At 41.8% G+C, this 271,232-nt stretch overlaps 2 protein-coding genes across 6 annotated transcripts; one reads left to right on the forward strand and one right to left on the reverse strand.

Annotated features, from left to right (window-relative positions):
* Nucleotides 1–92,783: 92,783 nt before the first annotated feature.
* On the forward strand, nucleotides 92,784–217,950 carry SLC2A9 (solute carrier family 2 member 9). 5 transcript variants are annotated; one of them, XM_039360244.1, is made up of 12 exons: nucleotides 92,784–93,136; nucleotides 103,390–103,488; nucleotides 115,664–115,824; nucleotides 123,806–123,930; nucleotides 149,922–150,067; nucleotides 150,575–150,707; nucleotides 153,471–153,658; nucleotides 163,564–163,674; nucleotides 171,595–171,696; nucleotides 173,776–173,851; nucleotides 180,672–180,799; nucleotides 210,593–211,148. In XM_039360244.1, the coding sequence occupies exons 1-12, from the start codon at nucleotides 93,086–93,088 to the stop codon at nucleotides 210,725–210,727; spliced, it is 1,455 nt and encodes a 484-aa protein (XP_039216178.1). In that variant the 5' UTR covers nucleotides 92,784–93,085; the 3' UTR covers nucleotides 210,728–211,148. The 5 variants fall into 5 exon arrangements, with proteins under 5 accessions (XP_039216178.1, XP_039216179.1, XP_039216177.1 ...); XM_039360245.1 differs by lacking the exon at nucleotides 210,593–211,148 and adding an exon at nucleotides 217,112–217,950 and having other exon boundaries at nucleotides 92,785–93,136; XM_039360241.1 differs by lacking the exon at nucleotides 210,593–211,148 and adding an exon at nucleotides 202,557–203,671 and having other exon boundaries at nucleotides 92,787–93,136.
* A 36,416-nt stretch (nucleotides 217,951–254,366) lies between these two features.
* Nucleotides 254,367–261,607, reverse strand: LOC120315604 (proton channel OTOP1-like). The gene is made up of 3 exons (XM_039360246.1): nucleotides 261,592–261,607; nucleotides 256,418–257,349; nucleotides 254,367–255,478 (listed from the first exon to the last, which is right to left on the reverse strand). Exons 1-3 carry the CDS (start codon nucleotides 261,605–261,607, stop codon nucleotides 255,308–255,310), a joined length of 1,119 nt encoding a protein of 372 aa, XP_039216180.1. The 3' UTR covers nucleotides 254,367–255,307.
* Between the last annotated feature and the right edge of the window lie 9,625 nt (nucleotides 261,608–271,232).

Raw genomic sequence — 271,232 nt, forward strand, 5'->3', positions numbered from 1 at the left:
CCGGATGGAGGAGCGGTTTCTCGGTTCCTAAGACCATCGGAAATATGTGTTTTCCCATGGTCTTAGGCGACTCCTGTGAAAGTGTCGTTCGACCCCCAAAAGGGTCACAACCCACAGGTTGAGAACCACTGCTCTAGAGGTTTGAGCTGAAGTAGCAAGAGTAGATAGAATCAGGTTGGGGCTGCAAGAGTGCCACTAGATGGCAGCAAACATTAGTGGTTTTGTTGCTGTTTGTCACTCTTGTTCTGTTAATCTATCCCATGAAATAGTTGCATTATTCAGATTTGCACTATTGAAACTAATATTTCTATGGAAAATATGCTAATTGGTTCCAGCCTGGCAGAAGTAGATAATGAAAATTTTAAATGTGATTTTTTACAAAGACAAGGAGGTCAAATTATTTTCCAAAGCACTAGAAGGCAAGACAAGAAACAATGGATGGAAACTGATCAAGAAGATAAGCAACCTAGAACTAAGGAGAAATTTCCTAACAGTGAGAGCTATCAACCAATGGAATTGTTTGCCTTCAGAAGTTGTAGATGTTCCATCACTGGAGGCTTTCAAAAAGAGACTGGACAGCCATTACTACTATAGGGTCTCCTGCTCTAGCAAGGGTTGGACTAGAATACCTCCAAGGTCCCTTCAACTCTGTTATTCTATGAAATGTTACAGTAGAGGATAAAAAGAATATATTAATAATTTAAATTTGTGCAGTAAAGTTTAATAAAGTTATAGAATAATTCTAGAAAGCAACATAAAAACAATAATTCTACCATAGATTAGGCATTCCAACATCTCACCCTATTTTAACATTGCTATATCCATATTCATGTCTTTCAGTTGTATCATATGTAAATAAGCCTGTTTTTAAAACTTGCACTGTTTCTCTGACAGAATCTTCTCTTCTCCATTATGCACACATGAAGATTAGCAGAGTATAAAACTGCAAGAACTTCAGCAAAATGCATGTGCTAGTGTCAACTGAGCATGCACTAAATCATGCAGTAAATAACCTAATAGCCTCTCATCATATAATTTAAGAGGTTTGTAAGAGTACTCTTCAACTTTTGACTATCGGGATTGGAATTTCCATCACTAATGATGAATTCATGAATTCCACCCTACATTGCCAGGGTGGAAAATTATTTCAGAGTCAACCAAGTTCGGGAGGACAGTCTGAAGGCCACAACGCTGCTGTGTGTTTGCGGTCAAGAGACTTTTGACATTGCTGAAAACCTGGTTTCTCCAGCAACCTTGGAGTCCATTGCTTATGCGGAGTTTAAGAAAATGCTCAAAGAACATTTTGAGCCGAAGCTGTCGGTCATCGCTTGACGACATGCTTTTGAACTCTCCGGGACCAGCATCCAGGAGAGTCTGCCACAGATTTCATTGCTGCTCTGTGTCAAGCTGCAAGGCCTTGCGAATTCAAGGATTTGGAAGAACGGCTACAAGATCGGCTAGTTTGCAATCAGAGGAGCTGAGAACTTCAGCAAAATATTTTTGCTAAGGAAACTGTCTCCTTCAAGACGCGCTGAGGGAGATAATGGCTGAAGAAGCAGCAGGTGGAGCTGTTAAGGCCTTGCGGCTCTCTAAGAATCCTCTTTGCTCAGACACAGTCCATCAAGAGGTCGCTGAGAGGGTTGAAGAACCAGAATCGGACAACAAGGTTGATCGTTTGCAACAACCAACGGAAAGAAGGCCCCCAAAGGCAAGCTGAGAAAAACCTTGACAAGACAGTTCCCTTCTGGACTTCCGGTTCCGGATCACAGTGCTGGCAGTTGTGCAGAGAGAGTCGTCTCTTCCCTGCCCGTTTTTCTTTCACCGGTAGACCCTTAACAGGGTCGAAAGTCGCCCTGGAGGGGTGACTACTGTTGAGGAGGACTCTTGGTGGCAGCTCCTTCCATGGTCTGAGGCAGCTCCTTAGGGCCGATGGAGAAAAGATCGGCCATTAACATGGCTGATCACTTAGCCGCACCAGCTGAAAGTCAGAACCGTAAGCGTAAAGAACCACCATGGAAGATCTGGATGAGACCCTTCCCTCCCTCTCTTTACCCTATCTCCCTGTGAAAAGCTTTTGGAATTATTTCCCTGCTTTGAGAGAGCGGTGTTTGTTCACTTGGGAAAACAAGCTCTGGAAACAAAAGAAAAAATAATTAATTTTTACTGGCTATTTCTAGTCTTGGATACTCTGGTGTCCTGAAAAAATCCCTATTATAGAATTTTATCACTCTATCTACTTATTAAGCTGGAGAATATTGTTTTGTTTTTTTTACTTTCCTAACTGGTTAAAACTTTATTAGAATCTGGAAAAAAGATTTTACAGCCTACTGGGGGACATCTTGTGGTGACAGCTAACACTGCAATTGTATTTCCTCTTTGATTTTGAGGTTGGGTTTGACCTTCAAATTATTATAAAAGGGAAAAGATAAAGGATTTGAAACAGCTGGGTGGTGAAATTGCTTACTAGAAATTGTGGAGGTGGATATTGGCTGACTGTTAGTAAATATAGCCTCCACTAAAAGACTAAAAAATTATTTCACCACTGAAATGGAGAAACTTTACCTACAGCTTAACTATAAGCTTATATTGGAAAAAATCTTGGAAGTTATGGAGCAAATGAACTCTAGGATGAATACCAAAGATGATATTCCAGAACTACAAATTGAACCTGTAAGGACCCACCCCACTTTGCATCTTAAGAAGACAGAACTCTTGGAATAATTCTTCCAACAGGAATCCTTTATTAAGAAGAAGTGGTTGCAGGCGTGCTAGACAGGACTTGGGGTCCAAGCTCTCCCATTCAAGGTTTTAAGGGGTTCCCCAGTAGTCCCACCCAATCACCCCCCCTTCCAGTGATAGTTTCAGGCATCACAAATCCACCCCTTTACTCCTTTCTTCCGTCTGGATGGAGACTTCAGATAAACTACATGAAAGGTAAATAGCCCCCTTTGTTATGGTAAGGTTCAAACTCTTTGAGGTTGCAATAAACACATTCAGCTCCTTAGAAGTCTACTGAAGGAAGTGAGGGCCATAAAGCCCCTTTGTTCTCCCCCTTCTCTCCCTCTTATGGCAGAATCCAGAGAAGGCAGAATTGGGATTTTCTATGTTTGATAATTAAAGATGAAATATAATTGGATTCTGACAGAACCTCAAATTTTAACTGATCAACTTATAAGCCAAGGAATAACAGAGGAGGAACAGATCAACTTTAAAGAGGCCTGTCTACAACAACACATACAATTTAATGAGATGGAGGAATCTTACCCACAACTTAACTATAAACTTATACTGGAAAAAATTTTTGAAGCTTCTGAGCAAGTGAACTCCAGAATAAAAGCCTTTGCCCAAAAACTTCAAACTGATTTCCAGGCTCCAATTGACTACTCCATAAGTCAAAAAACAACAGAAGAGGAATAAATCAACACAGAAGAGGACATTACACAATCCTACGTACAATTCATTGAGAACTTTGACGACCAAAGAATGACTTTAATTAAAACATTTGTAATGCCAAAAGCAACAGGAACTGATTTGCAAATACTAGGTATTGAAAACTGTGATAACCACAGTAACCACAACATTGAACAAAATTGATTATACTACTCAGACGATAGTGGAAGAAGAAGAGAAGTATGACCAGACTGAATTGTTGATGGTGAGATATATCGCAGCCCATACTTACAGTTTGAGAAATCTCGCAGGACGAGAAGACGAGAAGGTGCACCAAGGGGTCTGTTCCAGATGACTGTAAATATGTTGGTTGCTGCTTTCCCTCGGAAGGAGATGTTCCAGTTCAAGGCGCCATTTGTAACGATGCTAAGAAAAAGACTCAGGCATGTCTTGAGCAGAGGTTTGAAGCTGCATGACACATCTTCACACAGCTTGACAAACTCTGAGTTTATTGTTTCTTATATACTTTTTACATACATAGGCTTTACCATTAACTGCTGACATTTTACATTTAGAAGTTTAATCTTTAGCTGTTGACATAAAGTAATTGAAAAATTCCTTCATATAAGCAATTATTTTCTAGTAACACATTACCTGTTGAGAGCAGGTAAAAACAAACACAGGTAAATTAGAAAAGGAGAAAGAACTGATAAAGAAGAGATAAAGACAGGAAGAGATAAGGGTGAACTTAAAGCATATTATTTATTTAGGTGGGTAAGATATTAAGTCAAAAGGGGGTGATCTTTTGGCTGCTTCCTTGGGACAAAGGGTATCAAAAGGTTATGAGGTTTGTGGGGGGCAATGCATGGCAGTTTGCTGCACGTGCAAATTCCTCCACAACTCACTTTCCTTTATTTTATTAATGAAGACATCTTAAGCAGAAGTAGTTAGAGGGTCTTAGCTTAGTATGGAAGATTGCAAGACATCTTATTAAGTAAAGAAAAAACACATTGAAATAAACAACAACAGCTGATAAGGATAGCAACTATTATAATGAGATATTGAACAATCTTTCCAAGAAGGCCAATGGGAAGCCATGACCATAGAGCACTCCACCAATTTCTTAAGGTATCAATTTTTAAATCAGAAGCCAAGTTATGTAAAACATTAATTTGCTTTTGAATAATGCCAGATTAGTCAGAAAGATTGAAACAACACATTCCTTCGAGTATTTCACATCCCAGATGTTGCCAGAGCAACAGATAATCAATTGCAGCACTATTTTGTAAAATAGCTTTACGAAGTTCTATTAGCTCTTGATTAATAGCAGATAAAGCTAGGGAGGTCGCATTAATGGTCTTTGCTAAATTACATGCAAGAGAATTTAAATTTACATGAGCTCGGACAGCAAGTGCTGATACCCCTACTAATGAAATAGCTAAGGCATTGTATTCTGCTTTATTGAGGAGGGTTCTAGAAGAATCACAAGTATCGTCCAGGGTTACTGATCTATGACGTTTTGAATTGGATATGTTAAGTTCTGTTTTTGTTGGCAAAAACGTGGTGAGTCTACTAAGGCAACAGTGTGTTGTACTTACATTGGCAGGAATGTAATTAAATGTCTTTTTCTCACAGGTAAAGAACCATCCCTTTTGCAACCATATATGTGCAAAATTAAAGGATACCTCTTTAAAGGAGGTACAATTTAAAATCCCTTCACTGACCTGTATACAATGAGGTTTTTTAGGTGAAGTAGTACAATTGATAATTTTTGCACAAGTAAGATTTGTAGGCACAGCTACAATTGGTGTATGCAAAACAATAGCATCAAGGGGTAACATATAAGAGGCATGACCCCAGCTTGACATAGTTGCATAATAAAACTCTTTGTCTGATAGAAAATTGCTTAAACCAGTATAATTTTTTAAAACTGAAGCTGGGACACACACAGGTATAAGACAGGTAGAGAGTAGTAACACATTACCTGTTGAGAGCAGGTAAAAACAAATACAGGTAAATTAGAAAAGGAGAAAGAACTGATAAAGACAAGAAGAGATAAAGACAGGAAGAGATAAGAGGGAACCTAAAGCATATTATTTATTTAGGTGGGTAAGATATTAAGTTAAAAGGGGGTGATCTTTTGACTACTTCCTTGGGACAAAGGGTATCAAAAGGTTATGAGGTTTGTGGGGGGCAATGCATGGCAGTTTGCTGCACGTGCAAATTCCTCCACAGCAGGCGAGCTTGCAGATCAGGCACTTGCAGCAGCTCCGAGGCAATCGGAGTGGGCCAAAGGCCCACTGAAGTTCTTAAAGGACTATGTGAGCTTTCTGTCTTTTCAACCATAAAATGCTTTTGTATTTTATTGCAATTGAAAAGCTTGTGTATGTCTTTTGGGAACTGACTTATTTTGTGCTATGATGTGTGTATGGGGAATGTTGTATATATTCCTTGTAAAAGGGTTTCAATTAATATTATTATTTTTGATTTGTGAAAAGTCCTATAATGTTGTGTATTATTGATTGTTTAAATGAACATTGTGGGAGAACGTATGTTGTATTGTAAAATAGTAAGTATCTCCTTCTGAACCAGGAGGTGAGGGGTGTTATGTCCTGGACTTTGAGTGATGGAGCAGGTGCAGGAAGCTGCACTGAGACCCGGGCAGACCACGTGGCCTTCTGAGCCAGACAGGCTGTCTCCGAGTTATTAAGCATGCGTTTGAGCAGGAAAATACATTGCATTCATTAGTTGACAATGTATAAATGTATAAAAAGGGGCAGAGCCATTTTGTTCAGTGTTCTGTTAGCTGCAAATAAAGAAGTACCTGTTTGTTTCTCTACCTCATTCAATGCCTACCAACACACGAAACAGAACAGTATGAATCATGTAAACTGAAAATGAGCTGACAAGATTAAAACATTTTCCCCATTTGCAGACACCTAGCAAAGAAACATCACCAAATATCCCTAAAAAAAGTCCCCTCAACAAATATACCTGAGATAAACATAAAAACACCCCAGACTGCATACCCCAAAAAAGGAAAGCTAATGTTGGTAATAGGAGATTCTATTCTCAAAGGAACAGAACCAGCTGTCTGCAGACCGGACATACACTCTAGGAAAGTATATTGTCTCCCTGGAGCAAACATCAAAGAACCTAACCAAAATAATTAGGCCCACAGATTACTGCCCTTTCCTCCTCCTTCATATTGGGATGAATGACACAACAAAGAACCTGAGTACAATATTGAGAGATTATAAGCAACTAGACAATAAAGTTGCTGCAACCCAATCATATGGTCCTGGTGCACGGGTGGGGCCTCTCCTCCTTGAGGGAGTTGAAAGCTGCCTTCATCATGTCAATCACCTGCTCCAACATCCAGCTCGGATGTCCGGGATGATCTCCTTCCTCTTCGCTGAGGTGAAGGGAGTTCTCCAGCTTCCACCCTGGTTGTTGGCTACCCTGATGGAGAGTCACCTTCCTCGACTTTTTCTCCCAGTCGTCCTTCTTCCCCATACCCATCGACCACCGAGGCTTGTGGCTGTGAACTTCCACTACCTCTTCTTCCGATGTGTAGGAAGTTTCGGAGCTGGACAGCTGGTAGATCTCCGATCGGCAGGGGGATTCCCCCTTCATGGCGGGTTCTTCCTTCCCTGTTCCCGTATCCGACCTGGATAATCTTGCAAAGTCCCCCAGTAAGGGTCTTCCTTTTGGGCTGACTGTTACTGCAGATCCTGTCTAATGTCAGGACCCACTTCAAAACCTCGTCCCAAGAAAGCAGAACTCATGGAACAGTTTCTTCCAAAAGGAACTTTTATTAGGAGAATCTGATAGTAGGCATAGTAGACAGGATCTGAGGATTTCCTGCTCAGATCAATAGGTAAAAGTATCCCAAGCAAAACCCACCCCATAGTTCATCTGGTCAGTTCAAATGGCCCAATCCCCAGGTGTTAGGTTCCTTGTGGGAACAGGAAGATAACATCAGGTTGTCTCTGGTTGTAGCTGCGATGTTTAGGCAGCTCTTCACACTTTCTCTGGGAGCGCGGAGATAAAGCAGTTGCCGGAGGTTGCATTTCATTCTTCCCCTCCCTTTGCTAGCTGACAGTAAGGGATGGGAAAGTTCACAAGAAATAATGCAGGAAAGCAAAGTATTATATTATAGCAATAGAGGAATTCAAGGCAATAGCCCTCAAACACTCCCCCCTAGCCCCTAGGAGTATAGCAGAACCCAGGATGAGAAGAGAGTGAGATTCGGGTCAGGATGAAAGAAGAGAAAATAACAAAAGTGAGAAGGGGGGAGGAAAGGACTGGGGAACCTATTGATATTGAAGGTATGTTTTTGGAGTATGCCATGCCACAGGAGCTCTATGGAAACAATGGGGTTTCCTAACATTGGCAGGACACCAAATTGCCCATGCTACCCTAGTTTCCAATCTAGTAGAAGCTATAAAACTACCTAAAGCCATAGCTGTCATCCACTGAAGGCCCTTAGAAACGATGACTCCACAGTCAGTAAACGGAATCAGTATGCAGATGCCACAGCAAAGTGGGTGGCCATACAACCCCTTTCCCACCACATCACTGCACCTAGTCTACAAACATTCCCTGACATCCTCTACAAAGACTTTGTTAGAGAATTTTAATTTCTCTATTGGTGAAAAATAAATCAGAAGCTCTCACAGTTGACTGCATTTAGCTGATTCAAATAACTTTATATAAAAATATTTACAATACCATTCTTCTTTACAGCAACATAGCTTAATGAAGATTTCTTACAGAGACAGACTAGAGACAAACCTTGAGACTGGAAATCCAGCTCCTAACTCAATACTCTTTTTGCACAGACTCAGTAGCACTTTCCTCACATTGGCTGACTGAGTTACCATATGACTCTTCCTGTTCATGAATATTCCAACAGACTTCTTAGATACGGGGGAGAAAGATACATGGGAAAAGAAGGTCAGGGCAGTTTTTAAATATGGTTTTTGGATAGTCCCTGATGGCAGACCCATTGCACCACATCACCTACTATGCCTCATCTGCCAGAGATTGCACTCAAAAGGCCACTGTGGGACTCAAGCCATGGTAGATTCCATTAGAGGAGTATGGTATGCACCTGGTGCATACAGTGAGGCCACGAGAATAGTCAGCACCTACAAAACCTATCAGGCGAACAACACCACCTCTAGGAAAGCCATCCATGAAAGTGGCAGACCCTGGGCCCAATGACCCTTTGAGAAAATACAAATGGATTACATCCAACTACCTAAAGCTAATGGGTACCAATATGTCCTAGTATGTAGGGACCAATCGACTCACTGGGTTGAAGCTTTTCTATACTGCCATGCCACAGCTTTAGAAACAACCAGACATCTCCTTAAAGACATAGTGCCTAGATTTGGGGTACCCAGTACCTTAGACATGGATAGGGAAAAACATTTTATATCACAAATCCTTTCCTATATATTCCAAGCCCTTGGCATTACCCAAAACCTTCATTGTCGTTACTCCCCCTCATCTTCAGGTGGAACAGAATGTGCCAATAAAGAGGTCAAGACAAACTCTGTCAGGAAACCCACCTCACGTAGCCATAGGTCCTACCCATTGCCCTGTTTTACATCAGGACCAGACCCAGAAGGGAATTTCCCCATCTGATATTTTTGGGGAAGACCACTAGACACATTAAAAAGATTAGACCCCCAATCCCTTAGCCTAGATAGGGGGGATATGGTTCTCTCTGCTTATCTTACAGCCCTACACAAGAGACTACACACCTTGTGGAGAGAAAGTGCCCTGACACAGACCCTGCCCCTGGAAGAAGCCCTGCATTCCTTCAAACCAGGAGATTGGGTGTGGATCAAGTTCTTCACAAGGACCTTACCCCTTCAACCCAGGTGGCTAGGACCCTTCCAGATCCTGCTGACCACGCACACAGCTATCAAAGTAGCGGAGAAGGATTCCTGGATCCACTGGACCCACGTCAAGTCAGCTGTAGTGGACCTAAGCCCAGCCACAACCACAACACCTGCAGTCCTTCCTGTAAGACTCAGAAAAGACCCTGAAACAGACCAGTGGACACTAGCAGCCTTCTTTAACATTCCTGAAGATGGAGAGAGTGAAGATATTGGGACATACACTGTATAACTTTGTATATACTTGTTTGCTTGTTCCCATTGCATCAGCATTCCTAGAACCCAGCTTATTCCCAGAGAAAGATTTGGGAAAACTTAGCTACAGCAATACTGAACACCACCAACTTCTGTCTAACTTCTGTCTAATGAGAGCAGCATGTAGACCATATGCCATCTTTAACCATACTAAGCTTAGGGACTTTCACTTCTCTGACTCCTACTCCAGCATCTTTTACTGGGGACACTCCTCTGACACAAAGGACCAAACAATGTACACATTGCACATTGCTGCAACCACTACCTCTGAGAAATGTTTTAACCTCACTGGATGCTCCCTACCAAAGGTACACAATTGCATTAACCTAGACAACACAGCCCTCACATGCAATGATACAGAAACCATCCCATTCTCTTTTAGTTACATGAACCATCCCCCAGGATGGTTCCTCCTAAGTTGTTTAAAAGCCTTCTCTTATCTCCCCACAAATGCCACAGGGGCCCCCTGCACTCTAGGGAGACTAACAATTCTTATGCCTTCGTTACAGAGGCAATACAGGAGAGCTTTTCACACCTTAGACTGTAGCTTCAAAGTTTCCTTACTCACAAAAGCTGAATATATTTCATTGGCTGTGTCTCTAGTGGGAGTGCCAGGGCTCACAGCATCAAACTCTAGAAACTTGAATAGCCTAGCATGTACCCTAGCCAAAAGTTTGAACTCGACTTCCCATGCCCTGGATTCCCTAAACAGAGAATTAAGATAGGTCAGAGAAGCGACCTTGGATAATTGCGTGGCGATAGATTACCTATTATTAAGGCATAACCATGGCTGCGAGGAATTTAGAGGTTTATGCTGCTTTGACCTAGATGAGTCCTCTGGACTCATTGAAAAGGACATCCACCACCTAAAAGAGCTAGGTAGCTCTTAACATTGGCCATAACTAACCATCCTTAGACTTTTCCTGGTTTTTCTCCTGGCTACCAGACTTCCCTTGGCTTAAGATCCTAATTGCAAACATAATCACAGTCTGTGTTCTAGGAGTCTTCCTGTATTGCCTCTGTCACTGCATTCCCCCATGCCTCACCTACATTCAAAAGCTGCCACCCCAAACAGAAGAAGCCAGGTAACCGGACTGCGCTCATGATGGTCCAGCTAGACAAAGATTTCCACGTTTACCCAGACACCACCTTAGATTGGTGAGATAATCCCCTCATATTATCTGCCCCAGCCCAAAGCGGGGAAATTGTCAGAAGATTTACCTTGACAAAACTTTCATTTTTTCATCCCTATTGGAAAACATGCAGATACACTTTTTTCTCTGTCTTTTGCTGAACTTCTGGGAATACCGCTAAGAACCACATAAAATGTTGCAACTTAAATAAACAATAAGCTCCCGCTTGCCTCGAGGCAAGCACTGGGAAAACCAAGCCTAAGCAATTGGGAAACTCAGATAACAAAGCCCACCAAGAACTCCTTTCCCTGCCCCTGATGGAATTAACTCCGAAAATAGAAACTGGACAAAAGAAATATTTCTTAAGACAGAAAGGCGAACTCCAGACAACCATTAAAACACAAAAGAAGGAACCATCAACCCCCATGGCCGTAGGGTAGAAAAGGCCTATAAAAATCACAACTCAAGACCTGAAAACCACCTTGCAAGGCAGGAATGCTGAAGTCATTTCTCTGTCACTTTACTGCCTTCCTGTAATAAAGATCTGCTTTTCGGTAGCTGCTGTCCTCAATTTTCTTCATCCTCGGCTTTTCCCCAGCTGGAAATGAACCGGGAAATTCTTCTGACATTTGTTTTATATTTTTTAGTAAGTTACTTTCTGTGAATAAAATGTAGCTCCTGTAAACTTTATGGAAAATATATTGCCATGATACCAGCTACAGTGGATCACAGTTAATTATTTGCTCCATTGCAGAGTAAGATAATCAAAACTCTATTGTTACTGTAGGAAGTCAGCCCCTCTCCCGTCCCTCCCAGAAAATGAAATATTTTAGGGAATATTGAAAAAAGGCAGGATAGAATATTTCCCCTAAAGGAGAAATCTTAACAAAGGAGAAAAAAGCCCCAGTCTCCCTGCCCTAGGAAAAAATAGCTTCAAACTAAGAAGCCTGAGGTGATCAATCTTTAGAAATGGAGATGTGGTAATCATTTAGAAAGACTATTATGAAGCACACTATTCATAAGCCTTCAGTCCCCACAGCTCATGAGATTAAGAATTTACATTCCCCCATCCAGCTCCAAGGATAGGTCATGACCTCCCAGCTACAATGGGAGTCAGGAAACAACAATTCGAATACCAAAAGGGGACACTCAAGCACAGGTCAAAGTACATGCATAGGAACAGGCATCTCAAATACAAAGGCCAAAGAAGATATAAAAACCCACCCACTCTCAATTCCATTTCTAGCTGTCCCAGAACTGCATGCTGTAATTGGTTCTGCTCATCATTAAACCTTCTTTCCTAATCAATTAGCCTCCATTTTATTTCCAGCATCCTAGCCTCCATTTTATTTACTCCAGGATTGGAACTGGACCTGATTTTTCTTTCAACATTACTATCACTGTTTTTCAGAATTTTAGTGTTGTCTCATGTGAAGATGTGAATTAATCTTATTTAGAATAGGAACATTTTTATTTAAAGAACTGCCACATTCTAGAAATATAATGCTATGAACTATTCTACCTAGATCAGAAGTGTGCATTTGGGGTAGAAAGGCAGGGTAATCATTCTTACTCAGCCCAAATACTTCATAATGTTTCTGTGGGGAAAAATGAAGAAAAGAATACTATGTCTCATGCCTTGAGTTCCAAAGGAAAGGTGAAACAATAGTCTCATTATAAATGAAGTAGTAAATAAACCCCATTTCTCACGACTAAAAAGTCCCAGTTTCTTCAACTTTTATCAGTTTCTAATACCCCTGATTACCCTTTTGTTCTTCTATGAACCTGTTTTAATATTAATTTTAAAAGGGTACAAAAGGGTGGTTTTCTGAACTGAACACAATTTTTATTCTAGAGTCTAACCAAAGCAAAAGCAGAACAATTATTTCCTGTAATCTGAAAAGATGCAGTCTAAATTTGCATTTGCTTTTTTTGCAACCACATCCTATTGCTGATTCATATTCCATTTGCAAAAACCATTATTCTAAGATTTTTCATAAGAACTGTTGCCAAGCTGCCCCCTACCTTGCCAGCAGTTTTTTTAGTGAGACAAAGGTTAAAAAAGATGTGGTGGCAGATGGAGTGTCACAATGGAAGTCCATCTCTTTTACTATGCATGCTACAGCAACACAAATACAAAAGAGGCAGGGCTTTTATTGTGACACACACTTCTCTGATCACCTTTCTCATTTTGATCCCTTCATTGATTTCTGACCTACACTTCTGTTGTTGCTTCGTAAATAAATAATTTTGTACTTGTCTGTGTTATATTTCATTCCATTACTTTCTTTTGTCTACCAAAATTGTTTTGAATTTTATTTCTGTCTTCAAGGATATATTAGTTATCTTATTCTCAGGAAATTTTAATAAGCATTCTTTCCATGTCTGCATCCAAAACATTAATAGAAATACTGAAGAGTAGAGGAATCAAGACCCAAGTAAAGGTTCAGATAGTCCTCATTTAATGACTGCCTCATTTAATGGCCATTCACATTTATAATATAATATACAAAGGGTGCAGAAAAGAAAATTATCACAAAAAAACTTTTCAAGAAATTTTTAGATTTAAAAATTAAGAGCAGAAAGATTTTCACTAATTTTCATGGCAAGTGTCAGAATCCAATTATATTTCATCTCTAGCTATCGACTATGGAAAACCCCATTTCTGCCCTCTCTGGATTTTGTCATATGATGAAGGGGAAGGGGGGTGAACAAAGGGGTTTTAAGACCCTCACTTCCTTCGGTACAACTTCAAAAGAGACTGAATGTGGATACCACCAAAAGGACTAACCATAACAATGGGGCCATCAGCTTTCATCTGCTCCTCTCTGAAGTCTCCCTTCCACTGGCAGTGAGGAAAAAGGGGGTGGAAATGTAATGCCTGGGATTGTCATTGGAAGGATGGTGGGGTGAGGTTGCTGGGAACCCCTTAAAACCTTGAACCATAGGGCTTGGCTCCTAACTCCTGTCTAGAATGCCTGCAACAATTTTCTCTTAATAAAAATGCCTGTTGAAAGAAATATTCCAAGAATTCTGTCTTCTTAAGATGAAAAGTGGGGTGGGTCCTTACATTAGACAGGACTTGCAGAATTAGTCACCTGGAAGGGAAAACCTTGCTGGGGGACTTTGCAAAAATTACCATGTCAGATGACGGAGCAGGGAAGGGAGAAAATTCCCCGGGAAGTGAGCTGCTGCCCCAACTGAAACCTTGTGTAAGGACCCACCACACTTTGCATCTTGAGAAGACAGAACTCTTGGAATAATTCTTCCAACAGGCATCCTTTATTCAGAGAAAATGGTTGCAAGCGTTCTAGACAGGACTTGGGGTCCAAGCTCTCCCATTCAAGGTTTTAAGGGGTTCCCCAGTAGCCCCACCCAATCACCCCCTTCTTCCAGCGACAGTCTCAGGCATTACACTCCCACCCCCTTTTCCTTACTGCCGGCTGGATGGAGACTTAAGAGAGAACTACATGAAAGGTAATAGCCCCATTCTTATGGTTAGTCCTTTTGGTGATATACACATCCAGTTCCTTTGAAGTGTACCGAAGGAAGTGAGTGCCATAAAGCCCCTTTGTTCACCCCCTTCCCTTCATCGTATGACAGAATCCAGAGAAGTCAGAAATGGTATTTTCTATAGTTGATAGCTAGAGATGAAATATAATTGGATTCTGACATCCTGCTCCCTTAAAAAAAGACAGATCCACCTGAAAGAAACCAAAACAGGTATAAAAGTTAGTCAGGCTTGTTAGGATACTCTGTGTGAAACTTCTTTAATAGCTTCGGGGCTCTGACATGACGTTTATGGACCCACTCGTTTTGTGAGGCAGGGAGGTATTTCCAGGCAACTAGGTACTAAGTCACTCCATGATATCTCCTAGAGTCAAGGATTCCTTTATTTTGAAATGTTGTTCACCCTCCACCATGATTGGAGGTGGTGGTGGGGGGATTTTTGGCCGTAACAATGACTGATGCTCTCTTTTCAGCAAGCTGCAATGAAAAATTGGGTGAATTTGCCTGAGATTTTTGAGTAATTCTAATTCTACTGTTAGTGGGTTTATGATTCTTTTAATTGGAAAAGGCCCTATATATTTTGGTCCAAGTTATTTACAGGCCTGTAGGGGACTTTAGATATTTTGTAGATAAGTACACCATTTCTCCTATAATGAATGGTGTAGGCTCAACGCTTTTTTGTCGGCTTCTGCTTTGTATGCCTGCCTAGCTTCATCTAGTCCTTTTCTAACTACTGGCCAGGTGTCTTGTAATTGTTCCATCCATTCTTTCAGTGATGGGATTGTTGGTTCGTTTGGGGTTAATTCTGGCATGGGTTGAAACTTTGACCGTTGGCTATTTGGAAAGGAGTGTAACCTGTGCTGGAGTGGACTGCATTATTGTAGGCAACTTCTGCAAAAGGAAGTAAGTCCGCCCACCCGATCTTAGATATTGCTCGAGTATTGAGTTCATTTTTTCAGCCCCCCCCCATTCCCTTGTGGGTGGTGGCTAGATGTCAGTCCCTGAGTGGTTCCTAAAAGGGATAAAAATTCCTTCCAAAATGCAGACATAAATTGCACTCCCCTATCAGAGATGATGCATTGGGGTGCCCTGTGCAATCTGTAAATGTGCTGGATGAAAAGTTTCGCTAAGGATTTTGCGGTGGGAATCTTTTGGCAAGGGATAAAGTGCACCTGTTTGGAAAACAAGTCCGTGACCGTCCAGACAACAGTATTCCCATTGCTTTCTGGCAATGCCACTATAAAATCCATGGCTATTTCCCTCCAGGGGGATGAAGGATTTGCCACTGTTTCTAATACTCCTGGCCATTTCCCTTGCAACCTCTTTGCAGTAGCACATTTTGGGCAACTGGCTACGTAACTTTCTATGTCCTTTTTTTATGGATGGCCACCAAAATTGCCATTTAATTAAGTGTAAAGTTTTTACAAATACAAAATGCCCTGCTGATTTTGTGTCATGGCAAAGCTGCATGAAAGTGACTCTTTGGGTTGTTGGTATATATAACTTTTCACTTACCCAAGGCAACCCGTCTCTCATTGTGCACACATTTTTGTTTTTCTGGAACCATTCATCTGTTTCCAAACTTTTCCGGAATTCAATTCCAGTTTGGCTGTCCAGTTGTGGTTTTAATTTAGCTTGGGTTCTTGTGGTTACTGGTGCTGCCACTTGTGACTCTGCCACCATTGGTTTAGAGTCTGTGGCTTGCGCGCTGTTATATTGGGGCATGTGAGATGGTGGGCGGTTCGCAGTTTCTTTAAAACCGCTCTGACAAAGTTGACATGTTCCTCTTTTGTTTTGGTGAAGATAAGAATGTTGTCCAAGTAAACAAGGACCCCCTTAAAAAGGTGCTCCCTTAGAACGTCATTGATTAATTGCATAAAGACTGCACGGCCCCCTTGTAATCCAAATGGCAAGGCTTTGAATTGATAGAAACCCATGGGGCAGTTAAATGCGGTCTTCCATTCGTCCCCTTCCTTAATTATCACGTGATAGTAAGCTTCCTTAGGTCTAGTTTAGAAAAAAATTTCCCTTTCGAGAGGTGTGACAGCATATCTTTCATGAGGGGCAGAGGATATAGGTTGCTTTCACTGATTGTATTCAGGGCCCTATAATCCACGCATAAGCGTAAAGAGCCATCGTTCTTCTCTCTAAAGGGGACCGGGGCAGCCACTTTAGGCTTGGCTGGCTCAATGAAACCTCTCTCTAGGTTTTTTTTTATGAATCTTTCCATTTCCTCTTTCTCCTTTGGGCTCATGGAGTATAATCTGGGCTTCGGGAGTTTTGACCCAGGCTTGAATTCAATGGTACAGTCTGTGGGTCGGTGGGGGGGGAGCTCATCTGCCCTCTCCTCACTGAAAACTTCAGCCAGGTCTCTGTATTCCTCTGGTATTTCTGTTAGTCCCTTTTCCTCTCCCATGGATGCTTTTTCTATTCTTGATTCTGGTAGCTCCCCTTGGGATTTTAAGTCCATAGGGTCTCCCTTCAGGAATTTGATTTATGTCATCCTCCAATTTACCCAGGGGTTCCTTTTTTTTAACCATTCCATCCCTAGGATCATTGGGCATTCCATGCCTGGGGTCACCACAAACGTTATATCCTCCTCACGTTTGCCCAGGGAAAGGTGTATTGGTAGAATGGCTAGTGTAGCTGGCACCCCCCTGCTATGGATCCATCTAACTGGCCAAATGAGATTGGTTGTTCCAGTCTCCTCGACAGAATGCCCAGATTCCCCACTAGTGTCGGGCTAATGAGGCAGCGGGTGCAGCCAGAGTCTATTAAGGCTTTCACCTTCACGGCTTCGGGCATGGGGGGAATTAATATAGTCACTGTCTTGAGGATGGGTGTGATGCATCCACTTACCCTGTGGTGTAGGCTGGAGTTCATTCCCCCTGATGAGCAGAGGTGGGGGGTTCCGCAATTTCCATCATTCTCATGGCAATTTCTTTTGGCTTAGCTGAAGACTTTCCGGATTTGCTGATTGGGGATCTTTCTGGGTTGTGCTGAGGGGCTTTGGAGAGGCATTCTGCAGCTCGATGCCCTTCTCTTCCACACTTGAAACACCCCATTTGCTTCTTGGCTGTAGCCGATGGTTTCACTGGTTCTTGTGTCAACTCAGGGGAGCGGCTCCATTGTTTTCCTCGGCGGTATCTCTTCAATATGTCGATCTCTGCTACCTCTGCCAAGATGTACCATTCCTCAAGATGGTGTGGGTCCCCTCAGGGTAGGCAAGCATCATATAGGTCATAATTTAGTCCGTCTTTGAAATGGCTAAGGAGGATGTCTTCTGGCCAGTTCAGTTTGCTGGCAATGGCCCGGAAACACTGGGTATTTGCCTTGCCTCATTGTTTTTATCCTTTTGCGGGCTTTGCGATCAGCCAGGGGGTCTTCAAATTGTCTTGGATTGGAGTCGTGCAAGTTCACCACCCAACCTGCAGCCGGTCCGTCCAGGGCAGATTGCACGATCCGGATGCGGGCTTTGTCGCTAAAGATGTCCCGCCCGTATTCCTCCACGTAGCTGAGGACTTGGTTAGGCATTTCTTTCCAATGCCCATTGACCAGCGAGGCTTGTGGTCCCGTGTCTCCACCACTTCTTCTCCCGAGGAATCTGACCTCTCGGATCCCAACATCCGGCAAGGTTCCAGTTGGGGCAGCGGCTCTCTTTCCAGGGAGTTTTCCCCCTTTCTTGCTTCGTTGTCTGAGATGGTAAATTTTTGCAAAATCCCCCAGCAAGGGTCTCCCTTCCATGTGGATTAACTTTGCAAGTCCTGTCTAATGCAAGGACCCACCCCATTTTGCATCTTAAGAAGACAGAACTCTTGGAATAATTCTTCCAAGTTTTATAAGAATTTATACAAGGACGACGAAAAGAGAAATAACTATGACATAGTACAGTATTTACAATTAGCGATTTACCCAAGGTGCCAGAAGAATTTAAAACTCTTCTGAATAAAGAGATAACACATTTAGTGCTCTCGGTCACAATTAAGAAACAGAAGAATAATAAAGCACCTGGGCCAGATGGTATACCTGCAGAAATGTACAAAATTGCACAAGAATCTTTAAGCCCAATGTTGTTGGACTTATTTAATGAGGTTTTAACTCAAGCTAAAATACCAGCTTCATGGGAAGAAGCCTTCCTCACTTTGATTCCTAAAGAAAACACAGACCTGACGCAAATTAAGAACTATAGACCCATTTCTCTTTTGAATTCGGATTACAAGATTTTCATGGCAATAATGGCGCAAAGATTTGAAAGGTTCCTAGTGGATTTTATACATACTGATCAAAACGGCTTTCTATCTAAAAGATATATAAGAAACAATATTAGGACTGTTTTGGACATATTGGAGTATTATGAAGTACATAATGAAAAGCAAATGTGTTTAATTTTTCTTGATGCACAAAAAGCATTCAACAATGTAAAATGGGATTTTATGTTCAACCAATTATTGTATATGGACTTTGGGGAAAATTTCTTAAATATGTTTAAATCAGTTTATTCTAAGCAGGTGGCCAAAGTAATAATCAATGGAGAACCATCTGAGAGTTTCCAAATTCAAAAAGGCATGAGGCAAGGTTGCCCACTATCACCACTGTTATTTATATTATCTCTTGAGGTATTAAGTAGAGCAATCCGGCAAGATGAACAGATCCAAGGTTTAGAAATCAAGAAAGAGACATTTAAAATACAAGCCTTTGCAGATGATTTAATTTTTATAATTGAAGAACCACTACAATCAGGGACTAGACTGATGGAAACATTGAATAGATACGGGGAAATAGCAGGTTTAAAGATAAATAAAGAAAAAACTAAAATGCTCGTCAAAAATATGACTAAAATACAGAAAAATGAATTGGTTGACAGAATTGGTATTCAAATCACAAATAAAATTAGATATTTAGGGATACAATTGACTGCCAAATGCGCTACACTTAAAAGGGATAACTATGATAAGTTAATAGAACAGATTCAAAAACACTTTGATATTTGGACTAACCTACAGCTCTCTCTTATGGGCAGAATTGCGGTGATTAAAATGAATGTGTTGCCAAAAATCTTATTTTTGTTCCAATGTATACCTATAAAATTAGACAAGAAATTTTTTCAAAATTTGAATAAAATGATGTGCAAATTCATCTGGCAAGGAAAAAGAGCAAGGATTAAATTAAATTTATTGCAGGACTCAAAGGAAAGGGGGGGGGAATTTGGTCTTCCAGACTTGGAGAAATATTACCAGGCTACAGCATTAGTATGGGTAAGAGATTGGATATTACTAAAAAACAGGAGACTATTGTGCCTGGAGGGCCATGACCTACAAATAGGATGGCATGCCATATTATGGGATCATAAATATAAAGTACATAAATATTTTCAAAGACACTATATTAGGCAAGCTCTTATTGATGTATGGACAAAAATTTGGCAATCAAATTATATCCAAGTTCCTAGTTGGATCTCACCGTTAAAAATATATGTACACCCAAAATTTACGTAATTAGACAAGACCATAACATATAAAAACATCTTAGATGAAAGAGGGGAATTGAAATCCAGGAAAGCCCTCCAGGATGGATAGAATTAGAATGGTGGGCATACCTGCAACTGCAGGCGAGATATCGGAAAGACAAAAAAGAGTTAGGCATTAAATTAGAACCAATAGAATTGGATAAAATAATTTTGGGTCGGAGGATAAAATGATTAAAAAATTATACTACTATTTGTTAGATCAGGCAATGTACGAAGAACAAGTAAAAGTGACTATGTTGAATTGGAGCAAGGACTTTGGTCTTAATTTTGATCTGCACATTTGGCAAGAACTATGGGCAAGAAAGAAGAAGCTTACTTTGGCCACCTCTTACAAAGAGAACCTTTACAAAATGTTTTATAGATGGCATCTCCCACTCACAAGATTGGCTAAAATGTGTACCAATGTCTCCCCTAAATGTTGGAAATGTAATTTGACAAGTGGAACTTACTATCATAAGTGGTGGGAATGCACGCGAGCTCGTGATTTTTGGAACAGGATTAAAGTATGGTTGGAAGAAATATTAGAGCAAGTGGTAGAACCAAAACCAGAACTCTTTCTATTAGGTTTAACTACGCAAAAGCATGACAAAGGCGTACTTTATTTAATGCTACACATTTTAACGGCTTCCAGACTGGTTTTTGCTCAAAATTGGAGGAATAAGGGAACTCCAACGGAAGAAGAGATCCTGCATAAAATTCTATCATGTGCTGAGATGGACAGGCTTACAATGATTATGAAAGACAAGACAGAACATGAATACTCCGAAATCTGGGGCAAATTTTACCATTGGTATGAATTAAGAACTGCTCGGACTTCAAGATAATGGTAGAATTAAAAGATATACATAACTGTACGTATAATTGTATATATAATTGTATTGTATAGAAGATGAGGCTTATATAGAGGTTAAGAACGATGTATTAAACTTTTGTACCATGATAGGAACTGATAGGAAAATTTGTTCTGGAATGTCATGTTTGTCCACTGTTGTTTTAATTTTATTATGAATAAAAAAATTTTTTTTTTTTTTAAAAAAAGAAGAAGACAGAACTCTTGGAATAATTCTTCCAACAGGCATCCTTTATTAAGAGAAAATGGTTGCAGGCATTCTAGACAGGACTTGGGGTCCAAGCTCTCCCATTCAAGGTTTTAAGGGGTTCCCCAGTAGCCCCACCCAATCACCCCCTTCTTCCAGCAACAGTCTCAGGCATTACACTCCAACCCCCTTTTCCTTACTGCCGGCTGGATGGAGACTTCAGAGATAACTACATGAACGTAATAGCCCCATTGTTATGGTTAGTCCTGTTGGTGATATACACATCCAGTTCCTTTGAAGTGTACCGAAGGAAGTGAGGGCCATAAAGCCCCTTTGTTCACCCCCTTCCCTTCATTGTATGACAGAATCCAGAGAAGGCAGAAATGGTATTTTCTATAGTTGATAACTAGAGATGAAATATAATTGGATTCTGACACCCTGCCAGATGTTGGGATCTGAGAGATCAGATTCCTCAGGAGAAGGGTGGTGGAGACACGGGACCACAAACCTCGGTGGTCAATGGGCGTTGGAAAGAAAGGTGAATGGGAAAAGAAATCAAGAAAGGTGACCCTGAGCCAAGCAACCAGAATGGAAGCAGGAGATTGAGAAATCCCTGCACGCAAGTGAAGAGGGCGAAAGCTGGGCATCGTACTCAGACTGGATCCTAGAGAAATCTATTGACCTGATGAAGAGAACTCTCAGCTCCCTAAGAGAGGAGAATTCTGAGCCCTATGGCCACCCCAGCTTCTGGAGCTGCAAAGGGAGAGTCACCGAGGGGGAAGTGGAACCTGCAGCTCTGGGGACATCTGGTGATCCAGTAGCTCCCACTCCCCTCCGACCCTCAGATGGTGATCTGGATGGAAGACACTACCATCGACAATGAAGGCACCAATCCATTCAAAGACTCCTGCTGCTGGACATGAGATTCAAGGGGGAGCCGACACGCTTGGGATTTTTCCTAACTCAAGTCCTCAGCTACATGGAGGAATACGGGCGGCACATCCCCAGTAACAAAGCCCGTTTCCGGATCGTGCAATCTGCCCTGGATGGGCTAGCCGCAGATTGGGTGGTGAACTTGCACTACTCCAATGCCCCAGAGCTCAACGACTTCAACCGTTTCATGTCCTCTCTGAGAAGGCAATTTGAGGACCCTCTGGCTGATCGCAAAGCCCGTGAAAGGATAAAAATGATGAGGCAAGGCAAACACCCGGTAGCTGAATATATGCAAGAATTCTGGGCCATTGCCAGCAAACTGAACTGGCCAGAAGACATTCTCCTTACCCATTTCAAAGACAGACGCCTCAGACGACAGCTCGGAGGGCAAACCCCTGGTAAGTGGACTCATCGCACCCATCCTCAAGACAGTGACTATATTAATTCCCCCCATGCCCGAAGCCGTGAAGGTGAAAGCCTTAATAGACTCTGGCTGCACCCGCTGCCTCATTAGCCTGACGCTAGTGGGGAATCTGGGCAGTCCGCTGAGGAGACTGGAACAACCAATCTCATTTGGCCAGTTTATTTATTTATTTATTTATTTATTTATGAGACTTATATATCGCTTTAAGTGCAAGCACTCTCTAAGCGGTGTACACCAGTAAGCAATATATATATATATATTTACATTGCCCCCAACAATCTGGGTCCTCATTTTACCTCCCTTGGAAGGATGGAAGGCTGAGTCAACCTTGAGCTGGTGAGATTTGAACCGCTGACCTGCTGAACACAGTCAGCTAAAGTGGCCTGCAGTACTGCACTCTAACTGCCACGCCACCTCGGGTCAATAGCGGGGGGGTGCCAGCTACCCTAGCCACTGTACCAATACCTGGGCAAACATGAGGAAGACATAATGTTTGTAGTGACCCCAGGCATGGAATGCCCGATGATCCTAGGGATGGAATGGTTAAAAAAATGGAACTCCTGGGTGATTTGGAGGATGGCAGAAATCAAATTCCCGAAGGGGGACCCTATGGACTTAAAATCCCAAGGGAGGCTACCAGAATCAAGAACAGAAAAAGCATCCATGGGAGAGGAAAAGGGACTACCAGAAATACCAGAGGAATACAGAGACCGTGCTGAAGTTTTCAGCGAGGAGTGGGCGGATGAGCTCCCCCCCTCACCGACCCACAGACTGTGCCATTGAATTCAAGCCTGGGGCAAAACTCCCAAAGCCCAGATTATACTCCATGAGCCCAAAGGAGAAGGAGGAAATGGAAAGATTCATGAAGAAAACCCTAGAAAGGGGGTTCATTGAACCAGCCAAGCCTAAAGTGGCTGCCCCGGTTCTCTTTAGAGAGAAGAAAGACGGCTCTTTACACTTATGCGTGGATTATAGGGCCCTGAATACAATCAGTGAAAGCAACCTATACTCTCTGCCCCTCATGAAAGACATGTTGCCACACCTCTCTAAAGGGAAAAAATTTTCTAAACTAGACCTAAGGGAACCTTACTATCGCATGAGAATTAAAGAAGGGGATGAATGGAAGACCGCATTTAACTGTCCCATGGGTGCTACCAATTCAAAGTCTTGCCATTTGGATTACACGGGGGCCCTGCAGTATTTATGCAATTAATCAATGACGTTCTAAGGGAGCACCTATTTAAGGGGGTCCTGGTTTACTTAGACAACATTCTTATCTTCACTGAATCAAAAGAGGAACATGTCAACCTAATCAGAGCGGTCTTAAAGAAACTGCAAGTTGCTCACCTATATGCCAAACTCTTGAAATGCGAATTCCACCAGGAAAGGATAGACTACCTAGGTTATCGCATATCCCCACAGGGCATTGAAATGGACCCAGAGAAGGTCAGAGCAGTATTAAAATGGGCACCACCCCGCACAAGAAAGCAACTGCAAAGTTTCCTGGGCTTCGCAAACTTTTACCGCCAATTCATCTCCTCATTTGCCCAGATAGCCCTACCCCTCACGAACTTACTGAACATGAAGGGAGCATCCTCAGTTAAAACCTAGCCAGCCACTAACATGGACAATGGAGTGCCAAGCAGCCTTTGAGAGATTAAAGAGACTTTTTTCTGCCGAACCAGTACTGAGGCACCCAGACATGGATAAGCCCTTTGTAATAAAGGTGGATGCAAGTGATGTGGCAGTGGGGGCTGTACTATTGCAAGAAAACGATGAAGGGGTATTGCAACCCTGTGTGTATACATCCAAGAAACTAACGGAAACGGAATAGCGCTGGCCCATATGGGAGAAAGAGGCATACGGGATACTCACGTGGCGCCAGTTCCTTGAAGGCAACAAAATCCCTTTCCAGGTGTAGACTGACCACAAAAATTTGGAAGCTCTGAAAATATCCAGGAAGCTCAACCTCAAGCAAGCCTGCTGGTCCTAGCATTTTCACCAGTTCCAATTTATGCTCAAGCATTTGCTGGGGGGAAAGAACTTCCTGCCCCAATATAACAGCATGCGAGCCACAGACTCAAAACCGATGATGGTTGAATTACACTGGCAGCACCAGTAACCACCAGAGCCCAAGCTAAATTAAAATCACAGCTCGGCAGCCAAACCAGAATTGAATTCTGGAAAAGTTTGGAAACAGATGAATGGTTCCAGAAAAACAAAAATGTGTGCACAATGAGAGACAGGCTGCCTTGGGTGGGGGAAAAGTTATATATACCAACAACCCAAAGAGTCACATTCATGCAGCTTTGCTACGACACAAAATCAGCAGGGCATTTTGGATTTGTAAAAACATTACACTTAATTAAATGGCAATTTTGGTGGCCATCCATAAAAAAGGACATAGAAAGTTACGTGGCCAGCTGCTCAAAATGTGCAACTGCAAACAAGTTGCAAGGGAAATTGCCCGAACTGTTACAAATCCCTCAGCCCCCTGGAGGGAAATAGCCATGGATTTTATAGTGGAATTACCAGAAAGCAATGGGAATACTGTTGTCTGGACGGTCACGGACTTGTTTTCCAAACAGGCGCCAAAAGATTCCCAATGCAAAAACCTTAGCAAAACGTTTCATCCAGCACATTTACAGATTGCATGGGGCACCCCAATGCATCATCTCTGATAGGGGAGTGCAATTTACATCTGCATTTTGGAAGGAATTTTTATACCTCTTAGGGACCACTCAGGGACTGACATCTAGCCATCACCCTCAGTATGATGGACAAACAGACGCTGTCACTCAGTACTTGAGCAATAATTAAGATGTTTTATTAGTTTTCAGCAAACAAATTGGACGGACCTACTCCCTTTCGCAGAAGTTGCCTACAATAATGCAGTCCACTCCAGCACAGTTACACTCCTTTTCAAATAACCACCGGTCAAAGTTTCAACCCTATGCCAGAATTAACCCCAAATGAACCAGTGATCCCATCACTGAAAGAATGGATGGAACAATTACAAAACACCTGGCCAATAGTCAGAAAAGCACTAGATGCTAGGCAGGCATACAAAGCACAAGCCGATAAAAAAGGGGATGAGCCTACACCATTCATTATAGGTGAAATGGTGTACCTATCTACAAAATCCCTAAAGTCCCTACAACCCTGTAAAAAACTTGGACCAAAATATATAGGACCTTTTCCAATTAAAAGAATCATAAACCCAGTAACAGTAGAATTAGAATTACTCAAAAATCTCAGGCAAATACACCCAATTTTTCATTGCAGCTTGCTGAAAAGAGAGCATCAGTCATCGTTACGGCCAAAAGTCCCACCACCACCACCTCCAATCATGGTGGAGGGCGAACAACATTTCGAAATAAAGGAAATCCTAGATTCTAGGACAGTGGTTCTCAACCTTCCCAATGCCGCAACCTCAACCATGTGGTCATAAGTCGAGGACTACCTGTATTTTCCTGCGGGTGGGGCAGGAGGAGGCGCTCATGCTCCGTCTCCTCTCCTGTGGCTGCACGCGGGCCGTTGCCCAGCAACCGCCTCGGCCCGGGAGCGCCATGCATGCATGGTGCTGCCCCCTGCGCCGACCGAGGCGTAGCTGGCAAGTGACCACCGGCTGGCCCAGCCCAAGGGAGGTAAGCCACCTGCCGGGCCTTACACGTGCCAGCAACCCTCCCTGTGCCTGCCACTGCCCCGCTAGCCTTACCTTGGCCACCGCATGTTTGATGCGGTGGCAGCAGGCCCAGGCGCTCCTGGGCGGCCATGGCATGCAGCAGCGAGGGCGGAGGCCGACCACTGGCTGGGCCACCAGCTGGCCCAGCGCAAGGGAGGTAAGCCACCCGCTGGGCCCCACGCGCACCAGCAACCCTCCTTGCGCCTTCCGCTGCCCCGCTAGCCTTACCTTGGCCACTGCAGGTTTGATGTGGTGGCAGGCAGGCCCAGGTGTGCCAACAACCCTCCCTGCGCCTGCCGGCCTCCCACCTTCCACCCCTGGCCCTCTTTTACTTACATTTAGTAGTTGCTCAGCAGGGAGGGAAGCTTTCCAGAAAGTTCACCTTGCAGCACTGTTTGCAGACTGGGTCTTTTGGCGGGCTCAGCAGGGCAGAGACAGCCTGGATAATTCCTATTAGCTTTTGAAAGCCAATAGAATTAGACTCTATTCAAGAAAGTCTATTGTATTGGCTTTCGAAAGCCTATAGATTCTATTGGCTTTCGAACACCAATAGAATAGAGTCTCTTCAAGAGAGAGTAGCACAGCTAAAGAAAATGGGAAAAAATGGTGGACAGCCTTGTTTGGCGACCCCCGTGGAAAGGTCGTTCGATCCCAAATGGGGTCGCGACCCATAGGTTGAGAATTGCTGTTCTAGGAGATATCATGGAGCGACTCAGTACCTAGTTGCATGGAAACACCTCCCTGCCTCACAAAATGAGTGGGTCCATAAATGTCATGTCAGAGCCCCGAAGCTATTAAAGAAGTTTCACACAAAATATCCTAACAAGTCTGACTAAATTTTATACCTGTTTTGTTTTTCTTTCAGGTGGATCTCTCTTATTTTTAAGGGGGCAGGATGTCAGAATCCAATTATATTTCATCTCTAGTTATCGACTATGGAAAACCCCATTTCTGCCCTCTCTGGATTCTGCCATATGATGAAGGGGAAGGGGGGTGAACAAAGGGGTTTTATGGCCCTCACTTCCTTCAGTACAACTTCAAAAGGGACTGAATGTGGATACCACCAAAAGGACTAACCGTAACAATGGGGCCATCCGCTTTCATCTGCTCCTCTCTGAAGTCTCCCTTCCGCCGGCAATGAGGAAAAAGGTGGTGTAAATATAACGCCTGGGATTGTCACTGGAAGGATGGTGGAGTGGGGTGGGGTTGCTGGGAACCCCTTAAAACCTTGAACTATAGGGCTTGGCCCCCAAGTCCTGGCTAGAATGCCTGTAACCATTTTCTCTTAATAAAGATGCCTGTTGGAAGAAATATTCCAAGAGTTCTGTCTTCTTAAGATGCAAAGTGGGGTGGGTCCTTACAGCAAGCACTACCATAAAATCCCTTCCTTAATAGTTGTGTTGGTGATGATTTAATATAGTCACTCACTCCACTGGATTTTGAAAAGACTTCATTACTGAAATGATTCTAACTTATTGCTCAGGTAACCTTATTGATTGACTATTATCTGCCATTAAATCAGAGTCTATTCAGGGTTTTTGTAGATGATATTGTCTCTGGATGATATAATTTTCTCAAAAACTGTAAGTGAGAACAATTCAGAATCAGAATAGAGTTGGAAGGGACCTTGAACATTTTCTAATCCAACTCCCTGCTCAAGCAGGAGATCCTATACCATTTCAGACAAGTGACTGTCCAGTCTCTTGTTAAAAACCTCCAGTGATGAAGCACCCACAATGTCTGAAGGCAAGCTGTTTCACTGGTTAATTACCCTCCCTGTTAGGAAGTTTCTCCTTAATCCCAGGTTGCTTCTCTCCTTGATTAGTTTCCATCCATTGTTTCTTATCCTGGCCCCCCTCCTCTTTATAGCAGCCTCTCTGTAATACTGCTATCTTGTCCCCACTACTCCTTCTTTTCTTTAGAGTAGCCAAACCCAAATCCTGCAACCGTTCTTCATGTTTTAGTATCAGGGCCTTTAATCATCTTAGTTACACTTTTTTTGTACTTTTTCCAAAGTCTCAAAATATTTTTTGTAATGTGGTGACCAAAACTGGTATTCCAGGTGTGGCCTTACTGAGGCTTTATAAAGCGGTACTAATACTTCATGTGATTTTGATTCTATGCCTCTGTTTATACAACCCAGGATTGTATTAGCTTTTTTGGCTGCTGCCGTGCACTGCTGACTCATGTTTAAGTGATTGTCCACTAGGAGTCCAAGTCCAAGGTCCCTCCCACAGTTACTGTTTTTGAACCAGGTTTCACCTAATCTGTACTTGTACCTTTGACTTTTCCTGCCTAGGTGTAAAACCGTTATTTTCTCCACATTAAATTTCATTTTGTTAGATAAGGCCAATTGTTCAAGTGTGTCAAGATCTTTTTGGATCCTGAGTTTGTCTTCTGGGCTGTTGGCTATTGCTGCCAGCTTAGTGTCATCTGCAAATTTGATGAGTTCTCTTTCTATTCCCTCATCTAAGTCATTAATGGTGATATTGAAGACTACTGGGCCTAAAACAGAACTTTGTGGTACCCTATTGCTTACTTCCCCCTTTATGGATTACTGCCTTGTCGTGGCGAAGGAGCTTGCGTAACTCAATGAAGCTATAAGCTATGCCGTGCAGGGCCACCCAAGACGGACAGGTTATAGCAGAGAGTTCTGACAAAATGTGATCCACTGGAGAAGGAAATGGCAAACCACTCCAGTATCTTTGCCATGAAAACCCCATGGACAGTACTAAAAGGAAAAAAGATATGACGCTGGAAGATGAGCCCCTCAGGTCGGAAGGTGTCCAATATGCTACTGGGGAAGAGCAGAGGGCTAGTACTAGTAGCGCCAGAAAGAATGAAGCGACTGGGCCAAAGCCGAAAGGACGCTCAGCTGTGGATATATCTGGTGGTGAAAGGAAAGTCCGATGCTGTAAAGATTTTTTCTCCATAGGAACCTGGAATGTAAGATCCATGAATCAAGGCAAGCTAGACGTAGTCAAAAAAGAGATGACAAGACTGAACATCGACATCTTAGGAATCAGCGAACTAAAATGGACAGGAATGGGTGAATTTAACTCAGATGACCATCAGGTATACTACTGTGGGCAAGAATCCCTCAGAAGAAATGGAGTAGCCTTCATAGTCAATAAAAGAATAGGAAAAGCAATACTGGGATACAATCCCCAAAATGACAGAATGATCTCAATTCGAATCCAAGGCAAACCATTCAATATCACAGTAGTCCAAATCTATGCCCCAACCACTGGTGCTGAAGAGGATGAAATTGACCGGTTCTATGAAGCCCTACAGCATCTTATAGAATTAACACAAAAAATGATGTCCTTATCATCATGGGAGACTGGAATGCTAAGGTAGGAAGCCAAAAGATAACCGGAATAACAGGCAAGTTTGGCCTTGGAGAACAAAATGAAGCAGGGCTCAGGCTGATAGAATGTTGTCAAGAGAATACGATGGTCATAACAAACACTCTTTTCCAACAACCCAAGAGACGGCTCTACACATGGACATCACCAGACGGTCAACATAGAAATCAGATTGACTATGTACTCTGCAGCCAAAGATGGAGAAGCTCTATCAGTAAAAACAAGACCAGGAGCTGACTGTGGCTCAGATCATGAGCTTCTCGTTGCAAAATTTAGGCTTAAATTGAAAAAAGTAGGGAAAAGCACTAGGCCACTCAGGTATGAACTAAATCATATTCCTCATGAATATACAGTAGAGGTGACAAATAGATTTAAGGAACTGGATCTGATAGACAGAGTGCCTGAAGAACTATGGATGGAAGTTCGCAACATTGTACAAGAGGTAGCAACTAAAACCATCCCAAAGAAAAAGAAATGCAAGAAAGCAAAATGGCTGTCTGAGGAAGCTTTGCAAATAGCTGAGGAAAGAAGGGAAGCGAAAGGCAAAGGAGAAAGAGAAAGATACACCCAATTGAATGCAGAATTCCAGAGAGTAGCTAGAAGAGATAAGAATGCCTTCTTAAATGAACAGTGCAAAGAAATAGAAGAAAACAACAGAATAGGGAGGACCAGAGATCTCTTCAAGAAAATTGGAGATATGAAGGGAACGTTTCATGCAAAGATGGGCATGATAAAGGACCAAAATGGCAGAGACCTAACAGAGGCAGAAGAGATTAAGAAGAGATGGCAAAACTACACAGAAGAACTATACAAGAATGAGCTTAACATCCCAGATAACCACAATGAGATGGTCACTGACCTCGAACCAGACATCCTAGAATGTGAAGTGAAATGGGCCTTAGAAAATCTGAGCAACAACAAAGCTAGTGGAGGTGACAGTATTCCAGCTGAGCTATTCAAAATCTTAAAAGAAGATGCAGTAAAAGTGCTACACTCAATTTGCCAGCAAATTTGGAAAACTCAACAGTGGCCACAGGATTGGAAAAGGTCAGTTTACATTCCAATTCCAAAGAAAGGCAATGCCAAAGAATGTTCAAACTATCGCACCATTGCACTCATTTCACATGCTAGTAAAGTTATGCTTAAAATCCTACAAGCTAGACTCCAGCAGTATGTGGATCGAGAACTACCAGAAGTACAGGCAGGATTTCGAAGAGGCAGAGGAACTAGAGATCAAATTGCCAACATACGCTGGATCATGGAGAAAGCTAGGGAGTTCCAGAAAAACATCTACTTCTGCTTCATTGACTATGCAAAAGCCTTTGATTGTGTGGATCACAACAAATTGTGGCAAGTTCTTAAAGAGATGGGAGTACCAGACCATCTCATTTGTCTCTTAGAAACCTATATGCGGGTCAAGAAGCAACAGTGAGAACCGAACACGGAACCACTGATTGGTTCAAAATTGGAAAAGGAGTCCGGCAAGGCTGTATACTGTCGCCCTGCCTATTTAACTTATATGCAGAGCACATCATGAGAAAGGCAGGGCTAGATGAATCAAAAGTTGGAATTAAGATTGCCGGGAGAAATATCAACAACCTAAGATATGCAGATGATACCACTCTAATGGCAGAAAGTGAAGAGGAACTAAAGAGCCTCTTGATGCGGGTGAAGAAGGAGAGTGCAAAAGTTGGCTTGAAACTCAACATTAAGAAAACCAAAATCATGGCATCCGGCCCTCTCAATTCCTGGCAAATAGATGGGGAAGAAATGGAGGTAGTGACAGATTTTATTTTTCTGGGCTCCAAGATCACCTCAGATGGGGACTGCAGCCAAGAAATTAAAAGACGCTTGCTCCTGGGGAGGAAAGCTATGGCAAATCTAGACAGCATACTAAAAAGCAGAGACATCACCCTGCCAACAAAAGTGCGTATAGTCCAGGCCATGGTTTTCCCAGTTGCAATGTATGGCTGTGAAAGTTGGACCATAAGAAAGGCTGAGCGCAAAAGAATTGAGGCCTTTGAACTATGGTGCTGGAGAAGACTCCTGCGAGTCCCTTGGACTGCAAGGCGTTCAAACCGGTCAGTCCTAGAAGAGATCAACCCCGACTGCTCTTTAGAAGGCCAGATCCTGAAGTTGAAACTCAAATACTTTGGCCACCTAATGAGAAGGAAGGACTCACTGGAGAAGAGCCTAATGCTGGGAAAGATTGAGGGCAATAGAAGAAGGGACGACAGAGAATGAGATGGCTGGATAGAGTCACTGAAGCAGTAGGTGTGAATTTAAATGGACTCCAGAAGATGGTAGAGGACAGGAAGACCTGGAGGAATGTTGTCCATGGGGTCGCGATGGGTCGGACACGACTTCGCAATTAACAACAACAACATTGCTTACTTCTCTTCATGTGGATGTAGTGCCATTGAGGACTACTCATTGAATATAGTTTGTCAGCCAACTACAGAGCCATCTGGTGGTGATGTTGTCTATTCCACTTCTAAAAAAGACTTTATAGAACAGATTATAGAGCTTTTAGGAGAAACATTAGAAATTGGGAAACAAGAAATGAAAAGAGAAGCTGAGGGAGAAGGAAAGTTGGAGTTTCTCAGTGAATACAAATGGGTTGAACTCCCCCTCAGAAATATCTTACCTAAATGATTTTCCCTATTTCAAATAATACTCATAAAAACAGAGAAAAAATTCTTTGACAATCTAAATACACTGATTTGGAAATTTATCTGGCAAAGGAAGAAAGCTAGAATTAGATTAAAGAAAATAGAGGACTTGACCTACTGAATGGGGCCTTATACTATCAAACATGTGTTTGAATACTGCTAAAAGAAATAGATAACCCTTAGACACTAAAATATTATTATACTTAGAAAGATATGATTTATAATTAAGATGGCATACTTTTCTATGGTATGGGAAATATGAAAATATTAGGATGGCTCTTAACAAGGGAAGCTTTTACTCACCCAAACTTAATCAATTTTGAGAAAGTTGTAACCTGTGGAAAATAACTGAAAGAAGCAGAAAGTTTAAAAATAAAATGTAGATACTTTTAGCATTATTTGTAATTTTATAATCATTTATTTATTTATTTTATTTTTAAAATTTATAAGCCACCCCACTCCCGGAGGACTCTGGGCGGCTAACAATAAAAACACATAAAACATAACAAAACAAACAGTACAAGAACAGTCATCCAGGGGTCAGATTTTATAAACCCCAGGCCTGCCAGAAAAGCCAGATCTTAAGCAGGTTACGGAAAACCAACAGGGTGGGAGTGGTCCTAATCTCTGGGGGGAGGTGGTTCCAAGAGGTGGGCGCCATCACAGAGAAAATCCTCCTCCGCGGCCCCGCCATATGGCACTACTTGGCCGACGGGACCTGAAGGAGGCCCAGTCTGTGGGATCTAACCGGACGAAGGGAACTATGAGGTAGTAGGCGGTCTCGCAAATAGTCTGGCCCTGAGCCATATAGGGCTTTAAAGGTAATAACCAACACCTTGAATTGGACCCGGAGACCAATAGGCAACCAGTGCAGCTCACGGAGGATAGGTGTAACGTGGGTGTATCGAGGAGCACCCACTATCACTCGCAGGGCTGCATTCTGGACCAACTGTAGTCTCCGAATACTTTTCAAGGGTAGCCCCATGTAGAGCGTGTTGCAGTAGTCCAGATGTGAGGTGACAAGGGTGTGAGTGACTGTAAGGAGAGCCTCCCAGTCCAGGTAGGGTCGTAACTGGTGCAACAGATGAACTTGTGCAAAGGTCCTCCCAGCCACAGCCATCAAATGATGTTCCAAATTCAGCTGTGGATCAAGAAGGACACTCAAGTTGTGAACCCGCTCCGAAGGGGGTATATTTTCCCCACAAGAGTCAACACTGGACAGTCGACATGGTCCTTGGGAGGCAACATCCAAAGCCACTCGGTCTTGTCAGGATTGACCCTGAGTCTGTTAACCCCCATCCAGACCCTCACGGCTTCGAGGCAACGGCCCATCACATCAGCCGCTTCACTGAGAGAGCTCGGGGAGGAGATATATAACTGGGTATCATCAGCATACTGATGAAACCTCACCCGGTGCTGTCTGATGATCTCACCCAGCGGCTTCATATAAATGTTAAATAGGAGGGGGGAGAGGACCGACCCCTGTGGCACACCGCATTCAAGGGGCCTCGGGGTTGACCTCTGCCCTCCCACCAATACCGATTGCGACCGGCCAGAGAGGTAGGAGGAGAACCACCGTAAAACGGTGCCTCCCACTCCCACCCCTTCAAGCCGTCGCAAAAGGATACCATGATCGATGGTATAAAAAGCCGCTGAGAGATAAAGTAGCACCAAGACAGAGGAATAACCCCTGTCTCGGGCCCGCCAGAGATCATCCATCAGCGCGACCAAAGCAGTTTCTGTGCTGAATCCGGGCCTGAAGCCAGATTGAAAAGGGTCTAGATAATCCGCTTCATCCAGAGACCGTCGGAGCTGGAGCGCCACCACTCTCTCTACAACCTTCCCCACAAAGGGGAGATTGGAGACTGGACGGAAGTTATTTAAGTCAGTCGGGTCCAGGGTAGACTTTTTGAGAAGGGGCCTCACAACCGCCTCCTTCAAGGATTGCAGGAAAGACCCCTCCCTCAACGAAGCGTTGATCAACACCTGGAGCCAGCCTTGTGTCACCTCCTTGGCAGCCGAGACCAACCAGGAAGGACATGGGTCCAATAAACAAGTGGAGGCGCTCATTGCTCCCACCACTCTGTCAACATCCTCAGCGGTCACAGACTCAAATTCATCCCATAAAACTGAGCTAAGACCTGCCTCAGTCATCTCAGAAGGCCCTGCCCAATCGGAGTCTAGGTCTGTCCGAATCCGAGCGATTTTGTCTGATAGGAATTGCACAAATTCCTCCACTCTACCCTGTAAGGGCTCCCCGGCTTCCCGAACGTTAAGTAGGGAACGGGTCACCCTAAACAGGGCGGCGGGGTGAGATTCTGCAGATGCAATAAGTGCGGAAAAATGTGAACATTTTGCCGCTCGTATCGCCACTAAATAAGTCCTCATACAGGCTCTTAGAAGTGTCCGATCAGATTCGGAGTTGCTAGCCCTCCAGCGTCACTCTAGATGTCTCTTCTGACGCTTCATCTTCTGTAGCTCCTCGGTAAACCAAGGTGCTCTCCGGGATCCACAATCACGGAGAAGTCGCAAAGGCGCAATCCGGTCTAATGTCCCTGATGCCGCCTTATTCCAAGCAGCGACCAAGGACTCAGCCAGTTCGTGGAGGAGGGAATCAGGAAAACCTCCAAGTGCTATTTGGAACCCCTCTGGGTCCATTAAACGCCTGGGGCGGAACGACCTAATCAGTTCCACCTCCCTGCGGTGGGGGAGTAGGACCGAGAAATCTAACCTCAACAGGAAGTGATCCGACCACAACAAGGGAGAAGTAGCTATACCCCTTAAATCGAAATCACGTCTCCACTGCCCCGAGAGGAATACCAAGTCGAGCGTGTGTCCTCCCCTATGGGTTGGACCCTGAATTATCTGGGTCAGGTCCATGGTTGTCATGGAAGCCATGAACTCCTGAGCCACACCAGAGGATTCACCGAGTGATGACAGATTGAAATCCCCCAACACCATAAGCCTGGGGAATTCCACCGCCAACCCGGCTACCCCCTCCAGCAGCTCAGGCAGGGCTGTTGTCACATAGCTGGGAGGCAGGTATGTCAACAACAAGCCCGACTGAACCCTTGAATCCAACCTCAAGAGAAGGGACTCACACCCAACAACCTCCGGGGTTGGGATCCTGCGAGGTCTCAGGGATTCTCAGACAAGAATCGCCACTCCCCCCCCCTTCCCTGGAGTCGCGGTTGGTGCATTATCTGAAACCCGTCTGGGCACATCTCTGAGAGAGGAACACCTCCCTCTTGGCCCAGCCAGGTCTCAGTAATACATGCCAGGTCGGCCTCCTCATCTAGTATCAAGTCCCGGATGAGGGGGGCTTTATTAATAACCGACCTGGCATTAAGAAGCAGCAACCTGAGGCCAGGGTCCTGAACACCCCCCTCTCCAGGTATTGGAGAAGAGTCCAAGGGGTCGGAATAGGTAATCGCTTTAATGCAGCGAGTCCTTGTTCCCCGAAGATGGCCCACCCCTTGACTCCCGCCATATCTACCTCTCCCTACGATAACCGGGATGTTCCGGCCCACCTCCGCCCCCAAAAACTTCCCACCCACCACGCAGGTCTCCCTCCCACCATCCCTCCCTCCCGGCAGGCCACATCTCACATTCAAATCGAGCCAGGAAGTACATCCGGCCCCCCCTCCACTTCTGTTTACACACTCAGCAGAGGGGGCACCAGTTCTCGTTCCCAGCTCCATCACTCACACTCATACACACCCTAATACAATAAAACGAAAAGAAAATTAAAAAACAATCATACAGTCAACATACACTGACTAAGAGATTCTGGGAATCGAAGTCCAAAAGTCACAAAGGGCCAGCCTCCCCCCCCCCGGCAACAGCGGCGGCGATGAGAACGGGATGGTGCCAGCCAGGCCCCCCGTGGTGCGTGGCAGCCCCACTGGTCTTGCAGGGCCGGACTGACGAGCATGACCGCACGGTGAAGGGGTGTAGCCCGCCGGAGGCCACGGGGAGAGAAGGGCCTGCTTTTTCTCCTCCTCCCTCTACACTCATCCTCTGGCGGTGGCGGTCCTCCCACGAGCTTCCAGCTGGGCGGTGTCGGCGCAGCAATGGCTGCTGGCTGGCTCCGGCCGGTGCGGCAATGGCGGTTGGCTGGCTCCATCTCCGGGGCTCTCCTTTCTCTCTGGGGCTCTCCTTTCCGCCGGTCCTCCAGCTTGCCGGTTTGCTCTTGGTGCCGGCACGGCAATGGCTGTGAAACTGGTGTGCCTTTCCAGACCGGTATTCTCCGCCCCTAGGCTGTTCCTCTTCCTCCGTCCCCCCCCCGCCGCTGATAGCCAGCTCTTCTTCCTCCTCCTCCTCCTCCTCCTCGGAACTGGAAAAGTTGAGCGGAGCCTGACGCGAGAGGGCTCAGCCCTCAGGGGAGGCAGGAGGCACAGGCAGCCCCGCAGGCACCGCCGGGAGCCCGATGGACGGGCCAGCCTCACCCCCAGGAGCCAGGAAGGGAACCCGCTTCAGGTAAGCCACCTGCCTCGGGACTTGGAAGGACTTGGCCAAAGTTTGCGCCACTGCCACATTCTGGGCTGAATCGGAGCTCAGAGGTACGCCGGGGCCTGGCGCAGGAATTCATTATTTTATAATCAATTGCCTGAGTAGATGCTTTATGTATATTGGAAAATTACAAGTCTCAAGTGAGGGGAGGAGGGAAACAGGAGTTATTATGGGGTCTGGTATGAGTCATCATCTAGGAATTGTTTTTCTGTACCTTTGGGTGCCTGGTACCACTACTTGGTCTGAAAGGTGTAGGAGATGGAAGACATCTTCCCTCTAAGATTGATAAGTATATACATATATGGTCTTAATAAACAGGAAAGGAGGGGAGGGATCTTATTAGTTTAATGTAAGCAAACAGGGGTGGAGATAATGTATTCTGGTTAGGTGCTTCTGATAGATTGTAACCTCCAAAGCCTAAGCCAATGAGGCCACGGGGAGGAAATGGAGTGTCATGATAGGGTGTATAAAATTGAACTATGGAACCATTGTAGGTGTTGTTCAACAGCGTGGCATTCTGTGTTATGCTACTTAAGTTCACTGCGCTTTGCAAACCGCTTTTTAAAGTTTTTGTTAAACAATAAACTCTTTTCTGATTGCAACTTTAACTGGTTGGATTTTTTTTAAAGTGTTTTGATTTCATAGCCAACAAACCTATAAAGGTATTTTCTTTTTTCTTTTTTTTAATTTTAATTTTTCATTTTTCCAATTTACAAAACATTAAACATTTTTAACAGTACTGTGTCATGCATCTCTTATAGTTATTTACATTTATTACTATATATTTTTTTCCTCTGTTCTAACCACTTATCCCACACATCACAAAATTCTGTTTCTTCCTTGCCTTTCATTTCCAGCGTAAGCTTATACATCTCAGCATTTTCTAATATCTTATGAATAATCATATCATTAGCTGGTATATTTTCAAGTTTCCAACATTGAGCATAGACAATATGTGCTGCTGTTACTATGTGTACAATAATATATTGGAGTTGCTTCTTTATCTTTTATTTATTTATTCCTAATTTATTATAATTATATCTAATTTATTATTCCTAATAAAAATAATTCAGCTTTAAATTCAATTTGTTCTCCTGTTATCTCCTGTAGCCATCTCCTTATCTGTTCCCAATATTTCCTTACTTTAGGGCATTGCCACCACATGTGATAAAATGTTCCATCTTTATATTTACACTTCCAACAATCCGGTTTCATATTTGTGTACATCTTAGCCAATCTTGCCGGTGGTAGATGCCACCTATAAAGCATTTTATACTGATTTTCTTTATATGCAGTCGATAATGTTAATTTGCAGTTTTTGTTCCATACTTTTTCCCATTCTTCTAAGTTTATATTTCAACCTACATTCTGTGCCCATGCTATCATTGAACCTTTCACTATTTCTTCTTCCATTTCTACCTCTAATAAGTATTTATATGCTTTTGTTATACATTTTTCTTCCTATCAATATTCTATCCAATTGTTGTGGTACCCCTTGAATTCCATATTCTTCCATGTCTTTTCTATATCTCGACTGTGTCTGTAAATATGGCCACAAGTTTATAATTATACCCTGTTCTTTTAGTTCTTCCTTTGATTTAAGATTCCCCTGGCTATCTAATAATTCTTTGTATCTTATCATCTTTTTTATCCAATGTATTTGGGTAAATCGTTGCCTCCATTTGCGAGACCCAATTTGGTAATTTCATATAGTGTTTCCTTTTAACCTTTTCTCATGTCCATATCAATGCTTCTCTTATCTGATGTCAGTAAAAGTATGCTTATGTCTTATTATATTTATCCCATAGGAAGGTATGTGTAAGGACCCACCCCACTTTGCATCTTAAGAAGACAGAACTCTTGGAATAATTCTTCCAACAGGAATCCTTTATTAAGAAGAAGTGGCTGCAGGCATGCTAGACAGGACTTGGGGTCCAAGCTCTCCCATTCAAGGTTTTAAGGGGTTCCCCAGCAGTCCCACCCAATCACCCCCCTTCCAGTGATAGTTTCAGGCATCACAATTCCACCCCTTTGCTTCTTTCTTCCGTCTGTATAGAGACTTCAGATAAACTACATGAAAGGTAATTAGCTCCCTTTGTCAGGGTAAGGTTCTTTGATGCTAGTTACATTCAAATTCTTTCTTTGATGTGCAATAAACACATTCAGTTTCTTAGAAGTCTACTGAAGGAAGTGAGGGCCATAAAGCCCCTTTGTTCTCCCCCTTCTCTCCCTCTTATGGCAGAATCCAGAGAAGGCAGAATTGGGAGTTTCTATATTTGATAATTAAAGATGAAATATAATTGGATTCTGACATCATGCCAACCGGCCTGTAGATCATGTCCTTCAATCGTTAACACCCTTTTGTTGTCCAAATTAATCCAATCCCTAATCCATAATAGCCCCACTGCTTGATAATAAAATTCCCATTTTGGAAGTCCAAAGCCACCCCTGCTTCTACTATCTTGTAGCGTTTTAATATTTATCTGTGCTTTCTTACCCAACCAGATAAATTTTTTAATTATTTTATTTAGTTCTTCAAAAAATTTCTTCTCTAATTTAATAGAGATTGTCTGAAATAAATATAATAATTTTGGCAATATGTTCATTTTAATCACTGAAATCCTTCCTAATAATGATAGCTGTAACTTTCCCCAAATCTCTAAATCTTTTTTCATTTGTTGTATCAGTTTTTTATAATTATCATTTTTTATTGAGGAACACCTTACAGTGAGCCAAATTCCTAAATATTTAATCTTTTTTTCAATTTGCAATCTCAAATCTTTTTCTAATTCTTTCTTTTGTTTTTCAGTTAAAATTTTGACTAACATTTTAGTGTTTTCTCTATTAATTTTCAATCCTGCCACTGTCCCATATTTTTCTATTTCATTCATTAAGGTGTTTCCTGTCTCTAGCAGCTCTTCTATGAAGAACACTAGATCATCCACAAATGTCTGCATCTTGTATTCTTCTTTCTTTACCTTTAGTCCTTTTATCTCTCCATTATGTCTAATTTTCAATACTGAAGGGAAATAAGAAATAAGAGTTGGTAGAACAGGGTATTGGTTCAATAAGGTGGCCTCAATTGCAAATATAATTGACATATGAGTTAGATAGAAAAGATGTTATAAACTGGAACTATTTTTATTAGGTACAATATTAGAAAAATATGATGAGGAAATATATACTTAATGTTGCATGTATTAATAGTAGTAAGAATTGTATTTGCTTAATGCCAGAAAAATGAAGAAACATTATCTGAAGAAGAGAGGATCAAGAAAACACCGGACTGTGTAGAAATGGACAGATCGATATTGAAGGATAAAGAAAAAGGAGACATAGAATAATTTCAAATATGGGATGTAGTTTATCACTGGCTGGAAAAAAGGGGTAGAGATTAGGAATTCAATGTGTATTATTAAGCAAATGGTCCCAGACAATACGTTGTTTACTAAGCACTTACAATTTGTAAAAATGGAAAATTAATAAAATATTATTTTAAAAAATGAAGGTGCATCCAATATTTCACCGACCATTACTTTCCAAAGATGTCACCCCACGCACAGTAAGATCCTAGTAACACCCTCCACTGCCAGTCATAGTAGAGAGAGAACTAGAATATAAGGTAGAAGAAATCTTAGACTCTAGGAAAAGAGGCAAAGGCTCTTGAGTCATTGGAAAGGGATAACTGGTTTCTGATCATTCCTCAGAGAATGTACAGAATGTACATGCCCATGATTAATTTGTCAGTTCCACCAGTGCTTCACTGACAAGCCAAGGCCAACCAAGCTACCAGTGCACTGCTCTGTTTTGCCTGAGGAACCTGTTGATGAAGAAGTTAACCAGACCTTCTGCATTCCTCCAGGTGGAGGAGGGAGACTCATCTTATTTCCCAACCATGCCACCACCACTACTACTATCACTCCTGCCACAGTGAGGCAACAGAGCAGCAGTGTGAGAAGGAGGCAGATCTTTACCATGTTTTTTGTTTATACAAAACATCTGACCTTGTTATAATTTTAAAAAAGCTTGTTGGGTTATTCCTTTAATTTTCCTGACATCACAATGCATGAAAGTGTATTATAACACTCATTTAACATCCTCCCAAAATCCTGCTTTCAAACCTTTATTTATCGTTCTTGTCAGCTCTTTAGATTTTATTTTCTTATAGGCCTGTTTTTCATTTTCTTTTTCTTTTCAACCAAACAGAACTTTTGCTATGGCTTCTAGATTGTTATGTCCTGGACTGTGATTGACACAACAGGTGCAGGAAGCTGCAGAGAGACCCGGGCAGATCACGTGACTGCCCGGCTAGACAGGCTGTGTCCAGCCTATTGCGCATGCGCAAGGCGGGAAAGATATGTTGCATTGATTGGTTGATGCTATTCCCTGCAAGGGGGTATAAAAGGGATCCATGCCATTTTGTGTTGTTCTGTTGGAGATTAAATAAAGAAGCAACTGTTGTTACTCCTGCCTCATCTCAATGCCTTACAGAACAGAACATAGACCTTCATGGGTTGAGGGCTCCCCTTTTGGAAGCCACTGCAGGGATTATTTTCTGCTGCCTCTATCAGTGCCTTCCCCTTTGCATTAACAGTTTAAAAGCTTGTTTCCCCACATCCTGGAACCACCCATAGAAGTACCAATCAAGTCTCCCTGAACAGACCAATTCTTAATCTTCTGCCAGTAAAAGTGTGTCACCTACACTTATATGGCACAAAGGCGGGGTTGTTAGAAGTCAGCACCCACCCACCCTCCTAATATAATTCTCCATTATATTTCCCCAAAGGAATAATGGAGAAAAATCTTAAGCAGAAACCAGAATCCAATTATATTTCATCTCTAGTTATCAATTATAAAAAACCCCATTTCTGCCTTCTATGGATTCTGCCATACGATGAAGGGAAGGGGGTGAACAAAGGGTCTTTATGGCCCTCACTTCCTTCAGTACACTTCAAAGGAACTGGATGTGTGTATTGTTAAAAGAGCTAACCATAAGAATGGGGCTATTACCTTTCATGTAGTTTTCTTTGAAGTCTCCATCCAGCCGGCAGTAAGGAAAAGGGGGTGGGAGTGTAATGCCTGAGACTGTCGCTGGAAGAGGGGGGTGATTGGGTGGGGCTACTGGGGAACCCCTTAAAACCTTGAATGGGAGAGATTGGACCCCAAGTCCAGTCTAGAACGCCTGCAACCATTTTCTCTTAATAAAGGATGCCTGTTGGAAGAATTATTCCAAGAGTTCTGTCTTCTTAAGATGCAAAGTGGGATGGGTCCTTATATTAGACAGGAATTGCAAAATTAATCCACCTGGAAGGGAGACCCTTGCCAGGGGATTTTGCAAAAATTTACCATGTCAGACAATGGAGCAAGAAAGGGGGAAAACTCCCCGGAAAGAGAGCTGCTGCCCCAACTGGAACCTTGCCAGATGTTGGGATCCGAGAGGTCAGATTCCTCAGGAGAAGAAGTGGTGGAGACACGGGACCACAAGCCTCACTGGTCAATGGGCATTGGAAAGAAAAGTGAGTGGGGAAAGGAATCCAGAAAGGTAATCCTGAGACGGGGGGGCCAAGCAACCAGAATGGAAGCAGGAGATGGAGAAATCCCTACATGCAAGTGAAGAAGGCGAAAGCTGGGCACCGTACTCAGACTGGATCCTAGAGAAAGCTATTGACCTGATGAAGAGAACTCTCAGCTCCCTAGGAGAGGAAAATCCTGAGCCCTACGGCCGCCTCAGCTCCTGGAGCCGCAAAGGGAGAGACACCAAGGGGGAAGTGGAACCTGCAACCCCGGGACATCAGCTGATCCAGTAGTCCGCACTCCCACACGAACCACAGATGGCAATCTGGACAGAAGACACTACCACCAACAACAGAGGCACCGATCCATTCCAAGACGTCCGTCGTTGGAGTTGAAATTCAAAGGGGAGCCAACACGCTTGGGTTTTTTCCTAACCCAAGTCCTCAGCTACATGGAGGAATACGGGCGGGACATCCCCATCGACAAAGCCCGCATCCGGATCGTGCAATCTGCGCTGGACGGACCGGCTGCAGACCGGGTGGTGAACTTGCATGACTCCAACGCCCCAAAACTCAGCGACTTCAACCGTTTCATGTCCTCTCTGAGAAGACGATTTGAAGACCCCTTGGCTGATTGCAAAGCCCGTGAAAGGATAAAAACGATGAGGCAAGGCAAACAGCCGGTGGCTGAATATACACAAGAATTCCAGGCCATTGCCAACAAACTGAACTGGCCAGAAGACATCCTCCTTAGCCATTTCAAAGACGGACTAAATTATGACCTCTATGATACTTGCCTGCCCCGAGGAGACCCACACCAACTTGAGGAATGGTACATCTTGGCAGAGGAAGCAGAGATCGACATATTGAAGAGACACCGCCGAGGAAAACAATGGAGCCATTCCCCGCCTGAGTTGACACACAAACCAGTGAAACCATCAGCTATAGCCAAGAAGCAAATGGGGTGTTTCAAGTGCGGAAGAGAAGGGCATTGAGCTGAAGAATGCTGCTCCAAAACCCCCCAGCACAACCCAGACAGATCCCCAATCAGCAAATGCGGAAAGTCTTCAGCTAAGCCAAAAGAAACTGCCATGAGAATGATGGAAATTGCGGAACCCCCCATTTCTGCTCACCAAGGTGAAACAACTCCAGCCTACACCGCAGGGCCGGTGGACGCCTCAGATGACAGCTCGAAGGGCGAACCCCTGGTAAGTGGACACATCGCACCCATCCTCAAGACAGTGACTATATTAATTCCCCCCATGGCTGAAGCCGTGAAGGTGAAACCGTTAATAGACTCTGGCTGCACCTGCTGCCTCATTAGCCCAACACTAGTGGGGAATCTGGGCATTCCATCGAGGAGACTGGAACAACCAATCTCATTTGGCCAGTTAGATGGATCCATAGCAGCGGGGGTCCACTCTACCAATACACCTCTCCCTGGGCAAACATGAGGAGGACATAACGTTTGTGGTGACCCCAGGCATGGAATGCCCAATGATCCTAGGAATGGAATGGTTAAAAAAATGGAACCCCTGGGTAAATTGGAGGAGGACAGAAATCAAATTCCCGAAGGGGGACCCTATGGACATAAAACCCCAAGGGGGGCTACCAGAATCAAGAATAGAAAAAGCATCCATGGGAGAGGAAAAGGGACTAACAGAAATACCAGAGGAATACAGAGACCTTGCTGAAGTTTTCAGTGAGGAGAGGGCGGATGAGCTCCCCCCCCACCGACCCACAGACTGTACCATTGAATTCAAGCCTTGGGCAAAACTCCCGAAGCCCAGATTATACTCCATGAGCCCAAAGGAGAAAGAGGAAATTGAAAGATTCATAAAAAAAAACCTAGAGAGAGGTTTCATTGAGCCAGCCAACTTAAGTGGCTGCCCCGGTCCTGTTTAGAGAGAAGAAGGATGGCTCTTTATGTTTATGCGTGGATTATAGGGCCCTGAATATAATCAGTGAAAGCAACCTATACCCTCTGCCCCTCATTAAAGACATGCTGTCACACCTCTCGAAAGGGAAATTTTTTTTCTAAACTAGACCTAAGGGAAGCGTACTATCGCGTGAGAATTAAGGAAGGGGACGAATGGAAGACCGCATTTAACTGCCCCATGGGGTGCTATCAATTCAAAGTCTTGCTATTTGGATTACAAGGGGGCCCTGTAGTCTTTATGCAATTAATCAATGACATTCTAAGGGAGCACCTGTTTAAGGGGGTCCTTGTTTACTTGGACGACATTCTTATCTTCACTGAAACAAAAGAGGAACATGTCAACCTTGTCAGAGCAGTTTTAAAGAAACTGCGAGCCGCCCACCTATATGCCAAACTCTCAAAATGCGAATTCCACCAGGAAAGGATAGACAACCTAGGTTATCGCATATCCCCCCAGGGCATTGAAATGGACCCAGAGAAGGTCAGAGCAGTATTAGATTGGGCACCACCCTGCACAAGAAAGCAACTACAAAGTTTCCTGGGCTTTGCAAACTTTTACCGCCAATTCATTCCCTCATTTGCCCAGATAGCCCTACCCCTCACTAACTTACTAAAAATGAAGGGAGCATCCTCAGTAAAACCTAGCCAGCCACTAACATGGACAATGGAGTGCCAAGCAGCGTTTGAGAGACTAAAGAGACTTTTTTCTGCCAAACCAGTATTAAGACACCCAGACATGGACAAGCCCTTCGTAATACAGGCAGATGCAAGTGATGTGGCAGTGGGGGATGTTCTATTACAAGAAAACAATGATGGAGTATTGCAACCCTGTGCATATACATCCAAGAAACTCACGGAAACAGAACAGCGCTGGCCCGTATGGGAAAAGGAGGCATACGGGATACGTTGGGCATTACTCACATGGCGACAGTTCCTGGAAGGCAACAAAATCCCATTCCAGGTGTGGACTGATCACAAAAATTTGGAAGCCCTGAAAACACCCAGGAAACTCAATCCCAAACAAGCCCGCTGGTCCCAGCATTTTCACCAGTTCCAATTTAAGCTCAAACATTTACCAGGGAGAAAGAACTTCCTGGCAGATGCACTGGACAGCCAAACTGGAATTGAATTCTGAAAAAGTTTGGAAACAGATGAATGGTTCCAGAAAAACAAAAATGTGTGCACAATGAGAGACGGGTTGCCTTGGGTATGGGAAAAGTTCCAATTTAAGCTCAAACATTTACCAGGGAGAAAGAACTTCCTGGCAGATGCATGCCCCAATATAACAGTGTGCGAGCGACAGACTCCAAACCAATAATGGCAGAGTCACAACTGGCAGCATCAGTAACCACAAGAACCCAAGCTAAATTAAAATCACAACTGGACAGCCAAACTGGAATTGAATTCAGAAACAGTTTGGAAACAGACGAATGGTTCCAGAAAAACAAAAATGTGTGCACAATGAGAGACGGGTTGCCTTGGGTAGGGGAAAAGTTATATATACCAACAACCCAAAGAGTCATTTTCATGCAGCTTTGCCATGACACAAAATCAGCAGGGCATTTTGGATTTGTAAAAACTTTAACTTAATTAAACGGCAATTTTGGTGGCCATCAATAAAAAAGGACGTAGAAAGTTATGTGGCCAGCTGCCCAAAATGTGCGACTGCAAAGAGGTTTCAAGGGAAATCGCCAGGACTATTACAACCAGTGGAAAATCCCTCAGCCCCCTGGAGGGAAATAGCCATGGATTTTATGGTGGAATTGCCAGAAAGCAATGGGAATACTGTTGTCTGGACGGTCACGGACTTGTTTTCGAAACAGGTGCACTTTATCCCTTGCCAAAATTTCCCACTGCAAAGGACTTAGCAAAACGTTTCGTCCAGCACATTTACAGATTGCACGGGGCACCCCAACGCATCATCTCTGATAGAGGAGTGCAATTTACGTCTGCATTTTGGAAGGAATTTTTATCCCTCTTAGGGACCACTCAGGGACTGACATCTAGCCATCATCCACAAGGGGATGGACAAACAGAACATTGTCAATCAGTACTTGAGCAATATTTAAGATGTTTTATTAATTTTCAGCAAACAAATTGGACGGACCTACTCCCTTTTGCAGAAGTTGCTTACAATAATGCAATCCACTCCAGCACAGGTTACACTCCTTTTCAAATAGCCACCGGTCAAAGTTTCAACTCCATGCCAGAATTAACCCCACAGGAACCGGCGATCCCATCACTGAAAGAATGGATGGAACAATTACAAAACACCTGGCCAATAGTCAGAAAAGCACTAGATGAAGCTAGGCAGGCATACAAAGCAGAAGCCGATAAAAAAAGGGTTGAGCCTACCCCATTCATTATAGGAGAAATGGTGTACTTATCTACAAAATACCTAAAGTCCCTACAGCCCTGTAAAAAACTTGGACCAAAATATATAGGGCCTTTTCCAATTAAAAGAATCATAAACCCAGTAACAGTAGAATTAGAATTACTCAAAAATCTCAGGCAAATTCACCCAATTTTTCATTGCAGCTTGCTGAAAAGAGAGTGTCAGTCACCTCTATGGCCAAAAGTCCCCTACCACCACCTCCAATCATGGTGGAGGGCGAACAACACTTCGAGATAAAGGAAATCCTTGACTCTAGGAGATATCATGGAGTGACTCAGTACCTAATTGCCTGGAAACACCTCCCTCCCTCACAAAACGAGTGGGTCCCTAACAAGCCTGACTAACTTTTATACCTGTTTTGTTTTCTTTCAGGTGGATCTGTTGTATTTTTGAGGGGCAGGATGTCAGAATCCAATTATATTTCATCTCTAGTTATCAATTATAAAAATCCCCATTTCTGCCTTCTGCCTTTTTTTATCGTTCTTGTCAGCTCTTTAGATTTTATTTTCTTATTGTCTTCAATGAATATTCCTCCCAAAGCTAACTATGGGTCTATTTGGTGTTCTTAACTAATGATTTAATTGTGTTTATAAATGTTAAAACACAAGAAGTTTCTAATCCATGGGTATATTACATATCTAGCACAAATGAATGTATAGGCCTGTTTTTCTTTTTCTTTTCAACCAAACAGAACTTTTGCTATGGCTTCTAGATTGTTATGTCCTGGACTGTGATTGACACAACAGGTGCAGGAAGCTGCAGAGAGACCCGGGCAGATCACGTGACTGCCCGGCTAGACAGGCTGTGTCCAGCCTATTGCGCATGCGCAAAGCGGGAAAGATATGTTGCATTGATTGGTTGATGCTATTCCCTGCAAGGGGGTATAAAAGGGATCCATGCCATTTTGTGTTGTTCTGTTGGAGATTAAATAAAGAAGCAACTGTTGTTACTCCTGCCTCATCTCAATGCCTTACAGAACAGAACATAGACCTTCATGGGTTGAAGGCTCCCCTTTTGGAAGCCACTGCAGGGATTATTTTCTGCTGCCTCTATCAGTGCCTTCCCCTTTGCATTAACAGTTTAAAAGCTTGTTTCCCCACATCCTGGAACCACCCATAGAAGTACCAATCAAGTCTCCCTGAACAGACCAATTCTTAATCTTCTGCCAGTAAAAGTGTGTCACCTACACTTATATGGCACAAAGGCGGGGTTGTTAGAAGTCAGCACCCACCCACCCTCCTAATATAATTCTCCATTATATTTCCCCAAAGGAATAATGGAGAAAAATCTTAAGCAGAAACCAGAATCCAATTATATTTCATCTCTAGTTATCAATTATAAAAAACCCCATTTCTGCCTTCTATGGATTCTGCCATACGATGAAGGGAAGGGGGTGAACAAAGGGGCTTTATGGCCCTCACTTCCTTCAGTACACTTCAAAGGAACTGGATGTGTGTATTGTCAAAAGAGCTAACCATAAGAATGGGGCTATTACCTTTCATGTAGTTTTCTTTGAAGTCTCCATCCAGCCAGCAGTAAGGAAAAGGGGGTGGGAGTGTAACGCCTGAGACTGTCGCTGGAAGAGGGGGGTGATTGGGTGGGGTTACTGGGGAACCCCTTAAAACCTTGAATGATAGAGCTTGGACCCCAAGTCCTGTCTAGAAAGCCTGCAACCATTTTCTCTTAATAAAGGATGCCTGTTGGAAGAATTATTCCAAGAGTTCTGTCTTCTTAAGATGCAAAGGGTCCTTACATTCCAGTCTCCTTCCCTCAATCAGGCCAGCTTTTAGAAATACAGATTTGGGGCCACCTATTCATAGCAAAATGCCTTCAGCCACAGCCCCAGAGAAGGTATGAGCTGATGGGATTAGAAAAGCAAAGATTTATAACTTAATATTAATAGACTTGTGGAGATATAAAAATAGAGAATATACTTTTTTCAGAAAGACATAAATTCTTTTCAAGGATTGATATATTTGGATTTCTAAAAATCATGCAAATAAAATTTTAAAACTTGATATTTTATCTAAATCCTTCTCTGATCATAACCCAGTGCTTTTGGTACTTAGGGGAAAGAGGTTAAATTATATATGGAGATTAAACAAAGTTATTTTGCAAAAGGAAGTGATTGTGAAAGATTGTAAAAAGAAATTAAAAGAGTATTTTGATAATAATTTAGGTAGAGAAACAGCTTTAACAACTGTGTAGGATGCAAGTAAGGGGTTATTTCATAAAGTATAGTTGTTTAGAGAAGAAGAAATCCCTGGAAAAGGTGCAAAAAATATTAGATGAGATTAGACATAAAGAAATTGAGTTGCAAAAGACACCTATGGATGTAAAAAATTCACATCAAATTAAATTGTTACAGCAACAATTGTTTATGTTAACAGTTCAAGAAATAGAAATAAAAATGAAGTATGTGAAACAAAGACATTTTGAATTTGGAAATAAACCAGGGAGATGGTTGGCATATAAATTAAGGAAGGAAAGGGAAAAGTGAATGATTGAGAAAATTTGTGAAGGGGATAGGGGGTTTATGAAGTGAAGGGGATATTGAACTTGTTAAAAAGACTTTTCATAATTGTTATTCTAACTTGTATAAAAAACAGGAGATAGGTCTAAAATAGATGAATATCTTTTAAGACAAAGGTTACCTAAATTATCAAAATCCCAGAGGCAACTTATGAATGATCCAATAATAGTCTTCAAAATATCAAAAGCTATTAAAAAAATGAAACCAGGTAAAACTCCAGGACCATATAGCTTTAAAAGTCAATACTATAAGTGCTTCAAAGAGGAACTTCTACAGCCACTAAAGAACATAATGAATGATATACTTCAGAAGGGAAGGATACCCCAAACATAGAAGGAAGACAATATTGTATTATTGACGAAGGAGAGTCAAGATCTTACAAAGACAAAGAATTATAGACCAATTTCACTACTGAACAATTATAAACTCTTCGCTGCAATTCTGGCAGAAAAACTAAAGAAGATTTTACAGGTATATATATTCATGAAGACCAATCTGGCTTTCTGCCAAAAAGACAGTTAAGGGATAATGTGATGACTGTTCTGAATATCATTGAATACTTACAATACCACAACAAGAAACAGGCAGCTTTGACTTCCGGTTCTGGATCGTGGCACGTTCAGTCGAACGGAGAGCTTCGTCTCTTCGCCAGCTGCCTTCCCTCTGCTGGTAGACCCCTAATTGGATCGAAAAGTCACCCTGGAGGGGCAACTACCATCAAGAGGGCTCCTGTTTGGCTGCAGAGAGGTGGCAGCTCCCTCCGCAGTTCGAGCTAGCTCCGTAGGGCCGATGGAGAAGAAGATCGGCCAGTAAAATAGCCGATCACTCAGCCGCACCAGCCGAAAGTCAGAAGATCAGCTAAGCATAAAGAACCACCGTGGTGAATCCAGGTGAGATCACAACACACCTAACAGCCCCCTCTACACTACAGAGTCCGGTGGTGCAGAAAACACTGGACTCTACAATACAACAAGATAAATTTAATATGGAATTGAAAAATATGATACAGGCATTACATACAGACTTCAAGGAAGGGTTAGGTAAATCAGAAGAGGAATTAAAAGAGGTCAAAGAATTGATGGGGAAAAGTGAACAAAGACTGCAACAAGTGGAAGGGAAAATTGAATTAATGGATAAGAGAGTAGAGGAGATGGACAATCGACTGACATTAACAGATAGGAACCAGGAAAAAAAGATTATCTCTCTAGAGATGGATAGAGCTGATTATTGCTTAAGATTTCAAAATATTGAAGAAGAAAAGGGAGAGAATTTTGCAGACATGATGGCCGAAATATTAGCAGAAGCACTGAAGGAAACCAAGGAAAAGATAATTAACGATATAGATGAGATATTTAAAATACATACTAGATATGCAACGAGAAATAAGCTTCCTAGAGAGGTCCATATAAGGTTTACTAAAAAAACATTAAGGGCAGATATATTACAGAAATTGAGAAATGTCCACAATAAAATATAAAGGAAGAGAGATAGTGATATTAAAGCAGATTCCAAGAAGAGTGAGAGACTTGAGAAAGGAGTATCAATTTTTGACAAAAGTCTTAACTGAAAAAGGGATAAATTTTAGATGGTTAATACCAGAAGGAGTAATGGTAAACTGGCAAGAACAGAGACACAGACTAGACACATTAGAGAAAGCAGAGCTTTTTTATGATCACTACTTTGGACAGCAAGAAGAAGAAAGGCTGAGAAGGGAAAGAGGAATTAGACATCAAGGAGATCAGATAGAGAAACAACGGGGTGAGTATAGCAAAGAACAGGAGGAAAGGGCATTGGTAGAAGGAATAAGGGCAAAAGAGGCAAAAGAGCAAAGAGACATGAGAATGACGAGATCAGCTAAAACTTTAAATAAATAATCATGGAAGAAGAGATAAAAATAATCTCGATAAATATAAATGGATTAAACTCGACCATAAAAAGGAAAAGAACACTAAATAAACTGGGGAAACTAAAAGAAGTTCATATTAGGAAACAACATAAAAATTTATTAGAATTAAGATGAATATTCTACCCAAATTATTATATTTATTTCAGACAATCCCCATACCATTAGACGAAGTTTTTTGGAGAACTCAGTAAAATTATTACAAAATTTGTTTGGCTAGGGAAGAAGGCGAGGATAAAATTACTCTCTCTCCAAGACAGTAGAAGTAGGGTGGCTTTGGACTCCCGGCGTGGGAATTCTACTACAAGGCAGCAACTCTGGTCTGGATAAGAGACTGGGTTAACTTAAATAACAGGAGAATCTTAACTCTGGAAGGGCACTATTTACAGAAGGGATGGCATGCCTTCATGTGGGACAAAGGAAACAGGATACACTCATATTTCTATAGACATAAAATAAGAGATGCATTGTTATGAACCTGGGAGGATATAAGGAAAAAACATTATAGGAAAATTCCTGGTTGGTTATCCACCATGGAGGCAATGATCTACCCCAATATGTTAGATATAAGCAAAATGCCCAGATACTCTGAAATTCTGGACAAACAGGGAAAGCTCAAAAATAATCAGTTATTAAAAGAACAAGGAATATCCATTGGTGGCCATATTTCAACTGCAATCTAGATACAAGAAAGATGTGAAAGAGTATGGAATTGACACGGAACCAAAACAACTAGACAAACTACTGATAGGCCCCGAAGGAAAATTAATATCTAAAATATATAATTATTTATTAGAATTTGATAGACTAGATAGAGGAGATAGTGAAAGAACCGATGATTACATGGGCAAAAAACATAGGGCACAATATAGAATTAGAAGATTGGGAAAGAATTTGGAATAAAAATTACACCATAATCAAATCTGCTGCATATAAGGAAAAACAGTATAAAATGCTATACTGCTGGCACTTAGCCCCAGCAAGTCTGGCAAAAATGTACCCGAATCAAAACCCAAAATGTTGGAAATGTAACCATCGTCAAAGGTACCTTCTTTCATGCTTGGTGGTCATGTCCTGAAGCAAAAAAATACTGGACTAAGATACAAGGGTGGCTACACGAGCTAACAAAATGCCAAATAGAACTAAACCTGGAAACATTTCTCCTGGGAATACTTAAAAAGAAATTTGACAGGAAAATAAGATATTTGATTCTACACATATTAACTACAGCAAGAATTGCATTCGTGCAACGCTGGAAGGAACGCAATATACCACCAGACGGATTGATCATTCAGAAGATATATGAATGTGCCGAAATGGATAAACTCACTTTAGAACTAAAAGGAAAAGATGATTCAGAATTTTGCATGGTTTGGGAAAAATGGTATACATGGATAGATAATAGAAACAAAAATTGGAAACATACATAAGGTTATTGTGAGTTAGATATTGAATATATATAGTGTATACATTGTATAGAATGTTGATCCAAAGTATATAAAAATGATACAGTTTGCTGAATATGTATTAGAGTTGTATAAAGGAAAATAGTAATAAAAATTACTTTTAAAAAAAGAAAGAAATTAAAGAATTGGAGATAAAAGATGAAAAATATAAATTACAAGCCTTTGCGGATGACTTGGTTTTTATCTTGGAGGAGCCACTTGAAACAACTACTAAATTTCTGGAGAGAATAGAAAAGTTTGGAGAAATGGCAGGTTTGAAAATAAATAAAGAAAAGATTAAAGTATTAACAAAGAACTTAACAGATAAACAGAAAAGTCAACTTATAAAAAAGACAAATCTGCAAATAGTTTAAAAAGTTAAGTACTTAGGAATCTACCTAACAGCAAGATGTGCAACATTAAAAGAAGACAACTATGAAAGATTGTTAAAACAAATAAAAATGGACTTGGAAAAGTGGAAAAATTTTCAATTGTCATTGTTAGGAAGAATAGCTATAGTGAAAATGAATATTTTACCGAAAATACTCTTCTTATTCCAAACAATCCCTTTAAACTGGGAACGGTCTTTTCTGATGACCTAATGCAACAATATTGAGATTTATTTGGCAAGGGAAAAAAGCATGAATTAAAGTGAAAATGCTACAAAAAACCAAAGATAGTGGAGGATTTGGACTCCCAGACTGGAGACTATATTATCAAGCAGCTATTTTACCATGGCTTAAAGAACGGATAACACTGAGAAATAGAAGACTATTGTACCTAGAGGGGCATGACCTACAAATTGGTTGGCATGCCTTCCTATGGTACGGGAAGAATAAAAAACAGAGATATTTGCAAAACCACTGTATAAGGAATGCACTTCTAGAATGAGAAAGAATAAAAGATAAAATTTATATCAAGCTACCTGAAAGGCTTTCAACAATGGAAGCTTTTGCCTACCCAAATTTAATTAACTATGACAAAGTCGTGACACATAAAGATAACTTGGATAATGAAGGAAAATTGAAAGATAGACAAGATTTACAACAACAAGGTATTGATTTAGTATGGTGGCCATATTTGCAAATTCAAACAAGATATGAAAAAGATGAAAAGATAATGGGATTTTATAAAAACAGACAGAATTTGATCAAATATTGTTAAAACAGATGAGAACTTGATTAAGAAACTCTATAGATTTCTGCTAAATTTAAAGACGGAAGAAGAACAAGTAAAAGAAACAATGATAGCATGGGCAAAAACCTTTGGATATTCTATAGATTTGAAAGACTGGCAAAAACTCTGTGATGGAAATATCAAATTGACTAAAGCAGTCTCATATAAAGAAAATTTGTATAAAATGTTTTACAGACGGCATATGACACCAATTAGATTAGCGAAAATGTTTAAAAATACGTTGAATAATTGCTGGAAATAGACCAGGTACTTACTATCATATCTGGTGGACATGCCCCAAAGCAAAAAAATAAAAATAAAAAATTGGTTTAAGATACATGCATGGTTGGAAAAAATGATTAAAAGAAAGTTAGAATTTAAACCAGAACTGTTTTTGCTAGGAATAGCAAAAGACCTAATTATGAGAAGGAGAATGAATATTTAATATTGCATATACTGACAGCAGCGAGAATAGCATTTGCCCAATATTGGAAAAATGAAAATTTACCAACTGAAGAGGTTTTAATTAAGAAAATTTAAAATATGCAGAAATTGATAGATTGATCCTAGAGATTAAAGAAAAAGAAGATTCAGTTTACTTTAGAACATGAGATAACTTTTACCAATGGTTAGGAAAACGAACTAGTGAGAAATGAATGTGATATCTTATTTTGAATATATATTAGTAAGAAGAATGATATGTATTAACTAACTGATACAGTTTATGATTATTGTTTATTACACTTATTACAGCTACTTATTATTATATCAACTATTGTTAACTGAACATATATACTCGAACAAGAGACTGTTTGCTAAAGATTGAAAATGTTATTGGGGGATAACCCCAATGTTGATCCCAACCCCTTCCCAACCCTAATCTCGATCCCAACCCCTCCCTAAACCTTAATCCCCATCCTGATCCTATCCTATTCCCAATCCTATAAAACTCAATAAAATCTTTATATATATATAAAGTGAGAATAAAATATGATCACCAGGAAAAGTTAAAACATTAAAAGTTTTAATATAAAACAGAAGTTTTAAATAAAAACATTAAAAGTTTTAAAAATTAGCAACCTAGCTTTCGTTGGCTCCTGCCAACTTCATCAGGGCGTACACAAATCAATGGGAGTAAACATTTATATGTAAGTTGATGCCTGCGCTCGACTCCTGGACCATGTAATAGGTCCAGGTCAGCCAATCATAGCATTCCCTGTAATTGCTGCATGATTGAATGACTCATCTACTTGTATCACGCGTCCCTCATCAGAGTTTAAGCAAGTCTCCGACTCTCCACTCATCCATATCCGTGGTTTAGGAGGATCCTCGAACTTATTCCAACTCGAGATGTCATCCCCACCGCTAAGTCGTCTCCCCCTTCTCCCTTCCTTTGAAATCTCTGTGAGTTTATGGCCCTCCCCTTCTCCACCATTCTGACATCTACCCTTAACATCATTACCTTGCTTGCCACTTCACCGGGGTGGCTTTGGGCCCATTTAGGGTCCCCAAACAGAGAGAAATCAGCCATGGGGCACGGATTTTCACCATTCGTCAGCTGTCACGCTAGCTGCACAGAACCGGAAGCCTAATTAAGGTGTATTTTTATTGTCAGGTTTTATATTTCAGTTGTTCTAATCTTTCATAAATTATAGTTTAATGCCATACTTTTCTTAAGAGTATTAAAATATTATTTTATTCCTGAACATCTTCTGACACCACTTGATTCCAATCAACTCTGGGCAGAATGCATTTAAACCAACAACATACAAAAGCAAACTATAATTACAAGAGAATAAAAGAGTAAATAACAAACAAAAAACAAAAAAACTCCATACCTGGATATAATCTAGCAAGATCTGGGAGAAGAGCCAGATATTTAATGGTTTCTAGGCCCCAGGGTGGGAGCCACACAGATATCAGAGGTATCTCATTCCAGAGGACAGGTGTTGCATCCTGGGTCCTGACAGATTGATTTTAGAATATTGTCATCCTGCCTGTCAGACTCCCCCCCCCCCCTTATGTATCTACATGTTTTCTAATTGCCTATGTAGCTTTTCAGGGTCTGCTATTCTGTTGGGAGGGGAATGTATTTTGCTTTGCTATACTCTGTCCTTCTGAATCATCCTCCCTTCATGAGAAAGGAATGTGGCCTGAAAACATCTGCTTTATTTCCAGACAATGGAACCTGGGACCATTGGGAAATGAAAGTGAGAGAGACCTTGAGATAAGCGCTAAATCACCAGGAACTCAAAACAGCCTAGCACCTGTGGATTGGCTGGATTCCACACTGACGATTAGACATTGGGGATATTGTTCTGAATGAGTATTATGATGTAATCTTCAAAAGTTCCTTTTGAAACAATGCCTGTTTCAAGAGCTTTGCTTTCTTGGGATGTCTAGTTGAGGTAGATTCTTACACTGCCTGTATGAAGTAATGTCTTTTTAAGTAAAAGATTAAGCAAAATAAATAGCTGTACTATTTAAGTAAATCAGACAATAGAAAATATTTTGGGAGGCATTAGAGTAGAGTAGAGTAGAGTAGAGTAGAGTAGAGTAGAACAGAACAGAACAGAATAGAATCTGGAATAGACCTTGGAGGTCTTCTAGTCCAGCCCCCTGCTCAAGCAGGAGAACCTATACTGCTGAGTCCTCGAGTCAACGTCGAATGAATACAGCACATTCTATAATTCCAACAGCCCTTTATTTTAAGTAGTTCTCTCTCCGTCACAGCTCTGAGGCTCGCAGGCCTCTCTGACTCCTTTAATAGCATCCCCGGGCAAAAAGGTAACATTCTGGCGCACTTCCACGCCTCGCGCATGCGCGCAAAGCCGGCGCCACTCAGTCTGGTCCCGGGCAGCTTGCAACTGCCCGAGACCATTGCAACGTCCCGAGCCTGCCTTTGCAGGCTCAGGACACAACACCCCTTCCCCCCCGGATGAGACTTATTAACTATATAGGTAGTTATACGCGACCTCAACACGAGCGTGGTGTGCCAACCCAAAACCTGCACATCTATTGCAACTGTGCAATAGCCACACCACAAATGGTATTCGGCTATTGTTTTGGAATTAACTACTCAATACTCACACTCCCGGTTTTTCCAACAACAGCAGGCACCCTCTCACTTTCCTTGCTTTGACAGCAGGGTTACAAAGTCCTCAAGATACTTGGGAGATCTTTTTACTCTCTGTGACCTCCTCAGGTTCTGAGAACCCCCTACTTCCTCTTGTGCAGGGGATGAAGTGGAGTTGCCCCCTCTTTCAAACCCTGGTGGTCCCCGTGAACCGTGTCCCATTGCCTGATCTGCTTGCTTGCCCACCGGGCTCATCAGACCAGGACTTTGCTCCCCCATGAACCTGGTTGACCTGCCTAACTGTAGGCTCTCGGACCCTTCTGTATGCCTGCCAATGTTTGGCATTTCTGTAGAACCCTCCAAGTCCACAATGGACCTATCAAGGGAATGCATCCCTTCACTCCCAAGCCCCGTAACGGGATTGTCAGGGGTTTCTGCAGTGCCCCAATACTCGGTTGCCCCCCATTCTATGCCGGAGGTACCAGAATCAGGATTTGCCTCTCTGACTACCTCCCTGTGTGAAGACTTCCTTTTGGAAGCAGTAGCAGTACTGGGCCAACTTGACTGTTTGTGTGCCAGTTCTCTTGCAATGTTTGGGTTATTAGGATGCTCCTGGTTATTCTCCCTGACTGGAGTACTGAATGGTAGTTGTGAATGATGAGTATGCCCCCTGGGTGACTCCCTGGCTGGAGTAGGCACTGGTACTGTATTATTTCTTGTTCCCCTGAATTCCTGTTTGGAACACTTGCGGAACCCTGGAACAGGCCGTCTTCGGCCTCTCCGTTTGGCCCCGGCTGCTGCCAACACCCTTCCCTTTGCCCATAGTGGTCCCCCTCCCCCCTGGAGAAAGCCCAGGAGTTGCAGAGGGTAAGTCCAGTCTCGTACGCAGCTGATCGATATGGTGCCAAAGGACACGACCGTCGTCCAAGGAGATCTCGTAAGACAATGGACCAGTAACCTTGCATACTACGGCAGGAACCCACAAGTGACCGGGCCCGTAGTTCTGGGTCCATACTGGGGCACCCACTTGCAGACACCGCGGTGCCCTGGGCTAGGTGACCTTAGGAGGCAGTCTATCCGGGTGCAACCTGTCAAGTTTGGTGATCAGTTTGCGCCCCCAACGGAGTTCAGCTGGGCTCTTCCCAGTGGAAGTTGAAGGTATGGTGCAGTAAGCAAGAAGAAAGTCTGCCAACCTGTGGTGCCAGTCCCTGTAGGTCAGTTTCTTTAAAGCAGTGGTTCTCAACCTTTCTAATGCCGCGACCCCATAATACAGTTCCCCATGTTGTGGCGACCCCCAACCACTTATACATCATTGGGTGCCAGGGGCATGGCCAAAGAAAAGGGGAAAAAAATGGCGGACAGCCTTGTTTGGCGACCCCCATGAAATGGTCGTTCGACCCCAAATGGGGTCCCGACCCACAGGTTGAGAACCACTGCTTTAAAGCATCCTTGGTGATGCGGACCATCCGCTCAGCCATACCGTTGGTGGAAGGGTGGAATGGTGCAGAGGTGGCATGACGAATTATGTTGGCCTGCAAGAAAGCCTGAAACTCGAAAGAAGTGAATTGAGGACCATTGTCAGACACCAGGACATCTGGGAGCCCATGTGCAGCAAAAATCCCTCTCAGTACTTGAATGGTCTTGGCAGCAGTGGTGGAAGAGACAAGTACAACTTCAAGCCACTTTGAATAGCTGTCAACAAGGACCAAGAAGAATTGACCCTGAAAGGGCCCAGCGTAATCTGCGTGCACCCTAGACCAAGGTGACTGTGTTTCCTCCCATCTATGTACAGGAGCCTGAGGCATTTCCGGGCGTGAGCGCTGACACAAGTGGCATCCATGCACTTGAGCCTTTATCTCTCTGTCTAACCCTGGCCACCATAAATGGCTGCACGCAAGCGCCTTCATCCTGACAATGCCAGGATGGCCCTCATGAAGGGAAGCCAAGACCCTAGGTCTCATTGAGGTAGGAATAACAACTCTGCTGCCCCACAACAGACAACCCTGAAAAGTAGATAAGTCATGCTTCTTGAGCCAGAAACTCTGAAACTCAGTATCTGGACAACTCTCAGGCCATCCAGACAAGACCCAGGACAATACACGAGTGAGTGTGAGATCCATGGCTGATTCAGCAGCCACATCCCTGGCATTTAAGGGAGACTCAGGCAACGCCTGAATGGAAAGAATGTTGATGGCAGGGGCAGGGTCAGCCTCTACCATTTGTAAAGGTAATCTACTAAGGCCATCAGCGTGGCCCATTTTCTTGCCAGGTTTGTATGACCAAGGAAAGATCATAGGCTGACAGAAAGATGGACCATCTCAGCATTGTAGGGGAGATGATATGGGGAGCTTGTTTGTTCGTAGTAAACAACACCAACAGAGGCTTATGGTCAGTGTAGACCGTGAAGTGTCTGCCATATAGAAAATCATGGAATTTTTTAATTCCAGCAACAATGGCCAAGGCTTCTCTATCTATCTGAGCGTAGTTTCGCTCAGCAGAGGACAAGGTTCTGGAGTAATATGCAACAGGAACCTGAGTTCCATCAGTTCTTAAATGGCTAAGTACAGCTCCCACCCCATAAGGGGAAGCATCACAAGCGATGCACACAGGAAGAGTTTCATTAAAATGTGCAAGCACATCATTTGATGTAAGTAAGGCCTTGACCTCATTGAAGCTTTCTTCATGTGCTTGTGACCACTGCCACAATGCCTGTTTGTCTAAGAGTCTATGAAGTGGCTCAGCTACATTAGCTTTGTTAGGTATGAATGCATTGTAAAAATTCAAGAGGCCCAGAAAAGCTTAAATTCAGCTTTAGACTTAGGCCTAGGAGCTTGCAGTATAGCCTTTAATTTAGACTCAGCAGGGTGAATGCCCCTGGCATCTATTCTGAATCCCAGGAAATCTGTAGAAGATACTCCAATTTTGCATTTGTCTTTTTAAAGCTTGAGACCTGTTTTCCTGAAACGCAGTAGAACAGCCCTCAATCTCTCAGCTAAATTTTGAGTGGATTCTCCTGCTATTAGGACATCATCAAAATAGGGGCAAACACCTGGTATACCTCTCAGGGTGTTTTCCATTACACTTTGGAAAATTCCAGGAACTACATTTACTCCAAATTTAGTCTTTTGACTTTGAATGCCCCCCTATGAGTTACAATAGTCTGTGCTTCAGCAGCAGCTTCATCAACAGGTAACTGTTGATAAGCCTGTACTAAATCCAGCTTTGCAAAAACACGCCCCCCTTTGAGGGAGCCCAAAATGTGGCTGACTACAGGTACAGGATATGCATGCTGTTGCAACGCCTTGTTTAGAGTGCATTTGTAATCTGCACAGATGCGAATGTCCCCATTAGCCTTGAGAGGCGTGACTATGGGAGTTTACCTTGGACTTGAGTCAACAGGTTCTAAGACACCTTGCTGAATCAATTTGTCCAATTCAGCATCAATTTTCCCTTTCAAAGCAAAGGGTACTCTCCTTGCTTTCACTCTAATGGGAGTGACAGTGGGGTCCAGTTTCAAGGAAACTGGGGGGCCTTTATATGCTCCCAGCTGGGGGCTGAAGACATCTGCAAATTCTTTGCAGACTTCTTGTAGACCTAATGTTTGCAAATTGTGAAGCCCTGTAACTTGTATTCCCAAGGCCTCAAACCAATTGAGTCCAATGAGACTCATGCGTTCACCCCCAACTACCAATACATCTAATGGACCTTCAAAATCCTTGTATTGTACATTAAGGGTGGCCTCCCCCTTAACACACACCTTGGAATTTTGGAAGTCTGTTAAAACTATATTGGATGGCCTAAGTTTGGCCTAGAACCCACTACTAGAGCAAATCTTTCTGAAAGTGTGAATGGAAATGATTGAAAGTGCAGACCCAGTGTCCAGTTCCATAACCAATGGAACTCCTTGCAACTTCACCTTAAGTAACAGTTTCTTTTTAAGTGGCCTATGTGTGCCTGTCCTATAAATGCTTCTACGTGATGCACAGAAACCCACCCTGTTTTGGCTGGGGACCCTGATACCTTTCAGGCGCAATTCTTCTTGGGGTTGTACCTTCTGATGGCCCAGACACACAGCTGCTATGTGGCCTTGCTTTCCACATGCTCTACAGATTGCAGAATGGAACCTGCAGTCGGTCCTCTTGTGGCGACCTCCACACCCAAAGCACTTGGATACAGCTGAAGACTTTTCTTTGCCTTCCTTCTGCTTCCTTTCTTTGGCTGGGTAGAGATGATCCACCTCATCTTCAGGATCTTCTTCCGAGCTCTCCTGGCTTCCCTCATGGTGCACGGAGATGGCTTCTGGATTGTTCCTGATAGGCCTCATGTTCTTGACTGCCCCACCTGCTGCCTCTTCTGCAGTGACCTCTCTCAAGCCATCTTGGAATGAAATGTCCTCCTTTGCAAGTCTCTGTTCCTAAGCCCACATACAAATCGGTCTCTCAACTTTCTTCTAAGTCTTTAAAATCACAAGGCTTAGCTGCTCTTCTCAAGGCTGCAATGTATTCTTTAGCTGATTCACCAGCTCTTTGATCCCTCTGTTCAAAAGTGTGTCTCCACGCAATAACAGACAACTTGGGCTGAAAATCTTCCTTCAATAATTTTTTAAAATCTGTATAGTGACAGATTCAAGAGGAGCAGGGGCTGCCAAATTTTCAGCAATTTAAAATGCATCTTGACTACAGACACACAGCAAAGTAGCGGCCTTCAAGCCATCTTCTCTTATTTGATTTACTCTAAAGTAATTTTCTACTCTCGCAACATAAGACTCCCATCTTTCTGGGTGCATGACATTGAATTCAGACAGTCTCCCTATCTTCGCCATTCTTGCTTCTCTGTTAGGAAGGGGTCTATCAGCCAGCTTACCTCCAGCGACGCTATACTGGCAGGCCAGGTGCTGAGTTTAACGCCGTCTTCCTCTCTCCAGGACTCTTGGGTAAGCTTACAATTCTTCTTTTTTGTTTTTGTAAGCCATCCCATCTTTGTCGCCAGTGTTGAGTCCTCGAGTCAACGGCGAATGAATACAGCACATTCTGTAATTCCAACAGCCCTTTATTTTAAGTAGTTCTCTCTCCGTCACAGCTCTGAGGCTCGCAGGCCTCTCTGACTCCTTTAATAGCATCCCTGGGCAAAAAGGTAACATTCTGGCGCGCTTCCACGCCTCGTGCATGCGTGCAAGCTGCCCGGGACCATTGCAACATCCCGAGCCTGCCTTTGGAGGCTCAGGACACAACATATACCATTTCAGACAAGTGACTGTCTAATCTCTTCTTAAAAACCTCTAGTGATGGAGCATCTGCAATTTCTGAAGGCAAGCTGTTCCACTAGTTAATTGTCCTCACTGTTAGGAAATTTCTCCTTAATTCCAGGTTGCTTCTCTCTTTGGTCAATTTCCATTGTTTCTTGTCTTGCCCTCTGGTGCTTTGGAGAATAGTTTGACTCCTCTTCTTTGTGCCCATCAAATACTGCTATCATGTCACCCCTGTTTCTTCTTTTCTTTAGACTAGCCAAACCCAAGTCCTACAGCCATTCTTCATATGTTTTAGTTTCCAGGCCTTTGACCATTTTAGTTGATCTTCTCTGAACTTTTTCCAAGTCTTGACATCTTTTTTGTAGTATGGTGACCAAAACTGGTTGCAGTATTTCAGGTGTGGTCTTACTAGGGTTTTATAAAGTAGTACTAATACTTCACATGATCTCTGCTTATACAACCCAGGATTGTATTAGCTTTTTTGGCTGCTGCTGCACATTGCTGGCTCATATTCAAGACATCATCCACTAGCACTCCAAAGTCCCTCTCACAGTTGCTGTTTTTGAGCCAGGTCTTGCCTAATCTATATGTATACCTTTGATTTTTCCTGTCTAAAAGTAAAACTTTGCTTTTCTCCACACTGAAATTCATTTTGCTGGATAGGGCCCATTATTCAAGTTTGTCAAGATCTTTTTGAATCCTGAGCTTGTCTTCTGGGGTGTTGGCTATTCCTGCCATTTTAGTGTCATCTGCAAATTTGATGAGTTCCCCATCTATTCTCTCATCTAAGTCATTGATGAAGATATTGATGAGTACTGGGCCTAAGACGGAACCTTGTGGTACACCACTGTTTACTTCTCTCCATGTGGATGTAGTACCACTGAGGACTACTCATTGAATATGGTTTGTCAGCCAGCTACAAATCCATTTTCTGGTGTTGTTGTCTATTCCACCTTTTTCTAGCTTACTAAGCACAGGTTGTGATCTACTTTGTCAAATGCCTTACTGAAATCTAAGTATTGATAGATTATTATCCAATAATAACTAACCAGAATATATTGGAAATTAGAACCAACCTAAACCCCCGTGAGACAGAAGGAAATTTTCTTTAGAAATACTACAGAATCAAATCTTCCCAAAAGAAGTAATAAAAACTCAAAAGAAACCCAGACCCAGAAACGAGCTTTCACAAATGCAGATTCATTCAGGAAGGTTGGGGGAAAGAAAATGCCTCAAGGAAACAGCCATTTCCCTTTACAAAAGGGATAAGTCAAACCGAAAATTAAAAGTACCAAAAAAGATTTTTTTTTCTTTTCTCTCACTCTTCCTCCTCCACCCTGCGTAATTCTGGGCAGACAGCCAAGAACCATTTAGCCAAGAGAAACACCCTGGGGACAAGAAACCACAAACATGCACCTTATGTAAACAATCAAAAAACTGACAGGATTAGGGGCTATGGAAATACCCACCTAGAAAAAATGTAAAAATTGACAAGATTAGCCCAAACACACATAGAGAAACCCATTAGCAAAGCAAGCCATCTCCTGAGGACAGGATTAACCTCTTCCTATGTAAATGAAATCAGGCTAGGAAAACTAGTAAGACAAATAACCTTTACAAAATCCAATCAAAATTCCAATAACACAAGGGGTATAAGAGTTGGACCATAGATCATGGAAAAAGTCTAGAACCCATTGCCAAGTCACTCTTTCTGTCTGGCTTCTGTAATAAAATCCACTTTCTGGCAGCTTGCTTCGCTTAGTGTCTATTATTTTCGTCCACGCTGAAGGCTTATTTCCAGCTGGAGAAACAAACCTGAGAGATTTCCTTCTCACAATCTGGCACGAAAGGACTTCCAGCCAACCCAGTCACTGGACCAGGCCCAGAGGGCTCCTACCTTGCCGGCAGCAGACCCCTTTTTGTCTGTAGGTAAGCCCACGGACCTTGTCCAGGCGGCATAGGGTAATAAAGGTAAGTCCTTGAGTCTTGTACTCAACAGCTGCCTGAAAGTCGGTAAGTACTGCTAAATTATAACTTCAAGAAATTAAGGGGAGTGAAAGGGCTTGTGTATGTGTGAGTTTGTGGGCTTTCTCCTCTGATTGCAGCAAGGATTCCACCTCCTCTGTGTTTTTTCTAGCCGCACCCAGGCCTGCTGCTAGGTTTACCGAGCCATGACTGGCAGGATTCTGGAACGCAAGGGGGTTAAACCGAAGTGTGGAACCTTTTGCAGAAAGGAGTGAAGGGAAAGAAGTGGGCATTGAATGAGGGCAGGGGTTGGAGTTAATAGGAGATTCTAGTGAAATCCTGAAAGCAGAGCCCATTTAAAAGAAAGGTGCCCATACCACTGCACAAAGCAGAGATCCTCTCAGACCCCTCCTGGGTCTGAAAATTGATGGAGGGTGAAGGAGGTGCCCATACCTGTTCAGCCGATGGCGGCAGGTCTTCCTGGATCCCTTTTTTAAATATACAGAAATCAGCCCTAGCCCTTAGACAGAGGCTAGAAATGTAAATTCAATAATCCATTCAGGAAGGTAGGAGCCAGGAAGCTAGAAATTAGGAAGACAAAGACACCTGAAATCTACATACCCCCACCCAAATTCTAAGGACAGGAGACATAATAGGATTAACCCATCAATACCAAAAGGGCACACTCAGACTCAGGTCAAAGTACATGACACAGGAAATACAAAGCTCAAGCAGGAACAGGAAACAACCTCAAGAGCCCCAGAAGGTATAAAAGCCCACCATTCTGTTCCATGTGGTCAGTTGTTCTTTCCAGAGCCATCTTTCTGTCTGGCTCTCCTCTTCAATAAACTACAACCTTCTTTCTAAAGCAGTCTCCATTTTGATTATTCCCAGCTTGGACTGGACCCTGATGAAGATTTCTCTTTCAACAGTGTACTATGTCCACAGCATTTTGCTGGTCTACTAATTTAGTCACTTTACCAAAGAATAAAATAAGACTGGTTTGGCATGATCTGTTTTAGACAAACCTGTGCTGGCTACTGATTATAACTTTGTTACTTCTAGTTGTTCGCAGATCTGTTTTTTGATTATCTTTTCCAGGATCTTCCCAGGTATTGATGATAGAATGATTGGTTTGTAGTTTCCTGAGTCTGTTTTTTTTCTTCCTTTCTTGAAGATGGGAACCACATCAGCCCTTTTCCAATCCTCAAGTACTTTTGCAGTAGTTTTTGCAGTAGTTGTTTCCTGTTATTGTAATGGGAATTTACAAAATATTGAGATATCTTACTCATGATAAAATTATGACTAATGATTCATTACTCATAAAACTGAAAGTTGCTGATGGTATAAGTGAGCTTATACATTGGTTATTTATAATTCCCTTTTCCTTCCATCTCTGTGGCTTATATGAAGGATGTGAGTTACTGTACTTTCTGGTGCTTACAAAGCAGAGACTCTTTCAGAAAGTGTAAGTACACTGCAATGCTTTTTTATGGTTTATGTTTTTGCTAACTTCTATGCAGGTTAGTGATTTTACCCAGTGATTGGTAAAAAATGTGACTTTGTGTTCTTTGAGATCTTTAAATATATCTCTATGTAATTACATATAATTTCCTCCTTTCAGTTAAATCACACTCAAATTTATATATTATAGATTGTATTCTAATTCGAAGCTAGCTGCATACTTTTAAACTTGATGATTTCAGTATCTGATATTCAAAATATTTTAACAAAGGATTTCATTTTTTCTCTTTCACAAATATACTACAAAAGCACACATTTATGAATATAATTACTGTCAAATTACAAGTTATAGTATTTTATAATACAATATGCTACAATATGATGTGATATAATAGAATAATAATCTGAAAAAAATGACAAGATTAAATTGCCTGTTTTAGCTTTTCCTTAAAGGTGGGTTTTCAAGCTGGAAAAATCTAAGGGAATGCATCTCATAATTTCATAGATTAGATGCTCAGACATACTTATGATGGAATTGTAACACAAGAAAAAATATTGGAAAATTTGAGATGTAAATCAAAAGTTCTGTTGCTTCTAGAACAAATGGGACTTTGTGATAATTTAGAGTTTAAAAAATACTTTCAACTAACTAAGCATTCTCCAGAAAACAATCTCAAAGAAAAATCTCTGTCAATCTGAATTTGCTTCAATATAATCCATAATAATATGAATTAATTATATAATATCGATAATATAATATAAATTCTTTCTGATAGTGATGATAGTGACTGGAGGCTAAAACATATAAGGAACGGTTGCTAGAATTGGGTATGTCTAGTTTAACGAAGAGAAGGACAAGAGGGGACATGATAGCAGTATTCCAATACCTCAGGGGCTGCCATAAAGAACAGGGAATTAAGCTAGTTTCCAATAGGGCAGGACAAGAAACAATGGGTGGAAACTAATCAAGGAGAGAAGCAACCTAGAACTAAGGAGAAACTTCCTGACAGTGAGAACAATTAATCAGTGGAACAGCTTGCCTCCAGAAGCAGTAAATGCTCCAACACTGGAAGTTTTTAAGAAGAGACTGGACCGCCATTTGTCCGAAATGGTGTAGGGTTTCCTGCCCGAGCAGGGGGTTGGACTAGATGACCTCCAAGGTCCCTTCCAACTTTACTACTATTATTATTATTATATATATGCAATATATATATATATCATTACACAATTTTAATTAATCATTTTTTTATTTATTTAAATTATATGGCTATCAACCCACAATGTAAGGACCCCCCTCAAACTGTGCTCCCAAAAAAGCAGAACTCTTGAAACGGCATCATTTCAAAAAGAACTTTTATTGAGAGATGTTGACAGCAGGAATAGAAGGCAGGAGCTGAGGGTTTCCTGCATGAAACAAGTAATCAAAAGTGGTCATAGTAACCCCACCCCAACTGTCCATCTGGACAGTTCAAACAGGCCAATCCATAGGTGTGAAAACGCCATGAGAACATAATGATAAGGCACTGCTTCCAAGGCTGTTAGGTGTCTGCACTGGTTCTTCCATGGCTGGAGATAAGGCAGATGGCCGGAGGTTCTTCCCATTCTCACCCCATTAGAGAAACATCAAAGAGGATAGAGCAAGAGGCAAAGCAAAGTAAATACGCATCAGCCCCCCAAGCTTTCCCCTCCTCCCAGGAGAATGGCAGAACCCAAAAAGAATAAGAAAAGAGTAAGAGCCCCCCCCCCGTTCCCCTAGGACAGAGTTCTGACATGCTCCCCCCCTTAAAAATGAGACATCCACCTGGATAAACAGAAAATAATAAGAGGGAGAGAAAATTACAAATAGATTAGTTGGGTTCATCAGGGTATTTGGAGTGGAACTGTTTTAACAATCTTGGAGCTCTGACATGTCATTTATGGACCCACTCGCTCTGAGCAGGGGGAAGATTCTTCCAGGCTACTAGGTATTGGATAGATCCGTGGTATTTCCTGGAATCTAGTATTTCCTTGACCTCAAAATGTTGTTCACCCTCAACCATACTGGGTAGAGGGGGGAGCTGCATCTGGCCTTAGAGGTGAATTTAGTTCATATTTTAGCAGGCTGCAGTGAAATACTGGATGGGCTTGTCTCAATGTTTTTGGGAGTTCTAATTCTACGGTTACTGGGTTTATAATTCTTTTTATGGGGAACAGTCCTACAAACTTTAGCCCTAATTTCTTTGATGGCTGCAATGATTTTAAGTACTTTGTGGACAAGTACACTTTATCTATAACTTTAAATGGTTTCGGTTCATCCCGCTTCTTATCTGCTTGTATTTTATATGCTTCCCTAGCTTCATCTAAGGCTTTTCTCACTATTGGCCATGTATTTTGAAGTTGTGTTAGCCACTCCTTTAGGGAGGGGATGATGGGTTCATTGGTTGGCAATCTGGCATTGGGTTGAAGCTTTCTCCTGTACCAACTTGGAATGGGGTGTAGCCTGTGTTGGAGTGCACAGCATTGTTGTAAGCTACTTCCACGAATGGAAACAAGTCGGTCCAGTTGTCCTGCTGATAATGAATAAAACATCTTAAATATTGTTCCAATACTGAGATCGTTCTGTCCCACCATTTGTTTGCAGATGATAACTAGATGACAGGCCCTGGGTGGTACCTAGTAGGTCCAAAAAGAGTCTCCAAAATTCTGAAGTGAATTGCAACCCCCCTGAGATTATGCATTGCGGAGCCCCATGCAATTGGTAGATGGGTTGTACAAACATCTTTGCTAGTGCCTTGGCTGTGGGAATTTTTGTGCACAGGATGAAATGCACCTGTTTGGAGAATAGGTCAGTTATCACCCAAATGACCGTGTTCCCTGCGCTCTCGGGTAACTCTATGATAAAGTCCATGGAAATCTCCCGCCAAGGTGCTGATGGGCTGAAAACTGCCTGCAACAGTCCTGGTGTTCTGTCCTGTCTTCTTTTGACTGCTGCACAGGTGGGACAACTAGCCACATAGTTTTCAATGTCTTTCTTTATGGACAGCCACCAAAACTGCCTCTTTACTAGATGGAGCATTTTGACAAATCCAAAGTGCTCAACCATCCTTGAATTGTGACATAATTGCGTGAATTTTAGTCTCTGGGCTTTTGGCACATATAGCTTTCCCCCTACCCTTGGTAGTCCATCATTCACCGTGCAGAGATTCTTATGACTCAAGAACCACTCGTCCACCTCTAGTGCCCGCCTGAATTCTGCTCCCACTTCGCTGTCGAAGGGTTGTGGTTTTTTAACTTGCATTTGTGTGGTTACTGAAGCCGCAAATTGGTTGGATGGCATTAAGGGGTCCACCACTCCTGTTTTGTTACTGTTGTATTGTGGCAGTCTTGATACTGCATCTGCTAAAAAGTTTTTTCCTCCAAGTAAATATTTGATGATAAAGTTAAATACGTGGAAATGCTGGGACCACCTTGCCTGTTTAGGTGACAGTTTCCTGGTTTTTTTTTTTAAGCTTCAAGATTTTTGTGATCAGTCCATACCTAGAAGGGGATTTTGTTCCCTTCCAGGAAATGCCTCCACATGAGAAGGGCCCAGCATACTGCATAGGCTTCCTTCTATCAGACTATTCATCTGTGCTCTGTCTCTGTGAGCTTTCTAGATATTAAGCACAGGGCTGCAATTGGCCCTCTTGGTTTTCTTGCAGCAGTACTGTGCCTATTGCTACATCACTTGCATCTGCTTGTATGACAAATGACTTTTCTGTGTCTGGGTGTTTTAGGACCAGTTCAGTTGCAAAAAGCGGCTTGGCATTCCATAGTCCATTTTAATGGTTGGCTAGGCTTTGGTTTGCCCTCCCCTCGCATTTTAGTATGTTCGTAATGGAGTGCAATTTGGGCAAATGAAAGGATGAACTGTTGGTAAAAAATTGTGAACCTCAGGAAAATTTGCAGTTGTTGCCTCATGCAGGGCGATGCCCACTCCAGCACTACCCTGACTTTTTCTGCATCCATTTCTATCCCATTATGAAATATGTGATATCCTAAATCAGTGATGGCAAACCTTTTAGAGACTGAGTGTCCAAACTGCAACCCAAACCCCACTTATTTATCGTCAGGTGCCAGGTGGGTGTGGCCCACTAGGTGGGCATGACCACTGGGTGGGCATGGCTACAGTGGTCAGGGCAGACTGGGTGGGTGTAGCTGGGGCCACCTCGATGTTGCTCATGGAGAGGGATGCCTACAGAGGCCAGGCAGAGTTGGGGGAGATCCAGGGGGTCTCTGGCAGGTGGGATGGTGGGCAGGTGGCTCATCCTGAGTTGAGTTGAGTCGAAGTGAGGCAGGTGAGGTGAGGCAGGGCAGGGGTGCCATTGCTGCAGGACAAGACAAGGAGAGGCAGGGAGCAGGGCGGCTACTGCCTGACACCATCGAACTCTGAACACAGTGAGCACATGGGGGCCAACTGTGTCCATCAGCAGCCAGAGCCTGCTGGCCCCTCAACCGATGAGCACATGGGGGCCAACTGTGTCCATCAGCAGACAGAACCTGCTGGCCCCTCAACCAATGCACTCTGGGGCTCCGCAGCCAGCTGTGAATACTGGGTCAGCCCTCCAGCAGCAGGCGGAGTAGGGGAGGGGAGATCCGGTATACTGGTTCCTTACATTTGCCCAAGTTGTTCCGTGGCCTCATGGCAGTGACATTGGGCATGACAAACGAGATGGCAAATGGCTGGTTTCGGCATGATGTGGCTGTTTGCCGCTGGACGCGGCTATTTGCTGCCTTGCGCGTCACACCCAATGCTGCTGCCATGAGGCCGTGGAACAAGCCGGAACTGGTATACCGGTTTCTTATCACCGCCCGGCTTGTTCCACGGCCTCATGACAGTGGCATTGGGCAGGAGGCGGCAAATGGCTGGTTTTGGCCAACGTGGCTGTTTGCTGCCAACCATGGCCATTTGCCTCCTTGCGTGTCGCACCCAATGCCACTACCATGAGGCCGCAGAACAAGGTGGGTGGAGGTAAGGTATACTTCCCACCGCCCGGTTTGTTCTACGGCCTCATGGCAGTGGCATTGGGCAGGAGGCGGCAAATGGCCAGTTTTGACGTGATGCAGCTATTTGCCACCTCACGTATTGCACCCAATGCCACTGCAATGTGGCTTGGCTGAAAGTGGGTACATTCCACTCTCACCCCATTAGAGAAACGTCAAAGGGGATAGAGCAAGAAGCAAAGCAAAGTAAATACACATCAGCACCCCAAGCTTTCCCCTCCCACCCCCAGGAGAATGGCAGAACCTGAAAAGAATAAGAAAAGAAGGACAGGGTTCTGACACACAATTTGTGTGACTTTAAATAGCTTGCAAGGTATCTCATTGACATAGCATTTATATCCATAATTAACCATGCCACATTCTTTATTACAACTTCTTAATAGTCCTCAAGGGCTACCACATGTAGACCACACTGCAATATAAAAAACAAGAAGTGACCAAGGCAGGACCAACCATGATTTGGCATCCTTATCTAGGAACAGGGCAATTGGTACTCAAATGGATTTGTACAAAGACTACAACTATGACTGCCATCTGCTGCTGTGTCCAAAAGAACCTCCCAATTGCACACCAGTACTGTCCGGAGAGGTTTACCCTTCCAGACCTAAAGACGTAAGCATATCTAGGGGCTGGGCCTAAACCTCTCTGCTACTTGGGTTAAGCTGAAGCTTGTTCTTTCCTTTTCAGACACTTCACTCCAGACATTGGAAAAAAACCCTTGATTATATCATGGTTTTGCTTGTAATTGAGAGGTGTTGTCAGTATACTGCTGTCACCCAACTGATAGAAATTAAATAGGAACAGAGATAGTGCGGAACCCGGAGAACCTCTTAAAGCAGGGCTTTAAAGTTAGGCTTCTCTTCCCACTGTCTGTAGCTGACCCAGAAGAAAAGAAAATTGTGCCACATTACCCCAGGCCCAGACCGACCAATGATCATCAATTTCAGACTCACTAATGGTCATTGGCAAGTGCAATCAATAATGCCTTTTTACTGTATAATAATCTTACAAGATGCAACTCTGGGTTCCCAATATAGTGGCCTCAGTTTCTCTTGAAGTGCCCCACTTTCAGCCACCGGGAGTCTCGAATACTGGCGACCTCATATTCTGGAGCACTGTCTCCATCCTGTTGTTCTGGTTGGGAAGTTCTGATCGACGGAGTGGACACACCGGTTGTTCAGGAACCAACAGAGACTAGTGAAAGACCAGATGTACTGGATGCAAAGTTAATCGATAGACTGGATTGATGACAGCTTCGATAGGGAACGGTCCTAGGTACTGGTGGTCTAATTTCTTGGCAGGCCGATTTGATGGCAGGTTCCTGGTGGACTGCCACATGCGATCTCCCATCATTAATGTAGGCATATCTCACCTCGACCAATTGGCCACCTTCTTGTAGTCCGCCTTGGTCTTCTCTAATTGTCACTGCACCAATCGATGGATAGCCCGTAACTCAGTCAGATATTCGTTGGCTGCAGGAACTGGCGAGTCAAGCTATGAGAGGAGAAAAAGCCAGGGATGATACCCCACATTGGCCAGGAATTGTGTCATCTGTGTGGAGGTGTGCTGTGAGTTGTTAAACATGAACTCAACTACTGCCAGATAGTCCACCCAATCGTTCTGCTGCTGGTTCACATAACAGCGGAGGTACTGCTCAAGAATTCCAATGACTTTCTTGATCCTGCTGTCAGTTTGAGGATGATGCACTGATGATAGGCAGATTTTCAGGTCCAGGGCCTTCATCATTCCCTTCCAGAAAAAGGCCGTAAATTGGGCCCCTCTATCTGACACGACCCTATCAGGGAGGCCGTGCAGCCGGGAAACCTGCTGGATGAACATGCTGACAGCAAGCCATGACAAGGAATGAAAAGCGCCATCTTGGTCAGCATGTCCACCACCACAAATACTGTTGTTAAGCCAGAAGATGGGGGCAAGTCCATCAGGAAGTCCATGGACACTGCCCCTCAGGGTCTTCTGAGCATAGGCAAGGGCTGAAGTAGACCGGGTGGGGCCCCTGTCGCTGACTTGGTCTGCCTACACTGGATACAAGATGTGACGTAGGCCTGGACATCATGTCAGACTCAGGGCCACCAGAATGTACAAGAGACCAAGTTCAGTGTCTTGAACAGGCCAAAATACCCCACCGCTGGATTATCGTGACATTGGCTGAGAATGAGCCCTCTAAGTGGCCCTCCTGGAACATAGAGTAGATCAGAATGTCATCCAAGTAGATCACTACAAACTGATCTAACAGGTCCCAGAAGATGTTGTTCATGAAATGTTGAAAACTGCAGGGGCATTGATCAGCCCAAACGGCATCACTGTATACTCAAAGTGCCTGTACTGGGTGCCAAATGTGGTCTTCCACTCATCACCCGACCGAACCCTGACGAGGTTGTAGGCTCCTCTCAAGTACAATTTTGTGAATATTTTTGCCTCCCAAAGCCGTTCCAAAAGTTCGGGGATGAGAGACAGCTGGTATCGATTATGTACCATAATAGCATTTAATTTCTGATAGTCACAGCAAAGGCTCAATTCTCCGGACTTCTTTTTGACAAAGAGCACTGGTGCAGACACTGGCGAAGATGAGGGCTGAATAAAACCCCAAGCCAAATTTTTGTCCAAAAAGTCCCGTAACGCAGCCAACCTGTGGTTCGACATGGAATACAAATGCCCCACTGGGAGAGGCGCATCAGGGACTAAGTCGATAGGGCAGTCATATGGCCTGTGCGGGGGCAATTGATCCACCTCAGTCTCACTAAACACATCAGTATAAATCGCCAATTCGGAGGGCAGGGAGATTACGGAAACATGGTGGGATGAAACCCACACATGGAACACACAGCTAGAGGGATTTAAATTATTTAAAAGAAACAGACCAAATAAAAGAGGAGGTGGAGTTGCTCTCTATATAAGAAATAACTACATCTCCACAGAAATAGAGTACAACAATGATAAAAACTGTCTTGAATGCATTTGGGTCAATATAAAAGGGGGGGAGAATGACATTGCCATAGGTGTATACTACAGACCACCCAACCAAACATAGGAAATAGATGAACTTTTTGCTAGTCAGCTAACTAAGGTATGTAGGAAGCACATCACAATAGTAATGGGGGACTTTAACTACCCTGACATCAACTGGGAGACAAACTCCGCACCAAGTGGAAGATCAAACAGGTTCCTGGCAAACCTAGCAGACAACTTTGTCTCCCAAAAAGTAGAGAAGGGAACTAGGGGATTAGCCATTTTGGATCTAATTCTCACTAACAGAGATGAAATGATAGACGGTGTTGAAGCCATAGGAACCCTGGGAGGAAGTGATCATGCAATATTAGAATTCAACATTATAGAAGCACAACCAATAGAACACAGTCAAACTAGAGTCTTGGACTTCAAAAGAGCCAATTTCAATAAACTTAGAGAGGGCTTGGGAAGGATTCCATGGATGAGAATCCTCAAGGGGAAAACAACTCAAGAAGCTTGGGAAATTTTGAAAAATGAAATAATAAAAGCACAGTCTAGCACAATACCAACAAAGAGGAAAAACAACAGCTCTCAAAAGAAACCAGCATGGCTGCATAAAGAACTCTCTGACAAATTGAAAGATAAAAAGGACAAGTATAGAAAGTGGAAAGAGGGGAACATAACTAAGTCAGAATATCAGCAAATAGCCCGAGCCTGCAAAGATGAAGTGAAGAAAGCCAAGGCTCAAAATGAACTAAGGCTTGCGACCAAAGTCAAAAATAACAAAAAAAGCTTCTTTCAACATGTAAAAAACAAGAAAAAAGTGAAGGAAATGATTGGTCCATTAGTGGGTGGAAGTGGCAAGAAGGTGACAAGCAACAGGGAGAAAGCAGAACTATTTAACTCATTTTTTGCATCTGTCTTTACACAAAGGGAAAAAACAGACCAAGCTATCAAAAATAGTGCCATAAAAAACAAAACAGAAACACAAGTTAAGATAGGCAAGAAAATGGTTAGTGAGCACCTGTCCAGCCTAGATGAGTTCAAATCGCCAGGACCAGATGGATTACACCCCAGAGTTCTCAAGGAACTGGCAGATGTGATATCGGAGCCACTGAACTATATTTTTCAAAGATCCTGGAACACAGGGGAACTACCAGAGGACTGGAAAAGAGCTGATGTAGTTCCCATCCTCAAAAAAGGAAAAAAAATGGATCCAGGAAATTACAGACCTATCAGCCTGACCTCAATACCTGGGAAGATCCTGGAAAAGATAATCAAACAACGAATCAACGAACACCTAGAGGCAAACAAAGTCATTACTAAAAGCCAACATGGGTTTGTCAAAAATAGATCATGCCAGACAAATCTTATTGCATTCTTTGACCACGTGACAAAATTAGTGGATCAGAGGAATGCTGTGGACATATTTTACTTGGACTCCAGTAAGGCATTTGATAAAGTAGATCACAACCTACTACTTGACAAGATAGAAAAATGTGGAATAGATAGAACCACCACCAGATGGATCCGTAGCTGGCTGACCGGCCGTACTCAGCGAGTGGTCCTCAATGGAACTGCATCTATATGGAGGGAAGTGTGTAGTGGGGTGCCCCAGGGCTCTGTTCTGGGCCCAGTACTCTTCAACATTTTCATCAACGATTTGGATGAAGGGATAGATGGGGAACTCATCAAATTTGCAGATGACACCAAGCTGGCATGAATAGCCAACACTCCAGAAGACAGGCTTCAGATACAGAAGGATCTGGACAGACTTGAACACTGGGCACTAACTAACAAAATGAAATTCAATGGTGAAAAAAGCAAGGTTCTACATTTAGGCAAGAAAAACCAAATGCACAAGTACAGCCTAGGTGGCACCATGCTCAATAGTAGTAACTGTGAGAGGGACCTCGGAGTCCTAGTAGACAATCACTTAAATATGAGCCAGCAGTGTGCTGCAGCTGCCAAAAAGGCCAACACAGTGCTAGGCTACATTAACAGAGGGATAGAATCAAGATCACGTGAAGTATTAATACCACTCTTCAATGCCTTGGTAAGGCCACACTTGGAATACTGCATCCAGTTTTGGTCACCACGATATAAAAAAGATGTTGAGACTCTAGAAAGAGTACAGAGAAGAGCAACAAAGATGATTAGGGACTGGAGGCTAAAACATATAAGGAACGGTTGCTAGAATTGGGTATGTCTAGTTTAACGAAGAGAAGGACAAGGGGGGACATGATAGCAGTATTCCAATATCTCAGGGGCTGCCATAAAGAAGAGGGAATTAAGCTATTTTCCAAAGCACCTGAAGGCAGGACAAGAAGCAACGGGTGGAAACTAATCAAGGAGAGAAGCAACCTAGAACTAAGGAGAAACTTCCTGACAGTGAGAACAATTAATCAGTGGAACAGCTTGCCTCCAGAAGCAGTAAATGCTCCAACACTGGAAGTTTTTAAGAAGAGACTGGACAGCCACTTGTCCGAAATGGTGTAGGGTTTCCTGCCCGAGCAGGGGGTTGGACTAGATGACCTCCAAGGTCCCTTCCAACTTTACTACTACTATTATTATTACCTCTGGGGGACTCACCACCTGGCTGGTACAGACTTGGTGGGTGTGGTCCACACACTGTAAACTTGGAAAGGTGACCAGGTTCTGGGACCAATAAATCTGTGGGTCATGCACCCGAAGCCACACCAGTCCCAAGACCATGGGGAAATGCAGATCGGAGGTTATGTAAAACTGAATAGCCTCCTCATGCACGCTGATGGCCGTACATGTGGCAGCCTTAATTGGCCAAGACAGGACACTCGGCCATCAATAGTCTCCATTAACAGAGGCAGTTTCACCGGGCATTGGGGAACAGCCCATTTGGCCACAAAGGCTGCGTCCATAATGTTCGTGGTGGCCCCAGAGTCGACCAAAGCATGTACCGGAATCCCCTGTGGCTGCCTGGAAGGATCAAGCATGCTGCCAGTGTCAAATGCTGTGGAGGTCCAAGTGCAGCATTTGAAGGACGTCGTTCATTGTTGTGGGACGCCCGACCCAAAATGCCTTCTAAGTCAGGCTCAGGGTGTTTCCTGACAGATGAGGTTGCTTTCATGGGGCAGGTGCGGTAGTGGACGCCCCTTGTCACTTCTTGGGGCAGAAGGCAGCCAAATGCCCAGGGTCCCCACAATAGAAACACAAAACCCCCAAACATCATTTATTCATTTCTGCCACCAAATAGGCGAGGTTTGGCAGGACCTAACTCCATAGGCTCCTCCCACAGAGCCGGAGTCTCATGCACAACTGGGGCCACCCGGGTCTCTGGGGTGGCACGACGACTCTTACACTGCTGCAGCCGAGCATCGATCCACAAACAGAGATGGATCAACCCATTGAGGTCTAGGGGAACATCTACTTGGGCCAGCTAATTCAACAACTCCTCCGACAAGCCATCCTGGAAAGCATCCACGAGTGCAGCTTCATTCCAAGTTGAATCCTGGTTAAGCAGCCAAAACTCACTAATATAGTCCTGTAGAGGGCGTTGGTCCTATCTCAGAGCCTTCAGGCATTGGGTAGCCGTCTGCATCTTAATGGGGTCTTCGTACATCAGACGCATATAGTCACAAAACCCCCCAAAGTTATCCAACAACGGACTAGGTTGGACTAGCAGGGGTGTGCCCCAATGAGCTGCATCACCAGAGAGGAGGCTTATCATAAACCCCACTTTATTACGGTCAGTGGGGAAGTCAGCTGCTCTCAGGCTGATAAAGAGCTGGCATTGGCCCAGAAAAGCAGGAAACATGTCCGGAGTGCATCGAATTTGTCAGGCACAGCAACTGGGCACTTCCTTCTGAGTTGTGGAGCAGCAGGAGCGGAGGCTTGAAGCTGAGCCACTTGAGCTGCCAGCAAAGCCAGTGATGGGAGAGCTGGGCATTCTCAGCATGTAACTGCTCCATAATAGTAGGGGGTGGGAGGCTGAAGGAAAACTGTTCTGTCCCAGCCACGTGAGTCCTTGTTAAGCTCACAAGGAGAAACCTCTCTTCCAACAAGCAGGCTGGAACCACAGGAAAAAACCAATCCCCTTTTATTATTTACAGACCTGAGTAAATGTCCAAGGCAAACAAAACACAGTTCACAGAAACTCAATTCCTTAACACAAACAGTTGCCTTCAGCAACCAGCACCTCTCACACCTTCCCTTTTATTATGCAGCCAAGGCGTGGCTTCCTAATGCCTTCTCCTTTGCCTTTGGAGCCGCCCCATTGCATTCCTCTGTCTGACTCTCTTTTCTTGCTGGCGTTTACGTGCATCCTGGATATCTTCCAGCTGTGAGTCATCACTGTCCAACTCAGACTCCCAGCACAGCTGTGTCTCAGCCTGAGCGCGAGTAGAGGGGCCAGGCTCCTCATCAGACTGTAAGTCTTCCTCTGACTCTGATGTCACTCCAGGCTCCTCCTCCTCTGATTCCCCAGACTCAGCTGCTGGGTCCACTGGCTGGCAAGGAATCACAACACCAGGTCTTTCAGAACTCTGGGATGTAATCTATCTGGTCCGAGTAATTTGAACTTGTCTAGAGTGGACATATGTTCTCTTACTATTTTCTTGCCTATTTTAATTTTAAATTCTTTGTCTTTTAGGGTTCTGTTTTTGATAGGTTGGGCTATTTTATTTTTTTGTGTGATGACAGATGCAAATAAAGAATTAAGCAACTCTACTTTCTTCCTGCTGCCCAGCACTTCTTGCCATTAGTGCACCAATTGTTTGATTTTTTCTAATTTTGTATATGTTGAAATAAACTTTTTAAAAGTTATTTTTGACTTTTGTTGTAAGTCTTAGGTCATTCCGAGCCTTTGCTTTCCTGACTTGATCTTTGCAGATTCGGCTATACGCTGGTATTCTGCCTTATTTATGTGTCCCTCTTTCTATTTCCATATCCTTTTTTGTCTTTTTGAACTTATCTGACAGTTCTTTGTTTCTTCTTGGATTTATTTTTATTTTTTGGGTGATATTGTGCTGTACTGGGCTTTTATAATATATTTTTCAGAGTTTCCCAAGCTTCTTGAGTTGTTTTCCCCTTTTAAGATTTTCATCCATGGAATCCTTTCAAGCAATCTGTCAGAATCCAATTATACTTCATCCCCAGTTATCAATTATAGAAAACCCCATTTCTGCCCTCTCTGGATTCTGTCATAAAGAAAGAGAAGGGGGTGAACAAAGGGGCTTTATGGCCCTCACTTCCTTCGGTACAACTTCAAAGGGTTTGAATGTGGATAGCACCAAAAGGCCTTATCATAACAAAGGAGGCTATTTACCTTTCATGTAGTTTATCTGAAGTCTCCATCCAGCCGGCAGAAAGGAAAAAAGGGGTGGGATTGTGATGCCTGAAACTGTCACTGGAAGAGGGGGGTGATTGGGTGGAACTACTGGGGAACCCCTTAAAACCTCGAATGGGAGAGCTTGGACCCCAAATCCTGTCTAGTCCTTACTGTAAGGACCCACCCCACTTTGCATCTTAAGAAGACAGAACTCTTGGAATAATTTTTCCAACAGGAAAATAAATTCTCTTTATTAAGAGAAAATGGTTGCAGGCGTTCTAGACAGGACTTGGGGTCCAAGCTCTCCCATTTGAGGTTTTAAGGGGTTCCCCAGTAGTTCCACCCCCCTCTTCCATGTCATCAACAGATAACAACATGGACAATAAGATTAAAAAGAGGACAACAGAAGAGAAAGACAACTCTGCAATAATGACGAAAGTGGCAAGTGTACTTTTTATTTTGAAATGTTTGAATAGGCTTGATATGGAAACAGAGAATTACCTCAGTTGATAATAGCTCAGTGATTTATGCTCAAAGATTTTGCAGTAGACAGCATTTGGACTTTTAAATATTGCTTAGAGTAGCATAGTAGTGATGTAACTCTATCCTGTAAAAAGTTAATAAAGTTAGCTAAGATTGGAAACCAGGAGAGCTGGGAAACTAATACCTGAAAAAACATTTAACTACTGCAATTATAATTGATTGGATCAGTCCAAGCCAGAACCTGCAAATCCTGAATCCCACAGCTGAGTGAAGGGTTCACAAAACATGTTTTAAAAGACTGAATTCCACTGGAAGAGTATTAAGTCTTTGACCTTAATTCTGAGCCCAGGGAGTATGTGTTTTATGAGGAACTGCTGTTGAAGGAGAATCTTGAAATCTTAGAGGCTGTAAGTCAGGGATACAGAATCAGGTTGTTGTTCCACATTGTTATGGAAGCTCTGATGTTCAGAGTGGTTAGGATTTGTTTTCCTTAATATACTATTATTTATTTTAGTTCTTTTTATAACTGTACATTTTCCTATGGCTCTTAATTTCTTTGGTAGTAGTCAAGAAAGGGGATATTGGCACATCAGCCAAAAGTGACCAACTTGAACTTTCAGTTTCTTGTGATCATTGATCAAAGCTTTACACAAATTTAAAATTAAGAGCAGGTTTTAAATTTGTGTAAAGCTTCAATCAATGATCACAAGAAACTGAAAGTTCAAGTTGATCACTTTTGGCTTATGTGCCAATTTCCCCTTTCTTGACTAAGCCTTCCCTATTTCTTTGTCTCAGCTCCAGGTTACCTGAATTTCCTTTCACTCTCTGAAATGGAAATTGTCAGTAAAATAATTTCCCATAAGCACTGTGTTCTGCTAGATACAAATTGTTCAAAAGAAACAGGTCTACAAAAGAGGAGGGGGAGTTGCACATGATCAAAGATTGACCCAGAATGTATATGGGTCAATATAAAAGAGAAAAAAAGTGACATTGCCATAGATGTATATTACAGGCCACCCAAGAAGAAGAAGAAATAGATGAAATCTTTGCCAACCAGTTAACAAACGTATGTGGAAGCATACCACAGTAGTAATAGGAGACTTCAACTATACAGATATCAACTGGGAGACAAACTCTGCAGTGAGTGGAAGATCAAACAGATTCCTAACCAACCTAGTCGACAACTTTGTCACCCAAAAGGTGGAGGAGGAAACTAGATGTAAAACTATACTGGACTTAATCCTTACAAACAGAGAAGAAGTGATAGGGGGAATTGAAATTGCCAGAACCTTGGGTGAAAGTGATCACGTCATACTGGAATGTAATATAATGCAAACACTAGCAATAAAAAACAATCCAATCAGTGTCTTAAATTTCAAAAGGACTGACTTTAACAAACTCAGAGAAAACCTAGGAAAGATCCCATGGATGAAAATCCTAAAAGGAAAACCCAAGAAGCGTGAGAAACCCTGAAAAATGCTATCATAAAAGCCCAGACCAGCATAATACCATTGAGAAAGAAAAATAAGAAATTCAAGAAGAAACCAGCATGGCTGCACAAAGATCTCTCTGACAAACTGAAAGACAAAAAGGACAAACCCAAAAACTGGAAAGGGGGCACATAATTAAGGCCGGTTATCAGCAAACAGCCAGAACATGCAAAGATGAAGTCAGGAAAGCAAAGGCTCAGAACGAACAAAGACTTGCAACAGAAATCAAGGATAATACAAAAAGTGTCTTCCAACATATTAACAACAAGAAAAAAGTCAAGGAAACTGTAGGCCTACTAAAGAGAAAAGATGGCAAGGAAATAACAGGCAACAGGGAGAAAGCAGAGCTGCTTAACTGATACTTTGCATCAGTCTTCACACAAAAAGAAACTATAGCCCAACATACCAAAAAAAAATCAATGCAAAAGACATACTAGAAACAAAAATTAAAATAAGCAAGAAAATGGTAAGAGAACTGTAATGTAGTGAGGTGATTACTTGTAAATGTTGAAAAAAACTGTCATAAGACTCTGGCAGTTAAGAGCCAGACTTGCTGTCTACATGCTAATTATCTTGTGTTAAAGAGGGAAATAATACTTGAATCCTATTGGCTGCCACCTAGTTGTTGAGTGTATAAATAAGGGTGGAGCTGCAGTTATCCAGGCTTCTGTTTTAAACCAGCAATAAAGAGCTGTTTGTTCACCTATTGCCTCGTCGATGCCTCACTGAACATCAAACATAACAGTGGCAATGAAGGTGGGATGTGCTGCCATATTCAAATTGCTGAGTCATTAAGGGGGTAAAGCCAAGCGATGACGCCTTGGTTGGACCACATCCCCCCCATTCCTGCCAGTATGAAAATGTTGGAGGAAAAGCACTCTCAGGAACCATCCCTGGAAGCTTAAAAGAAGCCTTGACAGCACAAGGCACTGCGAGGCCGAAAACAATGGAAACAACTCACCATGGCCAAACTCGGAAAACTCTCAGAATTTGACGTCACACATCCAGAGAGATGGAGCTCGTATGCTGTGAGAGTTGAGAATTATTTGAGAGTCAACCAAGTTCGCGAGGACGGTTTGAAGGCCGCAATGCTGCTGTGCGTTTGTGGCCAGGCGGCATTCGAAATCGCTGAAAACTTAGTCGCTCCAGCTCCGCTTGAATCTGTTGCTTATTCAGAACTTAAGAAGATGCTCAAAGAACACTTTGAGCTGAAGCTATCAGTCATCGCCTGGAGGCACGCCTTTGAACGAAGAGACCAATGACTGGGCGAATCGGTTGCAGAATTCATAGATGCCCTTTGTCAAGCGGCCCAACCCTGCAAGTTCAAATATCTTGAAGAGAGGCTGTGAGATCACTTAGTGTGCGGGTTAAGAAGCAGGGATCTCCAACAGAAATTGTTCGCGAAAGAGACTATTTCATTCCAAGACGCCCTAAGAGAGATCATAGCCAAAGAAGCTGCCGGGGGAGCCAACAAGGCCTTACGGCTCTCCAGGAGCATTCCCTGCGCAGAGGCCGTCCACCAGGAGAGCGCTGAGAGGCTCGAAGACTCTGAATCGGATCAAGAGATCAATTGCTTACAGCAGCCACCAGAAAGAAGGCCATCACATCCAGTTGACAAGGCAGTTCCCTTCTCTCGATGTGTGGGGTATGGAGGCCAACATAAATGCGCGGATTGCAGGTTCCACACAGCAACGTGCCAGGCGTGTGGCAAACAAGGCCACATCGCCGCAGTCTGTCAGGGTCGTCAGAGAGACAGTCTACCAGAAGAGTTTTCCCGTAAAGGTACTGGGCCCCCAGGGCAACACAGGATGGGCTATTGTGCCACTAGGAGGAGCGTACTTACGACAGGTGCCCATCACCCTCTTAAGAAAAAACTGTGGCTCAAAGTCAAGCTGCAGGGAGTTCCATGCAACATGGAACTAGATACGGGATCTGCATTATTCATAATTTCCCAGGGATCCTTCAAACACATTTGTAGTTGCAGCAGCAAAAGGGTTAAGCTCAAGCCATCAAATCTTGTCTTAATGGATTTCCAAAACTCCCAAGTAACAATCAAGGGGGAAGCTTCACTCTGGGTGCAATTCAAAGGATTTGAGGGCCCCCTGGAAGTCATAGTAGTTGAGAGCAACCGCACCAGCCTCACTGGACTTGATTGGTTTGATGTATTGAGAATCCATGTAACTGGAATAAACAGCATATAAGCAGTGGACTTAGCAGCAGTTTGCCGGGAGTTTGCTGACGTTTTTAACCCTCACTTAGGGAAATATAAAGGTCCTGCCCCAGTTCTTCGGCTTGATCCTGCCATAACTCCAATACGGATCAAGCCGCATAGAGTGCCCTTCGCCCTCAAGCAGAAGATCGATGCAGAGCTGGATAAGCTGGTGCAGCAAGACATCTTCAGCCAGTTGATAGCAATCAATGGGAAACCCCCATAGCCATGCCACTTAAGGCCAACAGAGAAGTGCGAATATGCACAGATTACAAGTGCACTATCAATACAACACTCCAACAACACGCATATCCGGTGCCTGTAGTCAGCCACATTTTGGCATCACTACAGGGAGTTGCATCTTTGCCAAGCTAGATTTGGCTGAAGCCTATCAGCAACTGCCAGTGGATGATGCCACGGCAGAAGCTCAAACCATAGTTACTCACAGGGGAGCTTTCAAGGTGAAGCGCCTACAATTCGGGGTCAGTGTTGCCCCAGGCCTCTTCCAAGGAGTGATGAAGCGCACGCTCAAGGGTATTCCAGCATGTGCCCATATTTCGATGATGTCCTCATAGCTGGAGAATCAGTCGAAAAATTGGCAGAATGGCTCAAGGCCATCCTTCAGTGCTTCCGCAAAGCGGGGCTGAAGCTGAAGCGGGAGAAATGTAAGATTGGGGTAGCTTCAACTGAGTTCCTCGGTTTTCGTATAGACGTCCAAGGCATTCATCCTGCTGAATCCAAGCTCAAAGCAATTCAGCATGCCCCCAGTCCAAAATCAAAGGGGGAGCTCCAAGCATTCCTAGGACTGCTCATTTTTTATCATGCCTTCCTATCTCACAAGGCTGCAGTGGCAGAGCCGTTACACCAACTCTTGGACAAACATGCTCAGTGAAAGTGGACCAGCATCCATGAGAGGAGCTTCTCAGCAGTCAAATCACTGCTGTCTTCAAACTCCGTTTTGATGCATTTTAACAAAAAGCTGCCTTTCTGCATCACCATATGGTGATGCATCACCATATGGGGTTGGGGCTGTGTTGAGTCATGTAATGGCTGATGGAAGACAAACTCCAATAGCCTATTACTCAAGGACCTTGTCCTCTGCAGAGCATAATTATGCTCAAATAGATAGAGGCCTTGGCCATAGTGGCAGGGATCAAGAAGTTTCATGACTACTTGCATGGCAGGCCTTTCACGGTCTTCACAGACTACAAGCCACTCCTAGGGTTGTTCCCAATGAACAAACACCCCAGATCATATCTCCTAGGATGTTGATGTGGTCAATATCCCTGTCAGCATATAATTTCAATTTGATTCATAAACCAGGTAGAGAAATGGGCCACACAGACGGCCTTAGCAGACTGCCAATGCCACATTTAGAGCCTGACTCCATTCCAGCCACGCATATCCTGGCTATCCAGGATCTGCCTGAGTCTCCCCTTAATGCAGGGGACATAGCTGCGGAAACAGTGTCCAACACGACGCTAAGCCACATGTTAAACTGGGTGCTCACAGGGTGGCCAGAAACTAGTCCACGGCCTAACTTCCAGAGTTTTAGTAGGAGGAAGGACGTTGTCAGCTCACAGGGGGCCCGTCTTGTGGGGTAATCAGGTTGTAGTCCTGAACTCAGTGAGGACTAGAGTCCTGCAGTCTCTGCATGAGGGACATCTGGGAATAGTCCGGATGAAAGCACTTGCATGAACCTACCTTTGGTGGCCTGGGCTGGACAAAGATATTGAGACTCAAGTACACAGCTGCCACATTTGCCAGCAATCTAGGCCAGAGATGCCCCATGCCCCAGTCCACAGATGGGAAACCACACACACACCCTGGTCCAGGATTCACATTGATTATGCAGGGCCTTTTCAGGGACAACTCTTTCTCATTGTGGTGGACAGTCACTCCAAGTGGTTAGAGGTCGCACCTGTCCCCACTATGATGACTGCCAGGACCATCCAGGAGCTGTGCAGGATCTTTGCCATACATGGGTTTCCTGACGTGATTGTCTCAGACAATGGGGCTCAATTTACTGCTTTGGAATTTCAGTCTTTTCTAAGAGCAAATATGATCAGACACATATCAGCCCCTTTCCACTTGGCTTTGAACGGCCAAGCAGAGCACATGGTCTGAACAACAAAGGAGTCCTTAAAGTGGATAGTCACAGGTAACTGGCAACACAGACTGGCAGATTACCTACTCTGCCAATGCATCACCCCATGCACTTCCACAGGCAGAAGCCCAGCAGAATTATGATGGGGCCGGCACTTGATCACAAAGCTGGATCGCTTATATCCAGATAGAGTCGCCTCACAAGCAACACAGCCAAAGGCACCACGGCACTTGCAAGTTGGCGACCCGGTCTGGGCGAGAAACTACGAGCAAGGGGCATTGTGGGTGGTAGCTGTGGTTTGTAAGGTGACTGGGCTACTTTCGTATGAAGTGGTCCTGGAAGATGGTCATGTGCTATGCAGGCACATCGACCAACTGCGGAGGAAGTTGGCAAACCAGCCAGTAACCATGACTCTAGTGACAGTCAAACTCAGGAGCAGCACGATGGCAGTAGTGCATCAGATTCTGCCAGCGAGGGCAGAGCTAGCAGACTAAGGGATGAGACTCAAGCATCTGGTGAGTCAGTCTCAACCACTGATACCACAACCAATGGACAATGCCCAGGACTGGTGGATTCTGTTCCACCTGTGGACACTGGCTTGGGCCTACCAGGACAGCCCAGCCACAGAGACTCGAGTCTACCAGTGATGGATGGGTTTCATAGCCCTGGTCTTCCAATCCTGGCAGGCGAGCTGACAGACCAGGAGCCTCCAGCAGTTCCAAGGCGTTTGGAATGGGCCAAAAGGCCACCATTGTATTTAAGGGACTATGTTCAATATATGATCTTATGAACTATCTAGGGGAAAGGTGTGTAATGTATTGAGGTGATTATTTGTAAATGTTGAAAAAAACTGTCATAAGACTCTGGCAGTTAAGAGCCAGATTTGCTGTCTACATGCTAATTATCTTGTGTTAAAGAGGGAAATAATACTTGAATCCTATTGGCTGCCACCTAGTTGTTGAGTGGATAAATAAGGGTGGAGCTGCAGTTATCCAGGCTTCTGTTTTAAACCTGCAATAAAGAGCTGTTTGTTCACCTACTGCCTCGTCGATGCCTCACCAAACATAACAAGAACATCTATCCAACCTTGACGAATATAAATCACTGGGACCCGACAGATTACATCCCAGAGTTCTGAAATGGCAGATGTTATCTCAGAACAATTGCACCACCTCTTTCATAAATCCTGGAGCACCAGGGAAGTACCTGAAGATTGGAAAAGGGTTGATATGGTTCCCATCTTCAAGAAAGGAAAAAAATGGACCCAGAAAACTACAGTCCAATCAGTTTAGATAACATTTATTGTCATTTTTCTTTACTGTGGGCACAATGGCACACATCAAAAATGAAATTTAGTTGCCCACTCTCAAAGTGAAACACATACATGACACACCCTAAAAACATACTATATACAACATATGTATAGACCCACACCCCTACATATACATAATAAATAAATATTAAATACTGTCCATTTTGAATATATAATGGAAGGAGGAAGCTTGAGAGTTCACAAGGTTAATGCTATATGGAATGAAACTATGGCTGAATCTGGATGTTCTGCTGCGGATACCATGAAGTTTTTTCCCAGAAGGTAACAAGGAAAACAGGTCATGAAGAGGATGTGTAGTGTCCCAGATAATCTTACGGACCCTGCTCAAGCAGCGCTTCTGTGCTATGTCCTGGATGGGAGGGAGGGGACTGCCAATGATCTTTTTGGCCATTCTCACCACTCTCTGCCCCACCTTCCTATCTGAAGCAGTGATGCTTCCAAACCAGACTGTGATGCTGTATGACAGGATGCTCTCAATCATCCCCCTGTAGAAAGTGGTCAGGACAGGGGAAGGAAGATGTGCTTTTCTCATGTGATACAGAAAATGCAGGTGCTGCTGTGCCCACTTTACCAGTTTCTCACTGTTGAGCGGCCAAGCCAGCCTACTTGTTAGCTGCATACCCAGGAATTTGATGCTGGTAACCATCTCCACTGGTGAATCATTGATACACAGAGATGTGTGGCTATGCCTGCCTTTTCTGAAATCAACAATGATCTCTTTGGTTTTTCCTGTATTTAAAACTAGGCTGTTTTCCTTACACCAGTTCACCAACCCCTCAACCTCCTTGCGGTAAGCTTCCATCTTGTCATCATGAATAAGGCCCACTACTGTTGTATCATCTGCGAACTTCACAATATGGTTGGTGGCAAATCTAGCACAACAGTCATGGGTCAAAAGGTGAACAGCAGCGGACTTAAGACACAGCCCTGAGGAGAACCTGTGCTCAAGGAAATGGTATTAGAAGTATTTGTTCCAATTCGCACATATTGGGGCCTGTTGGTAAGAAAATCAAGAATCCAGTTGCACAAAGGAGTGTTTAAGCTTAAGAGGCCCAGTTTGTCTACTAGATGCTGGGGAATGATTGTGTTAAACACTGAATTGAAGTCAACAAACAACAAATGCACGAGCATTTCTTTCCTCTAAGTGCTTCAAGCTCAGATGGAAAACGGAAGAAATAGCATCCTCCGTAGAGCGATTTGGTCGGTAGGCAAACTTAAGCAGGTCAAATGCTGGTGGGAGGCTAGATACAATAATGTCCTTTATCAGCTTCTCAAAGCATTTCATAATGGTGGATGTCAGTGGAACTGGACAGTAATCACTGAGACCTGTAATTGTGGACTTTTTTGGCACTGGCAAGATGGTTATCTTAAAACACGATGGGACCACTGCCTGCTCCAATGAGAGATTGAAAATATCTGTGAGAACACAAGCCAGCTCCTCTGCGCATTCCTTGAGGACACGTCCAGGGATGTTATCTGCTGTTTTCCGAATGTTAACTTTATGCAGTGTTTTCCGGACAGAGGTGACATCAAAACTTGCTCGTCAGGATGGGGCACAGCTTTCCTAGCAGAAGTATTATTTGATGCCTCAAATCTACCAAAAAATGTATTCAGTTTGTTTAGGAAGTCTGGCTGCTCTGGCTGTTCTAAGTGCCAGCATGTCACCAGATTTAAAAGCCACATTCCATGCTTTCAGCATCTTGCGGACCTCATAAGTCAGCCACAGTTTTTCATTCGCCCTCACAACAATGCTTTTCAGGACACATCGACCATAGCAATAGTTCCTTGGGCAAGGCTGCACTCAAGAGAACTGCAGTGGTTCATGCTCCCGTTTCAGAGACAGCAAATCAGTGCATCCCGGAAGAGGGTAGGCATACCTCTGGGAGTACGACACTCCCTCAGGTGGTGGCTATCTCCAGCTCTCTTCAGGGGGTCCCCCTTCAGGGAACCAGACAGAGTAGTAGTCACAACAACAGACATCTTCTATGCACTTTTGGATATATGCAGACACCATGGTGGCATACTCCTCAACATTTGTAAGTTGGTTATCAGTAGCTGCTTCCTTAAACATGCCCCAATCTGTGCATTCAAAGCAGTCTTGTAATGCTTCTATAGCTCCCTCTGTCCATACCCTCACCTGCTTTACTGTAGGTTTCACTCTGACTAGCAAAGGTTTATATGCTGGAATAAGCAGCACTGAGAGATGGTCAGAGGAGCCCAGGTGGGGGCGGGAGATAGCTTTGAAAGCCTTCTTGATGTTGGAATAAGCAAGATCCAGTGTATTTTCCCCTCTGTTGCAAAGTCCACATATTGATGGAAATGTGGCAGAGTAGCTTTCAAATCCACTTGGTTAAGGTCTCCGACTGCAATAAATGCACCCTCTGGGTGAGTAGTTTGTAAGTCACTGATGGTATGACAGAGAACCTTCAGGGCCTCTTCTCTGTTTGCATCAGGGGGGATATACACAGCTGTGATAATGATAACAGAGAATTCTCTAGGCAGATAGAAGGATCTGCATTTGATGGTCAGAAGCTCCACATCTGGGGGGCACAGATTTGAAACCACCTTGGCATTATTACACCATCTGTCATTTATATAAAAACAGACACCCCCTCTCCGGGATTTGCCACTAAGGGCAAGACTCCTGTCCAACCGAAATGTTGAAAAACCCATCAAGCTAACAGCACTATCTGGGACAGAGGGCTTTAACCAAGTCTCTGTTGCAATAATGACACAGCAATTTCTCACCTCCCGGTTTGTTGTTAAATCCAGCCTCAAGTAATCCATTTTTGGTTCTAAGGAGCGAGCATTTGCAAACAAAATAGATGGAAGAGACACTCTGTAAGGTCTAGGTTTTAGCCTAGATGTTAGGCCTCTGCGTTTGCCACGTTTCCTCTTACCTCCTCCTTTTCTTCTGAAGATGGTCAGGAACGGAGGGAAACTTCCCAGCTGCAATGGCTGCTCCTCCACTCAGCCCCTACAGCACGAAACGCTGTCCTCGCTGCTCAAAACACTGATTACGATGCTGTTTCCACTTCCAGCAATTTCCTTTCTTCCTCCCCGCTCCTCCAGCTGATCTCTCACCCTCCATGTCAGCCACTGGCAACTTCGTCATTGATTTACTCTTCCGTAGTAATCCGAGCCCATGCAGAATCTCGCGGACAGTTTTCTCCACCATTCCTTTCATGCTGAAATTCTTCATCTCCAATATGGACTGAAATTCATAAGAAAGTTTAGCAGCCCAACTCTGCTTAGTTGTCCCTATTTCTGAAGAGTGTTTCCATCCAGATTGTTCATTTCCCTCCCTAATCCTCACATTTCTGAGAGCTGAAGCAGCCGCAGCCAAGCAAGGTGCCGCCATCTTAAAAAGGTTTAACATCAATACCTGGGAAGATCCTAAAAAAGATAATCAAAAAACAGATCTGCGAACAACTAGAAGCAAAGTCATAACAAGTAGCCAGCATGGGTTTGTTAAAAACAGATCATGCCAAACTAATCGGATTTCATTCTTTGATAAAGTGACTAAACTAGTACACCAGTGAAATGCTGTGGACTAATATACTTAGATTTCAGTAAGGCATTTGATAAAGTAGACCACAACCTGCTGCTTAGTAAGCTAGAAAAAGATGGAACAGACAACATCACTACCAGATGGATCTGTAGCTGGTTGACAAACCATACTGAATGAGTAGTCCTCAATGGCACTACATCCACATGGAGAGAAGTAAGTAGCGGGGTACCACAAAGTTCCGTCTGAGGCCTAGTAGTCTTCAATATCTTCTTAAATGAACAGATGAGGGAATTGAAGGGGAACTCATCAAATTTGCAGATGACACCAAACTGACAGGAGTAGCCAGCACCCCAGAAGACAAACTCAGGATCCAAAAAGATCTTGACAAACTTGAACAATGGGCCCTATGAGTTTCAATGTGGAGAAAAGCAAAGTTTTACATTTAGGCAGGAAAAATCAAAGGTACAAGTATAGATTGGGTGAGACTTGGCTTAAAAACAGTAACTGTGAGAGGGACCTTGGACTCCTAGTGCAGGGCTTTTCAACCGGTGGTATGCGTACCACTTGTACATTAATGAGTGACAGGTGGTATGCAGTCCTGCCTAGCCAAGTATAGTGGGGGAGGGAAGAGCCAGCGCAGGCAAGGACTTACTGTGAGAGAGTCCTCTGGAGCTGCAGAGTAGCTCACTTCTGGCTCACCCTCCCCCATGAGAAAGGAGGAGGAGGAGGAGGAGCCCCCCCAAGACAGGAGAGGCTATAAAAGGAGGCAGTTTGGGCAGGAGAGGGAGAGAGAAAAAAGCAGCAGCCTTGGGAGGAGGTGGAGTCAGCTCCAGCTGCACTGAAGGGAAAGAAGAAGAAAAAGGAGGAGGAGGGGGGGTGGGGGGAGAGGAGAGGAGATCAAGCAGGCCGGCCGGCCATGAGCCGATCTACAACTGCTGTGGCAGCCACCTGTGCTGGCAGCAGCAAACGGGCAAGAAATGCAGTGGGGGAGCAATTGTCCTCCAAGAGGAATGAAAAAAGGCAGCAATGGCTGGAGGTGAGGCAGGAGGGAGGGAGATGGAGAGTGGAAGGATTCTTATATGCTTTTGTGACTTTGAAGTTCTGGGATTTGTGCAATGTGGGCTTTGTGTTCTTAAGAGTGTTTGGCAATTTCTATTTGGCTGATGGCTGGTGTTAGCTTCTATTGCTCTGCTATTGTTAGCTGTTAAGTTTTGCTGCAAGAGATTTTGAAGTATTTTTTCTCCTGAATGGATTTTGCCGGTAGTATTCCTTTACTTATGAATGGAGCCATTTGAGGAGGCTGCCTCAGCCGGCAGCCAATACTTATTACATTTTTTTTTCTTCCTTAAGTGCTGGCTGCTGGCTCTTTAACTTTCCTTTCTAGCCAGTAGCTAATTCTTAAAGGGGGATGTGCCTTTTAAAGCTAGTTCACTCAGCAGTTTGCCTTTTCTGTCTCTGGAGGCTTTTTCTTGTTTGATGAATATATGGAAGAGAGAAAATATGGGGGGGGGTCAAATTCTTCCTTCAGAAGGAGGTGGGCATGAGAAAGAGGGAGGGAGGGAAGTCTCACCTTAGCACTTGGCCACCAGCAGCCCTGCCATTGATTTTGCTTGTCAAAAGGTTGCAAAAGGGGATCACATGACCCTGGGAAACTGACCATCATAAATATGAATCAGTTGCCAAGCATCCAAATATAAATCATATAACTCTGGGCTTGCTGCAATGGTCATAAGTGTGAAGAATGATCATAAGTTATCTCAGTGCGATTGCAACTTTGAATGGGATGGGTTTTTTTGGTCAAGTTTTTGACACCTTGCTAGGTGGTACTCGAATATTGCCATACCCTAAAAGTAGTACAATTGGTGAAAATGTTGAAAAGCCCTGTCCTAGTGGACGATCACTTGACTATGAGCCAGCAGTGTGCAGCAGCAACCAAAAAAGCGAATACAATCCTGGGTTGTATAAACAGAGGCATAGAATCAAGATCACGCAGAGTATTAGTATCGCTTTATAAAACCCTAGTAAGAACACACCTGGAATACTTCAGCCAATTTTGGTCACCATATCACAAAAAAGATGTTGAGAGTTTGGAAAAAATTCAGAGAAGAGCAACTAAGATGATCAAAGACCTGCAGAGTAAAACATACGAACAACGGTTGCGAGACTTGGGTTTGGCTACTTTAAAGAAAAGAAGAAACAAGGGCAACATGATAGCAGTATTCCAGTATCTGAGGGGCTGACACAAGGAAGAGGGGGTCACATTGTTCATTAGAGCACCAGAGGGAAGAATGAGAAACAATGGTTGGAAACTGATCAAAGAGAGAAGCAACCTGGAATTAAGGAGAAACTTCCTGACAGTGAGGACAATCAACCAGTGGAATAGTCTGCCTCCAGAAATTGTGGGCAATCCATCTCTAGAGATTTTTAAGAAGAGACTAGACAATCACCTGTCTGAGATGGTATAGGTTCTCCTGCTTGAGTAGAGGGCTGGACTAGAAGATCTTCAAGGTCCCTTCCAGCTCTATTCTAGTCTAAGGCTGAGATAATGTCCCTTAGCACTTTAAGACTACTGAGCTCATCTGTACCTTCTTCAGACTGTTGCTTTCTTCTACTGACCATGTGTAAGGACCTGTCCCAACTGGCCCTCTCAAGAAAATACGACTCTTGATGCCATATGATTAATCAAAAGGACTTTGACTGAGAAACAGTTTGTTACAGTAAGGTCAAACAGAATCTCACATTCCCACACAAAGCACCAAGCTATTCTTCCCACTTTGAAACCAACCCTGTGACCAGTCCACCAGCAGCCAATACAATGTCACAAGGCTGTTTTGAGAATATTGAGGTACAGGATAGATAATGGATCATCCTTAGGGCACAACAACTTTGGAGTCAGGCTGGAATCAGTTGGGAGGGAGTCCATTCCGTCTCTAAAGACGATTCCACTCCTTAATTCCCATGTGGTTACAGCAAAAGCGAAAGCAGGCAAAGTGCTCCCTCGGAGCATCCTCCTCCTCCCTCCAGCAGAATGGCAGGGCACCCAAAAAGATATAAGATCTTTTATACAGCATAGCTCCTACCCCCCTCCCATCCCCCCACATGAGAGGCCATTTGCTAAATTTAAGTTGGAGGTGGACTTTGAGAGAAACACTTTCCCTTGTAAAGATACATCACCCATCACTAGATAGCATAAGTATGATTTTGATCTTACATTCCAAATTTTTGGGATTCGAAGAACAAGTGACAGTTGGAATGCTCTTATAGTCTCTCCTTAAAGTGGCAAATTTTAGATAAATGAACAGGGACGTAGAAGTCAAGTGCAAACTCATCCTGACATTAGAACTCTCTTTCAAGTTGGGAGAATCCCAGTCCTCTGGAGAAGGCCCTCACCTGGCCAAGCCGCTCCCACGAAGGACAAGGAGGCGACAATCCCAAGCCTGCCACGCTCGGCTCCCCAGCAACCTGGGAACGGAGGCCTGGGCCTCTGCCTGGACTCCGAGGCGCACTCTTTCTTGTAGCTCGCGGCAACTGGCTCCGGGCTCCACCTTTTCGTCGCCCCGCCCGCAGGCTGGGGGCACTGGTAGAGGAGGTTGCAGTCGCGGGCTCCCACGCGCGCACGCCGAGGCCGGAGCAGCCGTCGAACATGACCAGCCTGGCGCCCCTCGTCGCAGCGCGTAGCCAACGAGGGAGAAACGTGAGTAGCTAAGCGCGAGCTCGCGGGGAAGGAGAGCCATCTTGCTCAGCAATCCACGTGGCTCGGCTGCAGCAGCGCAACCTGTGCGCGCCCGCTTCCTTGGAAGTGACCCATCCAGGACTCGCTCCCAAGGAAGCGGCGCCCGACGGCATTCTCTTTTCCCTGAGAAAAAAGCCAAGAGCGCCAGCTTCGGCCACACAGCTGGAGTCTCCGGTGACAGGTGTCGCGCCCTCTTCCTCTTGACCCACAGCTCGCCGCCTTCCTCTGCAAGAGCCGGGGTCTCTCAAGTACCAGGAAGGAGAAGAGCAAGCTTGGTGTCGGCTCGGATTCCGGGACATCTCTTTCCTGCCCTTTCGGAATGGCTTAGTCGATTCCCGAGAAAACGGGGAGGAACCGTGATAGAGCAATTGCTTCGGAGCGCACCTCTGGCACGCGCGCAGAGGCGGAGTGGGGGGTGTTCCCGCTGACCAGCGCTCAGAGGGAATCGGGTTTCTTTCCTGCAGACGAGTTGGGGAGGGGGTTAGAAGGGTGCAGAGAGAAGGGGGTTAGAGAGGTTAAAGGAGGTTAGGGAGCAGCAAAATTTAAGAGAACTTTACTACTGCAGCTGTTGGTTTCAGAGCTAAAAATTCTGCCCAACCGTCAGTATTGGAGATGATGTGGGTTATTATTAGACTGATGGAAAGGAAGAGAATGCAGCCCAGCAGAATACAGATAGTCCTCAACTTATAATAGTGCATTTAGTGACCATTCAAAGTTACAATGGCACTGAAAAAAGTGACATGACCATTTTTCACACTTAAGACTGTTGCAGCATCCCCATGGTTACATGATCAAAATTCAGATGTTGGCAACTGGTTCATATTTGTAACAATTGCAGTGTCCTGGGGTAACGTGATCAGCTTTTGCAAACTTCTGACAAGCAAAGTCAATGGCGAATCCAGATTCACTTAACAACTAGGTTATAACTTAATAAATGCAATGATTCACTTAATAACTGGCAAGAAAAGTCATAAAATGGGGCAAACTCACAAATATTTCAATTAGAAACATAAATTTTGGGCTCAATTGTGATTGTAACTTCAGGACTACCTGTACTGCCTTAAGTATTCTGCCTGCATTTTTCAAGGCACCGGTGGAAACCTAAAGCTCGTATCCCAACCTGAATGTCAGCCCACCCCTGGCCCTTCATGCAAATGAAAATGGTGCACCTCACCTGCCCATCCATTCTAAATCCCAGCAGCCTATTTTACCTTCCAGCTTCACTTTCTGCAGCCTTGGCTCCCCTCCCTCTCAGCTCTCAACTCATTGTTGGAGAGGGAAGAGAATGGACCTGGCTAGGCCTAATAATTCTTAAGTGGAGGGGATATACATGCATTGCCAGCCCTAAAAGTGGCCAGTCTCTATACTACAAGACCTATTGCTTTTGCTCATATCTCCCAAGAATTCACCAGGGAGCCTTGCAAAACCAACCCCAGATCCTTCCCACATAAACTTCATTGGGGACCTAAATGGCACTCCAATTTCTCTTCATTCTCTTCATTTTTAGTTTTATGTAAAAATGAATCTGTATCTTCAAAGATGAAATCACACAGGTGTTCTGTCCTTTTTCTCAATAGAAAGTAAACTTGTTCCTGCTCAGTTTTTTGGGGCAGTAGTTGTTGAGGAAGTGAGGCCTGATAAATCCCAGGTTCAGAAAGCGTGCATTAAAGCAGAGACAAACAGCATTGTTCCATGGGAGAGCTATGCTTTATCTTTTCTATTTTCTTCCAACTATGGGAAAAAAACTTCTTTCTTTGTGGGGAGTGTCAGGGTCTCCAGGCTTAGTAAGGACATGTGTAATAATGCAGTGATGTCACTGGAGGAGCAGAAAGAACTATAGATAGTTCTCGACTTGCAACCATTTGTTTTAGTGACTATTCAAACCTACAGCAGCACTGAAAAAAGTGACTTATGACTGGTTTTCACACTTAACAATTGTTGCAGCATCCTCATAGTCACGTGAACAAAATTCAGGCACTTGGGAACTCGGTATGTGTTTATGATAGTTGGGGTATCATGGGGTTATGTGATCACCATTTGTACCCTTCCCAGCTGGCTTCTGACAAGCAAAGTCAGTGGGGGAAGCCAGATTCACTTAACAACTGTAGTAATTCAATTAATAACTGTGGCAAAAAGGGAAAATAAAATATCACTTAATTGTCTTGTTTAGCAATGGAAATGTTGGGCTCCATTGTGCTTGTAAGTCAAGGACTATATGTAGTTAGTTTTGACTAGAAAGTATTTCCCAGATTTGGAAGGCTAACATTGCTATTTTGTTTTCCTTTGATGGCAAAAGCCCTCATGTAGAAAAAAAAACCTGGGCCCCAGCTTCTTTGAAGGTTGAAGTGACTACAAGAATCTAGTGGATAGGTAAACTCTGTCCCTGATGTGGAAAGGTTTGGGTTCTATTCTTTTTTTATCTGCCTGTAGGTGTCCCTGGCTTTGTTCAAAGCGTTCCTTACTATCAGCCAGGTGTTTTGTAATTAATATATCCATTCCTTAAGAGAAGGGATTCCAGGTTCATTAGTAGGCAGTTCTGGCATTGGTTTAAACACCTGCCCTGTAGCTACTTGAAAGGGAGTGTATCCAGTACTAGAATGGATAGTATTGTTGTATGCCACTGCAGCAAATGGCAGGAGGTCGGTCCAATTGTCCTGTTAATAGTTGATAAAACATCTAAGGTTTGTTCTAGAACTGAGTTTGTTGTTCTGCCCCCCTTTGTTTGAGGATGATGACTAGAACTCAAGCCCTATTCTGTGCCTAAGAGGTCCAAAAAGGCCTTCCAGAACTTTGAAGTAAGTTGGTCTGAAATTATGTGTTGGGGGGGGGCTCCATGTAATTGGTAGATATTTTGGAGGAACATTTTAGTTAAGGTTCTGGTGGTTGGGATCTTCTGGCATGGGATAAAGTGGGCCTGTTTTGAGAATAAGTCAGTCACAACCCAAATAACTGTGTTTTCTGCACTGTCTAGCAGTTTCACAATAAAATCCATAGAGATCTCTCTCCAAAGTGCTTGAGGGCTCGCTACCGGCTATAAAAGGCCAGACATTTTTCCTTGCCTCCATTTCACTGCTGCACAAACTTTCAATATCCTTTTTCAATGAGGGCCACCAGAACTGTTTCTTTACTAGATGAAGGGTTTTCACAAACCCAAAGTGTCCTGTCAGTTTTGAATTGTGGAGGCCTGCATAGTTTTTAGCCTTTGCACGGCTGGGACATAGTTTTCCTCTCACCCACGCCAGTCTATCCTGCCTTGAGCAGAGCTTCTTGTGCCCTAAGAACCATTCATCTGTCTCTAGAGCCTGTTTCAATGCTGTTGAGGCAACGCCATACAGTTGGGTGGAGGTTCTCTTCTGTGATATCATAATGACTGGTGCTGCCAATTGCTGGGTTGGTAATAGAGATTTGAATACCTCCACTTTGGTGCTGTTATATTGTGGTATCCTAGATCAGGGGTTGGCAACCTTAAACACTCAAAGAGCCACTTGAAGCCATTTCTCACAGAAAAGAAAACATTGGGAGCCACAAAACCCTTTTGACATCTAAAATGAAGATAACACTGCATATATTCTTTTTTACCTTTATGCTATGTATAAAAAAACTATAGTGTGTGTGTATGAAATCATTGAACTGCTACAAAGAAAACAATTTTTATGCGAGAGAAATAGGTGAAAACAATTTTAGTAGCTTATCTACCATCTTTAAATACAGCATAATTATCCCCATACCTCAGCTCTTAATTAAAAAAAATCAAAATAGTTCATTAAATGTTCTTTACTAAAAGTCCAGTAAGGACAACATATATTCATATTTTCTCTCTCTCTTGCTCTTTCCTCTCCCTCTCTCTCCCTCTCTCTCTCTCTCTCTTTTCTCTCTCCCTCCCTCTCTCTCTTTCCTCTCCCTCTCTCTTTCCTCTCCCTCTCTCTCTCTCTCTCTCTTTCTCTCTCTTTCCTCTCCCACTCTCTCTCTCTCCCTCTCTTTCCTCTCTTTCTCTCTTTCTCTCTTTCTCTCTTTTTCTTTTCTCTCCCTCTCTTTCTCTCTCTCTTTCCTCTTCCTCTCTTTCTCTCTCCCTCTCTTTCTTCTCCCCCCCTCTCTCTCTGTCTCTCTCCTCTCCCTCTCTTTCCCTCCTTCTGATCTTCTGCTCACCTGGCCAGCTCACCTCATGCTGTTCTCCGACAAGCTGACACACATTTTTATTGGGCTGGCTCTCTCCTGCCCTTGGTCTGCCAGTCCTCTTCCCCCACTAATTAAGTAAAAGTGTTTGTGTGTGTGTGTGTGAGAGAGAGAGCTGCTGCTTTCTGCTTTCTGCTGCTTCCTGCGGAGATGCAGCAAGGGCAGGGAGCCTGCCCAATAAGCTTGTCAGTTTGTTGGAGAACAGTGTGAGGCCAGCTGGCCAGGTGAGCAGAAGATTGGAGAGAGAGAGAGGGAGAGGGAGAGAGAAAGGAAGCGCAAGTATTTCTCTGTCTCTCTCTGCAAATGGCAGAGGAGGACTGGGAGCCACAGGAGAAGGCTGAAAGAGCCACATGTGGCTCCAGAGCCGTGGGTTGCCAACCCATGTCCTAAGAGATTTTTTTTTCCCCAGCAAGTAGTGGAGCGTAAAATTGAACCTGTGGAAGTGTTGAGCCCACAGTGCTTTTTTGGAGAACAACTTTCTAGGTGTCTTTAGAGCTTCTAGGTTTTTGTGATTAGTCTATATTTGGAAAGGGATTTTATTCCCTTCAGGAAAATGGAAGGGCCCAGCATAAGCTTCCTTTTCCCAAACTGCCCAATGTTCAGTCTCTGGTAATTTTTTGGAGGTGTAAGCACAGGGCTGCAATTTTTCCTGTTCATTCCCATGGAGTAACACCGCTGCTACTGCTACATCAGTGACATCAGCCTGGATTCTGAATGCCTTTTCTGGGTCTGGATGCTTCAGAATTGGCTCTGCTGAGAAAAGTCTTTTTAATTTTTAAATGCCACTTGGTGTTCCATAGTCCACTTCAGGGGCTTACTGGGTCTCGGTTTATCCACCCTTTTTGTTTTTAACACGTTTGTGATAGGTAAAGTGATCTGGGCGAAAGAGGGGATGAACTGTCGGTAGAAATTTGCAAAGCCCAGGAAACTTTGTAGCTGCTTTGTGGTGCAGGAGACCACCCAGTCTAAGACAGTGTGTACTTTCTCCGGGTCCATCTCCACCCCGTCATGCGAAATCCTATAGCCCAGGTAGTCAATTTTCTCTTTGTGGAATTCACACTTTGATAATTTCATGTAGAGCTTAGCTTAGTTTAGGACTGTTCTGACTAACTTGATGTGTTCAGCCTTTGTTTCAGTGTAAATTAATATATCATCCAGGTATACCAAAACTCCCTTATACAGGTGCTCATGAGCACCTTGTTGATTAGCTGCATGATCACTGCTGGGGCTCCTTGCAGAACAAAAGGGAGCACTCTAAATTGAAAACATCCGAGGGGGCAGTTGAAAGCGGATTTCCATTCATCCCCTTCCTTAATCCTAACTCTATAACAGGTCCAATTTAGAAAATAGTTTTCCTTTTGATAGGTGGGTCAGTATATCTTTCATGGAAGGCAGGGGTTATACATTTTCCACACATACCGTGTTCAGACTCCTATAGTCCATGCAGAGATGAAGAGAACCATCCTTCTTCTCCCTGAACAGCACAGGTACAGACTGGTTATATGAATCTATGTAGTTCGCTCAACTTCCTGGGGGTCACTGAATATAGCTTCACCTTTGGTAACTTTGCCCCAGGAATGATCTCGATAGCACAGTCTGTGGGGCGGTTGGGAGCCAGTTCATCTGAACCCCTTTCACTGAAAACCTCAGCCAGATCCTGGTACTCCCTGGGTATGGTTTGCATGGCCTCACCACTCAAAGTGGCCGCTATTTCCCTGATCTGTTTTTTTCTGGGGCAGATTTGTTTGCTCAGTAACAGATTCTTTTCTCTGGGAAATTTCTAATGTCCCTTTCTCCAGTCTATCAGTGGGTTCCATTTTTTCAGCCACCACCAACCCCAGGACAAGAAGCCACTCCATTCCAGATGCCAAGATGAAGATTAAAGGTTAAAGTTAAAGTGGCTCCCTATGTTTAACCCCAGGGGTTTCTGTAGCTAGCATGGCTTGGATGCCCCCTGCAATGGACCCATCAAGTTGGCAGAAGACGATGGGTTTTTTTAACCTCTTTAACTGGACCCTTAATTTCCCTTTCACGGCTGGGCTAACCAGGCATCTGGTGCATCCAGGGTCACTTTTCCTTCTCTGCCTGGAATTAACAGTTCTATGGGCAGGGTCATTGGTGCGATCGGCCCACTTACCAACCGGTCATTATCGTAATCACCTTCTGGCATCCTGGGTTCTTCTCCTGGTGGGGTCAGAGTTCCACTCCTGGTTTTGGGGTTGGATGGAACTCCACGACCTCTGTGCTCCTCAGAGCCATGTCTTTCTGGCATAGGCTGGGCTTAGTCGGCTTTCCTTCAGATTGCTGATTGCCTCTTTTGGTTGGAGTTTATCTGCAGCATTCCACAGCATGATGACCCTCTTTGCCACATTTAAAGCAGGCTGTCGAGTGGGGGGGGGGCGTAGCCAAGGTTTTTGCTGCTTCTCTCTTTTTCTTTGGTGGGGATCATTTCCACTTTTTTCCAGAGCGGTATGGGTTGCAGTGTTGGTCGACCACCACCTCCTCAGCCAGGAGCCACCAGTCATGTAATCAAACCAGGGCACCCCTAGCCACGCATGCATTGTATAGGTAATCATTCAGCCCATCCTGGAAACAGCTGATTAGGTTGTCTTCGGGCCAGTTGAGACAGCATGCCAAGTCTCGGAACTCCTCTGTCTACTCAGCCACCAGTGGATGCCCCTGCCTCACGGTCTTTATTCGATCCCATGCCTTCCAATCAGCCAGGTAGTCTTTGCACCTCTTCTCAGGGTGGTCAAGAAACAGAGTTTCAGAGATCTGCTGCATTGCAGTTGTGCAGGGTAACCATCCACTGAGTGGCAGTTCCAGGGCTAGGGTGACGACCCTGACTCTGGCTTCCTCACTGGGAGGGTTTTCCCATACACTTGCATGTAGGTGAACACATGAATCAAGTGAACAGCTTTGATTCGTCTGGTGGGGCTCTCCCTCTAGGGGGTTGCAGGCTGCCATCATTCCCGTAGATCCAGTTGTCTCTGCCACTGCTTCAGTCACTCCTGATTCACTCCCTCCATACTCGGTTTCTTCCGGTTGATCCTTCTTTTTGCTCCTGTGCTGCCTGGATTTTGTCTTTGGGTCCTGAAAGGCCTCCTCCATGTATTGCATGGCTTGTTTCAGGATCTGGTCGGTCAGCTCCTGCTCTCCTTCAGATTTGTTCCCATCATCGGAGAGCAGCTCCATCTCCCACTTCCAGCCCTTCTTCTGGCTGTGTCAGAATCCAATTATACTTCATCTCCAATTATTAATTATAGAAAACCCCATTTCTGCCCTCCCTGGATTCTGCCATAAAGAAAGAGAGAGGGGTGAACAAAGGGGCTTTATGGCCCTCACTTCCTTTGGTACAACTTCAAAGGGTTTGAATGTGGTTAGCACCAAAAGGTCTTATCATAACAAAGGAGGCTATTTACCTTTCATGTAGTTTATCTGAAGTCCCCATCCAGACGGAAGAAAAGAAAAAAGGGGTGGGATTGTGATGCCTGAAACTGTCACTGGAAGAGGGGGGTGATTGGGTGGGACTACTGGGGAACCCCTTAAAACCTCGAATGGGAGAGCTTGAACCCCAAGTCCTGTCTACCACGCCTGCAACCACTTTTTCTTAATAAAGGATTCCTGTTGGAAGAATTATTCCAAGAGTTCTGTCTTCTTAAGATGCAAAGTGGGGTGGGTCCTTACATTCTGCCTCGATGTGAATGTTACTTGCTGGGCTTTTTCTTCCCACTCTCTCTCTTCCCTACTCTGACTGACCATCTCAGGTTCATGGAGCTTTCTTTATTTACTATTTCTTCCATCCAACCATAGGAACTTTCTTTTGGGTGGGTCTTCACAGCGGACTCTCCCCAGCACTTGGTCTCGTCTTGTTCGCTGCATGGAGGGATATCATGCATGGTTCTCACAGTACAGTGGTTGCCTCTCCAGGTTGATCTTTTTGCAGATCTTGCTTAATGTAAGGTCCTGCCTCAACTACTCCTCCCAAGAAAGCAGAACTCTTGAAAAAGGCATTGTTTCAAAAGGAACTTTTATTGGGAAATAGTGATAGTAAGAGAGAAAAGCAAGATCTAAAGTTTTCCTGCGCGAATTGCTACATTAAAACTTTCATTTTACAAAACCCTACCCCAGAGCCCAATTGTCCAGTTCACATCCAGCCACTCCCTAGGTGCAAAGTTGTTATGAGAACCAGAACTGGTAAGGGACGGTTCCCAGGTGCTTCACTGGATCTCGCAACAGAGTGAAGATAAGGCAGATGGCCCCTGGCACATTCCATTCTCTATTTCACACCCAAAGAGATACATCAAAGTTGAGAAAGAACAAAGTAGAGGAAATACAATCATAAGTCCCCCTCCCAGCCAAGAAAAACCTCCCCCTCCCTCTAGAATGGCAGAGCTCTGAAAAGAGACATTGAAGGGGTTCCTGACATTGGTTCTTATTTGAGCAGCTGGAGTTTTCAGCTTTGATAAATTGGGCACTTAAGTTTCTGGAAGCTACCGTTACTTAGTGTTCACACCCAACCTATTGCAGCTGTATTACTAGTTTTTTCCTGGATTCAGTTATAATGCTGATAAATGGCATTTGTTTACTTGCTTATTCCTCTTACTGTCATAGATTAGATTGCTATGTGATGGAATAGAACATAAATCACTACAAGGATTTTTCATATTTTTCTGTTTCTCCAAAATGCAGTTTTTGTCAAATTAACATTCAATAGTTTTTATTGCAGGTAAGAATTTTTGCCTAGGCTTCTTGACTAAAAGATGGAATAATTCCAAGGAAACTGGGGTAAAATACCTTAATGGGATTCATATCCAAAATAGAAGTGCATAGATATACCAGATACATACTTTACCCAAATGTAATTACTTTGGAGACTGAACCAGGAAATCTGTGATTCAAATTTTTCTACAAGGTTCTGTGTTTCAAGAAAGCATTGCACCCTTCTCTATAAACCTCAACTATTGTTAGGAGAGAATACCCTATCTTCTGTTTATCTGAACATCCAATGGGTGTTCAAATAATCATCTGATGTCAAGGATTGCTTCAGGCTTAGCACAGAGTATGGCAATTAATTATTTTTTGTAATTGTAGGCTAATTTACCTCTGGCCATTTTTAGAAGTCTACTCCATCCTGTTTTTGTTTTAATGAGACCCATTACTATAACAAAGATTATATTACTGTAATTACTCTAGATTTTGATTATACTAGGAGAGAGTGAGTGTTCAGGCTATCTAGAAGTGAGGGGGTTTGTACATGTGGGCATCACATTTTGTGGAGGCTGGCCAAAATTATTATAAAAGGAATTGTTGCTGGTTTTCGCGCTTGCTGGAAACTGAACCCCTTTTCCTTAAGAATTAAAAAATTAGGAAAATGGCTCTCTGGAAATGATTAAGAAAAATGTTATGGAGAACTCACTCATGAAATGAATCAACAGCGTATTTCAGGAATTCTGATCCTGACCCATATTTCAGATTTTCCCATATCTTGCCAGCCAAGTACAACTCCAAAAATTTTCAGCAGCCCATCATGGACTACCCTGAACTGAATTTTTGGGAATCGTAGACTTAGAACATTAGCAGTTCCTCAAGATGGAGAAGTCTGGAGTAAACAGATTTGAATAGACAGGTTGCTCAATTTCTTAGGTGCCTCCTAAGGAATTGTTCTATTTTATTATGTTCCCTAATTAAATACATTTTAATAATAATAATAATAATAATAATAATAATAATAATAATAAGTTGGAAGGGACCTTGGAGGTCATCAAGTCCAACCCCTTGCTCAGGCAGGTAATCATATACCATTTCGGACAAATGGCTGTCCAGTTTCTTCTTAAAAACTTCCAGTGTTGGAGCATTTACCGCTTCTGGAGGCAGGTTGTTCCACTGGTTAATTTTCATGTAAATTCCTGAAGAAAGACAATTTCTCTTTAATTTTGGTTTAGAAAAATAAGATTTTCCAATTTGTAATTTCCAAGAAGTGTTTATTTGCAATTTCTATTGTTTCTCTGTACTCTAACAGTATTCCCTTTTCATTTCAGGACTGGTCTATTAGTCTTATAACAGCATCTTTGGCTGGAGCCTTTGGATCCTCCTTCCTCTATGGTTATAATCTCTCTGTGGTGAATGCACCAACAGTGGTGAGAAAATGATTTTTAAAAGTGTAAAATCAGTTTGGTGTAATGATGAGATATAGTAAAAGAAAGTGTATGCAGTATTGGGAAACACACTTGTCTTGTGTTCCTTGTTTCCTTGCCCAGTTCTAAATGGGCTCTTTCTCAGCAGAAGAGCAATGAAGATGTTTTTAGGCAACCTGATTAAATTCTCTGAAGTTACATCCCCCATGTACGAACATTCATTTAGCAAGTTTTCACAAAAACAAATTTATTCAGAAAGGGTATTTACATTAGAAATTCAAAATTGTGACCAAAATGAGGCCTCTGTAGCTATGCCCCATCATGAAAACTTTTAAATTCACTTTGAAGTAATTAATATATCTCACAATTGGTATTTTTTTTATTTTTTCCCTTTTTAAATTTAATAAAGAGCAAGAGAAAATCTATTCCTTCAATAAAAGCACTAATTCTTCTGATTTTCCTTTTCCTTGCTTGCATAATTTGCATAAGACTGCATATCAACATCCATATGTTTATCCTTATTGTTTTTATACATGTAGCCCTCAATGAAATTGGCTTAAACTACTTGTGGCTACAGGTAGTCCTTGACTTATAACCATTCATTTAGTGACCGCTCAAAGTTACAACAGCACTGAAAAAAGTGACTAATGACTGTTTTTACCTTACAACTGTTGCAGCATTGCAGCATTCCCATGGTCACATGATCATAATTCAGATGCTTGGCAATTGGTATGCATTTATGATGGCTGCAGTGTCCTCAGAACATGTGATTACTTTTGCACCTTTTGACAACAAAGTCAATAGGAAAGCCAGATTCACTTAATTGTGTTACTAACTGCAGTGCATGCAGTGACTCACTTACAACTATGGCAAGAAATGTCATAAAATCGGGCAAGACTGACTTAAGAACTGTCTTGCTTAGTAATAGAAATCTTGGGCTCAACTATGGTTGTAAGTCAGGGGTCTTCATTCTTGGCCCTTTTATAACTTGTGGACTTCAACTCCCAGAATTCCTCAGACAGCAGGCCAAGTTTGAAGACCTGTTGTAAATTATATAGAACTATCTAAATAACAATTCTTGTTCAAAGAGGTTAATATAGCATCACTGATCATGGATCGCTCTGACTCATAATACTTCCATTATCAATTTGACATATAAACAATTATAAAAGAAAAGCTGAAATAAACTCTTACTCTAAACATTATTAACAAAGCAATATTACTTAAATATGCTATTATGGCCTCAATTTGTCATTAAGTGAAGACTTAGATTTGAGTTATCTGAGCAAAATGATCATGACTTTTTAGAAAGGGCCTATTAAACAAATGTTTCTTAAAGTATGGTCCAAGACTCTCCAGGAAATCAAAATTATTTGCCAGATATTTGCAAAAATTTAAAACAGCTCTTGTTATTTTTCTTTGTTAAAAATATTGGGGTTTTATTTATGTTAACATCTTGTCAGGGCCCACTTCAAAACCTCATCCCAAGAAAGCAGGACTCTTGGAACAGTTTCTTTCCAAAAGGAAGTTTTATTAGGAGAAGCTGATAGCAGGCATGATAGGCAGGATCTGAGGGTTTCCTGCTCAGATCAATAGGTTAAAAGAGTCCCAAGCATAAACCCCCAATGGTTCATCCAGTCAGTTTGAATGGGCCAATCCCCAGGTGTTAAGTCCGCCATGGAAAAGGAACTGATAACAGGGTCCTTTCCCATGCTTGTGAAGATGTTGTTGGGTCTTCGCACCTTCCCTTCCACAGCAAGAGATAAGCCAGATGGCCAGAGGCACATTCCTTTCTCACCCCATGGTAACATCAAGGGAGAGACAGTTCAAAGAGTAAGTATGTAGGAAGATCGGAAAGGATATGTTGTATACTTCGTTCACGTGCGAATGATGAAGACACATGGTGATGCTGAACAAACACTTTATTCTCCTTCTACAGCAACCAAGCAAAAGCAAAAGGCTCGCAGGTCTTTTTATATGGCCAGAAGCCCGGACAGTGACAACCAATAGGAACAGCGTTTTCACACCTTGCACATGTGCACAAGGCTGGCGCCGCTCTGTCTGGTCCCGGGCAGCTTTTGGAATGCCCAGGACCAATGCAATGTCCCGAGCTTGCTTTTGCAGGCTCAGGACACAACACCCCTCCCCCCTAGATGGAACATACTTCGCGTACACATATGTACGTCATGCATTGGGAAGAGTGGCATACAGTTGCATTATTCAAATGCAAAGAGTGTGTAATACTTGAGTCTGCCCTCAGGCAAACCAATATTTATTAATACAAATAAATGTATCCAAAATCAAAAAATAATGCAAAATAATCTACCCACGAGTTACTCCCATTATTCAGGGGCCTCATGAACAGGTCCCTCATGATTTGACAGCAACCTCACAAAGTCTCTCAGTTGTTTGGGTGGGCACTTGGCCCGCTGTGACTTTCTAAGGCCTGGAGAGATTGCCTGGCCCACCTGCTCACCTACCAGGCTAGGCAGGCCAGAGCGGTTGCTGCCCCAAATACCCGGTTGACCCGCCCCACTCTGGCTGGCTGGACCCTCTAAGTCCAAGCCAGCATATCTTGGAGGGGTGGAAGTCCCCAAGTCCACATTGGACCCCTCTTGGGAACACTGTCCCTCGAGCCAAGGCCAGCAGATGGAGAGGCTGGGTAGCGAAAGTGCCCTAGTACTCTGTGGCCCCCAAGCACGTGCCAGAGGTGCCAGAGTCAGGAGTCGCCTCCATGGCAACCCCCCTTGCTGGTGACTTCCTTTTGGGAGCAATTGCGGAATTAGGCAAGCACCCTTGATGGAATTCCTTTTCTCTTACTGCTAGTGATTTGTGTGGATACCCTGGTCAGTTTCCTTGTCTGGAGCACTGTGACATATGTGAATACTGTCGATACCCCCGGTGTGACTCTCTGTCTGGAGTAATTATGGATGTGTGGGATGACCCCCTATTCAGTGAATTCCTGTTTGGAGCACTTGCGGAACCTTGGGATGAATCCCAAACAGCCTTAGCAGTAGCTAGTGAGGGCCTGTTAGGCCTGGGAAACTGTGATCCAGAATGCGTATTATGGTCCTCCTCCCCTCCCCAGAGCAGAGGCAGGAGCGGAAGGGTGAGAGTCCAGTCTCCAACGCAATTGGCCTATGTGTCTGCAAAGAACACAGCTGTCACCCAAGGCAACTTCGTATGACAACGGCCCAGAGACCTTGCAGACCACAGCTGTGACCCAGAGATGTTCAGGCCCATAGTTTCTTGCCCAAACCGGATCGCCCACCTGGAGTCTCCTAGGTGCCCGCGGTTGTGACACCTGTGAAGCCACCCGGTCAGTGTGCAGCCTGTCCAGTTTACTGATGAGGGGGTGACCCCAGCAGAGTTCAGCAGGGCTCTTCCCTGTGGCTGTGCATGGTGTGGTGTGCAAGAAGGAAATCTGCTAACCTGTGATGTCAGTTACCGTAAGTCAGTTTCTTGGGGGCATCTTTGGTGGTGCACACCATTCTCTCTGCCAGTCCGTTGGAGGATGGATGGAAGGGAGCCGATGGTGCATGCTGGATCAGATTGGCCTGAAGAAAAGCCTGCAACTCAGAAGACGTAAATTGAGGGCCATTATCTGAAACCAGCATATCTGGAAGACCGTGTGATGCAAAAATTCCTCTCAACACCTGGATAGTCCTGGCAGTAGTAGTGAAGGAAACAGGAACAACCTCTAGCCACTTGGAATTGCTATCAACAACAACCAGGAAGAATTGCCCCTGAAAGGGCCCAGCATAATCTATATATACCCTAGACCATGGGGTTTGAGTTTCCTCCCACCTATGTACTGGGGCCTGAGGCATTTCAGGCCGTGACTGTTGGCACACTTGGCACCTGTGCACCTGGGCCTCGATTGCTTTATCGAGTCCAGGCCACCAAAGATGGCTGCGTGCAAGTGCTTTCATCCTGACTATACCAGGATGTCCCTCATGCAGAGATCAAGATTCTAGATCTCAATGAGGTTGGAATCACTACCCTGCTACCCCATAACAGGCAACCCTTGAAAGTGGAAAACTCATGCTTCTTGTGCCAGAAGCTTTGGAACTCAGTATCTGGGCACTTGTCAGGCCATCCTGACAACATCCATGTCAGCACGCGTGTAAGTGTGTGATCAGTGGCAGTTTCTGCAGCCACGTCCCTAGCATCGAGGGGAGACTCAGGCAACTCCTGAATGGAAAGAATATTAATGGCTGGAGTAGGATCTGGCTCTAATTGGTTCAGGGGTAATCTGCTCAGGCCATCTGCATGACCCATTTCTTTTCCTGGTTTGTGAACTAATGTGTAGTCATATGTTGACAGAAAAATGGACCATCTCAGCATATGAGGAGAAATGATATGTGAGGTCTGTTTGTTAGTGGTAAACAAACCCAGCAGAGGCTTATGGTCAGTATAGACCATGAAATGGCGGCCATATAAGAAATCATGAAATTTCTTAATGCCAGCCACTATGGCCAAGGCTTCTCTGTCAATCTGAGCGTAATTTCGCTCTGCAAAAGACAGAGTCCTTGAGTAATAGGCCACAGGGATCTGTGTCCCATCAGCCTTCAGATGGTTAAGTACCACTCCCACCCCATAAGGAAATGCATTGCATGCGATGCAAACAGGCAGTTGCTCATTGAAATGCACTAGAAGTGAGCATTAGAAGTGAGCAAGGCCTTAACCTCATTGAAGCTCTTGTCATGGACTTTAGTCCACTGCTAAGGAGCCTGCTTGTCTAAGAGCCTGTGTAATGGCTCTGCCACTGCAGCTTTATGTGGGAGAAATGCATGGTAAAAAATTTAATAGCCCCAAGAAGGCTTGCAGCTCACTCTTAGACTTAGGGCTTGGGGCTTGCTGGATAGCTTGCAATTTAGTTTCAGTGGGGTGAATGCCTTGAGCATCAATCCTGAATCCTAAGAAGTCAGTAGAAGTGATTCCTATCTTACATTTATCCTACTTTAGTTTAAGGCCTGCTTTTTGAAAACGAAGCAAATCTTTCTGTTAAATTTTGAGATGACTCCCCAGCAATGAGGATGTCATCGAAGTAGGGACAGACCCCAGGAATACCTCGAAGTGTGCTATCCATGACACTTTGGAATATGCCAGGGGCTACATTTACCCCAAATTGCAGTCTCTTGACCTTGAAAGCCCCCTGTGAGTTACAATAGTCTGGGCCTCTGCAGCTGCCTCATCAACAGGTAGCTGTTGATAGGCCTGTGCCAGGTCAAGCTTCACAAAAATGCGCCCCCCGTTGAGGGAAGCCAGAATGTGACTTACCACAGGCATTGGATAAGCATGCTGTTGCAGCGCCTTATTCAGTGTGCACTTATAGTCTGCACATATACGTATGTCCCCATTAGCCTTTAGAGGCATTACTATGGGGTTTCCCATGGACTAGAATCCACAGGTTCTAGAATGCCCTGCTGGAGCAATTTGTCCAACTCAGCATCAATCTTGCCTTTGAGGGCAAAAGGTACCCAACCATCACGCCCTCCTGATGGGCGTGATGGTTGGGTCTAACCCTAGCGAAATTGGAGGCCCCTTATAGGATCCTAGCTCTGAACTAAACACATCTGCAAACTCCTTGCAGACTTCTGCAAGGCTCAACGTTTGCAAATGGTGCAGCCCAGTTACCTGGATTCCCAGAGCCTCGAACCAATCGAGTCCCATAAGACTCGTACGTTCACCCCCAACAACTACCACATCTAGGGGACCTTCAAAATCCTTATGCTGTACTCTAAGGGTGGTCTCCCCCTTAACACACACCATAGAATTCTGAAAATCAGTATTAGATTCGATGGCCTGAGTTTAACTCAAAGGCCATTGCTGCTGCATATCCTTTTGAATGTGTTAATTGAAATAATTGAGAGAGTGGACCCAGTGTCCAACTCCATTAATAGGGGAACCCCTTGCAACCTTACGTTAATGGAAAGTTTCTTCTTAAGGGGCTTGCGTGTCCCTGTCCTCAAAATACTCCTGTGCGATGCGCAGAAACCCACCCTATGGTGGCTGGGGACCCTGGTACCTTTCAGACACAATTCTTCATGAGGTTGGACCTTCTGGCGACCCAAACAGACAGATGTGATGTGGCCTTGCTTGCCACATGCTCTGCAAATGGCAGAGCGGAACCTGCAGTCAGCTCGCTTGTGGCGTTCTCCGCACCCGAAGCATTGAAGAGATGCTGGGGCCTTGTCCGGACATTCCTTCTGCCTCCTTTCAGCTGGCTGGTGAAGTCTGTTCACCTCCTCTTCAGGATCCACTTCCAATCTTTCTCAAGTGTCCTCTTGTTGGACAGTAGCTGTGTCTGGAGGGTTCCTGGTGAGCCATAAGGCCTTCACAGCCCCGCCTGCTGCTTCCTCAGCTGCCACCTCTCATAGCGCATCTTGGAAAGAGACATCGTCTTTTGCAAAAATCTTCTGTTGTAAGTCTCTGCTTCTCAAACCGCATATGAAGCGATCTCGCAGCCTCTCTTCCAGATCTTGAACTCACAAGGTCTGGCTGCTTGCCTTAAGGCCGCAATAAAGTCCGCAGCAGATTCACCCAGCCCCTGGTCTCTCTGCTCAAACGCGTGCCTCCAAGCAATGACAGATAACTTTGGTTGGAAGTGTTCCTTCAACATTTTCTTCAAGTCAGCATATGTTACTGACTCCAGAGGTGCAGGAGCCACCAGATTCTCTGCGATGTCAAATGCTTCCTGTCCACAGGCACACAAAAGAGTTGCAGCCTTCAGGCCATCTTCTCTAATCTGATTTACTCTGAAGTAATTCTCCACTCATGCTACGTAGGAATTCCATCTCTCTGGGTGTGAGACATTGAAATCAGACAAGCAGCCAATCTTAGACATCATACAGTTTACAACCTTCACCACTCGCTTCCTCTGCAAACTGCTGTTTGGAGAAAGGGTCCTTTAGCCGAGCTCACCCTCCAGCGACGCTATATTGGCAGGCTGGGACGCTGATTCAGACACCGTCTTCCCCTCTTCAGGATTTCCTGGGTAAGTTCTTAAATCTTTTGTTTCAGCTTGCAAAGGATCCCACCCTCGTCGCCAGTGTTGTATACTTCGTTTGCGTGCGAATGATGAAGACACAGGGCGATGCTGAACAAACACTTTATTCTCCTTCTACAACAACCAAGCAAAAGTAAAAGGCTCGCAGGCCTTTTTATATGGCCAGAAGCCCGGAAAGTGATAACCAATAGGAACAGAGCGTTTTCGCGCCTTGCACATGCACACAAGGCCGGCGCCGCTCTGTCTGGTCCCGGGCAGCTTTTGGAATGCCCAGGACCAATGCAACGTCCCGAGCCTGCTTTTGCAGGCTCAGGACACAACAGGGTACATTGTAGCAAAGCAGAATAACATACCATAGAGTCTTCCCCCCTCCTCCTCAGGAGAATGGCAGAAAGAAATGAATTAGGAAAGAAGTGAGATAGATCCTCCCCCCCCCAGGGAAAGAATGGGTTCTGACACATCTAATGGATTTATAATATGATTAATTCAGTAAATATTTTACAAATGCGTCAAATTTAATTTTTAATATGGTAAATATCAACAAATATAACCCACTAAACAAAAGCCCTTTTTGGGTCCTCCATCATTTTTAAAAGTTGGAATGGATCCTGAGAACAAAAAGTTAAGGAAGTTTTTCTTAGATTGAAAAGAAAGAGGTCACTAAACCTCAGAAATCTGAGGAAAAAAATTCTGTACTTGTCAGTGTCATAGTTATCCACAAATGGACCACCTTCAAGGTTCCTTGCAACCCTATTTCGCAGAACCCTTACAAATTTGCTGTGTTGAGTCCAGGTGCAAGAGAATGCATGCAAGCATGATATGGTAGTCAAAAAATTACAAGATGCTTAAGAAATCGACTATACAATGACCAAATAAGGAGAAATGGGCATTTGTTATATATTTCAGTAGTATTCCAATATTGTTGGTGGTCATTTGTGATAGTCATACAAAGTGCAGGTTGTTATTTTTCACTGGAACATTGAATTAGTCACGTTGAAATTGTGTTTATCTTGCACCTTTGACCCTGTTACTTGCACTTTGTTCACTGATGAAATCTATTATATGCTTTAGCAATTGATCTAGTAAACACTGACAGGACATTTTATTCAAATGTGACTTCAGAAATGACTTCTTCAGAAGGAAAAGCATTTGTGTATATTATGTTTGATATACAGTGTAAACCAGTCCCTAAATGATAACTAAAACCTACTTGTATCAATTATTTTTTCCCCTCAGGTAACAAACAGGTAGTTGGGTTTTTTAATTTGGATATGAACCACAAAAAATATAGAATCCTTGACTTATGATCATAATAGAGCCCAACATTTCCATTGCTAAGCAAGACAGTTGTTAAGTGAATTTTGCCACATTCTTGTCACAGTTGTTAAATAAATCACTGCAGTTGTTAAGTTAGTAGCACAATTGCTAAGTGAATTTGGCTTCCCTTTTGACTTTGATTGTCAGAAGGTCACAAAAGATGAACAACATGACTCCACGCCACTGCAAACGTCATAAACATGAACCAGCTGCCAAGGTCTGAATTTTGATCACATAACCATGTGAACGCTGCAATGGTTTTAAGTGCAAAAAATGGTCATAAATCACTTTTTTCAGTGCTATTGTAATTTCAAATAGTTACTAAATGAATAGTTGTAAGTTGAGAACTACTTGTACATTCATTGCAAATGAAAAATGACATCCAAAAAAATTACCACTTCCGAGGGAAGTTAAATGCTAAATTTTCAGTGACATAATAAATACAAATTAAAGAGGAGAAGAGGGAGAAAAACGGGTTGATCTTTTTATGCTCCAAATAGTTTAGTTTTCCTCAACCGGGGTATTTCTGGAGATCTTGGGATTTCATCTGAAATGTGAAAAACAATTGAGATTCCAATTATTTTTTTAAGTCTGCAAAGCAAGCACCACCTGTTCAAATTGCAGATTCATGGGAGAATCGCAGGATCTTGTTGTCTTTAAAGGGGCCTTTGTGAATCAACAAAGGCAGGCTATGTAGCCATGGTATATTGAAAAAGAAAAGTAGGGATGGGAATGAGAACTTTGAAAGGACTCTCCCACAGCCTTTCCTGGTTTCTTAGAAATTCTGCTTTTCTGGAACTAAAGGAGGAATTGACTTTTTTTTTTCAGAACTTTTGGGGGAATTTTATTTATGTAATTTGATCCCACTTTTTATATTAAAAGCATCAAAGTGGATTTATTTGTTTAGAAAAGATTTTTTTAAAGCACCTTTAGGGGCACAAAGGAATTTTGCATTGCTGAAACCAATCTTAGCACCCATTTGTGATATTTGCATCCAGTTCAATCTTCCCAGGTAGAGCAAGTAAATAAATTGCTGAAGGCAGAAAAATACATCATTTCCACTCTGGTCTAAACCTATTGCTTTGCTCATTGACTTCTGTCTTTCCCAATAGGATTTGATATGTTTCCTTGTCTTCAGCTTGATTGAACCAATTAATTATCTCTGTCTCTTACCTTACTATTCTCTAAAACATAATCTAACATGGATGGATCTTGTTCAAATTTAGTTCCTTTCTTCCTTTACAGCAGAGGTCCCCAACCTTTTGGGCATCAGGGACCGGTTATGTGGAGAGAGGTTTTTCTGCGGACCGGAGGGGGCTTGGTTTTGTGTGCTGCCTGCATCCCACAGATGGGGCTTTGTTTCTTTGTGCGGCCCAGTTGCTGGCATGTCGCGGCCTGATACTGGTCCACAGACCGGGGTTGGGGACCCCTGCTTTATAGCATTCAACATTAATAGCACTTCTTGGGTTCTGGGTTTTAGGAAGCAATGGACATGACATATGCCTGCTTATCTCCCATCTGGCTGGTTGGATGTGCTCCAGTGATGCAGATCTTAGGCTGTTTGGGCAGATCCTTATTGATAGAAGCCCCTCTGGAGCTGATCTGATAAAGAGCCGAGATGGCGCAGCAGTTAGAGTGCAGTACTGCAGGCCACTTTAGCTGACTGTGTTCAGCAGCCGTTCAAATCTCACCGGCTCAAGGTTGACTCAGCCTTCCATCCTTCCGAGGTAGGTAAAATGAGGACCCAGATTGTTGGGGGCAATGTAAAAATATATATATATATATATACATTGCTTACTGGTGTACACCGCTTAGAGAGTGCTTGTACTTAAAGCGGTATATAAGTCTCATAAATAAATAAATAAATAAATAAATAAATCTGAGATGACATACCGTAGCAGTGGATAACTTGCTCTGTTTATTCCAGGCCTCTACAAAGCTAAATTCATGTCTGAGACTCATGGAGCAATAAACAATTTTGTAGTTGGATTTTCTTAATATGTTTTTAGTAATGATAGATTCACTACATTCCAACTGGAATCTAAGTACACAATGAAGGAGTATATTTGTAGCTCCGGGTTGAAATAAGGGGTCCTTGGTGCACTATGAGCTTGCTTGTTTTCTTGCAGATGTTTCATTACCCTAACTAGGTAACATCAGTGCTAGTAAGGAGTGCTGTTTGCTCTCAATTTATAGTCAGGTGTCTGTGTGGGTGGGTGGGGGCGATCTTAGGGATTCTTTGGTTGGGCTGTTTACTAATGGCTCTGTTGTAGTTTCTGGATTGGGGTATTGCTTACTTAATTGTTGGTCTGAAGTTGATCTTGGAACTAATCTATGCTGATCTGAGTGCTGATTACTGGTGAGGAGGTGCTGGTGTTTTTTTCTATTTTGGGCTGGTTGATTGTCTCTTTTGTATAGTCTATAGATGTTGTTAATGTCTTTGTGTCTATTGATGGCTGATTTGTCAAAGTATCAGGCTTCTAGACATTCCCTGGCATTTTTGGATTTGACCTGGTCTAGGATTGTCACATTTTCCCAATTGAAACTGTGGTTAAATCTGTCTATATGTTGTGAAATTAAAGAATTTTTTGTCATGCCTTTTGACTGCCAGTTGGTGTTCATGGATGCGTTCTGCCAGTCTTCTGTCTGTTTGTCCTACACAGTGGTTGTTGCAGCAACAAGTTGGCACTCTGACAAATCAGCCATCGATAGACACAATAGTAATCAGCACTCAGATCAGCATAGATTAGCTCCAAGATCAACTTCAAACAGCACTGCTTACTAGCACTAATGATGTTACCTAGTTAGGGTAATGAAATCTCTGCAAGAAAGAAAGAAAGCTCAGGGAGCACCAAGGACCCCTCAATCTGAGCACAGTTTGGCACTCGAGTGCTTCAAAACTCATTGAATTTGGTATTCAATGTGTTTTGAAGCAGAAATCTTGTCCTGGTGCTTGTCTTTCTCCTGGTAGTCAATATGCAAGGAAGAACTTGCTGATGTCAGCTGCCTCGTGACTCGCTATTTTTTGTAGATGAAATGGTAAGTAACGTGGTTTTCTCAGTACCCGTTGATTTTGGTATTTGGCACATCTTCTGAAATGGATTACCGATGAGGACTGAGGTACTACTATATAATTAATGATAAAAGTGTTTGCATGCTTTGTTGCATTATTTCTGGAGCACTTTTAGAGAGCAGTCAATATTGTCCATGAGAAGGATTGTAGTTGAGGCCATAGTGTATGACCAACACTCAGACTCAATATTCCAGGAACTATTCCAGATCCTTGGAAATAGAGGGTCATAGGAAAACCTATGGCACTGAAGAGAATAGGTCTTCCTCCTCCTCCTCCTCCTCCTCCTCCTCCTCCTCCTCCTCCTCCTCCTCCTCCTCCTCCTCCTCCTCTTCCTCTTCCTCTTCCTCTTCTTCTTCTTCTTCTTCTTCTTCTTCTTCTTCTTCTTCTTCTTCTTCTTCTTCTTCTTCTTTGTCTTCTGGTGGAAGGCTTGCTTCTCTACAAAAACACAGGAAACCAATATCAACCTTTAAACTTTCAAAAATATGACCTAGGGCAGGGGTGTCAAACTGCCATCATACTAAAGAATTGCTATACGTCACGTGACATGGTGAGTTTGACACCGTGACCTAGGAGGTTTTCCATTCACACATTGCATAAAGCTCTGTGTCAGTAGGTAAGTTGGTGTAAAATGCACATCCCATTTTTAAAAGAAGACTCCTTATAGCAGATTTTTAAGTATTGAAATTATTTGATTTTTTTTAAACACTAATTTGTAATTATATTTGTCTACACTGATAAGTATTTATTAATTATGTATTTATTGGAATTACTTATAGTTTATTAAGAAGTTTTACAATGAAACCTGGAAAAGAAGATATAACCAGTCAATTACCGAACAGTCACTTACATTGCTATGGACTTTAACTGTCTCCATTTTTGCTATTGGTGGACTTGTGGGTGCATTAATTGTTACTCCAGCTGTCAAGTATTTTGGTCGGTAAGTATTATATTGAAAAAAATACTATGCAATATATATATTTCTTTTAATGGATGATAAAACAAAAAATGCTCCTCTAACTGATATTATGGCACCTGCATTTAAAATACAAAATAAAATGCTTCCCATGATAAAACAGTTGTGATTAATAGCAAGTAATAATGTATGCAATGTAATTTTGTATAAATTGGGCTTTTTGGGGGGAAAAAGTCTTCTCTTGCTTTTAAAAATACTGTTTAGAAATCTAAAGTAGCAATCCATCTGGGACTGAGCTGTCACAGTTTTTGCATCTCTTTGCTGCCATCTAGTGGCTGTCTAGTTATAGGAGTCCTATTTGTGACAAAATTATAATAAGCCCTACAAGACTGTCCTGATATATGAATCATAATTCTACTCAAAGCAAATGCAGGAGGCTTGATTTATATCCTATACCAGGGGTCTGCAACCTTAAACACTCAAAGAGCCACTTGGACCCCTTTCCCAGATAAAAGAAAATACTCTCTCTCTCTCTTTCCTCTCTCTCTCTCTTTCCTCCCTCTCTCTCTCCCTATCTCTCATTCTCTCGGTCTTTCCTCTCCCCCTCTCTCTTTCTCTCTTTCCTCTCTCTCTCTTTCTTTCTCTTTCTCTCTTTCCTCTCCCCCTTTCTCTCTCTTTCTCTCTTTTCTCTCTCTTTCTCTTTCCTTTCTTTTTTTCTCTCTCTTTCCTCTCTCTCTCCCTCTCTCTCTCTTTCCTCTCCCTCTCCCCTCTCCCTCTCTTTCTCTTTCTTTCTCTCTTTCCTCTCCCCCTCTCTTTCTCTCTCTCTTTCTTCTCTCTCTCTTTCTCTCCCTCTCTCTTTCCTCTCTCTCCCTCTCTCTTTCCTCTCCCCCTCTTTCTCTCTCTCTTTCTTTCCTCTCCCTCTCTCTCTCTCTTTCCTCCCTCTTTCTCTCTCTCTTCCTTTCCCTTTCTCTCTCCCTCTCTCTCTCTCTTTCTGCCCTTGGTCTGCCAATCCTCTTCCCCCACTCAGTGTGTGTGTGTGTGTGTGTGTGTGTGTGTGTGTGTGAGAGAGAGAGAGAGAGAGAGAGAAAGAGAGGGGGGGAACTTGCGCTTCCCTTCTCTCTCTCTCTCCCTCTTTCTCCCTCTCTCTTTCTTTCCTCTCCCCCTCTCTCTTTTTCTCTCTCTTTCCTTTCTCTGTCTCTCTCTCTTTCTTTCTCTTTCCTCTCTCTCTCTTTCTCCCTCTCTCTCTTTCCTCTCCCCCTCTTTCTCTCTCTCTTTCCTCTCCCTCTCTCTCTCTCTCTTTCCTCCCTCTTTCTCTCTCTCTTCCTTTCCCTTTCTCTCTCCCTCCCTCTCTCTCTTTCTGCCCTTGGTCTGCCAGTCCTCTTCCCCCACTCAGTGTGTGTGTGTGTGTGTGTGTGTGTGTGTGAAAGAGAGAGAGAGAGAAAGAGAGAGAAAGAAAGATAGAGAGAGAGAGAAACAGACAGAGAGAGAGGCACTTGCGCTTCCCTTCTGTCTCTCTCTCCCTCTTTCTCTCTCTCTCTTTCCTCTCCCTCTCTCTCTTTCTCTTTCTTCTCCCTCTCTTTCTTTCCTCTCTCTCTTTCTCTCTCTTTCCTCTCCTCTCTCTCTCCCACTCTCTCTCTTTCCTCTCACTCTCTCCCTCTCTCTCTCTTTCTCTCTCCTCTCTCTCCCTCTTTCTCTTTCTTTCCTCTCTTTCTCTCTCTCTTTCTTCTCTCTCCCTCTCTCTCTCTTTCCTCTCTGTTTCCTCTCTCTTTCTCTCTCTTTCTCTTTCCTCTCTCTTTCCTTTCTCTCCCCCCTCTCTCTTTCTCTCTCTCTCTTTCCTCTTCCCCCTTTTCTTCTCTCTTTCCTCTCCTCTCTCTCTCTCCCTCTCTCTCTCCTCTCTCTCTCTTTCCCCCCTCTCTCTTTTTGTCTCTTTCCTCTCCCCCTCTCTTTCTCTCTTTCTTCTCTCTCTCTTCCTCTCCCTCTCTCCCCTTCCCTCTCGCTCTCTCTCCTTCTGCCCTTCGTCTGCTGGTCCTCTTCCCCCACTCAGTGTGTGTGTGTGTTTGTGAGAGAGATTGGGGATTGCAGGGGCTGTGCTCCCTCGGGGCCATGGCTTGAGGGAGGGCTGGCCCACTCAGCGGAGGCTCCGGCCAGCTACTCCCATGGGGGATCTTGGGGCTGTCCCATGCGGCTCCCCAGCCATGTGTGCCTCAGATGGGGCCAGGCCAGGAAAAGGACTTCCTGGCCGTGCTTCCAGGGGGCAGGGCATCCGGGTGCAGGGCCAATTAGGAGCTCCATGAGGGGGCAAGTCCTCATGAGAGAGAGGGGGGGAAGCACAAGTGCCCCCCTCTCTCTCTCTGCAAATGGCAGAGGAGGCTGGGAGCCGCAGGAGAAGGCTGAAAGAGTATGTGGCTCCAGAACCGTGGGTTGCCTACCCGTGGTTACTCTAGCCCAGGGGTAGGCAACCCAAAACACTCAGAGAGCCACTTGGACCCGTTTCCCACCAAAAACAAAACACTGGGAGCCGCAAAACCCTTTTGATATCTAAAATGAAGATAACACTGCATATATCCTTTTTTACCTTTATTATATGTGTGTGTGTGTGTGTGTGTATGTGTGTGTGTGTGTGTGTATATATATATATATATACACACACACACACATACATACATACATACATACACACGCACACACACAAAAATACATACACACACATTAAAAATAAAAGTAAAAATATGACTCTTGGGAATATCCATACTATTAAAACAATGATCACCAAGAGAATGCTTTAAGAGAATAAAATTACATACACACAAAGGTAAAAAAAGGATATATGCAGTGTTATCTTCATTTTAGATGTCAAAAGGGTCTGTCTCTCTCTGTCTCTCTCCCTCCCTCTCTATCTGCCCTTGATCTGCCATTCCTCTTCCCCCACTCTCTCTCTCTCTCTCTCTTTCTCTCTCTCTCCCTCCCTCCCTTTCTCTCTCTCTCTTTCTCCCCCCCCCTCCTATCTGCTGCTCACCTGGCAAGCTTCAAGCTGTTGTCCAACAAACTCAGGGGTAAGCAACCTCGTCTCTTTTATGACTCATGGACTTCAACTCCCAGAATTCTTGAGTCAGCCTAGCTGGGCTAGCTAGGTCTCTCCAGCGCTTCCTGCTTCCTGCAGAGACGCAGCAAAGGGAGGAGCTCCGCCCAGTAAGCTTTTCAGCTCCTCGGAGAACACTGTGAGTGCACTCTCTTTTACACATACACACACACAAACACACACACAGAGAGAGAGAGAGAGAGAGAGAGAGAGAGAGAGAGAGAGAGAGAGAGAGGGAGGAGAAGCAGGGAAGCGCAATTGCCTCTCTCTGTCTCTGTCTCTCTCTGCAAAGGCACAGGAGGCTGTGAGCCGCAGGGGAAGGCTCAAAGAGCCACATGCGGCTCTGGAGCCGCAGTTTGCCGACCTGTGCTCTAGCCTATATTTTTCTATCTTATCAAGTAGTAGATTGTGATCTACTTTATCAAATGTCTTACTGAAATCCAAGTATACAGCATTCGCTGGTCTACTAATTTGGTCACTTTACTAAAAAATGAAATTAGATTTGTCTGGCATGATCTGTTTTTGACAAACCCATGTTGGCTTCTGGTTATAACTTTGTTTGCTTCTAGGTGTTTGCAGTTTTGTTGCTTGATTATCTTTTCCAAGAACTTTTCCAGGTAGTGATGTTAGCTTGATTGGTGTCATGCCTCCATCCGAGCCTGACTCTGAGGAAGACATAGAGTTCCCTGTTGAGGCCCAGGAGTGGGTGTCTGTGGCTTCGGAGGACTGTGGGGAGGAGCAGGCTTAGGCAGGCCAGGGCCCTTCAGGTTTGGAACAGGGAAGGCAGAGTTCAGGCGAGGAGCAAGGCCCCTCCCCAACTGATCCTAGAGCAAGGAGAGCAGAGAGGAGGAGGGAACAACAGAGACAGGCTCACTTGCTTGGGAGGAGAGCGTCCCGCCCCACTCCACATGGCACACCTGAGGAGTAGGATTTAAGGAGACGCTGTGGGGTGGGGCATTTGCCAGGAACAAATGTGAAATCTTGAGATAGTGTGCTCTTGTAACCTGGACACTTTGCATTCTGGACCAGTTTGCTTCCTGCTGATCTCTCCTTGCAGTCTGCAGTTTGCAGTTTGCAGTTCACAGGCAAGCTGGGAGTTAAAAGGATTATATGTTTGCTTGTTATCTGTCTTGCTTTAAGAACAGTGTAAACTTCCCTGGCTGTTTTGTTTGAACTCATGCCAGCATATGTAGGGGCTGTTAGGTAAACATGGCAGTGATTAAAAAGACTATTGCTCGGGCCAGCTGATTGCTTTGCCTCCGTTCAGGGCCCTGGGTCATCACAATTGGTCTGTAGTTTCCTGGATCTATTCCTCCCCCTTTTTGAAGATGAAGAAGATCAGCTCTTTTCCAGTCCTCAGGTAGTCCCCGGTGCTCCAAGATACATATCAGTGGTTCAAAGATCACATCTGCCAGTTCCCTCAGAAATCTGGGGTATAATCCATCAGAACCAGTGATCTGAATTTGTCTAAAACTGACAGGTGTTCTTTTACCTTATTTTTGCTTATTTTAATTTGCATTCCTAGCCTGTCTTTTATGATTCTGTTTTTAGTAAGTTGGGTTGTATTATCTTTTTGTATGAAGGCAGATGCAAAGAATGAATTAAGCAGTTCTGCTTTCTCTCTACTGCTCATTACTTCCTTGCCATCATTTCCCATTAGTGGACCAATTATTTCTTTGACTTTTTTCTTGTTTTTTTATTATTTTTGACATTTATTGCAATTTTTACTTCATTCTGAGCCTTAGCTTTCCTAACTTCATCTTTGCAGGTTCTGGCTATTTGTTGATATTCTGCCTTAGTTATGTGTTCTTCTTTCCATTTTTGTATTTATCTTTTTTTTTCCTTTCAGTTTGTCTAAGAGTTCTTTGGGAAACCATGCTGGTTTTTTCTTGGTTTTCTTTTTCAGTGGTACTATGCTGGCCTGGGCTTTTATAATCATATTTTTCAGAGTTCCCCAAGCTTCTTGAGTTGACTTCCCCTTTAAGATGTTTATCCATTGGTTCCTTCCCAATATTTATCTGAGATTTTAAAATTAGCTCTTTTAAAGTTTAAGATATTGGTTTGATTATGTTCTGTTGCTTGGGTCTGTATTATATTGAATTCTAAAATGACATGGTCACTCTCCCAAAAGTTCCTGAAATGTCAATCCCATCTATCATATCTTCTCTGTTAGTAAGAATTAGGTCCAGTATAGCTGCCCTTCTAGTTCCATCCGCTACCTTTTGAGTGACAAAGTTGTCAGCTAGGTTGACAACCTGTTCGACCTCCTACTTGTTGCAGAGTTAGTCTCCCAATTGATGTCAGGATAATTAAAATCCCCCATTACTATTCTGGTGGGTTTCCTTCATATATTTGTTAACTGATTAGCAAATAGTTCACCTATTTTTTTTACTTAGTTGGATGGCCTGTAGTATACACATATGGCAATGTCATTCTTTTTTCCTTTTATGTTGACCCATATGCATTCTAGCAGGCTTTCATTCTTGGTTTTATGCATTTCTGTAGAGAGGAAGTAATCTCTTATATATAATGCAACTCCACTTCCTTTTTTGTTAGGTCTGTTTCTTTTGAATAGTTTGTATCCTTTAATCAGTACATTCCAATCACAAGTTTCTGGTATTGGTAACTATATCATACCTACCTTCATGTACTAGTACTTCAAGTTCATCCTGTTTCTTCCCTAAACTTTGAGCATTACCATATAGGTCTTTAAGTTCTTTGTGGCTGGCCCTGGGTATGCTTCCTACATCTCCTACTTTGCATCTGAGTTTCTCTTCTTTCCCTTCACTTTCTACCTCTGTATTTGGTTGGTTGTCTTGAGGTTTTTGCTTGGAATTAGGTCTTAAAAGTCATATTTTAGTTTAAAGTTCTTCTGATAAGATGAGCCAATCATTTTCTAAATATGTTTTTCCGAGTTCTTGTGAGGTGCAGCCCATCCCTTGCAAGAAGCTTTCATGTAGGTAATCCAGACCATGGTCAAGTTCTCTTGATGGCACATAAACCAGTGGTTCATTTCTAAAATCTGTTGCTCCCTCATAGGATATTGGCCTTTTGTCAGAAATATAGATGCTTGTGCTCCTAAGTCCTTAACTTTCTTACCTAGCTGCTCTTGTTATTGTTTTCAGGTTCATTGTTGTGTTGTTAGCCTTCACGTGAAGAAGAAAGGGGTAGTAATCTATGGGGTTAATTATTTTAGTAAGGTTCTCACTCACATCTTTGATTTTTGCTCCAGGGAAACAACATATCTCCCTAGATTGAATGTGTAGGGCATGGTGGCGAACCACAGGTGGCAGCAGAGCCCTCTCTGTGGGCACACGTCCTAGGCCTTCAGCTGGATTTTATAAAACCTTTTCGCTTTAGGCCTTGGCCGCCATGTGCAAAAAAAAAAAAAAAAGGTTCAATCAATCAATTTCAACTTCTCATGGGAAAAAAAAGATCTCGCAAAGTTGGAATTGATTGATTGAACTTTTTAGTCCCACCCAGTCTGCTGTTACCACCACAGCCATGCCCACCCAACAGGCCATGCCCACCCAATGGGCCACGCCCACCCAATGGACCACGCCCACCCCACACCCGATGATACATAAGTGGGTTTTGGGTTGCAGTTTGGGCACTCAGTCTCTAAAAGTTTCGCCATCACTGGTCTAGGGACTACCTGTACTTTATCAAATTGTAGACACTTTTTAAAAAAATGAGAATGTAAAGGATTGAAATTTATGTAACATTTGGTTTTCTTCTTTTATTCATAAAACTTAAAATCACAAAAAAGAAAGTTACAGTTGTTCTATACATTTGTGGGAGAACTGAGCAACAATATTGTTGAATCCTGCTCATTATCTTAGCACCTAACAGGATTAGAGACCCTCCAGAGTAATCTATAATAGACTGGGCCATTGTTGAAGATCCGCATCATATTTTAGTGCGTCATTTGAAAACAGACAGTCTATATTCAAACATTGCTGAATGTGAGAGGGATCTTGGAGTCCTAGTTGGCAGTCACTTAAATATGAGCCAATAGTGTGCAGCACCAGCCAATGCAATCCTAGGTTGCATTAACAAAGGGATAGAATCAAGATCCCATGACCTTACTAAGACCATACTTAGAAAACTGCTTCCAGTTTTGGTCACCATATTATTAAAAAAATGTTGAAATTCTGGAAAGAGTGTAGCAAAGAGCAACCAAGATGTTTGGGGCATGGAGGCTAAAACATATCAAGAACTGTTGCAGGAATATGTCTAGTGAAAAGAATGACTAGGGGAAAATGATAGCAGTGTTCCAATATTTGAGGGGCTGCCACAAAGAAGAGGGGGTCAACCTATTTTCCAAAGCACCAGAAGCAAGACAAGAAATAATGGATGGAGACTAATCAAGGAGAGAAGCAACCTAGAATTGAGGAGAAATTTTCTCACAGAACAATTAACCAGTGGAACGGCTTGCCTTCAGAAATTGTGGGTGCTCCATCAGTGGAAGTTTTTAAAAAGAATAGATAGGCATTTATTTGGAATGATATATGGTCTCCTAGTCGAGCAGCGGGTTGGACAAGAAGACCTCCAAGGTCCCTTCCAACTCTGTCATTCTGTTATTCTGAAACCTGCACAGTTCTGGGGCTACTGGTTATCCCATCTAATTTAAGACAAATTCTGAAGAGACTCCCTGGCAAGATTCATTTGATCTACAGTACTTTTTTCCCCAAGATTTTGAGCTATGTTTATCCTGTCTATCCAGTTTGTCTGTGTAAAATAAAGAAATGTTTTCCATTGCCTTGTACTATGCAGTTTGAAGGATATTTTTATACCCTTAATTTTGGCATTTAGGCATACTTTTGACTTATTCTGTCTGTTGTAATAACCTTTAATTATACTGCTTTATGAAAAGCTATTTATCTGGCAATGTAAGGATGTAATAAGTAATTTGTTTCTTTTCAGAAAGCAAACTCTACTGCTAAATAATGTGTTTGCCATTATGGCTGCATTGTTTATGGCCATCTCACAGCTGGCAGGAATCTTGGAAATGATTATTTTGGGCCGATTCATAATGGGCATTGATGGAGGTATGATTTAATTTGTGCTAGATACTGATGTTTAGTGAATGTTCCACATTCCCTGCTCTCTAGCCTTTTAACATCTCAACTGAAGTAGCTGAACCTGAAAAAGAGGCTGAATTCTTAAGAAGTTTTTTGATGCATTATATTTAATACATTAAGTCTTTAATCATGATAAGAGTAGAAACCCTATTGAAGTTGTATTATTCTACCTTATATCAAATGCAGTCAATAATGATTTACTTTTTAGTTAATCTTAATTAATCCCACACACATATATCCCAAACCATATATTACAATAAAATAGCATAGCCACAATTCATTAAAATATATGGGAACATGACTTCTGGCTTCATGTCACGGCTCCATGGACACAGGAAGATGGGGCTCCATCTTTCACGCCTGAATTCACTCCACTAGGGGACCCTGGAAAGGGTCGAAAGTTGTCCCATAGAGGCAATGAGCAAGGAGGGGACCCCCATTTGGTTGCGGGTCAAAAGCACCACCAAGCAACTTTCAAGCAACGCAGATAAAACTGAGTGAGACCTGATCCTCTCTTTAAGATTTTATTGCCTGAAAAAGGTGCCCAAAACATTTTCCCCCTGTGAGGAGAGAGGGAAGGGGATTTTTACCCCACCCTCTAAGAAAAGCGGTGACTAACTACCCAGGGAAAACAGAGCAACCATAAGATTAATTTTAATCTAATTGGATATATATATTCTTTTGAAACTTGGGGGCTAAAAGTGTTCTTTTTTCTTATTGGAGACTGTTGGTTTAAAAAAAAGACTTGAAAAACCACCATATAAGTTTTGGACTTAAAAAGTTATAAAATGTTGTTGATGACATCTTGTGACTAATTATGGTATTACAATTTGTTATTGACTAAAAAAAACCTGGCTTGAAGCCAAGACTTCAGATAAAATTTGTTTGGCTTTGACAGCTACGAACTTTGAAAAACCCAGCTGCAAAGAAGGGATTTCTGGGTGGCTTATCTGTGTGGCAGGGATGATGTATTGTTTTGGAAGCTGACCTGCCTGAACTGTGAATGTAAACTTTTACTGACTTTCAGAGCTATGCTTGAGGAACTGCTTTCCTATTTCCCTGAATGAGAAACATATATTATTACACAAAATGATGGAACACCTTGGATTATATACTCTTACTTGATAAACAATTTCTATTATAAAGACCACCTATAAAACCACTTGTAAAACATGAAATAGATGTCCCATACCCAGCTATAAAAGACAAAAATTATTTTTAACGTTTGATTCTAAACTCTTCAATTTAACATATTAAGAAAATATGGATGAAGATCAGGAAAAAATCCTTTCCATGTTGAAATCAATATGCAAAACTATCCTTTCAGCTTGTGATAAAATAAAACTATCCTTTCAGCTTGTGATAAAATAAACACAAACACAACACAAAGGAACAATGTTCTAGCTTAAATATACAAATCCAGATCTTGATTACAAGCAAAGAAGTAACAATGCAGAAAACAAAAGGAAAATTGGAACAACTAAATGCTAAGACAGAGGACCCAACTGACCAACAGACCCAGCCAACTGAAAAGGCAGAAAATGGAGTGACAACATTGAAAATGGAAAAAACTTTTCACAAATCAAGAAATCAGAATATATTTGAGGAAAAGAAAGAAGAACAGATTGAATGGAAGATAAAGTTATCTGGACAATTATGGGAAATTGGAGCAACAGGGAGGAGGTTTAATGAATACCAGTGGGCTTTTTCTTCCAAAAAAACTTCAACCAAATGGTCTTTCTAAATAGAGGGAGAACTATTTGATGATTCAAAGGCACTGACATGGAACGTTAGGTTAACTGGCAAAGGAAGAAAGCCAGAGTAAGGCTGAAGAAAATAATGGTGTTGACTTATTAGAGGGGATATTATATTACTAACTAGATGGTTGAATATGGTGGAAAATAGATAACTTTTAGAAAATAGAGTAACATTATAATTAAATAGATAAGATGTGTAACTAGAATATTAGACTTTGGTATGAAAAGGGAAAAAGGGAGAAGTTGAGATAAGGGAAGCTTTTGATCACCTAAATATAAAGTATTTGGAAATTATAAATAACAGTGTTTTCTTGAATATTGATGGGAAATTAAAGTTTGGGGGGGAGCAATAACAGGACATTGTTTATACAAGGACATTAAGTGCAAACGCAGTCAAGATATATATAGGCTAAAAATTATCAATAAATGTAACAAAGATGTTTCTACTTAATTGAAAATAAGAATTGTTTTTGCCCAATATGAAATAACAGATATTATTGGAAAGAGAGAGGAAGTAGTTGATGTTCTAATATTAGACTTAAACTAAAAAATTATGTATATTACTGAATTATTGGTTATTCCAGACAACACCTATAATGGTTTTGATTTATTAAGGGATACCGTACTATCAATTAGATGATTGAACATGGTGTAAAATAGATTAAAAACAGAGCAATATTATAATCAAATAGATAAGATGTGTAACCAGAATATTAGATTTTAGTATGAAAAGGGAAAATGGGAGAAGCTGAGATAAGGGAAACTTTTGGTCACCTGAACATAAAATACTTAGAAATCATAAATAATAGTGTTACTTTGAATATTGATGGGAAATTAAAGCCTGAAAAAAAATCCTTGTATACAAGGATTAAGTGCAAATGCAATTAAGATATGTACATATAAGCTAAAAATTATTGATAACTGTAACAAAGATTTTTTTATTTAGTTGATAACAATAATAAATGAAATAACAGATATTAATGGAAAAAGAGAGGAAATATCTGATGTTGTAACATGAGATTTATACTAAAGATTTATGTACACTATTGAACTATTGATTAACCCAGTCATCACGCTGCTTTTTAAATATCCAATTGTAAAATGAGAAAATCAATAAAATATTACATATAAAAAATATGGCAACATTTAGCAGCATATAGCAAAAAACAGGAACATGGCAAACTGTTCCAATTCCCAAGCCCTTATGAAATAACATTGTCAGAATCCAATTATACTTCATCTCCAGTTATCAATTATAGAAAACCCCATTTCTGCCCTCTCTGGATTCTGTCATAAAGAAAGAGAGGGGAGTGAACAAAGGGGCTTTATGGCCCTCACTTCCTTCGGTACAACTTCAAAGGGTTTGAATGTGGATAGCACCAAAAGGCCTCATCATAACAAAGGAGGCTATTTACCTTTCATGTAGTTTATCTGAAGTCTCCATCCAGCCGGCAGAAAGGAAAAAAGGGGTGGGATTGTGATGCCTGAAACTGTCACTGGAAGAGGGGGGTGATTGGGTGGGACTACTGGGGAACCCCTTAAAACCTCAAATGGGAGAGCTTGAACCCCAAGTCCTGTCTAGAACACCTGCAACCATTTTCTCTTAATAAAGGATTCCTGTTGGAAGAATTATTCCAAGAGTTCTGTCTTCTTAAGATGCAAAGTGGGGTGGGTCCTTACATTAGATAGGACTTGCAAAATTAATCCACCTGGAAGGGAGACCCTTGCCAGGGGATTTGGCAAAAAATTACCATGTCAGACAATGGAACAAGAAAGGGGGAAAACTCCCTGGAAAGAGAGCCGCTGACCAAATTGGAACCTTGCCAGATGTTGGAATCCGAGAGGTTAGATTCCTCAGGAGAAGAAGTGATGGAGACACGGGACCACAAGCCTCGCTGGTCAATGGGCATTGGAAAGAAAAGTGAGTGGGGAAAGGAATCAAGAAAGGTGACCCTGAGACAGGGGACCAAGCAACCAGAATGGAAGCAGGAGATGGAGAAATCCCTGCACGCAAGTGAAGAGGGAGAAAGCTGGGCACCGTACTCAGACTGGATCCTAGAGAAAGCTATTGACCTGATGAAGAGAACTCTCAGCTTCCTAAGAGAGGAGAATCTTGAGCCCTACAGCCGCCCCAGCTCCTGGAGCTGCAAAGGGAGAGACACCGAGGGGGACGTGGAACCTGCAACCCCGGGGACATCTGCTGATCCAGTAGTTCCCACCCCCTACCGGACCACAGAGGGCAATCTGGACGGAAGACACTACCACCAACAACGGAGGCACCGATCCATTCCAAGACGTCCGCCATTGGAGGTGAAATTCAAAGGGGAGCCAACACACTTGGGGTTTTTCCTAACCCAAGTCCTCAGCTACATGGAGGAATACGGGCAGGACATTCCCAGCCGACATCCGGATCGTGCAATCTGCCCTGGATGGACCGGCTGCAGATTGGGTGGTGAACTTGCATGACTCCAATGCCCCAGAACTCAGTAACTTCAACCGTTTCATGTCCTCTCTGAGAAGACGATTTGAAGACCCCCTGACTGATTGCAAAGCCCGTGAAAGGATAAAAACGATGAGGCAAGGCAAACGCCCGGTGGCTGAACATACACAAGAATTCTGGGCCATTAATTACCACATCTCTTGGCAAATTTCTCTGTTTTGCCACCCAAGAATTAACTCTAAATATTTTTTCAATTTCTCCGAGTATTTCCTCCTTTTCTCTGTCCAAAATCACAGCAAAGTCATTGACCACCATCTCTCTCAAGTTTTCTTGCATATTTTCCCTCAAGCCTCTGATTCTTAAAGCATACTCCATCTCTCTGTATTGAGACATAACAATTTCATCTTGTGAAATTTCCATCTTTTTTTCCATTCCTTCAAACTTTTCCTCCAATATTTATTTTATTTTATTTTTATTTTTAAAATTTATAAGCCGCCCCACTCATGAAGGACTCTGGGTGGCTAACAATAAAAAACACATAAAACATAACAAACAACAATACAAAAACAATCATCCAGGGGTAAGGTTTTATAAACCCCAGGCCTGCCGGAAAAGCCAGGTCTTAAGTAGCTTACGGAAGACCAACAGGGTGGGAGCGGTCCTAATCTCCGGGGGGGAGCTGATTCCAAAGCGTGGGCGCCATCACAGAGAAGGCCCTCCTCCGCGGCCCCGCCAAATGGCACTGCTTGGCCGACGGGGCCTGAAGGAGGCCCAGCCTGTGGGATATAACCGGATGTAGGGAACTATGAGGTAGTAGGCGGTCTCGCAAATAGCCTGGCCCTGAGCCATATAGGGCTTTAAAAGTAATGACCAACACCTTGAATTGGACCCGGAGACCAATAGGCAACCAGTGCAGCTCACGGAGGATAGGTGTAACGTGGGTGTATCGAGGAGCACCCACTATCACTCGCGCGGCTGCATTCTGGACCAACTGTAGTCTCCGAATACTTTTCAAGGGTAGCCCCATGTAGAGCGCATTGCAGTAGTCCAAACGTGAGGTGACAAGGGCGTGAGTGACTGTAAGGAGAGCCTCCCGGTCCAGGTAGGGTCGCAACTGGTGCAACAGGCGAACTTGTGCAAAGGTCCTCCCAGCCACAGCCGTCAATTGATGTTCCAAATTCAGCTGTGGATCAAGGAGGACACCCAAGTTGCGAACCCGCTCCGAAGGGGGTATATTTTCCCCCGCAAGAGTCAACACTGGACAGTTGACATGATCCTTGGGAGGCAACATCCAAAGCCACTCGGTCTTGTCAGGATTGAGCCTGAGTCTGTTAACCCCCATCCAGACCCTCACGGCTTCGAGGCAACGGCCCATCACATCGGCCGCTTCACTGAGAGAGCTCGGGGAGGAGATATATAACTGGGTATCGTCAGCATACTGATGAAACCTCACCCTGTGCTGTCTGATGATCTCACCCAGCGGCTTCATATAAATGTTAAATAGGAGGGGAGAGAGGACCGACCCCTGTGGCATGCCACATTCAAGGGGCCTCGGGGTTGACCTCTGCCCTCCCACCAATACCGATTGCGACCGGCCAGAGAGGTAGGAGGAGAACCACCGTAAAACGGTGCCTCCCACTCCCACCCCTTCGAGTCGTCCCAAAAGGATACCATGATCGATGGTATCGAAGGCCGCTGAGAGGTCAAGTAGCACCAAGACAGAGGAATAACCTCTGTCTCGGGCCCACCAGAGATCATCCATCAGCGCGACCAAAGCGGTTTCTGTGCTGAAGCTGGGCCTGAAGCCAGATTGAAAAGGGTCTAGATAATCCGCTTCATCCAGAGACCGTCGGAGCTGGAGCGCCACCACTCTCTCTACAACCTTCCCCACAAAGGGGAGATTGGAGATTGGAGATATCCACTTTATCTGCTACTTCTTCAACACAAGAATCCAACTTTTCAACGACAGAAGCAAGTCCTTTTAAGGCCAGAACTATATCTTGCCTCAAAATATTATTATTCTCCACTAAAATCTCCTTCACTCCTCTAATTTGAGATATAACATTTCCCATAACATCTTGCAAGTCTTTTACCATGAGTGGTTGTACAGGAGGAGAAGATGGTTGTTGAGCTGGTAATATCCCCGGAGAAGAAGCCACCTTAGGTACTGTGGAAACTTGACGCTTTGAAGCCATTTTAAACAAAAGAAAAAAATTTTTTTTCTTCTTTCCTCCTTCTTAAAAAAAAAGTACAAAAAGATCCCAAGCAAAAATAAAAAGATAAGCAGAGGGAAAATAACTAAACCCAAGTCTCTTTCAAAAAACCATAATAATAAAAAGCCAAAAAATAAAAAAATAAAAAGTAACAAAGTAACAAAATCCATTCCGTTTCCTTTCAAGCACTCAAAAAAAGCCTCACATCGCCATTTTACTTTCCCTCTCAACCAAAAAAAAGGAGAAAGTGAAAATAATTCTTTAAAATTAAAGTCCAAATAAATCCCAAAAATAAAAATTCCCCGATCATCTCTGTCCGCTTTTTTAAAAGTAACTCACCAGTTCTCTTTAATCGCGGAGGTGGGAGCGGCGTCTTGCTTTGTCCCGAATGACAAGGAACAAAGACAGCTGAGAAGCGGAGATTCCCTGAACCTCAATGCCAACCTCAACTTTTTTGGGGGGGGGGTTTCAGAGGCTCTACCACTATTCAGGGTAAAACTCCCCTCCCTCCTTTAGCCCAGGAAGGAGGTTTTAAACCGCGGAACAGCTGATATCTGCTGTCCTCGGCGGTTTTAACGCTATCTCAGAAGGACAGCTAAAAAAATAGCTGCCATCTTTTGGGAAAAGATCTTTACACAATGAAATTATACAAGCTTTTTATAACAAGAGATTTCAGATTGCTGCACAAGATGTAATAGTTTTAAAGGAGATCCCATCTAAAATCCTAAGAAGAAGAAAAGAGTTTGCTTTCTTAGCAGATGAACTTAAAAAGAGGCAGATGCCATTCAGATGGGATATTCCGACTGGAATTGTGGTGAGTCACGCAGGGACATGTTATAGACTTAATACTGTTTTTAAAGCAAGAGAGTTTTATACTTCGGTCCTGGGAGCGCGCTCATCACCACCTATAATGTTGAAAGTTTTGGAAGAAAAGGAGGTAGAACAGCAGTCTGAAGAAGCTGTATCGATGAAAGCTGGGAAAATACAGGCTGAGTGGTATCAACAAGCTGAGATGAAGGAACAGAGAATGACTCGAGCAGCACATAAGCGTAAGGAAAAGGAACAACAGAAGAAGGAGGTTAAACAAGTTTTACAAGAATTTGTTTCTGAGCCTGTGGGAGGAGCAAGACCTAAGAGATCATCGGTGCAATCCTCGATGGCAGATCTCCAAGCAGTCTTCTCTAGGCTAATGGATGGAGGAAATGGCAAAGCTCCTGACCTGGAATGTTAATGGCCTTAATTCTCCACAGAAAAGGAAGAAAATATTTCACTATTTGAAGCATCATTTGTTTGCAGGAAACCCATATTATTTCTAAAGATCAAAAATATTTAGTTAATGCCCGATTGGGATCTCATTTTGTATCCTTTGCTTCTGGGAAAAAAGGGGGTGTAGTTATTTATGTTAAGCAAAATTTATCAGCTTCTTTACTAGATTCCGATCCTCAAGGGAGATATGTAATGATTGAAGTGGGAATGTATGGTAAAAAAATACTTATAGTGGGTTTGTATGCTCCAAATCAACAACAAGAACAATTTTATAGCCTTTTACACCAAAAACTGATTTAATTGGACTATAGATCTGTTATATTGATGGGAGATTGGAATGGAGTTTTGGATACATATAGAGATAAAAAAGGACTTTCTACTTCTTTTAAACAGGCTAAATTACCTAAGGTCTTTTTTGATTTGAAAGAGGACTGGGAGTTGTGAGACTATTGGCGAGAACATAATATGGAAGAGAAAGATTTTACTTTTTTTTCTGATAGACATCAATCTTTTTCAAGAATTGATTTTTTTTTATCACAACGGACTTAAATTTTAGAGTAAAGAATGTAAAGATTTTTCCAAGGACATTGACAGATCATAGTCCTGTGTGGATGGAGTTAGCCATGGAAAAAAAGGAGAGAAGATCCTGGAGGCTGAATGAGAATTTATTTAGACAAGAAATGAATGTTCAGAAACTTAAAGACTATTTAAAGGAATATTTTGTTTTAAATATGTATAAGGGAACTCCAATGTCAATGATATGGGATTCAAGTAAAGCTTATATGCGTGGGGTCCTGATACAAATGAATAAGGCTTATAGGCAAAAACAGTCGCAAAAACATAAGGAGTTGGAAGATGAGATTAAATTAAAACAAAAAGCTTTAATTTTGAATCCTTTAGATGAGAAGGCAAAGGTAGCTATAAATTTACTTAAATCACAGTTTAATATGTTAATGGCTGACCAGACTGCAACCAATTTGCTTTATATGAAACATAACACATTTTGCAATGCCAATAAGCCAGGGAGATGGCTGGCTTATCAATTGCGGAAGAAACAGAGGTTGAGAATTATAGATAAAATAAATTATAATGGTAAATTGGTTTTTCGGAAGGAATTTTTTAGATTATTTTTTAAGATTATTATACAAAATTATATATGGGCAAGAAAGTACAGGGTTTAGATATAGATAAATATTTACAAGATGCTCATTTTCCTAAGTTAACAGAAGATCAGAAACAAGAGATTAATGGACTTATTACTACAGATGAAATTATTACGGCAATTAAACAATTAAAACTAGGTAAAGCACCGGGCACTGATGGATTGACATCAATTTATTATAAAACTTTGATAGATGAGTTGATAGAACCTTTAAAGGAACTTTTTAATAAGATACTACAGGGAACAGAGACCCCCCCCCCGTCTTGGGGTAGGGCTTTTATATCTTTGATTCCAAAAGAGGATCAAGATCTTACTTTACCAAAAAACTACAGACCTATATCTCTTCTGAATGTAGATTATAATTTTTTTTCAAAAATTTTAGCTAATAGACTCATGATTGTATTGAATCAAGTAATACACATGGACCAAACAGGTTTCATAACTGGAAGATATATGAAGAATAATGTTAGACAAATTATCAATTTAATAGAATATTTGGATAAGAACAATCAGATCCCTGCAGGATTGATTTTTTTAGATGCTGAGAAAGCCTTTGATCAGGTAAATTGGCAATTTATGTTAAGATTGGTTGAGGAAATGAATTTTGGAGATAAAATTTTACAGGCTCTTCGAGCAATTTATCAAAGACAAACAGCACAACTTATAGTTAATGGAGGTTTATCTGAGGTATTTCAAATTGAAAAGGGGACTAGACAGGGTTGTCCATTGTCGCCTATGTTGTTTGTTTTAACTTTGGAAATTTTGTTGATTAAAATTCGTGAATCATCTAAAATAAAAGGAATAGAAATTAATAAGAATAATTATAAATTAAGGGCTTTTGCAGTTGTCTCAACCAACTTATTCAGTAATGGAACTGTTACAATTGATAAATCAATTTGGACAAGTCTCTGGTTTTAAAGTTAATAATAATAAGACTAAAATATTGCCCAAAAATATGACTAATTTGGAAAAGGAGACTTTAGTTAGATTGACAGGTTTTGAAATTGTTAATAAGGTAAAGTATCTGGGGGTATTTTTATCCGCTTCCAATGCAAAACTGTATAAAAATAATTATGAAAGGTTGTGGCTTAAAGTACAAAAGGATTTAAATGATTGGAAAAAGTTGCAATTATCTTTGTTGGGGAGAATAGCAGCGGTTAAAATGAATGTTTTGCCAAAATTTCTTTTTTTATTTCAAATGATACCTATTTTGAAGAATGAGGCAAGTTTAGATGAATGGCAGAAAGGTATTAATAAATTTATTTGGGCAGGGAAAAAACCAAGAGTAAAATTTAAAATTATACAAGATGTACGAGAGAGAGGTGGACTCAAAGTACCGAATTTCAAATTGTATTATGATTCTGTGGTTTTAACATTGATCAGTGATTGGATTAATTTAACAAATGCAGATATACTCCTTTTGGAGGGGTGGGATTTATTATATGGATGGCATGCCTATTTAATTTATAATAAGAAGATGGATAGGGCTTTTAAGTCTCATATTTTAAGAATTTCTCTACTTCGAGTTTGGAAGAAATATTATATTCATATTAGTAAAGTTGGAAGGGACCTTGGAGATCATCTAGTCCAACCCCCTGCTCGGGCAGGAAACCCTACACCATTTCAGACAAGTGGCTGTCCAGTCTCTTCTTAAAAACTTCCAGTGTTGGAGCATTTACTGCTTCTGGAGGCAAGCTGTTCCACTGATTAATTGTTCTCACTGTCAGGAAGTTTCTCCTTAGTTCTAGGTTGCTTCTCTCCTTGATTAGTTTCCACCCGTTGCTTCTTGTCCTCCCTTCAGGTGCTTTCGAAAATAGCTTAATTCCCTCTTCTTTATGGCAGCCCCTGAGATATTGGAATACTGCTATCATGTCCCCCCTTGTCCTTCTCTTCGTTAAACTAGACATACCCAATTCTAGCAACCGTTCCTTATATGTTTTAGCCTCCAGTCCCCTAATCATTTTTGTTGCTCTTCTCTGTACTCTTTCTAGAGTCTCAACATCTTTTTTGCATCGTGGTGACCAAAACTGGATGCAGTATTCCAAGTGTGGCCTTACCAATACCAGTGGTATTAATACTTCACGTGATCTTGATTCTATCGCTCTGTTAATGCAGCCTAGCACTGTGTTGGCCTTTTTGGCAGCTGCAGCACACTGCTGGCTCATATTTAGGTGATTGTCTACTAGGACTCCGAGGTCCCTCTCACAGTTACTACTATTGAGCATGGTGCCACTTATGCTGTACTTGTGCATTTGGTTTTTCTTGCCTAAATGTAGAACCTTGCTTTTTTCACCATTGAATTTCATTTTGTTAGTTAGTGCCCAGTGTTCAAGTCTGTCCAGATCCTTCTGTATCTTAAGCCTGTCTTCTGGAGTGTTGGCTATTCCTGCCAGCTTGGTGTCGTCTGCAAATTTGATGAGTTCCCCATCTATCCCTTCATCCAAATCGTTGATGAAGATGTTGAAGAGTACTGGGCCCAGAACAGAGCCCTGGGGCACCCCACTACACACTTCCCTCCATATAGATGCAGTTCCATTGAGGACCACTCGCTGAGTACGGCCGGTCAGCCAGCTACGGATCCATCTGGTGGTGGTTCTGTCTACCCCACATTTTTCTATCTTGTCAAGTAGTAGGTTGTGATCTACTTTATCAAATGCCTTACTGAAGTCCAAGTAAATTATGTCCACAGCATTCCTCTGATCCACTAATTTTGTCACTTGGTCAAAGAATGCAATAAGATTTGTCTGGCATGATCTATTTTGACAAACCCGTGTTGGCTTTTAGTAATGACTTTGTTTGCCTCTAGGTGTTCGTTGATTCGTTGTTTGATTATCTTTTCCAGGATCTTCCCAGGTATTGAGGTCAGGCTGATAGGTCTGTAATTTCCTGGATCCATTTTTTTTCCTTTTTTGAGGATGGGAACTACATCAGCTCTTTTCCAGTCCTCTGGTAGTTCCCCTGTGTTCCAGGATCTTTGAAAAATATAGTTCAGTGGCTCCGATATCACATCTGCCAGTTCCTTGAGAACTCTGGGATGTAATCCATCTGGTCCTGGCGATTTGAACTCATCTAGGCTGGACAGGTGCTCACTAACCATTTTCTTGCCTATCTTAATTTGTGTTTCTGTTTTGTTTTTTATGGCACTATTTTTGATAGGTTGGTCTGTTTTTTCCCTTTGTGTAAAGACAGATGCAAAAAATGAGTTAAATAGTTCTGCTTTCTCCCTGTTGCTTGTCACCTTCTTGCCACTTCCACCCACTAATGGACCAATCATTTCCTTCACTTTTTTCTTGTTTTTTACATGTTGAAAGAAGCTTTTTTTGTTATTTTTGACTTTGGTCGCAAGCCTTAGTTCATTTTGAGCCTTGGCTTTCTTTACTTCATCTTTGCAGGCTTGGGCTATTTGCTGATATTCTGACTTAGTTATGTTCCCCTCTTTCCACTTTCTATACTTGTCCTTTTTATCTTTCAATTTGTCAGAGAGTTCTTTATGCAGCCATGCTGGTTTCTTTTGGGAGCTGTTGTTTTTCCTCTTTGTTGGTATTGTGCTAGACTGTGCTTTTATTATCTCATTTTTCAAAATTTCCCAAGCTTCTTGAGTTGCTTTCCCCTTGAGGATTCTCATCCATGGAATCCTTCCCAAGCCCTCTCTAAGTTTATTGAAATTAGCTCTCTTGAAGTCCAAGACTCTAGTTTGACTGTGTTCTATTGCTTGTGCTTCTATAATGTTGAATTCTAATATTGCATGATCACTTCCTCCCAGGGTTCCTATGGCTTCAACACCGTCTATCATTTCATCTCTGTTAGTGAGAATTAGATCCAAAATGGCTAATCCCCTAGTTCCCTTCTCTACTTTTTGGGAGACAAAGTTGTCTGCTAGGTTTGCCAGGAACCTGTTTGATCTTCCACTTGGTGCGGAGTTTGTCTCCCAGTTGATGTCAGGGTAGTTAAAGTCCCCCATTACTATTGTGATGTGCTTCCTACATACCTTAGTTAGCTGACTAGCAAAAAGTTCATCTATTTCCTCTGTTTGGTTGGGTGGTCTGTAGTATACACCTATGGCAATGTCATTTCCCCTCCCTTTTATATTGACCCAAATGCATTCAAGACAGTTTTTATCATTGTTGTACTCTATTTCTGTGGAGATGTAGTTATTTCTTATATAGAGAGCAACTCCACCTCCTCTTTTATTTGGTCTGTTTCTTTTAAATAATTTAAATCCCTCTAGCTGTGTGTTCCATGTGTGGGTTTCATCCCACCATGTTTCCGTAATGGCAACAATATCGTATCTGCCCTCATTAACCTGAATTTCTAGTTCACCCTGTTTGCTGTTCATACTCTGTGCATTGGTGTATAAACATTTGAGTCCTTTGTGGGTGGCCCTGTGTTTCCTTTCTACATAACCTGTGTGGTGCCTGAGTTCCCCTATTGTCTTACCACCTATTTGGTTAGTGCACTTTATGTGGCACTCGCTATTAGAGGCTTCATTTTGCTTGATAGCAAGGTTGATATTCTTGTCCACACACACATCTATGCTACATGCACTGATAGCCCTATAGTTTTTAAATTGCCGGGGACAGGGTTGTTCCGTGTCAATTAACTCCCTGTCCCCGCTGTTTAGTTTAAATTTCCCTCCAGAAAATCTGTGAATTTATAGCCGAGTAACTCAGTCCCTTTTTTTGATGGATGCAAACCATCTCTTTTGTACATCTTTTGATTGGACCAGCTACTGACATCGTGACTAATATATCCAAAGCCTTCCCCTTTACACCACTCCTTTAGCCACATATTGAATTGTGCTATGCGCTGGCCTTTTCCGTTTTGCTCCTTATACACTGGTAAGACCTCTGAGAAAGTAAGCCTACAGCCTATTCTCCTAAGTTCCTTCCCCAAGCTCTGGAAATCATTCTGCACAGAGAGTACATCTTTTTGGGATAGATCATTAGTGCCAAGATGTACAATAGCCTCCACATCCAAGTCCTTGCTGCCATTCTTGATTATTTTAGAAATACACTTCTTGTCCCTACTGGCAGTAGCACCTGGAAGACACCTGACCTCTTTCAAAGCCTCTGTGTCCTTCCCTAAATTTACATCCCTTATAATTGAATCACCTACCAGAAGGTAGCTTCTCTTTTTGGGAGCCTTTCTATTCTTGCATGACTGATGTGCAATACCTGATTCACACTTCTCCCTGTCAGAATCTAGTTCTTCATCTCGGACCACAATCCCCTGCTTATTTGAGTTATCTTCACAAATACCTTTACCTGTCTCCTTAATGTCCCTATTAAGGTCAGCAAGGGCACTGTAACTGTTGTGCAGGGACACAGCGAAAGCTTTGTGTTTATGGTTCACAGCTCTCACCCTGCCAGATCCCACGGTTGTCCACACTGCCCTTCTCCTGCAGGATCTTTGTGGTAAAGGGGGCTGATAGCATGGGGGCTTACTAGAGTAGAGGGGCTGAACTGGACACCTAATTTCTGCCCGAAGAACACGGATTACAGACCCTAGGTAAATGATCTGTCCTTGTAGGCTAGTGATTTGTTTACAGATAGGACAGTTTCCAAGTTTGAAAAGGGTACTGCGAAAGACAGCTGCAAAGCAAGTGTTGCACTGAACTAAGCCAGACATCTTAGATACAAGGGATGTCAGACACACTTGCCCTGAATGTACTGCTACTGTTTGTGATTTTTAGTTATATAATTATATAGTTCCATATAATTAGTTATATAATTAGTTATATAATTATATAGTTCCATTATATAGTGCAGCACGTTCCAGCAGCCCGACTGGAATTGAAATGGGGTTTAAATAGAGTATAATACACTATAAGTATAATGGAGATCCAATCAGGGCCTCGCTACTTTCCTGGTGGATTCTCCCAAAACTTACAGATTAAGCAGCAGCTGAGGCAATGCAGCACGTTCCAGCAGCCCGACTGGAATTGAAATGGGGTTTAAATAGAGTATAATACACTATAAGTATAATGGAGATCCAATCAGGGCCTCGCTACTTTCCTGGTGGATTCTCCCAAAACTTACAGATTAAGCAGCAGCTGAGGCAATGCAGCACGTTCCAGCAGCCCGACTGGAATTGAAATGGGGTTTAAATAGAGTATAATACACTATAAGTATAATGGAGATCCAATCAGGGCCTCGCTACTTTCCTGGTGGATTCTCCCAAAACTTACAGATTAAGCAGCAGCTGAGGCAATGCAGCACGTTCCAGCAGCCCGACTGGAATTGAAATGGGGTTTAAATAGAGTATAATACACTATAAGTATAATGGAGATCCAATCAGGGCCTCGCTACTTTCCTGGTGGATTCTCCCAAAACTTACAGATTAAGCAGCAGCTGAGGCAATGCAGCACGTTCCAGCAGCCCGACTGGAATTGAAATGGGGTTTAAATAGAGTATAATACACTATAAGTATAATGGAGATCCAATCAGGGCCTCGCTACTTTCCTGGTGGATTCTCCCAAAACTTACAGATTAAGCAGCAGCTGAGGCAATGCAGCACGTTCCAGCAGCCCGACTGGAATTGAAATGGGGTTTAAATAGAGTATAATACACTATAAGTATAATGGAGATCCAATCAGGGCCTCGCTACTTTCCTGGTGGATTCTCCCAAAATTTACAGATTAAGCAGCAGCTGAGGCAATGCAGCACGTTCCAGCAGCCCGACTGGAATTGAAATGGGGTTTAAATAGAGTATAATACACTATAAATATAATGGAGATCCAATCAGGGCCTCGCTACTTTCCTGGTGGATTCTCCCAAAATTTACAGATTAAGCAGCAGCTGAGGCAATGCAGCACGTTCCAGCAGCCCGACTGGAATTGAAATGGGGTTTAAATAGAGTATAATACACTATAAGTATAATGGAGATCCAATCAGGGCCTCGCTACTTTCCTGGTGGATTCTCCCAAAACTTACAGATTAAGCAGCAGCTGAGGCAATGCAGCACGTTCCAGCAGCCCGACTGGAATTGAAATGGGGTTTAAATAGAATATAATACACTATAAGTATAATGGTATAATAAGTATAAAGTATATTATAGAATAGACTCAAGAATTCCATTGTGGGCTATCCCGGGGCATGCAATAGAAGGAATAAGGAAAGGAGTGAAGATGGACAGTATTTCTTATAAACAATTACTTAATTGGGATGGGAAGAATTGGCAATTAAAACATATAGATGAATTAGCACAAGAAAATATTATTTATTCGTGGTTTCAGTATAGACAATCACTGGAAAGGTGGAAGATAGATTATAAAGTGGGCTTGATTAGAGAGGATGAAAATTTGTTGAAACAAATTAAAGATCAAAGTCGATCTCATATAAAAAGAATTTATGATGTATTAGTGGAGTTGGATTCAGAAACAGAATTAGTTAAAGATTGCATGGTTAAATGGGCTCAAAATTTTGATGAGCCGGTTTTATTAGAAACATGGGAGATAATTTGGGTGAGGAATGTTAAATTCACGCAAGCTCAAAATTTACGGGAAAATTTTTATAAAATGTTTTACAGATGGCACCTTGATCCACAAAACATGTCTCGTATGGATTCAAATTTGCAACCTAAATGTTGGAGATGTGGTTGTTTGGATGCAATGTATTATCATATTTGGTGGTCATGTAAAAGTATAAAAGCTTTTTGGATAAAGATATGGTGGAATATTCAAAAAATTTTTAAGAGAAGGATAAAGTTTACTCCACAATTGTTTTTGTTAGGTATTATTGTTGATTGTGATGATAAAGAAATTATTTTAATGTTAAATTTAATTACAGCGGCAAGGTTGTTGATAGGACAATATTGGAAGAAGGAATTTTTGCCTACCTTAGAGGAATGGTTTTTTAAAGTTTCTTATTTATCTGAAAGGGCAAAAATTTCGGCTTATTTGAAAGATCAATCGCAAGAGAAATATCTCTTGGTGTGGAAAAGATGGATAAATTTTATACAGTATAAGTATGATATTAAAAGATATTATTTAGCTTTTGAATAATTTATGTTTAAAGTTTAAAGTTTAAGATAATAAGTATTTTTTATTATACATATATATTGCACTTTTTTATTATATATATATATTGGATTTTTTTTAAAAAATGTAACTTTTGTTTGAGGTTTACTTAAGTTTAAATGTTTTGTATTCTTAGTTTTAGTTAACCCTGTATTCAGCTCTGGGAAGAGGGGGGGAGGGTTTTTAGGTGGGTAGGGAGGTAGTGGGAGAGGGATTTTATTGTAAAATTGTAAAACTTTTAATAAAAAAAAAAAAGAATTCCGGGCCATTGCCAGCAAACTGAATTGGCCAGAAGACATCCTCCTTAGCCATTTCAAAGACGGACTAAATTATGATCTATATGACGCTTGCCTGCCCCGAGGGGACCCATACCAACTTGAGGAAAGGTACATCTTGGCAGAGGAAGCAGAGATTGACATATTGAAGAGACACTGCCGAGGAAAACAATGGAACCGCCCCCCGCTTGAGCTGACACACGAACCGGTGAAATCATCGGCTACAGCCAAGAAGCAAATGGGATGTTTCAAGTGTGGAAGAGAAGGGCATTGAGCTGTAGAATGCCGCTCCAAAGCCCCCCAGCACAACCCAGACAGATCCCCAATCAACAAATCCGGAAAGTCTTCAGCTAAGCCAAAAGAAACTGCCATGAGAATGATGGAAATTGCGGAACCCCCCACTTCTACTCACCAAGGGGAAAGAACTCCAGCCTACACCACAGGGCCGGTGGATGCCTCAGATGACAGCTCGGAGGGCGAACCCCTGGTAAGTGGACACATCACACCCATCCTCAAGACAGTGACTATATTAATTCCCCCCATGCCCGAAGCTGTGAAGGTGAAAGCCTTAATAGACTCTGGCTGCACCCGCTGCCTCATTAGCCCAACACTAGTGGGTAATCTGGGCATCCCATCGAGGAGACTGGAACAACCAATCTCATTTGGCCAGTTAGATGGATCCATAGCAGGGGGGGGGGTGCCAGCTACCCTAGCCACTCTGCCAATACACCTCTCCCTGGGCAAACATGAAGAGGACATAACATTTGTGGTGACTCCAGGCATGGAATGCCCAATGATTCTAGGGATGGAATGGTTGAAAAAATGGAACCCCTGGGTAAATTGGAGGATGACAGAAATCAAATTCCCAAAGGGGGACCCTATGGACTTAAAACCCCAAGGGAGGCTACCAGAATCAAGAATAGAAAAAGCATCCATAGGAGAGGAAAAAAGATTAACAGAAATACCAGAGGAATATAGAGACCTTGCTGAAGTCTTCAGTGAGGAGAGGGCGAATGAGCTCCCCCCCCCACCGACCCACAGACTGTACCATTGAATTCAAGCCTGGGGCAAAACTCCCGAAGCCCAGATTATACTCCATGAGCCCAAAGGAGAAGGAGGAAATGGAAAGATTCATAAAAAAAAACCTAGAGAGAGGTTTCATTGAGCCAGCCAAGCCTAAAGTGGCTGCCCCGGTCCTTTTTAGAGAGAAGAAGGATGGCTCTTTAGGTTTATGCGTGGATTATAGAGCCCTGAATACAATCAGTGAAAGCAACCTATACCCTCTACCCCTCATGAAAGACATGCTGTCACACCTATCGAAAGGGAAATTTTTTTCTAAACTAGACCTAAGGGAAGCTTACTATCGCGTGAGAATTAAGGAAGGGGACGAATGGAAGACTGCATTTAACTGCCCCATGGGGTGCTATCAATTCAAAGTCTTGCCATTTGGATTACAAGGGGGCCCTGCAGTCTTTATGCAATTAATCAATGATGTTCTAAGGGAGCACCTGTTTAAGGGGGTCCTTGTTTACTTGGACGACATTCTTATCTTCACCGAAACAAAAGAGGAACATGTCAACCTTGTCAGAGCGGTTTTAAAGAAGCTGCGAGCCGCCCACCTATATGCCAAACTCTCAAAATGCGAATTCCACCAGGAAAGGATAGACTACCTAGGCTATCGCATATCCCCACAGGGCATTGAAATGGACCCAGAGAAGGTCAAAGCAGTATTAGAATGGGCACCACCCCGCACAAGAAAGCAACTACAAAGTTTCCTGGGCTTTGCAAACTTTTACCGCCAATTCATCCCCTCATTTGCCCAGATAGCCTTGCCCCTCACTAACTTACTAAAAACGAAGGGAGCATCCTCAGTAAAACCTAGCCAGCCACTAACATGGACAATGGAGTGCCAAGCAGCGTTTGAGAGCTAAAGAGACTTTTTTCTGCCGAACCAGTACTAAGGCACCCAGACATGGACAAGCCCTTCGTAATACAGGCAGATGCAAGTGATGTGGCAGTGGGGGCTGTTCTATTACAAGAAAATGATGATGGAGTATTGCAACCCTGTGCATATACATCCAAGAAACTCACGGAAACAGAACAGTGCTGGCCCGTATGGGAGAAGGAGGCTTATGGGATACGTTGGGCATTACTCACATGGCGACAGTTCCTGGAAGGCAACAAAATCCCCTTCCAGGTGTGGACTGATCACAAAAATTTGGAAGCCCTGAAAACTGTCCAGGAAACTCAATCCCAAACAAGCCCGCTGGTCCCAGCATTTTCACCAGTTCCAATTTAAGCTCAAACATTTACCAGGAAGAAAGAACTTCCTGGCAGATGCATCTCGCATGCCCCAATATAACAGCGCACGAACCACAGACTCTAGACCAATAATGGCAGAGTCACACCTGGCAGCACCAGTAACCACAAGAACCCAAGCCAAATTAAAACCACAACTGGACAGCCAAACTGGACTTGAATTCAGAAAAAGTTTGGAAACAGATGAATGGTTCCAGAAAAACAAAAATGTGTGCACAATGAGAGACGGGTTGCCTTGGGTAGGGGAAAAGTTATATATACCAACAACTCAAAGAGTCACTTTCATGCAGCTTTGCCATGACACAAAATCAGCAGGGCATTTTGGATTTGTAAAAACTTTACATTTAATTAAACGGCAATTTTGGTGGCCATCCATGAAAAAGGACATAAAAAGTTATATAGTCAGTTGTCCAAAATGTGCCACTGCAAAGAGGTTGCAAGGGAAATCGCCAGGACTATTGCAAACAGTGGCAAGTCCCTCAGCCCCCTGGAGAGAAACAGCCATGGATTTTATAGTGGAATTGCCAGAAAGCAATGGGAATACTGTGGTCTAGACGGTCACGGACTTGTTTTCCAAAAAGGTGCACTTTATCCCTTGCCAAAAGATTCCCACTGCAAAAGCCTTAGCAAAACTTTTTATCCAGCACATTTACAGATTGCATGGGGCACCCCAACGCATCATCTCTGACAGGAGGGTGCAATTTACGTCTGCATTTTGGAAGGAATTTTTATCCTTAGGAACCACTCAGGGACTGACATCTAGCCACCACCCACAAGCAATATTAAGCAATATTTAAGATGTTTTCTTAGTTTCCAGCAGACCGAGTGGGCGGACTTACTCCCTTTTGCAGAAGTTGCCTACAATAATGCAGTCCACTCCAGCACAGGTTACACTCCTTTTCAAATAGCCACCGGTCAAAGTTTCAACCCCATGCCAGAGTTAACCCCAAACAAACCAGCGATCCCTTCACTGAAAGAATGGATGGAAAAACTACAAAACACCTGGCCAATAGTTAGAAAAGCACTAGATGAAGTAGGCAGGCATACAAAGCAGAAGCCGATAAAAAAAGGGTTGAGCCTACACCATTCATTATAGGAGAAATGGTGTACTTATCTACAAAATACCTAAAGTCCCTACAGCCCTGTAAAAAACTTGGACCAAAATATATAGGACCTTTTCCAATTAAAAGAATCATAAATCCAGTAACAGTAGAATTAGAATTACCCAAAAATCTCAGGCAAATACACCCAATTTTTCATTGCAGCTTGCTGAAAAGAGAGCATCAGTCACCTCTACGGCCAAAAATCCCCCCACCACCACCTCCAATCATGGTGGAGGGTGAACAACACTTCGAAATAAAGGAAATCCTTGACTCTAGGAGATATCATGGAGCAACTCAGTACCTAGTTGCCTGGAAACACCTCCCTCCCTCACAAAACGAGTGGGTCCATAAATGTCATGTCAGAGCCCCAAAGCTATTGAAGAAGTTTCACACAGAATATCCTAACAAGCCTGACTAACTTTTATACCTGTTTTGTTTTCTTTCAGGTGGATCTCTCTTATTTTTAAGAGGGGCCGGATGTCAGAATCCAATTATACTTCATCTCCAGTTATCAATTATAGAAAACCCCATTCTGCCCTCTCTGGATTCTGTCATAAAGAAAGAGAGGGGGGTGAACAAAGGGGCTTTATGGCCCTCACTTCCTTCGGTACAACTTCAAAGGGTTTGAATGTGGATAGCACCAAAAGGCCTCATCATAACAAAGGAGGCTATTTACCTTTCATGTAGTTTATCTGAAGTCTCCATCCAGCCGGCAGAAAGGAAAAAGGGGTGGGATTGTGATGCCTGAAACTGTCACTGGAAGAGGGGGGTGATTGGGTGGGACTACTGGGGAACCCCTTAAAACCTCGAATGGGAGAGCTTGAACCCCAAGTCCTGTCTAGAACGCCTGCAACCATTTTCTCTTAATAAAGGATTCCTGTTGGAAGAATTATTCCAAGAGTTCTGTCTTCTTAAGATGCAAAGTGGGGTGGGTCCTTACAAAGATGTTTTAATGAGATCCCTAAAAAACAGGAGAGAGAAGATCATTTTGACTTTTAGGGGAATATTCCATGAAAATTCTTCTTGCTTCTGTGATTTCTGAAAATGGCCCTCTTTGAGTAGGGATTCATTTGGTGGGCAGAAGGAAGGGAAAAGTCAGTCCTAAAGTACCTAGGACCTAAACAAATGATTGCCAACAATTATACCTGGAAGCCAACTGGCAGTTCTTGAAGTAGTGTGTTATGATGAGAATGCTGGAAACTATTGAAGCTACGGCATTCTGGACCATTTGTAGAGTTCTGTTACTGCAAAACAGAAAACAAGTTGCTATTTCACAAGATCTGTAGATGGGCAAGAAAAGATAATGGTGCACAAATTCCATATGCATCAAAAATTAAGATCTAGAAGTCTCAACATTATTTTTTGTATCATGGTGACCAAAACCTAATGCAGTATTCCAAGTGTGGTCTTACCAAAGCAATATAAAGTGGTACTACATGTGATCTTCATACTATTCCTCTGTTGATGCAGCCCAGGACTGAATTGGCTTTTTTGGCAACTTGCAGGACACTGCTAGCTCATGCTTAAGTGGTTGTTCACTAGGACTTCTAGATCCCTCTCATAGTTATTGCTGTTGAGCCAGGTACCACTTATTCTATACCTGTGCACTTGGTTTTTCTTGCCTAAGAAAAAAAAAATTCTTGCCTTTAGGCCATCTCCAGTATCTCAGACTTAACTCAGAAGGTTACTGGCAAGTAATGCAGCTTGCTGAGCAGAGGTGTTGCATGTGCCAAATGAGGAATGCATATAATTGCCCAAATCACCACATTTTTCACCAGCTGAAGCTTATGAATGGTCTTCAAGGGCAGCTCTAAGCAAAATGCATTGCAATGGTATGAAAGGTTGCCCTAGAAATGAAGTCAGATTGGTAGATTCTGTATAAAAACTATTCTGTCAGAATAGAATAGATGTTGTTTGGAGCAGAAAAGAGAGAGTGGAGTGCCCACTTGATAAAATTTTTAGAAACATACAAAATCAGTTTTGTACAAGGTTACTGGAGATTCTTCCCTAACTCCTAAGACTATTATTGCCCAATATATACAAACCTTGCTGTATATATTTATGGTTTGTACCATTTTTAATGTAAACTATCCAAAGTTGCCTTATGGCAAAATGGGTGGCAAACAAATTTAACAAAATAAAATAATTGTATTAGTTCAACTAGGAAAAACTTTTACCTAATGAACATGAAGTAATTCAAGGGAAGCTTATTCACATTGGTTCAGAGTGCCATCTTACAATCTCTTCTTCTTCTTCTTCTTCTTCTTCTTCTTCTTCTTCTTCTTCTTCTTCTTCTTCTTCTTCTTCTTCTTCTTCTTCTTCTTCTTCTTCTTCTTCTTCTGCTTCTTCTTCTTCTTCTTCTTCTTCTTCTTCTTCTTCTTCTTCTTCTTCTTCTTCTTCTTCTTCTTCTTCTTCTTCTTCTTCTTCTTCTTCCTCTGCCATATCCATTATCGGACGTTGGCGATCATGTTGGCGATCCTGTTTTTATCAGCAGCCACACAAAAAAGTGCTACTGAGTTTTGTCCAAACCAGTCCTTTAGATTTTGAAGCCATGATGTTCTTCTTCTGCCTGAACCTCGTTTGCCTTCAATCTTTCCCTGGAGGATTAAATGGAGTATGCCGTATTTTTTTGGGTGTCGTAGCACATGTCCGAAATATTCTAACTTTCATTTTTTAATTGTTTTGATGATTTCCCTTGGCTTTCCCAGGTGGCTTATCACCTCCTCATTACAATCTCTGAAGGAGAAATTCAGACATGGGCAATACCATTCCTTATAGGTTGCTTTCACTGACTTAAAATTAGGCTTCAGTTCTGTTTTATTCCAAGAAATCACATTGATTGCTCAGCAGCTGCTCTAATTAGGCTACAGTCATTCAGATGTGACTAGGCTGATTGCAGAACGTGTAATCTATTAAGGGGTGAATATAGGATTGTATTCTAGTTCCCCCACTGTTTAATTTAGTGATAGATGTCTTAATCAGAAAGAACACCTATATCCTCCTAAACTCAGTAATAGGCATTTGCAATATCACTGTATGCCAAGGATGCAGAAGAACAAGCATGTACTCACTCTTAAGACCCAAATTATGATTTTTTTCTCAGAAAACTCAATTGTCACAAATATCAATGCAAACTGGGAATAATAATATTGAAAAAGTTCCAGCTTTGAAATATGGTGGCAATTTTTTTCAAGCCTCTGGAATTTAGTAGGAAAACTTAGAGCTCTTGCCAAAGCAACAATATTCCCAGGGCAAAATGTCAAAATCTTCATGTGATGTCATTGTCTTTTTAATTTTTTTATGCTATTTCTTTTATGCTTTATTGCATCTTATTCATTTCTCCCTTTCTGTTTTTAAGATAACTTTTACATTATGTTGTGTTTATTTGCTTTTTATTTCTATATTTTTAGTCTTGACTGTAATTAAATATTTTTTCAGTGGAATGAAAGGAATTGCAATTGTTGTATAATTTGGGTGGTAGGAGAAATAGAAACCTTACAATGACATCTTGCAGAAAGTATTTATAATCTTGAACAAAATCTGACAAGCATTCACAATTTAAAGAATGCAAATTATAGCTTCAGCAATGTTTAAGGATAAATATTAACAAATTCTTGTTGTGTAAATGACTTTGTAGTCATCATTATGGATTGCATCAGCTTTTACATTGTCCATTACACATATCAGTGTGTAAAAAGTACATTGAAAAAAGATGGGCAAGCTTTCAGTTCAGTTTGAACAAAGAAAAAAAATATTTAATGAAGGTATGTCGTAGAGTATAGCTTTATTTGCTATAAGTTAAATCTTGTTGTGAAAAATCTTATCCTACTTATAAGGAACCAAAGCAGTAGTGGGATTCAGCCAGTTTGCACCAGTTCGGCAGAACCGATAGCTAATTTTTTGTTGCCCAGGCTCAGAATGGACTTCCAGAAGTGGCATCCACACAGAGAACCGGTTGTTCACATATTTGAATCCCACCACTGAACCAAAGCAACTAGAAATCTGCAGTAGGTTTGTTTACTGAGCATTCAAAGAATAGAGCAATCACTGGGCCCTTGATCAAAAGATGCCAAGAGTCTTAAGTAATTTACATACAGGATTATATATGAAATGGAAGATATATAAAGTCATGAGTAATGGATTAAACTACTAGAAGATAAAGAAGCCTTTAATTTGAATGGCTGGGTTCATGGATGCTGCTCCAGGATGACTCTTTCTGCCCACTTCAAAAAATCAGCATTTGACAGCACAAACAATCAGCACAATCAGCATTTGACTGCCCATTAGCATTGCCTTCTTCACTAACTAGCACAGGGTCCCTGATTAATATGATCCATCTAGGAATTTACCTCTAGAAAAATCCTTGCCTACTGCCACACAAGTGCATGCCTTTACAATAGAGATATTAATGTAAATAGAAATTTGACCATTATTGCATTAATACTTTCTGTTTTAATTTTATTTTAATGTTTTGTAATGTATGAAAGGTTTACAATTAAGGTATGGTAGAAACCTCAGACCAAGAGGCTGAATGCTTTATTTTGATATATACACAAGCTTGTTTTATTACACAAGGGATATAGTTCTAATGCAAATTTTAAGAAGAGGCTGGATACTCACTTGTCTGAGATGGTATAGGTCCTCCTGCTTGAGCAAGGACTGGACTAGAAGATCCCTTCCAGTTCTATTCTATTCTATTCTATTCTATTCTATTCTATTCTATTCTATTCTATTCTATTCTATTCTATTCTAAACCAAAAGACCCAGCATCTATAGAAGAAAAAATAAAAGCCATTATTTAGGACAAACAGATGACTAGCAGAGCGCATCTATGAATACCAATTAGCAGTCAGAACACATGAAAACTCCTTAATTTCACAATGGACAGATTTAACCATAGTTTCAATTGGGAAACTGTGAGCATCCTAAGCAAGCCAAGTCCAGAAATGCTAGAGAATTCCTGGAAGCCAGACACTCAGACAAAGCAGCCATCAGTGGGTACACTATTCAACATCAAAAGAGATAATCCAAAAGATCCAAACATCTCACCAGTAGCAACACCCAGATGAGCAGAGGTTAACACTAGACTAACAATCAAGAAATAAAAATTACCCAGTCAAGGAACTACCAACTCAGGTAAACACAAGCTAACAGTAAACAATAGCCTAATCAATGAATCACCAAAACCACTCCCACCAATACTGACAGGATAATCCACTAGTATATATAATGAGAGCAAACCTCATTCCCTCTAACATCAATGTTGTTATCTAGAAAACAACCAAGCTCAAGAGCACCAAGAATCCCACAGTTCAGCCCTGAGCTGCAAATATTTCTCTGACTGTCTGCCTACAATTTTTCTTTTTATTAAAAAAATATTCTTTATCACTTTTTTCTTTTTCACAGGGGTATCTCTGAGTGCACTCCCAATGTATTTGAGTGAAATTTCTCCCAAGCAGATCCGTGGGTCACTAGGACAAATAACGGCAATATTCATCTGTGTTGGTGTTTTCAGTGGACAGATTTTGGGGCTACCTGAGATATTTGGAAAGGTCTGTAATAATTCTGAATTATTTATTCTTTTTTGCACTCTGTGTAAATTGAGATTGAAAGCCCATTAATTATGAACAGATAAAATGATGCCCAGATATTCTTTGCTATAATATCAAAAGAGAGATACCATCCAGTAGGTATGGTATTTGTGGCACTTATGCAATCTTGTGTAAATAACTAGAAGCTGAACAACTTCTGTTCACTTTTACTGGAGACTTGATAAGACATGAGGTTTTTTTTTAAAAAAAAACTTTTTACTGTCAATTTATAAGAGAGAATGTAAGGATACAAACTACAGTCATTGCATTTTTAACTTTACACTTATTGGTAGTATTGACATTCACAATTAAATGTACTTATTGTCAGGTTACATAATTGTCATTCTTCTGCCTATAGATTAGAGCATCTGTTCTGTCACTGAACTCTGAATTTTGCCTATGTTTTTAGTATTGCATTTTTACATGAAATGCAGCAATACCAATACTAATTTTATTAACTGATTACAGGAATTCATGTGGCCTTATCTGTTTGCAATGATTATTGTTCCATCAACTCTCCAAATTGGAGTCCTGCCTTTTCTTCCAGAAAGTCCTCGCTTCCTCTTACTTGAAAAAAATGACACAAAAGCGGCAGAAAAAGGTACTGTCACATTCATTTTTTATCTCAATTGATCCTATTGTTCACCTGGTTTAAAAGCAAAAATTGTAAGCACAAATGCAATATTTTTGAGGGTGGCAGTCTTCAGGAACACTACATGCTGATATCTGTTCTGTAGGGTGGTTCTCAAATTTTTGGATTGATAACAATATCTACAACAAAATAGCAGTACCATGCTTAAAAATTACCTTTGGTCTGCTTAAAGGAAAAGGAGAGGATCATTTTATTATGGCGTTTTTCATATTCTCTCTTGCTGGAAACAGTCCTTTATGTTGTAAAGTCTATGTCATGGTTCCAATAGATGAGACCAATTAGAACAGAACTCCAAGGCTTGAGTTTTCCTTATTTATTTATTGGATACAAAGTATTGGCATGATCAAAAGTGAAACCAAGACTAAAATCCCCTCCCAAAAGCAACAGTAATACAAAGTTACAGTTCCCACTCCCTGGCTATGCAAACAACTATGTTTCCCAATAATACACCCAGGTGGGCTTTCTAACACTAGGATCATCCTCCCCAGCTGAGGGAAACAGAAATGATCTTGGTTCCCATGGGACAGAAAACTGTTTAGTCTAATAGAAAACTTCCCATTCCCTCTCCATCTTGTGGCAACCAAAAATGAAGAAAATAGCTTCGGCCAGGTCTGTTGCAAGGTTGACAGTTGGATCCCCTAAAGAGAAAACAGATCCTGTAGAGAAATAAAAGGTGGCATTAGGAATCTTCCCAAGGCTTCTGAGGATATTTATTGTAAAAACCTTTTACTAGTTGATCTGCCTTAACGTTCATGCTTTTTATCCAACTGGCCTCTGACAAAGGATATCCCTTCCATTGCATTAGATACTGTAACTTCCCCTTGTATATTCTAGAATCAAGGATTTGCTTAATTCCAAAATGAGTTCCCCCCTCTACTAAAAGAGGACCAGAGGCTTCCCTGGGAGTTGGTGTCAATGAGGACTCCCTAAGAGGCTTTAACAAACTGCAATGGAAAACAGGGTGAATTTTCCCTAGCAAGCAAGAGAGTTTCAGCTTAAAAGTCACAGGATTTATAACTCTAATTATAGGAAAAGGGCCAAGAAACTTTGGTCCCAACTTTTTACTGGGTAGCTTGAGTCTTAAATATTTAGTTGACAAATATACTTTTTCCCCAAAGTGAAATGGTCTCTGAGGGGACTGCATCTTATTGTCTTGCTCCTTGTAAGTTTTAGCAACCTGTGTTAGAGCTTTTTTCACATTAGTCCAAATAGTTTGCCATGAGGCTTATGAGACAGGTGGTTCCTGAGGATATTCACGGCCAGTTGCTATTTAAAATGGAGTAAGACTATTGAGCACCGTATTGTTGTATACCACTTTCACAAAAGGCAGGAGGTAAGCCCCATTAGTCTCTTGATAATTAACGTAGCATCTAATGTATTGTTCCACCATTGTGTTCAAATGTCCAGCCGAACCATTTGTGCTCAAATGAGGGCTAGAATCCCTGAAATCTTTAGCCACATAATGAAATAATATTATATGGTATGGTTGTTCTGTTGTTTGTTTAATTGATTTCTGTCCAGAGGAAAAACAAAGCTTAAAACAAGTAAAAAAAATTTAAATAATTTACCTATAAACTACCTCAGACAGAAAAGATTGGAGAAAAGGAAGATTGGTTCATTTGCTGTAATGAGAATATATTGTCACTGTCTTCCATATTTTGGAATAAATATATTATTCTTACTAGATGTGTGACCAGTAGAATGCTACATAAAACTAGTCAGAAGTAAATGTTTTTAACTTCATTCCAGTAGAAGTAAATATAAGATTGCAGTTTAGATTTCATTGTGCTTCTAAATTTCTATTTACTAGGACAGTGATGGCGAACCTTTTAGAGACTGAGTGCCCAAACTGCAACCCAAAACCCATTTATGCATCGTCGAGTGCCAGGTGGTGTGGCCCATTGGCTGGATGTGGCCAATTGGGTGGGCGTGGCCCATTGGGTGGGGTGGCTGCAGTGGTAATGGCAGACTGGGTGGAACTAAAAAGTTCAATCAATCAATTCCAACTTAGATCTTTTTTTTTTCCCTCGAGAAGTTGAAATTGACTGATGGAACCTCTTTTTTTTGCATATAGCGATGGAGGCCTAAAGCAAAAAGGTTTTATAAAACCCAACTGAAGGGCCTAGGACTGGGGCAATGGCATGCATGCCCACAGAGAGGGCTCTGAGTGCCGCCTCTGGCACCCATGCCATAGGTTCGCCACCACTGTAGTAGGGACCATCTTAGCTATTATATTGCCTGATTCTGCCAACAAATGAAGATGTAAAATCATGTTATATCGTTGCATAATAATGAAAAAGATGTGAATGAGTTGTGTACAGTTAGAAATATCTTCTATCTTCAAACTGGAATGAAAGAATTAGAAATAGGATAGTTACAATATGCTGTTATTTTAAATAGTATGAACAAGAGCAGCAGATTTAGAATTTACAAAATTGTTGGACCTGAAATGAAACTTGTAAATATTTGTGGAATTATTATTGAATAGTAAGTGAAATCACTATTTGCTATGTATTTGAGTAAACCCAAACGTTACTGATGAAGCTGACATATTTTGCTGAAGGATCTGTTTTTGAAAGATAAAAAGATAAATGTTTGGTGTAAACTACAATTTGATGTGTAAAATATGTAATTTGTGTACAATTTGATGTAAAATAGTTTGATATGAATAAAACTAATTGTGTATAAATTGTATGAACTGTGGGCTTGCAGCATTTCAGAAATTCCTTGGAAAACCTGATGTGTCACATGAAATAGAAGAAGTTCTGGAAGAGAGTCGAGTGCAGAAAAATATTCAAGTAGCATCTGTATTTCAACTTTTGTGTGACAACACTAAGCGGTGGCAGATTCTCACTGTAATTTTAACTATGGCCTGCTATCAACTTTGTGGCCTTAATGCTGTAAGTCATATATATATTTAATTATTGCTTTCACAGCCCACTTTTTAGATAAGATAACCTTTATTGTCATTTTTTTTACTGTAGGCACATTGACACACATTAAAAATGAAATTTAGTTGCTTGCTCTCAAAAGTGTACACATACATAATACACATTTAAACATTCTATATACAATATATACATAAACTTTCACCCTTACATATAAATATTAATCACTGACCATCTTGAATATGTTACCAAAAGAGGAAGGGTTAGGGTTAGGGTTTGTTTTCTTTAGAATTTCAAGTGATTTAAAATAGCACCCCCTCAACATCAAAGCCTGGGAGATTAGTTGGCCAAGAGATATATGACCTGTCTCTTTCTGCTTTTACTCTAGCTGTAAACCACTGTATCACAGGACCTGAACACATAATTCCTCACTTGTTTCTGTTTGTGTTTTTCCTCTTTCCCCCTCTCCTTCTTGAAAATATATGAACTGCAGATCTACAATTAACAGAATAACAGAATTGAAAAGAATATTGGATGTCTTCCAATCCAACCCCCTGCTCAAGCAGGAAACTCTGTACCATTTCAGACAAATGTTTATACAGTCTCTTATTAAATACCTCCAGTGTTGGAGCACCGACAACTTCTAGTAGCAAGCCATATCACTGATTAATTGTACTAAACATCAGAAAAATTCTCTTTGATTGTAGGCTGGTTCTCTCCTTGATTAGTTTCCATCCATTGCTTCTTGTCTTGCTATCAGGTGCTTTGAAAGATAGGTTGACTCTCTCTTCTTTGTGGGAGGCCCTTGGATATTGGAATACTGCTATCATGTCACCCCCTAGTTGTTGAGTCCTTGGCGAAAAGCAGACACGAGAAGCAGTTGTAGTTCTCAGGTTTTCTTTTATTCTGTGTTCAGCTTACAGGTGAAGGCTTCAGCAACGCCCAAAACCTCCCAGCCTTTTATATAGGCAATCCCCGGGTCAATGTGTTCCTTTTCCCGTGCATGCGCACAGGCGCTGGCGACAGCCTGTCTGGTCCCGGGCAGCTTGCACCTGCCCAGGACTGCCTGCAAACGCCCCGAGCCCGTTTGCAAGGCTCGGGACATAACACCCCTTTCCCCCGGGTTAAGACTACTACCAACATACAATTAGTTCTTGAAACAGTGTTCTACTCCCCAGTGCTCCTACTGTTCACTGGCTTTTGTTTAGCCAGCAATGTTATGTAATCCTCTAAGTACTTAGGAGATTTCCTTACTCTCTGTGACCTTCTCAGCTCTGGGTTTCTGATAGGTGTTCCCTGACTGGAGGGAGACGTGAGCCTGTTCTCCTTATCATGCCTTGGTGCCTTCCAAGGACTGTGCCCCAATGCCTGGCCTGCTTGCTTGCCCACCGGGCTCGTCAGGCCAGGGCTTCTGTCACTTTGTGACCTGGTTGACCCGCCTAGCTGTAGGCCCTCGGGCCTCTTGAAGTGATAGCCACTGCTGGGCATCTCTGTAGAACCTCCTAGGTCCGTCCAAGACCTGTCAGGAGGCTGTCCATCCCCTAAACCCCGTTCTGTGTCTGGGCTTATGTAGGTTTCTGTGCCTTCCCCAAACTCAGTTACTCCCTGATTTGGGCTAGAGGTGTTGTAGTCGGGACTTGGTTCCTCGACCACCTCCCTGTATGTTTGACCCCCTGTAGGACTTGGGGTAAGGTCAGGCCAACTCTGGGGATTATGTGCCAGCTCTCTTGCGGGGTATGATTTATTGGGATGCTCCCGGGTATCCTCCCTGACTGGAGTACTATGCTGTGCAGGTGGATAGTGATTGTACCCCGGGGTGACTCCCTGGCTGGAGTAGGCGTGAATGCCTGATAGTTGGATAGGCTCTTAGAATTCCTATTTGGGGCACTCGCGGACTCTTGGAATGGGCCGTTTGTGGCTCCATCATTGGAGGTGGGCAGCAGCTTGTGCCCCTCCCTTTGCTCTAAAGGGTCCCCCTCCCCCCCTGGAAAAGACTCAGGAGTCTCATCTGAAAGATCCCGCCTAGGGCGGAGTTGGTCGATGTGCCGACGCAGGACACGACCGTTGTCCAGGGCTACCTCGTAGGATAGAGGACCTGTGACCCTGTAAATAGAAGCGGGGACCCATGTATGACCAGGCCCGTAATTGCGAGTCCAAACCGGGGCACCCACAAGTAATTGTCTAGGTGCCCGAGGATGTGAGGTAGATGAAGGCAGTCTGTCTGGATGCAACCGGTCAAGTTTTGTAGTAAGTTTACGCCCCCAGCGAAGTTCAGCTGGGCTTCTCCCTGTAGAAGTGGACGGTGTGGTGCGGTAAGAAAGGAGAAAGTCAGCCAACCTGTGATGCCAGTCCCCATAGTTGAGTCTTTTCAAGGCGTCCTTTGTGATGCGGACCATGCGTTCAGCCATACCGTTGGTGGACGGGTGGAAGGGTGCAGACGTGGCATGACGAATCATGTTAGCCTGTAAGAAAGCTTGGAATTCGGAGGAAGTAAATTGAGGGCCGTTGTCAGACACAATGACATCTGGAAGCCCGTGTGTAGCAAAAATCCCCCTCAGTACCTGAATAGTCTTTGCAGTGGTGGTGGATGAGACAGGTACAACCTCAAGCCATTTTGAATGACTGTCAACGAGGACCAAGAAGAACTGGCCCTGAAAGGGCCCAGCGTAGTCAATGTACACCCTAGACCATGGGGACTGCGTATCCTCCCATCTATGCACAGGAGCTTGGGGCATCTCTGGGCGAGAGCGCTGGCACAGGTGGCATGCATGCACCTTAGCCTCAATGTCCTTATCTAAACCAGGCCACCACAAGTGGCTGCGCGCAAGGGCCTTCATGCAAACAATGCCAGGATGACCCTCGTGGAGGGACTCTAAGATCCTAGTCCTCATTGAGGTGGGAATGACAACCCTGTTTCCCCAAAGCAGACAACCCTGAGAAGTGGACAACTCGTTCCTTTTGGACCAGAAACTCTGAAACTCAGGACTAGGGCAGTGCTCAGGCCATCCAGACAAAACCCAAGAAAGGACACGTGAAAGTGGGTGATCTGTGCCTGTTTCAGCGGCGACATCCCTGGCATTCAGAGGGGACTCGGGCAAGGCTTGGATGGATAGAATGTTGACAGCTGGCGCAGGGTCAGCTTCTACTACTGGCAGGGGCAGTCTACTGAGGCCATCAGCATGGCCCATTTCTTTCCCAGGCTTGTGTAGTAAGGAAAAATCATATACAGATAGAAAAATAGACCACCGAAGCATTCTAGGGGAAATGATTTGGGGAGTTTGTTTACGTGTGGTAAACAGTCCCAGCAGAGGCTTATGGTCAGTGAAGACCGTGAAATGCCTGCCATACAAGAAATCATGGAATTTTTTAATTCCAGCAACAACAGCCAGAGCCTCCCTGTCTATCTGAGCGTAGTTGCGCTCAGCAGAAGACAGTGTTCTGGAGTAATATGCACCAGGAACCTGAGTTCCATCAGACCTGAGGTGGCTCAGGACGGCTCCTACCCCATAAGGGGAAGCATCACAAGCGATGCACACAGGAAGGGACTCATTGAAGTGTGCAAGTACACTGTTAGAAGTGAGTAAGGCCTTGACCTTATTGAAACTAGCCTCATGAGTTTGTGACCATTGCCACACTGCTTGTTTGTCTAATAGCCTGTGAAGAGGCTCAGCTACACTAGCTTTATGTGGAAGAAAGGAATTGTAGAAATTCATGAGGCCCAGAAAGGCCTGAAGTTCGGCCTTAGACTTTGGCCTAGGTGCTTCTAAAATGGCAGTTAGTTTGGATTCAGCAGGGTGAATCCCAGCAGCATCAATTTTGAATCCCAGAAATTCAGTAGAAAGCACCCCAATTTGCATTTGTATTTTTTGAGCTTGAGGCCTGTTTTCCTGAATCTTAACAGAACAGCCCTTAGCCTTTCAGCTAGAATGTGTGTGGAGTCTCCTGCAATTAAGACATCATCAAAGTAGGGGCAAACCCCCGGTATGCCCCGTAGTGTGTTTTCCATTACCCTTTGGAAAATCCCAGGAGCGACATTCACTCCAAACTGTAGCCTTTTTACCTTAAAGGCTCCCCTGTGGGTCACAATAGTCTGAGCTATAGCAGCATCATCATCAACCGGCAGCTGTTGATACGCTTGAGCTAGGTCAAGCTTTGCAAAAACGCGCCCCCCCTTGAGGGAGGCCAGAATATGACTGACCACAGGAACAGGATAGGCAGGTTGCTGCAATGCCTTATTAAGAGTGCATTTGTAGTCAGCACAAATGCGAATGTCCCCATTTGCCTTTAGAGGCGTAACAATGGGGGTCTCCCAAGGGCTGGAATCAACAGGTTCTAGGATTCCCTGTTGGATCAGTTTGTCTAACTCAGTGTCAATTTTACTCTTTAAAGCAAAAGGGACCCTGCTTGCTTTAATTCTAATGGGAGTGACAGTGGGGTCTAGTTTTAAGGACACAGGGGGTCCCTTGAATGTGCCCAGCTGGGGGCTGAAGACATCTGCAAATTCTTTGCAGACTTCCTGTAGGTCGCGTGTTTGTAAGCTGTTGAGCCCCGTGATGTGTATCCCCCAAGGCTTCAAACCAATCGAGTCCTATGAGACTCGTTCGTTCACCCCCTACTACTAATAGGTCTAGTGGACCTTCAAAATTCTTATACTGTACGTTAAGGGTGGCCTCCCCCTTAACACACACTCTCGAATTTTGAAAGTCTGTTAACACAATGTCAGAAGGCCTTAATTTATCCTGAGTTCCACTGCCGGAACAAATCTTCCTAAATGTATGTAAGGATATGATTGAAAGGGCAGACCCCGTGTCTAGTTCCATAGTTAATGGAACCCCTTGTAGCTTCATCTTGAGTGACAGCTTTTTCTTGATGGGCTTGTGTGTGCCTGTCCTGAAGATGCTTCTTTGCAAAGCACAAAAACCTACCCTATTCTGGCTGGGGACCCTGGTACCTTTCAGGCGCAGTTCTTCCTGAGGTTGTACCTTTCATCGGCCCAGACACACAGCTGCAATATGTCCTTGTTTCCCGCACGCCCGGCGGATAGCGGAGCGGAACTTGCAGTCGGTTCTCCTGTGGCGACCTCCACAGCCGATGCACTTGAGGGGGGCTGCAGAGCTTCCTTTCTGATTCCCTTCCTTCGTGGGGTGGAGACGGTCGACTTCCTCGTCCGGATCCTCCTCGGAGTTCCCTTGGACGTCCTCTTGGTGCACGGATGCAACATCTGGACTGTTCCTGATCGGCCGCATGTTTTTGACGGCGCCGCCTGCTGCTTCTTCTGCAGTGACCTCTCTTAAGGCATCTTGGAAGGACAAGTCTTCTTTGGCGAAAAGCCTCTGTTGTAGATCTCGATGCCTTAAGCCGCACACAATCGGTCCCTCAGTCGTTCTTCGAGGTCCTTGAACTCGCAGTGCTTGGCGGCCTTCCTCAATGCGGCGATGTATTCTTTGGCCGACTCTCCGGATCGTTGATCCCTCTGCTCGAAGGTGTGGCGCCATGCGATGACGGACATCTTGGGCTGGAAGTGCTCCTTCAATAGCTTCTTTAGATCTGCGTAGCTGACAGACTCTAATGGGACAGGCGCTGCAAGGTTCTCTGTGATTTCGAAGGCGTCTTGACCGCAGACACAAAGCAGGGTGGCAGCCTTCAAGCTATCTTCCCTCACTTGGTTTACCTTGAGGTAATTTTCCACCCTGGCTACGTAGGACTCCCACCGCTCTGGATGTGAGACGTCGAATTCCGAAAGCCTTCCGACTTTTGCCATTTTCAGGAGACGGGTCTATCAGCCAGCCTACCCCCGAATGCGCACTGGATTGGCGGGTAGCTGCCGAGTCAACGCCGTTCCGCCGCTCAGGACTCACTTGGGTAAGCTTACACCTCTTCCTTTCCAGGCGATGTAAGGCATCCCACCTTCGTCGCCAGTGTTGAGTCCTTGGCGAAAAGCAGACACGAGAAGCAGTTGTAGTTCTCAGGTTTTCTTTTATTCTGTGTTCAGCTTACAGGTGAAGGCTTCAGCAACGCCCAAAACCTCCCAGCCTCTTATATAGGCAATTCCCGGGTCAATGTGTTACTTTTCCCGTGCCAGCACCCGCGCATGCGCACAGGCGCTGGCGACAGCCTGTCTGGTCCCGGGCAGCTTGCACCTGCCCGGGACTGCCTGCAAACGCCCCGAGCCCGTTTGCAAGGCTCGGGACATAACACTAGTCCTTTTCATTAAACTAGACCTATCAAATTCCTTCAAATGTTCATTATATGTTTTATCCTTAAATCCCCTAATCATCTTTGTTGCTCTTCTGTGCACTTTTTCCTAGACTCTCAACTTCTTTTTTATATTGTGGCAATCAAAACTGGATGCAATATACTAAGGCATTATTGAGTGATATTAACATTTCATGTGATCTTGATTCTTTCCCTCTTAAGGGAGCCTAGGATTGTGTTGGCTTTTTTGGTAGCTGAAGCACACTGCTGGCTGATATTTAAGTGATTGTCCACTAGAATTCCCAAAATCCTTCTCACAGTTATTGAGCCATGTACCTACCACCTGTTCTATACTTCTGCACTTGTAAAATCTTCCTTTTCTCTACAGTGAATTTCATTTTGTTAGGGTCTAATGCTCATGTCAATCAAGATCCTTCTGTATCTTGAAGCTATCTTCTGTAATATTGGCTAGTCATCTGCAAATTTGATGTGTTCTTCTTCTATCGCCTCGTTTAAATCATTGATGAAGATAATGAAGAGTACTAGGCATAAGACAGAGCATGCTTCCCCCCATGTAGATGCAGTTCCATTAAGGACTACATGTTGAGTGTGGTTGGTCAGCTAGTTACAAATCTATCTGGTGGTATACTGTCTAACCCACATTTTTCTATCTTATCAAGTAGTAGTTTGTGGTCTACTTTATCAAATGCCTTACTGGAGTCCAACAAAATTATATCCACAGCATTTTGCTAGTCCACTATTTTTTTCACTTTGTCAAATAATGCAATAAGAGTTGTCTGGCATAATGAGTTTTTACAAACCCATGTTGGTTTCTGGTTATGATTTTTTTGCCTCTAGGTATTTGCAGTTTCATTGCTTGATTATCTTTTCCAAAATCTTTCCAGGTATTAATGCCAGAGCTGATAGGTCTGTTTTTTCTTGGCTCTATTTGTTTTCCTTTTTTGAAGATTGGAACTACCCTTTTCCAGTCATCTGGGTAGTTCCCTGATACTCCAGGATCTTTGAAAGATATGCTTCAGTAGTTCTGAGATCCCCTCTGCCAATTTCTTCAGAATCTTGGGGTGTAATCCACCTGGTCTTGGTGATTTGAACTTGTCTAGAGTGGATACCATTTTCTTATTTATGTATTTTGGCTTGCATTGCTGATTTTATCCCTCCAATTGCTTGTGAGGGAGAATGAGAATGGGTGGAGGGGGATGGCAGAGCCCTGACTCTGAGAAGACGGAAGCCGGGGAGGGAGAGGGATGATATTCTTGGGGAGTGTTGGGCAGGACAATGCATCAGAGTAGGGGTGCTATAGGAGTCTGGGGGCAGTCCAGTCCTCTGATATATAGTATCGGTGGTGTGTTCTGCCCCCCTAAGCTCATCCCCAGTTCCTTGAAAGCCTACCCTCATAGGTCCTGAGATTTGGCTGCTGTGGTGAATGCCAGATTGGTCAATAAAAGGCTCCCCTTTCTAAGATATTATTGAGGAGGAATGAGCTGACTTGGCATGTATTAGGCATGTATTACCAAGACTTGGGTAATTCTGGAAGTGGGGTTCCCTTTCCTGAGATGCTAGAGGCCATCTAGGGCTATTGAGTTTCCCAGACTTATAGTTCTGGGTGTCTTCAATCTGCCATCCTTGCTTATGTCCTCGGAAGTGGCCCAGAAGTTCATGGCAGCCATAGGCCTATCCCAGATCATCTCAGGCCTGACTCAGGACAGTGGTCACATACCAGATATGGGGCTATGACAACATGATCTAGGATGAATTTAATATTATCCCACTTGTCATGGTCAGATGTCCTGATGTCCCTGAGATTTCTGTTGCTGCCTCCCTCTGCAGGGAGGCTACACCTATTTGTATGGTCCATCCTTAATGACTAATGGACCCAATTGGGTTTCAGAAGAACTGAGAGATATTCCAGGGGCTCCGCTATAGGGCCTGTTGAAGCCAGAAACCAACTGGCTGCCAGGGCTCTGGACAGGATTTCTTCTATGCGACCTCTTTTCACTCATCATTCCTGTGGTTCATGGAAGATATCAAGAGCCATTCACTTTTCACCTAGTTTCTTCTCTGCTCTCAAGTTGACAACAATAGGGAGGGGGGTAGTTGAATCATCTGGGGTAGGAATGGAATGCCAAGAATCCATCTGCAGATCATGAGGCCCTGCTTCCCCCTTCAAGGATACGCTGCACAGGTGTTTGAACGATCCAAACAGTTACCATAACAAATGAAGTGTAGGTGATTGGACAATGCAATGGATTAAGGGGAATGGCCAAAGGGGGAATTCATGTTTAATTATATGGACCTTTGAGTGGGAAATTCAGAGATGGTTTTGCTTCCTTTGTGTCAATGTAGTGTATTTAATAAAAGTATTACTAGTGGGAAGAATAATGTCCCAGGAGTTCCTTTCTTGGATTCACTAGCTGGACATCTGACAGAGGAGTTGTGAGTTTTGAAAAGGGTTAAGAGATGCCTAGAACATTGCTGGAAGATAATGAAGGATGACGCCGACTGACAGAACTTAGAGTCGCTATCAAGGCCTATCTTGTGGCAGTAAGAGTGACAAAACAGCATTATTTCTCCATCTTATTGTGTCCACATAGTGTCACTCAGTGGCCCTATTCCAGGTCACACAATCCCTCCTGGGATGGGGGGACTATGCAATCTTCTTCACGGCCATGTGGAGAAATTTGTTCAATACTTGATGGACAAAGTTGTTTGGATTCATTCTCAGTTTGAGATCCATGTGTGAGGCAGGTCCTTATGAGATGCTTGGGGAGGGATCTTGCCCAATGATCTGGGAACAGTTTTATCCTGTTGATCATGAAGTGGCCAGGACCCTTGATGCTGACAGTTAGATCCTTGTCCCTCTGGATCGTGAAAGCCTCCATTACTCTATTACTCCATGACTAGCAGGTGGGTTCAAACAGTGATTAATATATCACGTGAGGAGGGGACATTTCCAGGATCTTTTAAGGAGGCCCTGGTTTGCCCCCTCCTAAAAAAGCATTGCTTGATCCCACCTGCTGGGACAACTTCTGTTCAGCTTCCAGTCTTCCCTTTTTAGAGAAGATTGTGGAAAAGATAGTGGTCTGGCAGCTTCACATGGTCCTGGATGAACTGGATTATCTGTATCCCCTTCTGTTAGGATTCAGGCCCAGTTATAGGATAGAAACAGCATTTATTTCATTTGTTGATGTCCTCCAGCGAGAACAGGATAGGAGTAGTGCAACCATCTCTTAAAGCTAATCTCAACTCATTACCTGTATAAAAGACACCTGGGAGCCAGAAATCTCGCTGATTGATAGGGGATCAAATACTTATTTCACTCATTAAAATGCAAATCAATTTATAACTTTTTTGAAATGCATTTTTCTGGATTTTTTGTTATTATTCTGTCTCTCACTGTTAAAATAAACCTACCATTAAAATTATAGCCTGATCATTTCTTTGTCAGTGGACAAACATATAAAATTAGCAGGGGATCAAATAATTTTTCCCTTACTGTAAATATTTCACATTGTCTTCAATATGATACAAATGTTTTTAACATTGTGATGTCCATAGGCTGGGCATCTGAAGGTTATGGAGAACTGTTTTGACAAATTCCAGACCATCATTAAATGTATGTATATATGTAAAACTTAGAATCTGATTAGAGCCAAATGACTTTTTTTTGAAACCCAATAACTGGAAGGTGGCTTCTATTCCAGATTTGGTTCTACACAAATGACATTTTCAGGGGAGCTGGCCTAAGTCCTGAAATGATTCCATATGTTACCTTAAGTACAGGAGCTGTGGAGATCTTGGCTGCTCTTTTCTCTGTAAGTGTGTGGTGGGTTGAATAATGTATAGAAATGTATAAAGAATATATAATTTAGAATGAAATCTTTCAGTTTCCATCTTAGTTTTAAACTGACAATATGGAAATAAAAGGACTGAATCTTATAAAAATCTTTACTAGAAACCAAGAGCCTCTGAGTTCTGATCCTGTCTTAGGCATGAAAGCCACTTGGGTGACTTTGTACCAGTCACTCTCTCTCAGCGCAACTCACCACACAGGATTGTCAGTGTGGGGGAAAATAGGAGGAGGAAAGAGTATTATGTATGTTCACTACCTTGAGTTATTTGTAAAGTAAAAATCTAATAAAAAAATAGAATTCATTTATTTTATGAGTAAATTTTATAGTAACTGTTGTAGAGATTTGTTTATATGTCTTAATTTAAGGGGAGTTAAAGGTTAAGTATGATTTTTTTTTCTTTTTTTTCTTTTTTCTTTCTTCTTTTCCTTTTTTTATTATTGTTAACTTTCTTATTAATAACCCTGTACTCTGCTCTGGGAAACGAGGGGGGGAGGGTTGAGGGTGGGTGGGTGGGTGAGTGGGTGGGTAATGATAATATAGTCATAGTAAATGCTTGGGCATTTCCCCTATGCTGCGTTCATGTGTGTGAGAGGGATGAGAGGGGAGGAAGGAGCAGGGAGGAAGTAGGATGGTTAGAGGAGAAGGGGAGGGGAAGAGAGTAGGAGGGGAGGAGAGAAAGAGGAGGGAAGTAGGGAAGGATTAGAGAGGGTGGATGCAGCCTGGGGGGAATGGGCAGGCGGTACCAATGGTTAGGAATTTATTTTAATTGAATTGTATTTTGTATGAATAAATGAAAAATAAAAAACTTTTTATTTAAAAAAAAAAGAATTAAACACATTAGAGTGAATAACAGACATACCATGTTTCTCTGAAAATAAGACCTGGTCTTTTGGTTTTTTGCCTCCAAAAGAGGCACCAGATCTTATTTTCGGGGGGGGGGATCTTTTCCTCTCACCTCTGGCACCAACAGCCCTGCCTAGCCAGCCCACATCTTCTGCACCTGAAGGAGCAGCTTCATTCTGCAGCTGAGAATGGAGCTCTGGCTTGCATTTTGCAGTCAAATGCCTTTCCAGAAGGCCACTGCAGCAGAGAGCTGAGCTATGGATTGAATCCATAGCTCAGTTCTCAGCTGCAGTGGCCTTCTGGAAAGGCCTCTGACTGCGAAATGCAGTCCTGGGGATGCCACAGAAGAAGTGGGCTGGCAAGGAGAGGCCTGGCTGCAAGGTAAGTGAGTGCGGGGTGCATGGGCAGTTCCACACCCCCACCCTAGCTTGATTGTTAGGTGTGTGCCTCAACCCCAAACTAGGGTTTATTTTGGGGGTAGGGCTTATATTAGGCCCACCCCCAAAAATCAAGCTAGGGCTTATTTTGGGGGAAACACAGTAGTTCACCATCTCAAAGGTTTTACTTTTTTGAAAATCTGAGGGGAAAACAGTTAATCAGGTAAGCAACTGAGATTGTGGCTAATGTTTTCTTACAAACGTAGGTGTTCTTTCTTTTGAATAGATCAATATTTATTTAATTTTATGGAGTTGTGAGTAGCATGAAGAAATATACTCCATAAAACAGTAATGAAAAAAATAAAATAGATGGAAGTTACTAATGACAACTAATTTATGTTTAAAATATAGAGAGCTAATGTTAAGCGTGTAAGAACTCCTGGCTTTAATTGAAATGAACTCCATTTTAATCTCGTCTCTTGTTGAAATAATTGGAATGACTCTTCTAAGAATATTGGGGCTTCCAAGAAAACATGCTTGGGATTACATTTTAACTTTGGGTTAAATAAAACTGTTACCTATCGCAAGGGGCCCCAACCCCTGGTTTACAGACCAGTGGCCCATTGGGAACTGGGTTGTGCCAGCAGCAGGTGAGGAGGCGAAGCTCCATTTGCCCAAGTGGCGGGCACGCATGCAAAACCATCCCCTCCCCCCCACTGCCACTGCCGATCCACAGAGCCAGAAAGGTTGGGGAACGTTGACCTATACCATTTGAAGGTTTCTTATTCACATCTACCATTCAAGGATATTTTCCTTAAAGACAAACTTTTTTGTTTCTGAGGAAAAACTGAAAAAGCCACGTTTTGCAAACAACTGGCTGAACTCTTTGTTTTAAAGCTATTGGGAGAAAGAAATATGCATGAAACTGCCATTTGTAGAATGTCAAGAATGACATTTACTTCTTTGCATGTAGAGAGGTTGCCAGTGACAACTCAACTCATTCTGATTGGTGAACACCATTAATATCATTGAAATCTACTTAAGTGCCTACCTTACAAAATATATTTATGTGTTGCTACTAATACATTGGTATTAATGTGTGTGTGTGTGTATACACACACACACACACACAGAGAGAGTATATATATATCTCCTGATAGCTAACAGAGTGGGAGAGAGCCTATGGCTTAGAGGTTATAACAACTGCCTAACATGCAGATAAGCCCAGGTTCGAATCTCAGAAGAGTAAGTCTGGCTGAAGAGAGTTAACAGAACTCGAAATAGCTATACCAGTTCTCTCTTTATTCTTTGTTAGCAACCTAATATATATATATATATATATATATATAATGAAAATATAAAATGAGCACCAGGGTAGTAAAAACTATAAAAGTTTTTAATAAATTAAAACTATAAAAGTTTTAAAAAACGCCAAGCTTTCGTCCTGACACAAAACTGACTTTATGGGCGTCCTGAATTCGGTATACCCGGACATCCAATTCACCATGGAGGAGGAAGATCAGGGCAATTTGGCATTTTTGGATGTATTTGTGCAGCGCCAGGTGGATGGATGTCTAGCTACCAGGGTATACCGAAAACCAACATGTACTGACAGGATTCTCCACTTTGGGAGCAATCACCCGATGGCCCATAAAGCCAGTTGTGTCAGGACGCTATTCAAACGAGTGGAGACACATTGCAGCACCGTCAGAGCTAAAAAGGAAGAGAGAAACCGCCTCTTCCAAATATGTAGACGTAACGGCTACCCGGTTAAACTTATTAATCAGTTCAGGAAACCACCTGGACTCCGGGGTAACCCCGTATCCCAAGAATCCATGCCTCAAGCCACCACACGCATTGCCCTCCCCTATATCCACAATGTATCAGAAGCCACAGCTAGGATCCTGGCACCATATAAAATACAGGTGGCCCATAGACCCAACCAAACACTGCGGGCGGCAATAATGCGCCCTAAGGACCCGCTCCCCCGCATCGAAAGATCGGCAGCCGTCTATAGGATTGACTGTATGGACTGCCAATGCAATTATATTGGGGAGACTGCTAAACGCATTAAGACCAGGGTCCATGAGCACGAACTGGCAGTGAGAAGGAGAGGTTGTCACTCCCAAATATGGGCCCACACGGTGGATCTGGGCCACAGGTTTAATTTTAGTGGCGTCAGTGTATTGGCAAATGACAGTACCAAAGGGGGCCGCCTTCTTAGAGAGGCATGGCTCTCGGACAGCAAATCCATTAATAGGCATATTGACCTATGTCCGTCCTATTTGGCCTTAAGATCATGGAGTGCCAATAACCAGCGGCAACACCCCCGATGGCCCAATAACAACTTGGGCAGCACCCGAACCATCCAACAAACCATGTGCAATTTGGAGGAAGGAAAGCAATTGCGAGATACTTCGACCACCCCCGTGAGACTACTGCAATCCCAGAGGATTAGGGGGGTGATAAGAACCAGGATCCGGCCCCCTGGCAGCAAAGAGGAGACGAGAGAAGATACGGCAGGTGGAAGTGCGGATGAATCGCCAAACGCAACGGCCCACCCACACATCAAAAGAAACATCACGGCTGATCCGGAAAGGAGGAGAAGAACCCCTCATGCAGCCGGAGCGATTAGCTCTAACAAGGATAAACCACGGGGGGTGGTTGACGAAGAACCCTCGCACACCGTTATAGAGGAGGAGGGAAGATCGGAGAGCGGTAGGGTACGGAAGATCGAGCCGTCACACCCCCTACCTGATGGTGCTGAGGACTCCCATGGAATACAAGCGAATGCTCTTAATAATGTAAAAAAGGGGAGAACTGAGGAAGAGCGCTGCAACCAAGAGGGACGCGGCTTGATTGCTGCGCACACACCCCCTGGACCGGGCACCCGGAGTAGGACACGTGCAGGACAGCTGGGCATGACAACTAATAAGAGACGATCCCTCCACCTTGCGGAACACCCCCCCACGCTGCACCGGACCCGTAGCAACTTACGAGATCATCAGGATGACGGACACATTAAAAATGAAAGTATTGAGACCGGAAATGAATACGATCCTAAAAGTAACAACTGGACAAGATATGGTGGAGAAAGGAATGTGGAATGTGCACTACCACCTGAGCCTAAGGGGAGGTTAGAATATAAAGGCAACCGAAATAACTGCAATTGCCATCTAGCTAATCCGGAGTTGGGAGAATTGGAGACGGATGAGGATAAAAATGCAACCAAAAAGAGAAAAGAAGCACAGGTTAATTGCACACGGCTGAACCAATTAGGCCCGATAACAAGATCGAGGAGCCGGGCGCAGACCTCGACACGCCTATAAAAGACCTTCTCATTCTCTGGCGCGCCAGCCCTGAGGATGCCGGCAGGTGACGGCGAAAGCTTGGCGTTTTTTAAAACTTTTATAGTTTTAATTTATTAAAAACTTTTATAGTTTTTACTACCCTGGTGCTCATTTTATATTTTCATTATGAATATTCCCAGGGTTCATATTTTTAACCTTGAAGAACATAAGAACTCAATCAAAAAAGAGGAACCAACATCTTCCCTGGTCCAACACCTTAAAGCTACAGGACATGAAATTGACTTTAAAAATACCAGAACCATTGCCAAAAGTGAACATTTTAATAACAGAATAATCAGAGAAGCCATCGAGATAGAAAAACGCCCACACAGCATGAACAAGCGAGATGATACCTCCCGCCTACCAGCCATTTGGAAACCCGCCCTCATTGACAAACGACTCCCTAACACAAAAAATGATACCAGACCCACACTCACAAAAACCACACAGGAGGTCACCACCAAACATCCACGCAAAAAACAAACCCAAAGCCACACTGACTATGAGGCACGACCACAAACCAGAAGCCAGACCACAGCTGCATCATTAGCCACTTTAAACCCCCCAATCCATACATGAAGCAAACTGACACCCTCCATGAAGAGGAAGCACGACCACGAACGCGAAGCCAAGGAATGGCAGGGCAGCCCAAAATCTTGAATCCCTCTGCAACTCAGACTAACCTGAGCACAACCAAACAGAACACTCCCCCAGCCAATCAGAGCACAGCCAACCCCCCAGCCAATCAGAGCACAGCCAACCCCCCAGCCAATCAGAGCACAGCCAACCCCCCAGCCAATCAGAGCACAGCCACGCCCCTAACCAATCAGAACACACCTCCACCCAATCAGAACACAGCCAAGCTCCCACCCAATCAGTTCATACCCCCACTGGCAGTTAAAAGGAAGAAACAGCTAAGACCACACATTGCTGCTCGAGGCACGAAGCTGAAAGCACCAGCCTGAAGATGACGAATGGGACTTCGTCGAAACGTCGCCAAGACACTTCCAATTTTACGTGGGAGAAAACCCGAACAACCAAAGACCTACATATACAAATATATATATATATATATATATATATATATATATATATATATATATATATATATATATATATATAGTGATTGGGTGGGACTACTGGGGAACCCCTTAAAACCTTGAATGGGAGAGCTTGAGCCCCAAGTCCTGTCTAATGTAAGGACCCACCCCACTTTGCATCTTAAGAAGACAGAACTCTTGGAATAATTCTTCCAACAGGAATCCTTTATTAAGAGAAAATGGTTGCAGGCATTCTAGACAGGACTTGGGGTTCAAGCTCTCCCATTCGAGGTTTTAAGGGGTTCCCCAGTAGTCCCACCCAATCACCCCCCTCTTCCAGTGACAGTTTCAGGCATCACAATCCCACCCCTTTTTTCCTTCCGTCTGGATGGAGACTTCAGATAAACTACATGAAAGGTAAATAGCCTCCTTTGTTATGATAAGACCTTTTGGTGCTAACCCCATTCAAACTCTTTGAAGTTGCAATACACACATTCAGTTCCTTAGAAGTATACTGAAGGAAGTGAGGGCCATAAAGCCCCTTTGTTCTCCCCCTTCTCTCCCTCTTATGGCAGAATCCAGAGAAGGCAGAATTGGGGTTTTTTATATTTGATAACTAAAGATGAAATATAATTGGATTCTGACATATATATATATATATATATATATATATATATATATATATATATATATATATATATATATATTGTGTGTATTGTAATAATGTAGCTCAGTGGTTCTCAACCTTTTTAATGCCGCGACCCCCAACCGGTCGTAAGTCGAGGACTACCCAACCGGTCGTAAGTCGAGGACTTTCTCTGCCCGGGAGCACCGTGCATGCGTGGTGCTGCCCCCTGCACCAGCCGAGGCGTAGCTGGCAAGGGGCAGCGATGGCGCAGGGTGACCACCGGCTGGGCCACCAGCTGGCCCAGCCCAAGGGAGGTAAGGCACCTGCTGGGCCCCATGCACACCAGCAACCCTCCCTGCACCTGCCGGCCTCCCACCTTCCACCCCTGGCCCTCTTTTATTTACATTTTTAGTAGTTGCTCAGCAGGGAGGGGGTGGAAACTTCCAGACAGGTCACCCTCGCTGCAGACAACTTGCAGCATCGTTTGCAGAATGGGACTTTTGGTGGGCTCAGCAGGACAGAGACAGCCTGGACAATTCCTATTGGCTTTTGAAAGCTAATAGAATTAGACTCTATTCAAGAGAGTCTATTCTATTGGCTTTCAAAAGCCAATAGAATAAAAGGGAGTAGCACAGCTAAGGAAAAGGGGGGGAAAATGGCGGACTGCGTTGTTTGGCGACCCCCGTGAAATGGTTGTTCGACCCCAAATGGGGTCGCGACCCACAGGTTGAGAACCGCTGATGTAGCTGAAGATGAAATGTGAGGTCTTGAGTATAGGAGCAAAAAGAAATTTTAAAAGATCATCTATTTTTAGGGTGTAGAAATACAGTAGTTGATATTGGTTCAGGTCTGCTGTTGGTTGCAAACTTGTTGGTTTTAACCACTGCAAGCATGCAAAAGTAGCCAAGATTTAATTAGAATTTTGGTATGATTTAGTACATTTGAATCTGAGCTTTGCTGGGTTGAATTCAAATAATCAGATCAATTTTATTCACAAATTTGATTCGTTATGATGAAGCATGAAAATGTAAAAGCCCATTAATTTACTGAATAATTTATCCAGTTAGATTTGATGCATAACATTGATTAAGTTGTTCAGACTTAATTCAAAGAAATGTGATCAAATTAATTCTAAATCAAAGCTTTGCACAATCTTACTAGCCATTAATCTCTTTGGTGTCCCACCCACTCTGCAGTAGGCAGTTAGTGATTAACAAAGATTAACAATAGAGGTTGGAATATGAAAGTTATACAAAGCCTTTTGAACTCTTATACATTGAATTGGAAATTATTAGAAGCTCAAAGGAAATTCTAATTTTGAACCAAGTGCATAAAGAACGTACCTGCTTTAGAGTCAAATTTTGCTAAAGGAGGTTTAAAAGTACAGAAAAGGACATTGAAGTAAGAACATAAAGTATCCTATAAAATTAGAAGACCAAGTTTTTAAACAGTCTGTTTATGCAATGAATTAAGAGCAGTTAAATTTTCAATTTATGCATGGAAATTAATCTTGATTTATCTTGCAAAAAGCTTAGCACTGTGATTTGAATGAGTTGCCTAAGGATGATTCTGTTCTACTAGGGTCTTAGGGTGAATCCATCCACCAGTTCTGTAAGATAATTAACCATCTATTTTTTTTTCAGGGTTTAGTGATTGAAAGAGTTGGACGCAGACCTCTTTTGATTGGGGGATTTGGTCTGATGTTTTTCTTCTTCGTCATACTTACTGTGTGTATGAGTCTACAGGTCTGTAAATGTTAATTGATCTATTTTCTTTTAAATATGTTAAACCATCAAATTTAAACATTCTTTTTAATCATTCTTATATGCAAAAAATATTAGATTTTTTCTGTGCAACTTTGAATTAGAATAATGAACAAATACTAATTTCCTTTTTTCAACTGTATTTAAGAAGCAAGTTCAAATTTTACATTGAAAATGTTACTGTAGTTTACAGGATTTGTAACAAACTGAGCATAATAATGAGGTGCTCCCCCTGATATCTATCTGCATTATATATTTTCAATAATTCTTTCCCAGTTTTATTTATAGCAAACTGAAAAACATGGAAATGTTTCAGAAACAGTGTGACAAACCATGGTTTTAAACTATGTCTTTACCAATCCTAATTTTCAGTTTTAAATAAAATCTCCTTTTACAAAGATTAAAGCATACTTCTCAGGATCACAGCAATGGAGGTAGTGAAAATTGCTTTGAGGCACAAAAGTTTGCTCTACTTTTCCAAAGATCTGGGACTGTTCTGCATAGCTGTCTGTCCAAGAGCTCTTTGGTCTGGTCGTATAGATCTTGATGAACATGTGAGGTGCTGTGTTAGTGAGTTGCCTTCTCGCTTGTGAATATTGATTTTTTATATATATTCTTATGAAATTTGAGTATCCGAGCACTTCCCTCAATCTTGAATAACAAGGGGAAATGTAGAATTAAAACTTTGGGTTCAGCCAAATCCATTTCTGATGAAAATGCTAAGCAACCTAACAGTCTTAGTTCTGGGTAATCAGAGACTATGATTAGGTATGGCCTAGGCTGGTTTTGACAGCCTGGCAGGAAGTGACAGAGCTTGGCTGGCACTGAACTAGAAAGCTGTCCCACCAGAGCAAGGACCTGCCCTCTCTCTTTTCGGATGTCTTCCACTGTAGATGTCTGAGATGTCTCAGCCTGTAGAAAGTGTTTTGTTATTGTTCCCTTAATCTGAATAATAAAACTGGGATTTATTTGCTACCCATGATATATTAATGACTAGAGTTTATTATTCTAAGCAGGTATTAGATGGCATACAGACTTCCAAAGATAGGGTATCAGCAAAGTGGACTTTGTATCACTCTGCAAATATTGTTGTTGTTCTCTACAAGAAGTCTGGGGATTTCTTCATATTTGATTTGTGATTTTTTTTAATTGCCCAATAGCTATTCTGGATGGTTTAAAATAAAACATAATAAAAAGATACAATTTATTGGCGATGTGGTAGCTTGGATGCTACTTACTTCCATATCTGGTGGACTTGTAGAAACATAAAAGCTTTTTGGATTAAGATTTGGTGGAACATTCAAAAGATTTTCAGGAGAAAGATACAGTTTACCCCACAATTATTCTTATTGGGTGTTATTGTAGATTGTGATACTAAAGAAACTAATTTGATGTTGAATTTGATAACAGCTGCAAGGTTATTGGTAGGGCAATACTGGAAGAAGGATTGTTTGCCTACTATAGAAAAATGGACGTTTAAAGTGTCAAATTTAGCAGAAATGGCTAAAATTTCTGCTTATCTGAAGGATCATTCACAAGAAAGATACATTTCAGTCTGGAGAAGATGGATAGATTATATTCAGAATAAATATGGGACTAAAAAGTTCCATTTAGTTTATGAGTAAATTTTAGAGTATTATTATGAGTTTATTATAGTAGAATTTTTATTAGTTTTATTATTATTTTTAGTATTAGTATTGTTTAATAATTTGGATATTGTATTGTTTAATAATTAGGATATTAACTTGTTTATATTATTATGTTTATTGGAGTTAAAGTGCATTATGGACTTGGTTATTTATATAGTTGGTTAATGTTAGTTAGAGTATGATTATTATATTTGTAACCCTGAACTCAGCTCTGGGAAGTGGGGGAGGGAGAGAGGGGTTTAGGGTGGGTGGGTTTTGGGATGTATATTGTAACTTTTATAAAACTTTTCAATAAAAAAAGATACAATTTGAATAAAACACATACAATAAAACACAAAATAAAGACACTATATAAATTACTGTAATTTTATATAAAAATAATTCATTTTTAATGTTACCATATATTTTTCAGGATCAAGCAGTCTGGCTTCGATATCTCAGTATAATCTGCATTCTTACAATCATTGCCTCATTTTGCATCGGACCAGGTAATGACCCTCTTTTCAAACATGCTCTGACAGAAAGAGTTGTGTTGGTTTTTCTAATATAATTAAATGGCTCATACTATCGCCTGTAGAGTTGGATTAGTGTGGGATAAGGGGTAAAAGAGGAAAAACAAAATATCTGTAATAGTATAAAGTATTATGTCCTTCAGGTGATAGTAGATATATTAGGGCAGTTGAGAAAGAAATACTTATTAGATTACATACATCTAAGAATGTCACTGTTATATGCTTTTGAAAATGTCAGCTTGTAGTGATCACATAGATCTTCTCTAGGATGATTGGTCACACACTTGGCCCTTGTAATCACATATTATATGATTATAAATCTAAATATATAAATTAAAATCTATTACATTATTTACAGAATACAGAATAACAGAGTTGGAAGGGACCTTGGAGTCCAACCCTCTGCCCAAGCATGAGATCCTATAGTACCATTCCAGACAAATGCTGTCCAGTCTCTTCTTAAAAACCTCTAGTGTTGAAGGACCCACAACTTCTGAAGGCAATCGGTTTCACTGATTGATCGTTCTCACTGTCAAGAAATTTCTCCTTAACTCTAGGTTGGATCTCTCTTCGCGAAGTTTCTATCCATTAGTTCTTGTCTTGCTCTCAGGTGCTTTGGAGAATAAATTGTCCCTCTCTTCTTTGTGACAAGTTCTCAAATATTGGAAGATTGCTTCATGGCACCTCTAATCATTTCTTTGTTAGACTAGACATACCCAGTTCCTGCAAGTGCCGTGATCATTTCTGCTGTTTTCCGTATTCTTTCTAGAGTTACAATGTATTATTTTTATCATGGTGACCAGAACTGGGCACTGTATTCCAAGTGTGTCAGGCTGATTGGATTCTAGTTTCCTGGATCCGTTTTTTTCCTTTTTTGAAATGGGAACCAATCAACTCTTTCCTAGTCCCCTGGTAGTTCCTGGGATTCCAGGTTCTTTGAAAGATTTAGTGGTTTATTGGTTCTGAAATCACAACTGCCAACAACTTCAGAAATGAAGGATGTAATCCATTTGAATTCTTCTAAGGTGGACAGGTATTGTCCTTTGGGTCAGGGTGTTTCAGAACTGGCTCTGCAGTGAACAGGCACTTCAACTTTTCAAAAGCTGCCTGGCAATCAAGGGACCAATCCGGGGGCTGCCTAGGCTTTGGTTTTGCCCCTCCCTATGTCTTTGGCAAATTGGTTATTGGTAGGGCTATCTGGGCAAAAGTGAGGATTAATTGGTGGTAAAAGTTTGTGAAGCCCAGGAAACTCTATAGTTGCCTTCTGGTCTGAGGGAACTCCCATTCCAGTGTTGCCTTCACCTTACTAGGATCTATCTCCACTCCCTCACTGAAGATCTAATATTCCAGGTAGTCTAAGCAGGTCTTGTGAAACTCATAGTACAGCATGTAGAGTTGGGCTTCCTGCAGTTTACTGAGTACAACTCTGACTAGCTTCACATGTTCATCAGGGATCTCAGTGTATATCAATATATCATTCAAGTACACCAAGACTCCTTGTACAGGTGCTTATGCAGGACCTCATTTATCAATTGAATGAATACGGCAGGAGCCCCTTGCTGCCCAAATGACATCACTTGAACTGATAGTAGCTTAACAATTAAACACTGTTTTCCACTCATCCCCTTCCTTAATCCTTACTTGGTAATACACCTTCAAGTCCAGCTTTGTGAAGATTTTCCCATTTGCCAAACAGCTTAGCATGTTCCTCATAAGGGGGAGAGGGTACAGTACATATTTTCCACACATATGCAATTCAGCCCACTGTAGTCAATGCACAGTCTAAGGGACCCGTCCTTTTTTTGAAAAGCATCGGGGCTGCCATTTTCAATTTCACTGGCTGGGTTTTTGTCTATGAACGCCTGGAACTCATCCATCTCTCTAGGGGTCATAGAATACATTTTCAGCTTAGGCAGTTTGGCTCCTCCCTAATTGGTAGGTTGGTGAGGTGGGAGCACATCTGATTCCTTTTTGCTAAAAACTCTCAGCTAGGTCACAATATTCTGCTGGAATTAGCGGTTCTAACCCACCATCTCCTCTTAATGTATTTGTGGCTTCCACTTCTACTTTTCTAGCTGCAGGCACATGAGTGGCTCCTTGCACTTTCCCTGGCTCTTGCTGATTAATGGCTCTTCTTTGCATCCACCACCTTTCTCTATCCCAGCTCACAGGGTGGTTCCATTTTTTCCACCATGCTAGTTCTAGCATGGGCTCAGTCACCCGGGGGACTACAGTAAATGTAATAGTCTCTACTTGAATCCCCACTTTGAGCCAAACCAGCTCGGTTAGGCAGGTGGCTGGCTTGCCTCCTGTTATTGACCTGTCTAGTTGGGAAATGCCATGGGTCGCATCAGTTTCGTTAGCCTCAGTCCTAGCCTTTCCATCACCTGGATGCTGACCATGCACTGGGTGCAACTGAGTCAAGAAACACCGTGATGGCCTCCCTTGCCCCCAAGAAGAGCACCATAATCTCCACTTGAGCTGTCATGGGGATGATGATGCCACTTACCAATTGGATCGTCTTCCCCCTCACTATCATTCTCATAGAAGACTAAATCCTTTCAGTAGTTGGTTGGAGTTCCCTCCTCCTTGCTAGACTGAGGAGAGAACTCAACCACTTGCTGCCACATGCATGTCTTCTCCTTCGGCTTTGCTGGGGGTCTCTTTTCTTGGGTTGGCTAGTGGGCATAGGAGTGGTTGTTGGTCATGGTGTGAGGCACTTGGCTGCTCAATGGCAGGCTTAGGGGCTTGGCAAGGGTTGCCTCCACTGGCCGAGGGTGTGCCCCCTTCCCACCCCAGGGCCTGGGCATCTCTTAGGCATCTCTCAGGCTTTCCTGCATGGTGTGCTCTTGGAACTCCATCAGGTTGATCTCCACTTCACTGGCCACTTGGAACCACACTTGCAAGTTCCTCAGCACTCCTCAGCTATACCAGTTCTGGTATAGCTCTCAATCTAGTCTCCCTTGGAAGTAGGAGACCAGCATGCACTTGGGCCAGTCAGGAAGGTGGCTGGCTAGGTTGCAGAAGTCCTGGATGTACTCTGCCACCAGCTGCTTTCCCTGCTTAAGGCTGCGGATGTAGGATTCAGCACCCCAGGCTACCATGGGATCCTCGAACTGCCCCCCCCCCAGGATCTGCATGAACACACCTAGATTGCCCAGCTCCCACACTTCAGCATTGTACATGGAAACCAGCCATCCAGCAATGCCACCCTCCAGGTTGGGCGCCACTGCATGAACCTGGGCTGCATCGACTGGGTACATTTATCCATAGCGCTCCATCTGGGCTAAGAGGTGAGCCAGCTTGCTCGAGACCCCATCAAACCACACCATGGGCAATGGTCACTCAACTCTGACCACAATGTACCCAGGCAGTAGGACCATTGGATCCTATCTGCTAGTGAAGAGATATAGAAGTTTATGTGGCCAGCTGCCCTGTGTGCGCTTTAATGAAATAAATGCCTGGGAAGCCCCACCCTCCAGGTTACTGTAGCTGGTAGCCAACCCAATGAACCCCTGGGTGGACTTTATTGTGGATTTGCCAGAGAGACAGGTGTAATTTGGACCATTACAGACATATTCTCCAAGCAGGCACATTTTGTGGTGTGCCCAAAGATTCCCTCCACCCAATAATAGACCAGAATTAAAACAGTGATGCTTATACTAATAATTTGTAGGCAAGTACATGCTCAAAAGACCAGGAAGATAAAATACTTTCATATTAGGGATTTTAAGAGAATTGGTCAGTTTGTCCTGTATCAAATTAAAATTGACTCCTTCCTTCAGGCAAAAAGTTGTGTATTTAGAGCATATGAACAGAAGATGGACTAAAAAAAATCATTAAATTTGTCAAATTGAGGGAAGTAAAAAGAGAAGACAATGGATAAGATTAGTATGATGTCATTGGAAGAACAATTGGGATTATTAAAATCAAGTCAGGATGGCAAGTATTCGTTCTCATAGCAGGACATGCCATTTACAAGGAATCAAACCTATTAGCTCTTGTTTGCATTTATCATTCTTTTTTAATGGAATATGGTAAAATAAAATTAATTTCAATATATAATGATCAACAATAATGATTACTATGCCTGCAAATTATATATTTTATAACATTCTCATCTGTTTCTCACCAAATATCAAATATGTTAAGGTGACCAACCGTCCTCCTTTAGGGAGGACAGTCCTCCTTTTGTAAGTTCTGTCCTCCCTCGAAAAGTGTCCTCCTACATGCCCTCCTTTTCGATATTTGAAGACTAATCTGCAGGGCTTTTTTTCTCCTCATAGAACGCTCAGAACGGCGTTCCGGCACCTTTTTTTCGTGGTTTTTTTTTCAACTTTTGCATGAGTTGGGCTACTCCCTCTATTGGCTTTCAGAAGCCAATAGGAATTGCTGCTGAGTGTGCCAAAACAGCTGGCCGGTAAACTTTGCACATGCAAGTTGTCTGCAGCGAAGGCGAATTGGCAGGAACTTTGCACCCCTCCCTGCTACCCAACTACACCATCTCCTAGTTAGTCCCGAAGGTACCTGGAGGAGACTAACTTCCATTTAGGGATGGAAAAATCAAAAAAGAGGAAATGCCATTTCAACGATAAATTGAATAAGGAATTTCCATACATCACATCAAAGAAGGATAACATTGTTTTCTGCAATATTTGCAGTGGAGAATTTTGTATTGCAGTTGGGGGCAGAGCAGCTATTACAAAACACTTGACCACCAAGAAACATAAGCAATCATCAGATGCATCTGCTTCCAGTTGTAAAGTAACAAGTTTTTTTAAAACTTCAAAGTATTCTGAAGATGAAAAACAGTTAGCTGCAATGAAGGGAACATTTGCATTCCATACCATACCATAATTCACAATCAAAGTTTTTGTAGTATGGATTGTACAACTAAATTATTGAAAAAGTTTCACGATGCTAAATTTTCATGCGCCAGGACAAAATGCGAGGCTATTATTAAATCAGTATTTAAAAATTACTGTAACAAAATACCTACAGAAGACTTGGAAACTGCAGCATTTGTAATGGTTTTATCTGATGCATCCAATCATAATGAAACTAAATTGTATCCAATACTAATAAGATATTTTAATGTTACCAAGAGCATTCAAGTAAAAATTTTAAATTTAGAATCCATTGAGGGCGAAACTGCTGAAATTTTGTCAAACCATCTATACAGAGTAATAAATGAAAACAATTTGAAATCCCAAGTTGTTGCATTAACAGCTGATAATACAAACACAAATTTTGGTGGGTGAAGACACAAAGGGGTGAATAATGTATATGTAAAATTGCAAGATTTACTCCAAAAGAAAATACTAGGAATAGGTTGTAATGCACATATTTTGTCAAATGCAATCAACACGGCATCATGTGCCATGCCAATTGATGTAGAAGTAATAATAACTACAATTTATTTGTATTTTAGTCGTTTTACAGTTCGTGTGGCTACTTTAAAACAATTTTGTGAAGAAGCGAATGTTCAATACAAAAAACTTTTAGGATATTTAAAAGTTAGATGGCTTGCTCTAACACCTGCTATAGACTGTGTTCTACAATTATTTGAGCCTCTCCGTTCATATTTTTTAAGTTTAGACAAATGTCCTAAAATCCTGGAATCGTTTTTCAATAATAAAATATCTGAGATATCAATGTATTTTGTAGATAGTCAAGCATCTATTTTTCACAAAACAATTCAAAAGATTGAAGGTGAACACATTTCAGCTACAGAAGTTAGTCTTATTTTGAATGACTTTATCCTTCAATATAAAGCTCAATTTGAAGAAAAATTTCTTCCTTAGTTATAAAAAGAAAATTGTCAGACTTAGAGGAATCAAATCTGGGCATAACGGAAAAGTTTATCAAAGAAGTGCAGAATTTTTATCAAACATGTTTTCAATATATCGAAGAATGGTCTGAAACAAACATCATTGGAAATAAGTTTTCAATGGTGTTTTTTGACTTCATCGCAAGTATATTGGACAGATATTGAATCTTGTGTTGAGTTTTTAATCTAAAGAAATGCCAGACATTAAAATAGATGACAATGGTCTCTTTGAAGAAATTAAAAGACTGAATGTATTTTTAAATTCTGAAAAATTAATACAATGGGAAAATAAAGATGTTGAAATTGATAAAAGATGGGTGGAAATATTCAGCCATTTCAAAAATGAACATATTCCATGTGAAAATTTCTTTATTCTTGTTCAATTTACGTTGTGCTGCCCTGGAACTAATGCAGCAGTTGAAAGGGTTTTTTCAAGTGCTAATGATTTTTGGAAAACTGAGAAATCGAGACTGAATGTTGATACTCTAGCTGCAGCACTTGCCGTAAAATTCAATATGAAGGATATTTCTTGTTCAGATATTTCCAATATATTGTTAGAAGATTGACAAAAATATTCATTCAATGGAAAAGTATTCATTTAAATAATAAATAGGCATGTAAGCATAATTACAATATAAAATATTATTGTTACAAATGTTTTTATTATGCATTTATCATATTATAGTGTATTCTGTATTATTGTTGCAATGAATAAAATGTTTATTTTATTTACGATATTTTTTTCTTCAATTTATTTGTGTCTTCCTTTTCATTGTAAAAAAGTTGGTCACCTTAAATACGTCTAATCAGATTTGATCTTATTTACAAGAGGATGAAAGGCCTCATGGCAACCCATTGCTGAGTAAACTTTAGCAATAGGTTCCTGGCCTGAATATGTTCCTCAGGCCTGTTATTCTTATTAGGAATAGGTTTATGAAATACCTAATTTTTATCTCTTCCTTGCAGGTGGAATTCCATTTATCCTCACCGCAGAGTTCTTTCCACAGTCTCAAAGACCAGCAGCATATTTGATTGCTGGAATAACCAACTGGCTCTGCAATTTCATAGTTGGACTCCTTTTCCCTTTCATTCAGGTATGGGTTCCAAATTACAGAAGGCACTAGAACATTTTAAAAAGGGCAAAATATGATTTGAAGTGAAATCTATACTTAACTCTCTTGATCTAGTTATAGTGGCTTTTCTCAGTTCATTTTAAAACATCTGATTTAACCCAAAGGTGCTTTTTCAAGAGGCAACTGGACTTTCTTGATGTTCTTTGAAGATGTGTCACTTCTCATTGGAGAAGCTTCTTCAGTTCTGACTGGATGGTGGGGAATGGAAGGATTTATATTCCTTGTAGACAGCTGTTATTTGCATTCTTTTAGAGAGTCATTGAGGTCCCTTGGAGATTTATCTGTGTCCTCAAGGTCACCTGAATGGTGCAAATGGATGTGGAGCCTTCTTGGAACTGCTGAAAGGACTGTATTGTAGACTGGAGATAGAGGATGTATTAGAGAATTTTAATTTCTCTATTGGTGAAAAAATAAATCAGAAGCTCTCACAGTTGACTGCATTTAGCTGATTCAAAATAACTTCTTTATATTTATATCAAAATATTTACAATACCATACATTCTTCTTTACAGCAACATAGCTCAATGAAGACTTCTTACAGAGAGATACAGAGACAGACCTAAGACTGAAAATTCAGCTTCTAACTCAATACCTTTTTGCACAGATTCAGTAGCACTTTCTTCACATTGGCTGACTGAGATACCACATGACTCTTCCTGCTAATGAATATTCCAACACTCCTCCCTTCATGACAGGAAGAGACATCAGACTTATTGACTTAATACATTCTCCATAGTGAACACTACCCAATGGTTTAGTCATCATGTCTGCCAAATTATCCTCAGAAGAACAATGATGTAAACTAATCAATTTTCCTTTTACAGCTTCCCTGACATTACAATACTTAATGTCTACATGTTTACTTCTGTTCTTCACCCTGTCACCAGTTGCCATTTTTATACAGGCAGCATTGTCTTCAAATACCTTTACAGATTCTTTTACATTAATATTTAAATCTTGCAACAACTGTACATACCATGTTACTTCAGAACACAATTCAGATAAAGCAATAAACTCTGCTTCCGCTGTTGAAATAGCAACAGTTGTTTGTTTTCTGGACTTCCATCCAATCAGAGTCCCTCCAAACAATATTATAATCCCAGAAGTTGATTTCCTTGTGTTTATGTCATTTGCATAGTCACTATCAACATAACACTTTAATTTCAATTCCTCAGTAATCTGTATTTGAAGACCCAAATTTATAGTTCCCTTTAAATATCTGAGAACCCTTTTTACACCCATCCAATGTAACTTTGTAGGTGCAGCAGTAAAACGACTCAAAATGCTTACTGCGCAAGCTATGTCTGGTCTGGACCACTGTGATAGATATAACAAACTCCCTATTGCCGAGTGATATATCTCTTGATCACAGGTTTCACCTTTGTCCGCACTTAAACTATTATAAAAATCCGTGCTCATGGATGTGGGAGCAGTATTGCTAACTTTCATATTATATTTCTCCAATAACTGCTCACTTTTTCTCCTTTGACTGAGAATATAACCACCTTTTTCATTTTTCTGTATCTCTACACCGAGATAATTTTTTATTTCTCCCAAATTCTTTAATTCAAATTTCTTTCCTAATTTATCAGCAAATTTCTTGACTTGTGATGCATTCTTTGCGACGAAGCAAAGATCATCCACAAATGATAACAATAAACAATTCCGTCCTTGTAACTGTCCAATATATATACAATTATCAGCTTTGCAAATTTTAAATCCAAGATCCTTTAAAGCAGTATCTAAACAGATATTTCCAGTTTCTGGCTGACTGCTTCAATAAATAGCCTTGTTTAATTTATACACCATGTTAGGTTTTGCAATTTCATATCCTGATGCTTGGATCATATAAATTTCTTCCTCTAACTCAGCATTGAGGAATGCAGTTGTGATATCAAAGTGCCAGATTTTATGCTTATATGCCGCTGCCAACGCCAGTGCTAATCTTATACTCTCACTTTTCACAGTTGGCGCAAATACTTCATCGTAGTGCACATTCTTTAATTGTGAAAAACCTTGTGCCACTAACCTGGCCTTATACTATATATCAGGCAATACCTTTTTCTTATATACTCACTTACAACCCACAGCTTTGGTTCCCTGTGGCAAATTCACTGATTTAAATACTTCATGGTCTCCCATGGATTTTATGTCTTTATCCGTGGCTTCCTTCCATCTTTCTTGTTCAGCTTTTGGTAATGCCAACACCTCTTTATAACTTCTTGGCTCATATCATACATTGCAAACTTTTATCCTTGCTGGCAGAATACCTGTCAGGCAGAATTCCTTTGTTACATCGCTCTGACCTACGTGGTATTAACTGCTCCTGTGTCTCAAGTCTTTCTGGCTTCACATCTTGTTTATCTCTCCTCCCTGAACATTGACATCTTCAATAATCATTTTTCCATCATTGGATGAGTTATTGTCATTAAATAGATCACTGTCATTAAGTGAGACATACCCAGAATTTGCATTAATTCTGTCCCAATTGGACTTCCGGTGGATCAAGCAGCGACGATGGCGGCTTTTTAAGAATCACGGATCGCGTAAAAGCCGGCGGGACTTTGACAATCAGCTGTCCCGTGGCTTGAATCTCTTCCCTGGGAGAAAGGGAAGAGAAGAGCCGTTCAGGTAGAGGAAGAGCTCCCCTGGATTCCTATATTTTGGGGATTGGAGGGTAGAGCTCCCTCGGAGCCTGAGCCATCTCCACGCTCCAGGACGTCTTTGTCCCGAAGTTCTGGGACGAAGCAAGACGCCGCTCCCACATCTGCTTTTTTCGGTGGTTTTGTGAGTATTTAAAAGCAGACGGAGTAGACCAGGAGAAAGTGGATTTAAGATTGATTGTGACTTTGACTCCTGCAAGTATCTTCTCCCCTTTTTATTGTTTACTTTCCCTTTTGAAGAAAGGGAAAGTGAAAGGCAAAATGGCGATCGTCTTTCTTGTTTGATTTTGCAACAAAGTTAAAAGTGGGATATAATTCATGCTTCAAATATAGAGGCAGGAATCTTGTTCTTTTCCCCCTCCTTTTTCTTTTTTATTATTATTATTATTTAAAGAACTGTGATATTATTGAGGCAAGAATTTTTTGCTCCTTTGAATTTAAAAGAATGGCTTCAAAACATTTTGTCTCAGTCCCTAAAGCTTCTATCTCTTCCCCAATGACTCAACCTGCTTCTCAGTCTAAACCAAAGTCACCCCCACCCTCCCCTCCTCCTGCAATTTCTCTTATAGATTTACAAGATGCTTTAAAAATGAATGCTTTGGATATTAAAGAGGAGGTAAAAGATCTTATAATTGCAGAGAGGGCTATTACAGAAGAATTACTGGAGAAAAAAAATCAGCAAGTCATAGATGATATATTATTTGCGTTTCAAGGTCTTGCTTTGCACATTGAAAGGATTGATGATAAAATGGAGGCGATTACTGAAAATGCAACAAGACTGGAATCTAGAATGGAGGAAGTGGAGAATAAGATAGAATCTACACAGGATGAACAAACTATATCACAATACAGAGAAATGGAGTTTGCATTGCGTATCAGGGGATTGAAAGAAAATTCGCAGGAAGATTTAAAGATGCTTATTGTTAAAGATATTGCTTTTAATTTTGGATGGAGACCAGAAGAAGTTGGGAATGAGATAGAAAAAAATTTTAGAGTCAACTCACGGGTTGCTAGACAGAGAAATCTACCAAGAGATGTAGTTATTTATTTTTCCAGAAGATCTATTCGCAATGAAATTATACAGGCTTTTTATAAACAGAGGTTTCAAATTGCAGCCCAAGATGTGATAATTTTAAAAGAAATACCTCCAAAAATTCTAAGAGGCAGAAAAGACTTCATCTTTTTGTCTGATGAATTAAAACGTCGCCAAATCCAGTTTAGATGGGAGATTCCAAGAGGAATAGTAGTGAATTATGATGGAATACGTTACAGATTAACTACAGTTTCAAAGGCAAGAGATTTTTATTATTCTATCTTAAAGGCAGGACCGTCCTCTCCCCCACAAACAAGGGAAATTGAAGAGCCTGTTATGGCAGGAGCCTCTTCACAGATGGTTATGGAACAAGTGGTGTTGCCTGCACCGGATTTTGAGATAAAAGAACAAAGAATGACACGAGCTGCCCATAAACGTAAAGAAAAAGAGCAGCAGCAGAAGAATGGTGATAAAGTAGAAGGAACGCTTACTACAGAGCCTGTGGGAGGGGCAAGACCTAAAAGATCTTCGACAACTGATCTTCAGGCCATGCTTCAAAGGCTTCAGGCCGGTGCAGATGGCAAAGTTCCTGACGTGGAATGTTAACAGCTTAAATTCACCACAGAAATGGAGAAAAGTTTTCCACTATTTGAAACAACATAATAATGACTTAATATGTTTACAAGAGACTCATATAGCTTCAAAGGACTTAAAATATCTGATAAATTTTCGTTTGGGATCACATTTTATAGCTCGGCTCCAGGGAAAAAAGGGGGTGTTGTGATTTATGTGAAGAAAAACTTATCGGCTAAATTAATAGAGGCTGATTCTGAAGGTAGATATGTTTTTGTGGAATTATTATTACAAGGCAAGAAAGTTCTTATTGTTGGATTATATGCCCCTAATCAACAACAGAAGCAATTTTATCAGCTTTTGCATGGCAAGATATCTCAGTTGGATTACAAATCTGTAATTTTGATGGGTGACTGGAATGGAGTTTTGGACTTAACCATAGATAAAAAGAGCTCTTCTAAAACTTTTACTCAAACTAAATTACCCAAAACTTTTTTTGATTTGAAAGAAGAGTTGGAACTTATTGACATTTGGCGAGACAGGAATACAAGTGATAGAGATTTTACTTTTTATTCGGATAGACATCAGTCATTTTCAAGGATTGACTTCTTTTTGATTACTAGTAATTTTCTTTCTAGGGTGAGGAAGGTAAAAATCTTTCCCAGGACTTTGTCAGACCATAGTCTGGTGTGGATGGAGTTACATTTGGAAGATGGGAATAGAAGACCCTGGAGACTGAGTGAGAATTTGTTTACTCGGGAAGAGTTTGTACAAAAATGTAAAGAGTATTTAAAGGAGTTTTTTTTGCTTTAAATATGAATAAGGGTACATCAATGCCTATGGTTTGGGACGCCAGTAAGGTGTATATGAGGGGAATTTTGATTCATTTAAATAAAGTTTCTAGGGATAAAAGGTCACAAAGACGTAAAGAAATAGAAGAAGAGATTAAATTAAAAGAAGAAGCACTTGTTCTTAATCCAACTGATAATAACTTAAAGGTTTCTATAAAAATGCTTAGGGAACAATTTAATATGTTGATGGCAGATCAGGTGGCTACCAATCTGCATTATATGAGACATAATACTTTTTGTAATGCGAATAAGCCTGGGAGGTGGCTGGCTTATCAGTTACGAAAGAAACAGAAGGCTAGGATTATAGAGAAAGTAAAATATAAAGGTACCAAGGTCTTTCAGCAAAATTTGATTAAAAAGAGTTTTTTAGATTTTTATACAAAATTATATTCAAGTGATAATATAAAGGGAATGGATATAGATAAATATTTACAATCAGTACATTTTCCTAAACTTTCTGAGGAACAGCAAAATGGGATGAATTGTTTAATTACTGTGGAGGAAATTGGTTTAGCTATTAAGCAGTTAAAGGTGGGAAAGTCTCCAGTAACAGATGGATTGACATCGACGTATTATAAAATCTTATCTGAAGAAATGATGGAGCCATTAAAGGAGCTCTTTAATAGTATTTTGTTGGGAGCACAAGTCCCCCCTTCTTGGAAAAGAGCGTTCATATCATTGATTCCGAACGAGGACCAAGATCTTACAGAGCCTAGGAATTATAGGCCAATATCTTTTTAAATGTAGATTATAAGATTTTCACTAAAATTTTGGCAAATAGATTAATGCAGGTTATGAAGGATTTGATCCACAGTGATCAATCAGGATTTATAACAGGGCGATATATGAAATATAAAGTAAGACAAATTATTAATTTAATTGAGTATCTGGATAAGAGCAATCAGATTCCTGTGGCTTTTATATTTTTGGATGCTGAAAAAGCTTTTGATCAATTAGACTGGCAATTTTTATTCTCACTGGTAGAGAAAATGAATTTTGGGGATAATTTTTTACATGCGCTTAAAGCTATATATCAGCAACAAGCTGCTCAAATTGTTGTTAATGGGGGACTGACTGAGACTTTTAATATTGAAAAAGGAACAAGACAAGGATGTCCATTATCTCCATTGTTATTTGTTTTAACATTGGAGATTTTGTTGATCCAGATTCGAGAATCAACAATACTCAAGGGTATAAAGATAAGAAAGAATGAGTATAAATTGCGGGCTTTTGCGGATGATTTGGTTTTAATTTTGGAACAACTGACTCGAGTGGTTGATTGTCTATTAGAACTTATAACACAGTATGGGAAAGTTTCTGGTTTTAAAGTCAATAACCATAAGACTAAGATATTATCTAAGAATATGTCAGTTAATGATAAGGAAAGTTTAGTCAAAGCTACAGGTTTTCAGATGGTGAAAAAGGTTAAATATTTGGGAGTATATTTAACTGCTTCAAATGGAAAATTGTATAAGAATAATTATGAACTATTATGGGCAAAAGTACAAAAGGACTTAAATGATTGGAAAAAATTGCAATTGTCACTGTTGGGGAGAATTTCAGCTCTAAAAATGAATGTTCTACCAAAGTTTCTTTTCTTGTTTCAGATGATACCTATTTTTAAAAAAGATGTAAATTTGGAGGAATGGCAGAAGGGTATCAATAAATTCACTTGGGCTGGGAAAAAACCAAGGGTTAAGTTTAAGATTTTGCAAGATGCCCGAGAAAGAGGACGACTTAAAGCACCTAATTTGAAATTATATTATGATGCAGCCGCCTTAACTTGGATAAGTGATTGGCTTAATTTATCAAATAAGGATATTCTTTCTCTTGAAGGGTGGGATTTAATGTATGGTTGGCATGCATATTTAATTTTTAATAAGAAAGTGGACCGGGCTTTCAAATCACACATTTTGAGGAATGCCTTACTTCGAGTTTGGAAAAAGTATTATCATAGGTTAAATTATAAAATACCTATCTGGGGGATTCCTAGACACGCAATTGAGGGAATTTCTAAGGCGATGAATTTTGACAAAATTTCGTATAAAGAATTATTAATTTAGTCAGGTTTGGATTGGCATTTAAAATCCTTAGATGTATTAAGGCAAGAAAATATTCTACAGTCATGGTTTCAATATTTACAAATAGTGGATAGGTGGACTGTAGATAAGAAAGAGGGTGTCAGAATCCAATTATATTTCATCTTTAATTATCAAACATAGAAACTCCCAATTCTGCCTTCTCTGGATTCTGCCATAAGAGGGAGAAAAGGGGGAGAGCAAAGGGGCTTTATGGCCCTCACTTCCTTCAGCACACTTCAAAGGACTGAATGTGTGTTTATTGTGGCCTCTAAGCGTTAACATATCAAAGAAGAGTAATTGCCTTTCATGTAGTTATCTGAAGTCTCCATCCAGACGGAAGAAGAAAGGGGATGGAATTGTGATACTTGAAACTATCACTGGAAGGGGGGTTGATTGGGTGGGACTACTGGGGAACCCCTTAAAACCTTGAATGGGAGAGCTTGAACCCCAAGTCCTGTCTAGCATGCCTGCAACCATTTTCTCTTAATAAAGGATTCCTGTTGGAAGAATTATTCCAAGAGTTCTGTCTTCTTAAGATGCAAAGTGGGGTGGGTCCTTACATTAGACAGGACTTGCAAAATTAATCCACCTGGAAGGAAGACCCTTGCCGGGGGATTTTGCAAAAATTTACCATGTCAGACAATGGAGCAAGAGAGGGGGAAAACTCCCTGGAAAGAGAGCCGCTGACCCAGTTGGAACCTTGCCAGATGTTGGGATCCGAGAGGCCAGATTCCTCAGGAGAAGAAGTGGTGGAGACACAGGACCACAAGCCTCGCTGGTCGATGGGCGTTGGAAAGAAAAGTGAGTGGGGAAAGGAATCAAGAAAGGTGACCCTGAGACGGGGGACCAAGCAACCAGAATGGAAGCAGGAGATGGAGAAATCCCTGCACGCAAGTGAAGAGGGAGGAAGCTGGGCACCGTACTCAGACTGGATCCTAGAGAAAGCTATTGACCTGATGAAGAGAACTCTCAGCTCCCTAGGAGAGGAGAATACTGAACCCTACGGCTGCCCCAGTTCCTGGAGCCGCAAAGGGAGAGACACCGAGGGGAACGTGGAACCTGCAACCCCAGGGACATCTACTGATCCAGGAGCTCCCACCCCCTACCGGACCACAGATGGCAATCTGGACGGAAGGCACTACCACCCACAACAGAGGCACCAATCCATTCCAAGACGTCCACCGTTGGAAGTGAAATTCAAAGGGGAGCCAACACGCTTGGGATTTTTCCTAACCCAAGTCCTCAGCTACATGGAGGAATATGGGCAGGATATTCCCAGCGACAAAGCCCGCATCCGGATCGTGCAATCTGCCCTGGATGGACCAGCTGCGGATTGGGTAGTGAACTTGCATGACTCCAATGCCCCAGAACTCAGTAACTTCAACCGTTTCATGTCCTCTTTGAGAAGACGATTTGAAGACCCCCTGGCTGATCGCAAAGCCCGTGAAAGAATAACAACGATGAGGCAGGGCAAACGCCCAGTGGCTGAGTATACACAAGAATTCCGGGCCATTGCCAGCAAACTGAATTGGCCAGAAGACATCCTCCTTGGCCATTTCAAAGACGGACTAAACTATGATCTATATGATGCTTGCCTGCCCCGAGGGACCCACATCGACTTGAGGAATGGTACGTCTTGGCAGAGGAAGCAGAGATCGACATATTGAAGAGGCACCGCCGAGGAAAACAATGGAGCCGCCCCCCGCCTGAGCTGACACACCAACCGGTGAAATCATCGGATACAGCCAAGAAGCAAATGAGATGTTTCAAGTGCGGAAGAGAAGGGCATCGAGCTGTAGAATGCCGCTCAAAGGCCCCCCAGCACAACCCAGACAGATCCCCAATCAACAAACCCGGAAAGTATTCAGCTAAGCCAAAAGAAACGGCCATGAGAATGATGGAAATTGCAGAAACCCCCACCTCTGCTCACCAAGGGGAAAGGACTCCAGCCTACACCACAGGGCCGGTGGATGCCTCAGATGACAGCTCGGAGGGCGAACCCCTGGTAAGTGGATGCATCACACCCATCTTCAAAACAGTGACTATATTAATCCCCCCCATGCCCGAAGCTGTGAAGGTGAAAGCCTTAATAGACTCTGGCTGTACCCGCTGCCTCATTAGCCCAACACTAGTGGGGAATCTGGGCATCCCATCCAGGAGACTGGAACAACCAATCTCATTTGGCCAGCTAGATGGATCCATAGCAGGGGGGGTGCCAGCTACCCTAGCCACTTTGCCAATACATCTCTCCCTGGGCAACCATGAAGAGGACTTAACGTTTGTGGTGACCCCAGGTATGGAATGCCCAATGATTCTAGGGATGGAATGGTTGAAAAAATGGAACCCCTGGGTAAATTGGAGGACGACAGAAATCAAATTCCCGAAGGGGGACCCTATGGACTTAAAACCCCAAGAGAGGCTACCAGAATCAAGAATAGAAAAAGCATCCATAGGAGAGGAAAAAAGATTAACAGAAATACCAGAGGAATATAGGGACCTTGCTGAAGTCTTCAGTGAGGAGAGGGCGAATGAGCTTCCCCCCCACCGACCCACAGACTGTACCATTGAATTCAAGCCTGGGGCAAAACTCCCGAAGCCCAGATTATACTCCATGAGCCCAAAGGAGAAGGAGGAAATGGAAAGATTTATAAAAAAAAACCTGGAGAGAGGTTTCATTGAGCCAGCCAAGCCTAAAGTGGCTGCCCCGGTCCTTTTTAGAGAGAAGAAGGATGGCTCTTTACGTTTATGCGTGGATTATAGGGCCCTGAATACAATCAGTGAAAGCAACCTATACCCGCTGCCCCTCATGAAAGACATGCTGTCACACCTATCGAAAGGGAAAATTTTTTCTAAACTAGACTTAAGGGAAGCTTACTATCGCGTGAGAATCAAGGAAGGGGACGAATGGAAGACTGCATTTAACTGCCCCATGGGGTGCTATCAATTCAAAGTCTTGCCATTTGGATTACAAGGGGCCCTGCAGTCTTTATGCAATTAATCAATGACGTTCTAAGGGAGCACCTGTTTAAGGGGGTCCTTGTTTACTTGGACGACATTCTTATCTTTACCGAAACAAAAGAAGAACACGTCAAACTTGTCAGAGCGGTTTTAAAGAAGCTGCGAGCCGCTCACCTATATGCCAAACTCTCAAAATGCGAATTCCACCAGGAAAGGATAGACTACCTAGGCTATCGCATATCCCCACAGGGCATTGAAATGGACCCAGAGAAGGTCAAAGCAGTATTAGATTGGGCACCACCCCGCACAAGAAAGCAACTACAAAGTTTCCTGGGCTTTGCAAATTTTTACCGCCAATTCATCCCCTCATTTGCACAGATAGCCTTGCCCCTCACTAACTTACTAAAAACGAAGGGAACATCCTCAGTAAAACCTAGCCAGCCACTAACATGGACAATGGAGTGCCAAGCAGCGTTTGAGAGACTAAAGAGACTTTTTTCTGCCGAACCAGTACTAAGGCACCCAGACATGGACAAACCCTTCATAATACAGGCAGATGCAAGTGATGTGGCAGTGGGGGCTGTGCTATTACAAGAAAATGATGATGCAGTATTGCAACCCTGTGCATATACATCTAAGAAACTCACGGAAACAGAACAGCGCTGGCCCGTATGGGAGAAGGAGGCTTATGGGATACGTTGGGCATTACTCACGTGGCGACAGTTCCTGGAAGGCAACAAAATCCCCTTCCAGGTATGGACTGATCACAAAAATTTAGAAGCCCTGAAAACTTCCAGGAAACTCAATCCCAAACAAGCCCGCTGGTCCCAGCATTTTCACCAATTCCAATTTAAGCTCAAACATTTACCAGGAAGAAAGAACTTCCTGGCAGATGCACTATCTCGCATGCCCCAATATAACAGCGCACGAACCACAGACTCTAGACCAATAATGGCAGAGTCACAACTGGCAGCACCAGTAACCACAAGAACCCAAGCCAAAATAAAACCACAACTGGACAGCCAAACTGGGATTGAATTCAGAAAAAGTTTGGAAACAGATGATTGGTTCCAGAAAAACAAACATGTGTGCACAATGAGAGACGGATTGCCTTGGGTAGGGGAAAAGTTATATATACCAACAACTCAAAGACTAACTTTCATGCAACTTTGCCATGACACAAAATCAGCAGGGCATTTTGGATTTGTAAAAACTTTACACTTAATTAAACGGCAATTTTGGTGGCCATCAATAAAAAAGGACATAGAAAGTTATGTTGCCAGCTGCCCAACCTGTGCATCAGCAAAGAGGTTGCAAGGGAAATCGCCAGGGCTGTTACAACCAGTGGCAAGTCCCTCAGCCCCCTGGAGGGAAATAGCCATGGATTTTATAGTGGAATTGCCTGAAAGCAATGGGAATACTGTTATCTGGACAGTCACGGACCTATTTTCCAAACAGGTGCACTTTATCCCTTGCCAAAAAATTCCCACTGCAAAGGCCTTAGCAAAACTTTTTATCCAGCACATTTACAGATTGCACGGGGCACCCCAACGCATCATCTCTGATAGGGGAGTGCAATTTACGTCTGCATTTTGGAAGGAATTTTTATCCCTCTTAGGGACCACTCAGGGATTGACATCTAGCCACCACCCTCAAGGAGATGGACAAGCGGAACGCTGCCAGTCGGTACTTGAGCAATATTTGAGATGTTTTTTAAATTTCCAACAGAGTGATTGGACGGACTTACTTCCTTTTGCAGAAGTTGCCTACAATAATGCAGTCCACTCCAGCACAGGCTACACTCCTTTTCAAATAGCCAACGGCCAAAGTTTCAACCCTATGCCAGAGTTAACCCCAAAAGAACCAACGATCCCTTCACTGAAAGAATGGATGGAAAACCTACAAAACACCTGGCCAATAGTCAGAAAATCACTAGATGAAGCTAGGCGGGCATACAAAGCACAAGCCGATAAAAAAAGGGTTGAGCCTACACCATTCATTATAGGAGAAATGGTGTACTTATCTACAAAATACCTAAAGTCCCTACAGCCCTGTAAAAAACTTGGACCAAAATATATAGGACCTTTTCCAATTAAAAGGATCATAAATCCAGTAACAGTAGAATTAGAATTACCCAAAAACCTCAGGCAAATACACCCAATTTTTCATTGCAGCTTGCTGAAAAGAGAGCATCAGTCACCTCTACGGCCAAAAATCCCCCCCCCACCACCTCCAATCATGGTGGAGGGGGAACAACACTTCGAAATAAAAGAGATCCTTGACTCTAGGAGATATCGTGGAACAACTCAGTACCTAGTTGCCTGGAAACACCTCCCTGCCTCACAAAATGAGTGGGTCCATAAACGTCACGTCAGAGCCCCGAAGCTATTGAAGAAGTTTCACACAGAGTATCCTAACAAGCCTAACTAAATTTTTACTTGTGTTTTCTTTCAGGTGGATCTCTCTTATTGTTAAGAGGGGCCGGATGTCAGAATCCAATTATATTTCATCTTTAATTATCAAACATAGAAACTCCCAATTCTGCCTTCTCTGGATTCTGCCATAAGAGGGAGAAAAGGGGGAGAGCAAAGGGGCTTTATGGCCCTCACTTCCTTCAGCACACTTCAAAGGACTGAATGTGTGTTTATTGTGGCCTCTAAGCGTTAACATATCAAAGAAGAGTAATTGCCTTTCATGTAGTTATCTGAAGTCTCCATCCAGACGGAAGAAGAAAGGGGATGGAATTGTGATACTTGAAACTATCACTGGAAGGGGGGGTTGATTGGGTGGGACTACTGGGGAACCCCTTAAAACCTTGAATGGGAGAGCTTGAACCCCAAGTCCTGTCTAGCATGCCTGCAACCATTTTCTCTTAATAAAGGATTCCTGTTGGAAGAATTATTCCAAGAGTTCTGTCTTCTTAAGATGCAAAGTGGGGTGGGTCCTTACAGAGGGTATAACATTAGAAGATGAAAATTTGGTTATTCGGATTAAAAATCAGAATCAGGCCCATATAAAAAGAATTTATAATGCTTTAATAGAATTAGACTCTGAAACAGAATTGATTAAAGACTGTATGATTAAATGGGCTCAGAATATCGAGGAACCAATCCCATTGGACTTATGGGAGATAATTTGGATCAGAAATGTTAAATTTACACAAGCTCAAAATTTGAGGGAAAATTTTTATAAAATGTTTTATAGATGGCATCTAGATCCTAAAAAATTATCTCGTATGTACTCTAATTTACAACCCAAATGCTGGAGATATGGTAATATGGATGCGACATATTTTCACGTTTGGTGGAATTGTAAAAAGGTAAAGGCTTTTTGGATTATGATTTGGTGGAACATTCAAAAGATCTTTAAAAGGAAGATAAAGCTTACTCCTCAATTATTCTTATTGGGTATTTTTGTGGACTTAAATGACAAAGAAACTATTTTAATGTTGAATTTATTAACTGCTGCAAGGTTACTAGTAGGCTCATATTGGAAGAAAGATTTGTTGCCTACTTTAGAAGAATGGATATTTAAAGTTTCTAATTTTGCAGAAATGGCAAAATTTTCTGCTTATTTGAAGGATCATACACAAGAAAGATATATTATTGTATGGAGAAGATGGATAGATTATATTCAGAAAAAGTATGGGACTACAAAGTTTCATTTATTTTATGAATAAATTTTATAGTAAATGTTGTAGAAGATTTCTGTATGATGATGTAATTTAAGGGGAGTTAAGGGCTAAGTATGATTTTTTTCTTTTTTTTCTTTCCTTTTCTTTTTTCTTTTTTTTTCCTTTTTTATTGTATATATTTTTTTATTAATAACCCTGTACTCTGCTCTGGGAAGTGAGGGGGGGAGGGTCAAGGGTGGGTGGATGGGTGAATGGGTGGGTAAGGATAATATAGATATGGTAGTTTATGAGAGAGGTGCTGCTTGGGCATTTCCCCTATGCTGCGTTCCTGTGTTTGGAGGGATGAGAGGGGAGGAAAGTGCAGGGAGGAAGTAGGATGGTAAGAGGAGAAGGGGAGGGGAAGAGAGTTGGAGGGGAGGAGAGAAAGAGGAGGGAAGTAGGGAAGTATTAGAGAGAGTGGACGCAGCCTAAGGGGAATGGGCAAGCGGCACCAATCATCTTATTTTGTAAATTGTATTATGTTGAATAAATGGAAAATAAAAACTTTTTATTTAAAAAAAAATTCTGTCCCAATTTTGTTCTGCAAAATTAGCAGACCTTGAAATTACAATTCTTTTACTTCCATCGCTAAAGCGATATCCTTTTGACCCTGGCTCATAGCCCACAAACCTGAGCTTTCTTGCCTTTTGCTGTCCATTACTTCTGATTGCTTTCGGAATATATACCTATGCAGTACTTCCAAAAATTCTCAAATGTGCCAGTGATGGCTTTCTCCCATATAGAATGGCATATGGAGTATTATTAATGGAGGAACTCCACAGCCTGTTAACTATATAATTGGCAGTCAATATGGCTTCTCCCCAATATGACTTGCTCATACCAGAATCCTCTAATAATGAATCTTTCATTGTTTGCAAAACACCATTCCTTCTTTCAGCTACACCGTTCTCTGCTGCTGTGTAAGGATTTGTATGTCTGTGTCTTATCCCCAGCTGCCCCAACCATTGTTTGAATTTAGCTGACATAAATTCAGTACCTCTGTCAGTTTGCAACTGACACACTTGTTGTCTGTACCTTCTATCTACAAAACTTACCCACTGTTTGAATTGTTGTAGTACCTCTGTCTTACCTCTAAGCAAGTAGCAAAATGAATACCTGCTATAATCATCAACAATTACCAGTGCATATTTTGCTCCTCCCAAACTGGCTTGCATAGGTCCCACCAGATCTGCATGGATCAACTCTAGAGCTCTTTTTGTTTGTCTTGTGCTATATTTACTAACTGGGAATGCCTTTGACTTTGATGCTTTGCATACTGCACAGTCCAAATATGTTTTGCATCCCTTCAAATTTAGCCCTTCTGCAAAATCTTGCATTTGCTGCAAAACCTTAAAGCTTGCATGGCCAAGTCTTCTATGTAGAAGATGAACACACAAATTGTGCTCTGCAACATTCTTAAATATATGGGAACATTGAACCTTTTGCCCCTGCAATACATATAGGTTATCTTCCTTTATGCTTTCTGCACAAATATTCCCATTCCTTTTGATGAGACATTTCCCATTTACAAAAATGATCTCAAAACCTTGTTTGTCTAAATTAGACACACTTAACGAATTATGTTCCATCTCAGGTACACAAAGCACATTGGTAAACTTTGATTCCAAATATGGAATTTTTACATCGCCTTTTCCAATGACTTTTGCTTTCTGCCATTTGCCAAAGCCACAGCTTCTTGTGCTATTGGAAAATAAACCTGCAAAATAATTCAGAGTCATTAACAATTGTTTGACTTGCCCCACTATCTATTAGCCACTTGTCTCTGTTGTTGCTATAGCAAAGTTTTGCAACACCAAAATGTTCCTTTTGCAAATCAGTCTTTTTTGCTTGCACAAATGTCCTTTCCTGCAAATTGTTCCTCTGCAAACAGTTCCTTTTCAGATGTGTCTTTGCTCCACAAATGTAGCAATTCTTTTCTTGTTGAGCTTTCTGCTTGCAAAATGTTTCTTCTCTGGAGACTTGCAGTCTGGACTCCCTCCTAAAAATTTAATTCTTGCTCTTCTTTACACTCAAATATTGCAGAAACTGTGTCCCAGGTTTTATCTAAACTGTTCAACACCAATAAAACCTTCTGGGACTCAGGGAATTTAATCCCATGTTGTTCTAAGTCCAAAAATAAACTTTGCATTTTATTTAAATGCTGTTCCACAGATTCACCTGGTTGCAAACAGGCCCTGTAAAGTTTTCTTGACAATTGCAGTATATTGCATGCAGAAACATTCATGTGCACAGCTCTCAACTTCAACCAAATCTCCTTTGCAGTCTTTAAATTTGCAACATTTAGAAATTGTTCACCATCTAAATTCAAGATGAGATAAGCCATTGCTTGATCATGACTTTTCTGATCAGCAGCTGCAAACACTTGTGGTGGATTTTCTACGATATACCACAGCTCTTTAGCTTTCAGCAAACATTCTATTTTAGCAGCCCATATAATGTAATTCTTCTGGCCCAAACAAGGCACAGAGTTTTCCTCAAATCCCATTGCAGCCATTCTGCAAATTCTGCTTGTTCTTATACTTTCTAAACACAGGCAATTTCTTCCAGCTTTAAATTACAATGCAGTCCTTAGTAAGCTCTGGGCCCATAACCTGTTAGAGAATTTTAATTTCTCTATTGGTGAAAAAATAAATCAGAAGCTCTCACAGTTGACTGCATTTAGCTGATTCAAAATAACTTCTTTATATTTATATTAAAATATTTACAATACCATACATTCTTCTTTACAGCAACATAGCTCAATGAAGACTTCTTACAGAGAGATACAGAGACAGACCTGAGACTGAAAATTCAGCTTCTAACTCAATACCTTTTTGCACAGACTCAGTAGCACTTTCTTCACATTGGCTGACTGAGTTATCACATGACTCTTCCTGCTCATGAATATTCCAACAGGATGTCATCTCTCTCTCCCTTTACTGTTCAATTTTGACATAGATATCTTCTTTGACCCTTCTTTCAAACCAGCTGTTGTCTCTGTCCAAAATGTGGACTTTGTCTTTTAAATGCAGATGGACTGCTGAATCTTGTCCTGATCGGTTTGTTCTATATTGTGCCATGTGTTTATGAAGTGGTTGTTTTGCTTCCCCAATGTACAAATCTGTACATGTCTCACTGCATTGTACTGCATATATCACATTGCTAAGTTTGTGTCTGGGTTTTTTTTTCCTTGGGGTGGACAAGCTTAGAGTCCTTTCAGCAGTCATTTGCACCTGAGTGGTGCTTAGAATAGAAGAGAGCTGGAAGAGACTCTGGAGGTCTTCTAGTCCAGCCGCCTGCTCAAGCAGAAGAACCTACAGCATCTCGGACAGATGATTGTCTAGTCTTTTCTTTAAAATCTCTAGTGATGGAGCATCCACAATTTCTGGGGGTAAGCTGTCCCATTGGTTGATTCTCCTCACTGTCAGGAAGTTTCTCCTTAATTCCAGGTTGCTTCTCTCCATGATCCGTTTCCAACCATTGTTTCTTGTCCTTCCCTCTGGTGCTCTGGTGAACAACCTGACCCCTTCTGCCTTGTGGCAGCCCCTCAAATACTGGAATACTGCTATCATGTCCCCCCTATTTCTTCTTTTCTTTAGACTAGCCCACGGGTGGGCAACCCACAGCTCTGGAGCCGTATGCAGCTCTTTCAGCTGTCTCCTGCACCTCCCTGTCCTCAGTCCCCATGTGCAGTCTGAAAAAAAAAAGTGGGACTAAAAAAGTTCAACCAATCCATTCAAACTTCTCACAAAGTTTGAATGGATTGGTTGAACTTTGGTTTATGAGACTGCCCACAAACCTCTTCTTCAAACTGCACATGGTGGCAGCGAAGGAAGAGCCGGGAGGATTGCTGGAAAGGTGGCAGAACCTGGGTAAGGAGCCATGGGTGGCCAGTCTCAGGATGCCTCTTCCCTGCCTGGTGGGTCTCTCTTCACCTTGCTCTGCCGCCACCTCTGTTAGTCGGAGGGGTCGCCGGGGGTCTCGGTAGCTTCCCCTCTTCACCCACGCCTTTCTGCCATCTCGCAGGCAGCGGATCTCTGTGGCCTCTTTCGATAGATTCCCCCATGGCGCCTGCCCGGCCCTCTCCCCACCTGCTACACGGCACCTCTTGGCCATCCTCCCACTGTCGCCACCTCCGCCTCTGCCTGTCACGCTGGGCGAGGCTGGAGAGGCGGCAGTGACCAGGCAGATGCGCCCCTTCGCCTTCCTCACGCTGCTGCCGCTACCACAGGGCTCTCCGCCACCCGGCCCCACTTCGGCCCCATCAGTGGTGCCTTCCTTGGCCGCTTTCGGGGAGCCACCGCCGCCCTCCCACCGCCACCGCTGCTGCTGCCGGTTGCACTGAGGCCGAAGAGGCAGCAGCAACCGGGCAACTGCGCCCCTTCGCCCTCCTCACACTGCTGCCGCAGGGCTCTCCACCACCCGGCCCCACCGGTGGTGCCTTCCTCAGCCACTTTTGGGAAGCCACCCCCACCGCCCTTCGCCACCCTCCACCACTGCCACTGCCAGTCATGCTGAGCGAAGCTGGAGAGGTGGCGGCAACTGGGCAGCCGCGCCCCTTCGCCATCCTCCTGCTGCTGCCGCTGCCGCCAGGCTCTCCACTGCCCAGCCCCACCTCAGCCCCATCGGTGCTGCCTTCCTTGGTCGCTTTTGGGGAGCTGCCGCTGCCGCCCTTGGTGCTGCAGGAGAAGGAGACCTTGGGCTACGAGGTCACAACCCCCCTCATCCCCACAGCGGCACTCCCCTTTGCTGGTGCAGCCGCCCATGATGCACCCGCACTGCAGTGTCCCCTTGGCGCCCTTCCTCTTGCGATGATGAAATGGCTGAGGATGTGACGGGGGCAGCAGCCAGGCTGGCAGTGGTGGGGACCCCTGATGATGCTGCAGTGGCCGCTGCCATGCCACCACCAGAGCCGCTGCCTCCTGTCCTGCTCCCCCTCCCCGCCCCTTCAGTGCCGTCTGCCTTTCGTTCTCTCTCTTTCTCCTCACCTGGAGAGAGAGAGAGAGAGAGATAGGAAAGAGAGAGGGGAAAGAGAAAGAGAGAGAGAGGAAAAAGAGATAGGAAAGAGAGAGGAAAGAGAGAAAGAGGAAAGAGAGAAAGAGAGGGAGAGGAAAAAGAGAAAGAGAGAGGAAAGAGAAAGAGAGGAGAAGAGGAAAGAGAAAAAGAGGAAAGTGAAAGAAAGAGAGAGGGAAAGAGAGAGAGGGAAAGAGAGAGAGAGAGAGGAAAGAAAGAGTGAGAAGAAGAGGAGCCAGAAAAAGACAGAGGAAAGAGAAAAAGAGGAGAGAGAAAGAGGGAGAGAGGAAAGAGAGAAAAAGGGAGAGGAAGAGGAAAGGGAGAAAAAGAGAGAGGAAAGAGAGAGAGACAGACAGAGAGAGACCCTTTTGACATCTAAAATGAAGATAACACTGCACATATCCTTTTTTAACCTTTATTTTATAAAATAAAGGTAATTATTTTGTAAAAAAAAATAATGTGCCAGAACTCACACACGTCATACAACCCGCCTTGCCTACCCTACAAGGTTCCATCCCAAAAATGTGCCAGAACTCTGTTCTGGGCGTTTTATGACAAAAAAAGCCCTGTACACACACACACACACACACACACACACACACATGCACACACTAAAGGTAAAAAAGGATATATGCAGTGTTACCTTCATTTTAGATATCAAAAGGGTTTTGCGGCTCCCCAGGTTGTTTTCATTGGGAAACGGGTCCAAATGGCTCTTTGAGGGTTTTGGGTTGCCTACCCCTGGACTAGCCAAACCCAAGTCCTATAGCCGTTCTTTGTATGTTTTAGCCTCCAGACCTTTGATCATCTTAGTTGCTTTTCTCTGATTTTTTCCCAAACTCTCAACATCTTTTTTGTGATATGGTGACCAAAATTGGCTGCAGTATTTCAGGTGTGGTCTTACTAGGGCTTTGTAAAGTGGTACTAGTACTTCATGTGATCTTGATTGTATGCCTCTGTTTATACAACCCAGGATTGTATTAGTTTTTTTGGTTGCTGCTGCACACTGCTGGCTCATAGTCAAGTGATTGTCCACTAGGACTACAAGGTCCTTCTCACAGTTACTGTTTTTAAGCCAGGTCTCACCCAATCTGTATTCGTGCCTTTGATTTTTCCTGCCTAAGTGTAAGACTTTGCTTTTCTCCACATTGAAACTCATTTTGTTGAATAGGGCCCATTGTTCGAGTTTGTCAAGATCTTTTTGGATCCTGAGTTTGTCTTCTGGGGTGTTGGCTACTCCTGTCAGTTTGGTGTCGTCTGCAAATTTGATGAGTTCCCCTTCAATTCCCTCATCTGTCATTCAATTCCTTCAACTAAGTCATTAATGAAGATATTGTAGCGTACTGGGCCTAAGATGGAACCTTGTGGTACCCCACTGCCTACTGGTGCAAATGAGTGTAAAAATCTCACTCTTGGGAAAGGGAAGGGGCAACTGACAGGCCTGCCCTCAAATCTGACCATTATTACTTGCCCCTTTTTCTTTCTCATCATGCCTTCCAAACCTATTTTTCTAAAATGTAATCTTAAAAAATGTTTAATCTATATTCTCCTTTCCATTGTTATTTAATTATTATTGCTAGTTCTGGATAAATACCCTATTTTGGGGTTACTTGACTTTCTGGTTTTTATCATAATATGTATATAGAATTATAGTAGCCGAGCTGAGCCTTCGGGATGAAAGATTGGAAACTGTAAACTTCTCTATTTCCAGTCCAGGGGGTGTTGCCTTTATCTGACATTTTTCCTGCTTAAACCTGGCTTATGAGGTCTATCCCAGGGGCCCCCAATCCCTGGTCCGTGGACTAGTACTGGGCTGCAGCATGCCAGCAACTGGCCTGCACAAACAAGCAAAGCCCCACCCATGAGATGTAGGCAGCACACGAAACCATGCACCCATGGAAAAACCTCTATCCACGGAATCGGTCCCTGGTGCCCAAAAGGTTGGGGACCTCTGCTCTATCCTGTGTGTCTTACTGCCAAATAAAAGAAAAAATGATAAAAAAGAAATAAATTTCATAGTACCACCTGTTGGCCTTATAGTATTGAAATATGTGGCTAGAGAAATTGATCCCCCCTCGAGATAGACCAATCTCATAAGAGATAAATAGGATAAAATATAATTTTAAAATATTTAAATATTTTTATTTTAAAAAGAATGTATTTATTTTTTTATATAAAAAAGAATAGCTTTATTGCATGCAAACCATCATGGACCAGGGATATAAAAATAAAAACATAGGGCAATTTAAATAAAAAAATAATAGAAGAATTAATTGAAAAATACACAGGAAAAGACAAGGCTCTGAACAGAGATAGAGCATGTTGATCTGTTCCTATTTTTGAGGCAACTTAATAAAGAAGTACTAATTTGCAAAACAAAAAACACACAAGGGCTGAACCTCCTTTTAAAAACATCAAAAATGAGAAACCACAAACTCCCTTGGTAACTTATACAGCTCTTACCTTTAGGAAATTTTTCCTTATATTTAAATAAAGCTTTGGTAACTAGAACTTGTACCCCTTTATTTTTCACCCTAATTTTTATTACCATGAAAAATAGTTCTGATTCTACATAATTTTCTATGTAATTAAATAGCACAGTTTTAACAGAATATCATGAGAGGTAATGGTTAAGAATATGTGGGGATAGTCCAAAATAGCTGGATGGTTTTTTACATGTTTTTGTTGTTTGTAAACCAGAGAGATCGAAATATGGTGTCAGGCTTCAAAGCATATTATGAAATGCTGTTAATAGAAAGCACGTGTTAGTCAAAGAAAGATGTTCTTTCTGTTACATTTGTAGATTGAGACTGGCTTGATATCTGTGATAGGGATCCTGATAATCCAGGTTTCATTTTGCTTTGTGTTTTCAGGAAAGATTACAAACATACTGTTTCCTGGTTTTTGCTGCCATCTGTCTTGCTGGAGCCACTTTCCTTTTTTGTGTTTTACCCGAAACAAAAACGAAAACACTTGCTGAAATTAACCAGGCATTTGTGAAGAAGAAAATGCCTCTGGAAATCCAGGAAATGGGTTATTTTGACCCTAAGGGAAAATCAAGTGAAGTAGAAGAATCCAATTTTTGTCATTTACTGGAAAATGAAAAAAACAAAAATGAAATAGCCTAAATTCTACTTTTACATGTTTTTTTTTTTTTATTTTAACAAAGCTACCGTATATTCCGGCGTATAAGACGACTGGGCGTATAAGAAGACCCCCAACTTTTGAGAAGATTTTCATGGTTTAGAAAGTCATCTTATATGCCGGAAAATACGGTAATTTAAAAGGTATATACTGACCACCAGCCATGCAATTTTATTATAGCTATTATTTTTTGGGAATTTTGAAATATACTTTTTCACCATAGTTTCAATTTCTAATGCAATTAATGCTTTTTAGGAAAAAGGAAACAAGGTAACCACAAAATCCCAGTTAAAAAAAATAATATTTTCTAAAAATGGGTGACTCTTTGACACAGGTTTTATATAGTTTTTTTAATATCATCTTGTATTGCCCCTTTTATTTGCATTTAATCTTAAAAGTGACAGGGAAAAAAAACTGCATGCTGAATTGGAACAATATTTAATGGTTCTACCACAGCAGTGCCTATTGCTAAAGAAAAAACTTGCCTCCAGAAGTTGTGGGTACTCCATAACTTCTGTCCCTGTCCTGCCGCAGGGAGGACAGGGACAGCCCTCCCTCCCCGCCTGCAGCTCCTTCGTGGGATTCCCCATCAGGCAGAAGAGCAGCGGCGGCCTGGATGCCTGGATTCCCTGGCAGGGGGTGGAAGTGTTTCCAGGGCAATAGAAGCCTTGTTTTATTGGCATATTGGCATGGGACACTTAAAGGGGGGGCTGCCACCCCTGCCCCAATGACATAGTTAATAACAATCCGATCAGGCTTCGCTGCATGGCTGCACCCCCTCCCCCCACGTACTTCGTTCTGGTGCCTTTGGGGAGAGAGAGAAGGGAGAGAAAGTGTGTGTATGTGTGTGTGTGTGTATGTGTGTGTGAGAGGGAGGGAGGGAGGGAGGAAGGGAAGGCTCCCCTTTTTGTAAGTTTGCTTGCTCCATCTGCGAGGCTCTCTGTTCCCCACACTTTTGCTGGCCAGCACCTCGCCTTTCTCCTCTTTCTCTTCCCTTTCCCTCCTGGCTCGCCTTCCTGTGTCCGAGGTGGCCTACACGTTGCCGTGCGAATTGGCAGCCCGGATTCTCGTTTAAATGTCCTCTGCAGCCAAATAGCCCTGGAAAACGCCGGGGAGAAAGAGGCGGAGCTAGAAGGCCCTCCTGGGGTGAGCCGCAGTAAGGCACCCAAGAAGAAGTGGGCACATAAAGGCAGCCAGATTACCTCGTCCCATTCCGCCCTGGGAAATATTTCTCCTTTTCTGGTGAAAACCGCCACTTCGTGGCGCGAAGGGCTGCTGCGCTTAAAATGAAATAATTTCTGGGGTTGTTTTTTGATATGCTAAGGTGGGGCTTTTTACCTCTGGACCTTTAAGCAAAATGCCATGTTACTTTTTCTTGTTCCTCTAATGGCCCTACTTGCAAAATTCTTGATTGCAAATCCAATTCTTATAACTGAACCATTTGTGGCCAACCTCTTTGGTTTCTTTAGGTAGCCATATTTTCTGGCGTATAAGATGACTGGGCATATAAGACGACCCCCAACTTTTGAGAAGATTTTCATGGTTTAGAAAATCGTCTTATACGCCGGAAAATACGGTATTTATTGATTTCCTTGTGTTTGGAGAGAAATTGTAACTAGAGTTGATAAAGAGTCAAAAAAATGAGGAACTGGATTATTTGAGCAAGATCATTGATTCATTTAACTATGCAAATTCACATCTGAGCATTGATTGAGGCATGTAGTGTCATGTTAAGCAGCTAGCATTTCCAATGAAACTTCCTTGATTAATTGTGGGAGTGCAGTGACTTTTACTGCTAGATTGGGTTCATGGCAGCTATCTCTCTTAATGCATGATTCGTTTCCTCAAGCATATGGTTTGCAAATGTTAAAAACTATTTTTTATTTAAACTTTTAATTAAAATTCAGATTTTTTTTCTAATGAAGATTGGATTTATGGAGTTTTGCAGATAGCTTCTTAGACTCGTGGCAATTCTATCTCTGAGGACATATTTAAATCTCAGATCTTAAGTATCTTTTGCTTTTTAAATAAAATCAGGGCTTTAGGTTTTTGTGGTCCATTTTTATTTTACATCTCTGAGTGGCAGTTACTTTGTAAATAAAATTTAGTGAATGTGTATTTGAACATAATAGCTGAAGCAATATTATTTAGTGCTTACAGTATCTTTACCCCAAGTCAGCCCAATGATAAAAACATACCTTGCTTTGTGGTTCATCTTCATCAGGTTGTAAATATAGTTTAGTTGAATACATTGTTAAAATTAAAATGTAACAAAGTTGATGCTCAAGAATATTGGCAAAGTATTTAAGTACTTTGCTCATTGCTATTTTGAATGCAAATTGTGCTCCCTGCCTTAAATACCACTGTCTCCCAAATATTGTTTTTTTAAACTTGCGCATATCTATTTTATTTTATTAGTTTTAGAGGCCATATAACTCTCAGACAATTCTGGGCAGCTCACATTTTAATAGTGAGAAACAGTAAAATGAAGAGAAAAGCAATGACTGAAAAAAAAGAAACTTAACATACAGCAAGAGAGAGTAATGAGCCGAGGTGGCGCAGCAGTTAGAGTGCAGTACTGCAGGCCACTTTAGCTGACTGTGTTCAGCAGGTCAGCGGTTCAAATCTCACCGGTCAAGGTTGACTCAGCCTTCCATCCTTCCGAGGTAGGTAAAATGAGGACCCAGATTGTTGGGGGCAATGTAAATATATATATACATTGCTTACTGGTGTACACCGCTTAGAGAGTGCTTGCACTTAAAGCGGTATATAAGTCTCATAAATAAATAAATAAAAATAAATAAAGGTTCTTTTACATCAATTTTGCATCACATTTTTATAACCTTTTCACAGAGAATAAAAAATATAGAAAAATTGTTTTGGAAACTAATGACTAGAGTTGCAATTGCATACCTTTTCTATTTTCCATTTCTTCAAAATGTTTCATTGCTGTTTGTCAACATGTAAATAATGGGACATTTATTTAGGAATAGGGGACAGTGTGTTCCTAGGTTTTTATCTTGAATAGGAATAGGAATCATTAAAGTCTACTTAATTAAAAGCCATTGTAATTGCATTATTATAGAAGTTGCAGATTGGCAAATGCAATGGAAATACTGGGATTTAATGAAGCCTCGATTAAAACATGTTTCACCTTCACAAATGCATTGAGGGAAAGGGCGTTACTTTGAAGTTTCACCCTCACATTCACACATATACACACACAAACAGCAAGGAAGTGTGGGGAAGACTTTGGCTCCCAGAACATCCTCCTCATGGACCTGTTGTTAACGACAATAAACTGAGAGACTGGCAATCATCCCAGTGTTAACCCAAGAGCATAATGAAAGAAAGTATAGTTAAAATAGTGTAAAAATGTCTCCTTTTTTCCTTCTACTCCCCCTACAAATTGATAGACATTTTGTAGAATCCACGAGATAGTATTTTTGGTGCAAGATTTCATTTAATGCTTGTTCTTTAGTCAGCAGAGGTGGTTGTACTTAGAAGAGATGAATGAGCCATCTTTAACTTGTTTCTGAAAATCTTTTTTTTCATAAAGGGAAAATGATTTCATGATCATCAATGTTTGAGCCATAGTCTTCAGCCTTTTCAGGTCTTTAAAACATTTTAATCCAGACATGCATTTGGGAATTACTATTATGCCCACTGCTGTTGCTTCACCATTTACTTCATTGTAGAAGTAGTGATGGTGTTATGTAGATTGACTTTAGAATATGCTAAACTCAGTACTCAATTCTCAAGTCATCTTAGAGGATATCTACCATCTTCAAATTTGAGGATATAAGAGATACAGTGGATATAAAACATCTTCATACCCCTGTTAAAATGCCAAGTTTATGAATTGTATATAAAAATTAAGATAGATTAAATAACTTCAGTTTTTTCTCTACCTTTAATATAATATATAAGCTATACAATTCAACTGAAAAACAAACTGGAAAGATAACAAAAAATGCACACCCTCTTAAAAGTAGGGAGGTGGCTGTGTGCAGAATTAACCAATCATACTCACACTGATGTTAAATAGTAATTAGTGCACACTTGCCATCAATTAAAGTGACTCTGATCAACCTATATAAAGTTCAGTTGTGGTAGTAGAATTTGTCTGACATTACCTATGGCAAAAGCCATGGTCTGCAAAGAGCTTACAAAGCAGAATAGATCTGGAAGGGATCTTGGAAATCTTCTAATCCAACCCCCTACTCAAGCAGGAGACACTACAATTTCAAATAAGTGATTGTCCAGTGTCTTCTTAAAAAACCTCCAGTGATAACGCACCCACAACTTCTGAAGGCAAGCTGTCCCACTGGTTAATTGTTCTCACTGTTAGAAAGTGTGGGGAAAAATGCACGCACAGCAAACTGCCATGCTTCCCCCCCCCCACAAATCTCATAACCTTTTGATACCCTTTGTCCTAATGAAGCAGCCAGAAGGTCATACCCTTTTGACTTAATGCCTTACCTACCTAAATAGATATTATGTTTAAGTTACTTCCTATCTCTTCCTGCCTTTGTTAGTTCCTTCTCCTGTTTGCTCTTTACCTGGTCTTTAACCATGTAATGTATTACTAGAAAATAGTTGCTTACATGAAGACATTTTCCAATGAAGAAACCTTTGTCAGCATTTAATGGTAAAGCCTATGTATGTAACAAGTATATAAGAAGCAATAAATTCAGAGTTTGTCAAGCTGTGTCCTGCAGCTTCAAACCTCTGCTCAAGACATGCCTGCGTCTTTTTCTTAGCGTCTTACATCTGGCCCATGAACAGGGACAGCCCCCCATGGAGCAACCGGGATAGCCCCCCCTTTGGGGAAGAGCGACAGCCAACATATTTACTATCGTCTGGAATTGACCCCTAAGTGCACTTTCGTCCTACGGGACCTCTCAGTGGTAAGTATGGGTCGCAGGTTATCTCAGCACCAGCAGAAACAGGTACAGGAACTCAGATTCCTGCTACATAAATCAGGCGTGACAGAGCCTGAGGCAGACATAAGGAAGCTGGAAACATTCCCCTTGATATTCTAAGTGCTGGACACTTAGGTTACGAGATTGGGAAAAGATAGGGCATACTTTACATCTTGAATCTCGGGCTCCATTATAGATATTGCATCAATGGCATCAGTGCCATCAAGCAGTGGAAAAATTTGGCTTAAATGAAAGGCAACAATTAACTACAAGCCCCACACCTGATTAGGATCAAGTAAAAACTGTGCCTCCGAAAGCATCTTTAATTGGATTTTCAGCTCCTTCTGAAGAGGCTAATTCTTTTGCCTCCTTATGGCCATCATACACCCCCATAAGGAAAATATTAGAGGAACAATCTTGAAGTAGAAAAAATATATATGGGGAATCGTCAGAGGAATTTAAAGAAACAAATCAAAATGTACTCCTCTGCAATGTGTTTTGAACAATTGGGATGTTATGAAACTTCAAGTAGCTGTTAAGTTTAACCTTGTCAGACAATGTCTGGTAGTGCTTTGTGTTGATGTGTAGAAGTATAAATAATCTTTAACAAGACAACATTGAAAAACTTTGTAAACCTCCGGTTGGCTAGTTTATCTGATAACAACTAAAGCCACGGAAGAAAAAGAAAAGAAAATTCAAAGAACTGAAAGCAAGTTTTTTTCCCTTTTTTTCTCCTTTTAATCTGGCTCTATTCAATTCCTCTTTGTCTGAGGTGAGGTGAGGAGGCTGGTACTTTTCCCTCACCCTTCACACCTTCAATACTCCTTTTAGTCTTTCCCCAATGTCTTTTGAAGTTGCTGGAATAAATTGGAAGTAACCATAAATTTTAATTAAAAGGGGAGGCTTGTTTTAGCCTCAAACCCCAAACTGATGTGTGTTTTGTTTATGTATATGTGTGTATATATGTATATATGTGTGTGGCCACCCAGAACATTATGCTTGGGCTTGGAATGGTGAGAAAAATAGGAGATGATTAAGGGCCCTATTTAAAAAAAACACTTTTGGTTGGAATCACCTCATGATTTTTCTCGCTTTTTGCAGGACAAGTCATATGTTTAAATAAATGTTGTTTTAACAGTATTTATGTATATATGTTTGTCTGTGTTGTTCTATGTTATTTCCAAGACTTGGAAGAGGGTCAAACCCTCTCTGATAACATCACACAAAAAGGCCTTATTAAAGAATACATGGTTTGCCTGGAGAAAGTATGAAATGAAATATTTGTATGTGGAATTGTTTATACTAGCAGCTAGAATGAAAATGAATGAATTAATTGTTGATACCTAAGTGTGTGTGTTAGCCTTCAAACCCTATCCTCCACCCAATCCCTCCCAGGCTGTGAAAGAAATAGTAAACTGCAGATTTTATTGTAAAAGTAATAGTAAGTGTTTTCATGAGAAGAGTCCCATGGAGAATGTGTGAGAGAATTTATGGAAAATGCATGTGAAGGAGAGAAAACTATTTTTAGTGGTGAGAAGTTTGTAAGAAAAAAATTTCCTTTCTCTTTTGTTTTTCAATTGGCTGTGTTGCTTTAAAAGTAGGAGAGACAGAAAGAAGGGGGGGGGACTGTTCATTTCTTTTTTTCCTCTTTGCTTAGAATTCTGGTTTGCGAATGGAGATGAAATTTAATGCCCACTCTTGAAGTTTCAGATTACAAAGTTTTACTCGAAAGAAGAGACAGTAATTGTTGGACAATTTTTTGGGGGGAAAATTGTTGAGTTTAAATTGTTTAGTTAGACCTATATATCCATCAACCAAAAGAAATGACTCTGAATTGTTTTAAGTTTTGTAAATGTTTAAGCTACTTAATAGAAATTTGTTTCCACCTGAATGGTATTTGATTAACTTGGAATTTGACTTATTGACCAAAGGAAAACAACCTGGAGATCTTATTGTAGTTCTACTTGCAGCATTTGCCAAGTTGAGCAAATTAATGACATCTTGAGTACTCAATTTGTGGACAGAATTCCACATAAAAATTGTTATTTAACACTTTTTGATATTTCTTACTAGTAAGCTACTTACAGGAGTATTAACTGTGTTAGAAGCGCAAAAAGTATATTGTATTTGCTTTACTTATCCCATCCCAAAATGTTTTATCTTTTATCAGGCTGTTGCTGAAATAATACCATTAGGACACAATCGAGCTTGTCCTTGAAATGGGACTGATTTAATTAATATTGTTCTTCCTATCCCAAAATTTGATTTTCAATTTTATTTTCAGAATAACTTATCTCTTCAGAGCTGACTATATAGGCTGTATTTCATATCATCTGCCTACACTGCAATGCAATCCTCATCACAACACTCAGAATTATCTGCTGCTATTTTAGCTTTCCACACCTTTTCTCAACAGTCTTTTAACTTAATCTCTGACTCTCATTATGTGTGCCAACTTATTTTTAATTTTCCAGGTGCTTACATCATGCCCAGGATCGACCCCAATCTTATGGCTTTGTTTTTAACTTTACAGCAGCTATCCTTTGTTTCTCACATATGTATCGGTCCTTTAAGGACTGCCTTCACAAACAAATAAAAAAAGGAGGGATCAAGGGTACCTAATTTGGCATGGATAACTCATCAAGTCAATAAAGTCCTAATAACTTTAAATCAGCTAAATATTTCTTTTCAAAAAAAAAAAAAAACTACTGCTACCAGCGTCACTTTCAGCAGAAAGCTGTGCTCCCTAATCCATTGGTATGTTATCGGCAATTGCCTGATAAAACCTGGTTAGGTCCAATTCTTGGGGCGAGGTTATGCTGCTGTGCTTGCTCCTACAGGCCCTCTCTGGATTCCAGCCCAGTGTGTGTGACCAGCCAAGGATGTCATGGCATCAAGTCCAGAACCCAATACTGGAAATGAAACAGGTGATTCTTCAGACAGCACATCCCTTTCGCTCTCACCATCACAGTTGACCAACGACCTGGGGCGATGTGAAAAACCTAACATCCAAAGCACAGATGGTTCTGCGACAACAGGGAAAACAACTTACACCAGTTCCGGTGGCGACGGCTGCGCTGATGGCGCCTTTTCTTAGCCGTCCTCTCTGGGATGTGTCAAAGCCTGCTGAGACAGCGAATAACAGCTGTCTTGCGGCTCGGAACCTCGCTCCCCGGGAGAAGGGGAGGAGGTGAGCTTTCCTCAGATAGTGGTAGACCTCCCCAAAGTTTTTTTTTTTGGGTGGTCGGAGGCTGAGAGCTCCCATGGAGTCTGAGGTGTCCTTCACATTCCAGGATGCCTTTGCTCGGTTTTCAGGGCAAAGCTAGATGCTGCTTCCACATCTACGCTTAAAATGAATTCGTGAGTAAAATTTAAAGCAGACAGAGCTGACCAGGAGAGATTAAAATGGTGATTATTTTGAGACTTTAACTCTGGAAAAGAATTTATCTTCTCCTTTTTTCAATTAAAATGGTGCTGAGATGTTGATTCTTTGAGTGAAAGGACCGGAACTTCCATTTGGAACAATGTAACAGACTTTGTATTTACATAAAATGTAAGAATCTTCTTTTTTTCTTTTTTTAGGGGGATTTTGTCTTTTTTCCTCCCCTTTTCTTTTTTTTTCTTTCTTCTCTTGATAATTGTTGATTTTATAAGATTTTAGCAGACTTTTTAACAAGTGGTCTTAAAAATAAAATGGCTTCAAAGCATCTCGGAGCTTCTGTTGTTTCTAAAGCCTTGATCTCCTCTCTGGTAATGCAGACAGCTCAGCAAGTTAAGTTTAAGTTACCACCACCTTCTCCATCATCATCAGCATGTACATTTAAAGATTTACAGGATGCCTTAGGAAATATGGCACGACAGATTAAAGAAGAGATGGAGGAATTTTTTGAAAAAAGAAACAGGGAAATGAGAGAGGACATAGTGTTTGCATTTCAAAAGTTTGTAGGTCATATAGAGCGTCTGGATGATCATGTTGATGATGTTGTGGAAAATTTTGAAAAACTGGAAGATTGAATTGACAAAGTGGAAAATAATGTGGAAATAATACAGGATGAAATTACTATGTTACAATATAGAGACATGGAATTTGCTTTAAGAATAAGGGGAATGAAGGAAAACATGCAAGAGGATTTGAGACAGGTGGTGGTAAAAGATATAGCCTTCATTTTGGGGGCTGATCCTGAAGAAATACTGAGAGAGATGGAAAAAGTTTTTAGGGTTAATTCAAGGGTTGCGAGGCAGAGGAATTTGCCACGAGATGTGGTTATTTTTCTAGGAGATCACTTCATAATGAAATTTTACAGGTTTTTTATAAGCAGAGATTTCAAATTGCAGCTCAAGATGTAATAATTTTAAAGGAAATACCTTCAAAAATTCTCAGAAAAAGAAAGGATTTTCCTTTTTTGGCTTACGAGCTTAAAAAACGACAGGTCCGGTTTAGATGGGAGATATCAGTTGGAATAGTGGTGAATTATGTGGGGATACATTATAGACTTAATACAATTTCAGAGGCGAAAGTTTTTTACACTTCTGTTTTGAATGTGGGCTCTCCATCATCTTCATGACCTGAGATAATAGAAGAAAAGTTGGAAGTACAGCCGGTTGAAGGTGCTATGTTATTGGGTGTAGGAGACACCCTGCAGCAGTCTCTTGTGACAGAGGATTTTTCAAAGGAACTGAGAATGACTCATGCAGCCTATAGACGTAAAGAAAAAGAACAGCAGAAGGTGAATGTTGGAATAAGGAAAAGGAAATAATGATGATGTAAAGAAAAAGAATAATAGAAGGTGTTGATTTAGTGGAAAAGTTTAAATATTTGGGAATTCATATTATAATTTTTAATCTAAAGTGTATAAAATAATTATATTATGGGTAAAAATGCAAAAGAATTTAAATTATAATGATCTCTGTTGGTGAGAATTTTAGTGATCAAGATATGGCTAGTTTGTTAAGTAGGAGGGTATTAATAACTTTATGTGAGGGTGGGAAAAAAGTAAAGAGCCAAGTTTATCGAATGTAAGTTTATTGGTTGGGTTATATTGGAGGGAAATTTTTGTGTTTATTGTGGATGAATGGTTGTTTAAAAGAAATATACACTTCAGAGTGGAGAAGATGGATAAATTATATGCAGAGTAAATATGGGATTTAATGGATAAATCATGATTAGAGTTGATATGGGATTAAAAAGTATTATTTAGATTATGATTAATTTTTAGTTTTTTAAATTGGAATTGTTTATATTATTTTTGTTTTTTTATTGTTTAATTAATTTGTTTTGTATCTGAGTTAAAGCACATTATCGACTTTGTTATTTGTATAGTTGGATAAGTTTATTTAGAATTTGTTTGTTTATTTGTAACCCTGTAACTAGCTCTGGGAAGTGAGGGGGGAGGGAGGGGGTTGTTTTAGGGGGGATATTGTTAAAAACTTGTATAAAACTTTTCAATAAAAAAAAAGAACTTACACCAGAGAATTTATGCGCTGCCATATTTGTGGTTTTGACTGCAAATTCCTTAGTCATTCTTTGCCTCTCTTTCCTTCTTAATTGTTGTGTGGGTGCTCAAGCTTTCCCTCCTCATCCTTTAGAATCACAGATGAAATATAATATTTGGGTGCAATTAGCTAATGTCACACAAGTGACAGACTTTTGTATTTCTGAAACATATGATATGGAAAATCTACTCTCTGCCTGTTTTATACCTTTGTGTGTTCCAGCTTCAGTTTTTAAAAAAATTATACGGGTTTAAGCAATTTTCTATCAGACAATGAATTTCATTATGCAACTATGTCAAACTGGGGTCCTATCTCTTATATGTTATCCCTTGATGCTATTGTTTTGCATACACCAATTGTAGCTGTTCCTACAAATCTTACTTGTGCAAAAATTGTCAATTGTACTACTTCATCTAAAAAACCTCATTGTATACATGTCAGTCAAAGAATTTTAAATTGTACCTCCTTTCAAGAGGTATCCTTTAATTATGCACATATATGGTTATTCAATGTCTTTTTTTTCCTCTACTTTCAATTTTCCATACTAAACTACCATTAACTTACCTCAGGAACAAGTTATGTTTTGTATAAACAAATGCAAAGTTATATGTCCCCTGACTAAAACCCACTAACTACTCCAGCTTAGGATAATGTCCTCACTAATAAAATAGAGAAGAGTGAGATGTGGGGAAAAATGCATGTGCAGCAAACTGCCATGCTTCCCCCCCCACACACAAATCTCATAACCTTTTGATACCCTTTGTCCTAATGAAGCAGCAGAAGGTCATACCCTTTTGATTTAATGCCTTACCTACCTAAATAGATAATATGCTTAAGTTACTTCCTATCTCTTCCTGCCTTTGTTAGTTCCTTCTCCTGTTTGCTCTTTACCTGGTCTTTAACCATGTAATGTGTTACTAGAAAATAGTTGCTTACATGAAGACATTTTCCAATGAAGAAACCTTTGTCAGCATTTAATGGTAAAGCCTATGTATGTAACAAGTATATAAGAAGCAATAAACTCAGAGTTTGTCAAGCTGTGTCCTGCAGCTTCAAACCTCTGCTCAAGACATGCCTGCATCTTTTTCTTAGCGTCTTACAAGGAAGTTTCTCCATAATTCCAGGTTGTTTCTCTCCTTGATTAGTTTCTATCCATTGTTTTTTTGTCTTTATTTTTATTTATTTTATTTTATTTTTAAAATTTATAAGCCGCCCCACTCCCGAAGGACTCTGGGCGGCTAACAATAAAAAACACACAAAACATAACAAACAACAATACAAAAACAATCATCCAGGGGTAAGGTTTTATAAACCCCAGGCCTTCTGATGCTGTGGAAAATAAGTTGAACCCCTCTTCTTTGTGGCAATCCCTCAAATGTTGGAATTATTGCTATCATCTCACCCCTAGTCCTTCTTTTCTCTAGACTAGCCATATCCATTATTCATGTTTTAATCTCCAGGCCTTTAATCATCTTAGTTGCTCTTATCTGCACTTTTTCCAAAGTCTTATTTTTTTTTTTCTAATGTGATGACCAAAACTGGATGCAGTATTCCAGGTGTGGTCTTAACTGAGGTTTTATAAAGTGGTACTAATACTTCATGTGATTTTGATTCTATGCCTCTGTTTATACAACAAAGATTGTTATAGCTTGTTTTTCCACTGCTGCTGGCTCATATTTAAGTAATTGTCCAGTAGGACTCCAAGGTCCCTCTCAGTTACTGTTTTTGAGCCAGGTTTCATCTGATTGGTATTTGTACCTTTGGTTTTTCTTCCTTAAATCTAAAACTGCTTTTCTCCACATTAAAATTCATTTTATTGGATAGGGCCCATTGTTCAAGTCTGTCAAGATCCATTTGGATCCTGAGCTTGTCTTCTAGGGTGTTGGCTATTCCTACCAGCTTAGTGTCATCTGCAAATTTGATGAGTCCTCCTTCTGTTCCCTCATCTAAGTCATTTATGAAGATATTGAAGAGTACTGGGCTTAAGATAGAACCTTGTGGTACTCAACTACTTACTTCCCTCCATGTAGATATGGTACTATTAAGGACTATTTGTTGAATACAGTTTGTCAGCCAGTTACAAATTCATCTGATGGTGGTGCTGTCTATCACATATTTTCTAGCTTACCAAGAAATAGGTTGTGGTCTACTTTGTTGAATGCCTTACTGAAGTCTAAATATAATATGTCCACAGCATTTCACTGGTCTACTAATTTAGTCACTTTGTCAAAGGATGAAATAAGATTAGTTTGGCATGATCTGTTTTTAGCAAACCCGTGCTGGCTTCTAGTTATAACTTTGTTTCTAGATATTCACAGATCTGTTTTTTATTATTTTTTCCAATATCTTCCCAGTTATTGATGTTAGACTGATGGTCTGTAGTTTCCTGGGTCTGTTTTTTTCTTCTCCTTTTTTGAAGATGGGAAACACATCAGCTCTTTTCAATAGTCAGGTAGAGTTCCCCGATGCTCTCGCCCTGCCAGAACCTGGATCTAAATCCAACTGAAAATCTATAGGATGACCTGAACAAGTTGTGTACGGAAATGCCCTCCCAATCTGCCAGATTTGGAATGCTTTTGCAAGGAAGAGTGGGCAGATTCCCAAGGCAAGATGTGCCATGCTGATAAGCTCCTGCCCCAAAAGACTAACTAGGTGCTTCAACAAAATATCAGTTTATAGGTGTGCATACTTATGCAACCACGTTATTGTATGTTAATTATTTTCCCCCTAAAAGATTTCAATTGTTTTTCAATTGAATTCTACAGCTTATGTTACATTAAAAGTGGAAAGAATTCTGAAGTGATTTACCTTGATCTGATTTTTTTTTAATATTTCAACAGGTGTGTGCAGAATTTTTATATCCATTTATGGATTTCACAATATCCTAGTTTACATGCAACTACAAGTTATAATATGGTTATGTAAATATGCCTCAAGAAAATCTTGAGTTTATTTTTGTAAAAGGAAAGAATTTGAAACTATAGTTGGTGGCTTATGATTGCTGCTTTGTTTTAGCCGTGATTTATGTCAAATTCAGAATCCTAATTTATTCCTGGATTTTTTAAAATCCTACAAAAGATTGTGGGGAAAAATTGAGAAAATGGGAATTGAACAATTTATTATAAATCCCATTTCTGAATAGAATTTACTAGGTCACTCTTGTTTTTCAAGAAATCATAGTTAAAGCATTTGCATAAATGTGATTATGTGGTATTCCTATGAAACTCATAACCTGTAATTTTATTATTGCCATTTTCTTGTTGATATATTTTCTAAAGGAAATATTCTTAACTGTGATTAAAGGACCAGTGAATGTTTTTTGTTAAGTTATGTTTTAGCAAATTTTAATGTTATGCTAAAATTTATACTAGGGATTATCAAACATTTGTATTTATGGATATTTGGAATTTTGTCAATGAATGATAGGCTTTAACAATATAACAGTCAGAAATAGGTCAGCTTGCTAAATCTGGCAGGAGAATCACAACATGGTCATTTGGAAGGAAATTGGTGAGGTTGTTCTCCTTTCTTCCTCTACCACTTTGTCTTTATTTGTCCTTGATTCCTGGATGCAACCACTGGGTTGCAACCCTCTTTCGTTTTTTGTAAAATGCTGGTAGCATTAATGAGGCAAGGTATTCTGTAAATAAAAATATTATTTTAAAAGTTTTGATGTAAAGGGATTTTTAAACAGAATGTGTGACTGAAGGGACTCTAGAATAACCTTAATCTATTTTTTCTTCTATTTGTTCAATTAATTCTGTCCTTATAAGCCAGCTAAAGCAGTATAATTACTGTATGATGGGATCAATTGTTGCGTGTGTAAATATGATTGTAATCCAGAGGCTTCCGGTTTGTGATTTCAGCACTGGCAGACGTGCAGGGCGATCGCTCCCTCCACCATCCGGTTTTCTCCCGCCGGGGGACCCTGAAAAGGGTTGAAAGTCACCTTGGAGGGGCAATGAGTGTGAAAAGGACCTCCGAGTGATCGCGGAAGGGTGGTAGCCCTCCCGTTTGATCCCGGGCAACTCTTTGAACTGATTGGGAAAAGATCAGAGATTAACATGGCCCATCACTAAGTCGTTGCCAGCCGAGGCAAAAATTACTAACAAGCACTTAGAAAGCACCGCGGAGGAATTGGGTGAGATCTTACCTTCTTTGTACCCCACGTATCTTCCTATAAAAAGCTTCTTAATAGCTTCCCCCTGTGAGGAGAGAGGGAAGGGAATGTTTTCCTCCCACTCTCTAAAATGGCAGCATTTGTTTATCTCTGGGACATAAAGCCTTGAAAAGAATAGATACATAATTGGATTTGCATCTATTTGATATTCGGGGACAAAAAAGTTCCTACTTTTTACATCTACTTGTAAAAAAGATGAAAAAGAATTTAAATTGGACAAAAACCTAGCTTGGGAGGACATGTTGTGGCAAAACCTGGTACAGTAAGTGAATATTCTTGATAAAAAGACCTGCTCATAGCCCAGATCTGTCCTTAGTATTATCTAAAAGAGATTAAAAGCTGAGAGAACAGCTGGGCAGTGAAATTGCTTTTTAGGACTGTGGAGGTGAATACTCACTGACTCTCGCTTAATAAATAGCCTTCACTAAAAGACCATTTATAGCCATATCAGAAATGGAGGAGGACCAGCAACGCATTTCGGCTAATTACAAACTTATACTTGAAAAAATTCTTGAAGCTACTGAGATAATTAAAGCTAGACTGAAAGACAAAGGTGCCAGCTTAAACCTACAAAGCAAAACCCTGATTGCAACCAAAGAACTTACAATTCAAAAAACAATAGAAGCAGAAGAAATTAATACCAAGACAGAGGACTTTAAAGAACAGCAAGTAAAATTAACTGAAAATCTAGACAACCAAACCCTGATTGCAAATAAAGAATCTACAACCCAAAAAACAACAGAAGTGGGAGAAAGTAATACCAAGATGGAGGGTGCTAAAGATCAACAAGTACAGCCTACTGAAAACTTAGATAACCAAACAACAACCATAAAATTGGATATGACTTTCTACTTACACCAGAAGAAACCTGAGGAAGAAGACCAGATTGAATTGAAGACAAATATACTAGAGCAAATATGGGGATCTGGGCCACCAGGGTGACAACTTAACGACCATAAATGGGCCAATTCCTCTGGAAAATTGATAAGTAAATGGTTTCCTTTGATTCAACTAACATTTACAAGAATGAAAGGAGCTCTATCTGATGATCTAAAGGCATTGGTATAGAAGCCTGGTAAAAAGAAAGCTAGAGTTAGATTTAAAAAATGGAGTCTTTTGATTTATTAGAGAGGATCCTAAAGTCTCAACTAATGGGCTAAAGGGAGATTTTGAGATGAAGGGAAATATGTTTATTAGATTTAACTATTGTTGGAAAATGATAAATAAGGGATTAATTGGCCTAATATTGAGGATTTAGATTTATAAGGGAAATGAAAATTAACTATTAGGAAATAGCTTTGAATTATTGTTTAGCCCAGATAACATAGACAATGGATTTGAGATAATAAAGGATACCCCATTAGTAAGTGATGATGTATAGGAGGAGAAATAGAAAATGTCTATGAAATAAAATAAGAATATATTTAAGTAAGTAATAGGTGTATTTTAGATATTATAATTTTTATGTAGTGAAATAAAGGAAATTTGGGTTACCCGAAATTTAAATACTATGAATATTAAAGGTTAAATTGGAATACTGTAATTAAAAATTAGGTAAAATTTAAATACAGGACATGTATATGTATAAGTATAAATATATTGATAAATGTTTTAACTGAGCTTGTTATAATTACAAATTTACTAGCTTAAATATGATATAGCAAATGTTAAGGGAAATAGAGAAGGAATTTTTTGATCATGTAACCTGAGATGTGTACTAAAGATTTTGTTATTGTATTATTGACTACCCAATCACCACGCTGCTTTCTAAATACTTAAATGTAAAACTGGAAAACCAATAAAAACTTGTTATATGATTGTAATCCAGAACTAAATAAAGTATAACTCCTTTGCTTACAGTATTTTCTTTTTCTTTCATTCATGGGTCACAGGCATGCCTGAAAATATCAAACTTCAGAATTTAAGCTAAAAATGTAAATTTGACTTATCATAAGATTCTGAAAGGACTTACATCCATCTCTCATTTGTACTGCAGGCAATACCAATCAATATTTGGGACTTGATAGGGGCAGCTAGTTTCAAAACAGGCAGATGAGAGGTAGTTGACATACAACAAGAAGGGATTTATTTGTATGGAGGTCCACTGGAGTGATGATAGAGAATGCCAAAACCACCTGAATTAGGATAAAGGGTGAGTTAAAAGAGGGATTAGATTGTAAAAAATCAGATGAGATAAAGATTTTTTTTTAAAAAAACCCAGTGAAGTAATGAAATAGTTGTGATGGGAATTTCAGCTACACAGATATTTAACAGCTTAAGCAGGAAACCCTACACCATTTCAGACAAATGGCTGTCTAATCTCTTCTTTAAAATGTCCAGTAATTGGCTTCCGGTTTGCGATCGCAGCGCTGGCGGACATTTGAGGCAATCGCTCTCTCCGCCATCTGGTTTTCTCCTGCTGGGGGACTCTGAAAAGGGTCGGAAGTCTCCCTGAAGGGGCAACGAGCATGAAGAGGACCTCTGAATGATCGTGGAAGGGCAGCGGCCCTCCTGTTTGATCCCAGGCAGCTCTTAGAACTGACGGGGAAAAGATCGGCCATTAACATGGCCCATCATTAATGCCACTACCAGCCGAGGCCAAAATTACTAACAAGCACTTTGAAAGCACCGTGGAGGAATTGGGTGAGATGTTACCTTCTTGGTACCCCAAGTATTTTCCTGTTAAAAGCTTCTTGAAATTTCTTCCCCCTGTGAGGCGAGAGGGAAGGGAACGTTTTCCTCCCATCCTCTAAAATAGTGGCGACTGACAACCTAGGGAAAATAAAGCCTTGAAAAGATGCGGCTGGCATCTTTGGCTTCCCTGCTCATGGCAGGAGGCAAGCAGTCAGGGGCCCCGTGCTGCGTGGACTTCGACTCTCAGCTGTGAACCCAGCACAAACCGGAGTCGGTAGGCCCCGCTGAGAGGGAAGATTGTCTGGATACCTGGTGAATCTTGTCCTGGAGGCTGGGCTAAGCACTTGCTTTGGCAATCCTAGACCGACCCTGTTCCCGCTGGTTCCCACAATCCACGAACTGGCAAGGCCGTCTTTAAAGGTAGCTCTTTAATCATGGCCTGCAATTCCCAACTTGGCCTGGGAGTTGTGGGAGCTATAATCTAAGACAAACCAGAAAGGTTTCCACAATTGTTTTTTGCCTTTTGGGAATATAATCACTATTCCCACAGAGTAACCTTCAAGAGGAGGACAGATCTATGGCTGCTATGGAGAAGTGGTGGGATATAAGTCACCAAAAGCAAGTGTGCAATAAATTGTACAATAGTTTGGCATTATGTAGTGGTTCCTTCAAGATGTCTAAGATGGCTAACCTCTTTGGAAGACTATTTAAATCCAGAGTCTATAATTAAAGACATGACGTGTTTTAGTACCAGTGGTCTACAAAAAGAATCTGTTTGTTGGCCCATGGACTGTTGCTTGTGCAATTTCTTATTGCCTTCTATTTTTCAAGAAGTGATAAAGGAGGATTTTAGATATAGATAATTACTTAAATGGAGCCAACTTCCCTAAATTAACAGAATTTCAAAAACAAGAAATTAATGGTTTGATTACTAGTGTGGAAATTGAGAAGGTGATTAAAGAATTAAAATTAGGTAAAGCACCGGGTACGGATGGTTTGACATCTACTTTTTATAAAACTCTGGTACAAGAAATGATTCAACCTTTAACTGAGCTTTTTAATAACATATTACAGGGTTCTCAGATTCCCCCGTCATGGGGCAGAGCATTTATATCTCTAATTCCAAAAGAAGATCAAGATCTTACCTTACCAAAGAATTACAGACCTATATCTCTTTTAAATGTAGATTATAAGATTTTTGCAAAAATTTTAGCTAATAGGCTTATGAGGGTTTTGCATCATGTTATACATACAGATCAAACAGGTTTTATAACTGGAAGGTATATGAAGAATAATGTTAGGCAAATTATTAATTTATTAGAATATTTAGACAAAAATAATCAAATTCCTGCAGGATTGATATTTTTAGATGCTGAAAAAGCCTTTGATCAATTGAATTGGCAATTTATGTTAAGATTAGTTAGCAAAATGAATTTTGGAGAAAAAAATTTACAAGCTCTTGGTGTTATTTACCAAAAACAAAGGGCACAACTTATAGTTAATGGGGGTTTGTCAGAAGTGTTTACAATAGAGAAGGGGACTAGACAGGGTTGCCCATTGTCACCGTTGCTGTTTGTTTTAACTTTGGAAATATTGTTGATTAAAATTCGAGATTCACAGCAAATAAAAGGAATAGAAGTTAATAAGAAAGAATATAAACTAAGAGCTTTTGCAGATGATCTGGTGGTTACCTTATCTCAACCTACTCATTCTGTAATAGAGTTATTACAACTGATATATCAATATGGACGAGTCTCGGGTTTTAAAATTAATAATAATAAGACTAAAATATTGCCTAAAAATATGACTAATTTGGATAAGCAGGTGTTGGTTAATTTGACAGATTTTGAGGTTGTCAATAAGGTAAAATACTTGGGGGTTACTTTATCTGTTTCCAATGCAAAACTGTACAAAAATAATTATGAAAGGCTGTGGGTCAATATACAAAGAGATATGAAAAATTGGGAAAAGCTGCAATTATCTCTTTTGGGAAGAATTGCGGCGATTAAAATGAATGTGTTGCCAAAGTTTCTTTTTTTATTTCAAATGATACCCATTTTAAAGAATGAGGTTAACTTAGATGAATGGCAGAAAGGTATTAATAAATTTATCTGGGCAGGGAGAAAACCTAGAGTAAAACTTAAAATTATGCAAGATATTCGTGAGAGAGGTGGACTCAAGGTACCGAATTTGAAGTTGTATTATGATGCAGTGGTTTTAACATTAATAAGTGATTGGGTTAATTTAACAAATGTGGAAATACTCCTCTTGGAGGGTTGGGATCTAATTTTTGGATGGCATGCCTATCTAATTTTTAATAAAAAGGTTGATAGGGCTTTCAAATCTCATATTATGAGGACCTCCTTACTTCGGGTTTGGAGGAAATATTATAGAAATGATTTTAAAATTCCACTATGGGCTATTCCATGGCATGCGATTGAAGGGATAAGAAGAGGGGTCAGGATGGATAGCGTTTCTTATGCACAATTACTCAGGTGGGATGATAAAAATTGGCAGTTAAAATCTATGGAAGATTTAGCACAGGAAAATATTATATATTCATGGTTTCACTACAGACAAATAATGGATAGGTGGAAGATAGATCGGAATGTGGGTTTGCTTAGAGAAGATGAGAATCTGTTTAAACAAATAAAAGATCAAAGGCGAACTCACATTAAGAGAATTTATGGGGTCTTAGTAGAATTGAACTCAGAAGCAGAGTTAGTCAAAGAATGTATGATTAAATGGGCACAAAACTTTGGTGAACCGGTACTATTAGATACCTGGGAAATTATTTGGGTGAGGAACGTTAAATTTACGCAAGCCCAAAATTTAAGGGAGAACTTTTATAAAATGTTTTATAGATGGCATCTTGATCCACAAAAAATGTCTCGTATGTATCCTGATCTACAGCCTGAATGTTGGAGATGTGGAAGTTTGGATGCTACATATTATCATATTTGGTGGACGTGTAAAAATATAAAAGCTTTTTGGATTAAGATATGGTGGAATATTCAAAGAATTTTTAGAAGAAGGGTAAAATTTACCCCACAATTGTTTTTATTAGGTATTGTTACAGATTGTGATACTAAAGATATCACATTGATGTTAAATTTAATCACAGCTGCAAGGTTGTTAGTAGCACAATGTTGGAAGAAGGAATCTCTGCCTACCTTGCAAGAGTGGCTTTTTAAAGTTTCTTATCTGGCAGAAATGGCAAAGATTTCGGCTTTCCTGAAGGATCAATCTCAAGAGAAGTATGTTGTGGTATGGAGGAAATGGATAGATTTTATACAACACAAGATGGATACTAAAAAATATTATTTAGCTTTTTAATAATTTATATTGAAAAGCCAATTTTCTTGAAAAGCCAAACTTCCCCCCCCTTTTTTCTTTTTATTATTATTTTCTTCTTTCCTCTTTTCTATTTTTCTTTTATATATATATATATTACCTTTAATTATTTTATAACTTGTTTAAGTAATGTATTTAGATTTGTTTATAGTTTTATAACTTATATTGAAAAGTTAATTTTCTTTTCATATTTTTTATGTATTTCTTTTTTTTCTTCTTCTTTTCTGGTATTTATGTTTTTCCTTTTTTTACATATATATTGTTGTTAATTATTTAGTAATTTGTTTAAGTAATGTATCTAGATTTATTTATATTTTATACTTTTCTTAAGATTTTTTGAAGAAATTCTAATTAAGCCTATATCCAGCTCTGGGATAGTCGGGGGAGGGAAGGGGAGGATTGGGGAGGGATGGGGAAAATTGTTTTGTTTTTGTATTGTAAAATCTTATAAATTTTCAATAAAAAAAAAGAAGTGATAAAGGAGCAGGAACTAATTGTGTTCTATTCAAGTAGATCCAACCTGTTCATACAAAATCAAGAGTAGCACTTCCTGAGCTCAGTTTTTGGCTGTATCCTTAGAAATATATTAATCTTTTCTGCTGGAAGATCAGTACTACCACATAGTGATGGAACATGGGCAGCCCAAGAGCTAAATAGAAACAGATGCCACTTAAGCGAGCCTTATATGTACAAGTTTTATGCATATTGGTTTTTTACAAACTTTTTATTCATTTTTCCGATACAAACAATAATAATTTTTCAACCAACATGCTTTCTGAGTTTATATGTTTAGTTCCTAATCCTTTTTTCTTTCCTCTAGCCAATGGTAGAATAAATTTCAGGTTTTATAATAGTCCGTTTCTTCCTTTTCTTTCAGTCCCATAGTCAATCTGTCCATCTGTGCACATTCTAGTATTTTTTAAATTATTTCTTCATCTGATTGTACTCCTTCATTCTTCCAGTATTGCGCAAATATGATTCTTGCCACTGTTATAACGTGCAAAGTCAAATACTGTATAAGATTTGTTTATTAAACTTTTCTGACATTATACCTAATAAAAAAAGTTCAGGTTTAAAGTCAACATGTTCTCCTAACATCTTTTCTAACCAAGTGTGTATCTTTCTCCAATAATTCCTTGCTTTATCACATGTCCACCAAACATGATAATATGTGCCTGACTTATGTTTACATTTCCAACATCTATCTGACATATATTTAAACATTTTCACTAATCTTGCTGGTGGCAAGTTCCATCTATAAAACATATAAGTTTTCTTTATAGGAAGTTGACATTGTCAATGTATAGTTTCTTTCTCATAAGTTTTGCCATCTTTCTAATTCTATATTATATCCAAAAATTTTCGCCCTTCTTATCATTGTTTCTTTAACTTGTTCATCTTCCATTTTCAAAGTTAATAAAAAATTATACATTTTCTTAATTAATTTTTCATCCAAAGTTAACAAAGCCTTATCAAATACAGTTTGTTCTTTATTTTAACATCTTTATCATATCTAGTTCGTATTTGTAAATGCATCCACTATGATAAGTTGATGCCCTGATTTTCCATTTGTTGTTTAGATTTTAAATGTCCTTCAGGGTTTAGAATATCCCTATATGTCCAGATTTTTTCAAAGTCCACTAGGTTTGAGTGTACAAATGCTTCCGTTGTTGACAACCACCCTGAAATTTTCAACTATATTTTACTTTTTATTTTTTCCCATGTTATTAACAATGCACTTCTTATATAGTGATTTTGGAAATATTTATGATCTTTATTTTTCCCATACCTTAAAAAAGCGTGCCACCCCAATTGTAGATCATGTCCCTCCAGATATAACAACCTTTTATTTTTGAGAATTATCCATTCTTTTACCCATGTTAATACGGATGCTTGATAATATAGAACCCACTCTGGTAGGCCAAATCCCCCATTTCCTTTAGCATCTTGTAACATTTTCATCTTGATTCTAGCTTTCTTTCCTTGCCAAATAAATTTCAAAATTAGTGAATTCAAATCTTCAAAGAATTTCCCCCCCAATTTTATAGGTACTGTTTGGAATAAAAATAAAATTTTCAGTAATAAATTCATTTTCACTGTAGCAATTCTTCCTAATATTGACAATTGCATTTTTTCCCCATTTTTCTAAGTCCCGTTTCATTTGATTTAATAATTTCATATAGTTATCTTCTTTTATCATTGAACATCTTGCTGTCAATTGTATTCCCAAATATTTAATCTTTTTAACTATCTGTAATTCTGTTTTTTCCAATATTTGTTTTTTTGTTTATCTGTAAGATTTTTGACTATTACTTTAGTTTTCTCTTTATTTTTAGTCCTTCCATTTCTCCATACTGTTCTATCTTTCCCAGTAGTTTAGAAATCATCTCCAAAGATTCTTCTAAGATGAACACCAAGTCATCAGCAAATGCTTGCAGTTTATATGTTTCACTTTTTATTTCTAATCCTTTGATTTCTATATCTTGTCTAATGTTTCTATTTAAGACTTCCAAAGTAAAAATAAATAGCAATGGAGATAATGGACATCCTTGCCTTGTTCCTTTCCTTATCTCAAAGCTCTCAGTATAATCTCCATTCACAATCACTTTCACTGTTTGTTTACTGTATATCATTTTTATCATATTTATAAAATTCTGTCCAAAGTCCATTATTTGTAATTGCTGAATCATAAATTGCCAGGAAACATTATCAAATGCCTTTTGAGCATCTAAAAATATTAGCGCCATTTGTTTCCCTGAATGTAATTCATAATATTCTAGTACATCCATTATCACTCTTAGATTATTTTTAATTTGTCTCTTTGGTAAGAAACCATTCTGGTCTGAATATATAAATTCAGTTAAGTATCTTTTCAGTCTCTCAGCCATTATTGAGGTGAAAATTTTATAGTCCACATTCAATAACGATATTGGTCTGTAGTTTTTTATCTGAGTCAATCTGAGTCTTCTTTTGGTATTAAAGTAATATTTGCTTCTATCCATGTCTTTGGAAGTTTAGCCTCCAACAAAAAGTCACTACAACGTCTTTCAATGGTTCACTTAATATATCTTGTAAGGTTTTATACAACTTCGCAGATAATCCATCTGGACCCAGTGTTTTTTCATTTTTTTGTCTCCTTATGGCCTCTGTTATTTCCATCATTGTTATTTTTCCCTCTAACATAATCTTGTAAGTTTCTGGAATTTTTGGAAGATTATTTCCTTCCAAACATTGAATCATTCTCTCTCTTGGAATTTCTTCTGTGTTGTAAAGTTTCTTATAATATTCTTTGATTGTCTTTTTTATTTCTTCATTTTTAAATTGTAGATCACCTTTTTCATCTACCAATTTATTTATTATTTTCTTCTTCTGTTTTTTCAGTTTATAGGCTAACCATTTGCCTAGTTTATTTGCATTTTCCAAAAAAATGTTTTGCTCTTTTTATTTGCTGTGCCAATTTTTCTGAGTCCAACAAATTTAACTTGTGTTTGATTATGTCCATTTCTCTTTTTAAAGTCTTCTTTTGAGGATTCATTTGCAGTTCTGATTCTAATTTTTCAAATTTTTCTTTTAGTAGAACATACTGCTGTCTTTTCTGTTTATTTTTCTTTGCCACATATGTTATGGCTATGCCTCTAAAGTATGTTTTAGCTGTATCTCATATGTTTTATAATGTTGTATCTTCTTTTTTGTTTTCTTTAAAGAAAAAAACTCCATTTCTTTTGTTGCTAATTCTATAAATTATCTGTCTTTTAGTATAGATTGATTTAAAGTCCATCTTGGGTGTTTTTTTTTTTTATTTCTCTCCATATCATTTTTAAAGGGTTATGATCTGCCCATGTACCTGGTTCTATCTCAATTTCCTGCATATTCATCCTCAGTTCCGGTATCATCCAGATCATATCAATTCTAGACCAGGATTTTTGGCTATTTGAATAAAATGTATATTGTAATTTTCCTGGATTAATTTCCCTCCAAACCTCTTGTACTCCAATCTCTTCTATCATATTAAAAAAAATCTTAGATAGTCTTCTTCCAGTTTTTCCTGTTTTACTGCTTTTATAATCTATTGTCCCATCCAGAATGGCATTAAAATCTCCTACTAGACAAATATTTTGATACTCCAGTTCTATTATTTTTCTATGTAGATTTTTATAAAATTCTTCCTGGTTGTTATTTGGTGCATAAGATTTGTTTTTGATGTAGATATATTTCTACCATCACAATTCTTCCACCTTCATCTGAACAGATCATTTACAATCTATTGTCTCTTTAATATATATGGCAACACCTCTTTTTTTTGTTGTGCTGATGCATAGTAAAGTTTCCCAGTTTTGGGATATTCCAAAAGCTTATGAAATTGTTTTTTTATATGTGTCTCTTGCAAGCAAATTATGTCTATGTTTAATTTCCACAGTTTCCTGAAAATTTTACTTCTTTTTGATTGGGAGTTTAGTCCATTTATGTTCACTGAAAAAAAAATCTGTTTTCTTTCTCCATTTCTGTTATTTATATTTAGGTCTAGTAGATCTCGTGATCTTCTGTTCTCTAGCTGCTCCTTCACTCTCTTGCTCACATTTCTCCTTCTATTCTCCTGATTGTGTAGCTGCTTCTCCAGATGTCTCTTCCATTTGTTTCTGTTCCTTTCTCTCCTCTTGTCAATGTTGTACTCCTTCATCTGGGAACGCTCTATTTTTTTTCCTCAAAGTCCTCTGCTTTCCAGATTGAATCCAGTTGGTATCTTGTGTTATTCCAGTTGATTAAAATCCCTTCTAGCATTAACCATCTAAAGTTTATGCCCTTTGCAATCAGCTTTGTTGTTAAAAAGTGGTACTGTCTTCGAGTATCTCTTACTCTTTTAGGTATCTGCTTTAAAACCACAATTTCTTTATTCTTATATTGTAATGGTTCCTCTCAAACTTTCCTCAATATTTCATCTCGTGTTGTTTTCTTTATAAATCTCGTGCACTTCTCTAGGTAATTTAAATCTCCTTGCATAGCTTGAATTCATTCAAAATACTTCATCTATCTCCATCTCCATCTCTGCTCTATCAGCTTTCAAAGCCTCTGCCAGGAGCTCAATAACCATAACTGCTATGTTTTCATCTCTATCTTCAGGAATATTTTGAAATCTTAAGTAATGTTCTGCTTTTTCCATTTCTAGGATCGTGACCGCTCCCTCAAGGTTTTGATTTGCTTGTTCTAGTTTCTCATTTTCTTGCAGTAGCATTTCCATTTTTTATCAATATCTTCTGATTTATTTTCCATTTTCTGGATTCTGGGCCTAAGACGGAGCCTTGTGGTACCCCCACTGCTTACTTCTCCCCATATGGATGTAGTACCATTGAGGACTACTCTCTGAGTATGGTTTAGTTAATAATAAGAACTATATTAGCCTAATATGAGATAGTAGATATTAAGGGGAAAAGAGAGGAAATATTTGATGTTGTAACCTGAGATTTACACTAAAGATTTATGTATGTTATTGAACTATTGATTAACCCAGTCACCATGTTGCTTTTTAAATACTTAATAGTAAAATTAGAAAACTAATAAAATATTATAAAAAAAAAGAAAGGAAAAAAAATAGACCCAGGAAACTACAGACCAATCAGTCTAACATCAATGGTTGGAAACTGACCAAAGATAAAAGCAACCTGGAATTAAGGAGAAACTTCCTAACAGTGAGGACAAGTAACCAGTGGAACAGCTTGCCTTCAGAAATCACTGGAGGTTTTTAAGAAGAGACTGGACAGCTACTTGTCTGAAATGGTACTGGTTCTCCTACTCGAGCAAGGGGCTGGACTAGAAGACTTCAAAGGTCCCTTCTAGCTTCTATTCTATTCTATTCTATTCTATTCTATTCTATTCTATTCTATTCTATTCTATTCTATTCTATTCTATTCTATTCTATTCTATTCTAAAATGTCACAAACTGATTATCTACAATGTCATAATCGAATTGCCAAAGTCATACATTGGAAGCTTTGTCAGAAGTTTGGGTTCGAATGAAATGAAAATTACTGGGAACACCAAACTGACAAGGTTCCTGAAAACAAACAGGTCAAAAAGTGGGCTACAGGACTCAGGACTGTTGGCTGAGTAACCAGAGCCAGCAGCTGCAGAACTACTGGTAGAAAAGGTTTTTACCCATTGCAAATACACAGTGATTGAAAACAAAGAAATAATGATCTGTTATTATAGATCAAGTCCAACAAGAAGAGGATATTTGAAACAAATGCACCAGTTCTGGAAAGAACACCTTCCAGAATCAGAAATAACAGAACAGAGGCTAAGCAGATCAATGTTGATTTAAAATATGAAATAAACTATCCACAGAAGCAAAATTGGAAGAACTACAAAGAACTGAGTTACTTGCCAGAGGTAACTCAGAATATAGAGGCAAACCAGGGGGAATAGGCTGTAGAGGAATCCAGCAGAGATATACAACTGTTTTCATTTGGAAACCATGCACCCATTCCCCTGCCTCAGGAAGAACAAAGCCTCTAACTAAAGAAATAAAAGAACTGAAACAAAGAATAACTGAGCATCTAGAACAGCACTAATGTACAGCACCGTTGCAGTTATAATTGAATACCTGGGATGCAAAATCAACAAAGAAGGAAAGAAATGAAACAGTGCACCACAAAAATGGAAGATTAGATTGGAAAATAAGATCAGCAACTTGAAATCAGATGCATGCAAGCTAGAATAGATGAAAGAAAAGAAGATGAAGAATAAGAAGAAAGAAGGAATAAGAAGACCAAAGAATGCCTAATCAAGAAATACCACTTAGAAATAAGGAAGATCACAGAAGCACTGGAAATAATAAAGCAGCAAATAACAGCAATAGCCAAGAAGATCACCAGATATGAAGCTCGAATTGCAAATTATAGGCAGAACCTCATATTTCAATCCAATCAGAAATGTTTCCACCAATTCATCAATGGAGAAACTGCAGTGAATTAGTCAGTATCTGACAAGGAAGAAACAGTGCAGTTCTGGGTGCAAATAAGGGATAACCCAAAGAAATACAACACGGACACAGCTAGGTTAAAAGAGGTGGATAAGAATAAAAGAGAAGTTGAGATGAAAGAATTAATAATATCAGAAATGGTAGAGAAAAGAGCAAGAAAGATAAAGAATTGGTCAGCACCAGATGAAGATGAATTGCATGGTTTTTGGCTGAAACATCTAACTCAGGGGTCTTCAAACTTGGCCCTTTTATGACTTGTGGACTTCAACTCCCAGAATTCCTTAGCCAAATGGAGTCCACAAGTCATAAAAGGGCCACGTTTGAAGATCCCTGATCTAATTGGTCTATAGCCACTCGTTGCCAAGCAGTTTAACAACTTACTACAAGGAGGTGAAATTGAAGAGTGGCTAACATCTGGGAAAACATACCTGATAATGAAAGATCCAGCAAAAGGGGCAGTACCAGGCAATACAGAACAAGTACTTACTTATCAATAGCATCTAACTGAAAACAATCTCTTTCCACCTGAGTAAAAAGAAAACTGCCCCAATAGCAGAGGAACAAAATATCAACAAAAGTGTTCAGTATTCGCTTCTTGAAGGCATTAAGTGAGACGAGTGTTCAAACAGCAACAAGTTTATTTAACTCTGAACAGAAGCAACTCAAATAGCTGCTGTGCGGCTATTTATATGGTTAGCCTCCAGGTGGCAGCCAATAGGTTTAACGCAGTGGTTCTCAACCTTTTTAATGCTGCGACCCCCAACCGGTCGTAAGTCGAGGACTACCCAACCAGTCGTAAGTCAAGGACTACCCAACCGGTCATAAATCAAGGACTTTCCCTGCCCGGGAGCGCCGCACATGCGTGGTGCTGCCCTCTGTGCCAGCTGAGGCATAGCTGGCAAGCGGCAGAGACGGAGCAGGCCGACCACCGGCTGGGCCACCAGCTGGCCCAGCCCAAGGGAGGTAAGGCACCCGCTGGGCCCCACACATGCCAGCAACTCTCCCTGCGTCCGCCGGCCTCCCACCTCCCACCCCTGGCCCTCTTTTACTTACATTTTTAGTAGTTGCTCAGCAGGGAGGGGTGAAAACTTCCAGACAGCTCGCCTTCGCTGCAGACAACTTGCAGCATCGTTTGCAGAATGGGACTTTTGGCGGGCTCAGCAGGGCAGAGACAGCCTGGACAATTCCTATTGGCTTTTGAAAGCCAATAGAATTAGACTCTATTTAAGAGAGTCTATTCTATTGGCTTTCAAAAGCCAATAGAATAAAAGGGAGTAGCATAGCTAAGGAAAAGGGGAAAAAATGGCGGACTGCATTGTTTGGCGACCCCCGTGAAATGGTCGTTCGACCCCAAATGGAGTCGCGACCCACAGGTTGAGAACCACTGGTTTAATGTAACAGTTTCCCACCCAAAACCTAATTACCAGCCTGGAGACAGCAAGTCTGGCTTAAGTAACAACAGCCGTTACATAACAACAGAGTCTAGGTCAGACATTCAAACAAGTGATTAGACATTAAGCAAGTGATTCAAAACAGTTGTGACCAATACATTACACCCCTTCCCCCTAGATAGTTCAAACCCTTAATTGTTTGACATAAACTTGTAGATACTTAGGTGGCCTTCTTGACCGCTCAGAATGCCTAAGGGTTGCCGGGGTTCCCTGGTCTACCTGCTTGCCTGCCAGGCTGGGTAGACCAGGACTCAGAGGTTCAGTTGAGTCAGTTTGACTCGAGTCCCTTTGGCTGGCCAGTCCTGGTTGGCCCAACCCAAAGTCAACTCGTGCAGCAAAGTCTGCAGGGCTGTCTCTCAGCATCATTTGCCTGTCCTGTTCAGCGGATGCAGTCTGTGCATCCGGAGGAGGATCTACTATGGCCAGTCCCCTGTCTCCTTGAGGGAGGGTCCTGTGATAGCATGCAAACCCTTCTGTTGGACCGCTGTCGTGCAGGCCTTGTGTGTGGCCCTCTTGGAAGTCCTGAGCCAGTGACTGATCCGCCAGCTGCCAATGCAGCTGATCAATGTGCTGGCAAATGACTCACCCATCCTCGAGGACCACCTTGTAGGAAAGTGGCCCTGACATCCTTACAACCACTGCTGCCACCCTCAAAGCCCCTTGCTCGTAATTCTGGGTCCAAACACAGTCACCCACTTGCAGACTTCTGTGCAGAGTCCGATGCAACTCGGTCGAGATAGAGCCTTTCCAGCTTAGTGATCAAACGGCCCCAACATAGCTCAGCTAGGCTTCTGCCCATGGCTTTGCAGGGAATTGTACGCTGGCACAGTAGAAAGTCTGCCAATCTGTGGTGCCAGTTTCCTGTGACAATCCATTTTAGGGACTCCTTGGTTGTGTGGACCATGCATTCTGCTTGGCCGTTCAAGGCTGGGTGAAAGGGAGCCGACGTGGCGTGCCTTATGAGGAAGGACTGGAATTCTGAAGCAATAAACTGAGCCCCATTGTATGATACTAAGACGTCTGGAAGCCTGTATGTTGCAAAGATTCTGCACAGTTCCTGGATGGTCCTGGCAGTAGTCATAGTGGTAACTGGTGCAACCTCTAACCATTTTGAATGGCTATCAACCACTATTAAAAACAGCTGTCCCTGAAAGGGCCCGGCAAAGTCAATGTGGATTCTTGACCATGGTATGTGAGTGTCCTTCCATTGGTGGATAGGGGCTTGCGGCATCTCTGGTATGGACTGTTGACACGTGATGCAACCTCATACCTGGACCTCAATAGACTTATCTAGCCCAGGCCACCAAAGGTAGCTCCTTGTGAGTGCCTTCATCCTTCCCCAAAGAATGCACCCTTTATGAGCTGAAAGCTCATCTTTTCGCATGAAAAATCTCTGAAATTCTGGGCCTGGACATTTGTCTAGCCATCCTGTGTGCACCCAGTTCAATACACGACTCAGTATTTTGTCAGCTGCCGTCTCAGCAGCTACGTCCCCACCATGAAGGGGAGACTCCAGCAGATCCTGGATAGCCAGCATGCGTGCAGCTGGAGCTGGATCTGACTCTACATGTGGTAGGGGCAACCTGATAAGGCCGTCTGCATGGCCCATTTCTTTGCCCGGTTTGTGAACCAGCTTGTAGTTGTAGGCTGACAGAAAAATAGACCACCTCAACATTCGAGGCGACAGAATCTGGGGTGTCTGTTTGTTCGTAGTGAACAGCCCTAGGAGTGGCTTGTGGTCTGTAAAGACCATGAACTAGCAACCGTACAAGTAGTCATGGAATTTTTTAACTCCAGCCACGATTGCCAAAGCCTCCTTATCAATTTGCGCGTAGTTGCGCTCTGCGGACAAAAGGGTCCTAAAATAGTAGGCGATGGGAGTCTGTTTCCCATCAGCCGACAAATGGCTCAACACAGCCCCAACCCCATATGGAGATGCATCACATGTGATGCAGACTGGCACCCTTTGGTTAAAATGTGTGAGTACAGAGTTCGAGGACAGCAGTGATTTGACTGCTTGGAAACTCCTTTCATGGATGCTGGTCCACTTCCACTGGGCTTGTCTGTCCAAGAGCCAGTGTAATGGCTCTGCCACAGCGGCCTTGTTTGGAAGGAAGGCAAGGTAAAAATTAAGAAGGCCCCAAAAGGCCTGAAGCTCTGCCTTGGACTTTGGGCTTGGGACCTGCTGAATCGCTTTCAACTTTGAGTCCGCCAGATGGATGCCATCAGCATCGATGCGAGCCCCAAGCACTCCATTGACTCAACCCCAATCTTGCATTTTTCTTTCTTTAATCTGAGTCCCGCTATGCAGAACCGCTGGACAGCTCTAAGCCATTCAGCCAGGACCTCTGTAGTTTCTCCGGCAATGAGAACATCATTGAAGTATGGGCAGACCCCTGGAATGCGTTCGCTCCATTACTCCCTGGGAAATCCCTGGGGCTACACTCACCCCAAACTGTAGGTGCTTGACCTTGAAGGCCCCCCAATGGGTGATGATGGTTTGGGCGGCTGCCATGGCCTCGTCCACCAGCAACTGTTGATAGGCCTGTGCCAAATCTAATTTGGTGAACACGCAGCCACTTTGCAATGATGCCAAAATATGGCTGACAACTGGCACTGGGTACGTGTGCTACTGAAGTGCCCGGTTAATGGTAGACTTGTAGTCAGCGCATATTCGCACTTCCCCATTGGCCTTTAGTTGCATTACTATGGGAGTCTCCCACTCCCCACTTTCTATAGGCTGCAATACCCCCTGACTGACCAGCTTGTCCAGATCTGTATCGATTTTTTGTTTTAAAGCAAAAGGCATTCAATGAGGCTTGATCTGTATTGGCGTTACCATAGGATCAAGCTTGAAGGCTATCGGAGGACCCTAGGGGAGTAGGCATGAACTGAAAACATCTGAGAATTCTTGGCAGACGGAAGACAAATCCGCCGCTTGTGTCCGGTGAATGCCGGTTACTTGAATGCCCAATGTGTCAAACCAATCGAGCCCTATGAGGCTCATGCATTGGCCTTCTACCACAATAACATCAAGTGGGCCTGCAAACCCCTTGAAATTCACTAGAAGTGTGGCTTTGCCCTTGACAGCCACTCAAGAGTTTTGGAAGTCAATGAGCATTAAATTAGATGGCCAAAGTTTGGCCCATCTATTGCTGTGGCTGCATATGTGCCTAAATGTTCCTACAGAAATGATGGACATGGCTGAGCCTGTGTCTAGTTCCATCTTACATGGAATTCCCTGAAGCTTGACTTGGAGTCGAAACTTCGGCTCAAGGGGGCGATGGGCACCAGTGTGGAGAACACTCCTTCGGCTGGTGCAGAACCCTACTCGGTGTTGCCCCGGGGCCCCGGTACCTCTCCTGATTGAATCTTCCTGTGGACGGTCCCTCTGGCGACCTTGACAGACAGCGGCAATGTGACCTGACTTGCCACACGCCTGGCACATTGCTGTATGGAAATGACATTCTGCACATTGATGGCAGCCTCCGCAACCCATGCACCTAAGGAATGGAACTGCCTTGTCAGCTGGCCTCGGTCCCTTCTCTTGGTGCCTCTGTAGCTTGTTGACTTCGTAGTTTGGTCGGTGTCTTCCATGCGCTCGGCGTCCTTGTGGTGGACTGCTTCGGTGCTTGATGCGCTTTTGGAGGGCCGCAGCACTTTAATGGCCCCTCCAGCGGCTTCGTCTGTCATGACCTCCTTCAAGGCCTCCTGTAGTGAGAGTCTCCTTTGTGAAAAGTTTTTGTTGGAGCTCTCAATTCCAGAGGCCACAGACTAGACAGTCTCTTAGTCTCTCCTCCAAATCTGTGAAATTGCAGAATCAGGATGCTTGACGAAGAGCGGCGATGAATTCTGTGACTGATTCACTGGGTTGTTGCTCCCGCTGCTCAAAAGCGTGCCTCCATGCTAGCACAGATAATTTTGGCTCAAAATGGTTTCGGAGCCTTTTCTTCAAGTCCGCGTAGGTGACGGACTTGAGCGGCGTCGGGGCAACCAGATTTTCCACTATGTCGGTGGCGAGGCCACACATGCAGAGGAGTGTCGTGTACTTCAGTCCATCTTCAGTGACCTGGTTGGCGCAGAGATAGTTTTCTACCCGGGAAATGTAGGACGCCCATCACTCCGGGTGGTTGACGTCAAACTCTTCGAGTTTCCCCACTTTTGCCATGGTGAAGTTGCTTGCGTTTTTTGTTGCTCGCGTTGCCTTGTGCTGCTGGCTTTTGCATAGGCCCTAGGACGGATCCTTAGGGCGTGGTGGTCTCCAGGGTGGCTTGTGTGAGGACCCACCCCACTTTGCATCTTAAGAAGACAGAACTCTTGGAATAATTCTTCCAACAGGAATCCTTTATTAAGAGAAAATGGTTGCAGGCATGCTAGACAGGACTTGGGGTCCAAGCTCTCCCATTCAATGTTTTAAGGGGTTCCCCAGTAGTCCCACCCAATCAACCCCCCTTCCAGTGATAGTTTCAAGTATCACAATTCCCTCCCCTTTCTTCTTCCGTCTGGATGGAGACTTCAGATAACTACATGAAAGGCAATTACTCTTCTTTGATATGTTAAAGCTTAGAGGCCACAATAAACACACATTCAGTCCTTTGAAGTGTGCTGAAGGAAGTGAGGGCCATAAAGCCCCTTTGCTCTCCCCCTTTTCTCCCTCTTATGGCAGAATCCAGAGAAGGCAGAATTGGGAGTTTCTATGTTTGATAATTAAAGATGAAATATAATTGGATTCTGACATCCGGCCCCTCTTAACAATAAGAGAGATCCACCTGAAAGAAAACACAAGTAAAAAATTTAGTTAGGCTTGTTAGGATACTCTGTGTGAAACTTCTTCAATAGCTTCGGGGCTCTGACGTGACGTTTATGGACCCACTCATTTTGTGAGGCAGGGAGGTGTTTCCAGGCAACTAGGTACTGAGTTGTTCCATGATATCTCCTAGAGTCAAGGATCTCTTTTATTTCGAAGTGTTGTTCCCCCTCCACCATGATTGGAGGTGGTGGGGGGGGGGATTTTGGCCGTAGAGGTGACTGATGCTCTCTTTTCAGCAAGCTGCAATGAAAAACTGGGTGTATTTGCCTGAGGTTTTTGGGTAATTCTAATTCTACTGTTACTGGATTTATGATCCTTTTAATTGGAAAAGGTCCTATATATTTTGGTCCAAGTTTTTTACAGGGCTGTAGGGACTTTAGGTATTTTGTAGATAAGTACACCATTTCTCCTATAATGAATGGTGTAGGCTCAACCCTTTTTTTATCGGCTTGTGCTTTGTATGCCCGCCTAGCTTCATCTAGTGATTTTCTGACTATTGGCCAGGTGTTTTGTAGGTTTTCCATCCATTCTTTCAGTGAAGGGATCGTTGGTTCTTTTGGGGTTAACTCTGGCATAGGGTTGAAACTTTGGCCGTTGGCTATTTGAAAAGGAGTGTAGCCTGTGCTGGAGTGGACTGCATTATTGTAGGCAACTTCTGCAAAAGGAAGTAAGTCCGTCCAATCACTCTGTTGGAAATTTAAAAAACATCTCAAATATTGCTCAAGTACCGACTGGCAGCGTTCCGCTTGTCCATCTGTCTGAGGGTGATGGCTAGATGTCAGTCCCTGAGTGGTCCCTAAGAGGGATAAAAATTCCTTCCAAAATGTAGACGTAAATTGCACTCCCCTATCAGAGATGATGCGTTGGGGTGCCCCGTGCAATCTGTAAATGTGCTGGATAAAAAGTTTTGCTAAGGCCTTTGCAGTGGGAATTTTTTGGCAAGGGATAAAGTGCACCTGTTTGGAAAATAGGTCCGTGACTGTCCAGATAACAGTATTCCCATTGCTTTCTGGCAATTCCACTATAAAATCCATGGCTATTTCCCTCCAGGGGGCTGAGGGACTTGCCACTGGTTGTAATAGCCCTGGCGATTTCCCTTGCAACCTCTTTGCTGATGCACAGGTTGGGCAGCTGGCAACATAACTTTCTATGTCCTTTTTTATTGATGGCCACCAAAATTGCCGTTTAATTAAGTGTAAAGTTTTTACAAATCCAAAATGCCCTGCTGATTTTGTGTCATGGCAAAGTTGCATGAAAGTTAGTCTTTGAGTTGTTGGTATATATAACTTTTCCCCTACCCAAGGCAATCCGTCTCTCATTGTGCACACATGTTTGTTTTTCTGGAACCAATCATCTGTTTCCAAACTTTTTCTGAATTCAATCCCAGTTTGGCTGTCCAGTTGTGGTTTTATTTTGGCTTGGGTTCTTGTGGTTACTGGCGCTGCCAGTTGTGACTCTGCCATTATTGGTCTAGAGTCTGTGGTTCGTGCGCTGTTATATTGGGGCATGCGAGATAGTGCATCTGCCAGGAAGTTCTTTCTTCCTGGTAAATGTTTGAGCTTAAATTGGAATTGGTGAAAATGCTGGGACCAGCGGGCTTGTTTGGGATTGAGTTTCCTGGGAGTTTTCAGGGCTTCTAAATTTTTGTGATCAGTCCATACCTGGAAGGGGATTTTGTTGCCTTCCAGGAACTGTCGCCACGTGAGTAATGCCCAACGTATCCCATAAGCCTCCTTCTCCCATACGGGCCAGCGCTGTTCTGTTTCCGTGAGTTTCTTGGATGTATATGCACAGGGTTGCAATACTGCATCATCATTTTCTTGTAATAGCACAGCCCCCACTGCCACATCACTTGCATCTGCCTGTATTATGAAGGGCTTGTCCATGTCTGGGTGCCTTAGTACTGGTTCGGCAGAAAAAAGTCTCTTTAGTCTCTCAAACGCTGCTTGGCACTCCATTGTCCATTTTAGTGGCTGGCTAGGTTTTACTGAGGATGTTCCCTTCGTTTTTAGTAAGTTAGTGAGGGGCAAGGCTATCTGTGCAAATGAGGGGATGAATTGGCGGTAAAAATTTGCAAAGCCCAGGAAACTTTGTAGTTGCTTTCTTGTGCGGGGTGGTGCCCAATTCTAATACTGCTCTGACCTTCTCTGGGTCCATTTCAATGCCCTGTGGGGATATGCGATAGCCTAGGTAGTCTATCCTTTCCTGGTGGAATTCGCATTTTGAGAGTTTGGCATATAGGTGAGCGGCCCGCAGCTTCTTTAAAACCGCTCTGACAAGTTTGACGTGTTCTTCTTTTGTTTCGGTAAAGATAAGAATGTCGTCCAAGTAAACAAGGACCCCCTTAAACAGGTGCTCCCTTAGAACGTCATTGATTAATTGCATAAAGACTGCAGGGCCCCATTGTAATCCAAATGGCAAGACTTTGAATTGATAGCACCCCATGGGGCAGTTAAATGCAGTCTTCCATTCGTCCCCTTCCTTGATTCTCACGCGATAGTAAGCTTCCCTTAAGTCTAGTTTAGAAAAAATTTTCCCTTTCGATAGGTGTGACAGCATGTCTTTCATGAGGGGCAGCGGGTATAGGTTGCTTTCACTGATTGTATTCAGGGCCCTATAATCCACGCATAAACGTAAGGAGCCATCCTTCTTCTCTCTAAAAGGACCGGGGCAGCACTTTAGGCTTGGCTGGCTCAATGAAACCTCTCTCCAGGTTTTTTTTTTTTATAAATCTTTCCATTTCCTCCTTCTCCTTGGGCTCATGGAGTATAATCTGGGCTTCGGGGGTTTTGCCCCAGGCTTGAATTCAATGGTACAGTCTGTGGGTCGGTGGGGGGGAGCTCATTCGCCCTTTCCTCACTGAAAACTTCAGCAAGGTCTCTATATTCCTCTGGTATTTCTGTTAATCTTTTTTCCTCTCCTATGGATGCTTTTTCTATTCTTGATTCTGGTAGCCTCCCTTGGGGTTTTAAGTCCATAGGGTCCCCCTTCGGGAATTTGATTTCTGTCGTCCTCCAATTTACCCAGGGGTTCCATTTTTTCAACCATTCCATCCCTAGAATCATTGGGCATTCCATACCTGGGGTCACCACAAACGTTAAGTCCTCTTCATGGTTGCCCAGGGAGAGATGTATTGGCAAAGTGGCTAGGGTAGCTGGCACCCCCCCTGCTATGGATCCATCTAGCTGGCCAAATGAGATTGGTTGTTCCAGTCTCCTGGATGGGATGCCCAGATTCCCCACTAGTGTTGGGCTAATGAGGCAGCGGGTACAGCCAGAGTCTATTAAGGCTTTCACCTTCACAGCTTCGGGCATGGGGGGGATTAATATAGTCACTGTTTTGAAGATGGGTGTGATGCATCCACTTACCAGGGGTTCGCCCTCCGAGCTGTTATCTGAGGCATCCACCGGCCCTGTGGTGTAGGCTGGAGTCCTTTCCCTTTGGTGAGCAGAGGTGGGGGTTTCTGCAATTTCCATCATTCTCATGGCCGTTTCTTTTGGCTTAGCTGAATACTTTCCGGGTTTGTTGATTGGGGATCTGTCTGGGTTGTGCTGGGGGGCCTTTGAGCGGCATTCTACAGCTCGATGCCCTTCTCTTCCGCACTTGAAACATCTCATTTGCTTCTTGGCTGTATCCGATGATTTCACCGGTTGGTGTGTCAGCTCAGGCGGGGGGCGGCTCCATTGTTTTCTTCGGCGGTGCCTCTTCAATATGTCGATCTCTGCTTCCTCTGCCAAGACGTACCATTCCTCAAGTCGATGGGGGTCCCCTCGGGGCAGGCAAGCATCATATAGATCATAGTTTAGTCCGTCTTTGAAATGGCCAAGGAGGATGTCTTCTGGCCAATTCAGTTTGCTGGCAATGGCCCGGAATTCTTGTGTATACTCAGCCACTGGGCGTTTGCCCTGCCTCATCGTTGTTATTTTTTCACGGGCTTTGCGATCAGCCAGGGGGTCTTCAAATCGTCTTCTCAAAGAGGACATGAAACGGTTGAAGTTACTGAGTTCTGGGGCATTGGAGTCATGCAAGTTCACTACCCAATCCGCAGCTGGTCCATCCAGGGCAGATTGCACGATCCGGATGCGGGCTTTTTCGCTGGGAATGTCCTGCCCATATTCCTCCATGTAGCTGAGGACTTGGGTTAGGAAAAATCCCAAGCGTGTTGGCTCCCCTTTGAATTTCACTTCCAACGGTGGACGTCTTGGAATGGATCGGTGCCTCTGTTGTGGGTGGTAGTGCCTTCCGTCCAGATTGCCATCTGTGGTCCGGTAGGGGGTGGGAGCTCCTGGATCAGTAGATGTCCCTGGGGTTGCAGGTTCCACGTTCCCCTCGGTGTCTCTCCCTTTGCGGCTCCAGGAACTGGGGCAGCCGTAGGGTTCAGTATTCTCCTCTCCTAGGGAGCTGAGAGTTCTCTTCATCAGGTCAATAGCTTTCTCTAGGATCCAGTCTGAGTACGGTGCCCAGCTTCCTCCCTCTTCACTTGCGTGCAGGGATTTCTCCATCTCCTGCTTCCATTCTGGTTGCTTGGTCCCCCGTCTCAGGGTCACCTTTCTTGATTCCTTTCCCCACTCACTTTTCTTTCCAACGCCCATCGACCAGCGAGGCTTGTGGTCCTGTGTCTCCACCACTTCTTCTCCTGAGGAATCTGGCCTCTCGGATCCCAACATCTGGCAAGGTTCCAACTGGGTCAGCGGCTCTCTTTCCAGGGAGTTTTCCCCCTCTCTTGCTCCATTGTCTGACATGGTAAATTTTTGCAAAATCCCCCGGCAAGGGTCTTCCTTCCAGGTGGATTAATTTTGCAAGTCCTGTCTAATGTGAGGACCCACCCCACTTTGCATCTTAAGAAGACAGAACTCTTGGAATAATTCTTCCAACAGGAATCCTTTATTAAGAGAAAATGGTTGCAGGCATGCTAGACAGGACTTGGGGTTCAAGCTCTCCCATTCAAGGTTTTAAGGGGTTCCCCAGTAGTCCCACCCAATCAACCCCCCTTCCAGTGATAGTTTCAAGTATCACAATTCCATCCCCTTTCTTCTTCCGTCTGGATGGAGACTTCAGATAACTACATGAAAGGCAATTACTCTTCTTTGATATGTTAAAGCTTAGAGGCCACAATAAGCACACATTCAGTCCTTTGAAGTGTGCTGAAGGAAGTGAGGGCCATAAAGCCCCTTTGCTCTCCCCCTTTTCTCCCTCTTATGGCAGAATCCAGAGAAGGCAGAATTGGGAGTTTCTATGTTTGATAATTAAAGATGAAATATAATTGGATTCTGACAGCTTGCTTGGTAGACCAAGGGGGGGAACGTATTTCCTGCTAGGCTCTGAGCTGGCCTCACCCCTTAGTGACTTCAGACTCTTATGATGAAGCAGCACATCCTACCTTTGTCGCCACTGTTAAGTATTCAGTTCTTGAAGGCATTAAGCGAGATGAGTGTTGAAACAGCAACAAGTTTATTTAACTCTGAACAGAAGCAACTCAAATAGCTGCTGTGCAGCTATTTATATGGTTAGCCTCCAGGCAGCAGCCAATAGGTTTAACATAACAGTTTCCCGCCCAAAATCTAATTACCAGCCTGGAGACAGCAAGTCTGGCTTAAGTAACAACAGCCATTACATAATAACAGAATCTAGGTCAGACATTCAAACAAGTGATTAGACATTAAGCAAGTGATTCAAAACAGTTGTGACCAATACATTACAAAAAGATTAACAAAATGATTTTGGAAAACTGCAAGAGAAGGAAGACCAACCTGAATGTGACTTGTATTGATTACAAAAAGGCATTAGAAATAACAGGTATCAGTAGAAACATTAGAAACTTTGTGCAAAAATTGATGGCACAATGGAAGACACTATTGCAGGTCAATGGTGAGAGACTGGGAGAGGTTAATATCAAGAGAGGAAATTTTCAAGGAGATTCACTATCACCACTATTATTTGTCATTGCACTGTTTTCTCTGTCAATAATACTGAATATCTCAGGCTGTGCTATCAAACATCAAAAATATCTGCCAGACTATCCCACTTCCTTTACATAGATGATCTGAAGCTGTATGGAAAAACACCATCTGAAATAGAATTGCTGCTCAACACTGTCCATATATATAGCCAAGAAATTGCAATGGAGTTTGGATTGGACAAATGTGCCACACTCACTATCAAACAAGGAAAAATAGTGAAAACTGAAGGAATCAAGGTGCCCCATGAAAGTAACCCAAAATCAATGGAAGAAATTCCATCAAGGCAATCAATATTGGGTAATTCCAGTCATTAGATACACAGCTGGAAAAGTGGATTGGACTAAGCAAAACTAAAAGCAATGGATAGGAAGATCAGAAAAATAGTGACATTGACAGACCCTGTTATGTTTTCTGTTCAATGCAGGATTGAAGAGGCAGGAGGTGAAAAACTACTTTATTTATTGAAGCTCAAAACAGAAACTAACCACTATTTGCTCCACCCCTATTTATACATTCAGCCTAGGAGGTGGCAGCCAATAGAAACACAGCATTCTCCCTCTTAAATGCATACTAAGTAGTCTGTAGACAGAAAGTCTGGCTTGTAGATCACATGGCCTGCTAACTGTTCTTACACAGAACTCAGCAACCAATTTCTCAAATTTAACTCAATACATTACACCCCTTCCCCCTAGACTTTTGACACATACAAACTTGTTTTTCGTACAACATTACAGATATTCAAAAGACATAATGGCATACAATGGTACATAAGCCTCACATTACACTGTTCCAATAGCAAGAATACCTAAGCATTCCTGTTTGCATGAAAACACATAAGCATTCAAGATTGCAAGAAAATACATAAGTGTTTAAGTTTGCAACAACAAAAATCTTATGTAGTCTTTTAAGTATTTCAGTGGCCCTTTTGCCTGCTCCAAATGTCTCAGAGCTGCTGCTAGCTCCCGATCTTCAAGCTCATCTGCCAGGCTTGGCAGACCGGGGCTTTGTAAACCGCCCAACACGGGTAGACCCGATTCTTGGAGGCTGGTCTGTTCCAGTAGACCTGAGCTTGTGTCCATTTCTCTATGGCTGGCCTGTTCCAGTAGGCCTGAGCCAGTGTTCCGTGGTGGGGTAGAATCCACCAGATTAACATGAAGAGCCGATTGTGGACATTGTCCCGTAGACGCAGTGCCTGAGTTAGGAGCAGCCTCATTTGCAAAAACCGCGTTCTGCAATCGCAAGGTCCCACTTTCGCTGGGAAACTCAGATGCATGATCGCAATCATGTTCCTCCTCTTCCCCCTGAGCAGAGTCACGAGCAGAAGAGTGGTTTGGTAGCCTCCGTCACAGCTGGTCAATGTGCCTGCGAAGCACTCGACTGTCTTCCAGGACCACTTCATATGAGAGCGGCCCTGACACCTTGCAAACCACAGCTACCACCCATAGTGCCCCTTGCCCATAGTTGCATGCCCACACTGGGTCACCCACTTGCAAGTGCCTCAGAGCCTTAGGCTGCTATGCCTGTGAAGCAACCCTGTCTGGATGTAAGCGATCCAGCTTTGTGATCAAACAACACCCCCATCTTAATTCAGCTGGGCTTTTGCCCATGGAAGTGCAGGGCATTGTTCATTGGCAGAGTAGGAAATCTACCAACCTATGGTGCCAATTCCCAGTTGCAATCCTCTTCAAGGATTCCTTGGTTGTTCTGACCATGTGTTCCGCTTGGCCGTTAGAGGCTGGGTGAAAAGGAGCTGAAGTGGCATGCCTAATCATATTTGCCCTCAAAAAGGACTGAAACTCTGAGGATGTAAATTGAGCCCTGTTGTCTGAGACTATGACATCAGGGAACCCATGCGTTGCAAAGATGCTGCACAGAAGCTGGATGGTCCTAGCAGTAGTCATAGTGGAAACTGGAGTGATCTCTAACCACTTGGAGTAGCTGTCCACGACTATGAGGGTTGCCCCTGAAAGGGGCCTACAAAATCAATATGAATCCTCAACCACGGGCCTTGTGTGGTCTCCCATCTGCACTGGGGCATGTGGCATTTCTGGCTGTGACTGCTGACAAATGAGGCATCTGTGGACCTGGACCTCGATATCTTTATCGAGCCCAGGTCACCAAAGGTAGCTTCGCGTGAGTGCCTTCATCCTGACTATTCCTGGATGTCCCTCATGCAGAGAATTAAGGATTCTAGCCCTCAGTGAGGTCGGGATTACAACACTACTGCCCCACAAAATAGAACCCTTATAAGCAGATAACTCATTCTTCCTTCTCCAAAAACTCTGAAAGTTAGGGCCAGGACACGTTTCCAGCCATCCTTTGAGCACACAGTTCAACACGCGGCTCAGCGTGTTGTCTGAAGCTGTTTCGGCAGCTACATTCCCTGCATTAAGGTGAGACTCCAGCAAATCCTGGATAGCCATGATGCGGTTAGCTGGAGCAGGATCTGGCTCTAATAGCTGTAGAGGCAACCTACTAAGGCCGTCTGCGTGGCCCATTTCTTTACCCAGTTTGTGAACCAGACAATAATTGTAAGTGGACAGGAATATTGACCACCTCAACATCCTAGGAGAGTTAATCTGGGGTGTCTGCTTGTTCATAGTGAACAACCCCAGAAGTGGCTTGTGGTCAGTGAAGATCGTGAAATGGAGGCCATACAAAAAGTCATGAAACTTTTTTATGCCTGCCACAATGACCAATGCCTCCCTATCGATTTGTGCGTAATTGCATTTTGCTGAAGAGAGAGTCCTAGAATAATAGGTTATAGGAACTTGTGTCCCATCAGCACTAAGATGGCTTAACACAACTCCGATCCTTTATGGGGATGCATCAAATGCAATGCTGATTGGCAACTGCTCATTGAAATGCATTTGATGACAACAATGCTTTAACTGCATTTGATGACAACAATGCTTTAACTGCTGCAAAACTTCTCTCATGGACACTTGTCCATTTCCATGGAGCCTTCTTGTCCAAGAGCCAGTGTAACGGCTCTGCCACTGCAGCCTTGTGGGGGAGGAATGCATGATAGAAATTAAGAAATCCCAGAAAGGCCTGAAGTTCTCCTTTTGTCTTGGGACTAGGTGCCTACTGAATTGCTTTGAGCTTGGATTCAGCAGATGAATGTCTTCAGCATTTATGCGAAACCCCAGGAACTCTGTAGAAGTAACCCCAATCTTACATTTTTCCTGCTTGAGCTTCAGACCCACATTGCAGAAACGCTGCAAGACTGCCCTAAGCCAATCAGTGAGGCTTTCAACTGATTCCCCGGCTATGAGGTCATCATCGAAATATGGGCACACACCCGGAATGTTGCAGAGCGTGCATTCCATTACACTCTGAAAGATGCCCGGGGCTACACTAACCCTGAACTGTAACCACCGCACCTTGAAAGCTCCCCTGTGGGTTACTATAATCTGGGCCTCAGCCGTGGCGTCATCCAGCTGCTGATAGGCCTGAGCCAAATCTCATTTGGCGAAAATGCGACCTCCCAGTAGAGATGCCAAAATGTGGCTGACTACAGGCACCGGATAGGAGTGCTGCTGGAGACCTTTGTTTAGCATGCATTTATAGTCGGCACAAATGCGGACTTCCCTGTTGCCCTTAAGTGGCATGACTATGGGAGTTTCCCATGAACTGCTATCCACCGGCTCTAAAATGCCTTGTTGCAATAGCTTGTCTAGCTCTGCATTAATTCTCTGCTTCAGGGCAAAAGGCACCCGACGAAGCTTTATCCTTATTGGGGCTATTGTAGGATCAAGCCTTAGGGCGACTGGGGCGGAGGGCTTTATATTCCCCTAACTCGAACTGAAAACATAAGCAAACTCTTTACAAACTGCCAAGAGGCTCGACGTCTGCAAGCTATTTAACCCAGTCACTTTAATTCCCAAGGCATCAAATCAATCGAGTCCGATGAGGCTAGTTCGATTGCCCTCAACTACCAAAACAACTGGAGCACTACTTGAACACCATTGGCATTGACAAATTTGCCATCAGCCAATTGCAAAAGGCGGCTCTACTGGGAACAGCTTTCATCCTGCGACAATATCTATAATACCATCAAACATCCTGGAAATAGCTGTGGGTCAAGTGTGGAGGAGGATTTTTAATAAATATAGTTTTCACAAAAAGATTAAAAGACTTTTTTTACTATGGAAGTAGACCGACAGATTGACTATGAGCTGATATTGGAAAAAATATTGGAAATGGTAGAGGAGAAGTTATGGAGTAAAATTAAAGATTATTTTGCAGAACCACAAGCTGAGCCTCAAACTTTAAAAGATCAATGTTGTTCTGGCCCATATAGCTCTATGGCCCATATAGCTCTATGGTCCCGCTCTATGTTGGAATGTCTGGCAGTTATTGGGTTAAATGCTAGGTATGTGGATGGGTCAGTGGGAGGAGTTCCAAAGGTCTTTGGGAGACTTCCTGGACACAAGCCACATGGGAATCTCTTTGTCTGTAAGAAGCATGGGCCATGGAAGGTCTCCCTATAAGCATAAAGATGGTGTGAAGAGCAATAACATCTTCTTACCTAAGGAAAGGATCTGAAAGATGAACAAACATGTATTTCCAGCAACAACAATCTCAACGTGAACGCAAGTAATCTTTCTCATTAAAATATATTTTGTTTATTATAAGATCGTTTCTTTTGAGTTAACTATCTGACTGGATTTAAAAGAGAACACTTAAGTTTGTGTCAGAATAGTAAGAAAGTGTTTTCATAATTTGTGCCATCTTTTGAAAGCAAATAGTAAATTGGCAAAGATTAATTCTCCTCTCAAAGCTGCAACAGTTTGAAGAAAGAGAATCAAATTGGTTAGCCTTTTCTCTGTATAAACCTTCAAGCAAGTAAAGATTCTCTTGATGCTTGTAAGAGCCTGCAAAGCAAAGCCAGCGTGTCTGTGTAAAAGACAGCTTTCAAGGAGTGATTCAGAGGTTTTGTTATGCTAATTCGCTTGCTAGCTAACCTTCAAAGTAAAAAGTACTTGGACCTGTTCTCAAATTAATGTTTATAGCGGAGAGAAAGAAAAACAAAAATCTACACTTTTGTTCCTTGCTTGAAAAGTTTGAATTTTAACACCAAAAGGAGCTTGGGCTTTTCCCCCTCCCCTCTTTGCCAGTGAATCATGCAGCCTGAAACAAAGAACTGTTTAATGACTGCCTCTAAAGTTCAAACAAAAGCAAGGTTTATTGCCTTTCAATAAACTCATCTGTTGCCATAGTGACAGCCCTAGGTATGCTCGGAATTTCAGCCAATGTTATAAGGAGGAATCATCGCAGAAGCACCCCCTGGTGGTCATGCATTTTTTTTTCTAGCTGAGTCACAACAGCCACAATTAATTCAGCACACAACAGAGCAAATCTGTTAGTTAAAGTGCAAGCTACTTAAAGTTATCCCAAGCTACCAACACCCCCCAGAGGGCACAGAGTGATCTTATCGGAAGCATTCACTCACTTACCCAAGCTGAGCACTAAGCTGTTCCAGCTTGAGAAATCAAAGCCAAGTCTCTTCGCTCATTATCACAGCTGATGACCCAGAGTGCCAGCCTGCAACTGACCAGGTGGGAGTTTGTACCTCTACATTCTCTCAGTGGCTCACTAGCAGTAACGTGGTAATAGGAAGAATTTGGCTAGCCTTTTCAACACCCCCTAGAGGGCACAGAGTGAACTTACCAAAAGTACTCACTCACTCACTCAAGCTGAAGGCTAAGCTGTTCCAGCTTGAGAGACAGGAAGCAAGAGCCAATTGCCTTCGCTTATTATCACAGCTGATGACCCGGAGTTCCAGCCTGCAACTGACCAGGTGGGAGTTTGTACCTCTACATTCTCTCAGTGGCTCACTAGCAGTAACGTGGTAATAGGAAGAATTTGGCTAGCCTTTTCAACACCCCCTAGAGGGCACAGAGTGAACTTACCAAAAGTACTCACTCACTCACTCAAGCTGAAGGCTAAGCTGTTCCAGCTTGAGAGACAGGAAGCAAGAGCCAATTGCCTTCGCTTATTATCACAGCTGATGACCCGGAGTTCCAGCCTGCAACTGACCAGGTGGGAGTTTGTACCTCTACATTCTCTCAGTGGCTCACTAGCAGTAACGTGGCAATAGGAAGAATTTGGCTAGCCTTTCTCCAGACGCCCCCTAGTGGTTAAAGGAAGCTCTACACGCAAGCCTTTAACCGCACACAGAGAAGCCCCTCTAGTGGACAAAGGGTGAACCTCAAAGCCAGAGCACCCTGGTAGCTGACCCACAGCAAGTGACCCCTAGTGGTGAAAGGGGTGAACTGCACTGAAGTACCCACAAACACAGGAGAACACACCCAGTGGCATCTCCACCCACAGACAGCACCTCAGAAGATGATCTACAAGTAGCGACCCCTAGCGGTCAAAGAGAGAAGTTCTTCAAATTCTCTTCAAAATAGCTGAGAAGGACACTGAACCTATCCTAGCCATAGCTGAGCATCCTACTAGTCTAGCAGAAGGGGTTCAACCTATCAGCCTAGTTGAGATACATCAACCAGCCCACAGACGCCATGCATTTACATCTGATGGAGAAATGGCACACCATCCACAGGCGCCATGAAAGAAGCTGGGAGAGATTATACAAACTCTACCACGAACAGAAGGAGAAGCTCTCCCCAGAACGGGTACACGCGTGGAAGGAGATAAGGAAGACGCCTATGTGCAATGGATGGACTCTGAACAGCAACTCAAGGACATTCAAGAACAATTAAGAGACTCAAGAATCGATAGCAAGATGCACAACCTCAAGGCACTAAACAAGGAACACAAGAAGTTTCTAGAGAGCTCACAGGGTTCCCCACAGCCCAAGCCTCGCCAGAAAAGCAGACTGGTCGACAGGGCCAAGTCCAAAGTCTCCCGCTACTCATATGCACCATCCCAATGGTCGCACGCAGATCCATCCCACGTGTCTGAAACAGCCTCATCTTTTCGCCACATATCCAAGACACATTCCAGCATGTGCCAACAACCGCACGTCACAGGACCCTCACACCATTCAAAGGCATCTTCTCGCCAGAGCCATACATCTCAAGCCTCAGGAGCAGAGAGCATCGCCGCCCGTCTCAGGGAAGCATGGATCAATACCGCAATGGCTAACGTTGCTGCACAAGTAGCAGTAGACGACAAGCTACATAGAGAAGACTTGGCCAAAGCTCAGGCCAACTTTGAGATTTTCCAGCGACAACAGAGAGCAAAAGAGGCAGCCGCAATAGAAGCGATCCTGCAGAGAGAGTTAGAAGATGCCATGTCAACGCCCAATTTGGAAAGTCTAGGAAGGGAAAATTCTCACAGCCATGTACAGGCCTATGTGGACAACCAAAGCGCATTCCAGAATGCACAGATGAGAGCACCACAGCCAGCCACAAGCCCCCCAAGACCGAGTAGACGAACAGAGGAATCTCAACGACCTGATTCGCTGGTCAACCGCAGAGTTGATGTCACGACACCTAGGTCACGAGATCCTCCTGCCATTGCTGCCACATTGAACCTGATGGCAACGACTGCACAGCGGGGAGTGCCACAAGATCTTTCCACCGTTATCACCCCATTGAACCCCATAAAACCACACCTACAACACTGCATGCTTGTGACAACCAAACCTGTTTTGGTAGCAACAGTGTTCCAACCGCGCCTAGAACAACACTGCACGCTTGTGACAACCAAACCTGTTTTGGTAGCAACAGTGTGCCAACCGCGCCTAGAACAACACTGCATGCTTGTGACAACCAAACCTGTTTTGGTAGCAAGAGTGCTCCAACCGCACCTAGAGCATCGCATGCTTGTAACAACCAAACCTGTTTTGGAAGCAACCGTGTTCCAGACAAGCAAGACTTACTACAATTTAGCTTTGTCCATAAAGGACAAACAAGACAAACAACGCCCCCAAGACTGGGAGTCATGGAGCATACTCCCAAAATGTCTCCAAAGCATGCAAGTGCAGCGCATGTATGTCTCCAGCTCACCTGCCCCAGTGCAGAAGAAAGAGTTGTGCGCTTCCTTAGATGTGCCTACGAAGGTGTCTGCAGCCTTAAGATACATCTCACTCTACAGCAGGGAGAGCCACACTTACGTTATCTTGTTTGTGACCATAAGATGCATCAGAGTCTACAGCGGGGAGTGCTGCAGTCTTGGTGTCTTCTTTGGAAAAGCAAGACTAACAATGCAACAAGGCCACACCGTACCAAGGCTAGAACTATGTGGCACCACTTTGGCTGTAAAGCTGACCAACTTGACAGCAAAGACGTTGTGCCTTGAACTACAGTCCACCACCTTCTACGCAGACAGCAAGGTGATGTCAAGCTACATCTGCAAACAAAGTGGACACTTCTACGTCCATGTAAGCAACAGAGAGAAAAGGATTGAAACATCCTTAAGCCCTGAACAATGGCAACATGTGCCAATAAATAAGAACTTTGTTAACCAAGTAAAGTGGCCCAACCTTGCCACACAGATAACAGAACTGATCTGGCTAGAAAGTCTTCAGCTCTTGGCCTGTTCAAATAGACAGATGCCACATAGACCAAAAACGTTATGCATTTCCAGCTTCAGATCAAAGTGCCAGCCTTCAACCTCAGACACCTGGTAAATGTCAACCAATCTGCTTCAAAACCCGGTCTAAGCGCAGACAACTGAAGTTAGGCATAGTTTTGATCGTCTTGATCACTTGTTTCAGCACCCCAAGAATTAGCCTTGTAGAAGTCTGCAAGGACTTACTGCCTTTCATGGACTCCATGTCATTAAATACACTGACACCCACACATGAAGTCCTCACCCTGACAACAACAGTAGCAATCCTCTTCAGTACTCCACCGGTGGCTCCAGACCCTTCGGTTCTTGAGTATCCTGAGTCTTCTGCTCAAGCTGTTGTTCCTGATTCTTCACTTCCAGCTGCTGTTCCTGACCCTTCAGTCCCAGCTGTTGTTCCTGATTCTTCAGCTCCGGCTGTTCCTGAGTTTCCAGATGTTCCTGATCCTGAGTTTCCAGCTCCAGCTGTTCCTGAGTTTCCTGATGTTCCTGATCTTGATTCTTCAGTCCCAACTGTTGCTGAGTTTCCAGATCCAGCTGTTTATGTCTTTCCAGGTTTTGCAGTTCCTGAGTATCCTGTGAATCCAGTTCCCCTCATTCCCGAGAAGCTTGGGTTCCAGTTTTTTCTGTTCCAGATTTGGTTCCAGTTTCCTTCACAGGAAGAAGACCTTGTCTCATTGGGAGACAAGGCTGCATACCAGATCTATTGGCCCACGGTTCCTGCGCACCGGGCCCACCCACTTGATGAACTAGTTTACCCAGCTGAGATCCAGATCATGAAGCCACGTGAGTCAGGTCGTGACTCAAAGACACTTGTACCAGGCTGATCACCGATTTGGTCCATTGCTGATGCAGACTGAACCAGAAGATTAAACCTCAAATTATGTATTGTCTTATGCATTATTTGATGTAACACTTGCCTTTTTCATAATTGTGCATGTTTTATGTTTACCTTATAGTTATGCATGTTTGATACCAAGTTTTTACCTATTTAGTCACAAGTTAACCACAATGAGTATTGCACGCCTTGATGCTACGTTTTTACTATTTTAGTAGTGGAAATATAAATTTCCAAGCGGGGAGTGTTCTGGCCCATATAGCTCTATGGCCCATATAGCTCTATGGTCCAGCTCTATGTTGGAATGTCTGGCAGTTATTGGGTTAAATGCTAGGTATGTGGATGGGTCAGTGGGAGGAGTTCCAAAGGTCTTTGGGAGACTTCCTGGACACAAGCCACATGGGAATCTCTTTGTCTGTAAGAAGCATGGGCCATGGAAGGTCTCCCTATAAGATGGTATAAAGAGCAAAATCTTCTTACCTAAGGAAAGGATCTGAAAGATGAACAAACATGTATTCCCAGCAGCACCAATCTCAACGTGAACGCAAGTAATCTTTCTCATTAAAATATATTTGTTTGTTATAAGATCGTTTCTTTTGAGTTAACTATCTGACTGGATTTGAAATATAACACTTTTGAATTTGGGTCAGTATAAATGTATAGGCCAAGAAGAAGCTTATATGCAACAGTATACACAATCTGAGATGAAGAAGTTACTGATCAATTGAATTCTGGACTGGATTATGAGCTGATATTGGGAAAAAACAGGGGAAATGGCAGAGGAGATGAAATCATGGAGAAAAACTAAATACCTAGAATCACAAGCTGAGTCCCAGGATCAACTTACTGGCCAAGAAGAAGCTTATATGCAACAGGGTACTCAATTCGAGATGCAAGAACTTACTGACCAATTGAACTTTAGAAAAATTTTGGATCCAAAACCCCAGATTGAAACTTTAAATATTACAGAGGAGGATATTTCACAAGTTTATGTACAAATGGAGTACTTTGAAGATCAAAAAAGGATTATAAGTGAAGTTCTTCCATTGCTAAAATTAATTGACAGCCAGATGCGACCGATTAAAAGTTATGATAACCTGGATAAACAAGCTGAAACTATAATATGGAATAAAATGGACTGTATTGTTTATATGATACTGGAAGAGGGGGAAGAGAATTTTTAATCAGATTGACTTGTTGACTCAAATACCGAGATTTGATGACATTAATGTTATTACGAAAGCCAACTTGTTATAGAAGAAAGGCCAGAGTTAGATTTAAGAATGTGATATAAAATTTTAATTATTGGGTCAAAAAGGTTTTAGAAATGTGGACTGATTTGACAATCTAATTGAGTAAATGGAAGTACTAAGATAATAATTGGTGTAATAATATGTTTGTTTTAGATATGATAGTTAATTTGGTTGATAGAGTATATTTAGAATAAATAAGGGAAGTTTTTTTGGATTAAGATTTGGTGGAACATTCAACTGATTCCACAATTATTTTTATTGGGTGTTATTATAGATTGTGATGCCAAAGAAATTAACTTGATGTTGAATTTGATAATAGCTGCAAGATTATTAGTAGGGCAATATTGGAAGAAGGATTGTTTGCTTACTATAGAAGCATGGGTGCTTAAAGTATTAAATTTAGCAGAAATGGCTAAGATTTCTGTTTATTTGATGGATCACTTACAGGAAAGATACATTTCGGTTTGGAGAAGATGGATAGATTGTATTCAGAATAGATATGGGATTAAAAGTTTATATTTAGCTTATGAGTGAATTTTAGAGTATTATTATTAATAGTTTATTATAGTGGAACTTTTTTATTATATTAACTTGTTTAAGTTTTTATCATTATGTTTATTTTCAATTTGGTTACAATTATGTTATTAGTATTGTTTAACAATTTGGAGATTGTATTGTTCAATAATTAGGATATCAACTTGTTTATGTTTTATTACTATTATGTTTATTTTCAATTTGTTTATATTTATGTTAAAGGGGAGTTAAAGCACATTATGGACTTGGTTATTTATATAGTTGGTTAATGTTAGTTAGATTATGATTATCATATTTGTAACCCTGTACTCAGCTCTGGGAAGTGGGGGAGGGAGGGGGGGTTTGGGTAGGTTGATTTTGGTTTATATTGTAATTTTTATAAAACTTTTTAATAAAAAAAAAACATCCAGCTCTGCCTATCCCAAGACCTTGGTAAGAACTCAATAGGTAGACAAAAATGGCAAACCGGTCTGAACATCTGTCTGACTTCGATGAATAATAATAATAATAATAATAATAATAATAATAATAATAATAATAATAATGGAAGTATGCAGCTAATGAAAGTTAAAACTCAAATTGCCACTTTATTAGGAATGTCATAAACAAATATAAATAAACATATGACTTTAAAAATTATGTAATTATTATGTCTAGATACCTGTCTAATGAAATAGTTTACTGTTTCATACTATTTTTTCAGAAGAAAAGTGTTCTTTTGAAAAAAAAATTACATCTACTCAGTACATCCTGATTATCAATATGTTCAAAAGGTTTCACTACTATACAAATAGTCCTCAACTTATATTCATTTAGTAACCATTCAAAGTTACAACAGCACTGAAAAAGTGAGTTATGACCATTTTCCACAATTACAACTACCTGTATTTGGTTATTTCTCTCCTTTTACAAGTAGAGGCTTAAATTTTATAATTCTGACCTCCCTCACCTTTACGGATGAAAAATCAATGACACTATTGAATATTTATCGTAATTATTATTAGTAGTAGTATTAACATAGGTGTACAGTACTTTGGTGGGGATACTGCTTTTTCATTTCATTTGATTCTGTAATGTTGTCATTGACATAGTCTGCAGTCTCAAACATCCTCTTTGAGCTCGTTGCAGAGACATACCTGCTCTGGATCAGAAGGGAACAGATAATTAAAGAAAGCAGAGATGCTCACCTGCCACCTGGCAGCAGCAGCTTCCAAGATCCTGCTCTTTTCCTTGATTTCTGCACCACATATTGGAAGTACGGAATGGGGGTGGGGGGGTAAAACATCCATGTCCATTTAAGTGCCAAATCAGCTCTTTTTCTTAAAATCTGCAACCATGCAGCTGTGTATTGGCTCAATGCTTTTACAGATGTAATGCTTTTACAGATGTATTGTTTGCTTAAATTTCCCCACAAAGGAGTGAAGAGATGTCAGATGGATTCAGTTAAATGATCTTGGATCTTCAAGATCTATCAAGTATATTTATCTTCCCAGCCTTTCATACTTCCTTCTTGATGAAATTATACAATTTACATTTTGCAGCTAACCTCAAAGAGAGAGGCAGCTGAATGCATCCGGTAGAAAATGGAAAAGGGCATTGCAAGATTCACCATAATGATCCAAGGTTCAAATCCAAAAACCATTTCTTCCAGGCCATTGTCATATTCAGGGCGGCAGCCAAAAGCTTGTGGAATCCAAAGCTATATAAAAAAAAGAACATTTGTAAAAAAAAATATCTAGACACTGTTTCTGTGAGATTATGCTGGGAACAATATTTTTCAGCTTGATTCATATAATTTAACTAAAAATTCAGTTGCAGAATTTTAAATTTTATTTTGTATTATTTGTTCACATTATCATATAATCTTTGTCCTGGTTTCAAAACCCCTTTCTTAGGTTTAAAATTATAGATTGAAAAAAACAATAGAACTTAATATTAATTGGATAAAATAAATAATTTCTAAAAAAGCTATGAGAAGTAAGGGGACTAGTTTAAAACATATCTGCCAGCTGGCTAATATGGTTGAGTAGCCCCTAGTGCCTATAGATCAGGGGTGTCAAATTGCTGGCCCATGGGCCGGATGCATTATGCCAAAACCATGCCCACCCCATTGCCGGCAATGGAGAAAAAGTCGCAATACATCGTGACACGTCATGTGACATTGCGAGTTTGACACCCCTGCTATAAATGATAATAAAGGAGATAAAATCTTCCTTTGAGGGGGAGAAACATATAATAATATGTTTTGCCCAGCAGATCTGTGTCCATTTTGTAATTTCTAGAACAGACCACCCTCTTCCTTCTCAATTCCTCTCCCTTTTGAGAATGATGCTTGGTTGCTAGTTTGTGAGCAGAAATTGAGGGGTTTTTTTATTACGCTAATTTGGCTATCTTTGTTGGTTGAAGAGCAAGCAAGTTCAATCTTTGCTTACTCTTTGGAAGAGAAAAGGACCCAAGGCAAGATGTCCAACAGTTCATCTGGCCTCCAGTGGTTGTATTCATTCAGCTACATGACAAGTTACATGAGTAGGAAGAATTTCATCTTCTGATTTCTGCAGACCAAGTTAATGTTAAAGACAAAACACACTGAGGGAAATTGTCCCACTATAGAATAAATTGCATTATTTTAAATACTTACTGAGAGATTACACAAGAACAAAAATACAGCAATATTCTTCAAGATACTTTTGCTGTTGACAGAGAAGTTTCTCAGAGTGAATGAGAAATCTGGAGAGGATGGAGGGACTGGAAACTTGCTCTGATCGATGTTTTCATGGAAAGCACAACTGGAACTGTTCTCAGATGGATAACTATTTCCATAATATATGGATGACAACTCTCCATTTGTTCCATTATAGATTTCTTTGTAGGAAGCTGTAGGGGAAAGATTGCTTCCACTGGACACTGTTAATATTCGCAGAGTTTTAATGTCATCATTACTCTTGTCATGCTCACGATGTATAGATTCAATTATGAAGAGGTTCTGAATGTATTTCTCAATGATAACAAGCACAGAGTAGGGTAAATTGAACCATGTATATGCAGGATGGGACTGAGCAGAGATAATTGCAAGAATAGAACCCCAAGAAAGAAGCCAGGAGCCTGAGGCAGTCCCCACCAAGAGGTCTGCATCAAGTTTTCTAGCTGGATTTTTAGAAACATCCAGTGATTTGTCTTCAAGTCTATAGATTAGAATCGCCACAATACCAGCTGCGCACATGAGTGCCAGTACTGTGATGGCATACAAGTAAAACATAGTAAGTGCTAGTTCACTCTTTAATTTTGAACGCCCAATCTGAATAAGATAAACAACTACAACTGCTATTGTTGTAATAAATACTACTAGACCTAAGATGTTGCCTATTGCTTTGCCCTGAAACTTGAATGGCATCTTGTGTGGCTGTAGATATTCAACTTTACGCCCAATGTTTTTCCAGACCACGTACAGCATTGTGGATGCTAAAATGTGGTATTCAATATTGAAGGGGTATAAATAATATATTCCTTGGGAAAATATGGAACAGAGGGTAGTGGAGGTACAGTTGCAAAGTGGTGTATGATCATCCAGTTCTATGCAGAAAGAAAAGAAAAAAAGAATGAAATCATTTCTCATTCCTAAAATGCCTAAAATCCCTAGTTACTAAGGAAATGCAGGATACAAATACTATTATATTTTAGTATAATATACTAGGAACTTATACAGGCAGTCCTTGAATTACAACAGTTCATTTAGTGAGTGTTTGAAGTTACAACCACATGGAAAAAAGTGACTTTTGATCATTTTTCACACTTATGACCATTGCAGCATCCCCATGGTCACATGATCAAAATTCAGATGCATGATAACTGACTCATAGTTACAATGGTTGCAGTGTCACGTGATCACCTTTTGTGACCTTCTGACAATCAAAGTCAAAGAGAAAGTCAGATTCACTTAACAACCATGTTACTAACTTAACAACTGCAGTTATTCACATAACAACTCTGGCTAGAAAGGTTGTAAAATAAAGTACAACTCACTTAACAACTTAAAAACCAATTTAGCAACAGAAATTTTATGCAAAACTGTGGTCATAAGTCAAGAACCACCTGTAATAATAAATATTACATAGTCAGGGACAAATAATCTTAAATAAAAAATCACAACTCTTAATATGATATTTTCCCCAAATTTATATGCTCAGCTGTGACAAAAAGTTAACAGAATAATAGAGTTGGAAGGACCTTGGAGGTCTTCTAGTCCAGAGCTTTTCAACCTTTTTACCAATTGTACCACTTTTAGGATATGGCAATATTCAAGTACCGCCTAGCAAGATGTCAAAAACTTGATGACCAAAAAAACCAAAAAACCTGTTGAAAGTTGCAATTGCACTGAAATGACTTATGACCATTTTTCACACTTATGACCATTGCAGTATGGCCAGGGTCATGTGATGTATATTTGGATGCTTGGCAACTGATTCATATTTATGATGGTCACAGTGTTCCAGGGTATTGTGATCCCCTTTTGCAACCTTTTGACAAGCAAAGTCAATGGTAGGGCTGCTGGTGGCCAAGTGCTAAGGTGGGACTTCCCTCCCTCCCTCTTTCTCATTCCCATCTCCTTCTGAAGGAAGAATTTGACCCCTCCCCCATATTTTCTCTCTTCCATATATTCACCAAACAAGGAAAAGCCTCCAGAGACAGAAAAGACAAGCTGCTGAGTGAACTAGCTTAAAAAGGCACATTCCCCTTTAAGAATTAGCTACTGGCTAGAAAAGAAAGTTAAGCAGCCGGCAATTAAGGAAGAAAAAAAATGTAGTAAGTACTGGCTGCTGGGTAAGGCAGCCTTGCCAAATGGCTCCATTCTGATTTCTGAAATAAGGAACTGAGCAAGAAAGAATGGCTAATGTGTGTTTATTGTTTTCCAGATTACTCCCAACTTTTAGGAGGGTCCACCTATCAAGTCTTTTTTTTATTAAAAGTTTTACAAATTTAATACAATATAACCCAAACCCCTCCCACCCCTTCCCCCCTCCCCAACTTCCCAGAGCTGATTACAGGGTAACAAATAAACAATCATAATCTAGCTAACATTACCCGACTATAATGTCAATCAAATCATAAGATACTTTAACTCCTTTTCAAAACAAATATTAACAAATTAAAAACAAAAAAATAATATAATACTGTAACACTAAAAATAATATAAATTCAATCATATTAAACTATTAATAATAACCTAAAATCTACTCATAAGCAAGATAATACTTTTCAGTCTCATATTTCTTTTGAATATAATCAATCCATCTTCTCCAGACCGAAATGTATTTTTCTTGTGAATGATCCTTCAAATAGGCGGAATTTTTCACCATTTCTGCTAAATTAGACACCTTAAGTATCCATTCTTCCATAGTAGGCAAAGAGTTTTTCTTCCAATATTGCCCCACCAATAATCTTGCAGCTGTTATAAAATTCAACATCAAATTAATTTCTTTAACATCAAAATCATCCATAATACCCAACAAAAATAATTGCGGAGTAAACTTTATCTTTCTCTTAAAAATCTTTTGAATATTCCACCAAATCTTAATCCAAAAAGCTTTTATATCTCTACATGTCCACCAAATATGATAATAGGTTGCATCTAAGCTTCCACATCTCCTGTAATTGGGATACATGCAGGACAACTTTTGGGGATCCAAGTGCCATCTATAAAACATTTTATAAAAAATTTCTCTTAAATTTTGCGCTTGGGTAAATTTTACATTTCTGACCCAAATTGTCTCCCATGTATCCAATAAAATTGGTTCTTGAATATTTTGAGCCCATTTAACCATACAATCTTTAACTAAGTTTGTTTCAGAATCTAATTCTATTAAAACATTATAAATTCTCTTTATATGGGCTTGAGTTTGATCTTTAATCTGTTTTACCAAATTTACATCCCTCTAAGGTAATACCAACCTTTTGATCTAAACTCCACCTTACTAACAATTGATTGTACTGAAACCAAGAGTATACAATATTTCCTTGCTTCAGCTCAATTAAAAGCTTTAGTTGCCAATCCTTCCCTACTAAACTAAGTAATTCCTTATAAGAAATCCTATCCAAATTCACTCCCCTAGATATTCCCTCTATCGCGTAACCAGGACTTCCTCAAATTGGAATTTTATAATTTAACCTATAATAATACTTCTTCCAGACACGTAACAAAGCACTTCTCAAAATATGGGATTTAAAAACCTGATCCACTTTTTTATCATAAATTAAGGCTCCATTCTTAAATAAAGGAATGCTACAGGCAAAATCCATTCAGAAGAAAAATATTTCAAAATCCCTTGCAGAAAATGTACAGCTAACAATAGCAAAGCAATAGAAACTAACAGGAGCCATCAGTCAAATAGAAATTGCCAAACACTCAAGAACAGAAAGCCCCCAGGACTTCAAAGTCATAAAAGCACATAAGAATCTTTCCACTCTCCATCTCCCTGCCTCACCTCCAGCCATTGCTGCCTTTTTTCACTCCTCTTGGAGGGTGACCCCTCCCCCACTGCATTTCTTGCCTGTTTGCTGCTGCCAGCACAGGTGGCTGCAACAGCAGTTGTAGATCAGTTCATGGCCAGCCTGCTTGATCTCTTCTCCTCTCCCCCACCCTCCTCCTTCTTCTTCTTTCCCTTCAGTGCAACTAGAGCTGACTCTGCCTCCTCCCAAGGCTGCTGCTTTTTTTCTCTCTCCCTCTCCTACCCAAACTGCCTCCTTTTATAGCCTCTCCTGTCTCTGTCCCTCTCCTCCTCCTCTCTCATGGGGGAGGGTGAGCAAGAAGTGAATCTGGGGCCTTTGCCTTGCCCCAGCAACTCTGCTGCTGCAGAGGATTCTCTCACAATAAGTCCTTGCCTGCGCTGGCTCTTTCCCTCCCCCACTACACTTGGCTAGGCAGGGCTGCGTACCACCTGCCACTTGTTAATGTACATCACTTCTGCAGGGCTGTCAGGGCTCAGCAGAAGTGCCAGGATCAGTGCTGGGCTCCAGCTGATCGGCGCTTCCTTGGGGCTCAGAGGAAGCACAAGGATCAGTGGTAGGCTCCAGGCTGATCAGCATTCCTTTGGGGCTCAGCGGAAGTGCCACAATCAGTGTGGGGCTCCAGCTGATCGGCGCTTCTTTGGGGCTCAGCAGAAATGCCAGGATCAGTGCTGGGCTCAGCAGAAGCACCGATCAGCTGTAGCTGCACATGCCGATCCTGGGGCTTCTACTTAGCCCCCATAGCCCTGCAGAAGCACATGCCGATCCTGGGGCTCCTGCCCAGCTCACTCGCTTGCCCTTCTCCCAAAAACACGCTGCTTGCTAAAAGAGGCCACTCATGCACTCTTCTCCTGAAAACATGCCGCTTGCTAAAGAGGCTGCTCATTAATGCACCCTTCCCACGAAAACACACCACTCGCTAAACAGGCCGCTTGCTCATGCACCCTTCCCCCCAAAAAACACACCGCTCACTAAACAGGCCACTTGCTCACTCACCCTTCCTCCAAAAACAGGCCGCTTGCTCTGTCTCTCCTCACTGCTTTGGTAAGAAAAGTCTCTTCTTGCTCTTTCTCTCCCTCTCCCACCAAAACCTGTTCCTTTTATACTTCTCTTCTCTCCGCCTTCCTCTTCTCTTCTGGGTGCACAGAAGCTCCAATTAACATGTTGCCATGTGTGTCAATTCTGGGGCTTCTGCCAAGCTCTGCAGTTCCAGCTGATCTCCTCCAGGTCTGTGCAGAGTCACTTTAGCTGGTTCTCTCCCCCGCTACACTTGGCTAGGGGTCGCATACTACTTGCCAGGTGCTAAACTACCATTGGTGGTACGCATACTGTTATGTATTGAGGTGAATTACTTGGAAAATGTTGGAAATGGTCAAACAGCTGTGTCTGTTTAAAGTCCAGACTGTCTGTCTACATACTTGTTAGCTTGTGTTTAAGCGGGAAAGATTGCTTTAATTCTATTGGCTGCCGCCTAGCAGTGATCTGTATAAATAGAGGTTAAGCGGCAGTTAGTGCTGCTTCTGTGTTAACTTAATAAACAAGTTGTTGTTTGCACCATTTGCCTCGTAAATGCCTCACCAATCCCGAAACATAACAATGGCGATGAGGAAGGGGTGGGTTGCTAAGGGAGAAGAGCCAGAAGTCACTAGAGGTGAGACCAGGCCTCAGCGCCCTGGAAGGAACCATGTTCCTCCCCCCACTCTGCCTGCCAGCAAGCAACACTGGAGGCCCACGTCCCTAGGACCAACACAGAAGCCTTAGCAGCACAAGGCATTGAGAGGTCAGAGACAACTCACCATGCCCAAGCTTGGAAAACTGTCGGAGTTCGACGTGTCACATCCCGAGAGGTGGAGTTCATACATTTCTCGAGTCGAGAACTATCTGAGAGCTAACCAAGTTAGCAAAGATGGCTTAAAGGCTGCAACACTGCTGTGCGTGTGTGGCCAGGTGACGTTCAATATAGCCAAAAACCTAGTTGCTCCAGCTACGCTTGAGTTGGTCGCCTACTCCGAGCTCAAGAAAATGCTCAAGGAACATTTCGAGCCGAACCTCTCTATTATTGCCTGGAGACACACCTTCAAACAAAGGGAGCAGCAACCAGGCGAGTCTGCTGCTGAGTTCATAGCTGCCCTACGACAGGCGTCCCAGCTCTGCAATTTCACAGACCTCGAAGAGAGACTGAGAGACTGTTTGGTATGCGGGTTGAGAAACAGGGACCTTCAGCAGAAGTTGTTTGCGAAGCAGACCTTGACGTTCCAAGATGCCTTGAAGGAAATTATGGCTGAAGAAGCCACGGGGGGAGCTGTCAAAGCCTTACAGCTCTCCAAGAACACTCCCAGCCCAGAAACCATCCACCAGGAGGATGCTGAAAGAGTCAAGGATTCCAACACGGACCATGAGATTGATCGGCTGCAGAAGCCACCAGAAAGAGCCCAGCAGCCATTTGACAAGGCAGTTCCCTTCACTCGATGTGCAAGCTGTACAGGGCAACATGGACATTTGGAGTGCAGGTTCTGCACAGCAACGTGCCGGGCGTGTGGTAAACAAGGCCACATCGCTGGCGTCTGTAAAGGTCGGCAGAGGGAAATTCCACAAGAAGAGTTCCCCAGGAAAGTTACCGGGGCCCTGGGGCAACATAGAGTTGGTTATTGCTCCAGCAGAAGGAGCGTGTTTAGGACAGGTGCCCATCGCCCCCTTAAGGAAAAGCTGAGAGTCAAAGTCAAGCTTCAAGGGGTTCCATGCCACATGGAACTGGACACTGGATCAGCCCTATCTATAATTTCCCAAGGAACGTTTAACCAAATTTGCAGTCATAGCAGCAAACGAGTTAAACTGAAGCCGTTGAATCTCTTGCTAACAGATTTCCAGAACTCTCGCATAACGGTTAAAGGAGAAGCTACTCTCAAAGTACAGTTCAAAGAGTTTGAGGGTCCCCTGGACATCGTGGTAGTTGAGGGTCACCGCACAAGCCTCATCAGGCTAGACTGGTTTGATGCCTTGGGCATCCATGTGGCTGTCATAAACAGAAAGCAAGCAGCAGACCTGTCAGCAGTTTGCAAAGAATTTGCTGATGTTTTCAGCTCTAACTTAGGGAAGTGCAAGGGACCTTCAATTGCCCTCCACCTTGATCCTACCTTAACCCCAATATGGATCAAGCCTCGGAGAGTGCCTTTTGCCCTCAAACCAAAAATTGATGCAGAGCTGGACAAGCTGGTGCAACAAGGCGTGTTTCAGCCAGTAGATAGCAGTCGGTGGGAAACCCCATAGTTATGCCACTTAAGGCCAACAGTAAGGTCCGCATTTGCACGGATTATAAGTGCACTATTAATAGAGCACTGCAACAACATTCATATCTGGTGCCTGTAGTCAGCCACATTTTGGCGTCACTACAGAGAGGTTGCATATTTGCCAAATTGGATTTGACTCAAGCCTATCAGCAACTGCCCGTGGATGATGCCGCAGCAGACGCTCAAACTCTAGTTACCCACAGGGGAGATGCCTACAATTTGGGGTCAGTGTAGCCCCAGGGCTTTTCTAGAGCGTGATGGAGCGCACACTCAAAAATATTCCAGGAGTGTGTCCTTATTTTGATGACGTCCTCATAGCTGGGGAGTCAGTAAAAATATTGGCAGAATGGCTCAAAGCTGTCCTTCAGCATTTCTGCAAAGCGGGGCTGAAACTGAAGAGGGAAAAATGCAAAATAGGGGTAGCTTTGACCGAATTCCTCGATGTCCACATAGATGCCGCAGGCATCCACCCTGCTGAATCCAAGCTCAAAGCAATTCAGCAGGCTCCAAGTCCTAAGTCATGGGGGGAGCTTCAGGCATTCCTGGGGCTGCTCAATTTTTATCATGCCTTTCTTGCACACAAGGCCGCAGTGGTAGAGCCATTACAAAGGTTCTTGGACAAAAAGGCACAGTGGCAGTGGATGAGCGTCCACGAGAAAAGTTTCTCGGCAGTCAAATCACTGCTGTCTTCAAACTCGATACTGACACACTTTAACGAACAGCTGCCGATCAGCATTGCTTGTGATGCATTCCCATATGGGGTAGGGGCTGTGTTGAGTCATTCAACGGCTGACGGGAGACAAGTCCCCATAGCTTATTATTCAAGGACTCTGTCCTCGGCAGAACGCAACTACGCCCAACTACCAGCCCATTGTAACTGGTATCAAGAAATTTCATGACTATTTGTATGGTTGGCCATTCAGGGTCTTTATGGACCACAAGCAACTTCTGGACCTGTTCATGACAGACAAACCAACACCTCAGATTCTCTCCACAGATGCCGAGGTGGTCTTTCTTTTAGCCTATAGTTACAGGCTAATTCACAAACTGGGCAGGGAAATGGGCCACACGGACGGCCTTAGCAGGCTGCCCCTGCCACAATTATAACCAGACCCCGCTCCAGCTGATCGCATCTTGGCTATCCAGGATTTGCCGGAGTCTCCCCTTCACACGGGGGACGTGGTTGCCGAGACAGCTTCGGAAAGACGCTGAGTCATCTTGGTGCTCACAGGATGGCCAGACATTAGTCCGGGGCCTAACTTTCAGAGCTTCAGTAGGAGGAAGGACAAGCTATCAGCTCACAAAGGCTGCATTTTGTGGGGGAGTCGGGTTATTGTCCCGAACTCCTTGAGGCCCAGAGTGTTAGAGTCTCTGCATGAGGGACATCTGGAAATAGTCCGGATGAAGGCACTCACAAGAAGCTAACTGTGGTGGCCAGGGTTAGATAAAGATATTGAAGCCCCAGTACACAGTTGCTACATTTGCCAGCAATCCAGGCCAGGAATGCCTCAAGCCCCAGTCCACAAATGGGAAACCACACAAGCCCCATGGTCAAGAATCCACATCGATTTTGTGGGACCCTTTCAGGGACAGCTGTTCCTCATTGTGGTGGACAGTCACTCTACGTGGTTAGAGATTGTACCTGTCCCAACTATGACTACCCAGGAACTGTGCAGGATCTTTGCCACCCACAGGTTACCCAACATGCTAGTCTCAGACAATGGGGCTCAATTTACCGCTGCAGAATTCCAGTCTTTTTTGAGGGCTAACATGATAAGGCACGCCACTTCGCTCCCCTTTCACCCAGCCTCAAACGACCAAGCGGAACGCATGGTCCGGACGACCAAAGAATCCTTAAAGAGGATCGTAACTGGCAACTGGCAGCATAGGCTGGCAGACTTTTTACTCTGCCAATGTACGACTCCCTGCACTTCCACAGGCAGAAGCCCTGCAGAACTAAGATGGGGCTGTTGTTTAATCACTAAGCTGGATCGTCTGCATCCAGACCGAGTTGCCTTGGAATCAGCACAGCCAACAGCACGCAGAGATTGCATGTGGGTGACCCGGTTTGGGCACAAAACTATGGTCAAGGGGCACTGTGGGTGGTAACTATGGTTGGTAAGGTGTCAGGGCCACTTTCTTACGAAGTGGTCCTGGAACACGGTCACGTGCTATGTCGGCACGTCGACCAACTGCACAGGAGGCTAGCGAACCAGCCGCTGGCTCATGACTCTTGTGAAAGTCAAATCCAGGGGGAGCACGACAGCAGCCATGCATCGGAGTCTGCGAGCACGGGCGAGAACCCCAGATGAGGGGATGGGGCATTAGCGGAAGGCAAGTTGGCCCCAAACGCAGAGACTGCACCCAATGAGCAAATCCAGAAGATGGCTCCAATTTCCGGCCTGGTGGAAACTGTTCCACCAATGGACACTGGCTTGGGTCTACCTGGACATACCAGCCACAGCTCCGGTCTACCCATTGCAAACGGGTCCCAAAGTCCTAATCTACCCAGCATGGCAGGTGAGCTGGTAGACCAGAGGCTTTCAATGGTGCCGAGACGTTCAGAATGGTCAAGAAGGCCACTGAAGTATTTACAGGACTATGTTCAATACTTGTCATTGTGAACTATCTAGGGGGAAGGGGTGTTATGTATTGAGGTGAATTACTTAGAAACTGTTGGAAATGGTCAAATGGCTGCATCTGTTTAAACTCCAGACTATCTGTCTACATACTTGTCAGCTTGTGTTTAAGCAGGAAAGATTGCTTTAATTCTATTGGCCGCCACCTAGCGGTGATCTGCATAAATAGATGTTAAGCAGCAGTTAAGTGCTGCTTCTGTGTTAACTTAATAAACGAGTTGTTGTTTGCACCATTTGCCTCATCAATGCCTCACGGATCCCAAAACATAACACGTACCATGGTTGAAAAGCCCTTTTCTAGTCCCCCGCTCAAGCAGGAGATTCTATACTATTTTAGACAAATGGTTGTACAGTCTCTTCTTTAAAAACCCCAATGATGGAGCACCCACAACCTTTGATGGGATCCTGTTCCACTGGTTAATTGTTCTCACTGTCAGGAAATTTCTCCTTAGTTCTAGTTTTTTTTCTTTGATTAATTTCCATCCATTGCTTCTTGTGTTGCCTTTTAGTGCTTTGGAAAATAGGTTGATCCTCTCTTTTTTCTGGCAGCCCCTCAAATATTGGAACACTGCTATGTTACCCCTAGTCCTTCTATTCACTAGACTACTAGACATACCAAATTCCTGCAACCGTTCTTCATGTATTTTAGCCTTTAGCCCTTTAAATCATCTTCATTTTAGATGCAATTTTCTCTGCACTTTTCCAGAGTCTCTTTTTTTATATCGTGGTGACCCAAACTGGATGCAGTATTCTAAGTGTGGTCTTACCAAGACATTATAAAGTGGTACTAACACTTCATGTAATCTTGATTCTATCTCTTGGTTAATGCTGCCAAGGATTGCATTTGCTTCTTTGACTGCCGCTGCACACTGCTGGCTCATATTTAAGCGATTGTCCATTAGAACTTCAAGATCCCTGCTCACAGTCACTGCTCTTGAGCCAGGTTCCATATATTCTATACCTGTACATTTGTTTTTTTTCTTGCCTAAGTGTAAAACCTTACTTTTCTCTATATTGAATTTCATTTTATTACATAGGGCCCAATGTACAAGTCTGTTGAGATCCATCTCAGTCTTGACCTCTCTTTTGGGTTGTTAACTATTCCTGTCAGTTTAGCTTCATCTGCAAATTTTATGAGTTCCCTTTGTATTTCTCATCTAAATAATTTATGAAAATGTTTAAGAATATTGGGCTTAAAATGGAATTACTTACTTCCCTCCGTGTAAATGTAGTTCCATTAAGGACTACATATTGAGTGCAGTTTGTCAGCCAGTTACAAATCCATCTGGTGGTGATGCTGTCTAACCCACATTTTTCTATCTTATCATGTAGTAGGTTGTGGTCTATTTTGTCAAAGACCTTATAAAGTCCAAATAAATGATATTCACAGAATTTCACTGGTCACTAGTTTTGTCACTTTGTCAAAGAATGAAATAAGATTTGTTTGGCATGATCTGATTTTGACAAAGCCATGGTGGCTTCTACTTATAACTTCTCAGAACTATTGCTTGATTATCTTTTCCAGGATCTTCTCAGGTATTGATTGGTCTGTAGTTTCCTGGATCTATTTTTTACCCTTTTTGAACATGGGAATTACATCAGCTCTTTTCCAGTCCTCTGATAGTTCCCTGGTGTCCCAGGATCTTTGAAAGATATAATTCAATGGTTCCAAGATCATGTCTGCCAGCTCCTTCAGTTCTCTGTGATGTAATCCATCTGGTCCTGGTGGTTTGAACTCATATAGAGTGGACAAGTGTTCTCTTACCATCTCTTACTATTTTAATTTATATTCTTTTTTTTAATTGAAAAGTTTTATACAAATTTTCCATATTATCACAATACAATATCCCTCCCTCCCCCCACCCCAACCCTCCCCCCTCACTTCCCAGAACTGATTACAGGGTTAAAAATAAGCAAACAAATTCTAACTAAGCTTATCCAACTATACCAATAACCAAATCCCTAAAGTACTTTAACTCAAATACAAAAAAAAAAAATTCAAAGAAAAACATAAATAACAATATAAACAATTCCCACTTTAAACTATAAGTTAATCAAAAACTAAATGATACTTTCTAATCCCATATTTATTCTGTACAAAATTTATCCATCTTCTCCACATTGAGATGTATCTTTCTTGTGAATGATCCTTCAAATAAGCAGAAATTTTGGCCATTTCTGCTAAATTAGAAACTTTAAGCGACTTTTCTTCTATAATAGGCAAAGAATCTTTCCTCCAATATTGCTCAAACAATAACCTTGCCACCGTAATAAGATTCAACATTAAAATAGTTTCTTTAACATCACAATCTTCAATAATACCTAACAAAAACAATTGTGGTGAAAACCTTTTCTGTTAAAAATCTTCTGAATGTTCCACCAAATCTTAATCCAAAAAGCTTTTATATTTCTACACGTCCACCAAGTATGATAATAGGTTGCATCCAAGCAACCACATCTCCAACACTTAGGCTGTAAATTAGGATACATGTGAGACAATTATTGTGGATCCAAATGCCACCTATAAAACATTTTTTAAAAATTTTCTCGTAAATTTTGAGCTTGAGTAAACTTCACATTCCCAACCCAAATTGCCTCCCATGTATCTAATAAAATCGGCTCTTGAAAATTTTGGGCCCATTTTATCATACAATCTTTGACTAATTCTGTCTCTCAATCCAATTCCACTAATACATTATAAACTCTCTTTATATGAGCTCGACTTTGATCTCTAATTTGTTTTATCACATTCTCATCTTCTAAAGTAATACCAACCTTTTGGTCTAAATTCCATCTATCTAACAATTGCCTATACTGAAACCAAGAGTAAACAATATTTTCTTGCCTTAATTCATCTAACGATTTTAACTGCCAATCCTTCCCTTCCAATTTAAGCAATTGATTATAAGAAATCCTATCCAACTTCACACCTCTCAATATCCCCTCTACTGCATGTCCAGGAATCCCCCAAATTGGCGTTTTATAATTAAACTATAATAATATTTCTTCCAGACATGCAATAAAGCAGTTCTTAAAATATGAGATTTAAAAGCCCTATCTACTTTGTTACAAATTAAATATGCATGCCATCCATATAATAAATCCCATCCCTCCAAAGAAAGTATATTTTGGTTTGTTAAGTTAACCCAATCGCTAGTCAATGTTAAAGCCATCATAATACAATTTCAAATTAGGCATCTTAAGTCCTCCTCTTTCTCGTACATCTTGTATAATCTTAAGCTTAACTCTTGGTTTTTCCCCTGCCCAAATAAATTTATTAATACCCTTCTGCCATTCATCTAAATTAACATCTTTCTTCAAAATAGGTATCATCTGAAACAAAAAAAGAAATTTTGGTAGAACATTCATTTTAACAGCAGAAATTCTCCCTAACAAAGATAATTGTAATTTTTTCCAATCATTTAAATCCTTCTGCACTTTAATCCATAATGTTTCATAATTATTTGTATACAATTTTGCATTAGAAGCTGTTATATACACTCCCAAATATTTAACCTTTTTTATTATTTCAAAACCTGTCAAGTTAATTAACGTTTCCTTATCCTTAATAGTCATATTTTAGATAATATTTTAGTCTTATTATTGTTACCCTTAAAACCAGAGACTTGTCCATACTGAGTTATAATCTGTAACAAATCTAAAACCAAATGAATTGGTTGTGATAAAGTAACAACCAAATTGTCAGCAAAAGCTCTCAAAGCTCTCAACCTATAATCCTTCTTATTTATTCCCTTTATTGTAGTTGACTCACGAATTTTTATTAACAAAATTTCTAATGTTAAAACAAACAATAAAGGAAATAACGGACATCCCTGTTTTGTACCTTTTCCAATTTGAAAGGCCTCTGTTAGCCCTCTGTTAATTATAATTTGAGCCGATTGTTGTTGATAAATGCCCTTGAGGGCTTGCAGAAATTTATCCCCAAAGTTCATCTCCTCTATTACTCTTAACAAAAATTGCCAATTTAACTGATCAAAAACTTTTTCAGCATCTAAAAAAATTAAAGCTGCAGGAATCTGGTTATTTTTATCCAAATATTCAATTAAATTAACAATTTGTCTAACATTATTTTTCATATATCTTCCAGTTATAAAACCAGATTGATCAGTATGAATCACTTGCTTCAAAATGGACATTAATCTATTTCCCAATATTTTAGAAAAAAAATTATAGTCTGTATTCAAAAGAGATATAGGTCTATAATTTTTAGGTTGAGTAAGATATTGATCCTCTTTTGGAATCAACGATATAAAAGCCCTTTTCCAAGATGGAGGTACTTCTGCACCCAATAATATACTATTAAAAAATTCCTTTAATGGTACTATCATCTCTTCAGATAATATTTTATAATAATCCATCTGTACCAGGTGCTTTGCTAACCCTTAATTGTTTAATTGCCACAATAATTTCCTCAGAGGTAATTAAATCATTAATCTCATCTCATTGATCATTTGAAAGCTTAGGAAAAAGAGCTGCTTGTAAATACTTGTCTATATCCAAAACCTGTACCTTTTCACCAGTATATAATTTTATATAGAATTCTAAAAATGATTTTTTAATCAAATCTTGCTGAAAAACCACTTTACCTTTATAATTTATTCTATCTATAGTCCTTAACCTCTGTTTCTTCCGTAATTGATAAGCCAACCACCTACCAGGCTTATTTGCATTACAAAAAGTATTATGTTTCATATAACGTAGGTTGGTTGCAACCTGATCAGCCATTACCATATTAAATTGCTCTTTAAGCATATTTATAGAAGCCTTTAACTTATTATCCAGAGGATTCAAAATTAATGCTTTCTCTTTCAATTTAATCTCCTCTTCCAACTCTTTGCGTCTATGAGCCTTATTCATTTGAATCAAAACTCCTCACATACAAGCTTTGCTAGAATCCCACACCATTGCCATTGAAGTACCCTTGTACATGTTTAAAATAAAAAATTCTTTCAAGTGTTCTCTACACTTCTGTGAATTCATCTCATATCTAAATAAATTCTCATTC

The sequence above is a fragment of the Crotalus tigris genome, unplaced genomic scaffold (assembly GCF_016545835.1).
Source record: "Crotalus tigris isolate CLP2741 ecotype Arizona unplaced genomic scaffold, ASM1654583v1 scf7180000019165.341595, whole genome shotgun sequence".
Lineage (NCBI taxonomy): Eukaryota > Metazoa > Chordata > Lepidosauria > Squamata > Viperidae > Crotalus > Crotalus tigris.

Coding starts and splice junctions, on each gene's coding strand:
- SLC2A9 (XM_039360241.1), top strand. CDS start 93,086: ATGACCAGCCTGGCGCCCCTCGTCGCAGCGCGTAGCCAACGAGGGAGA. Junction 103,489..115,663: donor TGGTGAATGCACCAACAGTG/GTGAGAAAATGA, acceptor AATTACTTATAG/TTTATTAAGAAGTTTTACAA. Junction 171,697..173,775: donor CTGTGTGTATGAGTCTACAG/GTCTGTAAATGT, acceptor TATATTTTTCAG/GATCAAGCAGTCTGGCTTCG.
- LOC120315604 (XM_039360246.1), bottom strand. Junction 255,479..256,417: donor TGTTCTTGTGTAATCTCTCA/GTAAGTATTTAA, acceptor TTTTTTATATAG/CTTTGGATTCCACAAGCTTT.